This window comes from Vitis vinifera, chromosome 11 (assembly GCF_030704535.1).
Source record: "Vitis vinifera cultivar Pinot Noir 40024 chromosome 11, ASM3070453v1".
NCBI classification, from domain to species: domain Eukaryota; kingdom Viridiplantae; phylum Streptophyta; class Magnoliopsida; order Vitales; family Vitaceae; genus Vitis; species Vitis vinifera.
Window position 1 is genome coordinate 1,232,529 of NC_081815.1, and position 243,623 is coordinate 1,476,151.

General features: G+C 35.0%; 28 protein-coding genes, 1 long non-coding RNA gene and 1 pseudogene across 42 annotated transcripts; 14 read left to right on the forward strand and 16 right to left on the reverse strand.

Moving 5' to 3' along the window:
• The first annotated feature begins 9,034 nt into the window (after nt 1-9,034).
• Nucleotides 9,035-10,205, forward strand: LOC100252554 (ankyrin repeat-containing protein ITN1). Its single transcript, XM_010657847.3, has 2 exons — nt 9,035-9,814; nt 9,936-10,205. The coding sequence occupies exons 1-2, from the start codon at nt 9,197-9,199 to the stop codon at nt 10,203-10,205; spliced, it is 888 nt and encodes a 295-aa protein (XP_010656149.3). The 5' UTR covers nt 9,035-9,196.
• A 9,425-nt stretch (nt 10,206-19,630) lies between these two features.
• LOC100854060 (ankyrin repeat-containing protein BDA1-like) lies at nt 19,631-20,611 on the forward strand. The gene is made up of 3 exons (XM_019222899.1): nt 19,631-19,906; nt 19,972-20,229; nt 20,348-20,611. Exons 1-3 carry the CDS (start codon nt 19,631-19,633, stop codon nt 20,609-20,611), a joined length of 798 nt encoding a protein of 265 aa, XP_019078444.1.
• A 1,949-nt stretch (nt 20,612-22,560) lies between these two features.
• Nucleotides 22,561-23,842, reverse strand: LOC104880674 (uncharacterized). Its single transcript, XM_010658186.1, has 2 exons — nt 23,235-23,842; nt 22,561-22,639 (listed from the first exon to the last, which is right to left on the reverse strand). The coding sequence occupies exons 1-2, from the start codon at nt 23,840-23,842 to the stop codon at nt 22,561-22,563; spliced, it is 687 nt and encodes a 228-aa protein (XP_010656488.1).
• A 4,742-nt stretch (nt 23,843-28,584) lies between these two features.
• Nucleotides 28,585-29,357, forward strand: LOC132254658 (uncharacterized; the record flags this gene model as incomplete). The annotated part of the gene is made up of 3 exons (XM_059740843.1): nt 28,585-28,681; nt 28,795-28,843; nt 29,205-29,357. Coding segments are annotated over 3 exons (276 nt in total), but the record flags the coding sequence as incomplete, so codon positions are not given.
• A 3,602-nt stretch (nt 29,358-32,959) lies between these two features.
• Nucleotides 32,960-34,721, forward strand: LOC109123361 (uncharacterized). Its single transcript, XM_019222900.1, has 3 exons — nt 32,960-33,264; nt 33,365-34,088; nt 34,461-34,721. The coding sequence occupies exons 1-3, from the start codon at nt 32,960-32,962 to the stop codon at nt 34,719-34,721; spliced, it is 1,290 nt and encodes a 429-aa protein (XP_019078445.1).
• Nucleotides 34,722-37,679: 2,958 nt separating this feature from the next.
• On the forward strand, nt 37,680-55,089 carry LOC104880625 (uncharacterized). 5 transcript variants are annotated; one of them, XM_019222856.2, is made up of 17 exons: nt 37,680-37,751; nt 45,447-45,548; nt 46,310-46,449; nt 46,558-47,135; nt 47,270-47,392; nt 47,466-47,549; nt 47,652-48,202; nt 49,205-49,280; nt 49,363-49,470; nt 49,613-50,091; nt 50,711-50,910; nt 51,012-51,086; nt 51,729-51,805; nt 52,245-52,373; nt 53,538-53,579; nt 53,780-54,148; nt 54,839-55,089. In XM_019222856.2, exons 11-17 carry the CDS (start codon nt 50,857-50,859, stop codon nt 54,978-54,980), a joined length of 888 nt encoding a protein of 295 aa, XP_019078401.1. In that variant the 5' UTR covers nt 37,680-37,751; nt 45,447-45,548; nt 46,310-46,449; nt 46,558-47,135; nt 47,270-47,392; nt 47,466-47,549; nt 47,652-48,202; nt 49,205-49,280; nt 49,363-49,470; nt 49,613-50,091; nt 50,711-50,856; the 3' UTR covers nt 54,981-55,089. The 5 variants fall into 5 exon arrangements, with proteins under 5 accessions (XP_019078401.1, XP_059596833.1, XP_019078404.1 ...); XM_059740850.1 differs by having other exon boundaries at nt 47,292-47,392; XM_019222859.2 differs by having other exon boundaries at nt 45,447-45,542.
• Nucleotides 55,090-55,394: 305 nt separating this feature from the next.
• On the reverse strand, nt 55,395-56,104 carry LOC100854131 (uncharacterized). Its single transcript, XR_786831.3, has 4 exons — nt 56,055-56,104; nt 55,876-55,973; nt 55,569-55,648; nt 55,395-55,475 (listed from the first exon to the last, which is right to left on the reverse strand). It is a non-coding gene; the product is annotated as an uncharacterized LOC100854131 (long non-coding RNA).
• A 2,705-nt stretch (nt 56,105-58,809) lies between these two features.
• Nucleotides 58,810-60,367, forward strand: LOC132254636 (ankyrin repeat-containing protein At2g01680-like). Its single transcript, XM_059740718.1, has 2 exons — nt 58,810-59,336; nt 59,458-60,367. Exons 1-2 carry the CDS (start codon nt 58,818-58,820, stop codon nt 59,773-59,775), a joined length of 837 nt encoding a protein of 278 aa, XP_059596701.1. The 5' UTR covers nt 58,810-58,817; the 3' UTR covers nt 59,776-60,367.
• Nucleotides 60,368-74,944: 14,577 nt separating this feature from the next.
• Nucleotides 74,945-77,254, reverse strand: LOC104880626 (ankyrin repeat-containing protein At2g01680). Its single transcript, XM_059740848.1, has 2 exons — nt 76,603-77,254; nt 74,945-75,897 (listed from the first exon to the last, which is right to left on the reverse strand). The coding sequence occupies exons 1-2, from the start codon at nt 76,675-76,677 to the stop codon at nt 75,301-75,303; spliced, it is 672 nt and encodes a 223-aa protein (XP_059596831.1). The 5' UTR covers nt 76,678-77,254; the 3' UTR covers nt 74,945-75,300.
• An 8,291-nt stretch (nt 77,255-85,545) lies between these two features.
• On the forward strand, nt 85,546-88,031 carry LOC100242156 (phenylalanine ammonia-lyase-like; annotated as a pseudogene).
• Nucleotides 88,032-88,807: 776 nt separating this feature from the next.
• On the reverse strand, nt 88,808-91,229 carry LOC100264448 (ankyrin repeat-containing protein At2g01680). The gene is made up of 2 exons (XM_010657850.3): nt 90,623-91,229; nt 88,808-89,935 (listed from the first exon to the last, which is right to left on the reverse strand). The coding sequence occupies exons 1-2, from the start codon at nt 91,052-91,054 to the stop codon at nt 89,060-89,062; spliced, it is 1,308 nt and encodes a 435-aa protein (XP_010656152.1). The 5' UTR covers nt 91,055-91,229; the 3' UTR covers nt 88,808-89,059.
• A 3,343-nt stretch (nt 91,230-94,572) lies between these two features.
• Nucleotides 94,573-95,518, forward strand: LOC109123362 (phenylalanine ammonia-lyase-like). The gene has a single exon (XM_059740687.1). The coding sequence runs from the start codon at nt 94,588-94,590 to the stop codon at nt 95,110-95,112; it is 525 nt and encodes a 174-aa protein (XP_059596670.1). The 5' UTR covers nt 94,573-94,587; the 3' UTR covers nt 95,113-95,518.
• A 957-nt stretch (nt 95,519-96,475) lies between these two features.
• LOC132254661 (uncharacterized) lies at nt 96,476-97,111 on the reverse strand. The gene has a single exon (XM_059740856.1). The coding sequence runs from the start codon at nt 97,109-97,111 to the stop codon at nt 96,515-96,517; it is 597 nt and encodes a 198-aa protein (XP_059596839.1). The 3' UTR covers nt 96,476-96,514.
• A 6-nt stretch (nt 97,112-97,117) lies between these two features.
• On the reverse strand, nt 97,118-98,822 carry LOC100254150 (ankyrin repeat-containing protein BDA1). Its single transcript, XM_010657851.3, has 2 exons — nt 98,118-98,822; nt 97,118-97,435 (listed from the first exon to the last, which is right to left on the reverse strand). Exons 1-2 carry the CDS (start codon nt 98,781-98,783, stop codon nt 97,118-97,120), a joined length of 984 nt encoding a protein of 327 aa, XP_010656153.1. The 5' UTR covers nt 98,784-98,822.
• A 7,498-nt stretch (nt 98,823-106,320) lies between these two features.
• Nucleotides 106,321-110,963, reverse strand: LOC100249046 (protein PLASTID MOVEMENT IMPAIRED 1-RELATED 1). 2 transcript variants are annotated; one of them, XM_010657853.2, is made up of 4 exons: nt 110,881-110,963; nt 110,752-110,796; nt 108,042-110,340; nt 106,321-107,926 (listed from the first exon to the last, which is right to left on the reverse strand). In XM_010657853.2, the coding sequence occupies exons 3-4, from the start codon at nt 110,336-110,338 to the stop codon at nt 106,765-106,767; spliced, it is 3,459 nt and encodes a 1,152-aa protein (XP_010656155.1). In that variant the 5' UTR covers nt 110,339-110,340; nt 110,752-110,796; nt 110,881-110,963; the 3' UTR covers nt 106,321-106,764. The 2 variants fall into 2 exon arrangements, with proteins under 2 accessions (XP_010656155.1, XP_002279012.1); XM_002278976.4 differs by having other exon boundaries at nt 110,752-110,931.
• Nucleotides 110,964-116,678: 5,715 nt separating this feature from the next.
• LOC100262878 (glycerophosphocholine acyltransferase 1) lies at nt 116,679-121,217 on the forward strand. Its single transcript, XM_002280543.4, has 8 exons — nt 116,679-116,910; nt 117,004-117,123; nt 117,583-117,640; nt 117,732-117,832; nt 118,645-118,740; nt 118,826-118,919; nt 120,309-120,546; nt 120,645-121,217. The coding sequence occupies exons 1-8, from the start codon at nt 116,827-116,829 to the stop codon at nt 121,078-121,080; spliced, it is 1,227 nt and encodes a 408-aa protein (XP_002280579.1). The 5' UTR covers nt 116,679-116,826; the 3' UTR covers nt 121,081-121,217.
• Nucleotides 121,218-121,340: 123 nt separating this feature from the next.
• Nucleotides 121,341-139,235, reverse strand: LOC100243893 (myosin-17). Of its 2 annotated transcripts, XM_010657854.3 has the most exons (39): nt 138,873-139,235; nt 135,925-136,053; nt 134,028-134,171; nt 133,766-133,911; nt 133,533-133,689; nt 133,334-133,392; nt 132,770-132,929; nt 132,496-132,645; nt 132,289-132,425; nt 132,045-132,191; nt 131,772-131,873; nt 131,636-131,693; nt 131,443-131,544; nt 131,216-131,253; nt 130,912-131,038; nt 130,655-130,825; nt 129,068-129,199; nt 128,435-128,544; nt 128,115-128,175; nt 127,639-127,816; nt 127,140-127,345; nt 126,835-126,954; nt 126,627-126,725; nt 126,287-126,508; nt 125,256-125,395; nt 124,915-125,032; nt 124,766-124,816; nt 124,604-124,684; nt 124,284-124,454; nt 123,958-124,113; nt 123,660-123,866; nt 123,040-123,177; nt 122,889-122,959; nt 122,670-122,769; nt 122,533-122,589; nt 122,374-122,430; nt 122,196-122,276; nt 121,955-122,037; nt 121,341-121,844 (listed from the first exon to the last, which is right to left on the reverse strand). In XM_010657854.3, exons 1-39 carry the CDS (start codon nt 138,873-138,875, stop codon nt 121,724-121,726), a joined length of 4,590 nt encoding a protein of 1,529 aa, XP_010656156.1. In that variant the 5' UTR covers nt 138,876-139,235; the 3' UTR covers nt 121,341-121,723. The 2 variants fall into 2 exon arrangements, with proteins under 2 accessions (XP_010656156.1, XP_010656157.1); XM_010657855.3 differs by lacking the exon at nt 138,873-139,235 and having other exon boundaries at nt 133,766-133,867; nt 135,925-136,039.
• Nucleotides 139,236-145,045: 5,810 nt separating this feature from the next.
• LOC100266217 (threonine synthase, chloroplastic) lies at nt 145,046-147,093 on the forward strand. Its single transcript, XM_002279006.5, has one exon. The coding sequence runs from the start codon at nt 145,357-145,359 to the stop codon at nt 146,923-146,925; it is 1,569 nt and encodes a 522-aa protein (XP_002279042.1). The 5' UTR covers nt 145,046-145,356; the 3' UTR covers nt 146,926-147,093.
• Nucleotides 147,094-147,713: 620 nt separating this feature from the next.
• On the reverse strand, nt 147,714-153,408 carry LOC100257752 (WD repeat-containing protein VIP3). The gene is made up of 2 exons (XM_002280687.4): nt 152,910-153,408; nt 147,714-148,563 (listed from the first exon to the last, which is right to left on the reverse strand). Exons 1-2 carry the CDS (start codon nt 153,246-153,248, stop codon nt 147,937-147,939), a joined length of 966 nt encoding a protein of 321 aa, XP_002280723.1. The 5' UTR covers nt 153,249-153,408; the 3' UTR covers nt 147,714-147,936.
• A 1,689-nt stretch (nt 153,409-155,097) lies between these two features.
• Nucleotides 155,098-157,435, reverse strand: LOC100261010 (formin-like protein 13). Its single transcript, XM_002279025.4, has one exon. The coding sequence runs from the start codon at nt 157,197-157,199 to the stop codon at nt 155,532-155,534; it is 1,668 nt and encodes a 555-aa protein (XP_002279061.1). The 5' UTR covers nt 157,200-157,435; the 3' UTR covers nt 155,098-155,531.
• A 4,334-nt stretch (nt 157,436-161,769) lies between these two features.
• On the forward strand, nt 161,770-164,692 carry LOC100252615 (UBP1-associated proteins 1C). Its single transcript, XM_002280731.5, has 6 exons — nt 161,770-162,012; nt 162,110-162,184; nt 162,505-162,635; nt 163,434-163,941; nt 164,203-164,316; nt 164,408-164,692. The coding sequence occupies exons 1-6, from the start codon at nt 161,824-161,826 to the stop codon at nt 164,468-164,470; spliced, it is 1,080 nt and encodes a 359-aa protein (XP_002280767.2). The 5' UTR covers nt 161,770-161,823; the 3' UTR covers nt 164,471-164,692.
• A 2,242-nt stretch (nt 164,693-166,934) lies between these two features.
• On the reverse strand, nt 166,935-171,090 carry LOC100255931 (uncharacterized). The gene is made up of 6 exons (XM_002280784.5): nt 170,864-171,090; nt 169,931-170,004; nt 168,622-168,735; nt 167,792-167,918; nt 167,515-167,632; nt 166,935-167,344 (listed from the first exon to the last, which is right to left on the reverse strand). Exons 2-6 carry the CDS (start codon nt 169,938-169,940, stop codon nt 167,291-167,293), a joined length of 423 nt encoding a protein of 140 aa, XP_002280820.1. The 5' UTR covers nt 169,941-170,004; nt 170,864-171,090; the 3' UTR covers nt 166,935-167,290.
• A 1,800-nt stretch (nt 171,091-172,890) lies between these two features.
• On the forward strand, nt 172,891-175,649 carry LOC100250770 (pre-mRNA cleavage factor Im 25 kDa subunit 1). The gene is made up of 7 exons (XM_002279059.4): nt 172,891-173,282; nt 173,381-173,426; nt 174,406-174,499; nt 174,585-174,658; nt 174,740-174,826; nt 174,907-175,017; nt 175,353-175,649. The coding sequence occupies exons 1-7, from the start codon at nt 172,891-172,893 to the stop codon at nt 175,422-175,424; spliced, it is 876 nt and encodes a 291-aa protein (XP_002279095.2). The 3' UTR covers nt 175,425-175,649.
• An 8,082-nt stretch (nt 175,650-183,731) lies between these two features.
• On the forward strand, nt 183,732-190,759 carry LOC100247508 (mitogen-activated protein kinase kinase-like). Of its 3 annotated transcripts, XM_010657859.3 has the most exons (10): nt 183,842-184,021; nt 184,118-184,235; nt 184,340-184,424; nt 184,869-185,003; nt 186,209-186,433; nt 186,522-186,704; nt 186,846-187,069; nt 187,622-187,667; nt 187,778-187,878; nt 190,342-190,759. In XM_010657859.3, exons 2-9 carry the CDS (start codon nt 184,159-184,161, stop codon nt 187,865-187,867), a joined length of 1,065 nt encoding a protein of 354 aa, XP_010656161.1. In that variant the 5' UTR covers nt 183,842-184,021; nt 184,118-184,158; the 3' UTR covers nt 187,868-187,878; nt 190,342-190,759. The 3 variants fall into 3 exon arrangements, with proteins under 3 accessions (XP_059596539.1, XP_010656161.1, XP_059596538.1); XM_059740556.1 differs by having other exon boundaries at nt 183,732-184,235; XM_059740555.1 differs by having other exon boundaries at nt 183,914-184,235; nt 187,778-190,759.
• A 469-nt stretch (nt 190,760-191,228) lies between these two features.
• On the reverse strand, nt 191,229-194,588 carry LOC100267957 (protein phosphatase 2C 77). Of its 2 annotated transcripts, XM_010657860.3 has the most exons (5): nt 192,768-194,564; nt 192,567-192,671; nt 192,038-192,397; nt 191,831-191,936; nt 191,229-191,726 (listed from the first exon to the last, which is right to left on the reverse strand). In XM_010657860.3, exons 1-5 carry the CDS (start codon nt 193,611-193,613, stop codon nt 191,386-191,388), a joined length of 1,758 nt encoding a protein of 585 aa, XP_010656162.1. In that variant the 5' UTR covers nt 193,614-194,564; the 3' UTR covers nt 191,229-191,385. The 2 variants fall into 2 exon arrangements, with proteins under 2 accessions (XP_010656162.1, XP_002279140.1); XM_002279104.5 differs by lacking the exon at nt 192,567-192,671 and having other exon boundaries at nt 192,768-194,588.
• A 2,824-nt stretch (nt 194,589-197,412) lies between these two features.
• LOC100257683 (uncharacterized) lies at nt 197,413-213,256 on the reverse strand. Of its 3 annotated transcripts, none has more exons than XM_059740538.1 (15): nt 213,167-213,256; nt 210,697-211,236; nt 210,342-210,627; nt 209,203-209,504; nt 205,624-205,806; nt 204,609-205,316; nt 204,392-204,486; nt 204,234-204,293; nt 204,056-204,144; nt 201,686-202,270; nt 201,282-201,356; nt 200,885-200,955; nt 200,742-200,799; nt 198,700-198,973; nt 197,413-198,496 (listed from the first exon to the last, which is right to left on the reverse strand). In XM_059740538.1, exons 2-15 carry the CDS (start codon nt 211,107-211,109, stop codon nt 197,781-197,783), a joined length of 3,915 nt encoding a protein of 1,304 aa, XP_059596521.1. In that variant the 5' UTR covers nt 211,110-211,236; nt 213,167-213,256; the 3' UTR covers nt 197,413-197,780. The 3 variants fall into 3 exon arrangements, with proteins under 3 accessions (XP_059596521.1, XP_059596522.1, XP_019078614.1); XM_059740539.1 differs by having other exon boundaries at nt 204,234-204,284; nt 213,043-213,241; XM_019223069.2 differs by having other exon boundaries at nt 213,043-213,241.
• Nucleotides 213,257-214,060: 804 nt separating this feature from the next.
• On the reverse strand, nt 214,061-226,450 carry LOC100252546 (uncharacterized). 3 transcript variants are annotated; one of them, XM_002279163.4, is made up of 13 exons: nt 225,068-226,450; nt 223,969-224,143; nt 222,208-222,291; nt 220,034-220,275; nt 219,642-219,885; nt 218,935-219,014; nt 217,279-217,363; nt 216,807-216,938; nt 216,610-216,723; nt 215,858-215,905; nt 215,466-215,550; nt 214,754-214,804; nt 214,061-214,672 (listed from the first exon to the last, which is right to left on the reverse strand). In XM_002279163.4, the coding sequence occupies exons 1-13, from the start codon at nt 225,235-225,237 to the stop codon at nt 214,584-214,586; spliced, it is 1,599 nt and encodes a 532-aa protein (XP_002279199.2). In that variant the 5' UTR covers nt 225,238-226,450; the 3' UTR covers nt 214,061-214,583. The 3 variants fall into 3 exon arrangements, 1 of the variants encoding a protein (XP_002279199.2); XR_002031157.2 differs by lacking the exon at nt 214,061-214,672 and having other exon boundaries at nt 214,766-214,804; nt 215,466-215,751; XR_786832.3 differs by lacking the exons at nt 214,061-214,672; nt 214,754-214,804 and adding an exon at nt 215,631-215,751.
• A 154-nt stretch (nt 226,451-226,604) lies between these two features.
• LOC100247440 (protein ALP1-like) lies at nt 226,605-228,239 on the reverse strand. Its single transcript, XM_002280965.4, has one exon. The coding sequence runs from the start codon at nt 228,237-228,239 to the stop codon at nt 226,710-226,712; it is 1,530 nt and encodes a 509-aa protein (XP_002281001.1). The 3' UTR covers nt 226,605-226,709.
• A 3,699-nt stretch (nt 228,240-231,938) lies between these two features.
• LOC100242371 (uncharacterized) lies at nt 231,939-235,450 on the forward strand. Its single transcript, XM_002280978.5, has 5 exons — nt 231,939-232,226; nt 233,597-233,765; nt 234,760-234,843; nt 234,931-235,134; nt 235,211-235,450. Exons 1-5 carry the CDS (start codon nt 232,161-232,163, stop codon nt 235,303-235,305), a joined length of 618 nt encoding a protein of 205 aa, XP_002281014.1. The 5' UTR covers nt 231,939-232,160; the 3' UTR covers nt 235,306-235,450.
• A 1,699-nt stretch (nt 235,451-237,149) lies between these two features.
• Nucleotides 237,150-242,778, reverse strand: LOC100242304 (U-box domain-containing protein 34). The gene is made up of 9 exons (XM_010657864.3): nt 242,530-242,778; nt 241,896-242,017; nt 241,694-241,809; nt 240,518-240,639; nt 240,130-240,419; nt 239,912-240,001; nt 239,127-239,555; nt 237,839-238,588; nt 237,150-237,756 (listed from the first exon to the last, which is right to left on the reverse strand). The coding sequence occupies exons 1-9, from the start codon at nt 242,723-242,725 to the stop codon at nt 237,562-237,564; spliced, it is 2,310 nt and encodes a 769-aa protein (XP_010656166.1). The 5' UTR covers nt 242,726-242,778; the 3' UTR covers nt 237,150-237,561.
• Between the last annotated feature and the right edge of the window lie 845 nt (nt 242,779-243,623).

Here is a 243,623-nt window from a genome sequence, read left to right on the forward strand (position 1 = left end):
TTACACAAAATACCAAGAAAAAAAAAATGTTTTCTCATATGAAAAATATAAAATATATATATATATATATTGTATATAATATAATTAAAATTAATAAAAAAAACTTATATATTTTTAAATTATTTAATCTTTAGGTAAAATAGTTTAATAAATGAAAAAAGCTTGAAGTATAATATAAAATAACTTAAATTTATTTTTTTCACTTTTTATTTTCTTTTACTTTTTTGGTTTTTTTTCCTTTAATTATTTTGGAGGGAGGAAAAAAAAATAATTTCATTGGTCAATTCACTTTTTGATATGAAAATTTATTTTAATAGAAATAGTTATGATTTTAATAATTTGTGATTCGATCCATTTCATTAAGGAAATAATAACCCTAATAAAGATTGACATTATTGAACTTTAATTTGACACTACCAATAGAGTTATTAATTGCTCCAAACTATTTGGTAGAGATGCCAAAAGAATTAGAGCACAAACTTTATTATCGAAATCAATTTCAACAAATGACAATTGATAAATCAATTTCAACATATGACAATTGATTAACAATCACGTTGAACTCATTGAGATGTGTTACAACTTAAGCACCTTCTCCCATTTTTAAATGAAACAATTTCTTCATGAGAAATACCTTATTATTCACAAGCAACTTCTCATACATGTGAGATAATACCTTTATTAATCCCACATCAATTTCTCCTTTGCCATGTTATGCGCAACGTTCTTTGACAATGTCAATCGAATAACTCCCAACACTCTATCAAGGAAACCTTAATTACCATCCGACATCTCTTTTGGTTTCATCCCAAAAAAGGTAAATGAAGTTTCTTATTATATAGATAATTTTCGATTTGTATTCTCTACAAAGCAAAATTTGTACTATCAAACTTTTCAATTCCATGTATTGAACCATCTTTGCTAGTCATCGCTTCCAATCACAATAAAAAAACTTTGATATCAGTTAGGATTAAAACCATGATTTTAAAAATTGGATCGACCAATCCAATCGACTGATCACAATTCCAATCCACTTCCATCAATTGGGTCGAAAAGTAGTTGGACTAGTTAAACCGACAAATCGATTGGCAAACGAAGCCGTTCACTCTGAACCGTTTGGTTAACCATTTTTTTTTATTTTTTCCAGCAACCCCTCCCGCCTGTAGAACCCCCTTCCCCCACGCCGTTGGAAAACCGACCCCCCTTCCCTCTCGAAAGCCCATTCTCTCCCTGCTGGAAAGCCCCCTTTTCCCAGCAACCCCATGGCAGAAACCCTTCTCCCCACCCCACCTTCCCATTTTTGGCCGCCCCTCTCCTCCGTTCCTTTCTAGATTTTTTTATTTTTATTTTTTACCTTATCTCCTTGTTTCATTTTTTTTATATTTATTATTTTTTTAATTTATGATTTTATGATTTTAAAACAATTAAATTTCATTAAAAAAAGTCTCTGAATATTTTAAGCTGTTAAAGAGATTATTTATTTATTTCTTTGCTACAAAAATAGTCCATGGTATTATTATTTATATATATGGAATATTGAATGAGTGTTGGGATGGTTAGCATGTTAGATAATACTAACTAGATTTATTTTTATGGAATCAAAATAATCTTAATTGGGAAAAATATTTTCGGGTAAAGAGTTAGAAGAATTTTTCTAAGGCTATTTTTTTCTTAAATAAGTCAAAAAAGAGTTATTTTTATCAAATGATATCAATCTTAAGATTAGTTTAAATATTTTATAATTTTGAAAGAGAATATTTTAAATAATTATGGAGGATAATTTTGTAGCTGAAAATATCTAATTTTTTTTTGAAAAAAGAATAATTTTAATCCACTTAATGAAAAAAATGATAATTTTATTATTTTAGTATGTAAATTTATTTAAATAAAAGTAGAAAAGGAATTAATTTTTCTAATGAATCACATATTAAGATAAAGTAATTTTGCTGTAAGAAAATTTATTGGATGTGTAATATAAAAATGGGAGGATAAATATTTATATGAATTAAACTTGTTTTAATTCAAAGATAATAGAAAAAGAAAATGAGAAAATGTAATATTAATAAGATAAAGTAGTTGACTGTGGACATCTTGGAGTCAATCACTCTATGGAAAAAGGCGCCGCCTATCAAATCACTTATTTATTTCTAGGGAAGCGTGTCACTATCTATTATCTATTGAATCTAGTCATCATAACCGGATTTGTGGTGGCTAAAATGTGATTGGTGGATTTACTTGTACAAAATTCTTTTAAGTACTGCCGCTGACTGCACCTGTTTCTTTTACTAATGATTGCAATTTGGGGTCAAAATGGCCGTTTTGTTACAAAAATCGCAACATCCCGGCAATTATTCAAACTTCTGTTCAAAATGTTCTCTTTTAAGGGAGAATTACCCCTTAATGGTAGGCCGGAAAAAAATATGACCGATCAGGGTGGGTAAATTTGATAATTATTGTAAATGGTAGGATAAAATTATGATAATTCCTCCAAAGATTTATTTTGTTTAAATGTCAATACTACCCTTAATAAGTGAAAAATAGCAGCAAAGTGAAAAGCAATAGAAAATAAAAAAGAGTTTTCTTTAACCTACCTGGAGTTTGTCGGTGTTGTAGAAGAAAAAAGGAAAAGGAAAGAGGTCTAACACTTCAGGTCATTATCTGCAACCGTTTACACAAAACTTGTTTTTTTTTTTTTGTGAATCTAGCAAGAAATCCATTAAAGGTCAGTTTTTTTTAAAATACAAAAAAAAAAAACGTCAGTTTATGGAAAAATAAATAAATAATTTAAAAATCGGATTGAATGAAGGAAAAGTTAATAATTTTAACAATGTAGCTGTAAGATATTAGATCTGAAATATTGAATGAGGTTTTGAGAAAGAAATTACATTTTTTTTAAATGTTATTTAAATTTATTATTTTGAATTTTTTTATATTATTTTGGTCATATTGAAGATGTGTTTTTATTTTTAATTTATTTTATGGGTGGGTTGTTTGATATGATTATTATTGATTTCCATTGAAAAGGTTTGCACTTTAGTTTTGTTGTTAAGACTTTTTGACATGATTGAAGAAAAAATGTTCTCAGTTGTTTCATGCTTGTTTGAGACCACTTTGTTTGTGTATTTATGAACATATTTGGATTGTCATTGAAAACTGAAATCCCTTTTGTACGAGACCACTTTGTCTTTTATTATGAATTTGTTAAAGAGTTAAAATCACTATATTTTTGTTATAAATCTGTTACCTTTTTGTATAAGTATTATTTTGGTATGATGAGTCGAATGCCTAATAGTTTGAAGGTTGTGTAAAAGAACCATTATTTCAGTTATAAAGTATAAGTACAATACAAATGCAATATAATTACAATAAAAAGACATTAACATTATGATACATTACAATATACCAAAATGACAAAATATTGAATTATTTTTTACTGAATTGCCATTTCTAGGCTATCATGTTGTATTCCTATCATAAAGCATCCTTGCAAGCCAAAATTATATATAAAAAAAACAACAAAAAATACACTATTGTAATTTCAATACATGAAGTTGTTGATGATAATCCAATGATGGATAATAAAAAATTTATAAAATTAATTTTTTTTATATAAAAATATAGAGGTATAATAAAAATACACTACAATTACAATACAAATACAATAATATTACGATACATTACGATAAGGTAAAATTTTGAAAATGTCAAATTTCTTATGAAACTGGGCAATTATGGGTTCTTTGGCATATCCCTAACATGTATAATATACAACAAATATTGTTATTTATTATATAAAATATGTCTCAATTGATTATAATTTTCATTTGTTTATTTTGTATTTGTTGTAAAATTTTCATTGATTGTAATATTGTGAAATAAATTGATTTGATTGACGGTGAAAGAAGATGTACTTCTGAATTGGTAAATGGACTTGGAAAATTCCATTTATGGCTACCTTCATGAAGGAGGGGAGATTGTACCTAAGGAGGATAAACAAATACAATACAAAGGTGGGCAACAAAAAGGCATGTACATTGGACAAGGGATGTCATATGCTGAATTTGTTTCAAAGGCATGTGAACGGTTGGATATTAATTCAAATGGATATGCATTTCATTACACCCTTGAGTTTGATCCATCTACACTTCAACAATTGGATGATGATGAGGACATGCATATGATGTTATCCCATAGTTATGATTATGCTCGTATTTATGTATTGAAATGGACTCGAAGAGTAGAAGTTGAAGGAGGTATAGTGAATGTGCAAAATGATTATTGGTAAGTGATATATCTTGTATTAGTTGTCATTAATTTCATGATGCAAAGTGATTTTAATATTAATTAACTGAGTGTGTTATAATATGCAGTCACAATAGTACGGAGGAAACACACAATTCAATTGCATCATGTCAAGCAAACAATGAGTCTAATTTAGGGCTTTCTCAAGGCTTCATGTCCAGATGTGCAGAAACTGAAGTTATGCCATATGATTTAAGTCTTTGTCCTCAACCTATTATTGGGAGTGGGCATAGTTTTCCTAATGCAGATGAATTTAGAAATGCATTATATACGATGTCATTAGTTGGTAGATTTCAATACAAATTCAAAAAGAACTCTCCAAAGCGAATATCTGTGTGTTGTTTAGTGGATGGGTGCCCTTGGAGAATAACTGCTAATTCAGTAGGCACAACCAAAATTTTGAAGGTTAACATCTTCATTGATGTACACAATCATTGTGCAGATGTTGAGTGTTCAAGCCAACCTTCAATGCGGGGAAGGAGAGGTGGTCGTGTCATAGAGCAAGTAATAAGGGCAACCCCTCAGTATTTGCCCTGTCAAATTTGCAAAGACTTTAGGAGTAGGTATGGTGTTTCATTGAGTTATAAGCAAGCTTGGACATACAAAGAAATGGCAAAAGAGAGAATATATGGTTTTCCAGAAAACTCATATATGTTGTTGCCATGGTTATGTCAGAGATTGGTAGAGATTAATCCAGGGACGATTGCTGAATGTAGCAAACAAGATGGACATTTTTGGCAATTGTTCATTGCAGATTCTTTTTCAATTCAAGGGTTTTTAATGGGTTGTCAACCTGTTATTGCAATTGACTCAACTCATTTGAGTGGACCGTATAGGGGCTCCTTATTTTCTGCAACAGCTTATGATGCTGATGATGGCATGTTCCCAATTGCATTTGGTGTTGTAAGTTCAGAAAACTATGAGGATTGACTATGGTTTTTGCAGAAATTGAAGGGCATACTTCAAGATAAAGAGGTAGTCATAATATCATATAGGCATCAAGCAATCCTTCGTAGTGTTTCTCAACTTTTTGGAGTAGAAAATCATGCATATTGTTATCGTCATGTGAAAGAGAATTTTAGTAGCTATGTGACGAAACATAGTATGAAGGGAAAAAAAATGTAAAATGGATGCATTGTTGCTACTTGATAATGTTGCGTATGCTAGGTTGGATGATGATTATGTTGTAGCCATGGAAAAATTAAAGACATATAACAGTGACCTAGCGAAGTGGGTTGAAGAGAATAGTCCACAACATTGGGCAATGTCAAAGTTTGCCAAAAAACGATGGGATAACTCATTAGGTGTGTGCTGGAATAAATCTTTGGAAAGGTCTTAGTTTGAGCAAAGAACTATTTTTTCTATTGTGTTTTGTTGGTTGAAAGAAAAAAAAAAGATTTTGTTCCACCTTTTTGAAAATTCTTCAATCTTCCTTGTAGAAAAATGGATGGTAGGAAAAGATTAAGGGTTAGACTAAAGTTATCTTGGAATCTAGAAGATGAAGCTATAAAAGAATGTTAGTAAAATAACATTTCCTATGCCACCAATATTCAAAAACTAGATGTTACTAAGGCATCATCATCAATTTTGCCAAAAATAAATAACCCCATTTTATAAGGAACAAGATTTCATTTCTTTTGGTTTAGATTTGTTCTTTGTCCATCATCCATTACAAGGTTAACCAACTAGCAAGACAACCTATTTTTTCTTATTCAATCATGATCTGCAACTTTTTGGACATAATAAAAGCATGGAATATGACTCAAAAATGCAAAACATGTTGCCTAATGCCTTGTTTTACACATATATAGGATGAGAATTGAAAAACATATAATTCTAAAAATTGATAAATTTTTTTGAAGTAAACTACTAGTGATTTGAACATAATTTTTTCATAATAATTCTTCAAATCTAACTTCAAGAATTTAGATATATATATAAGCTAAAGGTAGAAGTGCAAATTGTGCTAAATAATGGATTCCCTTAATCTTACTATATTTGCGATTTGGGCGGGTTATTCATCAATTACTTATGCGATTCTTTTCTATGACCAAGTGGTTCACCTTTGGTTTTTTGAGGACTATACCTTAGGTACTACTTCAATAATCCTTAGGTATCACCTTAATCTACCTTAGGTACTACCTTAGTCAAAGTTGGGTTCTACCTATCCCAAGTCTCGAACCTTCAATCCCGGACATTACTTGTTATATTTTAAAATTTGTAGTTTATCATTACTAATACTTTGTATTTTTAAAATATGATATTATTTTAAATTGCACATGTTTTTTTTAGATGATGTTAAATATTATTTGACTATGTGGCTTATTTCTACAGGTGCAGTCTTATAAACTATGGATTGAAATGGAAAATATTGAGAAAGGGATTGTAGAAATCATTGCTCAGAATAATATAAAATGGCTTGTTATGGGAGCTGCAACAAATAAATATTATTCAAAGTATTAACCATCTATTACAAGTTGTTATTGTTGATTGCATTGATTTATTTGATATTGTTGTAGAATTACTCGAGGCTTCCACCCTAGGCATTTGGGATAAAAGTTTTGTTGAATTTAGTGGAATTTCTTGAAGCTTCTACAAGAATTATCCAATATTAGTGCACAAGTATTGTTGCTCTGTAGGAGGCCTCTTGATGTAGCCTAGTTGGTTATAAATTGCTATGAAGATTAACCCAATTTTAAGTCATCAAAAATCAGCTCAATGTGCAGATATCAAAATAGCTAAAACTTATACGAATTTAATTGAACTTGCATTTGCTTTCAAAAAATTTTAAAAATAAAAAAGTCACGTGAATGGACATACTCTTAACGTTATGTTTAGTTATTAAAAAATATATAAAAAAAAAATAATTTTTTTTTCATATCTAACTTCATCACAAAATATATATAAAAATAATTAAAATTAATTTTAAATTTATTTATTTTAAAAATTGTTTTGTATTTTTTATGTTTTGATTTTATGTAAATAAAGTTATGTATAGTTAAAATTAATAAAAAAATTATATATATTTAAATTATTTAATCTTTAAATAAAATAGTTTAATAATGAAAAGAGTTTGAAGTATAATTTAAAATAACTTTTTTTTTTATTTTTTATTTTCTTTTACTTTTTTGGTTTATTTTCCTTCAATTATTTTGAAAAACCATCAAAATAAATTAATAAAAATTCAACATTTATATAAAAATGAAGCAAAAATATTTTATTCGGAAATTAGATTTATTGAATTAAAAAAATTCTCCTATATAAAACCAAACAACCAAATCAAACCAATCAAGTGGATGTATCGGTAGATTTGGGTTGATGGGACTGGGAGATTTGCATTTTATATTTTATATTTTATATTTTCATGAAACCTCGGAAAAAAACAAAAAGGAAAAAGAGATGAAATATATGAAGTTGTAATTATTGTGAATGGGGCCATTGACCGTGGAAAGATCTGAGTCAATCACCTCGCCGCCTGTCACGCGGATAAATTTGACATTTCTCCGCCGCCTACCACGTGGAGAAATTATTTAGTAAGATAAGATATGAATAATAAAATTATAAATTATATTTTTATAAAAAAGACTTCTTTATATATATGAAATCTACATAAAATATTCATATATATATATATATATATATATATATATATATATATATATATATATATATATATATAAATAAATAATAATAACTTTTAATAATATTCTATTTAAAATAAATAATAAATAAAATTTAATTTTTTTTTAATATGTAAATGAGTCGACTTCAACATTTAATATGTCGATTGAAAGTCATATAATACAAATTTATTGTTCTTGTGGTCTTAATCAATTTGTACGGAGGAAATTCTCCCAATTTAATTTTATAGCAGAAGGGGCCTTCTGTACGTTTTTCTATTTTCTTTGAGTTGATTGTGACTAACAATTGGACAAGAGAACATTTCAATACTATGACTAAATATTAAGGCTTTGTTTGACCATTGTTTTGGATAATGGTTTTTTATTTTTTATAAATAAAAAAATAAGAAAAACATCGTGTTCCTCCCTAGGAAAGCTGGGGGCTCTCACTGTATTGGTTTTCTGGATTTTTTTTAAGGTAAGCGAGACAGCATTGAGAGTTCTTGCTTGGGCCTGGTTTTTTTTTTTCCTGCAAGGGCGGCTGTAAAAGGGTGTCATCCCCCTCTCCCTATTTTTTTTATTATAAATTTATATGTATGGAGAAAATTCTCCCAATTTAATTTTGTTGTTTGGATTTGAAGATTAGAGGATTGCTCATTATAGTTAAAGCATTTTCACTGAACCTCATGAATATTATGTCTTATTTTTGTATCTTTTGCTGTGTTTCTTTATTTTATAGGATAATTTAGTTTGTATTTTATTTGGTGTTTTTGAAAGTCTGAACAAAACACAACAAATTGATATGAAAGCTTGGCACGACATACACATCTTCCTCCTCCCCTTTGCTCTTTTCCCATATTTCCTTTCCATTTTTCCTCTGCCAGTCTCCCTTGATTTCTATGTTCTAGCTAGCATTTATCATATAGGCTACTGTGGGAGATATTTTTGACGACTTGACGATATGCACAATTCATTTCATTAAGGAAATAATAACCCTAATAAGGGAAGAATTGAAAGAGAAATGTGAAGTCTGAAGTCATTTTATTTAAATAATCATAACCTTATTTATTGAATTTTAATTATAATAATAATAATAAATATTGATATACTTATTTATGTGGATTTGCTTGTACAAAAGTCTACGTGAAAACAATGTTGAAAATTCCGGAGTACTTCCCCGAACCTCACCTGTTTCTCTTATGAAAATTCTTTAAGTACTTGGATGACTTCCCCTGTTTATTGCCTGTATGATTGATGCTTGATTGAGAGGGAGAATGGACAGGAAATTTGGGGAACAACATCTAATGAGAGAAAGAGAGAAAAGGTTGTACGAGGCATCTGTGGATGGAAGCGTGAATTCCTTGAAGCAGTTGATGAAGGAAGATCCACTCGCTCTAGCCCGAGCTTCAGTCACTTGCTTTGATGAGACTCCACTCCACATAGCCGCCATGCTTGGTCACCTAGACTTTGCAAAAGCACTTGCTTCTCACAAACCAGACATGGCCATGATCATGACCACGGCGATAGACTTGCAGGGGCGTTCACCTTTGCACTTGGCCTCTGCCAATGGCCATATTGAGATAGTTAACATATTGCTGTCATTGAATTCCAATATATGCCTCATCTGCGATGAGGATGGAAGAACACCCCTTCATCTGGCGGTGATGAAGGGCCACGTTGAGGTCACAAGGGAGTTGGTTAGGGCCCGACCAGAAGTCACTGGGCACAAATTGGATCACGGGGAGACCATTCTGCATTCTAGTGTGAGACATAATCGTTTAGGAGCTCTGAAGATGTTAGTTGAATCAGTAAGGGAGGCTGAGTTCATCAATGCCAGAGATGATTATGGCAACACTGTCTTGCATACTGCTACAACCTTGAAGCAGTTGGAGGTAAAATTTTCGTCAATTCTTTAGGCTCTTATATATACCAATTTGTGTAGTGAAGGTAACATCACCATATTCATTCTCAATCTAATTAACTAGACTACTATATATTGATCAATCTGTGCAGACTGTTAGGTATCTGCTCAATGGAAATATGGTGGAAGTCAATGCAGTGAATGAAAGCGGTTTGACAGCTTTAGATGTCATTGAACATATGCCAAGAGACTTGAAATCCACGGAAATCCGAGAGTCACTTTCAAAAGCTGGAGCTTTAAGAGCCAGAAATGTACCTGCCAATGGAGAACGTGAGATAGCTATGGTGATCGAGGAGTCTCGATTAGATTCCGTAGCACAACCTCTAGATGTTTCTAATAGAGTAAGAGATGACATGCTTTAAAATAGGAAAGGCAGGGTGTCCCAATCGGTGATGCCATTCTGATGAGCTGGTTTTGACACTGGAAAAGGCAAGTAGAGGTGATGATACCGGCCACTCATACACACCATCCTTAGTTTTGCCCTTCAAAAGCGTTGCTCCTGTGCGAAGATCCTTTACAAGAAAGGAAGATGGTAAGAATGTAATTGAAACATTGTTAGAGATACAGAATTTGGAAATTGAAATCAAATTTTTTTTCATGCTAGGAACACAGAGAACATTGGTTAAGGAAAATTGAGCATTGGAAGTGTGGAGAGAGAGGGAACCAGTGTGTGTTATGGGAAGTCCTGTGCCATCACCAATCATAATGTCGTCAGAGCCATTGTATGGTGCATGAATAGAAAGATTGCTCAAGTCGGAGGTGACGTGATGAGAAGCACCACTATCCAATAGCCATGTTGGGGTGTTGGAGGTATTAGCAGCAAAGTGAGCTTTTGGTTGCCAGGAGGAGTTTGGCATTGCTGTACTGGTGTTGGTGGATGTCTCAATTGGTATTAATCTGAAAGAGGGACAACGCTTAGCTGTATGTCCTTGAATTCTGCAGATTTGGCAGTAGCCAAGATAAGGCTTTGGAGAGCTGCGATCTGAACGCAAATTGTTAGCGCCGGTGGGTGTAGGGAATCGATTACCAAAGGTGGGCGACGGGCGCCAGCCCGTAGTGCTGTTGCCAGGATTGGAGGGTGGACGCCAGCCTGTGTTGTTTCCGAGGAAGAATTAGAGTATGGCAGGTGTCGGGACCCAGAGTAGGCACGATTGGCAGGATTAGCAGAGGCAGGGAAGTAGGATTGTTCAGTCTTTGTAGTGTTTTGAAGAGAAGCTTCAAAGTTGAGAAGCTTTTCATGGAGTTCATCAAAGGAGATTGGAGTATCTCTAGCTTGAACTGCCCGCACCAATTCTTTGTAGTCTTCACCAAGTCCCTCAAGAATTTTTTCTAAGAGATCTTCATCATCAACAGCTGCACCTAGGATGGCAAGTTCATCAACCCGAGCCTTGATGGTCTGAAGGAATTCAGAGACACCCATGGATCCCTTCGTGATTTGTTTTAATTGATTTTTCACCTGCTTGATTCTTCCACGTGATGGTTTGGCATATGTATTGGCCAATATTGTCCAGGCTTCCCTTGCTGTTTGTGCTCGAGCAATAAATGGAATGATGGAGGGGGACAGAGAACCAAGAATGGCATTGAGAAGGAGTTGATCCTGCCTGATCCAGAGTGTATGTGCTGGATTTGGTGTAGTGGTTCCTGGAAGAATTGTTGTTGGACAAGGATGTGATCCGTCAATGAATCCTAGAAGATCATACCCAATAAAGAGAGTCTGGAATTGTAGTTTCCAAGATACATAGTTGGTGGAGGTAAGCTTTAATGGAGTTTGAGCTGCAACATTGATGCTAATCAATGTGCTATGAGGGTCGTTTGTGTTATGAATGGTGGTGGTGGCCCTGGTAGTCATTAGAAGGGAAGGAAAAAATTAAGCTAATTGCTCTGATACCATAACAGAGTAAGAGATTGGAAATTCACATATTTTATTGAAGGAATTGATGCAATATATACAGCTAAAATCATAACAGATTTGCCTAGTCTTAAGCCTATATACATGGAAATATTAAGCTGGAAAAGAGAATATACAAAGAGATAAAGTTTGGTATAACAGATATAGAGAACAAGTCAATGGAGGATGTGGCTATCTGATAGTTTCTCCAAGAGTAGGATTATTCTCACGAGGCATCAGTAATAAGACAGATTCGGAAAACAAAGAAAATTGGTTGAAAGACAACCGTGATGCTTTGATGGTAACGGTAGGTGTGATTGCAGCCATGGCTTACCAATCTGGGCTTAATCCTCCTAGCGGTGTTTGGCAGGAAAACAACATAAAAGACGATGAGGGAAACATTATTTATAAATCAGCAGGGACTTCCATAATGGCCGTTAATTATCCAGATGGGTATCCTAAATTCATGGCGTACAACACTTTCTCCTTGGTTGCTTCTTTAAGCATAGTATTGCTGCTTATAAGTGGATTACCTATGAAGAAAAGTATTTTCATGTGGCTTCTCATGGTTGCCATGTGGGTCACAATCACATTCATGACACTCACCTACTTGATTTCAGTGAGGGCCGTTTCTCCGGATCATGAGCACCCTTACATCAATAGAGTAGTTGGGAATTCGTTGTCGGTATGGTTGGGTGTGATTGGCTTTGTTTTATTGGTTCATACTATCCGCTTCCTCATGTGGTGTGTAAGGGAAGTTCAGTTTAGAAAGAAGCCGATATCCATCAAGTCTTGCTTGAGGGATTGGGTGAGCAATTTGTTGAGTTGTAAATAAGAAGCCAACCATCATGACAGGCAGCTGTGCTTACTGTTCTATTATACGTACAAAAGGTCTCATCTGTTGTTTATTCCTTTCCTTCTTACTAGTATGGTGTTGGGAGGTCCCATCTCCACTAATATTGCAATGTGTAATTTCTTTGTAATTAAGGAATTTAGCCAATGTGAGTATTTTTGAAAATAATGCCATAGAATCTTTTTTGGGTTTAATGAACAGTTTTGCCTCCTACTTTATGCTTTTATCCACAATATTCCTATCAACTTTAGGATTTAGAATATACAATTTTTACAATGCGTTTAGTAATGATTTTATAAGACGTTTATAAGATTTTTAACACTTGAATTATATAATTTTTTTAAACATTTAAAAAGTTAGAAACACTTTATAAAATCACTATCAAACGAACTTTTAATATCATTATCAATGTTATAATCACTTCATATCTTATAGTCGTATTCTTTGAGATAAATGCATACCAATACCTATATGCTGACTATTTCATTTAATTTGGTGGTTAGGAGCTTAGGATCTAGTCATAAGAATATATTACCTAATTCTAAAATTTGATACTTAAAATTGTTCGTTAAAATTAATTTAATTTTTTAAATAATGAAATTGATATCCTTAAACTTACAAATTTTAAGTTTATCAAAGAGAAACAAGAGAAGAAAGAAACAGACTTTTAACATAGAAGATATTTAAACTTTAGAAAAAAAATTATTTATTTTAATTTTAAGTTACAATATTAATTATTTTATAAAATATGTTTAATCTATTTAATAACTTAAATTAAATTATTAGATTATATTAAACCATTAAATTAATTTGTCAACACCATCTATGATTTAGGAATTTCTTGTAGGGAATTAAACCGAATTCCCAACCCGTGAGAAACAAAAATTAGAGGAAAAACACACGCCAAAGAAAAACAATCACACGCACAAGACAGTATTTACGTGGTTCGGCAATTTGCCTATGTCCACGGAGTTGCAGGGATATCACTATTATCAGGGAAGAATACAGAGTACAACCTGGAGGCTACAATATTCTCTATATATATATAGCACGGCAACCCTACTATACTAAAAAACCCTAATTACAAAAGGTGGTTCCACAATGGGTTAAACGGGCCCAACAGGCCTCAATAAATCTCCCATTAAAAAGCCATGCAATATTATTCGGGTCGGGTCGTCAAATCGGATCAAACAAAACTAGGCTCCACAAAGCCCAACAAATCTCCCACTTGGAGACTAGTCCAATCACCAACATCAAACCGCTATCCTCCAAGAAACAATCCCTCATCCCTACAACTCATCCTCCTGTCCTCAAGCTAGAAGACCAATTGAAGCTGTACACAGCTTCAACTTCTCAATAGTGACACCCTTAGTCAACATGTCTGCAGGGTTATTAGATCCACAAATCTTCTCAAGTATTACCAGTTTATCCTCAACAAGATAACGGATAAAGTGGTATTTTGTTTGTATATGTTTCGACTTTGAATGAAAAGCCGAATTTTTGGCAAGAAAAATTGCACTCTGACTGTCACTGTGTAGAATGCCCATCTCCTGCTTCTTACCCAATTCATCTAAGAAACCATGTAGCCAAATCATCTCCTTTCCAGCTTCAGTTGCTGCAACATACTCAGCTTCTGTAGTAGACAACGTAACAATCTTCTGTAGATTTGAAGTCCATGATATAGCTGTACCACCTAGAGTAAAAACAAACCCAGTAGTACTCTTTCTACTATCAATATCACCAGCAAAATCAGCATCTACATAACCCTGCAGTTTCAAACTTGCACCTGTGAAGCAAAGACATGTATCTAATGAACCATTCAGATATCTTAAAATCCACTTGACTGCCTCCCAATGCTGCTTTCCAGGCCTACTCATGAATCTGCTCACAACTCCCACTGCATGTGCAATGTCTGGCCTTGTACACACCATAGCATACATCAAGCTGCCAATAGCTGAGGCATAGGGCACCTTGCTCATATGGTCCCTTTCTTCTTCTGTCTTCGGTGATTGTTCTTTGCTTAGTTTGAAATAACTACCCAAGGGTGTGCTCACTGGTTTAGCTTCATTCATGTTGAACCTGCTGAGAACTTTCTTCACATACTCTGACTGTGAAAGTTTCAATGTACCATTAGCCTTGTCTCTAATGATTCTCATACCAAGGATTTGCTTTGCAGCTCCCAAATCCTTCATTGCAAACTGTTTGGACAATTGCTTCTTCAGATTATTAATCTTCTCAATGTCAGACCCTGCAATAAGCATATCATCCACATACAACAGTAATATGATGTAAGAATTGTCAAAGGACTTAACATAGCAACAATGATCAGCTTCACATCTCTTGAACCCAATTCTATGCATAAAATTGTCAAACTTCTTGTACCACTGTCTAGGAGCTTGTTTAAGGCCATACAAGCTCTTTCTCAGTTTGCAGACTAGATTCTCTTGTCCCTGAACAATGAACCCTTCTGGCTGAATCATGTAAAGGTCTTCCTCCAAGTCACCATGAAGGAATGCTGTCTTCACATCTAACTACTCAAGATGTAAGTTTTCTACAGCCACCATTCCAAGTACAAGTCTAATTGTTGACATCTTCACAACTGGAGAAAATATCTCTGTGTAGTCAATGCCCTCCTTCTGTTGGAACCCTTTAACCACTAATCTGGCCTTGTAACGTTTGCTACCATCATGCTCATTCTTTATTCTGTATACCCACTTGTTGTGCAAAGCCTTCTTTCCTACTGGCAATTCAATCAGTTCCCATGTCTGATTCCCCAGCAGGGAATCCATCTCATCCTTCATGGCTAACTCCCACTTGCTTGAATTCTCATCTTGCAAGGCTTCATTATAACACTCTGGCTCACCACCATCAGTCAACAGGAGATAATTTAAAACAGGTGAATAACGCTGTGGAGGTCTAATGTTCCTGGAAGATCTGCGAACTTCAGCTACAGGTGTACTCAAATCTACCTGTGAATTTACATTCTCCTTATCTTCTTCACCCCCTTTTTGGACAGTACTTTCAGTCAATTCATCTAAGTTGACAAACTCAGATTTCTTTTGATCTATCTCTGTAACATCTGACGTTACAGTTGACCTGTCCTTGTACATAACCTGTTCATTAAATATCACATTTCTACTTCTGATGATTTTCCTGTTTTGTTCATCCCAAAACCTATAGCCAAATTTCTTATCACCATAGCCAATGAAAAAACATATTTTTGACTTTGCATCAAGTTTACTACGAGCATCAGAATCAATATGAACATAAGAAACACAACCAAAAACTTTTAAATGTGAAAACTTCACCTCTTTACCGCTCCAAACCTCCTCAGGAAGTCTGAACTCCATGGGAACTGATGGTCCTCGGTTTATCAGGTAAGCTGCAGTGCTAACAGCATCAGCCCAAAAAGTTTTTGGTAGTCCAGCATGCAACCTCATACTTCTAGCATGCTCATTGAGAGTTCTATTCATGCGCTCAGCCACACCATTCTGCTGTGGTGTCCCAGGAATGGTCTTCTCCATCCTAATTCCTTGTGCAGCACAATACTCACTGAATCCTCCATCTATGTACTCTCCTCCATTATCTGACCTCAAACATTTTACTTTCAAACCTGTTTCTGTCTCAACCATGGCCTTCCACTTCTTAAAAGTTACAAATACATCAGATTTATTTTTCAGAAAATAAACCCATACCTTTCTACTTGAGTCATCAATAAAGGTGATGTAGTACCTTGAACCTCCTAGGGATGCAACCGGAGAAGGCCCCCACAAATCAGTGTGTACTAGTTCCAATTTTTCAGCCTTCGGTGTCCTGCCAATTTTCAAGAAGCTCACCTTTTTTTGCTTTCCTAAGATGCAACTTTCACACATGTCAAAATCAATGGACTTCAATTCTGGTAGTTTTCCTTTTGACAGCAACATCTTCATCCCTTTCTCACTCATGTGACCAAGTCTGCGGTGCCATAGGCTTGTATCAGTACTTGCATCAGCAACTGCAATTGTGTCTCTTGGACATGAGGTCATATACAGAGTGCCAGTCTTCTTTCCACGAGCCAATACCCTAGCTCCCTTTGTAACCTTCCAAGTACCACCAACAAATAGTATTGCATGTCCTTCATCATCAAGTTGTCCAACAGAAATCAGATTCCTCCTCAGGTCAGGAATATGTCGAACCTTCTCCAGTAACCAAACAGACCCATTAGGCAACGATATCCGGACATCTCCCAGACCCACAACATCCAAGGCTGAACCATCAGCCAAATATACCTTACCAAAATCACCTGCAACATAATTCTGTATGATTTCTCGGTGTGGAGTGGTATGAAACGAAGCTCCTGAATCCAAAACCCAATCATCAAGTGGGTTGTCTACTGCAAGAAGTAATGCATCCTGTACCTCTTCTGTTACAGCATTAGCAGAATCATCTTCATTCTTCTTCTTAGGGCTTTTGCATTGCCTTTTAAAGTGACCTGTTTTCCCACAATTCCAGCATTGTACTTGTTGGCCTGATCTAGATTTGCTTCTGTTCCGATTAGAATTTCTGGAATTTGATCTACCTTGATTTGAATTTCCGTTATTACCTCTACCTCTTGTCTCAAGGTTTAGGGCAGAACCAGATCCTGAGGTTTCACCTGCATCTCTTCGGCGAATCTCCTCAGCCAGAATTAAATCTCGTATATCATTGTACTTGAGTTTTTCCTTTCCCGTAGAATTGCTTACTGCCATCCTCATTGCCTCCCAACTGTTTGGCAAAGAAGCCAAGACGATCAGAGCACGAATCTCAGTCTCCAATTACTGTAAGTTGTTAAAAAGATTATTTATTTATTCTTTGCTACAAAGTAGTCCATAACATTATTGTTTATATGGAATATTGAATGAGTTTTGAGATAGTAATTAACATGTTAGAGATTTCTAACTGGATTCATTTTAATGGAATCAAAATAATCTTAATCTGCATGGGAGAAATATTTTCGGGTAAAGTGTATGAAGATTTTTTCTTAAATAAGTCAAAAAGCGATTTAAATATTTTATAACAACATAAAATAATATGTTAATTTTGATTTTGAAAGATAATATTTTAAATAATTGTGGAGGATAATTTTGTAGATGAAAATATTAAATTTTTTCAAAAAAGAATAATTTTAATCCGCTTAATAAAAAAAATGATAATTTTATTATTTCAATATGTAAATTTATTTAAATAAAAAATAGAAAAGAAATTAATTTTTCTAATGAATCACTTATTAAGGTAAAGTAATTTTGCTGTAAAAACTTATTGGATGTATAATTTAAAAAAGGGAGGATAAATATTTTGAATTAATTGATTAAAAGGAATAAAATAATTCCTATATTTATGATATTATGTTTTTTTACTTTGGAAGAGTAACTTATAATTAACATAAATCTTCTTAAATATTTCAAGTATTTATAATATATTTTAAAATAATGAGTTGTTTTTATGAAAATATTTTTGTTAAAATGAGGTAAAAAAGAAAAAAGCAAAAAGAAGAAGACATTTTTGTTAAAAACCGGCCAAAAAAGGGAGAATGGATTAGATTTCCAAAATGGGTTTCAATGTAATATTAGTTAGTTAAAATAGTTGAATGTGGAAATCTTTGAGTCAATCACGCTATGGGAAAATGCCGCCTTTCAAGTCACTCGTTTGTTTCTGTGGAAGCACGTCACTATCTATAGCATGTAGTCATCAACGCCGGCTTTGTTGTGGACCTGTGGTTGGTGGGTTTACTTGTACAGAAGTCTAGGTGAAAAGAATGTTGAAAATCCTCAAGTACTTCCGCCGACTTCACCAGTTTCTCTTATGAAAATTCTTGAAGTACTTGGATGACTTCATCTGTTCCCCCTACGAATGATTGCCTATATGATTGATACTAGAATGAGAGGGAGGATGGAAAGGTGAGACAGGAAATTTGAGCAACAATGTCTAATGAGAAAAAAAAGGGAAAGTTGTGTTTATAACCTTATATAAAAAATATATAGATTTCAAAACCCATATAACTAAATATGGGTTTTACCTGTTAATAACAAAAATATTATTGATTTCATGCATTATTTACTATTTATATTCCTATTTTTGAAATTACTTTTTTTTTTCTCCTCCCTCCCACCGCCCCCCGCCCCCCCCCCCACCCCCCCCCCACCCATTGTTTTCCGGAAAATTCTGCTGTCGGCCCCCCTTCGTTTTCCGGGAAAATTCTGCCCCCCATTCGTTTCCCCGAGAAAATTCATCCTTGTGATTTCTGAGAAAATTCATGCAAAACTCCCAACGAAAACCAAAAAAATTACTTTTTTTTTTTTTTGCTCCCCGTGTCTTCTGGATTTGCCCACCCCCCTTCCCTCCATTCGTTTCTGAAAAAATTCATCCTCGTTTGATTTCCGAGAAAATCCACCCTCAAGGAAAACCAAAAAAATTGCTTTTTCTTTTGCTCCCTATGTTTTTCGAATCTACCGTCGCCGCCCCCCTTCCCCCCTTCGTTTTCCGGGAAAATTCATCTTTGTTTGATTTCCGAGAAAATTCATGAAAAACCCCAAGGAAAACAAAAAAAATTGATTTTTTCTGCCCCCAATCGTTTTCCGTTTGATTTATGAGAAAATCCATGCAAAACCTCAAGAAAAACAAAAAAAATTGCTTTTTTTTCTGCCCCATTCGTTTTCCGTTTGATTTCCGAGAAAATTCATACAAAACTCCAAGGAAAACAAAAAAAAAATTTGCTTTTTTTTCGGCCCCCCATTTCGTTTTCCGGGAAAATTCGCCCTCGTTTGATTTCCGAGAAAATCCATGCAAAACCCCCAACTCGGAAATCAAATGAGGATGGAAACGGGGAGAGGGGGGGTTGAGCTGCAGAGGAGGGGGAGACATGGGGGAGAAAAAAAAAATGGTAATTTCGGAAATAGGAATATGAAAAATAAATAGTGTATGAAAGCAATAATATTTTTGTTATTAACATGTAAAACCCATATTTCAATTATATGGGTTTCCAAATCTAATATTTTTTATATAAGGGCTTATAAACACAACGAGAAAAAATGAGGAAGTTTATAATCAGTACTGTACGGCGAAGAGAGAGAAGGTTGTACGAGGCATCAGCGAATGGAAGCGTGAATTCCTTGAAGCAGTTGATGGCAGAAGATCCACTCGCACTAGCCCGAGCTTCAGTCACTTGCTTTGATGAGACTCCACTCCACATAGCTGCCATGCTTGGTCACCTAGACTTTGCAAAAGCGCTTGTTACTCACAAACCAGACATGGCTATGGCGATAGACTTGCAGGGTCGTTCACCTTTGCACTTGGCCTCTGCCAATGTCTATATTGAGATAGTTAACATGTTATGTCATTGAATTCCAATGCATGTCTCATCTGTGATGAGGATGGAAGAACACCCCTTCATCTGGCGGTGATGAAGGGCCACGTTGAGGTCACAAGGGAGCTGGTTAGGGCCCGACCAGAAGCCACTGGGCACAAATTGGATCACGGGGAGACCATTCTGCATTCGGCTGTGAGACATAATCGTTTAGGAGCTCTGAAGCGGTTAGTTGAATCAGTAAGGGAGGCTGAGTTTATCAATGCCAGAGATGATTATGGCAACACTGTTTTGCACACTGCTACAACCTTGAAGCTGTTGGAGGTAAAATTTTCGTCAATTCTTTAGGCTCTTACCTATACCAATTTGTATAGTGAAGGTAACATCGCCATATTAATTTCTCAGTCTAATTAACTAGACCACTATTGATCAATCTGTACAGACTGTTAGGTATCTGCTCAATGGAAGTATGGTGGAAGTAAATGCAGTGAATGAAAGCGGTTTGACAACTTTAGATATCATTGAACATATGCCAAGAGACTTGAAATCCATGGAAATCCGAGAATCACTATCAAAAGTTGGAGCTTTAAGAGACAGGAATGTACCTGCCAATGGAGAATGTGAGACAGCTATGGTGATCGAGGAGTCTCGATTAGATTCCGTAGCACAACCTCTGGACGTTTCTCCAAGAGTATCAATTCCATGAGCAATCTCACGAGGCATCAGTATTAAGAAACGTTTGGAAAATCAAGAAAATTGGTTGAAAAACAAACGTGAAGCTTTGATGATAACGGCAGGTGTGATTGCAGCCATGGCATCTCAAGCTGGGCTTAATCCTCCCGGCGGCATTTGGCAGGATGACAAGTCTGGTCACGTTGCCGGAACATCAATAATGGGTGATTATTATCCAGCTGGGTACCGTGAATTCTGGATATACGACACCGTAGCCTTTGTTATTTCTGTAAGCACAATTTTTTTGCTTATATCTAATGGTGACCGTGTGGGACATAATAACATGCATGGCGCTCGCCTACTTGATTTCACTGTCGGCCGTTTCACCACATCATGAGGTGAATGTCATTGCTCATGTAATTTCCATTTCAGTTTTCATATGGTTGGGTCTGATTGGGATTGTTTTCTTGGTGCACTTTTTAATAGATTTTTTAAAGGTTATCAGGAGAAATGGGTCAAAAAAAAAACTCACAAAATTGCGAAAATGGATCTCTTATTAATTTTGTTAAAATTTGATCACTTTGGACAACTTTGTGTTAGAAATTTACATGCTATATTCGATTCCAATATGCTTGCAACATGAATCAAAACCGAAAAGACTAAGAATAGTCTACTTACCTCCAGCCATTGTAGTTGGTTTCAAAAACCCAGATTTCCAAACTCTGATCTCTCCTTTTTTAGATGGTGTTTTTTCTGAAGATAATAGCAGAGTGAGTTCGGGACCATTTTCTGAAAAAATTTATAACAGTGGCTTCCATCAAACCACGTTGCCTCTTGCCACCATGTTGAGCAGTTGGTGGAACGTGCTCCTTAATCGTAGCGGAAGTGAGATGGTGGAAGACGTGGTCAAAGTGTTGGACCATATCATGAAGTGAGAACGTGTGAACTCACACGTGTATTCAGCTTACACTTTGCTCCTCTATTTTATTTCCCTCAAAAAACATCTTTTTTTTTCCTCCCATTTCTTTTTATCTTCTATAATCTCTCAAGATCCATTTATATCTCTAACTTTCCCGAGAAATCCAACTTTTTTTTATTATTTATTTATTTATTTTTTTATCATCTACCTTTTAACAGACTCCCATTTCTTCTTAATTAATGATATTTTGGGAAGACCTCCTATAATACTTCCTTTCATAAATCATGTTCTCATCATTGTTGTAATTATTAATAAAATAAACTAAATAAATAATAAGAAAAATAAAAAGTTGAGAGAAATATATGACAAATGATTTTTTTTTTTTTTTTGTTCTTATTCAAGATAACCAATCCTTGAAAATTATTTGCAATGGATAAACTTCAGTGGGTGATTTCTCAACAAATGCCCCAACCCATTCATGTTCTTGAACCAAAACAAGTACTCTTCTATGTCACTTGATTTTTTGTATGATTAAAATATATGTGGGTTCACAATTGTATTACATTGTCTCCTCATAACTCTTTATTCTTCATTTGTTTATATAACCATCATTTTGAAATAATAGCAACAAATTATCAATGAACTTTAATTTTATTACTAGAAAATTAATTAGAACACAAAAAAGTCTATCTCTAAAGAAAATGAAAAAACAATGTTCAATATCCTTCATTGAGGATCGTACAGAGGTCACCATTATCATATTCAAAATCACACATCACACTAGGGATGGGTTGGACAAAAAAACAAGAGAAAAAGCTTTAATGAGGAAGAAAAGATTGGAAAAAAAACATTTTTGTAGAGAGAGAGAAAGGTCAATTTCATTTCTCAACAACCAAGTGCACCTTAATGGAAAAACAAAAAACAAAGAAAATTTGGGAAAAAAAAATATACTCCTTTCTTAAGCAAACCATATTGTAGAACAATCAAAATTAAAAATGTTTTCACCTTCAATCATAAATGGAACTTCGAAAATCAAATAAATTCAGTATGTTACCATCACAAGCCTAGGTTGAGTGCTTCACACTTCTTGGATCACTTTCTGCTACATATCTCTGTATGAAGATTAGATCCTCTATTAAAACCCTAAATTAAAGAATGAACGAACAAGAACCCAAATGAGTTTAAGACTTAATAGAAAGTGCAAGCCTTTTTATTTGAACTTAACTCATGTTTGGTTACCAATTTTAGGGCAACATTCCATTACCTATTTGACACTCATCGACTTATATGTTATTTGACATGGTGATTGATAAGGTTATTTTTATCTCTCACATTTCATCCCCTTGGATGTTTTGCTTAATTTAATTAGTCATGTTTTATATTTTTGTCTCTCACATTTCATATCCTTCATAGCAATTATATAAAATTTGTGGTTTATGATCATTATCACCTCCATTTACTACTTTACTGTAATCGTCCCTATTTTATTTACAAAGACATCATATAGTGCACTGGGGACGGACACATAACATCAAACAACACACAAACAAGTAAAGAAGGGGGAAGTATTAACAAGAGAAGAGGCTTTTGAGTGGAGATGGCAAATGATTGGCCTCTTATATTAGCTGACCCTGAAGCAATATAGGATAGCTTTTCGCACGTTCCGCACACACTATATGAGGAAACGGATAGTGTGAACCAATGCAACAATGGAAAGCACACCAAACCACGCACATACCGAATACCAAAACACACTAGTGATATACTGATATCAGGCAACTTATTTCTCAGTGACGTGGCTTCGCTGTCATCCTTTGTGGGTGAAATGATCACCATAGAAACCAAGTAGGTGAGTGCCATGCCTGTTAATGTTATCCACATGATAATCATTAGAAGCCACACCAAGATCCTTTTCCTCACGAAAGGTACCCCACTTACGACCAGAAAGACTATCCTTAGCGAAGCAAAGAAACACACCGCGTTGCATGCCATGAACAGTTGGTAGTCTTCTGGATAGTAGTGGGCCATTATGGAGGTTCCAGCTGACATCTTACCCCCACCGGAGTTTTTATCATCATCCCAAACACCACCGGGAGGATTAAGCGCACTTTGGAAACCCATTCCTGCAATCAACGTTGCAGCTACCATCAAGGCGTCACGTTTCTTTTTCATCCGCTCTTTCTTATTTTCACGTATTTTCATCTCACGCCCTCGCAAGGGTGTCGATGCTTTTGCTTCTGTGAGAACTGCAGCTGGTGGGGGTGGAGATGATTGGGAGTTCTCAATCACCATGGTTATACCACTTTCTCCCTTGAATTCGTGACCCATGCCTGGTAACGCAGGCATGTTTCTGGAACTTAAAGCTACAGCTTTAACTAGAGATTCTCGGATCTCAATACTTTCAAGTCTCTCGGCATATGTTATGTTTTATAAAATATTTTTAAAAATGATATAAAAATATTAATAATAATTTGATAATAAAAGATTAAATTATCTTAATTTGATTAATAATTAACACATAAAAAATTCTAAAATTTAAATTTTATAAATCATTACATATTGGTTATTTAATATAACATTTCTATCTATAAAATTTATATTTAAATAAAAAATATCTAATATTACATTTAATACTTGTAATCACTTGAAATTGAAATCCTTTATTTTCTTCATAAAATACAAAATTTTTATTTTTTTTCTTAAAAAATTTTGAATTTGATTTATCAAAACACATTATACATATTTTACAATATGTTAGTTAAAATTATTTAATTTTTATATTAAATTAGTATTTATATATATATATATATATATATATATATATATATATATATATATATATATATATATATATTATATATATATTTAAATTAGCATCTTTTTGAAAGTTAGGTAGTTCGTTAAATAATATATTATATTTGATATTTAATAATAAATTATATAAAATGTTGTAATATATGATATGCACGTGATTATTTATCCGATTTAAAAAGTTTTACATGTGTCATTTTATAGCAAAAGGGTCCTTCCTTTTTTAGAGTTAGGTACTTCATTAAATAATAAATTATATTTGATATTTAATAATAAATTATAAAAAATGTTGTAATATATGTGTGGACCCCGCATTTCGGCTCATGCATTCCCCACTCAATGGCGAGCTCGATTTTATTTTGAAAAACGATTTAATCGGTTAAAAAAAATGACTTGGAGTCACCACTTATTTTTGTTTTATTTTTAAAAGGGTAAACAAAATAAGAAAGAAAAACCCTAAGTGTGACTCCTTATTTGGAAAAAGTGATCTACGAAAAATCGGATCGGGTTCGGGGATCAGGTTACTTATCAGGAAGGTACAGTAAAGACCGTAGCACCCCTCTAAGTCCCTAAAATGGGTCTCTACTAATAAAATGAAGCTGACGTGGCATCAATAGGAAAATCAATGAATATCCGGAACTATCATGCACATATGAGAATCAAAGCATGCATATAGAAATACCAGAATGTGAATAGATATGTACCTGGGCGACGAGCCACAATAAGCTTATCAAAAAGTGAGGTTAATGCACAATTAAGAAATAATTTCGAGCATGGATACCAAATGAATATTACTCAAAACAAAAATAATTGAATGAACAGGAGAGGCAAATAACGTACCTGAGTGATGAACTGGTTTACTTCAGTGAAAACAAATGTTAGCAATTAAACACAAAATAATCGTGTGTGTATCATAGAATAGTGTAAATCAATCACATATAGCAATCAAATCAATCAATCCATTAGTCATGAATTCACATATGTGGGGCCTCCCACCAAAGCCCATTTTATCTTGCCTGAATCAATTCCGATAACTCCATTGTTCGGAATTACGGAATTTGATTCCTTACTTATTTCAAAACATTTTAAAAACTAAGGAAGTATGAAAATTGCTTGCCAGAAATAAAAGTGACAGCAAAACTTTATTAAAAATGTGATTTTGGAACTTAAAGAAACTCTAAGGATGAAGTATGAGACAATTGGGACTATTTGAATACCAGCCTAGCTAAAAAATCGTGGGTTTAGGGTTTGCGAAATTTAATTTTAATGGCCCCTAGAACAGATCCATAAAATAGGGGGAGGGAAAAAACACAACTTTCCCTATATATTAGATGGGTGTCTCCCAAGTCCTATCCCACTCCCAACCACTCAGATTCTGCAGGCTTGACGGAGCTCTGCTTTTTGTTGTTTTTTGCAAACATATCAATCATTCGGAACTTGAACAAACCTTGATGCCTATCTTTTTACCAATCCCCATTTATGTTCCTCTTAATTTCTCTCCACCTCCATACAGATTACATAATTACATTACTTCTAGCTATGTGCCCATACAATCAATTTAACCTTAGTCTAACTCTCCTTCCTTCATGGTTCTCTAAACCTCACTTACATTTAGTGTTTTATTATTGTAATTTCTTGTCCTTCATGATTTCTCATGACATTGCACTTAGAGCATATAGAAAACTCCCTGCCCTTCAAAATTTTCCCCATTTACTTTTCTTAGTAGCGCTTCTTGATTTCATACTTGTTTGCAGGGTAAAAGGATTGTAACATGCACCCATCCTAGACCACTTTTGTGAATAGAAACTATTCTGAATTCACTATCTCTTGTTTTTATTGTCTAACCCACTAACACCATGATATTTTTTGAATTATATAGGATAACTGTAGTCTGTAGCCTATAACCATAATATCAATTGCTTTTCATCATACTTCAAATTATTTTAGGGAAAATTCTAAGACGTATGATTAAATCTAGATCAATGTAGTATGTGGCCTAACTTTTTGGCCACGTGGTTGTTCTTGATTGGACATCACTAGCACCATAGCAAGATCCTTATCCTAACTTTTGAGTTTATGCATGTTACTGAGATATGGAAAAACGTTTATGCCAACACCCGACTGAGGAAGAATGGACCCTGTTTGTACCAACACCCAACTAAGGAACACCAAGCCTAAAGTTAGGTTTGAAAAAGCACTACTTTTGGACCTTATTTGTAAAGAAGAATCTTCAATGATTGTACAGAGGCTGCTTGCTTAAAGAACAACATCTTTAGGAACCAAAGGCTTTATGATTCGGATGACACATTCAAATCTAAACCCACACCTTCAACCAACTTGATGAAAATTTTTGTGGAAGAAAATTAGGTATTATGCTTGAATTTGGTCTTGATTTCACTTTTAATGGACTAAAACCAATGTTGTTCCTTGAAGACATAGTCAATATTTGATGTTGCTCTGGTGGCTCCTACAATAATTGAGAGAGGCACAGTAGAGGCTGAAGGGCTATAGGAGTAGAGAATTTTAGTATGATGAGGAGTTCAACAAAGTACATACATAACACCTATGGAAAGAAAAATAAGAACCAAGTACAAATCTATCATGGATATAAAAGAGTTTGATGCTATGCTCTTTATGGATGAGTTCAACTGATATATCCATCCTAAGCTTCAGAGCTCTGATATGGACTTAAATTAAATTAATTGAGTTCAAGATGCATAATGCTTCAGAGGATAGAACGATTTATACCTTAAGATACTATTTGATTGCTATTTGTACCTTATTACTAAGAAGGACAATATGCTGATTAGCTTTTCTAGACTTAAACAGCAAAATAAAATACAACAAGATTGCTTGAATTCCAATTGATTAAATTAACTCAAGATTATTCATGCTAAGTGGGAGCTTTTTGGAATTGATATTGAGATAGTTGTGCTACAGAATTGTGATAAAAAAATGGCGTTGTGGTACAGAAACACAATACATTTACACGTACACACAAACAACTCATGCTTACTTTTTATCACCTTGTGTGACAGCTAATAACTCTGTCTCTCGTAGTCTATGGGCCTCATTTCTTTAAGTAGTTCACTGGTACCTCTTTTAGTTTGATCCCTTCAGATTGGGGACCCTTAGCTCTATGGGGTCTTTTTGGTTAGTAACCTATGGTACTAGGTGAGCTTTGCCAGAGTTGCTCTGTGGGGTCTTGATGTTGTATGCGTTGTGTATGTTTTTTTTGAAATTTAATACAATCTTCATTTACGTATAAAAAAAAATAGGGGTAGATGTTTAGTCTTCTTGAAAAAACAGAAGTGCATTCAGTTCTAAGGTTTTTGTCTAATGCATATTTTTTATCGGAAACAACAAAGTTAATTTAAATGAACTGATAAGTACAAAGAAGGATGCATATCCTTCCAAAACAAACAAGATAAGATGCAATTTTATTATCATTTCAGGGTTATTTAATTTAAAGTTGTTTTTGATTCCTTCTATCTTCTTCGCTAACATGGTAGAACTGCTCTGGACTCTAAACATGCGACTTCCTTTTAGGCTTGTTTTGTTGTTTGGGAAATAATTTCTGGAAATGGTAAAACAAGATAGCTACTGTACTTGCAAGATAAGATTGTAGGTATTTTGCTAATGGCTATACGTATTCCGAATTGAGATAATCGACTTCAGTTTTGGATTCCACTTTCTTGGAAATGGGCTAGACAGACCAGCCACTCACCCACTTAAAACAACCTTTTTGATGAAATAGCTAGCAGCATCACAATCATTGTGATATTATATATCATTTGATATGGGGAAGTTTCTTTCTGATTTTGTTTTCCTTCAAAAAAAAAAGAGCTCGGGAGAAGCATGAACTCTAACATAGGTTGAATGTAAAGGGTAGATAGCTTGATTAATTAAAAACTGATTTTCAGTTATTGCTAATGTTGTTGCTGCTACTATTATTGTTGTTATTGTTATCGTGTTTATGCTTAAAAATAGGATGAAGACATTAAGAACCTCAATCAATATAAGTTCGTCCCGCAACTCCCGTGACTCTCGCTGAAACTTGAAGTGTTGGCTCAAACTTGTACTACCAACATTCCAAACCAAAATTTGATTCCTCCAACATGAAAATTGATTCCATTCCTCAAACATGCTAGAATTTCTTCATGCTAGAATTTATTCTGCTTCAATTTGTCATCTGATCAACTCTGTGCAGAATGAATTTATCTCATATGCTGATAGTCTCTTTTCATTCCTCCATTCCCTATATTAAGTCATAACTTTCTACATTTTCCTTATTTCTACAGGAAAAAGAGGCGAAGAAGGAAGCTTTTAGGAAGTATTTAGAATCTAGTGGAGTTTTTGATGCTCTGACCAAAGGTTCTGTTGTATTTAACTTTCTAGATTATGAATTACTAAAATGCAGTTGGCAACCTATTTATGAATTTCCTGTCTCATAATGTGGGCTTTTTTTGGGTGTGCTTGTTGTGCAGTCCTTGTTGTACTATATGAGCAGAATGACAAAGCCTCTTCTGATGTTGAGTAAGTTCATCACTGTGGTCTAGGCATTGTGTTCTTGAAAAACTGAAACAATTTCAAATTATTTATTGCCAGCTTTTGGATTTCCATTAAGGATTAAAATCTATACTATCATATTTACCATACTAATAAGAAAAGGAATCGGCAACTGGTGAAAGGTAAATAATCCAGTTTAGCAAAGACCATTGAAAAACAAGCTTGGAAAATCCATACCACGTCTCAGCTGAGTAGGGGATTGTAATGGCTTGGAGATATGATCTGTAGTAATATATGTACATACATTTAAACAATCATACTCACACATGTAAATATGTAATATTGATCAAATGTCATAACCTAACTTCTTATATATATTGTTTTGCAGGTTTGTCCAACAGAAGTTAGGTGGTCCAATTGTGTCTGAATATGAAAAGCTACAAGCTGACATGTTAGATCTGCAAATAAAGTATAATGAGTTCTTGCTAGCGCACCAAGAGACCTGCAGACAGGCATGACTTCAATCACTTATTATGGCAGCATTTTGGATAACATATATTGCAATTAATGACTGCCACAGTCTAACTACTAATTTATGCATTCTGATTCTTTTAACAAGTTCCATCACACTTGGATGATGTGTCTAATGAAAAGTTTGAAATGTTCTAAAAACTAGTAGTCACAATAAGCCCACAAACATAAAAATGGAGGAGAGAGAGAGAGAGAGGGCTGTAGAGAGAGTGAGTGTGAGTAAGGGAGGAGATCCAGCGGATCTGTGCGCGAGCGATGGTGAGAAAGATTTCAGTGGCCTGGAAGCTCGTACCAGCCGGTGGAAGAGAAGCTTCGAGGTGGAGTCAAAGACTTTCGAGATCGAGGTTGAGAGACAAAAAGGCAATACGCAAGTCTTCATTGAGGAAAGGAAAAGAGGGGTTTCCTCGTGGATTAAGATGGGGCCGGAGAGCCTAGGGTTTGTTGTGGAAGAGTTGGCTTTGTGTATTAAGGATACACGAACAGGCAGATGGGTCAGAAATTGGAGGGAGAGAGGGAGAGAGGGAGGATCTTTTCACTGTTGCGGGATGAGAATAAGGGAGGAAGTTTCATCCGTCTGGGTGTAGAGGATTTGGAGAAGAAGAGGTTTAATATTTTTATCCCCAAAGGAAATTCAGGGAAAGGGGGTTGGATTGCGATGTTGGAAACACTTAAGGCGCTGGTCGTTACTACGGAGAGGAAGGAGTGTCAGAAGGAGGAGAAGATGTCGGTGGCGCTATGTGCGGGGAGTAGCTACGCGGAAGTGGTGAAGGGACAGGAACGTAATGGCAGGTCAGTGGCTAGGGTAGAAGTAAGCCACAAGGACCTATGCCAAAACCTAAAAAGGCTGGATCAATGCATTGTTGGATTGAGGGATCCGAAGTCAGTCAAGGGGGAGGATTTGAGGAGTTGGGGGAACCAAATGGCTCGATTGTGGGGGCTGAGGGTAATTTAGGTTTGGCTAAGTTAGAAAAGGGTAAGGTGTTGTAAGAGTTTGAGATGAGTGCTGAAGCCGAAAAAGCCTTAAATATGAGAGGGATTTTGGTAGGGAAGACACTACTGCGACTGGAGAAGTGGAACCCTAGGACGGGGTGTCTGTTAGAAGGAGAGGAGAAGAGTGAGGCCTAGGTGAGAATTGTGGGGCTTCCCATCTCGTTGTGGGATCGGGACATCTTTAGAAAGGTTGGGGAGAAATGCGGGGGGTTCTTAGCGATTGATTCTCAAACAGAGAGGCTGGAAGAGTTGCAGTGGGCAAGAATCCTGGTGAAACTATCCGGCGAGGAGCTCCCTAGCATGCTAGAAATTGGGGTCGAGGGGGTGTGTTACTTGCTTGTCCTATGGTGGGAAGTAAGGCCGGTAATGAGAGTGTTGCCGGCAGAAAGGAGGGGAAAGAACAGTGGTGATGCTGCAGGAGGGGTTGAGGGTGATGTCACTACACGCGCGGGTAAGCGCGTGGTGGAAGTGGTGGAAGGCACGAGGCTCGAGACCCACCTGCAGTCTGTTGATGGGACGAGGGAGCAGACAGGTGGGTCGGGGTCCCTTTGGGCTCGGTCCCGAGGCCCAAAAGGGCCGGGTCTGGGGGACCAAGAAGGCTTGCTTGGGAGGCTTGGCCCTACTGGGCCTCCTCGAGGCCTTGACTTGGGTGTTAGGCCCGATGGGCTCGATTCGCCTAAGGCTGGGCCACTTTCCAATGGGTCTTCGTCATTTGAAGGGCCTTCGTCCTTAGAGGGCCTTAGGCCAATGGAGTCCATTAAGTCGGGTGGGCTATCTGGGAAGGAAGATTGTCATGATCCATCTGGAGTGGCTCTGCCTCTTGTGTGGGCTGGCCCAAGTCAATTGAAGGAGTCAGATGCTAAAGGCTTCCCTTTCTGGGATTATGATGGTAAGCGGAGGCAAGCTGAAATGGAGCCTTGTCTTGCGGAGAAGTCAAGGACCGACTGTGCCTTAATTGAAGAAGCGTCGAGGTACGGGTGTGTTCCTATCCCTTGTGGCTTAATGGCATCTGGACTCTCTCCTTCTTCTCTCTTCTTTTTTGGTTGGACCCCGTTGGGGGATTTTTGCGACATTTCTAGGGATGATAGGGTAACCCATCTGAGAGAAACTCCCTTACGTATGCTTCTCCCCTTAGGACCCCCAAAAGAGGAAAATGCTTGCCGCTGGGATTTGAGGGAGGGCCCAAGCGCCTGCAAGGAGAGCAGTGGTAAGGAGCTGAGGCTAGCCCAATCGATGCCACGTGATGGAAAGGAATGGGAGGAGGAAAGTTAGGAGGAAAGTGAGTTGGCCAAATTTAGTAAGTTCTTGGGATTTTCTACAGAAGGTCTGGAGAAAGAAATTTTGGAGTTTTTGATTAAAATCCGAAAGAGAAGGGAAAAGGTCCACAACAAAAACCTTCTAGAAAAATCCAAGTTTGAAAGGGAATTGAAAAGGCTGGAATGCTCTATTAACTACGAGGGGGGGAAGAAACAGAAGAGTGGAATGATAGTAGGAGGGTGTCAGATTATGGTGGTCAAATGAAGCTTAGAATCTTGAGCTGGAATGTCCGGGGAGCTAACGACAGCTCGAAAAGAAAGGTGATTAAGGCCATGATCAGGAGTCAAAGAGTGGATCTGTTCTGTCTCTAGAAGACCAAGATTCAGGCAATGACAGAGGGGCTGGTGAGAAGCTTAGGCACTGACAGGTTTCTTAATTGGGGTACTCTGGATGCCCAGGGGTCCGCGGGAGGGATTCTGATCTGCTGGGATAAGAGAACCTTGGAAATAATGGAAATGGAAGTGGAGAGCTTCTCAATTTCATGTAGGATGAGAAATGTGGAAGACGGACTAGTCTGGATGTTTACTGGGGTTTATGGGCCATTTTCTGAAGAGGACAGGGAGTAGATGTGGAGGAAATAGGAGCAATCCGAGGCATTTGGGAGGATCCATGGTGTATAGGGGGTGACTTCAATGTCACCCTGTCACTGAGGGAAAAAAGTAATCAGGGGAGACTAACGAGTGCAATGAGAAGGTTTGCTCAAGTTATTGATGAGCTAGAACTCATTGATCTTCCATTACAAGGAGGGATGCTTACTTGGAGTGGGGGGAGGAATAATCAGGCGTGGGCCAGATTGGATAGGTTCCTGGTGACCTAAAGTTGGCTTGACCACTTCAGTGAGGTTGTGCAATGTAGGCTGCCCAGACCGACCTCAGATCATTTTCCTATTGTGCTGATGGGTGGAGGGTTAAGGAGAGGTCCGTCCCCGTTTAGGTTTGAACATATGTGGCTTAAAGATGACGGCTTCAAGGATCTTCTTAGGGGCTGGTGGCAGGGAGTTGAGGCTAGAGGGAGGGTCAGTGTCAGACTAGCCGCTAAAATGAAGGTGCTGAAGCATAAGATTAAAGTGTGGAACAGAGAGGTGTTTGGTAGGCTGGAAGCTAACAAAAACTCAGCCCTGCAACAAGTGGAGTTTTGGGACGGGGTGGAAAGGGAAAGGAGCTTGTCTGAAGGTGAAACTAAACTGAAAAAAGAAGCCAAGGATTTCTTTAAAAAAGGGTCTTATTGGAGGAGACCCACTGGAGACAATTGTCAAGGGAATTGTGGCTTAAGGAGGGAGATAGAAACACTGGATTCTTCCATAGAATGGCTAATGCTCACCGAAGGAATAACTCTCTGGATAGAATAAAAATTAATGGAGTTTGGATGACTAAGGAGCAGGAGATAAGGGAGGGAATAGTGAGTGCTTTTCAGCAGGTGCTTTCTGAAGAACCAGGCTGGAGGACAGATATTGAGGGGCTGCACTTTAAATGTCTAAGTTCCAGTGAAGCTGAAACTCTGGAGGTGCAATTTACTGCAGAGGAAATTTACGCAGCCTTAATGGGTATGAATGGGGATAAAGCTTCGGGCCCGGATGGGTTCACAATTGCTTTTTGGCAATCAAGCTGGGAGTTAGTGAAGGAGGAGATTATGGAATTGTTTAGAGAATTCTATGACCAGTGTTCTTTTGCCAACAGTCTTAACTCCACCTTTATAGTCCTCATTCCTAAGAAAGGAGGGGCTGAAGATTTGGGTGATTTCCGAGGACCAAAACGCCTTTGTGAGGGGCAAACAGATCTTGGATGTGTCTCTTATTGCCAATGAGGTGATCGACTTCTGGCACAAGAGAAACGAGAAAGGGCTGATCTGTAAATTGGACACTGAGAAAGCCTATGACAGTATTAATTGGAACTTTCTCATGAAAGTTCTGGTCAAAATGGGTTTTGGGTCGCGGTGGTTGGAGTGGATTTGGTGGTGCATCTCTACCGCCAAATTTTCAGTCATGATCAATGGGGTGTCGGCTGGTTTCTTCTCGAATTCTAAGGGGCTAAGACAAGGAGATCCCCTCTCCCCGTATCTTTTTGTGTTGGGGATGGAAGTTCTTAGTAATCTAATTAGAAGGGCGGTTGATGGAGGTGTCTTATCAGGTTGCAGAATTCGGGGGAGAGGGGAAGAGGAGATGATAGTTTCCCACCTGCTCTTTGCTGATGACACGATCATCTTTTGTGAAGCTAGCAAAGAGCAATTGTCCGCTCTAAGCTGGATTTTGGCTTGGTTTGAGGCGGCCTCTGGTCTTAGAATTAATCTTGATAAAAGTGTCCTAATTCCAGTTGGTGAGGTGGAAGATATTGAGGAGCTGGCTGTGGAACTTGGTTGTAAAGTGGGTTTGTTGCCCACTGTTTACTTAGGGCTGCCCCTTGGAGCTCATCACAAAGCTGTCTCCATTTGGGATGGGGTGAAAAAGAGAATGAGAAAGAGATTAGCCCAGTGGAAAAGACATTATATTTCAAAGGGAGGGCGTATCACCTTAATCAAGTGTACTATGGCCAGCCTTCCTATTTACAATATGCCCCTTTTTCGAATGTCGAAGAGTATTGTAAGGAGACTCGAAAAATTACAAAGAGACTTTCTTTGGGGAGGGGGCAGCTTGGAGAGGAAGGCCCATTTAATTAATTGGGAGGTGGTGTGCACTCGAAGGGAGAAGGGTGGCCTTGGCATTCGGAAGATTGACTCCCTGAACAAAGCTTTGTTGGGTAAATGGGTTTGGAGATTTGCCATGGAAAAGGATAATCTCTAGAGGTTAATGATTGGGGTGAAATATGGTCAGGAAGAGTTTGGGTGGAGAACTAAAGAAGCCCGTGGTACTTATGGAGTGGGGGTTTGGAAGAAGATTATGAAGGAAGCTAAGTGGTGTTGGGAGAATACAAAGTTTAAGGTAGGGAAAGGGACTAGAGTAAAATTCTGGTCTGACCAGTGGTGTGGGAATGAGAGGCTGTCCCATTCTTTTCCCCAGCTTTATGAGATGGCGGTCAACAGGAATGCAACGGTTAATGAGATGTGGGATCATAGCAGTGGTCCAGGAGATTGAAATCTTAGATTTCATAGAGACTTTAATGATTAGGAGCTGGACTTGATTAGAGGATTGCTTATTGTGGTCAGGGACTTCAAGCTATCTTCAGAGGAGGACGTGGTGCTTTGGAAAGGAGGGGGGAGGGGGGGGGGAGGGGGCATGGGAAGTATGGGGTGAAGGATGCCTACAATGGGCTGGTTGTTATCAATGCTTGCGACTTTCCGTATAGAGGCGTTTGGGTGGACTAGGTCCCAACCAAAGTGGCTTTTTTTGCTTGGGAAGCCGTGTGGGGGAAGATTCTCACCCTGGATAGGCTTCAAAAACGGGGCTGGCAGTTTCCTAACCGATGTTGTTGTGTGGTTGTGAAGAGGAGAGTGTAAATCACATTCTTTTACATTGTATAGTGGTAAGGGCCTTATGGGAAATCGTTTTTGCCCTTGTGGGGGTTCAGTGGGTGTTCCCAGAGTTGGTGAAGGAGGCGTTATTCAGTTGGAGGGGCCCCTTTGTGGGGAAAAAGAGGAAAAAAATTTGGAATTCTATCCCGTTGTGTATATTTTGGACGGTATGGAAGGAAAGGAATAGGTTAGCTTTCAAGGGAGGGGTGTTAAATATTCAAAAACTCAAAAATTCATTTGTTTGTACCTTGTGGAGTTGGGCTAGGGTGTATATTGGAAAGGAGTCCTCTTCACTATTAGGTTTTTTGGAGTGGCTAGCGGCCACTTAAGGGAGGGTAAGGGTGCTTGTTTTTTTGTGATATTTATCAAAAAAAAAAAAAAGCCCACAAACATAATTGATAGTAACAAAATAATAATTTCTTGTTGTGAGCCTATTGGTTCTTTCTTCTCATCTGAGAGAGCGAGTGCGTGTGTAAGGAAGGGAGAGAGACACTGCTCTGAGGTACCACAAAAAGAAAAGGAAAAACAAGGTACCAACAGACAGCACACATGCATCTTACTTATTTCCTTGTTCTCACCCGAGTGAAAGAGTGACTCCATCTCATATTTTAGTTGGTTCTTTTTTCTCATTTGCCTTTATGGATAAGGGAGTTCTCAACCTCGAAAACCATAAGTACCTCCATGGAAGAATACAAATTTGTCTTACCTTATCTCAAATTTTGGATTGATGTCATTGTCTGATGAATGCTCTCGTTACTGCTTTGGAAAAATTTTCCCTTTAACCTAGACAATGCATTGATTGTGATTGCTCTCTGGTCCTGAAAAGTGAATACTTAGCCAGCTCGCTTGTTTTGGTTGACTGCGACCATATATTGGCCAGATGCTCTTTTCCATCAATCAAGTCTTTTTACCACTCTTTGAATGTTTTGGATCGATGCCGAGTACCATCAATAAGCAGCATCCTAGATTTGTCTTTCTTCAATAAATGCATTTTGGCTGTGGGATATCAACTTTTCTAATGCATCCTTAAATCTTTCTTTTAACACTTCAAAAATGCTTTTATGAACAATTCCCATAGGGCTAGTATTAAAAAAAAAAAAAAAAAGTCTTCAACTGCCTCTCCATTTTAGGAATGAGACAAATAAATGCAGTAGTCAAAATTTTCTTAAAATGACATCTATCATAGGATCCCTCAAACACTTTTATGATGTCTTCTTTGATCATGTTCCAACTCATGGGAAAAGCAATGATTATACTTTTCTTTTAATCAGACACATACATTTTAAAGCCAAGAATCATTAGGTATTCTCCACACTGAACATTCATACCCATTAAATACTTTCAAAATGTTTTTTTCCTTTTTTCTTTTTCTTTTTGAGGCAAAAGTGAGGTATAACGGTATAAAAAATGTCTAACATAAAGTGATTGTTATGAAACATGAAAATGTCCTTCAAAGTTACCACTATTTCATCAAAATATTGTGTGTTGGTGGACCCCAACATGAAACATGAATCAGAAATATCAAATCACTTACTTTTTTTTCCCATTTTTTCAGGTTTTATCAGATATTTTTTGTTTCTTTTCTAGTTTGATTGGGATTTTCAGCAATTATTCCTTCTCAATCCTACCTCTTTAGAATATATATGAATATAATCATATACATGCCTCATTTGGCTTTACTTAAATTAATTTAAATTATTTTATTTTTCAAATTTCATTCAACAAATTATTTAAAATCTGGAAAAAAAAAATCATAATAAGACCATTGATGAGTTTTTCTTTATATATTTTATAGAATTGTTAAATACAAAAGAAATGTGAACATGTAAATAAAATTATTAACATTTTTTTAGACATAAACATATCATCATTATATATATATTTTCTTCAACAAAACAATTTTAATATATGTATTATTGTTCGTTTTATCATTTATTAGAGCATTTCCTAACATTTATACAAGGTTTTATCAACTTCATTCCACTTATATATTTTATCCAAATTTTCATCCAATATTCCATAAAATCCAATTGTCAATATTTCCATAATTTTTTATATTTTAATCATTGGTTGTCATTCCAGTATACAATAATTATACAAAGAGCCCTAGCAAATTTAATGTTTTTGTCACCTTCTTCATTACAAAATATTGGACTTTTGGCACCAACTAGTTTCCTTATCTTGCCAAAATGGAAAATTGCACATCGACGTCCAACCTCCTCACAAAGGATAAGCTCCCAATGTCCCAATCCCCTTAGCCTTAGAGACTACAACGTTCCAAATAATTCCTTGTCACACCTCTTGAACTTCCTACTTTAGAGTCTTAAGCTTCTCATTAAACATGAAGTCAAGTGCACTATAGGGAGTCGCATTTATAACTCTAATAGAACCACTTTTTTTTAGCCAAGCCAATATTGTCAAGATAAAAGTGAACATGTGTGATATCCCACATTGAATAAGGAAAATAGTTTTTAGTACTATATATGTATGGACTTCTCCTAACTATATATGTATTGTTAGTTTTGAAATTCCTGTCCTGTCCCTTCTTCTCTTCCCATTCTCAACTTCTCCTTGTTGGATTACAGATATATATGGACTGTTTCCTGAAGGCCAGATTCCAGCACTCATAGATTACTTGGGAATTGTTGTTGAGGTATTCGCTTTTTCCTATGTTGCTTCTTATTTGTTCTCTGTATGTGTGTCTCTGTCTCTGTCTTTCTCTTTCTTGGTCGAACATCAAGTACATCTACGGGAAAACAATAATTATTGTGATGTTTCTGCAATCATCTTTTCTTTATTATATTATCATCTGTTATGTACATGCTATGTTCCCTAAGACACTGACTTCACTTTCCGAGAACATGTAATCATCACTCTGTATGTGGCATTGTTGTTAAGAATATATTTATGTTGGAGATTTTTTTTACTAATTGGCATACGATAACAATTATGATTTTGTTTCTACTCCACACTCTTTCCATGTTTTATTAGGGACATCATGTATTTGTAGCAACTGGATGTTCACACATATCAACAGACGAATACCTATATTACATTGAGACTGACATGAGAGACAATGGCTATGATAATTTTCATAGTATCCTTATTCCATAGTACTTACAATCATATGTTTCCCATCGAAAGAAAATTGTGTTTTGATGTGCCCATACCAACACAACAATATGAACCTACTTCTCTTTTTCCAATTAGCAGGACAGCGAACTTGGTATCGTTTATTTAGATTAATTGACATCAAGAAAAAATCAACCTAAATTCTTGGCTGACTGCTACCATAAACTGATTCCTAGTTTGTATAAAAAATAACCCAGATTTTAGCAGTTTTTCTGGCATAACAATCTGTCCACATTTACACCGTTATTTGAGTATTTATGACATATCCCACATTGACTAACGCTTGATTTTTAACACCACTCAGCGAATTTGGTTGAGTTGTTGGATAGCTTAGTGATAATTAACATACATTTTCCAGCCTAGGCAAGTCTACCATGAAATCTACAGAAAGGTTACACCCATCAAAAATAGTGGAAATGAATCCTATTCCATATTCCATGAATATAAAAGGAAAATACGACTCTTCAAAGGGATTTATGCACTACCCTAATTTAAATATCACATGGCCCGAGGATGCGCCCTTTATGACATTTCTCACGATTCCCTCTTCTCCTCTTTCCAACATCATTATATTCATACATAATCCCTATTTACTTTTGTTGTCTTTTTGTTTGTAACAAGCTTCTATTTAATTAAGGAAATGGAAGAGGACATGTTCTGCTACATTCATGAAGGTGGTCAGCTAATTAAATGTGCTGGAGGGTCTGTAGAATATCAGGGAGGTCGTACTAAATCCATGGTTGTTAGCCGACATATGTCACATAGTGATTTCGTTTCAAAACTATGTGATAACCCGACTCATGGTAGCTTGGCATGTAAGGGTATCAACAAAATTTATACCTAAGGTCCTTACACTAAAGTAGCAAAGCTACTATAGCATAGTGGCTCTAGGATCGAACACTGGGAAGGGTTTTTACTTTAACTGGTGAAGTTCGGAGGATGGAGTGAACTTTTCTTAATAAAAATTAGGTTAAGATGAAAACATAAAAAGATGAAGGTGTTGTAAACTAAACTAACATGAAAATAGGTTAAAAGATGGAAAAAGAAGTTTCTCAAAGCTTTGGATAGCCATGCTTAACTCACTGTGTAAAAATGGAGATTTTGGAACTTTTCACCTCGAGTTGGGGAAGCAACTAAGGTGATGCTTACTTCCCGAACCGGTATGTGTTTAACAACTGAGTTTTAGTCCTTCAAAACTTACAAAAAGGGTAGCTGAACCTCATAAATGCTCTTTTAATGATATAGGTCATCTCCTCGACTTGCAATACAATGGCTCGTAGGAGATAACTAATGAATGTCAGTGGATCTAACAATAAGAATCCACTGAGACTAAAAGGTTATCAAGTATTGGCCATTCAAAGCAAGTCAGAGGGATTAAAAGCTTTACTTTGAATGAAAACATTTATGATGCTCAGCTACTTACATTCATGGCTTGGAAATCTCCATCCTGACACGGGAGCTTCACATAGCATCCATTACTTCAAGAAACTAAAAGGTTTTAGCCTCTCATCCTTGGGGATTTCATCCTCCAAGGATGTTTGGCTACTAAGAAAATAGAAAATAGTAGAGAGAAAAAGAAAGCAAAAGATACTCTATATTTCACTAAGTGTAAAATTTACATAAGTTGGTCCCCTGGAGAAAGTTCCCCGACCGTCCAAAAAATGAAAATTACAAAACAATATATAACAGGTTGTTTACCCCTGTATCCTTGCTTAACAACTAAGGAATCATCTAATTGGTGGATTACAAGGAGAGAATTGGGATTTAGACAACAAATATCTGAGGCAAAATAACAAAAAACGTTGGTCGCAAATATCTGGAAGCACTCAGGAGAATTTCGCAGGCGCACAAAATGGCTGCGAAATCATTTCGCAGCCGAAGACTGATTTCGCAGCCAAAGGCTGATTTCGCAGCCCTGCGAAATTGGCCTTCAGCTTGGAGTGATCTGCTTCCATTGGCTCTAACTTCTTCATTTCAACTCTGATTTGTGAACCGTTTGAAGCATTGGATTGTTGACTTCCCGATCTTCGAAATGACATAAAGTATGCATAAATTAGACTTTAGGAAGTACTCCAAAAGTGGCTGAAATGACTGTCATCAAGAATGCTTCAAGGTAGATTCTCTCTTTACTTCTCCTCCTTGCATTCCGGATTGGTTATGGCAAAGGACTTTAAGGCTTCAAAGCTCTGATTCTTCATGTTTCTGAGCTTTCCATTGCTTTGCCATGGATTCCAAATAACTCTCCTCCATCTTGGATTGCTTTGGTGATCAAATTACTAACAAAAACACCAAAACTTACACAAAGTGATTAGAAGTGATTGCAAAGGTCCTTAATATGTTAATTGGGTTAAAAGGCAATAAATACTACTCAAAAGTGTTTAAAAGAGTTAATTACAAGCTATCAAATAGCCCTTTTTGAGTAGTAATCACTATGTGATGAACTGCACTTTGACCGGAATTCTATCAAATTGGAATTCACGGTGAAGTTTGACCCATCATGTCTACTACCTTTGCATGATGACGCAGCCCTACTTAAGATGTTTCAATTCAATGAAATGTTTTGTCGTGTCTATGTCTCATCATCAAGTGAAGTTGTTGAAGGTTGTATAGCACCGAATAGGTACTTAAAGCCTTACAAACATCACATTCACTATGTCTAGTAACTTTTCTTCAAATATATGTAGATGGATTTTTTTTTCTTTATTTGTAGTGCCCCTACTCCTATTGTTGGTTCGAATTCGACACACCTACTTTCCTTCGGTGGTGATCCGCCAATTGATATCTGTAATGACTCTCTTACAATTGAGTCATATGAGTTTTCCCAAAGATGTGCAGAATCAAATATACTCGAGCATGACTCGAGGCTTTTTGAAAATTCCATTATGGGTAGTGGACATACCTTCCCCAATGCTTCTAAGTTCCGTGATGCCATTTATTTGATGTCAATTGTTGGTAGATTCCGTTATTGCTTCAAGAGGAATAGTATGAAACACATGACAGTTATTTGCACAGTTAGTGGATGTCCTTGGTCATAGCTCGTGCTGTTGGGGAATCGAACATCGTTCAGGTTCACACTTTTCATAACCGCCATAATCATAGTTTGGAATATGTTGCTGCATGCCAACCTTTAGTGAGATCCAACCATGCTTCCTTGCTTATCGATGATGTCATACGGTCCACTCCCGATTACCAACCCTGTCAAATATGTAAGGACTTTCAAAGGCAACATGGGATGCAATTGACGTATGTTCAAGCATGGAATATCAAGGAGAAGGCAAATGAGTGCATTTATGGAGAACCCAAATATTATTACAAATTGTTGCCTTGGATGTGTGAGAAAATGGTTGCAACAAATCCGGGAAGCATTATTGAGTTGAGTCATTCAAGTGATGGGCATTTTGAGCAACTCATTGTTTCTCATTCAGTATCTATCCAAGGGTTTGCATTGGGGTTTCGGCCAATCATTGCTATTGACTCTGCCCATATGAGTGGGCCATATAGGGGTGCGTTATTTTCAGCCACCACATACGATGCTAATGACTCCATGTTCCCCTTAGCCTTTGGCATCATGAGCTCAGAAAATTATGACGATTGGTCTTGATTTTTGCAAAATTTGAAGAAGGTTGTTGGAGATAAGGAAGTCGTTATTATCTCGGATAGACATCCTGCTCTCCTTCGTAGTGTTCCTGAAGTGTTTGGGCTTGAAAACCACGCCTACTGTTACCGTCACTTGAAGGAAAATTTCCTCTCTTTTTTGAGCAAACATAACACAAGAGGGAACAAAGATAAAGAAAATGCACTCCAATTCCTTGATAGTATTGCCTATGCAAGGTTAGAGCACGATTACAATATTTCCATGTTTGAACTACGGAAATACAATGACACTTTGGCCAAATGGGTTAAAGAAAATGCACCCGAACATTGGGCTATGTCAAAATTTCCAAAACAAAGATGGGATAAAATAACCACAAACCTTGCCGAGTCGTTTAATGCTTGGTTAAGGAATGAAAGACATCACTCGATTTGTAACTTTCTAATGGAGCATATGGCTAAGTTAGGTTCTATGCTTGTCAAACATAAAGATGAATCAAATAATTGGTATAGGGCTAAAAATTGAAGACAAGGTGCAGTAGAAAATTGCCAAGGGTGAGGTCTATCCGGTCACTCCTTTCATGAATGGAATATTTGGGGTTTCTATTGGAAGCACCTTATTGAATGTCGACATTATGAAGCGTACTTGCATATGTAGGGGTTGGGAAATGTTGGGAATCCCTTGTGAACGTGCGACGACTGTTATTCTTTCCATCGGTCAGAATGTTGTTGATTTTGTTCAAGATTGGTACAAATTCCCAATGCAAGAGTTGATTTACTCGGGCTCCTTCTCCGGTATAGAGACCCATGACATGCCAAGCGTCGATAATGATGGTTTGGTTCGATCTATCACCGGTGAAGTTTTCCTCTCTCTTGACCCTCCCCATACCAAACGCCCTCCCGGAAGACCAAGGAAGAAGCGCATTGAGTCCCAATTTCAAGATAAACGGACTGTCTATTGCTCAAGATGTCATACTTCCGGGCACAACAGGAAAACGTGCAAAAATCCTTTGTCTTAAGTGCAATGCTGTCACATTCTTCCCTTGTTGAAACTATGTTCCATTGTATATCCATTACATGTTTTGAATACTCTTTCTAAAGGTTGTTGCCAACCAAGTTCACATTTGTAACACTGATCATTGGTGTGTTGTAATGGGTAATATTACGTGGAAATTGTTTTCATAATTCCTTTTCTTAATTTCTTAGTAGGGAAATTTTTGACAAAACCATTAAGTCGACCACTTTAAAATTCTAATTTAAGTTATATGGTAAATATGATGCTCCCATCTATTAATAACTGTGTCGTACAATATTTGACTATAGCTGTACTCAACAAAGCTTCTACAGATTGTAAAACAAAATCCATCATTTATAAACATAGGGACACCAAACCTACATATTGGAAAACTTTCATTCAAATGACATATGTTGCTACTATCCCAATATATGGCTAGATATCAATATGCTTCTGCTCATTCTGATCAGCCTCTTCCCCTACACCTTTGGTGTTTCCTAGCTAGATTGTTCATTTTTATTGTCTAGTCATGCTGCATCAACTATGACCTTGTGTTGGCTAGTATGTTTCCTAACCTCAATATGATTCTATTGTTTTTTCAGTTTTATTGAGGAAATTGCTGGTGTAAATTAGCAAGTTCTTTTTTCAGAAAAGTGTGGACAACAAAAGAAATGGGAGGAAAAGACTCTCTATTCTACAATCTTGTTTGTTTTTTATTTCACAAAAAATTAGTGTGAAGATTCAAATTGAGTGTCTAAATTAATTGATATGGGATCTGGGAATTGTTTTATTTGTTTGTTTTTCTTGTTGTTTGCTCTCAGTGGAAAAGAAAAGAAAAGATGCTTACGATTATCATATATTCCCTTAAGTTTTATTTTGTTGTTTTCTTTAAAGAAAACCGAATGTTTCAATTCCAGTAGGCTAAATTGGATGCTTATGCTTTTGTTCTTTTGCCCACTGTTTCTTTGCTGAGATATCCAAAGAAATGAACAACCAAACAAAATTTGGAATTTTCTGATTTGGCGTGTTTGGATTTTTTTTGGTTTATTTATTTAATTTGAGGTTTTTGATTTCGCAGAATATGAAAAGCTCAGCTCGAGTAAGTGAAACAATGGAGGGAAAGTATTTGATTTTTGAAGTTCCAAACAGTGCAAAACTATTTAATATTTGGTATTTTTTCTATGCAAACAAATGAAAGCGTGGAACCTTGAAATGTGTGGTCTCAAATTATTCTTAATTAATTGGTAAATTAGTTTCAAAAATGCTATTTTTATTGCCTTTTAGGTAGATTTGAATCTCTCTATGTACTTTCCTTTTTCCCAACTTGGTACTAACTGTGTGTTCATATTGCTCTTCATATCAGTTTTCAAAGTAAGCCTGATATAGGTATTTCATTCTTCTGATTGCATTTTTGTTCTTTTTAACAATAAGATTGCTTGTTGATCATATCCATTTTCCAGACAGATAATTGGATTTCAGTTTTTATAAACATAGGACAAAAGTGTTTGCTTAATGATTCCATTATTTGAGGTTTTGATAGCCCAAGTGCCTGTCTTTGCTTTATTTCATCAATCTTTTCATTACACGTTCTCTCATTTTGATGTTTCTGCAATGTTTCTGACTCAGAATTTTCAGTATATTAAGGATGAGCAGCAATGTGAATGTGCTTTCAGATGTTTTCTGCAATGTACCATAATGAAACTTAATTGATTTTCCTCAGTTTTCTAATGATCTATCATGGCAACTGCTACAGTTTTAATGTCATTCTTTTGCATTACTGAATTTCCAATATTCTTTCTAGATATGACATGCCTTTCTCTCCAAAGGTTTTGCATATCTATAGTGCAAACTTGTTATTGCAAACCCATCAAAGGCCAATCCTGAGAATATCCATCTTCACTGTCATGAGATGGTTTCAAATGCTTTTGAAAACCATGTATATTGAGTAAAATTTTATGTCTTTCCAACCTAGATATGTGTGTATAACCTAGTATAATTTTTGTTATATTATAGGCATTGATATATATATATATTTTCCATAAGGTTCTGCATTTCTCTAATTTTTACAACTTTGAATTTGAACTTAGTGTGTAGCTGATAAACTAGATGAGATCTGAGATCTTTTTGCGTATTATTAGTGTTCAGAAATGTACCTCAGCTGACATGCCATTCTGCAATTGTAGTCCTTTTTTGTTCTACCTAGTGGCTTGCTTCTGTATAATTTTTTTTTATTTTATATTATAGGCATTGATATCTTGTTTTTTGAGAAGGTTCTGCAGTTCTCTGATTTTTACAGTTTTTGAATTTGAACTTAGTGCCTAAGCTGGTAAACTAGATGGGATCTTTTTGTGTATTATTAGTGTTCACAAATGTACCTCAGCTGACATGCCATTCTGCAATTATAGTCTTTTTGTTTTCTACCCAGTCATCTGCTTCTCTTGAACTTATTATGGTATTTTTGCTCTTAGTCTTGTTCCTGATCTTTGTTTCTCTCCATGCTATGCATGGTAATGTATTTACCATTGACATAAATCATCTAGTTACTCAATACTTTCTTTTATTGAACTTTAAGTTTGTTATCTAACTAACTTCGATATTTTTCCTTTGCAGAGTAGCATATGTTATGGATATCCATTTTGAAGCCATCATGTTAGGCATTACTTATTTTGATCATTAATATCAGAAGTAGTTCTGCCTCTTCTGTCAGTAAGTGTACGTTATTGTTCGCAGTACCATTAGAAGATCCTTTTATTTTTTGGTATCATCATTTTTTAACATGCAAGATGTTCTTTGCCCAACAATTTGTGACCATTCATTTTTGTGTACTGCACTAGTCAGTTTTGTAAGATTTTATTTTCATTGTACAATTATTGCTCATAAGCATAGCACCAAACATCTTGTATGATAAATGTGTTCATTTGTTGACTAGTAATCCTTTTCTGCAATCTTATCCATTTATCTTTCAATCTTGTTTCTAAATTTCTACCCTTATTTTCCTTCATATTTTTCATGAAACATACAATATCATTAGCTTGGATTTCATTTTCCATTTCTCTCTCATTTTCTTTTTCATGCTTTTAGGTTGTTATCTAACCTAAAAGTTTTGCTTCTTCCAGAGTATCATATGATATGATATCCATTTCAAACACGTTGCTTTAAAAGTTTCAGTATTTGAATATCAATATAAGATTTAAATCTGCCACTTTTATCAATAAATGTATGTTAAAACTTTCCTTTAAATCGAATTGATGTTTTGATTTCCTGGTACTGCCTTTCTTTTACCTGGCTTTTATTCCTTGCATGTCGCTAACTATTTTTCATTCACCTAATTTTTCCTTGGTGCTACAGCCTTCCCTACAAATAGGGTTTTTTTTGCTCCCCCCTTACAGAACATGATTGATCTAATAGCCCCAAACGCAACACACACACATGCATTCACACCCTTCCATTTATTAATTGTGCAAATACAACAGCTGTTAGTGCATTGGTTTCCCCACCTCCTACTGTACACCGGTGTTGAAAATACGGGAAAAAAACAACCAGTCCATTTCAGAAACAGATGGACAGCAGACAAAGGAAGTGGAGAAGCCATGTTCCAACAAGATCTGGACCGGTAAAATATTCTAAACTCCTTTAACGTACTTATACATCTATTGCCCTTTAGCCTAAAATCATAAATTGTGAGATATTTTTAATATATTTTCCTTATTTCATGTTATAGGCTAAGTTACCGAAATCCCGCTGCTGGGGGAAAAATTCCTATCAATCATAGATACACTTCCTCTGGAGAAGAAAAATGTCATCAGCGGTATGGGATTTGGAGGATTGTTGCAGCTTACCTGCAAAGAGTTGCGGTATGACCTAATAACGTGGATAGTCGCCAATTATGACATTGGCTACCACCGCGTTTGTATGCAAACTAATGTTGCTGTCCCAATCACACCCCAAGATGTTAGAGAGGTCCTTGGTATCCCGGACCAGGGCATTGACATTCTCTTTTACAATAGGCACAGCACACCCAACTGCACTTATGACATTAAAATATTGGAAGATAGATTACGTGATCTACTGGTTGGCGAAGAATTCATGAAGTCTTTCCTCATTTTCGCCTGTGCCACTATCCTTGCCCCTAACTCAAAACAAGAAGGCATGCATGACTTGTGGGACACGATTTGGGATAGTGATGTGGGTGTCCGCAAAAATTGGGCCAAGTTTGTTCTCCAATATCTGGAGGATGGGATAAGGGACTATCGGAATAGTCATTCGACATACATTAGAGGTTGTGTGTTGTTTCTTCAGGTATTGTGTTCTCACTCTCTCCACATTACTGACATATGTCTGTCAAATTAATTTCTTATGTTGTTGATATTCTAATAGCTTTTCTAACCGACTTATATTTGCTTCCCACTGCACAACTTTTCTATATGACGAAGTTCTACATCACTTCTTTTAAAGTTGAAGTGCGCAGTTCACTATGTGCTGCATGGACCGATAAGCAAATCAAGGGTCGCTTGGCAGCCAAAATACACACTTATGGCAATTATGGTCATGTCCAGGTATGGTCCAATTTAGCTAATTCATAAATGTAGATTCGTGTGATCATTAATTTTGTTTTTTATCTATGGGTAGGTTATAGAGCGAAGCAACTCAGATGTACATAATGATGCATGGCCATGCGAGGTAGGAAGCTCACATTCTGATGACCCAACCGAGGTACGCCATCACACTACGACTTTATTACTTCACAAACAAACTTGATCACTATCCTCCTTATAGATGACCATGGTAATTGAGACTCCTTGTTGCTATCAATAGACAATTCAAGCACGGTTGATTTGCAATTCAGAGCATCTCATGAGCCTCGCTTCATCTATGGTATAAGACATTGCCACACTACGGGCAAGGTCTAGTGGAGGACAAAGTGGCTGTGCACTAACCCCACCAGATGAAGCAGTGAATGCGTAAAAAAACAAAGAAGAGGGTAGCACCGATGTGCATCCATTTAGTGATCAAATAATGGGAAAAGCAACCGGTTCAGCAACCACACATTCTGGCCAGCAAAGGGCCACCAATGCAGCAGTAGATGATGGCCTATTTACTGAACAAGAGCCATGCCCACCTTCAACAAAGGGTGCTGAATTTCATTCACCTAAAGGGGTGCAAATGGGTGTTGAAGAAGGGTATGGCAGCAAACCGGTTACATCTATCCCTAGGCGGAGATTTAAACACATAGCGAAAAGGCTTGTGAAGCCAACCGCCATTTGCAAATCCCCATTCGTCTCTCAATGTGTTAGCCAATTTCCTAAAATCAGCCATGAAGAAAGGGTGGTTGCTGATTATGCATTGTCGGAAGCCGGTGACCCAAGGTACGTCACATGAATTAACCATCTAATGTTAATGCGAGCATTATTGTTAAAGTTTATGGCTATTGACTTAACACATTTTTTACATTGCAGTGAGATCTTGTGCCATATGCATGGCACATACATCACATGGGATGAGCTTTCTTCGCTCAATGGAGGCCGTTGGGTGAATAGTGTGGTATGTGTCAAATGTTCTGTCTAGCCCCATAGTGGTTAAATATGAATCACATTTTTTTTTTCCTAATTAACATGTGTACAATTTCAGATTGTAGGAGTGGTGTGCCGAATGCTGAATGTAGCACAAGAAATACCATCGTGGGCACACTATTTCGACCCATCCTTCTCCGTGAGTCCTTAATCATAATTGTTTAATGCGTTTCTCTATTATTTTAAATCGGAGACAATGTGGTTAGTTGTAACAACAAATTGATAGGTGGTGCTGGCCAACCTGTCGACAAAGGCAAAAAGCATGAAATAAGGGACCGGTGTCGGATGTTCCTAGATGCTGAATATGTGGGTCATGATTTCTCAAGTTGCGAGCTGGTACTTCAAACCTAGTACAATGGATTCACAGCCAAATCCTCTTTTTCATTTATTTACCAAATTATTTTGCCCTACTGACCTATTAATGGAAATGTAAACAATCCCCTTGTAGCTTTTCTTTCTCGTCTGCGACAACAACCACTGGCACGTGCACGTGTTGAATATTCCATCCTCGAGAGTCAAAATCTTATCTTTGTTGCCTTTAAGAAGGGGTAATGGGATAAGTGCCATATCGAGACGATTGTCTAAGACAATTGGAAAAGCATTCCATGCTCATGGCATCCTACGGCGATTGGATGTCTCAAAATTCGAGCATGTGCAACCCCAAATTGTGTAACAAAAAAATGGGTAGATCACTTTCGCCCTTAAAATTTTATGTATCTTGAACTATGTGGTAGTGATGTATTTATCTTTTATGCTTGATGTATGCATATGATTGGTGTAATGATATTGGTGGTGTAGATTTGATTGTGGCATGTTTGCAATAAAGTACATGCAACATTGGAATGGGGCCACGATAGCACATTCAATCGCGGAGGTAAGCACAACCAAAACTATTCAACTTGGTTCTTTTGCAGTCTTTACATTTAATGCCCATGATTCTGATTTCTGTTGTGCAGGACAAGATGCATTTATATCGATTGAGGCTGGTCGTTATGTTGGTTACGAATGCTGCAAACAATGCTAGAGATAAGGTCATGAAGGCATGTCGAGTGTGACATATGAGGGTAGTCCCACTTCAATTACTTGCAATTTAGTAAATACTACATGTCACCTATAAAAGACAATGTCACTTTCTATTAAAAGTTTTTATTCTCATGATTAGTGTCATTATTATTAATATTTTTTTTTTTTTTTTGTTAATTGCAGCCGACATTCGGAAAACATAATTCCTCACAACCATGAAGCCACCATGAGAAAGAGGGGAGAAATTTGACAATGCGGAATCGTGGATGCTGGAGAAAGGGATGTGATCATAAGACATTCTCATCATCAATCAAACTTTATAATATAACTGTTCATATTTTGTTTTTTTTTTTGTAAATTTAGGCATGCCCAATACCAGAGCTCTTTAAAAACTCTATACATACATCAAAATGGTTTTTTTGGTTGACCATTTTTACTTTGGGCACCTATTGCATACTTTTGATACACATACATCAAAATGCTTTTAGATTAATTTATCCGTTTCTACGAAACATACATTGGTATATGAAATTTTGGTTGACCTAAAAAGGTTACTCCATCACCTCTTTGCAGGTGTGTAGTTCTATGAGATCCATGCAATATGAGAAACTATTGCCTATGTTGAAGAACTTGCTTTCTATTCTGCATACTATTTGGCCTAGGTAAATCTCTCCCTTTTATTTATAAAAAAAAAATGAATTGTCGTTCTCTCCCTTTTATTTATAAAAAAAAAAATGAATTGTCGTTCTCTCCCTTTTATTTCATCTGTACTTACTGGTTCGGGGATTTTTATTATTCAATACTCTTCTTCCATTGTTCTCTTTGGTTTGTTCTCTACACAGGAAATTGATTTGAATGTGTAATTAGTGATTTATTTGGGAAGAATATTCTAACTAGTACTTTGGTCGACCACCTAGTGGCTAGGTTCTTTATGGGGAAACCAAAATGTTGCCAACACTCAAAAAAGGAATTTGACAATTCTAGAGCAAAAACTCTCCCTTTGTCTTTCTTTCTTTTTCCTTTTTACAATTATGAAGTACTGCACAAAGCCACAACTGTGCATGCTTAGTGTTTCCATTGATATTGAAGGTTTAGTTCAATTTTGATAGAATTTTAAAAGATAAAAACCTGCTTGCCTTTAGATAGGTTTACTGGAACTTAATTGTGTTTTGCTGCTCATACAAACATTTTCCATTTCTGTGTATGATTCAGCTGCATCATTGTTTTTAATCTGGACATAGTTCTTCATCATCATGTGTTAACATTTTTACCAATCTTCAGGAACAAGGAAGAGGGATATTTCCTTGCTTCTGAGCTTCTGAAGAAGATATGTTCAAATCAGAAAGGTGTTGAAGCTTTAAGAAACTTGCCTACTCTTTTGAAGAGGCTACACAACCTAACTGAGGATCTTAGTAGGAAGGCAAACAATGAGAAGATGTTTGGCTTTGGCCATACTACAGTTTTCTTCCATTATACTAGCTGTACGGGCAGTAATTTAACTTCTTGCAGATGTTAAAACTTTCTGATGTTCATTCTTGTTAGACGATCACTTACACTAAATTGATGGTGGATATATTATTAGGAAATTCTCCCAATTGGAGCAACTAGATTCGAGGAGGCACTGCAAATGGGCTCTGAGACCTATCATCACTTAAAGGTTAGTTTGTTCAAACGAGTTGTTTTGTTTTAATGTACAAGTTTCTTATCTCTATTGTGTGACAAGTTTTGCAACAATTTCAGTTGGCTATCCAAAAAAAGGAAAAAAAAAATTGATACAACAATTTGTGAATTTAAATTTTACTGTTTTAAGGAGTAATGAACCTCTATGGAAAATACATCTCTATGATACACTAAAGAGTTTCTTTGCCTATTAAAAATTATAAAACTCAAGAGTTTCTTTTTCTTTTCTTTACTTTTGTTTCCATGGTTTAGTAATTCTGTTCCAAATCCAAATTGTGTGTATAAAAAACTTGTCTTCAAGATTGAATAATATTAATGCTCATGACATAATATCACTTTGTGTAACTTTAACTTTGATAATTCTGAAAGTATTCTGGGTTTTCAGTGTTTCTGTGTCTAAATGCTACATACACTTGAAGGATTGAAATTTTAATGAAGTACGATGTAGTGTGGGAACTTTAAATTTGGAAATTTGTGTTATGATTACATGCTATTGTAGCTTGAAGCTCCTCCTAGGAGTTCATACTTTCTAGGAAGGTAAAATGGCTATGTATCTGTTGCTCCCTAGCCATGCTTCTACTCATTTATTGCTTGTAATTTCTGTTAACAAAAAGAGAAGGCTGTTATTACAGAAAAATATGGTGCCCATGGGTGTGATGTTGGTGAGGATGGTGGGCTTGCTCCAAACATTTCCAGGCAAGTTTTTTTTCTTCTTCACCGGATTTTGCTCATGTGCACATTTTAGTAACAAACCCACCATAGTGTTTGAGGATATATATTTTAGATAGAAGTTGTATTCTGCATAACTCATAAATCCATTATTATATGTTAGTTAAATATGGTTGAGCTCTGGCTGCATTTCTACCCAGCCCTGTGGAAACATGATAAAATTTCTGTAAGAGTGGTTGGTATTAATATGATTTATTTGAAGCTTAATGTTTTCTAAGTTCTTTCTCCTTTTTTGTTTATGTTAAACAAGCTTGTTTGAATGTTGACCATCCTTGATAAATAGCTGTGGCATATTGGTTCATGTTTGTTAACCCTGATGGTGCTTATTTTAGTTGGTATATTCTATTGGGAAAAACTATCCTCATTGTTAATAAAGTTTCTTGTGTTTTTGATTCACCATATGCAGTGTACAGACAGAGGACTTCATTATACCAACTTATGATTGTGTATCTCCTTGCATAGTTGAGTTGAAGAGAATTCCAAAGTGTGCTCCTTTGGTTGTTGGTCATCATGGTTTTGGGGAATTTAGTTTATGGTATGCTGCCTTCTCTGCTTGCATATTAGTTTCTTCCATCCATTGAAAGGCTACTGATATGGGAATTAATTGGCTAGCATAATTCAGGTTTATTAAGATACATCATTAGTATTATCTGGATAAAAAGGTTCTATCTCATTTTCTGCACTGGTTTTGACTTATTTGCACTTGATACTTAATATCAAGTCTCGGCAAAATACTTAAGATTGTCCTTAGGAAAATGCGTGAATAAAGTTTTGAAATGGTTTGAATTGAAACAAATATCAAATTATCATAATTTCTTTTTGGTTTGGAATTTTGATTGCTAACTGAACTGTCTCTACATTTTTTGAGTGGTAACCAGCTTCTTGTACTTCTTAGTTTCCCTGTCTTACCTTAATGGATCCAATTATTTCTGTTTCCTGCATTTCAAATTAGGCATAGGTGTAGCCCAGTGTGCTTAAATCACATGGTGAGCAGTGATATTTGTTTTTTTTTCCTTCATGTGCAATTGAAAATTTTTTGAATTTCCAATCCGCTACCAAGTTATAGGACTCTAATTGATATCTGTCAATTCATTGAAATTGAAAAGTTAAGGAACTCTGTTGTCTAGATCAATTTCTTAATGTTATAACTTCTATTATCATATTCATATCATCTGCAGATTCTTCTGTATTATAAATTATAAAGATCAGGCTTCTATGTCTTAATTTTGTTTCTAGTGGAAACTGAAACGTATTACTAGGTCATGAAAAATCATCAAGATACTCTTAATTGTGTGAAGGAAAATTCCTGTAATGATCAGTCATTTAAAAATGATTTAACTTGATCCAAATGTGAACTTATAATAAGCTTGATAAAAAGTCAGCCACTGTGACTAGTGAATTGTTTTTTTTCCTCTTCTAAAGTGAGGAAGTCCTGGACCATAAGCCTTGGAAACAAAGATGGAACACACACAAACACGGAATAACCATCAACCAGCAGCATTCAACTATTCTAAGGGTCAACAAGTCCTTCTCATGATAATTTTTTATAAAAAAAAATTTAGTCAAAATATGGCCTTTTACGTCTGGCACTCCAGGATTTTATTTTCTGTTCTTTGGTTATATTTTGCTAGTATTTTTTGTTTCATCCAATTTGTTATGTTGTGGTGCTTCATTGTAATTACTACCTCTACAATTTCAGGAATGTGGAATCAGTTTGTATCTTATTACAACGTTTCCCCAGGTGAGTTTAATGTGATTGACTGTTTAGTTTTTATTGCCACTTATGGTTCTTATAAATTCCATTTTTTTTAAAAGTTTTTTTGTACTTTCATTAAATTCTCTTATTACAAAGTTTATCAACATTTAAGCTGCATCAACCTGTCTTGTAATTCTTGTTATTCTTGTTATTTGATGATGCACACCTGTTTTTACTTCTTTCAGGGACATTTCCCAACGCATCCTCATATCAAGGTTCACAATGCCAAGCATTTCAATTTTTGAGTTCATTCCAATCAGCTTGTTTAGTTTCCAAAGTGAGGTTCCTCTTTCCAGCAATCCTGATGTGGATTTGCACATAAACAAAATAATGGCTGCAACAAAAATGTGGTTCTCAAAGCACAATGAAAATTACACCTTTCTTCCATTAGGGGGGGAAAGCATTGTTGTGTGGCTTCTTGTTGCAACTCTTTCTGACTCTGACACTCAGCATGACAATCAAATGAATGATTGCCAAACAAATCCAGTTGGATGGTGGAGACTAGCTCTCCTGGTGAAAAATATGGTCATCCTGGGAAGTGCATTAGATCCAAGGTGCTTTATAGTGTTTTAAAACAGTATCTAAATACAACATATACTGTATCTCATGTAATGCTTCTGCTTTATGTCTTTTTAAAGCATTGGGATGAAGGCTTCCCAGTTCTAAACATTGAGGGGCACTTAAATGTTCCATAGAAAAGAAGTGGTTCCATTGTGTTTTTGCATGACCTTCTGAATGTTTTAATAGCATTTGTAATAAAATTGTTTCATGGCATGCATAGGATGATATTTAAGATTTCAGGAATGATGTGAGTCCAGGTCTTTGGAAACATAAATCATTATTGTGCCACTTTGGTCTTGTTATGGATTTCACCTTAAAGGTGGATTTGATCCAGAAAGCTATGGTAACTGCAAAGTGATGTTTTAATTTCCAAGGAACATTTAAGTGGCCCCCACTTAATAGATTATTATTCATTACTTTAAATCCTTTTAGTACAAGGAGATGGGTTAATAAGACCAAGTACTAGTGAATGTTCTTTTCTGGGAAACTAGTATGAGGAATATACTTCTGGAACATTAAGCATGAACCTAAAACGTATCATGCACTTGAAGCTCTGATGGACAATAACTAGTGTTGAAACTATTATTTCAACTGAAGCCTGGCCAGGAATCGACAACTTATTTTCTTATTTTAAAAGACTGATTGACTGATGTAGTAAGTTTTTAAATCATCTCACTGTGTAGGGCAGCTGCTATTGGTGCTTCAGCTGGTCATGGGATCATTGGTACACATGATGGACTTGTGTACATGTGGGAATTGTCTACCGGTACTAAGCTTGGCAGTTTACACTATTTCAAAGGTATGTTACACCCTATAACAATTTGACTTTTCTCTGATTTGCTCTTCCTTGGCATGAAATTGATGATGATTTAAACTAAGAAGTACTGGTTTTGCATAATTAGTCATGTACCTTCATCTGTTTCATTTTCAACTGGAAAATAATATGCATCTTCCTCCTTTCTAACCCTTGTATTTTTTACTAATTTAATTTGTAGTTTTGTATATTGCACTACTAAATAATTCTTCAGGTTATGTTAACTGTCAAGGTTATTTGTAGGATAAAGAACTGAACTATCACTGAACAACATCCCAGGGCACCACCATATTATGAGTCTATGACAAGTGTTCCAAGTTTTAACTCTCAAATAAGTTGTGACAGCCTGACAGGCACAACAACTGATCATACTCCATTTTATGCACTACTGCCAAATTGGGGATTTAGATTATCTAACCTCCTTGAAATGGGTGAGTTTGAAATATTTCTTCCCAATATCAGTCCACCTTAGTCGATCAAAGCCTTTAGCATCTGTCTCCACAAATCTAAAAGAAAACAGACACAAATAATCATGTATCAAACACCAACCCAAGCATAACCTTTACATATGAAGAACCAAGTCCAAAGCAAAAGCAGACCTGAAATATGACAGTTTGTACATGAGGCAATTTAGCATGGTAGGAGTGGCTTGAGAATCAATCTGGTACTGTCCATCTCTCTTTTAGACAGCAGGATAAGAGACAAGTAGTTAAAATTTAATATAATTGATCAAACACAATAAAAAATAGTAGAAAACATTATCATCTATGATTTTCTTAGCCACATTGAAGCAACATCCAACATTAATGGAACAAAGCTTGAAACTAGTGTAGCAACAATACACTAGCAATAAGAACCCAAAGGAGACATACTTAGAATCCATATTACAAGCAACCAACAACTCACCAGATAATCAGGTTCCTTGATGTGAGGGAATACCCCCACTCCTATGTGAACCATCCACAGGAACTTATTAATGTCATCACTCGGATATCCAACAAGACCTGAAAAGTAGGCAGCACATCAGAGTGTAGTGATTATATTTTTTTATCAAGATGATCTCAAAAAACAACTAAGAAACCAACCTCCGAAGACAACAAGAACATATTTAACATCCAAGGAGTTAAAGTTTACCTTAAGGTAGTACCTAGGGTTCCTTAAGGTAGTACCCGAAGGCCACTAAGGTAGTACCTAAGGGCCCTTAAGGTAGTACCTAAGCTACAATCCCAAGAAACCATTGGTGGACCACTTGAGCAATGAAGAGAACCACATAATGGGATGGTCCAAGGGTCACAAAGGAAGACCCGAGGCTTGGGAGAGGTTGAGTTCAAGTTTACCTTAAGGTAGTACTTAGAGTCCCTTAAGGTAGTACCTAAGGGCCCTTAAGGTAGTACCTAAGCTACAATCCCAAGAAACCATTGGTGGACCACTTAAGGAATGAAGAGAACCACATAATGGGATGGTCCAAGGGTCACAAAGGAAGACCTGAGGCTTGGGAGAGGTTGAGTTCAAGTTTACCTTAAGGTAGTACCTAGGGTCCCTTAAGGTAGTACCTAAAGGCCACTAAGGTAGTACCTAAGGGCCCTTAAGGTAGTACCTAAGCTACAATCCCAAAAAACTCTTGGTGGACCACTTGAGGAATGAAGAGAACCACATAATCGGATGCTCTAAGGGTCACAAAGGAAGACCCGAGGTTTGGGAGAGGTTGAGTTCAAGTTTACCTTAAGGTAGTACCTAAGGGCCCTTAAGGTAGTACCTAAGCTATAGTCCCAAGAAACCATTGGTGTACCACTTGAGGAATGAAGAGAACCACATAATTGGATACTCTAAGGGTCACAAAGGAAGACCCGAGGCTTTGAAGAGGTTGAGTTCAAGTTTACCTTAAGGTAGTACCTAGGGTCCCTTAAGGTAGTACCTAAGGGCCCTTAAGGTAGTACCTAAGCTACAATCCCAAGAAACCATTGGTGGACCACTTGAGGAATGAAGAGAACCGCATAATATGATGGTCCAAGGGTCACAAAGGCAGACCCGAGGCTTGGGAGAGGTTGAGTTCAAGTTTACCTTAAGGTAGTACCTAGGGTCCCTTAAGGTAGTACCTAAGCTACAGTCTCAAAAAACCCTTAGTGGACCACTTGAGGAATGAAGAGAACCACATAATGAGATGGTCTAAGGGTCACAAAGGAAGACCCGAGGCTTTGGAGAGGTTGAGTTCAAGTTTACCTTAAGGTAGTACCTGAAGGCCACTAAGGTAGTACCTAAGGGCCCTTAAGGTAGTACCTAAGCTACAGTCCCAAGAAACCATTGGTGGACCACTTAAGGAATGAAGAGAACCACATAATGGGATGGTCCAAGGGTCACAAAGGAAGACCCGGGGCTTGGTAGAGGTTGAGTTCAAGTTTACCTTAAGGTAGTACCTAGGGTCCCTTAAGGTAGTACCTAAGTTACAGTCCCAAGAAACCATTGGTAGACCACTTGAGGAATAAAGAGAACCACATAATAGGATGGTCCAAGGGTCACAAAGGAAGACCCGAGGCTTGGGAGAGGTTGAGTTCAAGTTTACCTTAAGGTAGTACTTAAGGTCCCTTAAGGTAGTACCTGAAGGCCACTAAGGTAGTACCTAAGGGCCCTTAAGGTAGTACCTAAGCTACAGTCCCAAGAAACCATTGGTGGACCACTTGAGCAGTGAAGAGAACCACATAATGGGATGGTCCAAGGGTCACAAAGGAAGACCCAAGGCTTTGGAGAGGTTGAGTTCAAGTTTACCTTAAGGTAGTACCTAGGGTCCCTTAAGGTAGTACCTAAGCTACAGTCCCAAAAAACCCTTAGTGGACCACTTGAGGAATGAAGAGAACCACATAATGGGATAGTCCAAGGGTCACAAAGGAAGACCCGAGGTTTGGGAGTGGTTGAGTTCAAGTTTACCTTAAAGTAGTACCTAGGGTCCCTTAAGGTAATCAAGTCAAATCATTGTTTTGTCTAGACAATGTTTTGCTCTTTGGTATTTATGATATCCATCTTGAAAGTTTAGATTTTGCTTATGGAATACCTAGAGGGAGGGTGAATAGATAGTGCTTACTTTGTAGCCAAAATTTTTATTTTTAAAACTTCCCTTAAAAAAAATTAGTGTTGAAGTAGAGAAATTTAATGGCACAAGGAGATAAAAGTTTACATGGAAAATTACCAATAAAGCCTCCCAGAGACTTTGTAGATGTAAAAACCATGGGGTTAAAAACTGTAGAACACAAATCCACTATCAAAAGAAAAGTACATAGATTTACCTGGCGGATGTTATCCATAAGATTTACTCCCCAGCACCTACACTTGTCTTCACATCCATGATACAACACGACACATGGTCCTAGTGGACTACCTCAACACCTGAGAGGGCGCAAATCCTCTCATGAACCTAAGAATGAAAATCACACAAATTTGAGAGTATTAGGATGTTGGAAAGGTTAATAATATTCTTTTGAATTTTGCATCAACATTCAAAAAGAGTTTTAGGCATAGCATTGATAGAGATGAAGCCCTAGCAGACAAGATCCTAAAGTTTTCAAAGACCAATTTTTAGAAGATGAAAAGAATTAAAACATATCACAATTCTGAATTAGGAAAAATTTACTTTGAATGCTTGAGCGCTAGGTTTGAGTGCTTGAGCACTTGACCAGTTTTTTAATTAATTAATTAAAAAACCATTTTAGCTCAATTAAAAATCTAAAGTCCACTTTATGCCTATTTTAGTCAAATTAGCCTTTCGCGAATATTTCTATACTTGTGGCATTGGGGTTGATCATGCAACAACCTTGAGTCTTCAATGGAGAGTAAGACATAATATCCTGAAGCAGTTGATGAAGGAAGATCCACTCGCTCTAGCCCGAGCTTCAGCCACTTGCTTTGATGAGACTCCACTCCACATAGCCGCCATGCTTGGTCACCTAGACTTTGCAAAAGCACTTGCTTCTCACAAACCAGACATGGCCATGATCATGACCACGGCGATAGACTTGCAGGGGCGTTCACCTTTGCACTTGGCCTCTGCCAATGGCCATATTGAGATAGTCAACATGTTGCTGTCATTGAATTCCAATATATGCCTCATCTGTGATGAGGATGGAAGAACACCCCTTCATCTGGCGGTGATGAAGGGCCACGTTGAGGTCACAAGGGAGTTGGTTAGGGCCCGACCAGAAGTCACTGGGCACAAATTGGATCACGGGGAGACCATTCTGCATTCTAGTGTGAGACATAATCGTTTAGGAGCTCTGAAGATGTTAGTTGAATCAGTAAGGGAGGCCGAGTTCATCAATGCCAGAGATGATTATGGCAACACTGTCTTGCATACTACTACAACCTTGAAGCAGTTGGAGGTAAAATTTTCGTCAATTCTTTAGGCTCTTATATATACCAATTTGTGTAGTGAAGGTAACATCACCAAATTCATTCTCAATCTAATTAACTAGACTACTATATATTGATCAATCTGTGCAGACTGTTAGGTATCTGCTCAATGGAAATATGGTGGAAGTCAATGCAGTGAATGAAGGCGGTTTGACAGCTTTAGATGTCATTGAACATATGCCAAGAGACTTGAAATCCATGGAAATCCGAGAATCACTATCAAAAGTTGGAGCTTTAAGAGCCAGAAATGTACCTGCCAATGGAGAACGTGAGATAGCTATGGTGATCGAGGAGTCTCGATTAGATTCCGTAGCACAACCTCTGGATGTTTCTCCAAGAGTATCAAGTCCACGAGCAATCTCACGAGGCATCAGTATTAAGAAACGTTTGGAAAATCAAGAAAAATGATTGAAAAACAAACATGAAGCTTTGATGATAACAGCAGGTGTGATTGCAGCCATGGCATATCAAGCTGGGCTTAATCCTCCCGGCGGCAATTGGCAGGATGATAAGTCTGGTTACGTTGCCGGAACATCAATAATGGGTGATTATTATCCAAGTAGTTACCATTTATTCTGGATATACAACACCGTAGCCCTTGTTACTTCTCTAAGCACAATTTTTTTGCTTATAAGTGGAATACCTGGGTTTTCATGTCGATTCTAATGGTGACTATGTCGGTCACAATAATATGCATGGCGCTCTCCTACTTGATTTCACTGTAGGTCGTTTCACCGTTTCATCAGATGGATGTCATTGCTAAGGTAATTTCCATTTCAGTTTGGATATGGTTGGGTCTGATTGGGATTGTTTTCTTGGTGCACTTTGTCCGCTTCCTCAAATGGTGTGTGAGGAAGGTTCGAAAATTTAAGAACAAGAGGGCTATAAAGTCATGAATGAAGATTAATGATTGACACTCAAAATGTATTCTTTTCATATTTCAAACCCAAGTTTTATCCCTACATTTATGTGCTATTGATAATATTCTTTTTAACTTGAATTCATGCTAAGTTTGATGTTTGAGTTAACAACTGAAAACATGATAAAAAGAGATAAGAAAAAAAATAGAAATTTTAAGGCTACCTTCTGTTCTCAACAATATTAAAAAAAATAAAAATAATAATAATTTTTTTCAAGTGAAACTTACATACCCATAAGTTTCGGATATCAAATCAAATAGATGTACCAGGAGGATCACGTGTATAATTATAAAATTAACAAAAAAAAAAAATTGAGAATAGTTAGGTCTTGGTCTTTATTAATTGAATCATACTCAAGCTATTCCTCATGGCATGCAGACATTTCTGATCCAAAGTTTTCGCTTATAAAAATTATATTCAAACACCAATAATAAACTAATCTTCACTTCTACAAGTTGTATCCAGATAACCTCACATGGTCTTATTAGAATAAGAACCCTAATCCATATGGATATATAGTACCTCCAACATGTCATTTTATTGACGTCTCATTCATGTGCCGTCAGCATGATTTTGAAAAAAATATAATAATTATATTTAAAAAAAACATTTAGTAAAATATGATATTTTAAAACTATTCCTAAGCCTATGGTACTTTTAAGAAATTCTATTAAAAGTTGTTTTGAGGAAACAACACCAATTGCCTGTTGAGGGGCAACTTCAATGTTATTTAAATTTTGAAGTGGTCCCGACAACACCCCCTTTTTGGTCATGATTTTCATTGTACTCAACCCTTAGAAAAAAAAACTTGACTCTATATTTGATTTTTAGAAAATATAAAAAAAATGCAAAAGAAAAAGAAAATAAAAATAATTTAAAGATCAAAAAAATTAAAAATATATAAAATTTTAACTAATTTAATTATATTTATTTTTTTTAATAAAATCAAATATGAGTAAATCATTATTTTTTTTCACATGTATCCAAACTTGATTCCCTCTAAGATTTTTAATTCACCATCAAAATGTAACAAAATGAACACATTTTTGAAGCAACAAAACCGTATTTTCCCACTAACTAAACAAGGTTCATAAAACTACCCATTTCTCATATTTATATTTTATACCCATATTACAAACAAGACATTTATCCAAAAAATATTTATACGTATTTTTATCCTGCACTTCACTTTTAAATGTAGAGATAAATTTATTATTAATTTAAGAAAAAAAGAAAAATGAAAAAAAAGGACACTCTTCAATAATATTCCTAAACCCACTCTGCTATATGAATAACGCTACAACACCTCTCTTTTTTTTTTTTTTTCTTTTCAATGAACTTATCATGTGAATATCGAAGAGTTTAACTCTCTTTTTTAAAAATAAAATAAACCACCTATATTTTCTTTATCATAATTTTCCCATAGTGGTTCCTCCGGAAGTAGCAAGAGGCTTTGGTTTTACAATGGCAAGCAACCATGATCAGATCATGACTAGTTGAGCTAAGTCACTTGTTCATCACTTGGTCAATCAATAATAATCAATTTGCAAAACCTAGAAATGTCTTTCTGATGGATGGATTCACAGATATGATATTGGTACACCATTAAACCAATAATTTAAGATTTTCAACCCGATATATATTTGCCCCCTCAAATATTTTTTCATCAATCAAGAGGGGATCAACAAACTTTTTATTGACTTCTGTTAGCCCCAACCCAAGTCAATCACACCCTCTGGTCAGGAAAATCTGAGGAAGCCCTGGAGTAAGAATTCATATCCTACCTTGATAGCGGAACGCGTTCGCCCCTTCATCTAAACTGAAGCCATCAAGGCCAGAATCAAAGACCTTCCAAGAGAGAGCGGAACATTGATCATGGCTTATTACAACCCATATCAGTACCTCGAGTACAATCCACCAGATGGGTGCCCTCAATTCTGGACATACAAGAAGGTGTCCTTTGTCGCATCTCTGAGCTTAATCTTTCTGCTTATGACTGTATCACTTAGACCGTGGACTTTCGTGTTCATATCTATGGTGGCAGCCTCACTAACCATGTCATTCGACTATGAAGGTGCCTTCATGGACTACTTTTGGAGGCTAATTACGATTGTTGCATTGGTGTTCTTGTTCTGGCTCCTCATAAGGTGTGCCCAGAAGGTGAAAAGGCCTAGAAGCAGGAGCAATGAGGCAGAGGATGACGATGAGGATGATGAGAGCATTTCAGTGTATGTATCCATGGGTCTGATTGCCATTTTGGCCTTGGTCCTCACATGGTGTGTCTAGAAGTTGCAGAGGCCTAGGAGGAGGAGGGGTGGTATTTGATTAACTCCACATCCTCTCTCTGCTGCCCAGCAGCTTCTGCTTCTGCCATGACCCCTTGAAAACCCATCTTATTTGCTGTTTAATATCAATTGTAGGGACACTTCTACTATTCAGAAGAAACTGCCTCCACTGCCTGCTTGCTGTTTCTTTCTTACTTATTTGGGTGTTTCCATTCAAAATTTGGAGTTTGCTTAATGGTTTGATAAGAAGTCTTTGTAATATCCTACTGAATTTGTGAAAGTGGAACTTTGTAAAATATCTTTTATTATTATTTCCCACCTTTAGTGCTACTAAGTATGAAGTTACGGTTGTAGAAGGAATAGAAATTTAGAAGGGACAGCCAATAATAAAGCAAGAGAAAAAGTAAGAGGGTAATTAAAAGAAAGGGAAAGAACCGCAATTCATGGTTGCGATTCTATTTAAAATAATTTTTTTTAAAAAAAAATACCGCCACCCATGTGGATATCTATATGCCTTTTTCTTGGATTCAAAGTCAGAGTGATAATTTTTTTAAGAAAAAAAAATGATCTATACTAGGCCAAAACTCAAAAAATCCATATGGTGTAGAAAAATGACCCAATTCTAATTTCATCTGATTCCACCAACTCTACTAATAGCAAAGATATTGTTGAAGCCTCCTTTGGATAATAACTTTTCTTGTTGACTCAACCTTTTTCTTCAACTTTGAATCCTCTATCATTGAAGCTTGATCTAAACAACTACAATCTCTAATGTCCACAAGCTTTTCCTCTAATTAATGTTCATGAATTGGAAGGTTTCATTATTGACACAAAGCCTTGTCATGAGCAATATGTTTTAACTCATATTAGTGCTTTTCGAACAAAGGTTACTTATCATATCAATCTTGATTATATAAATTGAACTTGACTCTATCGTTTTCTAGTTAGTTGATCACTTTCCTTGATTCTTGAATCTATCTAGAATCATATTATTGATGCACTTCTTCATATGAGATTTAGAGAACACTTGAACGATTATTCACTATTGAATCTAAATTTAGAATACTGCTACTTTATTATTTGTTGCAGTCCACTTGCAAAGGCTCCATGTCAATTGCTAACTACATATCGAATTTAGGAGGAATTGCACACTTTCTACTATTGGTCAAGTCATAAATCGATGAGAAGCTTGTCATGTATATCCTTAAAGTTTTGAATGGTGAATACGATCCAATTCTCATTAATTTGACATCTCATAATGAAGTTGTTTCACTAGATGTAGTATAATTTTTGTTGCAAAGTTGAAGATATGTATTGAGCAACAAAGTTATGTTGTTTCTAATGCACAAGAACATTTAGCAATGGTGGCAGAAGTGGTAGAGGTAATGGTAGGACAACTTGCTAGCTCTGTGGTAAGGCTTGACATGTGGTAGCAAAATACTATCACAAGTTCGGCATTAACTTTACTAGAAATACAGTTTGAATTGTCACAGTAGGAAAGTTCACATACCTCCCTATAGTCAATGATCCAAATTGGTAAATAAACAGTGGTGATACTAATCACATCACTACATGCCTCAACAATCTTACTATCAAGGAGAACTTTAAAGGCAATGAGAAGCCCATTATAAGTAAGGAACAAAATATTAACATTGAACATGTTGGTTCTACTTCTTTTGCCTCGCATAACAGTTCCTAATCTTTATATCACAAAAATAGTTGTCATGCACCTACCATAATCAAGAACTTGTTGAGTATTTCTAAGTTTACTAATGATAATAATGTTGTTGAATTTTACATCGAATATATCTATATGAAGGAATCGGAGACAGCCACTCTTGCAAGTCACTCTTGGCCATGGTAAATGGGTTGTATAAGGCAAATGCATCAAGTCTTCACTCAAGATTGAAGTCTCCCTTTGCTTCTCAAAAAAATGTTGATTTGCCATCGATCTTTGAACTTAATTGAATCAACTAATTCAAACTTTTCAACTTCTATGTTCACAAATAAATGTCGTGGTATTGGTTTGAAACCTTGTCTTCATGACTTCAGGATCACTGAACACTACTTTATAATAATACTTTGAAATTGTGTTTTGAAGACACAACTTTAAGACAATATACTAGAATTGTCATATACACTTGCTTGAAGCTTATTTGGCACAAATGTCATAATTCTGTCAATAGTTTTGAAGTTACCTTAAAGTTATCAAAAATCCTTCGAGCTCTTCCCAATAGGTTCATTACACCTTCTAATCCTAATCTATTTTCCAAAAGTTATATATTCAGAACAGTCCTTTGAACAAAAAAAAATAAAAAATAAAAAATAAAATAACCCATCTGCAGAACAACTCTAGCGTTGCGTTTACGGCTGTTATACGTTTCCCTAGAGGGCATAGCTTTTCTTGACTCATTATCACACTAACCTGCTTCCAATTGATCATATTCATCTTCTTTCAACACATTGTGCCCTTGTGGCATAAGCTTTGCTTGTGGTTAGACAAAGAACAACAATTATTTGAAAGTGAAACAATGAAGAAATGCCAATGCAACTTTAACAAGCAGAAGTTACCCAATTCAACAAAGAAAAGTTGAATTAATTCATGCCAGGAAAGTAGAAACTCGATGATTCGATGGATGGGAAATTCTTCCAACAAGAAAATATATGTAGCTATGGTCAGAATCAGAGTAACATTCCCACAGGCACTACAGTTGAATAAAGTGCAGGTGAGTAACAGAAGGAAAGAATGAAAGCACATTATGGTGGTAGAAAGTTTCCTTCATTTTCATCACTCAAAAACAAGCCAATGAGCAGAAGCAGAAATGTTTCTTTTTAAATGAGAACCTAAAAAGACATGAAATGCCTTGCTGCTCGTTCAAAGGACACAAATTATACTCCATATAAGCATGCTTACAAAACAGATACATTTACAAAGGAGGAAAGAAATATGGTGAATGAAACCATCATCTTTACCTTTTATCTCATGGAATGCATAATTGTAAACCATCGCGGCATTCATCAACCTCATATAATCTCATGGAAAATCTCCACTGACAGCAGTCACCAACCTCTTGTGGTTTCAAGGACCAGGGGTCTGATGTCACCATTCCCATAGAAAAGTAACCAATTTGGGTTAATATCCCTGTTCAAATGGATTAAAATTGGACAATCCACTCAGCACAGCCTCATAGTTTCGTTTGGGAAGATAACATTGGGGTTCCTTATGTGGATCCAAAGCTGCCAATTCCTTCCACTTAGCCCCCGTACCATGAACACGAGATGAGATGCTCCATAAGGTGTCACCAGGCTGCACTGTAGTTGTTTATGGGGAAGTGGATTTACTCGCCGCCTTTGACTTCATAAAGGGATGCTTATTGTTCTTCCCCATTCCATTTTCAAGCAACCAACGAGAACCAGACTGTTGCTGAGTCGAGGTACCCCAAAGTTTCTTCTTACCAGGCTCAGTCTTTCAGGCCAGCAACATGGACTTCAGCAATTTTGAACTGAGGAATGGCTTCCTCAGAAATTTGTTCTTATTTCTTCTCATCCTTCAGATCCTCCTTTGCCACTGACACAGACTCATCATCCTCTTCTTTACTGTTCCCCACCAGTGAAACTGTACTGTATATTTTTGGCTTTGGTGGAACACTCTTTCCACCTGAATAAGAGCAAGCATTGGCGTACCAACTGGCTCATAGTTCCGAAGAGGATCACGAAGCTGCACCATTAAGGCCACTGTGAAGTTGTTCCCCAACAAACCACACTTTCTTCCGGAACCTCTGCCCCGCCTTCTCTCTCCCTTGGACCCTCCACGGATAAATTCTAAGGAATTCGTATGATGGGCTGCAAGAATTTTTGAAGTTCGCTCACTGATTTGATCTTTATCACCAATTTCACCAGACTCCAGCCTCATCCATTCATCAAGTGTTAGTGAAAGACCCATTAATCCATCTAAATCATCATCAATATCTTTGATGACCAACAGTTGTAAACCAGCAGCTCCCTCCAAACCAAGGGAGCCAGTGATGTTCACCCCCTGTCCCTTCAGGGCTGAAATTTCCCCAATAGACTGTGCACTGACGTTCGAAGGTGCATCCTCCTCCACCATGCCAGTTTGGATTCTGAGCCCTTCAATTGATAGAGCTTCAATCTTATCCATTGCCAAAGGAGCAAGATCTTCTAGAGATACGTACTCTGAGCCCACATCACTGTCTAAGGAGCTTGAATTTAACTTATTAGATCTGGAAGCAGATGATTTTCCTTTAACTGTCTTTTGTCCACCAGTTACATCTTGCCCAGCCTCTGATCCAAGCTGTAATAAAGATTGTCTGCATCAATCTAATGAGTTTTCAAGTTGTTTCCTAATTGTTTGCAGCTATCTCAACAGAGTTAACATGCATCAGTCCTCAAAGGATGTTAGTGATGGTAAAGAGGATGAGGACACCCATGATATTTCAAAGGATGACATCATTGATGATGCTACAATTATAGACATCTCCAAGTTCAATGAGCAGGTAGAGGGGGGATCAAAATGCGCATTACATACTTATACCCTCCATTATATATATACTAGCATTGGATATGGTTGTTTACTATGAGGGGTAAGTGGCCTATTAAAGTCCTCAATACCTGGTACCTTGGGTGAAAACTCGGGAGTTGTCTGTGGATTCTTATTGAGTCATATAGAAGGGGATTTCCTAAATTAAGAAAAAAAAAATCAAAATAAATTTTCTTCTCTCTTTAACTTAAAGAAATATGAAATCTGAGTTTAAGAAAAAGTCTTAAGAAAAATACTATAAGGGGACACCAAAATTAAGCACATGAGGTTTAGGTGGAAAGAACCAATCAAAGGAAAATCAAGAGACACTAAGAGGAATGCTAAACATGGATGCACGTTTATGTATAAAAAAGATAAGGTGAGAAAAATAAGAGATTGCATATTTTGTGTCATCTTGCTCAATTCTAAGAAATTTGACTATTTGAGTATCTTGTGTGTGAAACATGTTATGTTGAGTCATTGTAGTTTCATGAATTCCATTACATATTTTTCATTCTTTTTACTCTTTCTATTTGCTAGGGACTAGCAAAGTTCAGGTTGAAGGGGATAATTGGAGCCAAAATATATGCTCCAATGACGCATATTCAACATGTAACCATAAGACATTTAAATCATCCAACTTGATCAAAATTGTTGTTAAGGTCTTAGCCATGAGTTTAACCTACATTTTAGAAATTTATCTCAGGTTTAAGGAAATAAAAAGGTGCAAATTGAAGCTCTTTAGATTTTGAAATATCAAGAAAGGGTTTAAATGAGGAAATTAGCTAGTCAAGACTCATGAACTATGAGGAAAGGCAAGCGAACATGGATAATGAGGCATGAAGCAAATTAATCAAGTTGAATAGAAATTTAGAAAACAAAATCTGGTGGTAACATGTATTGTGACTTTGAAGTGAAATTTGGAATGCTTCTTGAAGTCCATTTTAGGCTAGCTATATATCATTTCAAAGCTTTGGAAGTTAGAAATCCAACACTTCAAATGGTGTGCAAATTGAAGCTAAAACGAAGAAATTATGATCGTTTGAAAATAACTATATAGAGCTAAATGACACATTGCCACATTGATATTTCGCCTTCTCTACTTCGGGAATTGTATCTTAGGCACTTTTTCCTCCCTGAGTGGGCCCCACACTACTAGAAATCACGATTTTAATTTTTTTTTTTTATAGTCATTTTAGGTAATTATTTGTAAAATAAGTGGTCAATAGGAACATGTCACATGTTATGTTTTTTGGTGGAAACCATAAAAACTTTATATTTAGGTTTTCTAGGGAGTACTTGATTTTTTCTTTTTAGGAATAAAGATGACTTGACGATTCTTGGGGGGAGAGAATGAGATATTGAAGGTTTTTCTTGATTTGTTTTCTTTTTTCTTTTTATTATTGAATAAATTATTATTTTTAATTTATTTGAAATCGAGAATGGTTCTTTCTTATGTTTTTATGGCCTATGTATATGAGGACATGCCCATAAGAGGTTAAAAAGTCATCTTGGGGTGAAACATGAAAACCTAGGGTTAAATCCAAAGGGAAACAATGGGTGAAATCAGATTAATAATGAAATGAATGAAAGGTTAGACCTAGGAGATGATACAATCACATATTCCTTGATATTAGGGATTCTTAGTAATTTTTAATCTCTAGTTATAAGAGGTTTTGTCATTATTATTTACCTTAAAAGGCAAATCTACATAGAGTGGTAAAAGCCTAAAAACCTTAGACCTAAACCTAGATTTCATATTCATTCATCTATTAGGTAATTCAATGGAATAAAATATTAAAAGTTAGGATACAGATCAATTCTGAGGTATGACTCAGGTTGATCTCGTTTGTCCATGCATTTTGATTACCCTAAGACTATTAAATTATATGTTTTTGTTTCGATTAAAGGTTTATCTCAAAGTTGGATTGTGAACCCCAAGCTTGATTAATTGAATTAAAAATCAATAATCATTCTATAATTTTAAATAGGTTTATTTAGGAAATTTTCATCAATATTTTATTTTGATTTATTTGAATTAAATATTTTTTTACCTTTAGCATGTAAATAATTAATCCTTTGAATTTGAGAAAAAATAAACATATTAAAGTTGATATGAGAGGAAGACAACCTGGAATACTACAAAGTCATGGTAACTCTATTTTTTATTTTTCTTTACCAAAGTTATCATGTATTTATATTTTAATATTTTATTTACAATAGAGATTTACGATCACTACTTCACCATATTCATTCAAAAAAGTAGATTTCAAATCCATTTGAAAAATCTTCTTATTATTTTGAGTGACCAAAGAAATGATTAATCTTATAATTTCTAAATGAGCTTCAATAGAGGTGTCAAATGGGTTGGGTTGCCCAATTTGGCCCATTTGGCATTTCGGGCAACACAACTGAATTATTGTAGCGAGTTGTGTCGGTACAACCTGATCCTTTGGGTCATGCTAGACCTAAGGAGATAGCCTATGGTATTATATATGTATTAAGATTTTCTATCCTTCTGTATCCAAAAATGCAAGTGGTGGAATTCAAATATTCAAATTGGAAGAGCACCCATCAATGAACATATTGTGAAAGTCTGTGACTAATCTTCTTCCCCAGGTAACTCCATGCCTCCAAATAGTTAACAAAAATGTTAATAGGAGACCATTCTTTCTGGGTTTTTTCTTTCCATGAATTAAGGTTTAGCCTTATTCATAGTTTAGAAGTATATTCCAAGAGGATATGGAATTTTCTCTTTTTTCCCTTCCCTTCCATTTAATTAACAATGGAAATTTTCAAATAACTAAGTTGGAATTAGTTCACATTCTAACAAATAAGATGGTTTGAAATTTATTTAGCATTTACAAATTGAGAGGCAGCCTATCCTTTTATGGAAAAGGAGCGGGTGGTCCTTGTCATAAGACATTAGAGAATAAGAAGAATTCAAAACTTGTGGTCAAATTCAAAATTTGTGGTTGTGGATGTTTATTCAATGTGAATTAAAAGATGAGTTTGTTCTTTTAGAAGACAGCTCTTTCACTCACTCTCTTAAAAAAGAGCTCTCTCGCACTCACAGCCTGTGCACATAATTTGCTTCTTTTATAGGTTGAAAAAGCAGTTTATATTCTTTATATTTTCACATATAGGTGAATTTGAATCTCTCCCTCTCTGGGAAAAAATTATAGGACTGTTGCATAACACGGTATCCCAGCCGTTGGATCTTACATATCACTACAAGGAAAGCGGGTTATAGTTGGGGCCACAAACCCCTGCTATAGACAAAAATCCTGCAACTAATCCCATTGTTGCGGAAAAAGCTGGTCGTGACAAGATGTGACTAGGTGGTGTAACCAAAGGCCATAGTCACGGCCAATAGCATTTCCCCCACCAAAGGTGCAAAGATATATATAAGGCAGCGGCCATGAGTAGAGTGTGATTAAAATTTTCACATATAGCTGTGGTTGTGTACCTTCCCCTACTAAAAGTTGTATATAGCAGCCATTTAGTGGTGGTTAAATTTTGACTGCCACCACAAGTTTTCTTTTCATATATTTAAAATAATGCATTAAAAGAAATTTTATGAGATGAAATTACTATCCCACTTTATAATAATAAAACATTCACATATCCCATTAAAGCTCTATTGATATTTCTAACATGTTTCAACATCCCGTTGAAACTCTACTGATATTTCAGATGTGTTTCAACTGTAACTACATGAGCTTATTGGAGAAAAAAGAAAAAGATGAAGGAAAAAAAGGACTGAGTATATGATACCCTTAGATTGACAGTAGGGCTTGATATGTGCCTTTGACACAAAACAGCTCCCAGATGAGTATCAAATTAAAGGCAAAATCTCTGCTTCATTAATGTGGGAGCCCATTTTTACAAAGAACTCCATTTTCAAGCTGCAATGTTCTAGGATCAAGTGGAATGGTCCCAGAGGTGAACAAACAAGAGACTCGGCAAAACCATTAACTTTGATCGGCATTGAAACCACTGACAACATCAACTGATTCAGTTCCCACTCTTGTACCAGTAGGAGTGGGAGGAGCAGCAACCATCGTTGGTTTTGATTCCGCTTGCTTTAGATTGATGGTGAGCAAACTGATTTTTAAGGTAGATACGGTATCATCCTTTGTTTCAGCTGCATCGCACTTCTCATTCATACTACTTCGATTTATGTCCTCGGACTTTAGGGATACCTAATCAATGGCAGTGGAAGTAGGCACGGGCTTCTCTAAACTTTGCACATCAGTCGGCTTGTTTATCTTCTCTTCACTTGGGGGCTTCTCTAAACTTTTCACATCAGTCTGCTTGGTTATCTTCTCTTCACTTCGGGGCAGGTCAATCACAAAATCTAGCTTGAATGCAGGTACAAAGAATGGGCTTTCATAGCTTTTAAGAAGCAGCTAGTTTTCTCATCTTACATGATCCTCTATCGGTTTTCATAATACATAAAGTCATCAAGTAAAGATGTCTTTGTTGTGTGATTTTTGAATATTTTCAACATTTCCAGGCCTTGCTTAAATCCTGTCTGCAGAAAATTAGGATTTAAGAAACAAAAAGCCACATGTAAGGTCATATTTCAAGAAAGCTGGTATAACTGCAACAATACAAACCAAAACCAGTGTCCCTAAAACAATTTTTTATCACCTAGGCAAGACTAACCTCATCCAAATTTACATTCTTGTTCGCAAATGTGAAGCAATAGAAGTTGTAGATGTGATGAGGAAAGCTAAATGGCAGTAGGCATGCCATAAAGTTGATATGAAATAAGATACTGTAGGTGTAAGATATACTACAATATTCAACTTTTGAAAAGAAATGCAAGCAACAATTTAAGTAGAAAGACTAAATGTACCTCTTGAGTGTCTCTACAATTAGTCATTGGCTTAATGTCATGGTTCTCTAGTATGATGTGCCTAAAGGTGGTATTTGGTACGTCCTTTATAATGTGCCACTTGACAAGGAAGCTTCCACTCCACTTATTTTGCTGCTAGAAGTCCATATCCTTATGGAAATCAACAGGGCCAATCATCTCTGCAACACCACAGAATTGGCCACTTGCATTGACCTGTATGACAAAATTGTCCCATAAGCAGGGCCGGTGCTGAAATCATATAATCAAAAAGCAGAAAATATAGAGATGCAAAATCAAATTAGGAGAGGAGAAAGGGTAAAACCCAATAGTCTTGCAAAAACCCAATAGATTATCATTGCTTATATGTGTATTTATCCTTCAATGCTCAAGGCAAAAAACAGTTGAACCTAGTGTTATGCATACCTAAATAAAAACAATTATTAGGTTTCCTTCCCTTTTTATATTTCCTTCATTTTTCCATTCCCTTGGTAATCCATTTCCTTGCCATTTGGAGATTACAGTCATATAGAAAAATCCTTCCAATCACTAATCATGTGTCAACTTCTATATTTATCATTGCTAATTTAATTCATTTAGGAATAACCACTAACCAAGTACTCATTTTGGTGTAAAAGAAGACTTGAGAAACCCTAGTGAAGCGATTACTATTTTTTATATTCAAAAGGCGAAAACAATCAATAAAATAATAACCTAAGGAAGCCATAATAGGTGACATGAGCACCATTGTAGAAAGCCACACAGTCCTTAGTGAACATGTCGTTTATGCACGATACCTTGGCGTACACAGACTCTCCTAGTCCTCTGTTCCCTCTATAGTCACAAAGTTATTGCTCTCATTTAATCATGTTTTGAGGTCAGATAAGGTGGCAATACATAGTAATGCAGTTATGTAAAAATGAGATTAAGATAGAAATAAGTAGCTCTAAATTCTAGTGCAGCTAGGATGAACTCAAACCCCTCAGTTGACATGTAGTAGGGGAAGCTATTTCTCGTCCATCCGAGATTGATTCCGAAATAAACCTGGAAATATAGGTGACTAGCATCAAACCATACATTCTAAGTGCACCACAGTTTTGAGTACCATAGGGGGAAATGGGATATTTACCTTTTGGATGGCAGATCTGAATGCAAGGATCGAGTCTCATGCCCCTTGAGCAAGCTGTGACTGTAGGAACCAGCATAAGCACCCCCACCTCGAGCTTGGATGCCAAACAGGTCGTTCAGGAGCTTTGCAACAAAAGATCCATGAAGAGGCTTACCTCTTTTATTCCCCACCTCTCTCCACATGTAAATTTTCCCTTTATTTCCTTTCTACTACTATTAGTTCTATATTCATTTTCCATGCCATCTGAGTCAGAATTGGCGACCGAGTAAACAAAGAACTGGCATATGACTACAAAAAAAATTGATTTTATGACAAATTCTACTTCACACTTTATCCTATGACAATATCACAGAAAAATTTTGGTATTCTATCAACAATAAATTGTTTACTTCATGTTTCATTAACAAAACCTAAAAAGTTATTAACTATTCAATGTATGGCCCTTCAAAATTTTCAAACAAAAGAGTTAGCCTGAAGAAAACCTTCATAATTTGAAATAATATCCATCCAACATAATAACAAAAATATCATGAATTTTAGATAGTTAGTAATATGAGCTCCCAAAGTTACAGAAACTCAAAGAATGATACAAAGCAAAATCAAATTCCATAAGAAACAAAGAAAGAGCAACACGTACAAATAGACAAAAAGATGAATGAAGCTAACTTTGTTGAAATTGGACACCTAACAATTGAAGAGAATTATAGAAATATGCAACACACACAAAATAAAATAGAATGAGATACTCTGTCATGCAAAGAAAAATCAAACGAAAATCCTCAGGAAAAAATGTAGGAAAAGAAATCCTACTTTCCAGAGAAAAATTCTTTCATTACGCAATAGGAACTTAGAGAGAAATTGTGGTTTTCAGAAGTGAGAAATAAGAGAGAAATCTGGTGTGCACTTGCAATGGAAATCAGAGTTAAATCATAGAAAAATTAGAGAGAAACTAGAAAGAAATTGTACCTTGGGAAGATATTAGGTGTGGTTTTTGTAGTGAGAAATCAGAGAGAAATTGCCTTGGGACATCACACCATAGAGAAATCGGAGACAAATATGCTCTGCTGGCTAGGTTCTTGAAGTCTCAAAGTTAGAGAAGATGTCTTGAACGAGATGCTTTGTAGTTGGGTACTGGGACATCTATAAGAGTGGGGGAGCCCTAACATCCCAATATCCGCAGGCAAGCCATCAAACTATATAGATGATGACATACTTTGGCTGCAACTATATATTAATTTTCATTGCAATTTTTTAAAACCTCTACTAAAACTTTGTGACTATAAGATATATTTCTTGTAGTGTATATACACACATTTCCATCACTATATTTAGTTGAAAAAATATTTAAGAATGTATGAATATTTTAAAATAGTAAAATAAAAAAAAATATTGTAATATTAGAGAAAAATATATTTATTTCATGTAGAAGATGATATGCTATAACTTGAAAAAATAAAATTTATTTATTAAAAGGTGATTAGGTCTTGGATGGTGATTAGTTAACAATTAATAATGCATATTATTTACTTAATTACAATATACAATCATATTCTAGTCATATTCTAAAGCACAACAAATTGGGTAAGAAGAGAATGCAACATTTGCAGAGTTCCCCGACTCATGTGTACACACACGAAAATTATATCAGATTGGGTAGCATTAATCTTTCATACAAACTCTTTTTTGGGTCCTCTCTCAGTTTATAAAATTTATATATCCTTCAAACAATAATTAAGAGGGTTATTACCATAAACAATGGTGTATGATTTTATTTATTTTTATTTACAAAGACATCACACAGTGCATAGGGGACAGGACAGACACGAAACACAACACACAAACTAGTAAATAATGGGCCCCTTATTCACAACAATTGCTTGCCGCTTACCTGATCCTGAAGCAATATATGATAGCTTTTCCCACTTTACACACACACCATATGAGGAAGCGGATAATGTGAACCAACGCAACAAAGGCAAGCAGAGAGAACCACACCAACAATGAAACCCCAACCACGTAAGTGATATCAGGCACCTTGTGTCCCAGTAACATGGCTTCGGTGTCATTATTTGTGGGTGACATGGCTTCGGTGTCATCATTTGTGGGTGCAATGGCCAGTATAGAAAACATGTAGGTGAGAGCCATGAATGTTAATGTTATCGACATGATAATCATTAGAAGCCACATCAAGATCCTTCTCTTCACGAAAGTACCCCACTCACAACCAGAAAGACTATGCTTAGCGAAGCAACGAAGTACACCGCGTTGCATGCCATGAACAGTCGGTACCCTTCAGGATAGTTGTGGGCCATTATGGAGGTTCCAGCTAACATCTTCTTACCATTACTGCCGTCTTTTTCTTCACCCCAAACACCACCGGGAGGATTAACTGCAGCTTGGAAAGCCATTCCTGCGATCAACGTTGCAGCTACCATCAAGGCGTTACGTTTCTTCATCGTCCATTCTTTCTTATTTTCACGTATTTTCATCTCACGGCCTTGCAAGGGTCTCGGTGCTTTTGCTTCTGTGAGAACTGCAGCTGGTAGTGGTGGTGGTGGAGATAATTGGGGGTTCTCAATCACCATGGTTATGCCACTTTCTCCCATGAATTCGTGACCTATGCCTGGTAACGCAGGCAAGTTTCTGGAACTTAAAGCTCCAGCTTTAGCTAGAGATTCTCGGATCTCCATACCTTTCAAGTCTCTCGGCATATGTTGTATGATATCTAAGGCTGTGAAGCCATTTCCATTCACTGCATTTACTTCCATTTCAGGTCTCTTCACCAGATATTTTGCTGTCTGCATAGATTTATTTGAAAAGCATTTATGAACCAAATTTCTGCTTAATTAGTTGTCTTAGCACAATTAGTATTTTAAAGCTAAATTTTATTTTAGATATTTTGTCTTAATACAAAAATGGAAAAAAGTAATTTAACTTTTATCATAAATTTGAAATCTAATGACGAATGTGCGATCATTCTTATTTAGATTTCTAATTGACTTATGATTAAAGAAACGTATCCTATCCCATTCTGAACGGTAGAAAATTTAAAAGAAAGTATTAAAGAAAGAAAAAAAAGATAATAAAAATGAGAAAAAAATAAATAAAATTTGAATTCTATGTCAGAAAATGGAGAGTAAAAAGGAACAAAAAAAATTTGAAGTATGATAAATAAATAAATAAATAAAACCATTGAAAAAGTTCGACAAATAGATCGGTGAGTCAACCAGTTTAATGCCCACTAGACCAAACCAAAAAGTTAAGTCTATCCACTCCATGTCTCGTGATGGCTCAAATATTTGTCTTGATATTTGTAGAATTATTTTTGAAAATAATTTCAAATAATTAAAATATGTTATTAGCAAATATATGTTTTATTAACAAGTTTTGAAAAAACTCTTATATGAAAAACTGCTTTTAAAAACAATCCCCAAACTTTAAATTTGTTATCAATCTTCTTTTGTGTTATCTTCGCTGCGAATCTAAGAATGGAAATTTTTTACCTCATACTGTTTCAAGGCTGTAGCGGTATGTAAAACGGTGTTGCCATAATCATCTTTGGAATTCACAAACTCCATCTCTTGCCAATTCAACTAACAGCTTCAGCGCTCCTAAACGGTTTTGTTTCACAGCGGAATGCAGAATGGTCTCGCCTTGATCCAATTTGTACCGAGTCACTTGTGGTCGGGCCCCAACCAGCATCCTTGTGACCTCAACTTCGCCTTTCATTACCGCCAGATGGAGGGGCGTTCTTCCATCCTCATCACGCATGAGACAAGCGTCAGGATTGGAGGACAGCAGTATGTTAACCCTCTCAACATAGCCATTGGCAGAAGCCAAGTGTAGAGGCGAACGCCCCCGCAAATCCAGCGCCATGGTCATGTCTGGTTTGTGAGTAAGAAGATAGCTTGCGAAGTCGAGGTGACCGAGCATGGCGGCTACGTGGAGTGGAGTCTCATTAAAGCATGTGACTGCAGCTCGAGCAAGAGTGAGTGGGTCTTTTGCCATCAACCGCTTCAAGGAATTCACACTTCCGGTTACTAATGCTTCATACAGCCTTCTCTCTCTTCCCTCTACGCTATCCTCCTCTTTTGCTATTTTCTCATATTTCCTTTCCATTTTTCCTCTCCCAGTCTCCCTTCCTTGATTGCCAGATTTTAGCATTAATCATAGAGGCAACTAAGTGTTGGGTCTCTGGCAAACATGTGTGATGTTGTTGATGCTGTGATTGGCCTGAAAGCTTCACGTCAATTACGCAATGGAAAAAAGTCGCCGCCAATCAAATCACTTATTTATTTCTATTAAAATAACCGCCGTCCACCAAGCCACTCGATTATGCCTGTGGAAGCATGTCACTTTCCATAGCATCAGCCAACAAGTCATCAAACCGCTGACTAAATGTGGTTGGTGAAAATGTTGAAAATTCTTAAATTGAACGTTTTTTTTAAAAACTATTTTTAAATTAAAGAAAAAAAAATAGTTTTTTAATATTTTATAAAATAAGGATGTTTAATAAGTTGTTTTTAAAAATAAAAAACAAAAAACTTGTTTTGATAAATGGTTTTTAATTTTTTTTTCTTTTGGTTTTATAAAAATACTGCTGTTCAATTGATATAATATATATTGAATTTAATCCAAGTCTTATTAAAAATGGAATAGTTTTTTAATTACAAATAAATTAAAAATAAATATTTTTAGTTAAAAATGAATAATAATATTATAATAAAATCATAAATTATATTTTTGTTAAAAAAAATATATTATTTTAATAGATGTTAGAAATATAAAGATATTAATATTTTCTTAAATTTCTTTGGTTAAAAATGAATAATAATAATAATAATTTTTAATATTATTTTATTTTAACTGAATAATTAATAAAGTTTACCTTTATTAACATCTGAATGAGTCAAGTTCTTCATTTTATGTATACATTAAGTATTGAGTTAGGAACATAATATTGTAATAATTTATTACATCGTTTTTTTGAATTCAAAATTATTTTTAAAATTTTAAAATTAATTATAGAATTTAAATTATTAATTATGTCTTACTTAATTTCTAATTTATTTATCTAAATTCAAAAAATATATTTGTATATATATATATGAGAAATATTAAAGTCATGACTCATAATATATCAGTTTTAATTTATTGTTTTTTTAATGATTAGATCTATTTTTTGAGTTCCAAATTATTTTTAAAAATTTGAATTTTTTGAGTTCCAAATTATTTTTAAAAATTTTAAACTTATTAATAAATTTAATACAAAGTGTCACTTGATTTAAAATTCATTTTTTTAATAAAAAAATTTATAAAAATATAATTATGTGTAAAAATATAATAGTTATTATGAACCAAATTTTATCCATAAATTTTTTGTATTGATTTTATTATTATTTGAATTTTAAATTATTTTAAAAAATTATTAAACTCATTAATGAATTCAATGCATAGTCTTATTTAATTTAGAAATTATTTGCCTAATAAAAAAAATCAGAAAATAAGTATTTGAAGGGGTTGTTCACGAATTACCATAAGCAACGGTATAAGATTGGGTATGTTCTGTGGTGGATTTGTTATTGGATTTTTTTTTTAAAAAAAATATTTTGAACATACGTAATATGCCTTTATAGTAAATATGAATTGAAAAATTAATAATTGATAAAATAAGGATAAATTATATTATTATGATTATTATTATTATTATATTTATATTAATAATGTCATATGAAGGTTTTTTCCTATCAAATGTGTATCCAATACATGAAAAGGTGTCCATAAAGAAGGTACAAGGAATTAGGAGTTGGCGGCTATTTGATCAATGCACATCCTCCGAGCTGCCCAGCAACTTTTATTTCTGCCTTGACTTTATGTAGCAGAAATGCAGTGTCTCAGCTGGCAAGCCCTAAATCCACTATTGTGACAAATTCTTTGCTCTACGCTTTGTACATGGTATGTGTTTTCTGGAGACACCCAATAAAAAAGGAATGAACAAAGACAGATTGTAAACTATATTTTCTTGAAACCTCCACCAATGGAAGATATGTTGGTATTTTTATCAAGATTTTCTATCTTTTATATCCAGAAATGCAGCTGGCGGAGTGTAAAGATTCAAATTGGAAGAACGCCCATCAATGGACATACTGTACAACTAATTTTCTTATCCAAGCAATTCTATGTGTCCTGATGATTAACATAAATGTCAACGAGAGATAATTATTTTTGGATTTTTCCTTTCCGTATTAAGTTTTATGTTGATTCTAAGTCAATTGGAGTCAGATCCATCCAATTTTATGGAGATTAGACAACTTTCCTTCCTTTCTTGTGCCTCTCATAGAATCCGCCCAGCAGTGGTGAAACTGGGTGAACTCCTTTCCTACATAAAAGGATGTACGGACGGATGGTCCGGACACACCTCTCCGAAACTTAAGTCAAGCAAAGATAATTCAAACTACTTAGTGAGAGAGAAAGTCAATGTACATATGTGTGTGTACTTTGTTTGTGCTTCCTTGAGGGTTTATATAATGTTGATGAAAATGTCAATGTAGTGTTATCTAGGCACTTTGACTTTTTTCTGTAATGATGATTGTCCTGCAGGCAGGTGGGCAATCATCATAATTTTGGGTGGCTGGCAAGTGCCATCAGCTGACGTGCTAGGGTCTTGGACCGTGCAACCGTCTGTCCTCTCAACCTATTGATGGTCTAGAGTTATGTGAAACAATTAATTAGCATGGACTTGAGGGCTAAAAGAGGTCTCATCGGCCGTTCATATGTCCTTACGCATGTTAGTGGGTCTTGAAGACTTGATTGGACAGTCCTACGGGTTTGGGGAGTCTGACCTCCCCTTGTCGTCTGGCCCTGTAAAGAGAAAAGGGTCTTCTAATGCATGATGTCAGATAGAACTGGTTGTGATCCAGATAGAATGGTCCGGACGGGTTGTGTACCCCATGCTGAACAGTTAAGGAATCTGGATTGGAAAAGAGACACGTGGAGGGGAGCCCTCCACATTTTAACAGCACATGGACTTTTCTCCCTTTTTTTTCTCTTCCATTCCCTTTCATTTGATCAGCAATGAGAATTGTCAAACAACATAGTTGGCATTAGTCCACACGCATTCTAGCAAATAATATGATTTGAAATTTATTCCATCATTGTCTAAAGACATTAAAGAAGAATAAGAATTTAAACCGTGTGGAAAATTCATAATTTAAAAACACCATCTATGATTTGGACTAAAGTAGAATTATCATAGGAAATTAAATTTGGGTTGGTAAGATGTCTAATTTCGTTCAAAGGCACTGAGATTTTAAGTTTCATCTGGATATTGTAGCAAAATTTCATTCAAATATCATCTCTTGGTATAAAAACTAACAAACTGATTTATGACAAATGTGCTTCATAGACAATATCTATATACACTGCTTTGGTCTTGCAATGAATTGGTAAGGATTTGGAATTTTGTTGGAGTCAAAAGTCCACCAATTTTTAAGTTGTTAAAGAGATAATTTTTTTATTTCTTTGCTACAAAGTAGCCCATAATATTATTATTTATATGGAAAATTAAATGAGTTTTGAGATAGTAATTAACATATTAGGTATTACTAACTGGATTTGTTTTAATGGAATCAAACTAATCTTAATCTGCATGGGAGAAATATTATCGGGTAAACTGTAGGAAGACTTTTTCTAAGGGTCCTTTTTATTAAATAAGTCAAAAAGAAATTTAAATATTTTATAACAACATCAAATAATAGATTAACTTCGATTTTGTAAGAGAATATTTTAAATAATTGTGGAGGATAATTTTGTAGATGAAAGTTTTTTAATTATTTATATATATAAAAAAAAGAATAATTTTAATCCACTTAATGAAAAAAATAAAAATGAAAGGAAAATTATTATTTGAGTGTGTAAATTTATTTAAATAAAAAATAGAAAAGAAATTAATTTTTCTAATGAATCACTTATTAAGAAAATGCACTATTAGTCGGTTAAAGTAGTAGTGGTTAATATGTGAAGTTGTAAATTGGGGTCACTGTGGAAATCTTTTAAGTCAATCACGCTGTGGAAAAATGCGTCGTCTATCAAATCACTTACTTATTTCTGTGGATTTGCTTGTACAGAAGTCTACGTGAAAAGAATGTTGAAAATTCCCAAGTACTTCCCCGAACTTCACCTGTTTCTCTTACGAATGATTGCCTGTATGATTGATGCTAGATTGAGAGGGAGGATGGAAAGGTGAGAGGGAGAATGGACAGGAAATTTGAGGAACAACATCTAATGAGAAAAAATGAGGAAGTTTATAATCAGAGTGCACGGGGAAGAGAGAAAAGGTTGTACGAAGCATCTGTGGATGGAAGCGTGAATTCCTTGAAGCAGTTGATGGCGGAAGATCCACTCTCTCTGGCCCGAGCTTCAGTCACTTGCTTTGATGAGACTCCACTCCACATAACCGCCATGCTTGGTCACCTTGACTTGGCAAAAGCACTTGCTTCTCACAAACCAGACATGGCCATGGCGATAGACTTGCAGGGGCCTTCACCTTTGCACTTGGCCTCTGCCAATGGCCATATTGAGATTGTTAACATGTTGCTGTCATTGAATTCCAATAAATGCCTCATCTACGATGAGGATGGAAGAACACCCCTTCATCTGGCGGTGATGAAGGGCCACGTTGAGGTCACAAGGGAGTTGGTTAGGGCCCGACCAGAAGTCACTGGGCACAAATTGGATCACGGGGAGACCATTCTGCATTCTAGTGTGAGACATAATCGTTTAGGAGCCCTGAAGATGTTAGTTGAATCAGTAAGGAAGGCTGAGTTCATCAATGCCAGTGATGATTATGGCAACACTGTTTTGCTTACTGCTACAACCTTGAAGCAGTTGGAGGTAAAATTTTCGTCAATTCTTTAGGCTCTTATATATACCAATTTGTGTAGTGAAGATAACATCACCATATTCATTCTCAATCTAATTAACTAGACTACTATATATTGATCAATCTGTGCAGACTCTAAGGTATCTGCTCAATGGAAATATGGTGGAAGTCGATGCAGTGAATGGAAGTGGTTTGACAGCTTTAGATGTCATTGAACATATACCAAGAGACTTGAAATCCATGGAAATCCGAGAGTCACTTTCAAAAGCTGGAGCTTTAAGTGCCAGAAATATCGTACCTGTCAGATAGCCCTGGTGATCAAGAAGTCTCAATTAGATTCTGTAGCACAACCTCTACATTTTCTTCCAACAGTATTAATTTAGGAAACGCCTTTTCAATATGATTAATGATCTTCCAACAATATTTGAGGTTGTGACCGGAGCTGCAAAGAAACAAGTGAAGGAGAAGTCATCAGTTTCAAACCATAGCAGCAACAAATCCAAGTCAAAATCAAAAGTGGTAAGTTTTTTTGGGAGAATTGTGCTTTGAGGTCAGTTTGGGACTGATAAATGATAAATGAATGAGGAGTATTAGTTATCTAGTGTCAAATATTGTCTTGACATGTTCACAGCTGGGGATAATTGAACTAGTAAGGTGTCCACTTATGGTAACTCACTTTTATGACTAATTCATATATGAGCTTCAATTTAGATATTTGAATGTCAATTTTTAGCTCGACTATCATAGCCTGACATGACTATGATATCGATGATATCTTTCCTTATTAATGTATGTAGCAAAAACACAAATAATATTTTTACTTTGCCCTGTCTGGATTATGCCTGCCCTCACTTTGTTTACATGTTGCTGTCACATTACTGTATCCATTCTGGAAACAAAACAGAGAGGATCTGAATCAGCTAAATATTCAAAGGTTGGGCAGCCAAAGGATGAGGAAGAAGGTTTGGATGAGGTAGATGAGGAGGAGCATGGAGATACCTTGTGTGGTGCTTGTGGAGAGAACTATGCTTCAGATGAGTTCTGGATATGCTGCGACATATGTGAGAAATGGTTCCACGGAAGTGTGTGAAGATCACCCCTGCGAGGGCTGAGCACATCAAACAGTACAAGTGCCCCTCATGCAGCAACAAGAGAGCAATGCCTTGATATATCCCATTTGAGGTGGGCAAATTCTCGCCTTCTGTAATTCCTGTGTTGAACTCAACTAACTGTTTAGTTGGTCAGATTTTCTCTTTCTTGCTCTTTTGTCACGGTAGATGTATTGAATACTATGGTCTTAGGAATGTTGTTATTTGGATGTACTCTAGTCTGCGGGTCGTGAAACATGTTCTTTTCTATTCTGAATTGGAATATATATTAGTTTCTTCTCTACAGAAAAACATCTGTACCTTAGGTGTGGTAGGCATTGTTTATCGTCCTCCGTTCTGTTCACAGATATGAAGTCTTCCGCATTTTTACTTTCGTTTTATTGGATTTGATGGCAAAATACCCTAGAGTGCCTGCATTTAGAATGATCTTATGATCTAGAAATGGTAAACTGAGGCCATTGCATTAACAAAATCAATAGGAAGCACAATGGAAATAGGTGTATGAATACCACTTTTGCAGAAAATCTATAGTTCCCTTTCCAGTTCCCACCCAACAACCAAACTTCTGATCCCTCTCTAGGTCTCTTGACACGTTTTTTCAGCTGGATGCTTCTTGGTGAATGCATTCACACTACCCTTTCTTCGAAAGGGTCATGGGTGTTTACCAAATTGTCTCTTTTTTTATTTTTTATTTAATACATAGACCTTGAGACTCTCGAATCCAAATCTTTGGATGCTGATTGCATCCATCATAACCAACATCGGATAATCCACGGAATTCAATCAGTTGCAGGAATTAAACACTGGATCCAATCCACATTCAGCAGGGTGTTCACCTAACATTTGACCCAAAACCCAACTCCATAATCTCACAGATTGAGAACAAATTCTATTGTTATCACATGTATACGCATCATTGTTGTTATGGTGTTCTGGATAGCCCTCATATTGGGGTTTTGATTATAATTAGATGGTTTAGTAGGGTATTATACATGCGGTGAAGGACTTATTACTTTCTTTGGTCAGCTGGAAAAAAGCAGAGAGTGGGGTTGATGGTGGCTACTTTTTCTGATGTCTGGTAGATGGTGATGGTCGAGTCAATGCACTAAGAAAAAGGAGGTCCAAGTCATGTAAAGCATTCATGTATATAAATCCTCTGGAAGCTTAGAATTAAAAAATCCGATTCAGTGGTTGTTACGAGTCTTATGACCATTAAAAAATAAAAAATAAGGTGTCATGGAGACACATCTCTGGCATGCTACAAACATGTTCTTCATGCCATGCTCTACCTTTGGAATATCAATTGGGAAAAAACATGTCTCATACCACGTTTTACAAATATTTTTATTTTTCAGTAGTTTACCATTGATGAAATACTGCTTCATAATTGAGGGAATTTTTTTTAAAGTGATTTATTTTAATATCGATTCTATAGATGCATTTAGGTTTTTTTTTTTTTTTTTTTTTATTTTTTCAAAGTGATTCTTCATCACAGCAATTTGCCCAATTTTTCAGTAAACTTTTATGAATGCTATGCTTTGTTAATAGTTTGAAAGAAAGAAAAGACTGAGGAAAAAAAAAAAAAAGTAAAAAACTTTAAAATATTTTTTTTTTTTTTCAGAAAGTTAATTGTCAATGAATATATTTTCATCAAACTTTTTTCATAATTTTTTAAAGAAAAATAGAGAAAGTTTTTAATATTTCTTTTTCTTTTTTTAGAATTTTTTATTTATAGTATTTAAATACCAAAAAAAAAAATCTTAATATTTTCATTCATTTTTTTAGTATTTTTCAAGAATCAAAACTAACTTAAAGATTCTATATGAATTCCATAAATAGAATTCCTTATTGTTTTCCCAATTTAATAAGCTTGACAAATGGATGCAAGTATAATCACTAGGATTTCTTTATAATAATTGTTCTTAAATATGTTACTTTTCTCTGTAAATAAGGTATGGTAGAGATTTTTTAAGGGAAAAATAAATGCATAAATGAATATATATTTATGAATTCTTTTCACATATTATACCCACCAATGCCCTAAAATCCTCAGGGTTTCTTTTTAAGGTTTGTAACATGAAGCCCATCATTTTAGTCTTAATGTCTGCTAGTTGTTTACAAACATAAAATTTGACACAAGAAATCTTAAAATTGACAGTTTTATAAAAATAGCTAACCCAAAATACCATTTTTATATCCAATAATATCTAATGGGATTCTACATAGATTTCATCAACTCTCCTACATTCAATAATACATGTCCTTTTTGTAAGCTAAAATAGCAAAAGTAGCTTCCGACCTTCTTCCATTCAATGAAGCTAATCTTTTCTATCCACAACCCCTGCTTTTCTCCTTTTCCACAAAGACTAGACCATGGAAGTTGTCTCGCAGCCTGCATTGACCCTGGCCTATAAATAGATGCCACTCATCCCATCCAACCCATTAACCCATCTGCAATCCACACACACCTTGCTCTCCAGCTCTCCTCTCTCTTCTAGAGTTGTTTTTGGACACAATGTCTATGTCTATCAATGGTGTTTCTCCTTCATTTCAGAGCTTTCGGCCTCCCACTCTCCCTCTACCTGTAGAGGAAGAGAACCCCTTCTGCATATTGGGGGAATCTCGTCATGTACTGGCTCCACCGCACTGGAAGAAGGCTGCTGAGGCCCTACAGTGTGGTCATTTTGATGAGGTGTGCGCCATGGTGTCGCAGTTTGCACATGCGCAAACTGTGGATATTCAGGGCACGGCTCTCACAGTGGCCCAGGTCACTGCTCTTGCACGTGGGGATCATGTTAGGGTCGCTCTCGATGAGGCGGCGGCCCGAGGCCGCGTGACGAGGAGTGCTGATTGGGTGGCTGAGAACATCTCTCGGGGCACGGATACGTACGGGGTGACTACTGGCTTCGGTGCCACTTCCCATCGGCGGACCAACAAGACCGCTGATCTTCAGACCGAGCTGATTCGGTTTCTCAACGCTGGAGTGATCGGGAAGGAGACTCTTCCGGCGAGTTTCTCCAAGGCTGCTATGCTTGTTCGAGCGAATACTTTGATGCAAGGGTATTCGGGCATTCGGTGGGAGATACTTGAGGCCATGGCCAAGCTGATAAACCTCAATTTGATCCCTAAACTGCCTTTGAGGGGGACCATCACTGCTTCTGGGGACCTTGTGCCATTGTCTTATATTGCTGGAGTATTAACTGGGAGGCATAATTCCAAGGTTGTGACGCCTGAGGGGGAAGAAATCACGGCCATGGAAGCTCTGAAGAGAGCTGGAATTGAAGCTCCTTTTCAGCTGCAGGCGAAGGAAGGTCTGGCTCTTGTGAATGGGACTGCTGTTGGGTCAGCGGTGGCCGCAACGGTTTGTTTTGACGCCAACATCTTGGGGCTCCTTGCGGAGGTTCTGTCTGCCTTGTTCTGTGAAGTGATGAATGGCAAACCTGTTTACGGATCCACTGACTCATGAGCTGAAACACCATCCTGGCCAGATTGAATCAGCTGCTATAATGGAATTTCTTCTTGATGAAAGTGACTACATGAAAGCAGCAAAGCTTCGTCAAGAGAAGGATGTGTTGATGAAGCCTAAACAAGACCGGTATGCGCTCAGAACTTCTCCCCAGTGGCTGGGGCCTCAGATTGAGGTGATTCGCATGGCAACACATTCAATTGAGAGGGAAATCAATTCAGTCAACGACAACCCTTTGATCGATGTCTCTCGGGACCTTGCTCTTCATGGAGGGAACTTCCAAGGGACCCCTATTGGTGTTTCCATGGACAATCTCCGGATTGCCATTGCAGCAATTGGGAAGCTCATGTTTGCTCAATTCTCCGAGCTGGTCTGCGACTATTATAATGGTGGGTTGCCTTCCAATTTGAGCGGCGGCCCCAACCCGAGCTTGGACTATGGCTTCAAAGGTGCTGAGATAGCCATGGCTGCCTACTGCTCCGAGCTTCAATACCTGGCGAACCTGGTCACAACACACGTGCAGAGCGCTGAACAACACAATCAGGATGTGAATTCTCTGGGATTAATCTCTGCAAGGAAGAGTGCTGAAGCAGTGGAGATCCTAAATCTCATGTCTGCAACTTACATGGTGGCACTTTGCCAGGCAGTTGACCTGAGACACCTAGAAGAAAACATGAGGGAAGTAGTGAAACATCTCATCACCCAAGTAGCAAGAAAAACCCTTTACACAGATGAAGATGGGACGCTGCTAGAATCTCGTTTCTGCGAGAAAGAACTCCAGCAGGTCGTCGAAAACTTGCCAGTCTTCTCCTATATCGACGATCCCACTAATCCTTCATACACTTTTTTGCCTCAACTCCGAGATGTACTAGTTGAAAGAGCTCTCAAAGACCCCAAATCCACTAACTCTGCAGGCTATTCCATTTTCAAGCGCATCCCCATATTTCAAGAGGAGCTGAAGGAGAGACTGATTGAGGAGATATCAAAAGCAAGAGAAAGGTTTGATAATGGAGATTTCCCAATACCAAACAGAATCAAGAAATGCAGGACTTACCCCATATACGGATTTGTGAGGAAAGAAGTGGGAACGAAGCTCCTTAGTGGTGAAAACAAGGTGAGTCCCGGAGAGGATATAGAGAAGGTTTATGAGGCGATCAATGATGGGAAGTTGGGAGATGTGCTGATGAAGTGCTTGTCATTTTGGAGGGGCACGGCGGGCCCTTTCACGCCGAGGCCTAGTGGATTGTCTTCTCCGGCGCAGTTTAATCCGGAGTACTGGGGTTGGTTTGAGAAGCTGAGGTCTCCTTCTTCAGCTTCGAATGGGAGAGTGAATTGGGACCGGCTCTGAGTAGAAGGAAGGAAAAGGCATTAATTAGGAACATGACCATAACAATTATAATGTTTGTTTGTATGTTTCTGTTGTTGTTTTGTACTGGAATTTTGATTCCAGATTAAATAAAATCCAATTCCGACAAACATGATTATGACTTCAAAATATGGATAAATCACACTGAATATGAGAATCGAGAATTTTATCTAAACAAAATGGGCCTTGGGCTCGGGAGAGAAAAACCCAAAGGCCATTTTGTTTTTGCTCCCTTTCCTAACTTGAGCCGTCAATCATGTTTTCGAAAAAGAAAAGGAAGAGGAAACAATACGGCTTAGTTCTCATATTTCTTTAATTTCTTATATATTTCACATATAACCTTGACATACAATCAAGACCTCATCAATTTAATTAAAACTTAGCACCCATATACGTGGCACGACCCTTCCTTTTAGATTCCAAAAGTCAATGATATGGATTGGTTCAAAAATCAAAATGATCATACGACCTTGGTTGTCTTGGTCCCACCTCTAATCCAAAGAAAATATCTAGATAGAAGGAATGATGTTCTTTCTCAATAGTCTTTCCCAAGTTTACTAAAATATTTAAGAACCTATGAATATTTTAAAATACTAAAATAAAAAAATATTTTATTGAAAGATAATATTATATTAAAGAAAAATATATTTATTTCATGTAGATTAAGATCATATGCTATAACTTGAGAATAATGAAATTTATTTATTAAAAGGTGATTAGGTCTTGGATGGTGATTAGTTACAATTAATAATACATATTATTTACTTAATTATATCATACAATCCTATTTTAGTCATATTCTAAAGCACAACAAATTGGAAGTCCTTTCTAAAGGTAAGAAAAGAATTCAACATTTGCAAAGTACCGAGAGTCATGGGAAACATACACGAAAATTAGGTCAGATTGGGTAGCATTAGTCTTTCATACGAACTCTTTTTTGGGTCCTCTCTCAGTATATAAAATTTATATATCCTTCAAACAATAATTAAGAGGGTTATTACCATAAACAATGGTGAATGATTTTATTTATTTTTATTTAGAAAGACATCACACAGTGCATAGGGGACAGGACAGACACGAAACACAACACACAAACCGGTAAATAATGGGCCCCTTATTCACAACAATTGCTTGCCGCTTACCTGATCCTGAAGCAATATATGATAGCTTTTCCCACTTTACACACACACCATATGAAGAAGCGGATAATGTGAACCAACGCAACAAAGGCAGACAGAGAGAACCACAACAACAATGAAACCCCAACCACGTAAGTGATATCAGGCACCTTGTGTCCCAGTAACATGGCTTCGGTGTCATCATTTGTGGGTGCAATGGCCAGTATAGAAAACATGTAGGTGAGTGCCATGAATGTTAATGTTATCCACATGATAATCATTAGAAGCCACATCAAGATCCTTGTCTTCACTAAAGGTACCCCACTCACAACCAGAAAGACTATGCTTAGCGAAGCAACGAAGGACACCGTGTTGCTTGCCATGAACCGTCGGTACCGTCGAGGATTGTTGTGGGCCATTATGGAGGTTCCAGCTAACATCTTCTTACCCTCACCGGCGTCTTTTTCTTCATCCCAAACACCACCGGGAGGATTAACTGCAGCTTGGAAAGCCATTCCTGCAATCAACGTTGCAGCTACCATCAAGGCGTCGAGTTTCTTTTTCGTCCACTCTTTCTTATTTTCACGTATTTTCTTCTCACGGCCTCGCAAGGGTGTCGGTGCTTTTGCTTCTGTGAGATCTGCAGCTGCTGGTGGAGATAATTGGGGGTTCTCAATCACCATGGTTATACCACTTTCTCCCATCAATAGGTGACCTTTGCCTGGTAACGCAGGTATGTTTCTGGAACTTAAAGCTCCAGCTTTAACCAGAGATTCCCGGATCTCCATTCCTTTCAAGTCCCTCGGCATATGTTGTATGATATCTAAGGCTGTGAAGCCATTTTCATTCACTGCATTTATTTCCATCTCAGGTCTCTCCACCAGATATTTTGCTGTCTGCATAGATTTATTTGAAAATTAAGCATTAATGAACCAAATTCCTACTTAGTTGTTTTAGCACAATTAGTATTTTAAAGCTAAATTTTATTTTAGATATTTTGTCTTAATACAAAAATGGAAAAAAGTAATTTTTAACTTTTATCATAAATTTGAAATCTAATGATGCATGTACCATTATTCTTATTTAGATTTCTAACCGACTTATGACTAAAAAAACGTATCCTATCTCATTCTGAACGGTAGAAAGTTTAAAAGAAAGTACTAGAAAAAAGAAAAAAGAGATAATAAAAACGAAAATAAAATAAAAAAATAAAATATGAATTCTATGACAGAAAACAGAGAGTAAAATGGAAAAATAAAATTGAAGGATGATTAAAAAACCATTGAAAAAGGTCGGCAATTACATCGGTGAGTCAACCAATTTAATGCCTACTAGACCAAACCAAAAAGTTAAGTCTATCCACTCCATGTCTAAGGATGGCTCAAATATCTGTCTTGATATTTGTAGAATTATTTTTCAAAATAATTAAAATATGTTATTAGCAAATACCTGTTTTCTTAACAAGTTTTGAAAAAACTCTGATATGAAAAACCGCTTTTAAAAACAATTCCCAAAGTTTAAATTTGTTATCAATCTTCTTTGTGTTATCTTCGCTGCGAATCTAAGAATGGAAATATTTTTACCTCATACTGTTTCAAGGCTGTAGCGGTATGTAAAACGGTGTTGCCATAATCATCTTTGGAATTCACAAACTCCACCTCTCCTGCCAATTCAACTAACAGCTTCAGCGCTCCTAAACGGTTTTGTTTCACAGCGGAATGCAGAATGGTCTCGCCTTGATCCAATTTGTACCGAGTCACTTGTGGTCGGGCCCCAACCAGCATCCTTGTGACCTCAACTTCGCCTTTCATTACAGCCAGATGGAGGGGCGTTCTTCCATCCTCATCACGGATGAGACAAGCGTCAGGATTGGCGGACAGCAGTATGTTAACCATCTCAACATAGCCATTGGCAGAAGCCAAGTGTAGAGGCGAACGCCCCCGCAAATCCAGCGCCATGGTCATGTCTGGTTTGTGAGTAAGAAGATAGCTTGCGAAGTCGAGGTGACCGAACATGGCGGCTACGTGGAGTGGAGTCTCATTAAAGCATGTGACTGCAGCTCGAGCAAGAGTGAGTGGGTCTTTTGCCCTCTACGCTCTCCTCCTCTTCTGCTCTTTCCTCATATTTCCTTCCCATTTTTCCTCTCCCAATCTCCCTTCCTTGATTGCCAGATTTTAGCATTAAATCATAGAGGCACAGAGACGACGACTTGAGGATATTTAATTATTTCATATCAGCTATTCAAATTTGTGGTTATGAGTTCATCTTATTTTCCTAGTCTACTAAATAAATTAATAAGAATTCAACATGAGTTCATCTTATTTTCTTAGGTGGTGTTTGTTTTTTGGCTGAATAGAAAAAGCCAAAATATTTGACTTTTTCTATTCAGTTAAAAGTAATTTGTTAACATCATTTAATATAACTAAAATGAACTTATTATCAGTATGTTCAATTTAGTCATATTAAATGATGTTAATAGGTTTTTTTAGCTTAATAGAAAAAGTCAAATATTTTGGTTTTTTCTATTTAATCAAACAACAAACACCACCTTAGTCCATTAAATAAATTAATAAGAATTCAACATTTACATAAATCTCAAACTGAAAATATTTTATTCGGAAATTGGATTTATTGAATTAAAAAAATTTTCCTATATAAAACCAAACAACCAAATCTAACCAATGAAGTGGATGTATTCGGTGGAATTGGGTTGGTCATATCATTATTATCATTTTTGTGGGGGAAAAAAGAAATGCTTTCCTTCCACTTAATTCCTCCACCTGGTTTTTGGAATAAAGATATATATAGGACTCAAAAAAGAGATGATATATATAGGTGGCTAATATATGAAGTTGTGATTCTTGTGAATGGGGTCCTTCACCGTGAAAATCTTTGAGTCAATCACGCTATGGAAAAATGCCGCCCCCTGTCAACTCACTTGTTTAGCATCAACACCAGCTTTGTTGCGGTTGGTTGGTCTTGTACAAAAGTCTTGCTAATTTTAACTACTTCCGACGACTTCACCTGTTTCTCTTAGTGGAAGATACGTTTGTATCTATGTCAAGATTTTCTATCAGAAATGCAGGCGGTGGAATGCAAATATTCAAATTGGAAGAGCACCCATCAATGGACATACTCTAATGCTACATTTAGTTTTCACAAAATACCAAGAAAAAAAAAATCCTTTTTCATGTCTAGCTTTGAAAAATATAAAATATATTTATATATTTTAAATATATATAATTAAAATTAATTATAAATTTACATATTGTAAAATTATTTCCCTTTTTTATATTTTATTTTACTATAAAATGCAAAGAAAGTTATATATGATTAAAATTAATAAAAAACTTATATATTTTTAAATTATTTAATCTTTAGGTAAAATAGTTTAATAAATGAAAAAAGTTTGAAGTATAATATAAAATAACTTTTTTTTTTTTCACTTTTTCTTTTATTTTACTTTTTTTTTTTTTTTGTTTCTTTTCCTTCAAATATTAAATCATTGATCAATTCACTTTTTGAGCATGTGAAAATTTATTTTAATAGAAATAGTTATGATTTTAATAATTTGTGATTCGATCCATTTCATTAAGGAAATAATAACCCAACTATTTGGTAAAGATGCCAAAAGAATTAGAGCATGAACCTTACCATAGAAATCAATTTCAACATATGACAATTGATTAAAAATCATGTTGAACTCATTGAAATGTGTTACCACTTAAGCACCTTCTCCCATTTTTAAATGAAACAATTTCTTCATGACAAATACCTTATTATTCATAGGTGACTTCTAATACAAGTGAGATAATACCTTTATTAATCCCATGTCAAATTCTCATTTGCTACGTTATGGACAACATTATTTGACAATGTCAATCGAATAACTCCCAACACCCTATCAAGGAAACCCCAATCACCATTCGACATCCTTTTTGGTTTTGTTTCTAAAAGAGGTGAATGAAGTTTCTTATCGTATGGATAATCTTCGATTTGCATTCTCCATAAAACAAAATTTGTACCATCAAACTTTTCAATTCCATGTGTTGAACCATCTTTATTAGCCATCACTCTCAATCACAATAAAAAACTTTGATACCAGGATTAAAATCATGGTTTTAAAAATTGGATCGGACCAGCCAATCTGATTGACCGATCACAATTCCAATTCGATCCTATCAATTGGGTCGGAAAGTAGTCGAATCGGAATTAAATTGGTTGAATCTACCGTTCGACTGGGGAACCAAACAAACCAAATGATTTGAAGGGAATCATTTGATTAGCATTTTTTTTTCAACGACGCCTCCTGCTAAGTTGTTGGAAAGTCCGCCCTTTCTCCTCCCTTCCTTTTCATATTTTTTATTCTTATTTTTATTCTTTACCTCATGTTATTATTATTATTTTTTTATTTTTTTATTATTATTTTACTTTACGACTTTATGATTTTAAAACAATTAAATTTCATTCAAAAAGTTCTCCGAATATTTTAAGTTGTTAAAGAGATTATTTATTTATTTCTTTGCTACAAAAATAGTCCATGATATTATTGATTGTATATATGGAATATTGAATGAGTGTTGGAATAGTTAGCGTGTTAAGTATTACTAACTGGATTTATTTTATGGAATCAAAATAATCTTAATTGGGAAAAATATTTTCAGGGCAAAGAGTATGAAGAATTTTTCTAAGAGTACTTTTTCTTAAATAAGTCAAAAAGAGAGTTATTTTTATCAAATAATACCAATCTGAAGATTAGTTTAAATATTTTATAATTTTGAAAGAGAATATTTTAAATAATTGTGGAGGATAATTTTGTAGCTGAAAATATCTATTTTTTTAAAAAAAGAATAATTTTAATCCACTTAATGAAAAAAATGATAATTTTATTATTTCAGTGTGTAAATTTATTTAAATAAAAAATAGAAAAAGAATTAATTTTTCTAGTGAATCACAAATTAAGGTAAAGTAATTTTGCTGTAAGAAAATTCATTGGATGTGTAATTTAAAAATGGGAGGATAAATATTTATATGAATTACACTTGTTTTAATTCAAAGATAATAGAAAAAGAAAATGACAAAATGTACTATTAGTTAGTTGACTGTGGAAATATTTGAGTCAATCACGGTATGGAAAAATGCCGCCATCAACTCACTTGTTTATTATTGGTGAAAAATGTGGGAGAATGTCACTATCTATAGACTATAGCATCTAGTCATCAACGGCGGCTTTGTTGGAGTTGGTGGGTTTACTTGTACAAAAGTTTAGGTGAAAAGAATGTTGAATATTCTGAAGTATTTCCGCCGACTTTACCTGTTTCTCTTTTGAAAATTCTTAACTACTTGGATGACTTCACCTGTTTCTATTAATGCCAATATGACTGATGCTAGATCGAGAGGGAGAATGGAAAGGAAATTTAAGTAACAATATCTAATGTGAAAAAATGAGGCAGTTTATAATCAGAGTAGTAAAATTTTAAGTTTCATCATGATATTGTAGCAAAATTTCATTCAAATATCATCTCTTCGTGTAAACACTAACAAGTTTATGACAAATGTGAATTCTCTGGGATTAATCTCTGCAAGGACGAGTGCTGAAGCAGTGGAGATCCTAAAGCTCATGTCTGCAACTTACATGGTGGCACTTTGCCAGGCAGTTGACCTGAGACACCTCGAAGAAAACATGAGGGAAGTAGTGAAACATCTCATCACCCAAGTAGCAAGAAAAAAGCTTTACACAGATGAAGATGGAACCCTGTTAGAATCTCGTTTCTGCGAGAAAGAACTCCTGCAGGTTGTTGAAAACTTGCCAGTCTTCTCCTATCTCGATGACCCTACCAATCCTTCATACTCATTTTTGCCTCAACTCCGAGATGTACTAGTTGAAAGAGCTCTCAAAGACCCCAAATCCACCGACTCTGCAGGCTATTCCATTTTCAAGCGCATCCCCATATTTCTAGAGGAACTGGAGGAGAAACTTATTGAGAAGATATCAAAAGCAAGAGAAAGGTTTGATAATGGAGATTTCCCAATACCAAACAGAATCAAGAAATGCAGGACTTACCCCATATAGGATTTGTGAGGAAAGAAGTGGGAACCAAGCTCCATAGTGGCCAAAACAAGGTGAGTCCCGGAGAGGATATAGAGAAGGTTTATGAGGCGATCAATGATGGGAAGTTGGGAGATGTGCTGATGAAGTGCTTGGCATTTTGGAGAGGCACGGCGGGCCCTTTCACGCCGAGGCCTAGTGGGTTGTCTTCTCCAGGGCAGTTTAATCCGGAGTATTGGGGTTGGTATGAGAAGCTGAGGTCTCCTTCTTCAGCTTCGAATGGGAGAGTGAATTGGGACCAGCTCTGAGTAGAAGGAAGGAAAAGGCATTAATTAGGAACATGACCATAACAATTATAATCTTTGTTTGTATGTTTTTATTGTTGTTTTGTACTAGAATTTTGATTCCAGATTAAATAAAATCCAATTCCGACAAACATGATTATGACTTCAAAATATGGATAAATCACACTGAATATGAGAGAATCCAGAATTTTATCTAAACAAAATGGGCCTTGGGCTCAGGAGAGAAAAACCCAAACCCATTTTGTTTTTGCTCCCTTTCCTAACTTGAGCCGTCAATCATGTTTTCGAAAAAGAAAAGGAAGAGGAAACAGTACGACTTAGTTCTCATATTTCTTTAATTTCTTATATATTTCACATATAACCTTGACATAAAATAAAATAATTTTATGATATTTTGTTTCTACGGAAATTTCTCATGTTCGGCTTCTGTGAAAAAATAAAATAAAAAATAAATATAATTAATTTTTTTTATAAAATTGATATATTTTAAGTTATTTAATTTTTATGTAAAAACTTTAAATAAATAAAGTGAATTTAAAATAGAATATAAAAATTACTTATATTCTTTCAGAAAACAGCTCTTTCACCCACTCTCTTAAAAAAGAGCTCTCTGGCACTCACAACCTGTGCATATAATTTGCTTCTTTTATAGGTTGAAAAAGCAATTTATATTCTTTATATTTTCACATATAGATGAATTTGAATCTCTCCCTCTCTGGGGAAAAATTATAGTACTGCTGCATAACAGGGTATCCCAGCCGTTGGATCTTATATGTACACACACATTTCCATCATTATATTTAGTTGAAAAAATATTTAAGAATGTATGAATATTTTAAAGCACAACAACTTGGAAGTCATTTCTCAAGGTAAGAAAAGAATTCAACACACACGAAAATTAGGTCAAATTGGGTAGCATTAATCTTTCATTCAAACTCTTTGTTGGGAGGAATATAATTTTTTTTTTTTTTTGGGTCCTCTCTCAGCTTATAAAATCTAAATATCCTTCAAACAATAATTAAGAGACATCACACAGTGTATAGGGGACAGGACACTCGGACACGAAACAACCCACAAACCGGTAAATAATGGGCCCCTTATTCACAACAATTGCTTGCCGCTTACATTATGATAGCTTTTCCCACTTTCCGCACACACCGTACTACTTTCCGCACGCACCATATGAGGAAGCGGATAATGTGAACCAACGCAACAAAGGCAAGCAGAACTAACCACACCTCCAATGAAACCCGAACCATGGAAGTGATACGAGGCACCTTGTGTCCCAGTGACATGGCTTCGGTGTCATTATTTGTGGGTGACATGGCTATTGTGGGTGACATGGCTTCGGTGTCATCATTTGTGGGTGCAATGGCCAGTATAGAAAACATGTAGGTGAGAGCCATGAATGTTAATGTTATCCACATGATAATCATTAGAAGCCACATCAAGATCCCTCTCTTCACGAAAGGTACCCCACTCACAACCAGAAAGACTATGCTTAGTGAAGCAACGAAGGACACCGCGTTGCATGTCATGAACAGTCGATACCCTTCAGGATAGTTGTGGGCCATTACGGAGGTTCCAGCTAACATCTTTTTACCATTACCGGCGACTTTTTCTTCACCCCAAACACCACCGGGAGGATTAACTGCAGCTTGGAAAGCCATTCCTGCGATCAACGTTGCAGCTACCATCAAGGCGTCACGTTTCTTCATCGTCCATTAATCTTTCTTATTTTCACGTATTTTCATCTCACGGTGTGCTTTTGCTTCTGTGAGAACTGCAGCTACTGGTGGTGGTGGTGTTTGGGGGTTCTCAATCACCATGGTTATGCCACTTTCTCCCATGAATTCGTGACCTATGCCTGGTAACGCAGGCAAGTTTCTGGAACTTAAAGCTCCAGCTTTAGCTAGAGATTCTCGGATCTCCATACCTTTCAAGTCTCTCGGCATATGTTGTATGATATCTAAGGCTGTGAAGCCATTTCCATTCACTGCATTTACTTCCATTTCAGGTCTCTCCACCAGATATTTTGCTGTCTGCATAGATTTATTTGAAAAGCATTTATGAACCAAATTCCTGCTTAGTTGTTTTAGCACAATTAGTATTTTAAAGCAAAATTTTATTTTAGATATTTTATCTTAATACAAAAATGGAAAAAAGTAATTTAACTTTTATCATAAATTTGAAATCTAATGACGCATGTGTCATCATTCTTATTTAGATTTCTAACCAACTTATGATTAAAGAAATATTTCCTATCTCATAAGTAGAAAGTACTAAAAAAATGAAAAAGAAATAATAAAAACAAAAAAAAGAAAAATAAAATAAAATATGAATTATATGTGAGAAAACAAAGAGTAAAAAGGAAAAAAAAATTGAAGTATGATAAAAAAAATTTAAAAAAACCATTGAAAAAGTTCTGCAATTAGATCGGTGAGTCAACCAGTTTGATGCCCAATAGATCAAACCTAAAAGTTAAGTCTATCCATTCCATGTCTCAAAATGGCTCAAATATTTGTCTTGATATTTGTAGAATTATTTTTGAAAATAATTCCAAATAATTAAAATATTTTATTAGCAAATATCTGTTTTCTTAACTAGTTTTGAAAAAAAAAACTCTTATATGAAAAACTGCTTTTAAAAACAATCCCCAAACTTTAAATTTGTTATCAATCTTCTTTGTGTTATCTGCGAATCTAAGAATGGAAATATTTTTACCTCATACTGTTTCAAGGCTGTAGCGGTATGTAAAACGGTGTTGCCATAATCATCTTTGGAATTCACAAACTCCACGTCCTCTCCTGCCAATTCAACTAGCAGCTTCAGCGCTCCTAAACGGTTTTGTTTCACAGCGGAATGCAGAATGGTCTCGCCTTGATCCAATTTGTAACGAGTCACTTGTGGTCGAGCCCCAACCAGCATCCTTGTGACCTCAACTTCGCCTTTCATTACAGCCAGATGGAGGGGCGTTCTTCCATCCTCATCACGGATGAGACAAGCGTCAGGATTGGCGGACAGCAGTATGTTAACCATCTCAACATAGCCATTGGCAGAAGCCAAGTGTAGAGGCGAACGCCCCCGCAAATCCAGGGCCATGGTCATGTCTGGTTTGTGAGTAAGAAGATAGCTTGCGAAGTCGAGGTGACCGAGCATGGCGGCTACGTGGAGTGGAGTCTCATTAAAGCATGTGACTGCAGCTCGAGCAAGAGTGAGTGGGTCTTTTGCCATCAACTGCTTCAAGGAATTCACACTTCCGGTTATTGATGCTTCATACAGCCTTCTCTCTCTTCCCACTACGCTCTCCTCCTCTTCTGCTCTTTCCTCATATTTCCTTTCCATTTTTCCTCTCCCAGTCTTCCTTCCTTGATTGCCAGATTTTAGCATTAAATCATAGAGGCAACTACGGGGGATATTTTTCCACAGAGACTACGAATGGGGTCATTGGAAGAATGCCTCGACCTGTCAACTCACTTCTTTATTATTGTGGAAAATGCCATGAAGCTTTGTTGTGGTTGGTTGGTTTACTTGTACAAAAGTCTAGCTGAAAACGCGGAGAAATATTGGTTGGTTTACTTGTACAAAAGTCTAGCTGAAAAGAAATATCGTCGTCAATTTCTCCTATTTTGTCGGGAAGTCAACGGTCACGGACCAACTGCTTCAAGAGAATTTCCCGCGCTGGAGCCATTGAATCGAACCGGCCAACAAGCTCAAGTTGAGGCTTGGTTACCAGTGGACCAGATACTCGTTTGTTAATATAAAATCACAATATAAATGTTAAATTTTATTATTAAATTCATTAATTAATTAATTCTAATGAATTTATTTTAAATTTTATTTAATTGATTAATAAAAATATAAAAACCATCCTTATAATTTTCTTAACAAATCTTTTTTTATATAATTTATATGATAATTAAATATAAAAAATATAAATATTAAAAAAAATCATATATCATTATTTATTTTATATTATTAAATACATTTGAATTAAATAAATTATAATTTTAATATTAAATGTATCGCCATTTATCTCGTTAATCTTATTTTTAAAAATTACTATCACTTTACTTTTATTTAATTTTGAATGCTTTTATTTTAAAATATTAAAAAATACAAATTTATTAAAAATTTACTATAATATAAAAAAATAATGAAATTCTAATTTTTTATAAATTAAAATTAATTTGATAAGATAAATAATAAATTATTAATATTGATATATGTCTATTTACCGATATTTTTCTCCTTAATCATACTTATATCTATTATATTTACAAAATAACTTTAATATATGTATTCCTGCTTATTTTATTTATTTTTGGAGTTTTTTCAAACATTTCCATGAATTTTAAATAAATTTTGTTTGATCGACATTTTTATCCAAACATCCATGGATATTTTACCAATATTTTTTATATATCTATAAAATCCAAGTATCGATATATCCGTATTTATTGATATTTCAAGTCTTAGCATCAAGTCATCAAAACCGCCTTTGTTGTAAAACTACATGTGGTTCATGAAAAGAATGTTGAAAATTCTTAAATAGGGTCATGTTTTTTAAAACTATTTTTAAATTATTTTTTAATATTTTATAAAAATAAGGGTATTTGAGAAGTTGTTTTTTAAAATTATTTTTTTTTGTTTTGTATTTATAAAAAATTGTACATTGAATTTATATAATATAAATTTAATTTAATTCAAGTCTTATTAAAAATAAATTTCTTTAGTAAGACATGAATAATAATATTATAATAAAATCATAAATTATATTTTTATAAAAAAAAAATACTACTTTAGTAGATGTTAGAAACATAAAGATATTAACATATAATTTTTTTTTGTTAAAAATGAATAATAATAATTTTTAATAATATTTTATTTAAAATGAATAATGAATAAAATATTATTAAAAATTATTATTATTCATTTTTAACAAAAAAAAATATATGTTAATATCTTTATGTTTCTAACATCTACTAAAGTACTGTTCTCTTGTACATAGAAGAGGTCTCTTATGCTGTTTATTACTTTTCTTGTCATTGTTTTTAGATGTTTATCCCTAATTTAATTATTAGCATTTATCTATTTATTATTAGTTTGAATTAGAATAGAATATAGACTTTGAATTAGAGTAGAAATTTATTATTAGCTTGAATTAGAATAGGAAATAGAGTTTGAATTATAATAAAACTCAATTGTATTTATATATAAATATTCATCATCGTTGATAAAAATAATATATCATATTTTCTCTTTATAATGACTTCATGGTCATACGCCCAATTTCAATAATGATATGATACCGTGACTAACACTTTAACATCAACCATAATATATCATCATAAGATATTATATTCCATTATTTTAAAATAGTATATGCAATAAAATATGTTATATTATACTTATATTTTAATTTATAAAATAAAGAAAAAAATGAAATACATATAGATAAAAAAAATAATTTATGCATATTAAATAATACATATTAGTATTATTTTACAATATATTTATAAACATTTTTTAATTTTTCTTTTTTAACCACAAATTTAATCTTTTAATTAAAAAAATTTATTTTAAAAAATAAATACTATAAAATTTTTAAAATTTTGATAAAAATAAATAAGTTTATATACATAACATACATATGTATATCAAATATCTTAAAAGCGGACAAAGAAAATACAAAAGAATTAAAGATGTCTTATCGTATCTAATATTACATCGAGTCGAGATGTATAGTAACTCCAACATGTCATTCCGTTGACACCTCATTGGTGTGCGGCAACAGGATTTTGAAAAAAAACATTAATTAAAAGTTGTAGGAAATAACTGTCTTACGAGGAGTCAACTTCAATCTTATTTAAATTTGAAGTGGTCACCACCTACCCTCTTTTTTTGGTCATGATTTTAATGGTTCTCCTTAAAAAATCTTCGGAGTATGTTTGATTGTCGAAAAATATAATTAATAAATAAATCAAGGGAAAAAAATAAATTAGGATAAAAATTTTAAAAATAAATAAAATAATTTAAATATCAAAAAAATTAAAAGCATATTAATTTTTATTTTATATATATATATATATATATATATATATATATATATATATATATATATATATATATATATATATATTCTAATAAAATCAAATATGAGCAAATCATTTTTTTTTTCCTAATATTTCTTAAACCAAATATAATCTCAATTTTTTTCATTCAAATATCATCTCCTTGTCGAAGATGGGGGAGTTTTTTTTTTCTTTTTCTTTTCAATGAACTTATTATAGAAGAATGAAGATTTTAACTCTCTTTCTTAAAAATAAAATAAACCGCCTATATTTTCTTTATCATAATTTTCCCATAGTGGTTCCTCCGGAAGTAGCAAGAGGCTTTGATTTTATATTGGCAAGCAACCATGATCAGACGACTAGTTGAGACTTGTTCATTACTCGGTCAATCAATGATAATCAATTTGCAAAACCTAGAAATGTCTTTCTGATGGATAGATTCATAGAAATGATATTGGTACGCCATTAAACCAATAATTAAAGATTTTCAACCCAATATTTATTCATCAATCAAATGGGGATCAACAAACTTCTTATTGACGTCTGTTAGCCCCAACCCAAGTCAATCACACCCTCTGATCAGGAAAGTCTGAGGAAGCCCTGGGGTAAGAATTCATATCGCTACCTTGATAGCAAACCCACATGGGTCCCCTCAATTCTGGACATACAAGGTGTCCTTCCTTGCATCTCTAAGCTTAATCCTTCTCCTTGTAACTGTATCACTGAAGCCATGCCTGGATTTTCATTTTCATGTTCATTTGTATGGTATTTGCAGCCTTGCTAACCATGTCAGATGAGCATGAAGGGGACTTCAGCGTTTACATATGAAGTCTAATTGGCATTGTTATATTGCTGTGCCTTATCCGTTTCCTCATATGGTGCCCAGAAGTTGCCAAGGCTTAGAATGGCAAGAAATGGGAATGGGGATGATGATGGGAGTATCTCAGTATATATATGGTTGGGACTATTTGGGATCTTTGCCTTGGCTGACTCTATCTGCTTTCGCATATGGTGTGTCCAGAAGATGCAAAGAATCAGGAGGAGGAGAAACGTATTTGATTAATGTACATCCTCTGAGTTGCCCAGCAGCTTCTTCTTCAGCCATGATCCCATGAAAACGCCACTTGTTTGATGTTAGCCTTAGCTTGTTTTCTTATATCCATCTTCTTGCTTGTTTCAGTACTTTGTCCCATCTCCTTCCACAATTGCACAGCTTCTGGGAACGGGGATTTCTGGTTTTCTTCTGTCTTAAACCGAATCATCATGCTCTTATGGAAATTATATCCATGTTGGTTGAAAAAACATTTCAGAACCATGGAAAACTCCAAAGTGAATTGCATTACTCCCACAAGAAATGAGGGATCCCACCCCCATAAGCTTCCTTGATTTGCTTCTAAATATTTTTTGATTTTACAAGAATTTCTATTGTGTATATCCCCGTACTGGATTGATGAAAAAGGAAATTTTAAGAAACATTTTAAGAGATCAAACATTTTGGTTTTAAAAATACATATATATATATATTTGATAACCGATGGAATCAGAGTGTAACAACTTATAAATGGCAATGCAACGATTAGCATGCGTAATATTAAGAACAGAAGAAGATCCTCAATGTGAGTGTTTAGCTAGGTTGCCAATTTCGGACAAAATTCTTAAGTGTCCCCTAACTCGGTTTACCAATCCCTCTTCAGACCACTTGACTTTAAAGACTAAGACTTTGCTAAGAAATCGGGGTATGTAGCCGAGTGTGTGGTGATTGAATGTGAATTAACCCTGTTTTTCATCTTTAAATGAGTTAAGAAAACTGAGAGAAATAGTTTTTGGTACAAGACTTTTGTTCCCCTGTTTCTAAATCGATCTAAGTGTAGGGACAGATCGATCCAATTAACTTATTTTTAAGATCAAATTTCAGTCATTAGATTAAGGGTTTCTTTTTACACTTTAAATACAAACTTCTCTCATTTTCTAAGGTGAGACTACAACAACCGTGGAGATAGTTGCAGTCACTCCATGTGTTCTTCATTTTCTCATCTCTTTTCCTAATTTGAGGGTTTTTTGTTGCAAAGAAAATTCAATTCTCTTGATGTTTTCCAAGCTAGTTTTTAATGGATTTTTTTTAGCAATAAATTGATTGATTCATTCATTCATTCATATCTCAATCTCTCATGCTATTTAAGTTTGGGTACAAACACATTTTCTTCTTGTGTGAATTCAAGAAAAGGTCGAGATCGAGCTTAATGTAGACTTCAAGTGTGCTCCAAAAGAAGGTGAGAAACTAAAAGTGAAAGGTACTAGTCAATGGTCCGGAAAGGATTGGTTGACTTGAGTTAGGTAAAATCTTGTATTCAGTTTTTATTCTTTAGATGTTTCTGGTCGTTGGTAGGTCTGTGGTTTTTTATCTCTTCAGAGGTTTTCTAATTTAAAATCTGGTTTTGATTGTCTCTTTCTCTCTCTACACTTTGATTTATTTTCTGTTTTTTATATCATTGATTACTTGGTCCTCACATGGTGTGTCCAGAAGTTGCAGAGACCTAGGAGGAGGAATATTTGACTAAGTCCACATCCTCTCTCTGCTGCCCAGCTGCTTCAGCTTCTGCCATGACCCCTTGAAAACCCATCTTATTTGCTGTTTGATAGGAATTGTAGGGACACTTTTACCATTCAGAAGAAACTGCCTCCGCTGCCTGCTTGCTGTTTCTTTCTTACTTGTTTGGGTGTTTCTATTCAAAATTTGGAGTTTGCTTAATGGTTTGATAAGAAGTCATTGCTTAATGGTTCCTTGTTGACTCAACCTTTTTCTTCAACTTTGAATCCTCTATAATTGAAGGCTTGATCTAAATAACTACAATTTCTAATGTCCACAAGCTCTTCCTCTGATTCATGCTCATGGATTGGAAGGTTTCATTATTGACACAAAGCCTTGTCATGAGCAATATGTTTTAACTCATATTAGTGCTTTTCGAACAAAGGTTATTCATCATATCAATCTCGATTACATAAATTGAACTTGACTTGATCGGTTTCTAGTTAGTTGATCGCTTTCCTTGACTCTTGAATCTATCTACAATCATATTATTGATGCACTACTTCATATGAGGTTTAGAGAACACTTGAACGGCTGTTCACTATTGAATCTAAGTTTAGAATACTGCAACTTTACTATTTGTTGCAGTCCACTTGCAAAGGCTCCATGTCAATTGCTAACTACATATTGAAGTTGGGAGGAATTGCACACCTTCTACTATTGGTCAAGTCATATAAATCGATGAGAAGCTTGTCATGTATATCATCAAAGTTTTGAATAGTGAATATGATCTCATTAATTTGACATCTCATAATGAAGTTGTTTCACTAGATGTAGTATAAATTTTGTTGCAAAGTTGAAGATATGTATTGAGCAACAAAGTTATGTTGTTTCTAATGCACAAGAACATTTAGCAATGGTGGCAAAAGTGGTAGAGGTAATGATGGTAGGCCAACTTGCCAGCTCTGTGGCAAGGCTTGACATGTGGTAGCAAAATACTGTCACAAGTTCGGCATTAGCTTTATTAGAAATACAGTTTGAATTGTCATGGTAGGAAGTTCTCGAGGAGGTGGCCAATATCAAGTTCGCATAGCCGCTCTTCCTATATAGTCAATGATCCAAATTGGTAAATAAACAGTGGTGCTACTAATCACATCACTACATGCCTCAACAATCTTACTATCAAGGAGAACTTAACAGGCAAAGAGAAGCCCATTATAAGGAACAAAATATTAACATTGAACATGTTGGTTGTACTTCTTTTGCCTCGCATAACAGTTCCTAATCTTTATATCACAAAAATAGTTATCATGCACCTACCATAATCAAGAACTTGTCGAGTATTTCTAAGTTTACTAATGATAATAATGTTGTTGAATTTTATGTTGATTATATCTATGTGAAGGAATTGGAGACAACCACTCTTGCAAGGCACTCTTGGGAATGGTAAATGGGTTGTATAAGGTAAATGCATCAAGCCCTCACTCAAGATTTTAGTCTCCCTTTGCTTCTCAAAAAATGTTGTTTTGCCATCTCTGTACTAAATTGAATCAACCAGTTCAAACTTTTCAACTTCTATGTTCACAAATAAATGTCTTGGTATTGGTTTGAAACCTTGTCTTCATGACTTCAGGATCACTGAACACTGCTTCATAATAATACATTGAAATTGTGTTTTGAAGACACAACTTCAAGACAATATACTAGAATTGTCATATACACTTGCTTGAAGCTTATTTGGCACAAATGTCATAATTCTGTCAATAGTTTTGAAGTTACCTTAAAGTTATCAAAAATCCTTCAAGCTCTTCCCAATACGTTCATTACACCTTCTAATCCTAATCTATTTTCCGAAAGGTATATATTCAGAACAATCCTTTTAACAAATAAAAATAACCCACCTGCAGAACAACTCTAGCGTTGCATTTACGGTTCTTATACTTTTCCCTAAAGGGTATAGCTTTTCTTGATTCATAATCACACTAACCTGCTTCCAATTGATCATATTCATCTTCTTTCAACACATTGTGCTCTTGTGGCATAAGCGTTACTTGTGGTTAGACAAAGAACAACAATTATTTGAAAGTGGAACAATGAAGAAATGCCAATGTAACTTTAACAAGCAAAAGTTACCCAATTCAACAAAGAAAAAGATGGATTAATTCATGCCAGGAAAGTAGAAACTTGATGATTGGATGGATGGGAAATTCTTCCAACAAGAAAATATATGTAGCTATGGTCAGAATCAGAGTAATATTCCCACAGGCACTGCAGTTGAATAAAGTGCAGGTGAGTAACAAATGGAAAGAATGAAAGCACATTATGGTGGCAGAAAGTTTCCTTTTTTTTTCATCACTCAAAAACAAGCCAATGAGCAGAAGCAGAAATGTTTCTTTTTAAATGAGAACCCTAAAATAACATGACATGCCTTGCTGCTCGTTCAAAGGACATAAATCATACTCCATATAAGCATGCTTACAAAACAGATGCATTTACAAAGGAGGAAAGAAATATAGTGAATGAAACCATCTATCTTTACCTTTTATCTAATGGAATGCATAATTTTAAACCATCTCTGAAAGTAAATACAAGGGCCTCCGTCACAGCATTCATCAACCTCATATAATCTCATGGAAAATCTCTCCACTGACAGCAGTCACCAACCTCTTGAGGTTTCAAGGACCAGGGGTCTGATATCACCATTCCCATAGAAAAGTAACCAATTTGGGTTAATATCCCTGTTCAAATGGATTTAAATTGGACAATCCACTCAGCACAACCTGATAGTTTCGTTTGGGAAGATAACATTGGGGTTCCTTATATGTGGATTCAAAGCTGCCAATTCCTTCCACTTAGCCCCCGTACCATGAACACGAGATGAGATGCTCCATAAGGTTTCACCAGGCTGCACTGTAGTTGTTGCTGGGGAAGTGGATTTACTCACCGCCTTTGACTTCATAAATGGATGCTTATTGTTCTTCCCCATTCCATTTGCAAGCAGCCAACGAGAACCAGACTGTTGCTGAGTTGAGGTACCCCAAAGTTTCTTCTTACCAGGCTCAGTCTTCAGACCAGCAACATGGACTTCAGTAATTTTGAACTGAGGAATGGCTTCCTCCTCAGAAATTTGTTCTTCTTTCTTCTCATCCTTCACATCTTCCTTTGCCACTGACACAGACTCATCATCCTCTTCTTTACTGTTCCCCACCACTGAAACTGTACTGTATATTTTTGGCTTTGGTGGAACAAACACTCTTTCCACCTGAATAAGAGCAAGCATTGGTGTACCAACTGGCTCATAGTTCCGAAGAGGATCACGAAGCTGCACCATTAGGGCCACTGTGAAGTTGTTCCCCAACAAACCACACTTTCTACCTGAACCTCTGCCCCGCCTTCTCTCTCCCTTGGACCCTCCACGAATAAATTCCAAGGAATTCGCATGATGGGCTGCAAGAATTTTTGAAGTTCTCTCACTGATTTGATCTTCATCACCAATTTCACCAGAGTCCAGCCTCATCCATTCATCAAGTGTTAGTGAAAGACCCATTAATCCATCTAAATCATTATCAACATCTTTGATGTCCAACAGTTGCAAACCAGCAGCTCCCTCCAAACCAAGGGAGCCAGTGATGTTCACCCCCTTTCCCTTGAGGGCTGAAATTTCCCCAATAGACTGTGCACTGATGTTCGAAGGTGCATCCTCCTCCACCATGCCAGATTGGATTCTGAGCCCTTCAATTGATAGAGCTTCAATCTTATCCATTGCCAAAGGAGCAAGATCTTCTAGAGATACGTACTCTGAGCCCACATCACTGCCTAAGGAGCTTGAATTTAACTTATTACATCTGGAAACAGATGATTTTCCTGTAACTCTCTTTTGTCCACCAGTTACATCTTGCCCAGCCTCTGATCCAAGCTGTAATAAAGATTGCCTGCATCAAGGAATGCAATTTTAAAATAAAAATACTATTTATCAAAAACACACAAGAAGAAAATATAGTGCTCCAGATCCCAGAGCAAAAGAAATGCTAAACTGAACTCACAAACCTCTCAGGTGCCTCCAAACTGGGCACAGTTTCCCATGCTATTTGTTGCATTGTCCTCCCGGTTATATCTTCCAAAGGCATTAACTTATTTGCCTGAGTAGAAAGCTTTTCAATCCCAACTGAAGCCAAATTCTGTAATATGTCCATTATACCAGAACCCATGTCAGCAGGCACCACAACTGGACTGGAAACCTGCATGATCAAGCTCCCACCACTTTTGGCATTCTTGAAAAGTGAGGGATTCATAGACCGCACAAATCCTCCATTCTTTGTCTGAATGAATGGACCTAAGCCTTCCCCAAGATCAGGCAATTGGAGTGGCTCTTCAAGAGCAGGATTGATTGGGCTTCCAAACCCACCAGAGCTGTTACGTGGAGAACCCTGAAAAGCCTTCTCATTCAAGCCCCACTCACGCATTAAAGCTTCTGTCTCCAAGTCTTCCAAAACTTTCGCTCTTGTGTTGTTCCTCAAGACTTGACTTGGTAACCAATGCTCATCCCCAGGGGCTTGGACCGCCGATGAAAATTTAAAATCCTCAGATAAGTTCCCCAACCCAAATCCAGTTGGAACATCATCAGAAAATTCTCCCAGGTTCCCATCTCCAACATCAAAATCAAACAAAGAACAGCCAGAAGCTAGGGTATCCTTTTCAAATTGTCTCAAGAGACGTTCCCTGGGCGACTCAGGCTCACTTTCAGAGCTCAATCCAAATGGACTATGCTCAATCCCCAGCATATCTAAGAACTCACTTGCCACAGACTCCGTAACATCATCCAAGCTAAGTGCCTTTTTTCCCTTCCTATCTGTTTTATAATTTGATTTAACTTCCATGTGACTCTCATCTTCTTTAAGAAAATCCAATGCTTCCGTCTCCAAATTTGACATGCTATTTAGAACTGAATCTAATTCTTTCATGAGTGACTCTTTTGTGCATAGATCATTCTCTATTGATTCACAATCCTGTATCACAAGCTTATCACTAGAGCTACCATATTCCTCATCCTGGGAATCAAGCTTAGGGTCCTCTTCAAGGACTACATTAATGCCACTGTTGATGTCAACAATATCAAGACTCCCCACAGCAGAAACATTGGAAGCCTTCACAGTATCTTCTTCTGGTCTTACCAGTTCCTTTGACGATAGTTCTATCCCTTGCTCAATTACGGAAAATTCATTATCTTCTCCCTCATTTTCAATATTTTGTTGACTAGAATCAGGCAAAGAATTGGAATTTGGTTTGAGAGCCTCAACAGGTTCAGAGAAATTATCAAGTTCAGGCCTATAATCAACTGAAGCATCCAACTTGCATTCATCTAATTTCTGATATAACAGATTTAAAGAGCTAGAGAGTTCTGACCTTGACATTGGCAAAACCTCATGAAGAATTTTTATGCCTTCCACAGATTGAGAAGAGGCAGGATGTCTCGGAATGAAGCTTTCAGGAAGACTTCCACCACGCTTTATTTTGCTTATATTAGCACCTTGATCAAATTTTGTCACTGATTTCGCAATACTCAAATTATTCTGCTTCAAATTGAAAAGCTCAGGGACATTCTTGTGGGTAGGCGGAATGAAATTATCACGTATCACCACATAGCCAAAACTAACATTCATTGTAGCACCTTTAGCCTTGCCCGCTAGTTTAAAACTAGTTGTCCACTTTCCTGAACTCTTATCATCTTCTAATTCCTCCAGGGTAACTGGAAGCAACTTTGTGAGATCAACCCGATGCTTTCCCAAATCAAGTTCAGGAGCACCAAACACCGATGCATAAAGCAGGAAATGTTTAGCTTCATATTTAGCCGAGTGGTGGGGTCCATTCCTACTACCATAGACTGAGCAAGTATGGTTCAATTTCTCTTCAAATTCAGCGATTCCTCGGGAAACCTTTGCTGGATGAGTCACCAACTCTCCATCCTTCCTCTTCCAGTGCACAGTGAGACTACTATCATTCAAATTCGATGGCAACCCTTCAATCAAATGGACATGGAGAGAAAAACAACAATTGAACCTCCGGTTTCTGATATGGGACAAGGACTTTAAGGCTTTCCAACTCCAAATGGATTTCTTCTCTTTCTGTTCTGGATCTTCTTTGGCATACTTGGGCTTCGATTTGGAATCCATCAAGTGGTTCTTTCCAGCAGATTTGGATCGTGCATTGGAGGCAGAATACAAACCCCTTGGAGGATTTTTGGCCGAATAAAGGGTTTTATTTATTTTCTCCACCTCAAGCAATAACTTTGCATTAGCAGAATCACCATCACTTCTTTTCGCAGCTTCAGCTTTTGAAAACATCATCTCTTCACAAAACCAAAAATCAAATTAAAACAATAATAACAACACTCAAATTAGACACAACCCACAATCCCAATTCACCACATCACTCTAACTCCAAAATTCAATTTCTGCTCCATTTGTTTCCACTAGAAAGTTTTTCCCGAGAAAATAAAACAAATCCCCGTTGTAAAGAGATGATTTCTTCACCCCGAAGCTAAAAGAAAAAAGCAGGATAATTCTCCTCCAGTTTCATTCTAACAATCCCACGAAGGTTAAAAATCATTTTCCCGGAAAATCTTTCCAGGAACTACTGTCCCCGGAAACAAACAAAGCCCAGTGATCCAATTTTCTCCAATTAAAATGCATAAAAATCAAACCCAATTGCACAAACCAGATATCAAACTTAAAACCAGAAAATAAATCTTCGTCCTTACCGGTGACTGAATTAAAACCCCAGACTACTCCACTGAATTCATATCCTGCTTTTGCATAACCCAAATTTCAGATTCAAAATAAAAGCACAGGAGATAGAGGGAAGCAAGAAGAGAAATCGAAAATCTTACATAGGAGAGTTGGGATGCAAGAGCCGCGTATGCCTCGCCGATTCTATGATGATGTTGTCCTCTCTGTCGTCTCTATCTTCTTGTCTCTTTCCAAACCCAAAATTTGAAAAACTATCCCAAAATGCCCCTCCATCTTTGTGGATTTACAACTCTCTCCTGTATTTTTTTTTTTGCCCTTTTTGCTCTATTGACAACCTAACATTTGAGTTTTTCTATATTTGTACCAGTTGACTGAGAAATTTTATTAATTGTGAAAAAATAATTTAAGCTTAAGACTTGTCTTCCTCCTTTCAAAATTGTGGATTAAGGATGTATAAATAAAATTTTAATATAGTCAATGAGGTTACTTGTTTGAAAACCCTAGATTGTGATCCAATTGTACAATTGATTTCCTTCTCAATTTGGTATTACTTAACAATAATGTTTTTTTAATTGATATAAAAGATTTTTGGTTAAAAGTTTTAGAAAATTGTTTTAAGTATAAAAATAAATAAAAATAAAAAATTAAAAAAATAGATGTGGTAATTTTAGTCTTTTTCTTTTTTAATTAATTAGTTAATATGAATAAAATAATCCCTAAATTTGTAAATTTAATCATTCTCGTGTTTTTTTTAAAGAAATAATCAATTTCAGATATAAATATTTTTTGTCATTTCAAGTATGTATATGTAGATTTTAAAAATATATATTATTTTTATAAAAAAAATGAAGATATTTTTATCAAAAAAATGAAATATTAAATTTCAAATTTTGGGTTTTCAAATATCTTTTTAATCAAATAACTTCTTTTTTTTCTATTTTACTTTTTATATGGGGCAAAATAGATGAGAAATGATCTTCGAGGTAAGCAATAACTATAAAATCCTTCTTCTAATGAGTAATGTGATCATCTACAGAGAAGATAGCAAGATATTGGATCCTAAACTATCTTGATGAAGCTCATACACATTAAATACATAAATTTAATATAATATCTAACTATTTACACATATAACGAGATCGATATTATCAACATTATGTCATATAAATGATCAAATTGATTCTAATAACTCAAGGAATAGATCCTTTACAAATAGAACTCAAAATTACAGAAAAAAAAAATACTCTTTCTATTTATTGCCCATTTTTCTAATATTTTTACTAATTTAATTATTAACATATAATATCTAACATCGATTAAGGGAAAAAATTTAGAAATTATGCATGTATTAAACTTTCTTTAATCATATAGATGTATTTTAAAATCATAAAGACTAAATGATTTAGAGCAAATAATACTTACGAGAAGTGAAATTTCTATAAATCATTTATTATGTCACATTAACAAGGAATGAAATCGGTCGTAATAACTTAAAGAGTCAAATTCCTCTTAAAAATATATTAAAATTTATAAGATAAATTGAAAAATTAGCAGATGTTCACAAAAACAGCCATTTGGCAAATTTTTTCACCCATCACCTTTTTTTTTTCTAATTTTGTTTTTAATTAATTACTAAAATGTCTGCAAATATTTTTTTTTTTCACCTTTCTTTTATCTTTGAAAATTTTATAAGAAAAAAAATAGAGGTTAACAATAAAAATCACAATATCATTGAGGTTGAGATTGGGAAGAAGAGGTAATATGAAAAAGGATGTGGCACTATTGGAATTAGAGCAAAATAAACATTTTGTCTTTCATCCAAAACCAAAAGGTTTTTGGTTGAAGACATGTGGAAAGCCTTGCTGTCCTATTGGGTCTTTGCAAATACTTTGCTTGCTTCCCATCAAGATTTGGTAAACCACTACTTTAAGCTTAAGCTCAAGGTGAGAGTGAAGGATCTCAAAGCACCTGCAAAGTTGCAATAAAAGTGAATATTCCTACCTTCTATGACCAAAAGACCCCATCGTTAAAATTAGTTTTTTAATTTATATATATATATAGAGAGAGAGAGAGTAAAAAAAGAGGAAAGAAACTTCAAAGAAAATAAAAATCGAACGTAAACCTTAAAATATTTTATGTGCTCCAAAATAATTTTTTCTTTCGTTGTTAAGAAAATGAAATATTCCATTATATTGAAGGACAGAGGTTAACTAATGCAAATTAATAACTTAGATTTGTGATCATTTATATAATACATGGGCTTGGAATAAGAAGGATAAGTTACAAAAAAATTGTGAACTCTTCATACAAAAATCGATGAATCAAAAGAGATTTGAGTAATTGAAAATTTTAAAAGATGAATTTTATTTTAAAGATACATGTTATAAAAATAGTTTAGTTAATGAAATTTTTTATTTGAATGGGAATTGAGAAAATCCTTGAGATATGTATAAAAAAAAATTATAATATTTCATTTTTTATAATTTTTTGAATTTAAAATCAAGCATTTATATATTGTAATAGACGATTCCATCTTTTGTGACATCTCATATAGGATAGAGGGAAAGTTCTTTATGCTATATAAATATAGACTTTTTTTAACATTATAAACGCGTTTTTAAAGCCGTGAAAGTTCATTTGGGTTCAGAGTGGACAATATCTACACAATTGTAAGTAGATCATTACAAATGGTATCAAAGTCGATTTACGATCTCGGTGTAGGGGTTTGTTTAGCCCCATAAGGGTGTTCGTCTGTTTGGCTCCGCAATCCCGTGGGACACAACGGGGACATTGTGTTTGTATGGGAGGATGTTTGTGACATCTCACATCGAATAAAGGGGAAAGTTCCTAACGTTATATAAGTATAGACTTCTTTATTTTAAAGCTGTGAAAACCCCTATGCACCTAAAAACGGACAATATCTACACGATTGTGATCGGATCATTACAAAGTTTATAATAAAAAAGATGAGTCATAAAGGGGTTGTTCAAATCATGTATATTTGAAATTCCTTGATATTTTTTATTCTTTTCCTATTATCCTTTACTTCCAAAATTGAAATGCAGCCTTGAATATTTGTATTATTAAAAAGGGAAGAAGGAAAATCATTATGTGTAATAAATAGGTTCCAAATGAGATATAAATAAGGTCCCGTTTGGGGAGACAATTATCATCTCAGCAGCCAGCAGCCATGGAGGCTGATGGAGATAAGTCCCATTAGGAGGTTGGTGACTTGGTGGGGTCAAATCCTCTCCATATCCTTCATTTTCATAGGCATCTATCTCATTGTCAATTTCTATGTGTGGATGCCAAAAAATTAGAATCATTCTCTTTTGAGCAAAAAGGAAAGTTTCACCATCACTAATCTATCTTTTTTCTTTTAGTATTAATTATTAATTTTTTAATATATATTTTGAGTGTTAATTATAGAACAAAAGATATCATTTGAAATTTTTTTTTATTTCTTTATATTTAATTATATTCTTGTTTAAGGTCAACAATATATTTAAATAAATAAATAAAATAAAAAAACCCTTCAACAAATATCATTAAATAATAGAATTACACATCGAATTTTGAATGATTCATGCAATTATTTCTCCTGCATGCTTTGTATTATAATTTCAAAGAAGAATAAAGGAAAAGTTAATCATTTCATTAGAAAGGTGACACCAATTTTTTTACTATAAACTAGTCCCAAGGGCTTGTCTCCCTCCCACCTAAAATTTGAAAAAACAAAAAATTTGGATATTCCCTCCCTTGAGAATCACGTGCCCATGTGCCTTCACCCTTTTTAGAGGATTCTTGGAAGCATTGGGTTAGACCTTTTCTTCTTCTTCTTTTTTCTTTTTTCTTTTTTGTGTTTATTTAATAGGTAATTGGGTCAAATCCCAAACCAATTGTGGCCCACCCCAATATTCAAATTGACGAGCCAACTTGTGTTGGTCAGCAGTGATGGGCTCACCTATTTTATGGGGTTAGATTATTCTAAAAACAGCCCATTTAAAATAAAAATTAAAAAATTGTCACACATGTGTTTTTTAAAGTCAAAATATAACTTTTTAGAATAAAAAATAAACTATTGATCAATAGGTCGTATTACAGACTTTAAGGCAGACCTATCCGGTTGGGCCTGAGTTCTGGAATTGACCTGCCAGAATACATAACTCGCCCCAAAATTAGCTGCTGGTGGCATGGCCCGGCCAGGCCCGGCCCAGAATTTTGCCTGCCCCTCAGAAATGGTAGAATGAGGTTGGGCTTGTTCACAGCCATTTGGCCCATGTGTATTGACTCTTGAGTTGATTGTACATGTAGAAATCTGTCTACAATTGGCCCATTTCTAGATTATGATTTCTCGAAATTTTTTTAAATGAATTCATCTTTTTAAGAGATAATTTTGTGTAAATATAAACTTGGTTCTAGGAAGATACCTCCTATTTAATTATTATAGCATGAAATCTCATTTTGCAACTTAATTCTCAATCGAATTCGAAGATTTATTCACTTAGGTGAATTCAAATATTAATTAAAGGAAAATATAAAAATATTGAATTAAATATCAAGTTATCAATCAAACTTCTTATCTCGATTATTTATTGAATGTGTACGACAAAATTAAAATCTATTAAATTATGGTATAAGTAAATATGATCAAAATGTAAAGATATAAACAATCGAGATTCGGGTATAAAGTCATGAAACCTAAAGATATACACATAACATCACATGATTAGTGGTGTATATTCGATATCCATCACAGAAGTACTTTTTGATGTCGTGGTATAACTATTAATCAAAAATTTAAAATGGAACTCTTTTCTTAAGTTAAATGAGTGGAAACATTGAGAATTAAATTGAAAGTGAAAATTTGGTATGAAGTAAATCTGGCAAGGAGTGAAAACATTGAATGGGGGATGTGAAGGCATTTTCAATGAAAAATTGGAAAATGTGAGCTTTGAATTCTCATTGGATTTGTGAAAAAGATGAGCTTAAATGCAAATGTCTTCCTTGGAGAGCGGAAAACATTATCTCTAGAAGCCAATGCGCTTATCTCCTGCCACCTTCTTGGCAGCTCCATCCAGATTCCAGGCAACATTCACTTCATGCCACTCAAGACCCACCCCAACCCAACTCAACCTTTCTTTTTTTACTGCTGAATGAGCATCACAATGAGCTATAAACTCTGAAAAATTTACGATCTGTTTAACATTGATTTTAAAAAATGTTTTTAACTTAAAAAGCGTTTTTAAAAAAAAATATATTTAATAAAATTTAAAATAATGAGACTTTTTTATTAAGGTATCATAAATTTTATTTCATTTTTTACTATTATAAATATAAATATTAACTTATTTTCAAATCATGCTCAATCTTATAGCTGTTCAATTCGATCATGGTGCCACATAGTAAAATTTTATAAAGGAGAAAATCTAACAAAATAATCCAATCTATATTCTATAAAAATCATAAACGAACATCAGTGAGCATCCGTCCATACCTTCACTCACATCATCATCCATCATCCATCATCATCATCATCATCACATTATTGTCATGTCTCATTCTCTTTTCTACATGTACTCCATAAGGGATGGGATAATTTCCACTAAAGAAAAAAGATAAAATAAAAAAATGATGGGCCCATATTCTATTATTGCACCCACTATATTAAAAAATAAAAAATAAATAGATTTTTCAAAAAAAAAAAAAAAAGGAAAAAAGAGGAACTACAGGGCTTGTGCCTAAAGCAAGTCATCCCAAGGCCCAAATTTCATGTAAAGCTTCCTGAAACCATGCAAGCTCACCAACAATCCAACGGCTCATGATCATGCACCAACCATTTGTAACACGGCGTTTGCCACGTGTATGGCTAAGGTAACATCAACTTACGCGAAAAAAAAATTAATAAAAAAAATAATTAAAATAAAAATAAAAAATTCAACTTCTTCGTATAGAAGAAAAACAGAGGCTTTCGTTTTCTCAAAAGCTCGTCTCTGCGACCAAAAACCGTACAAATTAGAACCCACCACCGATTTTCTTCGAGTTTCGCTCTCTGGCATTCGCTTGCTTGCTCTTTCTAGAAACCCATGGCGAGCAACGAGGAGGCTGTGGAGGAGGCAAATGGGGACTCATTTCTGGCGGTGAAGCAGAGATTGAGGGATCGGTCCAAGGTGAGGAGGGTGCTTTTGAGTTTTTATTTTTTGGGGTCGGTGTTGGAGGCATTGTTGGTGGTTTGCTTGAATTGGGTATGTTTGGTTTTGCAGAAAGTGGCTCAGACGAAGGAGATGTTGTCGAAACAAGCTGTTCAGACGAAGGAGATCTTGTCCAAACAGGCCGTTAAGATCGCTAAGCAAGCTGAAGAGCACGAAAGATTCATCAACAAGGCAGGGTTTTTTTTTTTCGCCTTTATTTGTCTGCAGTGGTTGAATTAATGGGTTTCCGGGGTCGGATTGATCCATTACTGTATCGGTGGTCATGTTCTTCTTGTTGTTTTGATTAGTTTTTTCATGTTTGATCATTTGGGTGGGTGACTATTTGGTAGTTTTAATCTTTTATATGCTGCTGTTTCGATTAGTCATTTCAAGTTTGATCATTTGGGTTAGTGAATATATTGTAGTTTTTAGCTTTTGTATGTTGTTTTTGATTAGTTGTTTCATGTTTGGTCATTTGGGTGAGTGTACACATTGGAGCTTTTAGCTTTTATAGTTTTCAGCTTTGAATTTGTTTCTGTTTTTATATCCATCTTAGTTTGTTGATTTGTTTGTTTCCTGTTTGATCATTCGAGTCAGTGAATATTAAAGTATTGAAAGTTAGCTATATGTTGATTTGTTTTTCTTGTTTAGGTAACTCATCTATTGGGGGTTCTCGGGTTCGGTGCATTTTGCTTCCTCTTGGGTGCAAGTGAGTGAAATTCTTTGATTGATAAATCAATTAGAATTAATTCATCTGAAAATTTTATTAATTTGTTTGTTGATTCTTTTTCATACCCAAGGGCCACAAGATATTCCATATGTGTATTGTTTGTTCTACTTCACCTTTGTTCCTCTCCGATGGATCTATTATCGGTTCAAGAAATGGCATTATTATCTTCTGGTAAGCCCTATCATACCCCAACCATCTATTGTTCAGTTTAACACATTTAGTTATTATTATTATTTTTTTTGAAAATACAAAGGGATTTTCTAACTGAGGAAGTGGCGATTTTAGTATTGGAATTTACTTCATATATGGGTAGAACTTGGTTGGAAGTTACTAATTAGTACTTCTGAGATTATGCGACAAGTGGATTTTTTCCTTTAGTTTAATTGTGACTTTCCTTAAAAATGCTAAATTGAGATTTAATTACTAGAGAGACAGTGGATTAGAAAAGGGAATGGTAAGTTGCAGGAAAAAAATATAGGAGAAATAGCCGGCATCCCAATGGTAACTTTGGACCACATCCACATTCATTGTCATGTTTTATTGAGTCAATTCCATGCCACAAGCAAGCAGGAGGAATGCACGATGTAGATAGCTAGTGCAGAAAACTCCTTAATTCTTTATGAAGTTAAATCTTGAGAATGTGAATGATGAAAAAGGATAAGTACTTGGAATAACACTTTATTTTGAGTTCAGGGGAGTTAGGCCAATGCTTCAGTATTTTTCTTATTTTGCTGAACATATTTTCTACATGTGAAACAATTTGCTATTGCAAGCTTGGTAGGAATTTTCTGCAACAGTCGATCACTTAATCACCTTGAATCAATTCTCTTCTGCTCAAAAAGCTTTTTGAATGCTAGAAATTTCAATCACTTAGATGCCAATCTATGTCTCTCTCTTCTCTTTCTTTTTTGTTTTAAGTTCTTCTTAGTTGATCTGAAAGTGAGAAATGACTTCAAGAATGGGATTTTTCATGCATTGCACAGGATTTCTGCTACTATGCCAATACAATTTTCTTGGTCGTGCTTCTTCTATATCCAAAGAATGAAAAACTTTTCATGGTTTGCTTCTCATTTGCAGAGGTAAGCAAATTCTCCTGGGTTTGCACCATTTTGATGGCGTTATGTTCATTATCACCACACTTAACTCTGTTGGATGCTGCTGTAGGGACCATTAGCCTGGGCATTGATTGTTTGGCGTTGTAGCTTGGTGTTCAGTTCTGTTGACAAAATTGTTAGTGTCCTTATACATCTGTTACCTGGTGAGTTGGACCTCCTTCTTGGTTTGGGCATAACTATGAAAGCAAGCTCCTGTCCCATGAAAAAAGTAATTTAATTTATCTATTTCCTACCAACTTTAACTGAACTGATATCAAAATTTTGAACCTTGGTCAACGTGACATCAGTGTCCACATGCCCCTCATAAGTTTGGGCATTAAAGAAGAGTACAAGAATTTGCTAGATACTAAGTGTGTGTCCTTGTCTTATGGAAACTATTCACCAATTGTGAAGTTTTATAAGTTATAATCATGCATGCTCTCCTAGAATATTAGGAGTTAGCATATGCAACGCCTCCTGATTGTCTTGGAGCACTACACAATTGTGTATGTGTTCATCACTTTGCATTTTATTCAGCTTTAGGAACATCTGTTGGTATTTATTATTCAGGAGCCAGTTCTTGGCTGCATATTTTAAAAACTGGTAGGTATGGCCAGCTGGACCCATTGATGGTTTTTATGGTCTGTCTAACCCTCTAATCCATGGTCAAACTAAACTGTTTTAAATTGGAAGAAAGCCACTTGGACAAGTGGTCAAATTGCCAAGTTCCAATTCATGTGATCAGTGAGCAGACTCTAAGAACCAGATGGTTATTTAACAAAATATAATGTGGGCTTTTAGCATCCATCTTCTTTCTTTCTTTATCCACTCCCCAACCTTAAAGAAGTGACCCAGTTTGAAGTTTTGGAATGCAAGGATGACAATCAATTTCTTCTCTCTCTAGTCTTACATTACTTGCATTTTTTTTTTTTCTAATTCTCCATTCTTGTTCTTTTTTACTCATTGATTCTCGTGATTTATAATTTTTCCTAATTTACCTTTTTCAGTTATTGCTAGGCAGCAAACGCCAAAGATTCATACATCTGTTAAAATTTTCTTATGCATTTTTTTCTGACGAGCTTTTATTAGGAACAAAATCAGTTTTACATATTCTTAGGAACATTTAAGCTTGAATTGTTTTGTTTGATAAATTTAGACTGATTAGCATACTATTAATTATTAATAGTTATCAACCTCATCATGATGTCCAAGTTTGATTTTCGTCAGCCAACCAGTTAAACCAGTGAATAGTTTCTAAAACATTGTTTTATGGCTTTGCAGGGTCCTGTTGTTCTTTTTATATATTGTGTTGTTGCTTGTACATGTATTAGCGGTTGTCAAAAAAGAACTGAATTGCATTTATCATTGACATTAAAAATCCAGACTTCCACTTAGTTATTTTAAAATAAATTGGTCAGTGAAACCCTTAGGCAGTTAATTTTCCTCATACATAGAAGTGTGCAAATTATGGTTGAATCATAACATTTTTGGGGACTCCATTGGTGAGTTATCACCTTAATACAGGAACTTAAGGTGCTGATTTTTTTTTTCAGGGATTGTCTTCTTTACTATTCGATGGTGGAATCCCACGACCTTTGAAGCCATGCATCCTGAGGGAACTGCCCACAGAGCTTCATGGCCTTATGTGGAAAACAAATCCTACCTGTGGACATGGCTGTTTGTGGTTCCCTTAGCAGCTTACACACTCTGGCAAGTTCTCTATTTTCTCATTGTTAATGTCCTACGCAGACAGAGGCTGTTGAGAGATCCCGAAGTCATGACTTCCTACAGGTTGTCTTCTTTTCTCATTTCAATCACTCACAAAACTAGAAGGCCCAGGATTATTTTGTGATTTGAATTCCAACTTGGACGACTTTATGGTTTGACAGGGAGCTCTCCAAAAAAGCCCAGAAGGCAAACAATATATGGTGGCGTCTAAGTGGTCTGCTTGGGGATCAGAATCGACTGTTGATGTATATCTTGTTCCAAGGTGTATTCACTGTAGCAACAACAGCACTCACAGTCCCCATCTTCTTGTCATATGAAATGCATGTAGTTTTCCAAATACTTAAGGTCTCTGCAACTGTATGGAATGGAGGAAGCTTTCTGCTAGAAGTGATGCCAAGGCAGGTGATTCTTAAGGAAAAGAAGAAATCAGAGACGCAGCCAGTCCAAACACTACTGGTTCCATCTGCAGAGACGAATCAGCCTGATCAACCGCCACTAGTTGATTATTTGAAGGAGAATGGTAGTCAGCAAGATCAATCCTCACTTGTCGAAACCTCAGAGGAGATGAACAGCTCTGCTGAGCCACATCCTTCGTAGCAGCTGCATACAAAATAACATCAATATCTGTGTAGAACTGTGTGTTGTGCCCCATGAGAGGGAACTTTGTTAGCTCATCTAAGCTGTAGTTCTCTGAACTTCGTTTTACAAATCAATCATAGTGTTCTGTTTATTTAGATGGGATTTACACCCAGTTTCAATAGAAAGGAAGTGTAAGAGAACTTATTTTCATTTTTATTTTTTTAATCTTTTAATGTACGATTCCAAATTGAGATCGCAATGAACTATATAAAAGGCACTTAAGCAAAACTCAAATAAATATTAAATCAAATTAAATTTACAAATAAACTGCAGCTGCTACCGTTAATTACACTCAGATTGACAAAAAAAAAAAACATAAAAGAACAAACCACTGCACAACTCAAACGCCTGACAAACAACAATGTGAAGGAAACCCCTTGCTGGTGTGACAAGTCGGTTGATCCTGATAGAATAAAAACCCGACCATGAAAAAAGATGAAGGAAAAAAAATGAATTGGAACTATATGATACATATGGATGTGGAGGACGAAGGAATTCTATGCACACGCTTCTGCAGCTCAACTGATCAACTGATTGATGTAGGAGTGCAGCCCAGGGGCATGATGATGGATGGTATTCGAGTTTTGGACAAACATGGGTATCACTCTGACCGTTGGAGTAAGAACACAAAACCGGAGTTTTCGCGAATTAATGATGGAGGATCGACGTCAGTGTCAACTTGTTTCATTGACTTGGAGATGTCATCCACAGTGAAAGGGATGCTGCATCGATATTTAAAAAATAAACGTGGATATAAATTGTGTTTGGATAAAAACAGAAACTAGGAATCAAGAACTGTTCAAGATGCGAGAAAGGAGTTGGAAAACACTACCTTGAGTCGTCGTCCAATAGGAAAGAACTGCTAACAGAATTGTTGGAGGCCTCGGTCATCATAATTCTCATACTTGAAATAACCTGTGCCGTTACATGGGAGAATTGCAGCAAGAGAACAGACAAGATAAGCAGAGAACAAAAATACAAGAATACCAAATACAGGAATGGAAATTAAGAAGTCCAATGCTATCAGGGCCAGGAATGTTAATGTAATTCAGTGTAAATCAAAATTAACCTACTTCTGAAGACACACTGTGTGTGCCATATTTGTCATCCCAGTACATTGTACTGATCCTGTATAATTGTTGTATGCTGAGCACCTGAAGAAGCAGCAAGAAGGAATTTACAAAAGAGAAAGCAAAAAGGAAAAGGAGTGTGCAATACAAAAGGGTAGTTCTATTGAGAAGAATGACTCACAGGGCAAAGTTCTTTCATTATTTCATTCAAGGTCTTTTTGGGCTTTTGATGTATGACCTGAGTTGTTAAGGAATGAAAAGAAAAGGCAGGTTAGTGAAATCTTTGATAATAAAGAGAGATGTTTATCAGGCACAAAGAGGCCATAAAAATGAATCTCACCAGAAATTCAACGGCCTGTCTAATATGCTTCAATTCATCCCAGGCTGAGCCTGCGTACTGTATGTAAGAGGATTTTAAGTGAGACATTTGGAAGACTGCAAGGAATAAAAGGGTATAAAGGGTTGACCAATTATCACCTCCTCAGTTGCATAGGAGCACCACTGTTCTAGTTCAGCCAAACCTGACTTTACATACTCCCCGTTACTGAATGAACAGCACTCCCGTCGCAGAAGAAGACTGAAATGAATAAGAAAAGTTGGTTGATTTAATAAGAAGGGATAGTAAACTTGACACTGGGTTCTTGTTGATCAAACAGAAGCGTGGGGAAAAAAGAAAGACAGCTTAAATGCATTCACCTGTTGAATAGCTGAACATTAATGAATGAAAAGATCTGTGTGAACACTTTGCGGACCAAGAAAGGAGGTACCTGTAAAACCAGACATGAGAATGAAACTCTTGTACAAAAATCAGAGTCATAGCCATTATTCACGGAAATAAGGCACTCACATAGTTTGCTTTCATTGTCTTCAAGTAACTGTTTAGGCTTTTCACAATGCTTTGCCAATGAGCCATCAAAGCTTGTTGAGCAACAGCATTAGCTTGAGAACGCCCTTTTACTAAACTTGCCCGTGATGTCCTAGGTGCCTGCATGGTATGAGAAAGTCAAAATCTCTTGCATGGGGTCCACAACAACTCACAACACATTGTCTCAAGTCCTTCTAGGAGAAAGCTATATGTTTGAGGGTATGTATGGGAGGGGGTCATCAACATATTTAGCAGTTAGGCCCTAGGAAAGAAAACATTAATAAAACAAATAAAAATAAAAGCAACAATAGAAAGACAGTGTTTCTTCATAGTCACAAAAATGTCTTCAGGGCTTTAAGAAGGTCATAAGGCCTGGTAACTTGGCTATCAATGACTAATTTTCTTGTCTTAGCAGCATATTTGGAGCTACTACAAACACAACTGAAAAGGAGTCTGGACTCAAATGGAGGATTAATTCTAATTCTGTTGAGAAAAAGTAATGGAATTGCAATGACAACCTGTATTTGTTTATATTTCTTGTTTCTGAATCATTTCAAATACATCATCAGAATTCCTGGATGATAAAATAAAATGGCACTTACTTGGATACATAATCCGATCAATGGGGCAATTTCTTTCTTTAGACTGTCTCTTATCATTCCATAGATCTTCTCAAGGAATGCAGTAAGCTGTTGTTTGAACAATAGTGCTGGATACTTGGCCTCAACTTGCCGTAAGTCATCAGGTCTACCAAGCATTCGCCCATTGAGAAATGAGATTCCAGCACTTTGAGGAGGTGTGCGTAACCCCTAAAATCATTTTTAAAATAAGAAGAAGAAAATGACATGTTGATAGATGCTACAATATATGACATACAAATTAAAAATGACTTTTTCATACTTGAGACATCCTCCCAAAGAGAGAAGCTGATGTTGCTCTCCGCCGTTGAGGAGTCAAGCTAGCAGCTCCACTGGCTTTGAGTGTGTGTTGGAGAAGCAGCAACAGTGTGGATGAATTAGATAGCCAATATGCTAATACATCATTGTTATCATGAACCTTCAATGAGGTAGAAATTTCCAAATTAGTCACATATAAATCCAGCATCAGAACTTGTTATTTGCAAACTCTAAATACCAGGCATCATGGTGTTGACTACTGTGACAACGGATGACATCTTTTGATAACAGTTAAGACACATGTTTGAAATCCATAGAGTAGTGGCTTACCTCTATAGCTGAAGCAATTGTTTGAATGATGCGATCAAAAACGCTAGTTCTTTCAACTTCAAAGGATCTCCAGTGAAGAAGGCACTTGTATATGACACAAGCAGCAACTGGTTTGCTGCCAGAGAATCCCAAGTTTTGTGTAATACACCTGATCAGCAAGTCCTGGTTCTCCTGAACCACAAAGATAGATAGTGAGAAACAAACTAGAAAAAAGATGAATAGAGTTCTAGTCTTTGGGATCCAAAATGGAATAAAAAAAATAATGATATGAAGTATGCATTGAGAATGCACTATGTATCATTCATCCCAGCAGCACTTACCTGATGCTTTTCATTCAAAGATTTCTGTGGTTTTTCCTCAGATTCAGTTTCACGTGGGTTTGATATAGAAAGCGTCAAGTCCTGAGATATAGCAGACTGTAAGTAATACAATTCATCTCTCACTAATGATGTATTTTATGCACAGTTAGTTTGTCCACTTACCGATGCAACCTTCATCTCTCCATTTACAATATTTCCATTCTCTGGTGTCCTCTGCAAATTTATGAATAAATACTCAATACACATTCCCATGTGTGTTCTATAATACACGGAAATAAACAATGGGCAATGACCTAATATTCCATTGGTACCTGGACAATTGTAGGCTTCGGTAGTGCAGATACAGCTTTTCTAGTTGGAGACATGGCCAGTGCTTGCTGACGTAGTACTTGATTCTCTGACTCTGAATTGGAAAGCTTCTCTTCTAACCTGAATTATAAAAGATGACCCAACTTAAAAAGACTCATCAGTTTCAAAGCAGAACAAGAATTACAATCCAGCAGACACACAGACATCTATCAAGAGGAGAACTTAACCAGAAAAGGGGGAAGAGTTGTATTGAGTAAATAAAGGTATCAGCTGATTGTAATGGCTTTTTCCATCCTTTTAAAGCAATAAGAACGACAGTGATTAATATGCAACAGTTCCATACCTCTGCATAGAATCTTGAAGCTGATCCATTTTGCGATCTGCATCTTCAAGCTTTTTAACTAGTTCTGCATTCCTGGCCTCAGCATCTGTACTAGCTTTCCTAGCCTCTTCTGCTGCCTTACTTTCTGATAGCAGTAATGCCTGTATAAGTTATAGAAGTTCATTCAGTCAGTTGATTCCACAAGTTCAATCTTTGTCGGTTATTAAAAGAGGTTCCCAAATGTGGCCTTAAATAGATATCAAAGAACTCCCAAATGATAAATTATCATCATATTCATATACTGTAGACTTCCCTCGGTGAAAAACCACAATGCCCTGAGGAATTCCTACCAGCAGATGTCCCTGTACTCAAAAGTAAATTGTCTAAGTGCTCCAAGTAAAGGATGATGGGTGCCCTAAATGTGTGCCATAGCACTCCTTATTTCCAGAAAATAGGAGTAGAATGAAAAGAGGCGCAAGCTTGTAATCTTTGATTTTCCACCTTTGAAATGAACTTTTGCTCTTGTTTGATGTGACAACTCAGAAAAGCTCTTTAGCAGCTAGGTCAACTATTAATAGATAATTAATGAAATTAAATTAAGCACATAAACATTTAATCCCACAACATTTACCAAGCCGGAGTGAGGTTTTCCTTCATATTGAGTTTGATCTGAATGATAATTTAAATGTCATCATAGAAGCCATGACATTCTCAAAGAGGATGCACCTACTCTAGAAGTTGGAAAAAGCTAGCAAAATGAAACTCCATGGATAAATCAATAATCAATTAATTGATTACTAAATCTTCTACAGTAGTAACATAATTTCAGAAAATTTAAATGTTCCACTAAAGCAACCAGTCACTATCCCTATTAATGACACATTAACTAACTGAATACAGCTCCCACATACGCACATCAAAATATAGCCTTTTCAGTTGGGAACAGTATCATTTTTATTTTATTAACAGATTATGATATAATAAATGAAGAAATCAAAGGAGGATGTGAATATCAGCATAGAATTGACCATCATCCAAGATAAACTGTCTACCTTCAAACTCTCAACCTCAGCTGTTAACAAATCAATCTTTTCTGTGTCTTGAACTATAACAGGGGTCTCCTTAATCACTGGAGGTGCTTCTTCAATAGCTTTTCGAGCTGCCTCTTGTTCTTTGATAACTCTAGCATTTGCTTCTTCTACTTGTAATTGCATTTCATGCAAAGCATCCTGAAACTTAGCAATTTCTTGGGCCTTTGCCTCTTCCAAATCAGTCTGTATTTCACATAATGACACACACAAAAAAAAATTCCAATTAATCATATTGCACTTCATTTTTCCATCTAACAACATACTAGATTTGAAGGCTAAAATAAAATGAAATGAGTATAACCCTTAATCGTTTCTCAAACTGCAGACGCCATGTAAGTTCTTCTACACGCTTTTCTAGCTTGTCTTTTGCCTCTTTGAGAGCCCCTGTTTCTCTAGCAGCCTGAATAAATTTACAGTAACAGTTATAACCCGAACTTATTCCTAACACAATGCATGATGCACTACATATTTCAACAATGACAAAAGAACATAAAAGAATATGATCAGACCATTTTGAGCTTCCTAAGCTCTCTCCGAGCAACTCTTCGCCTCCAACCACATTGAGAAACAATTGCAGCTTTCTGAAGGCTCTTATAATAAGAATATGCCCTGTGGCAACGCAAATGAGCCTGCACATTACCAATGAAGATTAGTTACTCAATTATCAATTATCTGAAATAAGCTCCATGAGAATAGGCATTAGTACTTCCAATGTGTTGCAGCAACTAAATTTTACATTTGGCACCTAAAAGTTTCGTTGGTTCCTTTTCTGAATTCTAAGACAATGCAATCAAAGGAGATGCAGTAATGGAACCTGTATAAGAATTGCCGCCTTAGTTTGCTTTCTGAATCTGAATTCATTGCGAGCAGTCATTGCTCTTAAGCCTGTCTGCAGTGTGATTGCAGTTGACCATACTGTTAAATAGGATTTCCTGGCAGTATAACGTCGTAAATTCTTTTGAATCCTCACTGCTGATGCTTCTCGACGCATCTGCTCATACAGCTTGCAAGCCAATTTACCTATTTTCATTAGAAATAAAAGAACAAAGGAAAAGGTTACAATTTGCATCAGAATTTCAATTGGCAAGAAGAAGCAGTTAATAGAACATAAATTAGTATCAGTGGGCAGTCCATCCAGAAAAACCTGAAACCAATACATGTGGCTGATGCCAACAAACATGTTTTCCTTGCAAAATCTTAAAGGGTGCAAGTTTCGAGTAAGTTCCACAGGAACCAATTGGACCATTGATGGCGTGGCTTTCTTTTAAATAAGTTCTTAATAAACTTAAGAAGCAACAAAACTAAGAAGATACCTCGCCATTGAGATTGCAGTTGAATGGCAGCTTTGCGTAATGCCATAAACTCCTTGCGTGCAATATATGTACGAATTTGCCTCTGAATGATTCTGGCTGCATTTCCAAGAACCTCTGCTCTTCTTGCATCCAACTCAGCCATCTGACCAGCTCTTAAGAAGACCTTTGTCTTGCCTACCTGCCAGGCCAACCATGTTGAACTAAGTATGAAATTGGAAACCCCAGGACCTCATTTGCCAAAGAATCAAATCAACTGACTGATTTACAGATGGAAAATGAAGCAAGATAAAGTGTACAACATCCTAGCATACAAACTAAAAGGAAACAAGAAATCAAAAAAATAAATAAATAATTAATGACAAGTATAGGACGTTATGTAAATACTGAATGGCTATAGCTATCTGAAACATCCAGGGCCAATGATTCTCCTAAACAGCATGAACAGAATAATGATTACAAAGGAGAACTTGAATCACCTGATAACCTTTCAGTCCCTTTTTATCCAGAATCATTTGGCATGCAACTTTGTCATCATAGCTGTATAGGAATAACTTAAAACAGTTAATCCAAAACAATAGCAGGTTGTACAGGTAGAAAAACCCAAGATTAGAAGGAAAGAAATTTTTTTTTTTGATAGGTATGACTAGAAGAAAAGAAAAATGAAAGAAGCCCAAGCGGTGTGCCATTAGATGTCACACCAACTTATACACTAAACAACTAAATAACCTTTTTAAAGTACCCATCTGGATTGATCCCTAAAGTTACAAAAATTAGAAAGTAAAGAACATAAACCTACTTTCCTTCCAAAACTTCTGGAGCAAGAACACCAAAACGGAGAAGAAACTCATAGAAGGTTCGCCTTGTGGGATATCCAGCACAGCTGATCCTAATTGCCTCGAGGACACCCTACAGTTCAAATGACCAAAGAAAGCAAAAAGCAAAATCTACTAAATGAGCAGAGATATAAAAGCAAATGTTAGGGGCTTGTTTGGGAACTTTTTCAAAAACAATTCTCAAAAATATCTTTTGAAAACAGTTTTCAAAAATAGTTCTCAGATATTTTCTAGAACAAAAGTTTGTTTAGGAACTTGGAATGTTCTCAATGTGTTTTCTATGTTTTTAAATATTTCTTAAAAATAACTATTATCTGATGCTACATTCCCAATCATTATCCATGTTTGTACAATTATTTTAAAAACAGCCCCTAGAAAACAATTTAAAAATGTTCTAAAAAAATACTTGTTTTCATAACAAGCTCTCAAAAAACTGTTATCCATCCAAAAATTGTCAAACATGTTTTTGAGTCTAAGAAACAATTTTTTTTTAAGAACAAAAACTGTTTTTAGAAACAATTCCCAAACGGGCTCTTAAGTTTTTCACATACTAAGCACAACATATGAAGCATGAGCTATTGCTATATGATACTCACACCACAACGTAATTGTTGGATTATGTTCAAATTCTCAAAGATAGCAGGCTTGAGGACATTGTTTGGCTTCACACATCTGATATAGTGAGGCTCAGTTGAATTCAAGGTCTCCATCAAAGATTGAAGTTGTAGCTGCAATTTTCAAAGGTTCATCATTTTTTGTCAGAATATCTCCAGAAGACCAAGGAAAATTACTGTTTATTGAGCTGTTTAGCCCAATCATTACCATGCATGCTACATCAATGTATCCAGTATGTGTCCGATAGCTATGATCATATGAAGAGCACCGCATCACTTAAAAAAGCATTGTGTTTGCTGTGTTATACCACAAATCTAGAAACAAACCTAATTCTAATTCATTTTAGTAAAGTTTAAATTGATCATAGAATTCTGACAAGCTAGAAAACTAAGAAACAGCTCCTCTTGAAACTTCCTACCTGATGCACTTCCTTAAGACCTGATTCTAAATTAAGAGAGAGAGAGAGAGAGAGAGAGAGTCTAAGAATGATGTCTACCAAGTCAAACTGCATAGAGTATCATCCAAGTCAAATGTGAAACTTTTTTTTCCAATAAGACTACAACATTTGGTGCATTTACAACAAATTGAATATCACTGGGACAAGGCAGATGTACAATACAAAAAACTGAGGACTACATGCTTTCGTGATAATGTTGAAAACAACAAAAAATTTCATGAAGGAAAAAGGGGTCATGTCATCACCAGTTTAACTGAAGGGCTTCAAGGATAGTGTGCAACATCCTCATGGTTGCCTAGCAAGAAGCCTTGCATCTTTGGGTTGAAAGACTCCCTGCAGCTTTTCATTGACTTTGGTAGTGTTTGTTTTTTTAACTTAATTTTAAATAGAACTTAAAAACTAAACGGTGTTTAATAGTATTAAGTATTAAGTTGCTTGTTTTTTTTAATATTTTATTTATATTACGTATTAAGAAGCAAAAAAAAAACAAACAAACAACCAGGTTCACTTTAGTTATGATGGTTTACTTTTAGCATTCAAAAAAACCAAATATTTTAGACTTTTCTATTTAGTCAAACAATTTAAGAAATAAGTAATAAGTCAACAAAAAATAAAAAAATAAAAAACAAATTATCTAAAATCTGAAAACAAGTTACTTTCAGCAAAAAGTTAAAAAAAAACAAACAACACCTAAGTCCCCCTCATTCATTGACTCTGTTCTTTGGATTCATAAGTTTGGAACTGGAGCACATTGTGCTATTTCAGTTGGAGGTCTTGTTTTAAATTCTACACAATGCCTGAGTTTGCTATCTTATCAGGCAGGGTCTCTAGTATCTAACTTTTGCATAATGAAAGCATTTGGGGTATCTTTGCCCATGGATTTGATCAATCATGTGTCAAAGATAGTATATTCTTATTTTTATGTTCCTGTTTTTTTTCTGCTATCCTGGTATTTTCCCAGTGCCATTGACCATAAAATATATTTCCATGCATCTCAGGACTGGATCAACAGTAAGGATCCAACCCTCAAGAGAGTAACTTGGCTTCTTAACCAACAAGCTGTTCATTTCCTCCATGTAAAGAGTGTTAAAGGAGAAAGTATTAACAATACCTTGAAACGTGAACCAATAGAAGAAAACTTGGATGACTTTGATGATTCCTCTGGAAGAAGAGGAAATAGGCTTGCCACAAAGGGGCACTTTGAGGCTGACAATAGATCTTGATGTTCTGCCACCACATAGTCCTTGTTTTTGTCAAGGAACAGATCAGCCAGATATGTTACCTGGAAAAGAATTGGAGAGATATTTTAGCAAAATCCTATTGCATTATGGAGGATATGAACAAAAATACACAGGACCATATACTTACTTCCCCTGCATAGTGTGAGATGCTAAAACTAGTACGAGAAAGCTTAGGTTTGATAAACCGCTTGTTATTTTTAAATGTCTGGTACAACTTCTGAGCAAATGTTTCATGTGTTGACTTTGGAAACATGCTGCATGAAGCAAATCAGAAACATCAACCCAACCAAAAGAAAGAAAAGAATTCATATATACACAAGTACGTATTAATGTGTATGAAAATCCTCCCGTACAAAATAACAATAGAAATTTGAATTCCATTAAACTTTAAAAATGACAATGCATCAAACTGATCGAACACTAGCTCTTACCAGGCTTCATCTAGAAGTGCGATAATTCCTCCAGGTTTCTGCAAAGATTGAACTTGTCAGTTGGCATTATATGAAAGATCGTCTCATAAGAATGAAAGCAATTTATAAACCGATTGTGAAAATACAGTTTTGAGGATGTTTGATGACCATATAAAACATTGTCTATAATAATTGATTTCCAATTAAACTGACAAGCTAACAATAATGCAGCAAGCAACATGTAACACCTTCTCAATCAAATCCAACACGTCTTGATTATCCACAAATTCGATATAGCTCCAATTTATTTCTTCTTTCGTATACTCTTCCTGCTCCATTTTAAAGACATGCTGCAAACATAGAATTGTTCATAAATTTGATTAAACAAGGCCAGTCATAGTATCCAAAGAATTAATGAGAACTATACCAAAGTAATAAAACCTGATTGAAATGTTGTTGCAGTTTTTCATTTGTAAAATTAATACAGAACTGCTCGAAACTGTTTCAGATGAAAATTTGTCAGCACAGCACCAGTGAGTATAAATATTTTCAAATGAATTTCTAAATTAAGGCTTACCTATTGAACTTAAAACTTTCAAAACCATAAATATCGAGAACTCCAATTAATGATTTTGAGTTTGGATCTTGCCCAATTGAATCATTAATTTTATTCACAAGCCTGTAGACAAAGAAAAAATTGTCTGAATCTCAAACAACAAAGATACAATTTCCAAAACATGCGTTAGACCCAAACAAACACATAATTTTCTTAATAAGTATGTTTTCTTTTATTTTTATATGTAACCGTATTTACACAAAAACAAGCAATAATAGTATAAAAGTGCATTACCAATCAAACAAGCGAGAGTATATCGTTTTAGCTAAGGCATCCCTGCTACCCAACGCAGAATCAGGATCAAGCGGTCTAGTAATAACTTCTTCTGGTGTCACCATTACACGCTTAATCATTGCATCTTCCAAGCCCTTGGCATCACAGCTGTCATACAACAAAATATGGTATGAGGTTTCACAAAACACAGATATGAGAGATGAAAAAGTATTTTCAAAACACAGACAACAAACAAGGGGCATACTTAAGGAGCTCTGCTGTCATGTTAAGGTGAAACCTAGACTCTTCATCCTTAATAATGGAAGAGTCAATGTCCTTTCCCTTTGCAAATTCAATATTACCAAGATGAAGAACAGCAGCTACAACCCTAAAAATTGCCTCCTGAAAAGAATTATTTATTTTCAGAAATTTGAGTGCACCACTATTTCTTGGAACTACTGGTAAGACAAACCTGCTCTTCCTCACTGATTCCAACCACATCCATGGCCCTTCTGGTTGCATGATATTCATGAGCATCATTTACTCCATCCAGTTCATAGCAATTAGATTGATTTAAATAATGGAATGATTTAGGGTTTCCCAACTTATACTTCTCTCTTTCCTGCAAATTAGATGTATGATGATCAACTATCAATCACAATTATCAGCACTGGCAGCACTTAATATGCTCAAGCAAGTGTAAAAACAGTCCATCACAAAATGAATTCCAACACAAGGATAAATACCTCAGGTGGTGCAGCACAAAGAAGGTAAAAGCAATGGTAATTTCTTTCGGGATCTGAAATTTGGCAAACACGAGACCTTTCAAGCAGGTAAGTTCGTATAGCTGCCCCAGATATCCTCCCGTTTTTATCAAATTGGATCTCAACAAATTTGCCAAAACGACTGCATTGTGGCAACAAGATGAACATAACATAAAATGAAAAGCTCCTTGATATAATAATTAATATTGCTGGGAAATAGCTATTACACAAATGAGAACAATGTAATTAAATATAGGCTGCATTTCTAACTAGTGTTTCCAGAACTGAACCGAACCAGTCAATCAGACTGATTGAACAACGAATATCCACTGGTCCACCTGGTTTAACCACCAATTATTGTCCCAGAACTGTTGAGAAAGATATTGTTTTAACTAAATCCTTTTATTCTCTTTATTGAATTTATTCATTTATTTGATGTTTTTGTCCAAATTTTTACATCACCGGGAAGGCGGCTGAACCATTGAGACAGAAACCAGCCCTCAAATCCAGGTTATTAGATGAGTCCCAGAGTAAACAAATACTCACCTTGAATTGTTGTTCCTAACAGTTTTTGCATTGCCAAATGCTTCAAGAACTGGATTGGACTGCAAAAATTATGAACCATAAACAGTGATTCAGGAACAGACCCACCACATCTTAAAGCTTGTGATATAGAAGTGAAAATTTTGCAGAAAGAAGTTTAGGATCTACTGTTGCAAGCTAAAAATGGAAGTTCCAAACTTACTTCTAGAACTTGTTGTTCAACTGTCCTTCCTTCTACTCCAGATCGACCACCCAAGTATGCAAGATATCTCATGAGCATCTTGGTTGTCTCAGTCTTACCGGCACCACTTTCTCCACTTACCAGAATTGAGTTGCTCTTTCCCTCATTCATCATTGCCCTGATTATATAATAATACACATATCACAAAAGCATCACACAGAAACCTAATATCTACTACAATAAAAGAAAATTACCTAAATGCAACATCTGCAACTGCAAAAACATGAGGGCTTAGCTCTCCAAATGTAGCTCCTTTATACTGCTCCATCATGTGTGTATCATATAGATGTGGTAATCTTTGAAAAGGGTTTACAGCAATCAGGATATTTCCAGTGTATGTCTGGGAAAGATAATCAGGAAATGGTCTGATAAAACTATCTACAAGTTTCATCCTTTATTTTACTTAAATCAATTTCATAATGTAAAATCATAAAAAGATAAATTATAATATCTCACATAGATTTCATTAAGTTCATATCTGGTAGCCAAGTTTTGCAGAACTCCTGGTTCATGCAAATATGAAAGCTTTGTCATATCATCTACACCTCCAGGAGGAGCTTCAGTATCCTTTGGAAACACTTTTGATATATTTGTGACAACCTGTAATCAGTTTCCAGTCAGCAGGAACTATAGAACCATAAATTAGAATTTCATATTTAAGAAAGGAAGTCCCTTTCTGATTCTGATATATGGAAACAAACACAATTCCACTTTGAAAAAGTTTAAAATTGGTCTCATAATGAGGCCAGGTTCTATATAGTTATTTGGAATCCAACAACTTGAACAAAAGTATTTTCAATGAGGAAATACAGAATTAAATAGAAAATCAAAGGGTAAAGCCCATCTTCATGCATTGTATTCCAAAACTAACAAACAAAAAGAAAACAAAATAAAAGCATAAAACTATACCAGCAAATGCAAAAAGTTCCAAAGTTGAAGAAAATATGCCCGGCTAAAGCAATTTAAAATCAAGAAATATAAGGACCAAAGCAGAATATCCTTTAGCTTTGAAGCTGCTCATTTATGGATAATTTTTTTTTTTCTGTTGCACTCCTTCCAAACCACCCAAATGGGGCAAAGAGACAGTGCCCTCCAAATAAGAACTGTTTCAACATTTGTTGACATGATTCAACAATACAAAATGAATCTTACACTAAGTCAACAACACCAAACCATCCAAAAAGGGGCAAGAGAAAATATCACAGATAAAATATACTATGATAGACCAAAAATGAAATAAAAGGCGAGCCACAATTCAGCAAAAGCTGTACAGGTGACCCACTTGTGGTTGCCCAGTTTTAATTGAGGTGATCCACAATCAAGCATCTGTTTCTAATTGAGACCAAAAAATAATATTAAATAAAAATCAAGGAGTAAAGGAATAACTCTCCCCTATAGAAGCAACAAAACCTAGAAAACAATCTCACCAAGAAAATGCCATTAGAATTCCTTTCTGCAACACCATACACTCCAAATTGATATGAACTTTGATTAAATAACTCTTGGGAACAATAAAAGAGAAAAGAAAACAAAGACAACCTATTCCAACTTAATTTGTAAACATTTCACATTACTTCAACTAAGGACATGGCACCCACAAAAAAATTTCTAACCGTAATAACTAAAAAATTGTTCTCTTCAAGATGGGAGTCACTCAAAAGAAAAACAAACAAAGAATTCCCTACTAGTCAAATCTCTTTTTGAAACCCAAATCTTTGACAGACCCATCAAACCCTTTCATAATTGCTTCCCAAACCTCTAACCATGATTTCCCCTTGCCTTAGTGGAACACTAATCAGCACTTCTACAATTATACTTCCAAATAACATTTTTTTTAAACATTTGAAATTTTTTATAAAATTCCATCAATCCCCAAGATTCTGAAACCTGTATGCTTAAAATTAAAGCTTTGGTTCCAGAATTCCGTTGACTTTTGAGTTTTTAAAATTTAAAGGTTTAAACTTGTCAAACCTACTACAAAAATGTCTTTCCATAGTTACTGTTGAGTTATGTCAGTAAGCCTTGAGTTATGTGAGGCTGCTCCACTTTCAGTTTTTCAAAGATAAAATGAATGACAATAAAGAGTGAATTAATTGAAGCAGCAGGTTTACTGGCTGGTGTCACACCACCAGGTTGCCTTGATAATGAAGTTTATATTGGTAGAGTTCACATTAGAGTAACTGTCTATTGAAAATTATTCATATTGTGTTACTTATCAAAAAAAAAAAATTATTCATATTGTGTTGATAAACTCTTTGGAAATTTCAATTGCATCCCAAATCAGATCATTTACACAAACTACAATGTCCATGACATATTAAGAAAAGAAACAACACAAACTAATAGCACTCACAGTTTTCCCATTTGTGATATGAACATGAACCTCTTGACTATTAATCCGAAACACTTCTCCATCAATCCATGCTAACACTGGATCTTCAACCCATACATGAGAACCCACAATAATGTTAACTGGTGCTGCCTGCAAACATACGAGGGCATCAGGCATGTAAAAAACAAATCAATGTTTCAATAACCAATGATAATTAAATGAGCTTCAAAATCTTTACACAAAAAAAAAATTCAGGGAAAAAAAAAGGCATCATAAAATTGATGTTGCTAAGGTGGCAAGGGAGTTTCTTTGACAAGGCCAAGAAGAAGGGTTTGGAGGTTCACCCCTTTATGCTTGTTTTCAAGTGGCTAGAAGAGCAGAATTACAGGATCTTTGAAGGTTTGGAGAGCTCTGATTTGTTGAAAAGATTGTTATATCTCTTTTTCCTTGGTTCATAAGCTCTGGAGTGATGTAAATTAATCTTTTCGAGATTCCACAGATAGTCTGTTTTCACCTATTGTAGTTCCTTTCCCCAGTTTTTGTCACTTAGGTGCTCCTTGTCATTTCCTGTGTACTGAGTTGCACCCTCTCTCTTCCCTTCCTCCCCCCCACACATACATTTTTCCATATACATTATTTACTATTTGATTATTTAAAAAAAAAAATGAATTTCTAACATGTATAATGTAATGGTGCATTAACCATCCCATGCTATATTTAAACAAACTCTCAAGAAAGGCATATATAGCACAAGAATTGAGGAAGAATAGGAACTGATTCACAAGTTACAACTATATTGTAGAGTTTCCAAATAACTACCTCTGATGCAGATATCTAACATGTTTTTTTTGTAATGACTGAATATTTATGGTAGGTAACAACATCTTCACAAGGTTCCATATGAATTTCATAACATAATCATCTGGAAGTTCCTAAAGGAATATACTTAACAAATGGTTTGTTTATAGAAACAGAAACCCTCGTTTACCCCATCTTGGTGTTAAACCACCAATTTGGACCAAAAGTCCAATGTCTAAGCTATTAAGTAATCAATCGACAATGTATATTGACCCAACTTATATGGGCTAAAGCCATAAGAAATATGCTTTAATAAGAATTTGATGCTAGGAACAAGAATTCTCATTTACTACCTGCTTTAAGCTATCAATCGAAGATGAGATCAAGAAATGGGGGAAGTAAGATGTGAAATCATAACATCCCAAAAAATGGGGGAAATAAAGCAATGAGGTTTGAATTCATAACCTCTTAGAAAACCAGCTTTTAGTATCATGTTAGGCTATTAATTTGACCAAAAGGCTTAAGCTATTAGGTAATGGGCGCTAATGATGTATATCAAGTAGATTCACTTGGGCTAAATTCGTAACCCCTAGTTAGATTTGGGGAACATCAACCATGTTGGGTCCAGAACCAAAAGGAATTCAGTTATTACTCAATATCTGAATTCTACCAATATTAAGGAAAGCACAAGCAATCAACTGTAATGGCAGCAGCCCAGACACGCCATTGTATCATCCACTGTTGCAAAGGCCATTATGACATCCTCTATCTCTATATCTGCCACTGAAACAGCACCAATTGTGTGGCCACAGCCCCCATTTCTATGCCAACGACTATTATCATTTCCCCACAAGACCCCTTGTTTAAAGATAAGATAGCTGTTGAGTGCCAACACCATCATGCACACACAGGAGTTCTTTACTACTATTTAAGAAGTAGTATGATAGGCCCACACTATGTGCTGCCTACATCAGTGCCATGTACCTCAGCTTTCGTCATTTATTTCAACAATAAGTTACAAAGCATTCCTGTACCAGAGAAACCGTGGATTTAATGAACTTACTAGAAAGTTACCCATGCGGAAAATCAAAAGCATGCCTAACTGTTCAGTTTAGAAAGAATCTAAGTTGAGATTAAATCAAGGAAAAAATCTAACTAAAATAGGTGCCTCAAGGACCAATCATTTATACTTATCCAATCTACTGCTAACTAATATCAGGAATAAGCAAAGGCCAAGAACCCTTCAACAAACCCTTCTGGTACTTCAGCACAAGCCAGCTCTAAGATCCATCTCTTGGTCATAGTGATTTGATGCAAGCCTGCTCCAAGAGTTATCACTTAGGCTTAAAGGTGGCATTATCACACCCCAACAACCCCTCTCCAACATGATGTTCCCACGAGTCAATCCATGACTGATATGAATTCTTGTGTCGGACTTTGACCATCTCATATGAAAACAATTAACGCTCAATGAGAATAGATCAAACCTTTTATGGTATTTGATGTTACATCTTCCAATCTTGTTCTAAAAGCCATCCCCAGGGCTTAACCAGCTACATTTTTCCACCTCAACAAAATTATTTACTTATCATTAAATTTCCAAAACTGATGTTGCAAAACAAGGGATGCATGCATTCCCGCTTGTAGCATTTTGATTGGTGATAGAACCAATCTTTTATCCAATAATGTGATTGTTAAGAATTCTAAGTGATCAAATTTCACATCCTAGGATCTTTCCTAATAAATATCTATAGATCAACTTCAGACATGGATGAAGCAATACACTTTTCCACAACTACTGTTTGGTCGAGAAACTAAAGAAAAGCAGAAAATTGCAATCTTAATGCTCTCTGTTGCTTATGCTTCCAAATACTGAAAAAATCACCTCACCTCAATTCAATCAAGAAGTTGCATTAGCCTAGTTCAACAATGAAATGTATTAAAAAAATCAAATTAAATTCCTTCTCCTCTCCTACATTTTCGCGGCAACCAAACGGATCATAAACCAACTAACCAAACCAAACTCTCACAACTCCTGCATCCACGCCAGAACTCCAAAACCAAACAAACACACACGTTTTCCACACATAAGACTCAAACAAACAACAACTCAATCCAACAAATCAACCAAAACACAAACAAAACAGCTATTGGCGTATTGCTGGGATTACCATTGCCGATTGCGCAGAGCTATCCCGTTCTCTAACTCATCGGAGTCCGAACCGAGTCGACGAGAGCTCCGACTCAATGAGTCGGATCGGACACGAACGGACCGATACTTCTGGAGTTCCGACGACGATTCTCGCTATTTCAAAGCTTGAGAAAACGGCAATGAGAAGAAAATAAAGCTTTTTCTCTGAGGATTTCCCCCCCTTTTTCTCAGAGATTTTTGGTTTTTCTCTCTCCAGAAAAAATGAGGTGAGAGGCTTGTATACAAAAAAAGCGAAAGCTGAAGCTGAAGCTTAAGTATGGAGTACTTTTTCTCGCTCTATACTATTGTTCGTGGTCAGCTGGTAGGACACACAAGTTTCTTGTATTTGCTTCTTAACAATCCTGATTATAAATTTAGGGGTGATGATTAGATTCTAATTAAGGAATTTATTTGATTATTTTATCTGGGCACGCACTTAATATTATTTACGTTATTGCCATTCACTTGTAGAAGAAATAAATAAATACCATATTTGAATTTCTTGTAATAATAATAATAATAATATATAAATTTCTTGCAATAATAATTTATTTTTACTTGTATTTACGGTATTAATAATAACTGAAAATAAAATATTTTAAATAAATTTTATTTTTAAAATATAAAAAAAAAAGTTTAAAACATTTTAAAATCTAGAACAAAATTTTATTTTTAAAAACTGTTTTTATGGATCATTTTGAAAAATATACTCATCCTTACTCTAGGCATTTTTTAATGAATAATATAAAAAGAGTATAATTTCCCGAGGGATTGTCTTTCATAAATTAAAATATATCGTGATTTTCATCTTATAATATGAATTAATTAAATTGTGGTTGGTTTAAATTTCTAACTATTCATGAAATATAATTTTTTTTTCTATTAAAAAAAATATAAAGAAAAGCAATTAATAGTTGCACCTAAGTCCTACCCTCATGCATGGACAGCAAAGGAAAACATTTATTAAATAATACTTAGTCATTAAGAAATAAAGGAATAATTAAAACCCATCAATTTTTGGTTGTATCTATCTACCAATACGATACACACAAATTGAAATCAATAGTTAGGCCCATACGCAATTAATTAAATTATTTATTTTAAATGATTTTATTTTAATTAATTAAATCTGGGCAAAACTGTAATATTGTGGAAAGTGAGGACCAGTTTTTTTTTTTTCACAGGCTGGGATTTGCTAACTTTTCACGACAATGCATTGGGTAACTGCCCACCTTTTGCTAGCGCCTAAAATTTTTAAGCTAGATTTATGGGCGGAGAGGATTCTCCCCTACATTCACTCGCACCGCTTTTAAGTTACACCGGAAGACGACAGACGCCGGTTTTTAGATCTCTGTTTGTTGGTCAAAGTCCATGGAGAATGGTCCAATACAGAGATATTCTCCAACCAATGGAAGATTGACACGTTGGCCAAAAGAGTGGAGGACGTTTTGTGTACGGTCCGAGTGACTTTACCGAGAGTGATGAAGCAAAACGACAGCGAAGATCCACACATGTGGGATGAAATTGAGGCGAAATCACAAAACTGCCCCTGACTCGGGTCTTGACATAGATATATTCGAAAAAATGACCGAATCATTTCCGGTCTGGGGTTTATGCTTTTGCTGGAGTGGACCGGGTTGGATTTTTGAGCAATGTGTAAGATTTCGGGTGATGTTTGAGCTAGTTCAATAGTGGGTCGGGCTTGGGCCTAGATCAATTCTATGCTCCAAACTGCCTAAGATGTTGTTTCTCGTGTTGAACATTTAAATAAGGCTCAAGTTATTGAAAATAGACAATTTCTCTTGTTATATTATTCATATTTTTGTTAAGAGGAGTTAGCTTTTCTTCAAGGCTCGAGAAATAAACTAGGTAAAATCCCACAAGTTTTGAATTCACTGCTAGAAATGAAATAGATAAGATCCCACAAATTTTGAATTCACTCCTAGAGAATTCACATGAAAATAAATGAAAAAGTCACAATGAAAAAAAAATTAATTAAATATGAAAAAGTTTTCATTAGACAATTGTTCTCATAACTATACTTTCGACTTGAAAAGATCTACTATTAACTATTTTACACATTGTGCAATACAAATGTGGCTATCTAAAGTGGACTCTCTAAGAGTGTAGTAACCATATACCTCTTTCTTTTTATTGTTGCAAGTTCTCCTTAATGGAAACATAATCCTTTATAATAGGCAAATCTCAAAGGTAACCATTTGAACAAGCTAATAGGGTTCAACCATTGATCGATGACCTTTTCTATCCGATCCCTCCTCTGAAACCGCTTAGCCATCGAACCAACCATGGTTGAACCTCAAATTGAGCATATGACATGGGGCACCACTTGACTATGCACACTTTGTTGCTTAGTATGACAAATAAAAAGAATTATATTCATTTCTAAAAGGATTTATAATATTAAAAGAAAATAGTATAATATTTTTTATAAGTTGAAATTAAATAATTGAATTTTCTTTTATTTTCAATATATTCATATTTAAATATTATACAATTTTTATTTAATAAAATTTAAAACATACTAATTTTCTTTCATTTTCAATACATTCACATTTAGATATCATACATATTCCATTTAAAAAAAATATTATGTATATGATTTAATTTGATAATATAAAATAAATAAATATTATTGATTGTTAATTCAGTTTTATATATTTTAAATTTTAATAATATGTCAAATATATATTTATCACGTCACCGATTCAATTACGGTTCTGCCAATAACATTGAATAATGGTACCACCGCGAGAAAGAAAAGGTTTTGCATTGATTTTGTTGGTAGAAACGATCTAATCCATGAGCATATGGATCTTATCCTGCTACGTGGAACACTTATTCTTATCTATTCACAGAATAATCTTTGTCAACACCATGCTTTGGCCCCCAGCTTTACCACAAGCACCCCATCCCATCCTTTGAACCAATTAAAGTTAAAGGTTTATTTTTCCCAAAAGGGAATAATTGGACCAGGACTCTGGCCACCTATGTAACCCTTACTCCTTACGAGAATGACAACCACAAAAAGAAGAAAATAGAACCAAAACCATAAGGAATAAAGAGTTTTCTTATTCCAAACAACTTCCTTGATAAGTATTATAAATAAAATTATTTATAATTAAAAGTTGTGAGAACGAGAACATAAATGGTAGAACCAAGAGAGCGATCCTTGAAGGCTTCACGAGAATATTCTTTGCATGGGAGTATGTCATTTCATGCTTCAAGGGTCATGACTTATGTTAATGCATAAGATGGTTATAAGGGTAAAAGCTTTTATCTTATAAATTGAACCGAGGAATAGTGAATCCTTTAAGGGTGCTTAGGCAATAACTATTGAGTAAATGGAGTGTATAATATTAGTTTGTCTCAAGACGTGATGGATATTGATGGTCGGAAACGATTGTCTTCTAAAAGAACCATTTATTGCTAGTTAATTGATGGCCAATAAATCCAATGAGTGATATCATTCGTGGTTTATATATCAAATTCATGCTCATGTTTGACACAAATTTAACGAGAAGTCCTTGTGAAAGTGGTTGTTATAGTAGTGGATGATATATATCAATACTCTTGGCATGAAAGAGAATCCCCAACGAACATTTCTTTACATGAGTATTACACCTATATAGTTTTGTATTGGTTTCGATATTCTTCTTACAACTTTCTTAAACTCTTGTTTGAAGAGCTCTTGGTTGTTCTTCCATAATTCAATGTTCATTATCATTGTGCGTTCAAAAGTTAGCTCGTGCATGCATCATCTCCCACTATCATAGTTGTATTTCCCTTAAACAACATCCATTGTTACAATTTGATGGATAACATTGCCTTGTACCTCAACACTACACCCAAGTTCAAGAACTACCCTTACTTAGACCGAACCACACCTATATATCTATGAAACAACTTCTAGTAGATTACAAGGGATAATAGAATTCATTAGAAAGTTATCTTTGTTAGGACTAAGGAAAGTTATAAGGTTTATCATCCTCAAAGATAATATCATGCTAAAAGGTTGTCTTTATCCCAAAGAGTTAACATCGTGATTTAACTCCTAATTTTAATGTCTTAATGTTCGTCGGGGATTGTGTCAAAATTGAATAATTAAACTCCAACATGTTAGTTATTATATCAATATTATAAAATTAAAAACGTATCTTTCAATGAATCTCTTTTCAAAATTATAGAATCTTGGCACATGACTTTAAGAAAAGTTGTGACACACAAAAGATCATTTTAGATCCCACCAAAAAGTACGACTTTGATTTAATCTTTTAGAGAAAAAAAACTGTATCAAATAAAATTGTAAACGCTTTTAAAAAAAAATTATAAGATCGAACTCCGAAACATAGGTAGGTGTTTTTAATTTTTTAAATTGAATTTTCTACCGTTGGTAGAGTTAGTGGATATCAATAAAACTATAGCCAAACCACGCCGAAATAAATTACATCCATTTTAGAATACAAAATCAGCCCCTCAGGCAGATGCATACGTGGCGCCGAATCATTGGCTCAAGTTTTGGATATTCTATTTAGTGCTACACATTACAAGATATAGAGGATCTCATATTCACGTGTTTGAGACAGGTGGATTCAACTTCGGCACGTGATTAAATCCAAATATTAAATAATGAATTTATGAGTGAGCATTTCGAAAAATATAAGTGATGATGGTTGTTGTATTGATCAAAGGCTAAAGCCCAATTAATTCGTGGTAAAACGTGAAAATAATCATTGTTAATTTGTTAGTGATGTATTAATAATATAATATTTTTATCAAAATTTCCATGATTAATATTATAAATGCATCTACCGTCTTAATGATTTTTTCAAGACATAAATGCCCTTGCTGAAATCCTCAAAGTAACCTTCATCACAAAAATTTCCTCTCCTTCTTGCTTTATCCTTCCTCTTCTAACCCTTCATAACCTTAATAAAATTTAACAAGAGAGTTATGCTTTTCAAAAATGAATAATTAAATAATCACATCCAATGATATTGCAAGCCCACAAGCATTATTTTTATACATATATTATTTTTATTTTTTTATCACATTTTTTAGGTTGAAAGGAGGCGTGGCGAATATGGTTCGAAAGTTCTAAGGTCAAACATTTTATGGTTGTCGAATCTTGTACCTTTGAACACTCTTAATGATGTTTAATGAATACTTTTAAGGGTATTCAATTGTATATTTTCATACGCTCTTTATGATGTATAGTCATATCATTTTTTATACTTTTAACAAAAATAATTAAATTATCAAATTTAGCTAAAATATGCAACACAGAAGGGTCGGAGATCTCAACCATGTCCGACCTTCCAAAATTGAGCATCAAGGTTCCAAAATTTTTCTTTCCTCCATTAAAATGACAAAATTTCATTATTTCTTACTTTTAAATCACATCAATATTTTTCTTAATTATTTTTTCTACTTATATATATATATATATATATATATATATATAACCGTGTAAGAAAAAAAAAAGGAGAAAATATTAAAAGATTTTTTACTTCATTATCCTTGAGGGTATGTTTAGCTTCAAGAAAGTGTTAAGGGAAAAAAATATATATAGAATGTTTGGCTATACTAAAAGATAAATAAATAAAAAGAAAATATAATTAATAGTGTATTTGACAATGATTTTAAAAAGCATTTTTAATATTTTTTATATTTGAAAATTTTTATCTTTTAAATATAAGAAAGACTAAAAATATTTCTTAAAATCATTATTAAATGCACTTTAAAATTAGTTAAAAACTAATGTATTTTTAAATATTAAAATAAATAAAATGAGTTTAAAATTATATATAAAAATAATTTATTTGTTTTAAAATTATTTTTTTATTTTATTCCTTCTAATTTTAATCTCGATTTTCTTTTTTATATTTTTATTTAAATTTATAAATTTTGAGGAAATAAAGAGGAGTTGTGTTTGCTTCTTGAAATGTAAAAGGAAAAATGCTAAGAGAAAATGATTTTCTATGTTTGGTTTATAATAAAAAAAAAATTAAATATAATTAAAATTAGTTAAATTTTACATATTTTTAAATTAATTAATTTTGATTTTTAATAACATTGCTTTTCTTTCCATAATATTTTTTAGAAATCAAACAATATAAAAAAAAATCATTTTCCTTTATTATACCTTCTTATATATATAGAATGAACACGTGGTATATCACGTGGTACAAAATTTAAACCAAAGCTGACCCAATTTATCCGGGACACGTGGCCCAACCACGTGGAGAATATATTCACGTGGAAATTAAAAAATGATTAATGAAAGATTGGTTGGTTTTCCTTTAATCAGCCAACGGGTCCAACTCGAAACGATGAGACCAATTTTTATAAGCTTATAAATATTCCCCATGTTTCTGTAACTTTCTTCTGAAATTGCGAAAGTTTCTAGCCGCCATTTGACTCAACACCGCCCTCTAATCTCAGACATGGCGTCCTCGCCGTTTTTCCACTCATCTCTCACGCCGAAACCCAGGCCCTCGGTAATAAGGCCTGGAGGCAACGGTCGCTATTTGCCCATAATTAAATGCACCTCATCCACTTTCGATCCTTCCACGCCCGCGGCGAAACATCGGCGGCCGGCGGTGGAGAACATCCGCGAAGAAGCGCGGCGGATTCGGTCAGCAGATGCGGCGGCGGCGGGGCAGCAGTTCTCGGCCAAATACGTGCCGTTCAACGCCGGGCCGGACTCTTCGGAGTCGTACTCGCTGGACGAGGTGGTGTACCGGTCACGCTCCGGCGGGCTTCTGGACGTGGAGCACGACATGCAGGCGCTGAAGAGGTTCGACGGCGAGTACTGGCGGGCGCTGTTCGACTCGCGCGTGGGGAAGACGACGTGGCCGTACGGCTCCGGCGTGTGGTCGAAGAAGGAGTGGGTGTTGCCGGAGATCGACAGCGACGATATCGTCAGCGCCTTCGAAGGCAATTCCAACCTCTTCTGGGCTGAGCGTTTCGGCAAACAGTTTCTGGGCATGAACGATTTGTGGGTAAAGCACTGCGGCATTAGCCACACGGGCAGCTTCAAGGACCTGGGCATGACGGTTCTAGTCAGCCAAGTGAACCGCCTCCGCAAAATGAATAGCCCCGTCGTCGGTGTCGGCTGCGCTTCCACCGGAGACACCTCCGCCGCGCTCTCCGCCTACTGCGCCTCCGCAGGCATCCCCTCAATAGTCTTCCTCCCCGCAAACCGAATTTCAATTGCCCAGCTCGTCCAGCCCATTGCCAATGGCGCCTTTGTGTTGAGTATAGACACTGATTTTGATGGGTGCATGAAGCTGATTCGTGAAGTGACTTCTGAACTACCCATATATTTAGCCAATTCTTTGAATAGTTTGAGGCTGGAGGGCCAGAAAACAGCAGCAATCGAGATTCTGCAGCAGTTCGATTGGGAAGTACCGGATTGGGTTATAGTTCCAGGAGGTAATCTCGGAAACATATACGCTTTCTACAAAGGATTCAAAATGTGCCATGAGTTGGGGCTTGTTGATCGGATTCCAAGGCTTGTGTGTGCTCAAGCTGCAAATGCCAATCCTCTCTATCAGTATTACAAGTCAGGGTGGACTGAGTTCAAGCCAGTGAAGGCCAATTCGACTTTCGCCTCTGCTATCCAGATTGGAGACCCGGTTTCCATCGATAGAGCTGAGTTTGCTCTCAAGAATTCAAATGGTATCGTCGAGGAAGCAACTGAGGAAGAGTTGATGGATGCCATGGCAAATGCAGATTCCACTGGCATGTTCATTTGTCCTCACACCGGCGTGGCGCTGGCTGCATTGATTAAGCTGAGGAACAGCGGGGTAATAGGACCCACCGACCGGACGGTGGTGGTAAGCACGGCACATGGGCTGAAGTTTACGCAATCCAAGGTTGACTATCACTCGAAAAAGATCCCGGATTTGGCCTGCAGATTCGCCAACCCGCCAGTGGAAGTGAAGGCAGATTTCGGGGCAGTAATAGATGTTCTGAAGAAGCATTTGTCGAGTAAAACTCGGAAGCATTAGGCGAGAATGGCCGGGCTAGGAATTATATTTGTATGTTGTGTTATGGATTCCACGTTTTGATAATTGATATGTATTTTCCTCTTTGCAGAATAGAAACACTTGTGTAGAAACTGGCTGTAATATGCGTTCAAAATTTTGTGATGACAATAAATTTTCTTTTCGATCCTCCCACCCCCTGTTGAAGTGAGCTCGATCCTTTATGCACTTTTTGTACTAGTTGAAAGGAAAGAAATCTTGGGTCTCCTCATTCTTTGAGTATTTTTTGGACAAGTTGATAGACAAAAAATCTTAAAGCGTTCCAAAGTCTCTTTCCCTAGTGACAAAGGTCCGATTCGTTTTGATTAATTTTATTGGTTAAGTGAGATCTCACTAAGGGAGATCAATTTTTTTATGTTATCTCTCTCGCTCTCTATGGCAAAGCAGTATGATTCTCTCATTATATACGTCGGTCATGTATAATTTTAGAACAAGTAGGTAGAAATTGAATAATGAACGTGGAAAAGTGAATTGAATCATACATTTAGGCCAACTTAATAGGGGTTGGTGCGAGGATATGCCATCTAGAATGAGGATTAATCCTTCAGGACGTTCCCCATATGTGTTTTTATTGGGTTTAACTTAACAGCATAAGTAACAAGATTTTCTCAGACACCAAACAAGACAAGGAAAAAAGAAATGCAAATAAAAGCCCGAAGAACTCAACTGGTTACTAACCATATGCCACAACAATAGCTGTTTATGTAATCAATAATTTAGAGAGGCTAATCAAGATGAATCAGGACAACCTATGTTGAAGGACCGGTCAAGTATTTGATTAAAAAATCCTGCCACGAGGATGAGTATAACAAAGATTTAGATACAAGAACCAAGCATTTTCTTGAGATAAAATAGGTTAAGGCATCCTACACTAGCTTTTCCCGATAAATTCTGGAAGCTTTAAAAAGAAAGAGGGGGGAAAACCTGAAATGAAGACCAGTCATCAATGTTCTCTGACCCAACAGTCCACCATCTTTAGGAGTAATCGTACAGTGATATACTCTTGTCATCTGATACACTTGCAAGTCGACCAGCCCGAACACCAGCTCCCCCTGGTGGACGGAATGCCACGCCCCACACCTGGTCAGCATGGTTGCTCATTGTCTGCACAGCGGCCCTCATGTTAAGGTCCCAGAGTCTTACAGTCTTGTCACTTGAACCTGTGGCAATTGCTGCCCCATCTGGACTCACATCCACACTCAACACCCAGCTTGCATGACCTGACATGGCTCCAATCAGGCTCTTTCCCTCAGCATCATACATGTGCACATGGCCATCATCTGAGGCCGAAAAGAGTACCCTAGGATCAACAGGGGAATACACGAGAGATCGCACGGGCATGTAGTGACCTTCCAGGTGATGAAGGAATTTGGCACGGTTTACATCAAATATAGAAATGGTGCCGTCCATTGAGCCACAAGCCAGTCGTCTCCCATCAGGACTCCATGCAACTGAAAGGACAAATTTCTTGTTGCCACCTCTATCGGTTGGCTTAGAGCTTTCTGGACGAGGTATGGCCAGGGTGTCAATCAGTTTCCATGTGGCAGTGTCCCAGAGTTTGATTGATGCACTACTCCCACCTGCAACTGCTAGAATAGAACCCTGGAGAAAATTTGATTGCTCGTTTAGTTTGGGATAAATAACAAAAAAGATTGAACTTATTCTTCGAAGTTTGGCCGCACAAAATTGGCCCCATGCAGGATCCAAATACAGAACTTCGGTTTACAAGACTGACACTCTACCACTGAGCTGTAGGGGCTTCTTGTCTTTGTAATAGCTAGCTTATTTCAAACACAACCATACAAGTCATACACAAGGCAAAACAAGAAAATTTAGGCATATGGTTTCACAAGTACATGCTTCATTGATGTAGAACAGCAGAACCAATTTTTTTTATTCCTTTTCAAGGAAGAAAAAAATATGGGTAAGAAGGGAATTGACAAGAAGAGAAAAAGTAATTAGATGACAAAATATAATAAAGTAGGAAGAGAAAGAACTGCGAGTTGTCTGAAAATTCTGAATATGGGAAAAATGAAAAAAAAGGACTTCTGCTCTCGTACATCAAATTGCTTCAACTGTCCTACATCACTTGGTGAATTCATTCAACTATCCTATAACACTGGGTGAATTTGTATTACAGAAAGAGCTTCTTCATAAGATGAAAAATGAAATAAAATAGAACTAAAGAGCTCATGATTGGGAACTCACATAATATGAGATTAAATAATGGAAAAAGACGAGTTACTATATAAATCAGCCTTCCAACAGGCTGTTCAAAAAGGTCTCACAGTACACATCTAAAACCAGCAGTTGCCAGTTGGCTTGGCAGACACAGGCATTGATGTGCTTTTGGGTTAAAAAAATTTATGTGAGTGTTGAGCTTGAAGCCACAACTTAAAAGAAATTTGATGCAACTAAGCTAGCAGACCAGGAATGATTTCTTATAATGCAACTTTGAAATAGTATAAGTGCACACAAGCACAAATGCTATAAGTTCAAATGCAAAGGCAACCATCCATATAAGTAAATAAAAGAGAATTTGAGATACCCACTCTTTTGCCAGAAAGACAGATTTACAAGCAAAGAATATCTCGACTATAAGTTAATAAAACTTTACTGCAGGCTTTAGCAATGTAACCTTCCTATATTGTTGAAGAACATCCATGCAGGTCAGTTATCTGGGACATTGAATTCTGCCTGTAAGTCATTGCATGCAAAAAAAAACTGAGTATGCAGGGGAATATCAACTAAATTATACTTTTATTATATGACTTGTCCCAATACAGAAGCATTTCTTGTCAGAGTTCTGTGACCTATCTTTTGGAACGTTCTAAACAAAACTTGCTCCCAAAATGTAAAAGAAAAACATAAAACAGAATCTTCTTATTGGCAATCAATCCAGCAACAGATTATTTTTCTATTATCTGTCTCCTTGAATTACAGTAGTTTATCTTTTTTATAGCAACAGGAATACACATGAGCAAATTTCACCGTGACAATGGTGGAGGAAAGTGAAACTAGATTCAGAGAGCACCGACACTGACAAAAGTTTTTCCAAATGTGACCTTGTAGGCAAGGGAAAGAACTTAATGTAGGGTGTATAAGGAGCAAAAAGAAAGCAGGACTGCCAATATTGAGCAGTTCCTTATTTTGAGAAATGCTCTGAGCATCAAATTTGGGGACTGGGAAGTTGTTTTTATTCTAAATGTTGTTAAACAGGGTTATTTGAATTAGCATCATTATGAGGGGAAAAATGAAGCAGAAATAATCAATGGGTGTTTTTAAGGAGGACAGATTTTGATACATAAGATGTAAAAAAATGAGAAACCAGAGATAAGCTCTCTGTTGAACTTTCAACAAACATTCCATTTGAACAAAATGGCAAATGGAGTAATCTCCTCATTCAAGCTCATAAATGAATTGTTGTTCAATCATAATTCGAACAAAAGCTAATTACCATCTTAGTAGCCATAGATTTATTTTTCTAACTAAATGTATAGAGCACAAGCAGGAGATAATAAACATCTTCTCTGCAGTCTTCAGTAGGCAAAGAGAAACTAGAATTCCAATCCAAATATCTTTGCTCTATTGACATCACATAGATCAGAGACCAAAACAACCACCTAATCAGCAATTTCTGGAGAACAGAATTCAAAAAGAAAAAGAGAGTTATTCAAACCATCCATTTTCACCCCTCCATCTGCTTTCCAATAAGCTATTGCCCACATTTCAATTACAACACAATCAGGACAGGTTCACCACCAGTCCCCCACTGCCCAACACGACAGCATCTGAGAGCAACCCTTTTCCCGTGGACTTCCCGTGGACTTCCCGTGGACTTCCCGTGGACACCCCCTTTGACAAGTGCAACCACACAGTTGTCAGTTTTGCTTTTGTTGAACTATGACCATCACAACAAAGCTTACTCCAGCTTGCATCACAGCAAACCTCCTTATCAATCTCTACTAGGAGAATTAGAGTTCTTTACTAGGAATGAGTAGCCTAATCCCTTAAACACAGCCAAACCACCCAACCCTGCTTGTTGAAACCCTTCCAAAATCAGAAGTCCCTTCTCGCATCTACAAAGCAAAAACCTACCTGCTTGGTCGCTTCTCATCTGCATTTTGAACCAATCCCCCTTTTTCTTTCAACTCTCCAAGGAAACGCTTTTTCTCTTCAAATTTGCAATAAAGGTCCAAAGATTCTAGTAATCACTCCACAGCCCTTTTGTCATTCTGATCCACCTAGAATAGCCTCTTCCTCTTTCCACAGTCCTTACTTCCACTCTTCCTTTCAGCTTTCCAGATTCAATCTAAAAAGCCTGTGTGTTCAGAGCTAACAACTTCCTTTCACCTTTCAGTTTTTTCTTGCTTAGTCCTACATCCTCTTCTCACCACATAAAATAGTAGAATGAAGAAGATTTATGACATACTTGTCTTTATCTGTACTGGTAAATTCCTTAATCTTAGTTGGCTAGGAAAAAAAGATAGTAATCAATGTGGCCTTGTCTGGAATAGGACAACTTCAGAACCCATCACCTGTTGATTGTTCAGTGTCTTAATTGAAGATAATTATAAAAACTTCGCTTTCATTTGCTTCTATCTGTCACCTTGAACTACAGTAGTTTATATTTTTATAAAAACTGGAATATACTGGACCAAGTTTGTGATAAGGATGGGTGAAGTGAAACTAGATTCTAAGAGCATAGACAAATATTTTTTTTTTTTTTTTTCAAATGTGATCTTGCAGGCAAGGGGAAAACTCAATTTTATGGAGCAAAAAAGAAGGAATACCAATATTGAACTATTCTTTATTTGGACTCTGGAGAAATGTTTTGAACATAAAAACTAGAGAACAGGCATATGAAACTGGGAGGTTTGTTTTTATTCTAGATGTTGGAGTTAGACAGGGTTATTTGGATTACCATCATTATGAGTGAAAAAGTTCTAGCAAAGATAATCCTTGGGTAATTTTAAGGAGAGTTAACATGGGTAAGTAGGAAGCACAAAAATGAGAGTGTGGAGATAAGCTCTTTGTGGAACTTTAAAAGAAAATACCAATTCAACATTTCCTAAAAATAGCTTGCTATGCTAAGCAATATAAGTTGGAAGCTAGGATGCGCAACAAAGGCAACAGTTTGAAAGAAAGGAAGCTTTGTATTGCACTAGAACTCTTTAAAATGCTAGGAAGCTCTCAACCGCTTGGTGCCTTGGCCAAATGAGGCTATCCCCTATTTATATCTAGAACCTACACAGTTTCCCTAATACTCTAGAATTCTCTTAAATATCCTAAACAAGTCTTATGTACAGGCTATGTAAAAGATGACTTTGGAACTCTCTAGAATAGCCCACACACTTTCCCTGTCTTCCGCCTTTGTGTAGAGATGTGCGGATATCTCCAGGCTTCTTTGAAATCTCCCACACCCCTTCACTAACAAGTGTAGATTGCTTCAGGATGTTTTAGAAGCTTCCTCCTCCTCTAAGGGAGGTCATTTGAACAGTTGTAACACAAAGAAAAAGAAAGAAAGAAAGAAAGAAAGAAAGAAAATTTTATGTTTTTATTCTGTTTTTCTCAGCAACCAAAACATGGTAAAGCAACAAAATCAACAGTGACAGTATCTAATCATCCGTGGAATCAAACAGAAGACAATTGCAAATCACAAAAACATTAAACAAAAGAGAAAAATAAAAGGAGTGAAATCAAGTAAGTATAAAAACTCTCCCCTTTTCAAATCCTTGGCTTAATGATAAACGTATCAGTGAAAGATAATTTAAAAAAAAACACCAACAACAACTTCAACTATTTTTCACAGCAATCAACCAGATCATTAAACAAAAATATCAACAACAGCAACAACTCAATTCCACAAAAATTCACAGACAAAAACAACTTCAACTCACAAACCACATATTACAAGAAAACTGCAGCAATGTTCAGAGCAGCCTCACCTTAGGATCAAACTGCATTTGCCACACTTCAGAGGGAGGAGCTTCCAGAGTGGCAATTGTAGCATTGGTATCGACATCAAAAACGCGAACGAAGCTGTCCAACGAAGCGGAGGCGGCGATGATGCCAGATGGGTGAGCAGCAACGGCGACAACGCCGAGGCAGTGGCCAGTGTTGTTTTGCTGCAGGACGAGCTCGTCAGGCATCCAGAGCTTCACGGTCTCGTCGAGAGAGCCAGTGAGGAGGAGCGCCGGTCGGGATTCGGTGGCCGGAACCCATGCGGCGGCCCACACCGATTCGTCATGAGCGTTTTCGATGGATTTCAGGCCGGCGAGTTTCATGGCTTGGTGGGTTTTGGATTTCTGAACAAAACCCTAGAAAATTGTTCTTTCTTCTTTGGAGGTTTTGGAATCGTTTTGTTTATGCATTGGTGACTGGGATTTTGATTTTTGGAAACAATTGTATTTTTCTAATCTAACTCTTTCATGATTAACCCATTTTTTTACGAAAAAGTTATTTATCATTTCAAATATTTAAATGCATATCAGAAGAAAATAGTTATTTTTATGGGAAAAGAAGAGAATATTTTTATTAAAATAAGATAAAAAATAATAAATTTTTAAATTTTTAAAATTAAATTTTTAATGATATTTTTAATCCAATAATTATTTTTTTAAGAATATCCTAATTTCTAATATAAATATCTTTTATTGTTTCAAATATTTATACATACATTTTAAAATAAAATATTATTTATAATTAACACCCATAGAAATGTTCAAAGATTACATTTTCAATAATACTTTTAACTAAATAATTTTTTTTTCTTTTTGTTTTTTGAATAGAAGTCTTTTTACAATTTATTGATTTTTGCTTTTTATTTTCCATTTTTGACATGTTAATTCTCTTGTAAAAAAGTTTTTTTAAATAGCAATATAGATTAAATACCTTCTTATTTCCATTCCAAATCCAAGCGGGATTGGATAAGTCCCTTCTAACCCTTTCTAATTTTAATTTACTATCTAATAAATATTATTTTATTCAAAATAAAAGAGGTTTATAATAAAATTTCAAATTTACGAGAGTTAGATTTATTTAATCAAAATTTTATGAGAAGTAAATGAAATTAACCCTTAAACAAATTATTTTTATTAAACTTTTATAATTTTTTTTAAAAAAAATCACTTAAAAAATGATCAAAATGAAAAAAATAAATTAAAATCAAAATCATATAATTTGAGATGCAAGTGGTATGATGTCCCAATCCACTCCACGTTTTAAAAACAAAACATTTGTAGACATATCTAGAGCTGATTAAATATCTTACCACACTCATGTTGTCAAGATGCCTCAAAATATGGGCCCAGTTATATTCCCCATCTACATAATCTAATTTTTTTTATAAAAAAAATGTAATTTTCTTTCTATTCTAATATTGTAATATGATGAAATGTTTCATAATATATTTTTTTGAAATATTTTTAATGAAAATATTTTTTTATAAGTGTTCAAAATTTTAGATATGATTTTTAAATTAAAAAAATTATTTAAAAATACATTTTAGACTAAAAAATATTTTCTAAAACTACTACCACGTGAATGAACTTTAAATAATATCAAAAACTACTTCATAAACTATAATATATCCTCTTATTTCAACTCAAATGCATTTGATGTGCATTAATATCATGTAGGTGAACATTAGGGTTTGTTAAAAAACATTTTCAAAACCAAGATTTTTTATAATAATTTTTAAAACAAATTCCGAATTATTTTTAAAAATATAATTTTGTTTAAGAAATCATTCTGAAAAATTATTTTTCTCAATTCTATCTTCATAAAAATATTATACTTATGTATAATATAAAAAAATTAAATATTTTTTATTTTTAAAATAATCTATAAAAGACACCTGGTCAAAATAAAATTCAATAATTTTGGGGGTTGGGGCCAAACCAAGAAACTTCTCTTTATTATCTCCTACTCCAACAGTCTGGCCTACATTCATGACAATGGCAAAGTGCACAAGTCTTCCATCTAAAGCATATACTGGATGAGATGCTTCTTCCTTATAAATCCCCCACTACCAACCATTGGTACCTCCATTTTGACCCACTTCTCCCTAGGATTTACATCAGGTACGTGAATATTGTTCGAACCCAGTCCAATACAACATGAGCTAGAAGGGAGTAAAAACATTTAAAGGCACTCCAGGGACTAAAGATTTTATAATACCATCAAACCATTGAAATCTGAAATCAGGTTGTTCGGGGGTTCTCCAAGAGGGGAACAAAAACCACAATCAGAGTCCATCCCCAGTACATCAAATATATTTGCCACACTCCAAACATCAATATCTTACAATACCACCAAGCCATTCAAATCTGAAAAAAATTCAATGCACCCATCATCTACCGAGGTGGTCTCCAAGAGGGGAACAAAAACCACAGTCAGAGCCACTCCCCACTAAATCATATTCACCGACAAATATCTATATAATTATATTTATATACTCTATTATGTAGAGAAATTAATTTTTCTTTCTTTTTTTTTTTTTTTGGTGTTTGTGTACGTGAGCAGAAATCAAATCAGCCCAAAAAATTTAAAAAAAAATTGTGGGCCAATTATGAGGTGTGGGTTGGGTTTGGGCTTGGGTCAGGGGTAAGGCCCACGTTTTTTCTCTCCCTCAATGAATTGATTTTCTCGAGTCTCCACTCGCCTCGGAGTCGTGCGATGAATGTATCCGCCTTGACGTTTACGTCTGGGCTTGGGCAGAACGTGGCCCCGATCGCATCTCCACCGTCCATTGCGCTCTTGTTTGATGAGAGATCAACGTCATCCAGCTCCGGAGAGCTGCACCGAGAGCTATGAGTGCTCCTTATTCTAACAAAATCTCCCCGGACGACGTACTTCAGCTCCGGCATCCGGAAAGGTGGTGGCGGGGGCGGCATCGGAATGAGAGGCGACTGGCCACCGCTGTTCACATTGTCGTCCCTGTTGTAGAAAGAACTCTTTCTAGCGGGCAGTGGCGGCTTGCCGGCGGCTCTCCGGCGGGATGTGTCGGGAGGTGGAGGAGGCGGTGGAGTTGGTGGCGCCGGTGGAATGTGAGTTTTCCGCTTCGATGATCGTGGTGGAGGTGGTCGTGGAGGAGGCGGAGGAGGTGGTGGTGGTGCTGAGACGGAATGGATTCTCTTGCTTTTGCTTCCTTTTCTGAATAGATTGTGGAGCATAGACGGAGGCGGAGGAGGTGGTGGAGGCGGCGGTGGAGTTGGTGTTGTCGCTGAAGGAGGAGATTGTACTGCGTTTTCGTGTATATTCTTTGTTCTCTGCTTCTTCTTCTTCCTCGTTTGATTGTACAGTGACACAAAAACCGTCGCTATATCCTTCGTCGCACCACCCATTCTTCTTGCACTCTTTCTACTCTTCTGCTCCGGAAGATGACCTCCTGGCACTCGCGGCGGAGGAGGCGGAGGGGGAGGGGGAGGTGGAGCAGGCGGAGATCGGCTCTTCTTGAATTGATCAGCGTCACTGTTACTCAACTTCTCTTTGCGCGCAACAGTTTCATAACTTCGTCTAGGTTTCCGCTGAACAATTGGCGGAGGAGGTGGTGGTGGAGGCGGGGGCGTGCGAGGAGGCGCCGGTGAAGGCGAGGGAGAAGAACGAACCGCGAAAGTATCAACCGGTATGACCTTCACCTCAGAATCATCCCGCTCGAGTTCACTCCTCCGGTGACGACGAACATAATCCGACGACGCCGGAGATCGATAGTTATTCACTTCAAAATCATCAAAGAACCGCCGCCGATCATCGCCGGCGCCCCACAACGACTCCTGCCTCAGATCTGGATACGAGCTACTGCTCCTCCTCAACCGGACTGAACCGGACTGAATCGGTGGATCATAGATCTTCCGATCCGAAAACTCAAACAAACTATGCGAAATCGATTCATGACTCTTCCCCATAACGACCGAACCACTGGAACCATGATTCTCCAGAACGTCGTCGTTTTTCTCATCATTTTTCCTCGCGAAAACACCACACAGAATCGCAAACAACACAAGGAGAACATTGAGCGAGTCCCAGCTCTTCCTCACGGAGTTGGGTCTCAGAAACTGAGAAGTGAAGTTGAGAAACGAAGGCACCGCAAAGAAAACAACAATCATGGCCAAAATGGGCAGGAGAATGATCAAGACGGCGGGGTTGAGGAGAGGAGAAGGCCGCCGACGACGGTATATGGAGGTGGACGGTGGCGGTGATGGCCAGAAGGATGGCGAGTCTCCATCTCCTTCCATGGGTTTGGCCTGTTTGGGTCTGGCGTTAGAGAGAGAGTGCGTGAAGTTAAGCTGAGGACGAAGACATGGATACTACGGTGTCAAATGATGGCACATTTCTGAAAGCTTTAAAAAGCAAAATGATTTATAAATACAGATTGATGTTTTTTAAAAACATTCAAATTAAATTTTGATAAAACAGTGCTCTCAAAATTAGTTCAAGAATGTGAATCCATTATTCCATATGCTGTACTGAAAATGACATGGGCTGATAGCTGATAATACAATAATTTTTTTGCAAGAAAGAAACATGTTTTTTGAAAGTGTTCTCTTTAATTGTTTTATCAAATTTGTTTAATAATATATAATGTCACTTTTTTTATTTAATAAAACTTATAAAATCAACAAGTTTTCACGTCTTCTTAATTCCAAATGCTCATCAAGATAAATTACTCTAATTTTTATATTCAAATAAATTCTTATTTTAAGTTGAGAATGACTAAATAAAAAATAAATAAAAAATGAATATATTTTGTGGAAGATGATGTTGGGCTTAAAGAGTGAGACCCACAGATAATGTTGTGCAAGTTGGTTAGGTGTTCATCATAGCTTTGCCATAAATGCAAAAAAATTGATGGAAAGCACAAGGGTTCTTCCATCTTTCCAAGGCCTTTCTTTTGTGGATCAAGAAAATTAATTGCCCCCAAAGTAATGCAAGAAAAATGGAAGCCATTCCCATTTAATGGACTTTTTCTCCCCTATTTTTATTCCAATTTTTTAATCTATGTGATTTTTTTCTTCATTTATTCTATATATATATATATATATATATATATATATATATATGTTTGAAGTAATGTTGTGATACGTCACATAGATATAAAAAAAAATTATTGATAGTATAAACTCTTTTAATTCTATAGATATGTTATAAAACCGATAAAGCCCCTCAATTTAAATCAAATAATATCTCTATGATCGAGTGTGATTAATTATAAAATCTTCAACCTTAAGGATTTTGTTTGACGTATTGGATTAAAATCAGAATAAACAATATTTGTACGTCTTTACAAATATAATTTTTATATTATGCCAACATTTTTTTTTAAGTAATATCATTTTTGTATTATATCTAATTATTAAATAGTTCATTCAATTCAAAATTTGTATATGATAAATTTAAAGGTATCAAATTTATTTATATATTTATTGTATGAATTATTTTATGAAAGATCCTAATAAAATGATGTTTATAATTTATCATTCTCCTTTAAACAATCAACCAATGTATTTTTTCTCTTTAATGACATCCATAAATAATATGGTCTTGTTTTTTTTCAAAAACAAATATTCTTTTTTATGGATGTTGGACTTGAAACCTCTTTAACATGTTTGGTGATAACATCAATCAAAAAAATTATTTTATTTTATTTTTTGGATAAAGATTATTACCCATTTGCCCCTTAAATGGGCCCAAAAAAAAGATATTTTGAAAAATGTGTTTTGGTTCTTTGAATTACAAATCTCTTTTAGGGTTTGGTCCCTTGGAGGCATCCATGAGGAAGGCCGGGGGGTGGGCCAGATGTAGTCCACACAACAAAGATGAAAGAAGGACACACTACCCCTACAAGGTCACAACAGAAATTTCAGACCATTATTTATTTATTTAATTATTTAAAATTAATTAGGAGCGTGGGAGTAATGATTGAAACCCTTAACCTTTACACCAAAAACATGTTATTATGTCCCACACACTATAATAAATTAAAAAACACTCTTTTCACTATTCACTAATCATTATTTTTACTATACTAAAAGTAAAAGGCACACGAGGCTTGATTCAATTCTCCACTTTCCCCCCATTTTTCACATTCCTCCACCCAAATTATGTAAATATTTATTTATTTATTTATTTTTTAAAAATCATTTTACAAGTTTAAGGATGGGTTGCTTCTTGTGATTTTGATAAAATTACATTTGTTGGTTATATTTGTGTTAGAAGTGTTTTTATGAAAAATTTATAAATATTTAAATTTAATAGTGCATTTGATACTGATTTTAAAAAGTATTTTTGATATTTTTAATGTTTAAAAATTTTAATTTTTTAAATATTAAAAATATTTTCTAAAATTATTATTAAATACATTCTTAATTAAAAGAAAAGTGATTTTTGAAGAATAATATTATTATACATGACTTGAAATCCCATGTTTCAAATGGTTTAGTAAAAAAAAAAAAAAAAAAAAAAAAAGAGATATTGGGCTCAATAAAAAAACATTTGAAAATTTATATTCGCATTCATGAAAGTTGTTTCTACATTCACCCTATTTAGATATCCATTTAAAATTTTAAAAGTTGTAAATGCACCCACTTTACATTTTTAGAACGATTTTAAAAATCTTTGAAATTCATTTGACAAAAATCTTGTGGTAAAAATAGTTGAAAAATAATTAGGATTAATTCACAAGTGATTTAAAAGTAAGAAATTGTGAAAAAACACAATAAAAATGAGAGAAAAAAAAAAGAACTCATCTCATGGTATTAGGACTTGAAAAATTATATACCGTAGCAAAGTTTGGTTCTAAAATTTCAAACAATAAAGAGTTGCCCAAAAGTACAATTCCAAACATTCTTAAAATTTAAAAAAATACGATGCAACATTTCACGCCAAACACTATTCACGACATTTCCTTCTTATAACTCAAAAATAATACTAAAAAATATGAAATATATATATATATAAAAAAACATACCTCCCCACTTGTAACATCATTAAAGATGATTAGTTATTTATACATTAGTTATAGATACAATTTTCTTACTAAATCATGATAAAGTCACAAAAAGAGTAAGATGGAAGAAAAGAAAAACAATTTAATGTGTTTATGTGATTAACGGTAATTTAGGGATTTTAGAAAATGATATATTTTTTTCATCTTTAATAAATTCGTTAAAAATTGTGAATGTGGATACAAATATAATTTTTTTAAAATATTTTTATTAAAAATATCGAGATATATATCTTTATTTATTTATTTATTTATATTTCATGGCACTTTAATCCTTAAAATTTAACTACACACATTATCATCCACTCAAAATTAGATTTGGGTAGTCGCGCAACCTTACCATTTTCCCATATAACCATCCCACGTATGTAGAAAATAAAAAAATATCTCGTTCCAAGTCTCTCCAATCACTAGTGTCCCCCTCCCTAGCCGACAGCCCAAATATCTAGGTGTTGAATTCTCTTAAGGTACTTAGACTTAGAGGCAAATATTTTAAGCTTCTACTTGTCCCACACACAATCTATATATATTTATAAGGGAATGTTGCTTACGGCTGTCACAAGGTTCATACGCGTGTTGCGAATGCCTTCAATTTGTTTTCATTTTCTTCTTTCCTCGCCTTCAACTTCAAGTAGGGTCTTCTTCCTTGAGGAGAAAAGAGACAGGTCGAGAGATTGCAGCCATATGAGGGCCATTGCAAGCTGTTTTGTTTGGTTTCTTCCATGGGAGTTCAGAGGAGAACACCATCAACCAATACTATGATTACGTTATAAAATAAAGGTGTTTTGACGAAACACTCAAATGGGGAACTTTTATAGGATATGCTTAGGTTGGAACTTGGAAATATACTCTCCATTATGTACGATATTAAGTTATTTGCTCATTAAGTTTATTTGATTAGAGTATCATTGAAAACCCGATTTTGAAAATTTAACCTTTTATTATTATTATTTTTGTCTTATTTTGATAAAAATATTCTAATTTTTTTCTTCTAAACGTATGTAAATACTTGAAATGATAAAGGGCATTAATGTAAAAATTATTTATTATTCTAGTAAAAATATGAGTATAGTTAAATTTACAAATATAAAGATTATTTAATCTCTTTCAATCAATTAATTTTTAAAAATATATCGTAACATATTTCTAATAACTATTTCATTTACACTTGTCTTTTATCTTGAATTTATAGTTTTTCGAAAGTCTTCACTCGTGTTTATGCATTGTCATGATACATTCAAAATTTAATATTTTACCCTCAAACTTGTCAAAGAACAATATTTTATCTCTCAATTACAAACCTTTTATTATTTTTTTTTATAGTCTAATTTTGAATGTGGAAATTTTCAAACAATTTGAAATATAATAACTATGAGTTTTGAAAAGAGATGATGTAAAAGTTTACGAAATGATGAAAACCTTTTTTGGAAGAATAGTGTATGGGATGGAAACTTCATTTGATAGCACAAGAAAACTTATTTTATTTCCTAATCGAATGACTTCAGTATTTAATATATAATTCATAATATTTTATTTTAAAAATAATTTTATATGTACAGTTGATCTTTTATTCAATTTTTTTTAATTTTGAATAATTTTTTTATATTTTTCATTATTTTTTATAATTTTTTACCTGTCCACGTAGAAATTTTCATTTATATTTTTGTAGTATGAAAATATTAATATTTCGATCAATAAGAAAAAATTAATTTTCATTTTCAAGTTATTTTATATTCAAATAAAATTTTTATAGTACTAAAAATTATCATTTGAAGCTGCTTCAGATTTCAATTTGGCAGCACTTGGGCTGGGAAGAAGCTAGGCCCATTATTGAAGCCCAGGGTTTTGTAGACCATATGGATGATGGATCCGAAAACAAAACCCTAGAATATTCCTTAAACCCAATAAAGTTGCAGGGTTCGGTCATCTCTCTACACAGAAGAAAGGAGGAGAGAGAGATGGTGTGGTTTCAGTGTGAGGACTGCGGAGAGAACCTGAAAAAGCCAAAATTGCCCAACCACTTCAGGATCTGTTCAGCAAACAAGGTCTTTTTTATTTCTCCCAAACCCTAACGTGAAATCCGTAAACATTGTTTTGATTTTATTAGTAGTAATTGTTTTGGAATGTCTGTGATTTGAGTAGTTGTCCTGCATTGATTGTGGAGAAACATTTGGGCAGCAAAGTGTTCAGGGCCACACGCAGTGTATTACTGAAGCGGTTCGTTTCTCATTTCTTGTTTATGATTTATTTGATTGAGCTTAAATTCAATCCGTTTTACTCTGTTTGGTTGATGGGAAAATTGAGGGGAAGAAAAGAAACCGGGGTTCGGTCTGAAATGTCATTTGTTGATTAAGGGGAGGAAACTTGTTTTTCAGGCCTCAAATAAGGAAAAATATTAGATTTGAAGTTTTAATTTCGTTTGGATTCGATCTTTATCTTCTGCTGCTTACTTTCATTGCAACTCAGCTTGATTATTTGATTGTTGAAAGTTTGATATGATGAATTGGATGAAGAAATTTGAATGATCGTATTTTCAGGAAAAATATGGCCCCAAGGGACAAGGGAAAGCTTTGAATGGTACCCCAGCAAAGGGCAAAAGTGATTCAAAGCAAAGGCCTGAAGTTGATATAACTGTTGGGTTATCTGAACGTCCTCCATGGTTTTGTAGGTATGCTCAAATTATTTAGACTTTCCTTTTGCCCAATTTTTGGTGTGGATTCTCCTCTTTACCAACAAAAGAAATATACCATGTGAAATTTCCATTGGAATACTAGTTCTCTTTCATTGCAATGATAAAATAATTTTATGTAGGTCCCTGCTGAAAGGTTGATAATTGGGCCTTGGGATTAGGCTGTATTGGAATAAAAAGGAAAATCTTTGGTCAGGTGGGGTTGAGTTGTTTGAGCGTAGCACAGAATAAAGTATTGACTATGGGACTTCTTTTAAGGAAAATAGTTCCCCGGGCTCCCAAGTATTTGCTTATCAAATGAATTTGAGTGTATAATAAGTTTATACAGTGATTTATCACTAGTAGCTAAAAGCATGTAAGTCTAATTGTAACCTAAAGGCTGAAGTTTTCTCCTTTAGGTCTTTATTAAAGACTCATCTGTCATGCATAACGTGTTTCTCTATTGGGCATTTGAGACTTTATTTTATTGCCCTCCTAGAATTCCACCGTGCACTGGATCGGTGTCTAATAAGTTTGCAATCAACTCTAGATACAGCTGTTATGCAACAGCATATGAGGCATATGTTGTAATGATTCTTAAAGTAATGCCATTATAGGTCCGTCAATGATCAGTAGGCCATGAGTCCGTCATCCTACTTGGAATCGAGATTCTCATTGCTGACTAAGAGGAGAAGAAACAAGTTCTTGTCAAGATATTGCTTTTAAGTGTTTTTGTTTTTCCCCTAATTCCATGAATGGATCTCATTTGTTTTCGTCAATATTTATGTTCATTTGCAGTCTTTGCAATACAAAGGCTACTAGTAAGCAAGCACTACTACTCCATGCTGATGGGAAGAAGCACCGAGCTAAAGCGAGAGCCTTTCATGCTGCTAATGAACCTAAGCAGAAAGAAGAATCCACTCAAAATGGGAATGTTTCAACAGAAAACATTTCAAAGGATGAATCAATTGGCAATAAAAACGTCGAGGAGACAAAGATGCAAGATCCACCTCAAATGGCCACTGTTCATGACAGCTTAGAGACTGAAAATGAAAATTTGGCATCAAAGAAGAAAAGAAAACTTGATGCATCTGATAACAATGGTGATAGGAAAAAGGTTGGAGGTGATGCTTCAGGTGAATTAGGCAATGGTGAAGTGATTCAGGTTGAAAGGGCAGAAGCAGAGGAAACAGTACTACAGGTGAAGAAAGCGAAGCATGATGTATCCAAAGAACCAAGCTCTATGAAAGAAGATACCAAAAAGAAAATAAAGTGGAAGAAGTTGATCACTTCAGCCTTGAAATCCGTAAGTTGTTCCAATGCTGCCAAATGATATCACTTCTTGCCTCCATTTTAATTTGTTTAAAATTGTGTTTTTTTTTTTGTTACAAAAGTTTGCTTGCCTATTCCTACATATGTTAGATGAAACCAAAAATATCGATGGCCTGGAAATGAGGTCCCTTTTTCATCCCCGTAAATGATGTGTTTAACATATGACTTTCTATCATATTTGTTATTCTCTATTTGAAGTTATTTATTTCTTGGTAACTTCTATGCATGTGTACAGAATCCAGATGGGGTTCTTAAGATGAGGAAGTTGCGAAAACTTGTTATAAAGGCACTTGAGGAATCTGGCATTACAGATGATGAAACCCAACTAAGTGAGAAGCTTGAGCACAAGGTGAGTCACCATGTCGACTTGGGTGTGTTCTTGTCTTATTGCAATGAATGATGAAAATGTATATGATGAATTCATATATTTCACGCTGCAGATTAATTCAAGCTCCAGATTCACAGTTGATAACAAGTATGTCCGTCTGGCAGCCAAAGATTGAGAGTTCTGGATACTAGCATCTGTTATCGCACTCGTTCTCCTTAGCAGGCATTCATTTATGGTCCTCTTTTTGATCAAATTTCAATTTTGGGGTATCTTTATTTTGTATTCAGCATTGAGAATTGGGAGTTTTTGGAGCCTCCCCTATGATTTTGTACTGGAAGAAAATTTTGGGAACATTACTAGACCATATACTATGAGGAAATGAAACTCTTTGATGTGATTTTATGGCCGAAGACAAGCTACTCGAATCTACCATGGCAGAAAAGGGGAAAGGGAGCGAAATTTCCTGTTACCTAGGGCTGGGTGAATTGACAGTCAAAACGAGATCCTCAAATTATTATTTTTCATTCGGATTTTTTACAGTTTCAATAATGAGTAAACGCCCCACCTGCAATTATGATCACTCACACGGTTTGAACATAGGATTGGTTTTTAAAAACAGGAGGAAAATAATTTTTTTTTATATCTATAAAAAAAAAATAAAAATTGAACATAATATCATTCCAATATTGATGCCATAAATTATGAAATATGATATTTCTTTAAATAAAATTCTACTTGATAAATAAAATTTTTTAATTTTAAAAAACACTTTAAAACTCAAAAGACAGTTTAATTAAGACTAAAAAGTCATGGAATTCAATGATATTAGTAATTTATAGACAAAAATTTATTTTAAATGTCTAAGTTAATTTCTTCTTTATATATATGTTACAAATTTTTTATTAAGCAAATAAACTTCAAATTAAGCAATACTTAATGCATTAGACGCATTAATGAGTTTACTAATTTTTAAAAGTAATTTAAAACTTAAATAATGACCAATTAATACCAAAAATTGGTTTATAATGACTTTATTGTTTCTCTTTTATATAAAATCATTATTTTCTAATTTTTTTCGCGGAGCAAATGAACTCTAAATTAATCAAGACTAACCTTGTTAGATTCATTATTACGTCTAGTAATTTTTAAAAATGATTTAAAACTCAAATAATGAACTAATTAATACAAAAAATTTATGGATAAAAATTGATTTAGAACAACTCTATTGTTTATCTTCTACATAAAATCCTTATTTTTTACTAAGCAAATGAACTCCAATTAAACAAGACTTGATGCATTGAATTCATTAACGAGTCTAGTAATTTTTAAAAATAACTTAAAACTCAAATAATGATCCAATCAATACAAAAAAATTTATGATAAAAAAATTGGTGTAAAATAACTTTATTATTTTTCTTCTACATAGAATAACTATTTTCTAATTTTTTTTACCCAAACAAATAAGCTCTGAATTAAACAAGGCTTAATATATTAAATTCATTAACAAGTTTGTTAATTTTAAAAAATGATATGAAACTCAAATAATAAACTCACTAATACTAAAAATTTATGGATAAAAATTTATTTATAATGGTTCTATTTTTTTGGCATATAATTATATTTTTATAAATTTTCTCACTATAAAAATAAATAAGTGATAATTTGTATTAAATTTATTAACGAGTTTAACAATTTTTAAAAATAATTTATTAATGGGTTTAACAAAATAATTTTGAATTTAGGTAAAGAAGATTATAAATTAAGTAAGATATAATTAATAATTTAAATTCTTTAATGAGTTTTAAAAATTTTAAAATAAAAAGCTTATATAATTAAATGCAGATTAAATCAAAACATTATAAATATATTACGTGAAATGAAAATTTTGACTCCTTTTAAAAAGTTAAACTTTATTCATTATTCATTTCAAATAAAATATTGTTAAAAATTATCATTTTAAATTACTATTATTCATTTTTAATAACATCCTCATGTATATAACATATATTAATTTTTTTTTATAAAAAAATATAATTTATGATTTTATTATAATATTATTATTCATATTTTACTAAAAATTATTTTTTAATTTATTTGTAATTACAAAACTATTTTCATTTTTAATAACATCTGAATTAAATTTAATTTATATTATATAAATTGAATTTTCAATATTTTTTTTAAAATAAAACAAAAAGGAAATATTTTAAAAGACAACTTATCCAACTAAGATTTTTATTTTTTTATTTTTAAAAATTGTTTTTAAAAACAACTTGCTAAACACCTTTATTTTTATAAAATAATAAATACCTTAAAAATGGTGACACTCACTCTGAAAGTATGATGCATGGGACATATTCACTCTGAATTAATTTCAATGTGATCTCATTATTGTATTGCAAGTTGTATGTTGTGTATTAGAAGCATTACCAAAATTGCATAATGGAGTGGAAGCAATCATTTACCAATCCATACCCTCTTCTTGAAATGACAATAGAGTTTGATCGATTCAATTTCCCTGCCAAGAAAATGACAAAAGAGCAGGGCAGATTCAATTTCAATGCCACAAACACAAATATGATCATATTTATCATCTATTGTGTCAATGTCAAAATAGATGGTGCCTTGTACCCCATTGCTAACTTGCAAATAAATACCTTATTCTGATTATGAACCACTGGGTTTCTTGCACACAAAAACAAAGCCTCAAATCTCGCAGCTCAGGTAATGTAAACTAATGAAATTTTGTGTACAATCCCAGAGTTCAATAAAACAATTTCTCTAGATAGATCGGCAGTTTTGGTTGTTTGTCATGTACAGCTTTTAGTATAGATATCTGGGATTCTTGGAACATCTTGTAACAAACAATTTTACTTTTTCTCATGCCGGGAACCTTATTTTCTACACACATGGGGCATCTCCTTCAAAATTCAATTTCTATATTGCAATGCTTGAAGGGGTCTTGGAGGCTTGGATGGAAGGAGTGCAACCAGGGCTAAAATAGACGAAAAGCCAGTATGATCAACAACACGGCCGAACATGCCATTGCCTGCAATAACATTCACATCAACTTGGAAGGTCAAGATGAAGTTGAACACATAATTTTTGTACATTCATTTCACATGTAAAGATGCAAAGGGTCATGGGAAGAAGAATACAGAAAATTAAATGAACTAGATCTAGGATTGTTTCTGGTAAAGTAGAGAGATGACTACTCACAGCAATTGCAGAAGCAGCTAGGCCTGCTCGCTCTCTGGGATCTTTGCGGTAGCAGTTTCCAAAGTAAAGAATTGTAGCATAGTACCACATCAGCGGGCATAGAAACCCCAAAAGAAAACTGAAAACAAACAGTGAACCCTTGACATAAGTAAAATTAGGTCTGATGCAAAAAGAAAAAGAAATGAAGAATACTAATGGAACGTTCTAATAACAATGGACAATAGGTATACTCATGAGACAAGTAAACTGAGGGTAAGGGAAGAAGAAGAGTGCTCACGAGAACCATCCTATTCCACAGCCAAAGCAAGGAAGAGGTTTGTCAAAAATCCCAACTTGAAAGTCTTCTACGTCTCTAAGAAGAGTGTACTTGCCTTTTTCACGGTCCACTGCATCTACAGCTTGTCCTACCATTTTAAAAGGGTTTTATTTTATCAGCCGTGAGTTGGATTATACATGGGAGAAGAAAAATTATTAACAGCAACAATAAAGGTCCGGTAAAAGCGGGTGGAGATGAAGCTCCATAAGCTTGTTTAGATGTTAAGGTAAATGAGCAATTCTCATACCAAGAAGAACGTATCTTTGTTTGCACAGCTAGTAAAATATTACATAAAACTGACAGTTCGACAAAATCAATGGAAATAAAAAGAAAAAAGGTCACTGTGTTCTGATTAAGGAAGAGGTCAACCTAGCTTCTAATGAAATAATTCCAAAGAGCATTTAAGTCTTTCAGATTCCCAACCACATAATTTATCACTGAAATAACACCAAGGAACATTGAAGTGATTCAAATTCCAAATATGGGCATCAGCATAGGATAGATATTATTCCAATAGTTATCCCAGATGGCGTGTCATATCAGAAAATACAATTTGAAACATTGAAACAGTGGAAATTTTCACATAATATTATTAGGGCCCAATACAACTAGACAAAAAACTGTTCTAGAGAAACAAAAAGAAAAAAACATGAGCATTTCAGTATGGAATGTTCGAGTGACTCAAAATATAATTCACTTATGAGTAAGATGAATTAAATTGGCATTTGCTGCAGGTCTAGCGACAAAAAGCACTTAATAAATATTTGTTAAGTCCAAATAGGATTTTCTACCTTTAAATATGGAATAATAGCGGGAAGATGGCCTTAAAAGATCAAGATGCTTATCAGAAATTGATTTCGTCAGCTCAAGACTATTTCTCTGACCTTCTGCATCGTCACCTATATCTGCATCACCAAAGAAATTCCAATTGATAGTCATTAGTAACTAAATGATTATGTCTAGTTAGTATTTTCTTTTAAATAATTTTGCAGGTGCGATATGATACAACCCTTATTGAAAAATTTATAAGTAGGAGGCCCCCAAAAAGTCACCAACCCCTGTTCCCCTGTCCCCCTGTCCCCTGTCATATCCTTGTATGTACACCATGAATGATTATGCTAGTTTTTTTGAACCTGCATTGCGTTTCTATCTTCTTTGGCCACAGAAAGACCATTGGGTCTACAGTAATTGTAGCTTCGCCGTGTTACTATCTGTTGTGCCTTACCAACCAGCACCTCAAAAAATAAAATAAAAATATTGCTGGATGTGAATTTTTTCATGTCTGAATTAGTAATATATACATTTGTCCCACTTTGACACTCATGAAGAAAGTAGTTTAAAGGTTAAATATGATGGAATCATCAAGTTACAAAGATTTCCGAGTGCTTAACTGCGATGGCTGAGATTAGAGTATAGAGTTCCTAGTCTGGTGGAAATGAAGTTGAGAACAAAGAACAAAAATAGTATGAAAGAGAAGGTATAATTTCCATGCCAAGAGAAGAGGAAACTTTTGTTTCTTAAACATAGATGAAAATAAATTATACCCACTAATCTTTCTGTTTGCCTGTCAACATATATAACTGATTAACCTTTAACAAACACAAAACCAACAAATCAAAATGCATGCTTCGTTCAAACTGTCTTGGTGTTTGTGATTATGAATATGGCTCTTTATGGCTTCTTTCTATAAGTGAGAACAATATGAACCACCAAGCAGATGTTTTCATGCATAAAACTGCAATTAAAGGGGCTGCTTCATCCATCTTGGCAATCAAATAAAAAGAAATGACTTGAACTGCAGATGGAGGCCAAACAGGTGGAAAAAGGAATTTTGGGGAAGTCAAAGACTTATTCTAAATTTTCCTGTTTTTTTGTTTCATTTATTGTTTATCATTGTTATAATTTGCATCAGTGGGTTTCATACTGTTTCTAAATTGAAGACTGAAGTAAGGAAAAACATGCAGACTTACCCAACCAGAAAAAGGAACTGAAATTACCAGACACTTGGTCATTTTGTATATAAGCTAAAAGAAGATGAGCAATGAAGTGCAACAATTTATTCAAAAACAAGAAAATGCAGAAGTCAAGGAAAGTTGGTACTCTTATCCATTTGTGTTGGAGCTGATGTATCAGCAAGTTGAAGCCCTCAATTCTGTTGCCAACTCCCACAATGCCTGCTTCATTTTAATTAAAGGTTCACATCAGATTTAATCTTACTCTAGCAACACTAGTGCTCATGATATGATATAATCTCACACAGCTATGATTTCAGGTAGGAATTGTCAAAAGGTTAATTGTTAGATCAAACGGCTAGACCCTCCCTTTCATATTAGCATTATGTCAAACAGGTCATATGACATGACTCCTATTAAGCAATGCTCTGCCAGGGCAGAGCACAAAAATGCTTTAAAAAACCCAGTCTATATGAAACAAATATAAGAACCAAATTCAATCAAACACCTTCTACTGTCTCAAATTTCAAATCAATCAAAATTGAATATCACACATAGATGAGCACAGGGGCATCCAAAAATTTTGCCACACAGATGCTTCCCTGGATCGACATGAAACAAATATATGCACCAAATTCATCCAAACACCTTCCTATTGTTCCAAGCTTCGAATCAATCAAAATTGAGTATTACACATTAACGAGCATGGGGCATCTAAAAACTTTGCCTTTAACAAAGCTCATAGTTTTAATTTCCACAGTTTGTGTATGCTTAATTGCAAAAAACATTCACAATGAACCCCGAATTAGGCAATTCGACAAAGAACAGAGCAGTATGCGAAAACCCACCTCAAAGAAATGGTCCCTACAAACCCCACTTGTTTTCAAACCCATCAACAAAAGCACAATTTCAGAACAACCCAATTCAACATAACGTCAATTCAACAAAAACCCATCAAAATTTATCTCCGAAACCCCCCGAATCGCAAATTCCAGCAAATTCCCATCAAAATTACACCTAATATTCAATTTAATAGCTATGAAAAATTTCCAAAAAAAGAAATAAATAATCAAAAACTTGCCTGTGGAATAGCAAAGAACTCAGAACTGCAACTTCAGATCAGAGGTATAGAGAAGAAACGATGGGTGTTTGTGGGTTTATTACAAGCCAAGCAAAGGCATTTAAACTACTGAAAGGTTGCAAATATTGACCTCTCTTTGTCTTTTCTCCTCTCCAGAAAACGATTTATACTTTCAGAGCGTTTTATTTTTATTTATTTTCTGTTTCTATTTATTATTATTTATTTTTCTTGTGGGGTTGTTGGATTTGGAACGTTTGCTTCAGTGTAGGCCTAGCTTCCGTAACAGTAGAAGCTGATTGGGCCGCCGCTTCAAAAGTCAACCAAACTGTGGGTTTGACCTCATTTTTTCGGTTTTTGTTCTTTTTTTTCCAAGATCGACTTGAGGACGGCAAAGAGGGTTTTTTTTTTTTCCCAAACAAATGGCTTTTTTTTTTAAATTTAATTATAAAATTTGAATATATAATTTACAGCCGAAACCTCTTACCAAACCAAATTTTAATATTATATTAAATTATCAATTTTTAAAAATTTTGAACTTAAAAGATTTGGGTTTTATATGTCTATCACGTTACTCACATAAATAATATAAAATATAAATATAAATATTATTTTTAGTTAAATAAATATATTATTATTATTTTTAATAATGACTCTAATTTTCATTAATTCTCTTTAATCATTTTATTATTTGATCTTCCAAATCATGACAGTTTTTAATAGTAGGAAAAAAATAATTTGAAGACACCAAATATTTTAATATTTGTAGTACTTAGTTAGATGAGGTAGCACTTCATTTACAAAAGTTGGGTCATAGTATATGGGTATAATTGGTTGGAACCCCAATAATAATTAGTCAATGGATTCTTCCCCACCAAACAGGATAAGACTTTTCTCATCAATTTTTTTTTTTTTTTTAACTTATCTATTAATTTATTTTCTTTTGGAATTTCTCATCCTACAAATTATTTATCTACTAATTTTAAATAATTATCATAAAAATTGTTTTTGAAAAACAATTTTTAAAAACAACTTTGTATTGTTTGAAATAATCAAATCAAATTTTGTATATTAATTCAAATACGTTTTTTAACTTATTCTCCATAAAAATAGTGTGCTCTTATATGTAATATACAAACATTTTTTTAAATAATTTTTATATTTTCAATTAAGAATACTTAAAAAAAAAACTTAAATTTGTAAAGTAATATTTGAATATTTAATTAAAAATTCATAAGTATAAATAAGTTCTTGGAAACCGAGAATCAATATTTTTTTTTAAAACAGTTTATAAAAAAATGGTTTTTAAAAACAATTATCAATTATTTAAAGAAATAAAATTCAATTTATAAAATCCAAATATGAAACTAATTTTTTCTCCTTGGTAATAAATTCTTCACCTTATTCCATGTGATAATAAATTCTTAGTAATTTTTTAATTAAAAATCTGTCAAACATTTTTTTTACTTAAAAAATGAATTTTTATTTTTAAAAAAAAATCATATTTGGGATGCCCCAAGAGTAAAATATTTCTCACCTTTTTAAAATAAAATACTAATAGATTATTTAAGTACTTTTATTTTTAGAATAATTAAAAATATAATACTAAATATTATTAAGTCATATCTCAAAATTTTAAATTACATATCTTTTATGTCCCATGTCATATCTTGGTAGGCAATTTTTTTTTAAAATATCCTTAATTAAATATAAAAACTAAAAATAAAAGCCAAATCATATTTGTTGTCGCTCAAATCTCAATCTAACTTAAGAATCAGTTAATCATAACTTATCTCAATTGGATTATCTTTCAATCCGATTAATTCAAGAACCAAATATAGTATAAAATTTTCATTATACTAAACTTGAGTGGTTGGAACCTTTGTGTTGGTGTAACCCAAATTAAATTGAAATTAATTATGGATTGTTTTGAGTTTAGTACCAAAATTTGAAATTGTTTGTGGATTAGTTTTGAGGAAAGGTGGGGTGATGATTCTCTCTATCTATCTGGACCTAATAAAAAATAAAAAATGAGAGACATATGGGTGAATATGAGTAACCCTTCGCCATTACTCCCTGTCCATTTGGGCCATATCACCCACATCCCTTCTTGGACCGCCACGTCCAAAGTCACCCAACATTCGGACATTGTGCTGCGTCACAGACCCGTCTGCTACTTCGCTTCTCCACAGCGCTTTTTCCTTTCTCGGTTGTTCTCGGCCTTCCCCCAAGCCTTGTCTCTGATTTTCAGGATGAATTATGAAATGGGTTCATCTGCAGATGGTGATCGGAGCAGCAGCGGTGACAGTAGTAATCATGTTCTGGACATTTACCCTCTCAGTTGTTACTACTTTGGTTCTAAAGACCCCCTTCTCCTCAAGGAGGAAACCTTGGCTGATCGAATTCTCAGAATGAAATCCAAGTCTCTTTCTCTTCATTATTTAGTGGGCCATTGTTTTTTTTTTTGTTTGTTATTATGGGGGTTTTTGAATTTTTTGTTTTTTCTCTGTTCTTGTCCAGCTATTCTAGATATGGGTCGAGGACTTGTGTGGTGGCAGTTATTCTGGTTAGCTCTCTGCTTTTTCTCTTTATTTTCTCGACGGATTTTGTGTTTGATTGGGTATGGTGTCGATACCCTATCGATCGATTATTTCTTATAATTCTTGACTGATGATTGAAATGCTTGATGATTGATGATTAGCTGCACATCTAGTGTCTAGATGTTGATATTTGTGAAGATGTCACTTTGTATTAAAATAGTTGTTCTTTCGTGGGCGTGGGTTTTGAATACAAAGGTTGATTACTAGGTTTACTGGTAATTGTGGGTCGAAAGCATAGTATGGGGGTTTGAGCAGTCTAGGAGTGACTTAGTTAATCCCAAAAACTCCCTCATAGATAAATATGCTGTGTAGGGGTGAGCTTGGAGTTTGTTGTTTGGGCATGGGAAGACCAGTGCTTATAGAACTAAATTGGAGGGTGGTCTAGAGAAGCTTATTATGAACTGTTTTGCTGGGAGGGTCATGCCAATATAGGATTAAGCTGATAAGGTGTAAGAACATAGACCACATCTCATGTAGGTCATCTTAGTAACTGTGGTATGGGACAAGCTAGTGGGACTTCAAATCATTTTAGGAATTCACCATACATTTGAGTTAAGGCCTAATCATTGTTCCCTTTGTTGATGCCACTTATCGAGGCAGTTCCTCTTGGCTTCTCTGTAGTCTTTTTCACAGTTCGTACAAGAGATGTGTGAAAGAATGATTGCATCAGATATCTAGTAATAATTTTAAATTATATATATCCAAACCTTTGAAGGTTCAGAATTATTCCATAAAAAACAAGCCAGGGTTCTTCAAGTCTCTATTGTCCATGGAAAGGGTAACTAGAGTTCCCATCTTATGACTTACCTGGAGATTCGTTATTGGTTGTTTTTATCTTCTGATATTGTTCTACTACAAAGCTTGATATTGGCAACTTCTTTCCTGTTGAATAAGAGATTATTGCTTATGATACTATATTGAAAGGTTGTATGGTTGCTAACTCAGGTTGAGTTGTTCAAGCATCCTCATTTGTTGCTATTGCAAGTGAAAAATTCCTTCTTTAAGCTTCCTGGTGGTCGCTTAAGACCAGGTGAATCAGGTAAGTTACCATCCTAATTAGATATTCTAGAAACTTGAAATTCAGAAAGCTAATTTTTCTGGCCGGGAAATTATTTACTATTCAGAGATAAATGGATTGAAACGTAAGTTATCACGCAAACTTTCTGTCAATGAAGATGGAGATGGATCTGACTGGGAGGTATGCAAGTGTTTGCTATTGCATTTCGATTGCTGTTTTCTCATTGTGAGCTATAGAGATGCACTTATTCTTGATGTTTAGGTAGGAGAATGTCTTGGGATGTGGTGGAGGCCTGACTTTGAAACATTGTTGTATCCATATTTACCACCTAATGTAAAAAATCCTAAGGTAATTGATCTGCTCAAGCTGCTTCCTTTTAGTTCTGGTGGCATAAATAGTTGATTTTGTTTGCTTGTCTCATTGTTTAGGAATGTACAAAACTCTTTCTTGTAAAGTTACCACCAAGTCGGAAGTTCATCGTACCAAAAAACCTAAAATTGCTTGCAATTCCATTGTGCCAGCTCCATGAAAATGACAAGGTACAGAAATTCATTGAGATGGCTGTTTAGATGATCCATGGAGATTAAATCACGCCATTATGTTTGCATGGGATTTTTCATGAGGCTATTGTGTGCCTGATTCATGACATTTGTTTGAAATATGGGAATTTCAGGATTTTAATTAATGACATCGTTTCTATTTTATTTGGTAATCATGATGCTGTATCCATATTGCTTGCATAACTTGTGTGCTAAAATGCTATTTAAGATGCAATGGACTGATTCAATTTCCTTAAAATCCAAATATCCATAAGAGTTTAGTGGAATAATTGCCACAATGAGTTTTGATACGTATAAGTTGTTGCATTTTGTAGACATATGGACCGATAATAGCAGGAGTCCCGCAGCTGCTGTCTAAATTTTCCTTCAACATCATTGATTCTTGAAGTAGATTTTTCAACAGGGATAAGGTAAATATATAGGAGCCAGATGGAGTCATGTGTTTCTGGAAGGTTTTTATATTAAAGAGCATTTGATTCTAATGAACTGGAGACCCATGTAAACACTATAGCTTTCACAGGTAGTAGTGGTGATGAAATTGTAATATTGAGAACAAAGATATAACTGTTAGTTTCATACTTGAATGTGAATCTTTTATTTGAATGCTTCAATGCTTAGCTAATGTGAATACCATTTAAACGTTATAACCGATTCTCTCTCTCTCTCTCTTTTTTTTTTTTTCCTTCCTTTCAGTTATTGATGGATAAAATTTTGGACAATGTGTTTACACTTAATTGTACACTCTTAGAGACAAGGTCTTTGGAAAGAGAACATGTATTCTGGAATCATCACTTATTATCTTATTTTTGTTAAATGCTGATATGGTGGAAAGGCTATCTTCTCTCAATAACACCCCACAGGATACTGGTAGTTTGGTCCTTGAGACGGAAAAATCCTTGTTCGCCTACTTTGCAATGATGAATAAAACCATCCAGGAAACTCACTTTGCAATTGTCAATTAATACCATCCATGTAAAGGCAGGTGGCAAGTAAGTGATGGCCCTTTTTATATGTAAACTAAATGTGAACAATCAGCAATCTCAATGACTAAGTGGACGGGCAGTGATTGTTGAAAATTTGACAGTATGATGGCAAAGAGATTTATCTTATCCAAGCATTGAAATTTATTTCAACAGCATCACTTAATCATCATCTCCTTGGTTTTTCTTCAGTTTAATCCTATATTTGGGAATAACAAGATTATATTTCATAGGGAGAGTGTCCACTTGAGGTTATAGGTTTCACAATTTTTTCCTCATTTCTTCATGGTGTCTTCTCTTCTGTTTATAGCATTTTCCTCCAGGTTACAATTTTTTGAACCAAGTTTATGAGAATTATGTGAATGGCTTCTGTGGTGGTATCTGCATTTGTCTAATGGACTAGATGTGCTTATTCACCTGACTGTTGCTTCTATTTGTTGCTACAATTTTTGTGAATCCAATACTTAAATCTTTTTTATAATTTTAAATGGTTCCCTTTCATACTGACAATCTCTGCAACTGCAAAGATTAGTCATGTTTATCATCTGGTGTCAAAAATGAAGTTATGATGTTGCTGATTTTTGTTTGGGCACCTGGGCTTTGGTTTATGCCTGTTTGTTTCTGGTTACACTGAGATGTTGGTGAGAGTTCTTGTTGAATTCTAGTTTCAAACTCTAACAACAGGTGCCATTCGAATGTGAAGGAGCTGAGGAATTGCAGTTTCATGGTTGCAGGTATGTTCAATTCTTCTCTCTCTTGTTGTGGTTGTCGTTGTCATGTGTTGGAGAAATGGCCATAAATGTGTCTTACAACCAAACACTCTCCCTTCCCCAATCCCCTCCATTCCCTGGTCTATTCATTCAATTGGATTTCAATTGTATGGTTCCAAATTTCCAATAGTCTGAAAAAGAAAGAGAACTCTTAACTTGTTTTAGGAAAAAGGGTGAACCATGCTGTGCCAAAGTATATATTTTTCTTGGATTGGGTTTTGATCATCTCATTTGAAAATCAATTGGTGTCCGTTAAGGGTCGTTCAAACCTTTCAAGACGTTTAATAACAGCAAACCTTGCAATCCTGTTTTAAGACCTTTTATGCATTGTTGCATCCCAATATAATGTACTGTGAAATCCCACTCATGACCCTTGGCTTTTATGCTTTGATACTAGTTGGATCGAGTTTTGATCACCATATCCAAAAACTAATTGGTATCTAGTAAGGGTAGGTCAAACCTTTTCTGATATTCAACATTATACCTCATGAGCTTATTCTAAGACCCATCATTTGGTGAATCATACTATGTTTAAAAACGACATGATTGCAACCCAACAATTTCCTCCCATGCAAACAGCCAGTGTTCTTCTTCCTGTCCCATCATCCTTGCTAATATTCCAAATCCACCTTCCCTGTGGGTTATCTATATTGACTTCTGCTTTCACAGGTTCATGCCAGTATCTAATGGGTGTCCTAATCCTAATCCAACTGTTGCTCATTTCCTCCATCCTTATAAGATGCACTTAGATACTGGATTTTAAAGGACATGTCCTTTCGGAAAGATGTGGTTGTGACTTGTAAGACTGGCAGTGGTGGGACCTGGAAGTTGACACCGACCATGGTAATGGGTTGGCCAATAGGGATAATGGGGACCTGGTTGTGGTGGACGGCGGCCGCCCCCCTGGTGATGAGTGTCCATGGTAGTGGACAGTGGTAGGCATTGGGCATGAAAGTAGTTATGGTGGTGGGTTGATGCTACTTGGGGGTGTTTGTATGATTGTGTTTAAAATTTTAAACATTGGAAGCTTACGGCTCTTTATAAGGATGGCTCATCCTACTTCCATAATAAGCACATGGTAACAAATGGTTATCTTGACAAGGATGACATTCAGTATAAATGAGTCTTATTTGTTTTTTAAAAATTGGTTTCTATCAACTACCAAACAGTATAAAAAAAATTTTAAAAACAATTTTCTAGTTTTAAAAATAAAAAACTGTTTTTCAATCACATGCTCATACTCTAAATTTTATCTAATGCTAATTGGTAACCTTTTTTCTTCTACAAAGATGGGTCAAACCCATCAAATTATCTCTCTCTCTCCCTCTCACACACACACAATGGGGTGTTGATGTGTGCTTTTTTAAGGATAAAATATTGGTTTTTACTAATATATCAATAGGTTTAAAATATCTCAAGTTCCCATGTTGAATGGGTTTTGATAAAAAGTATGAATGATATCACACCCAAAAGGAAGACGTATATAAGAGGGTAAGAGTTTAATTATTTGCATGGAAGGGAGACGTATATAAGAGGGTAAGACTTAAAAGGTGTTTGTTTTTTTAGTTATTTTTTGCTAAAAACAAGTTACTTTAGGACTTTAGGTTGTTTGTTTTTATATTTTTTTTATAATTTATTAAAAAATTTTTATTGAATAGAAAAAATCAAAATATTTGATTTTTTTTTTCTAAATGGAAAAAATAATATGTTGATTTTTCTTTACTTTTAATGTTTAATAGAAATAAAATATTATAAAAACAAATAACTTAATACTTAATACTATTAAGTATTAAAGTTCTATTTAGAGTTAAAGTAAAAAACAAACACCACCTTATATTAGAATAACTTGTTACATTTTAACTTCAATCCAAAATTGGAATCAAAGTCATAATTTTAGAAAGAAAATATCGATATCATAAAGATTTAATTAAGCATATTTTTTTTAATATAAATCAAAATATAAATTTTATAAGAAATAATGTTTTCTTAACTTCCATACTATTTTTTTTTCAAGTCATATTTTTTTTAATAAAATAAGTTAAAAAAAAGTATAAAGTTCTATTTTGAAATTAAAAAAATGCTTTTGATTTCTTAAAAATCATTTCAAATAAATTCTAAAAAAATTGATTAGTTTTTTAATAAAGTCAGTCAAACAAGTATAAAATTTCTCAATGAACTTAAAAAATGCTTTTAGTCAAGCTTTTTATTTTAAATTATTGTTGATTGACTTCAAGATGAAACATACATTTATCTTTTGATAAGGCTAGAATGTGTTTTTTATTCTTTGTTAAACTTTATTCTAACTCAAATAATGATGGGATGATGCTTAAGTAAGATTTTTTTAATTAATTAAATAGTTTTATTTATTGATTTAAAGAAGCCTTGGTGGATAGTTTGAAAATGATTTTAAACAAGGTTGTCATTTGAAAACGTTTTGTTATATAAAATCTCGATGTTTAGTAAATTTTGAAAATCACTATTAAAAATTAAAAGAATTATTTGAAATAATTTTTAGGTGAACGGGTTATGTTTGTCTCGTGTCAAAACCTAGGTATCTACCATATAACTTAACAGAAACTTGACATGAATAGTAATAGTGTCAAAAATATAAACTCAAATATTATTTAATTATTAAACAGGTAACACATCATGTAATATATTTAATAATTGAGTCCTCCTATTTAATAATCGGATCGAGTTAGGTTTTGTGTTTGTTTATACAATTAATGTCTTATCCAAATATGTTTATGATAAAATTATATATTTATTTAAAAATAAGTTAAATGATTTAAAATTATAATCAGGTTAATAATGAGATGAGTTAATTCAGATCAAATTTGTGTTATGCAAATTGACAAAAAAAATTACCTATTTATTAAACGAGCAGATTGACATGAATTTGACTCAAACTCGTATATATACAACCCAAACCTGCAAAAGGCATATTGGGTTTATGTTGTATTGGCAAATGGTATTAAACTTTGTCATCCCCTGTAAAATATATTATGAAGAATATAATTAAAATATTTCTTTTAATTTATTTCCAAATATTTATTGATTATAATAAAAATATTATTAATAAATAAGATAGATAAACATGTAGAGTGATTATGGAAAGTGTTTCTAACATTTTTAATATTTAAAGAATGAAAATTTTAAAGTGTTATAAATATTAGAAACACTTTTTAGAGTTACCAATGTACTCTTAATCTTAAACATTTTCATACCCAAAATCAAAATGAATTGGAATGGTAGTTGGCCACTAAATGTATGTGGGCCTCTCCATTGAAAGCTTGAGAATGGTATCACCCATCACGTCCTACCTCTTCACGATATTATTTATGACTTAGTATTTTTTTTTTATAAAACAAAAAAACAAAAACAAAAAATCCAATTTTCATATACGGTAAGATTAAAAGGGATAAAATTAAGAATAATAAAGTTTGATATAATTGATCAATATTACTCGAATCTAACACATTTTTTATAATTTTAACTCCAACATAATCGAATTTAAATTAAATTCATGTAGATCTGTTTAATAAATAATACAAATTTGATTATTTTAATTTATTAAATAAATAAATAAATTAAATTATAAATATATTTGATTGTTACAAAATTTATATAAGATTTAACTTAATTTGATTATTAAATGAGTTGATAATTATAAAATATTTAAAATTATTTTTTATTATATTATTATTTATATTGGGTTTGGATTTACCCACAAATTGCCACGTAAAATTTTTATAAGAGGATGAAATAGGAAGGAACGAAGGAGGTTACGAAGGTAGCAAGAAAGATTTTAAAAACAATTTTCTAGTTTTAAAAATAAAAAACTGTTTTTCAATCACATGCTCATACTCTAAATTTTATCTAATGCTAATTGGTAACCTTTTTTCTTCTACAAAGATGCGTCAAACCCATCAAATTATCCCACTCTCTCCCTCTCACACACACACACACATATATATATATATATATATATATATATATATATATATATATATATATAAAAGTATTTTTTTTATATAAAAGAAAAAGAATAAAATATCTCAAGTTCCCATGTTGAATGGGTTTTGATAAAAAGTATGAATGATATCACACCCAATTAGTTGCATGGAAGGGAGACGTATATGAGAGGTAAGACTTAAAAGTTACTCTAAGACTTTATGTTGTTTGTTTTTATATTTTTTTCATCATTTATTATAAATTTTTTATTAAATAAAAAAAATCAAAATATTTGATTTTTTTTTTAAATTGAAAAAGTAATATGTTGATTTTTCTTTACTTTTAATGTTTAATAAAAATAAAATATTATAAAAATAAATAATCTAATACTTAATACTATTAAGTATTAAAGTTCTATTTAGAGTTAAGTAAAAAACAAACACCACCTTAATTTAGAATAACTTGTTACTTTTTAACTTCAATCAAAGTTGGAATCAAAGTCATAATTTTAGAAGAAAAATATCGATATCATAAAGATTTAATTAAACATATTTTTTTTTAATATAAATCAAAATAGAACTTTTATAAGAAATAATGTTTTCTTAACTTCCATACTATTTTTTTTTCAAGTCATATTTTCTTTAATAAAATAAGTTAAAAAAAGTATAAAGTTCTATTTTGAAATTAAAAAAAAATGCTTTTGATTTCTTAAAAATCATTTCAAATAAGTTCTCAAAAAAATTGATAAGTTTTTTAATAAAGTCAGTCAAACAAGTATAAAAATTCTCAATGAACTTAAAAAATGCTTTTAGTCAAGCTTTTTATTTTAAATTATTGTTGATTGACTTCAAGATGAAACATACATTTATCTTTTGATAAGGCTAGAATGTGTTTTTTATTCTTTGTTAAACTTTATTCTAACTCAAATAATGATGGGATGATGCTTAAGTAAGATTTTTTTAATTAATTAAATAGTTTTATTTATTGATTTAAAGAAGCCTTGGTGGATAGTTTGAAAATGATTTTAAACAAGGTTGTCATTTGAAAACGTTTTGGTATATAAAATCTCGATATTTAGTAAATTTTGAAAATTACTATTAAAAATTAAAAGAATTATTTGAAATAATTTTTAGATGAACAGGTTATGTTTGTCTCATGTCAAAACCTAGGTATCTACCATATAACTTAATCGAAACTTGACATGAATAGTAATGGTGTCAAAAATATAAACTCAAATATTATTTAATTATTAAGCAGGTAACATATCATGTAACTTATTTAATAATTGAGTCCTCCTATTTAATAATCGGATTGAGTTAGGTTTTGTGTTTGTTTATATAATTAATGTCTTAGCCAAATATGTTTATGATAAAATTATCTATTTATTTAAAAATAATTTTAAAATAAGTTAAATGATTTAAAATTATAATTAGATTAATAATGAGATTATTAAATGAGTCAATTTGGGTCAAATTCGTATTATGCAAGTTGACAAAAAAATTACCTATTTATCAAAAAGCATATTAGGTTTTTGTTGTATTGGCAAATGGTATTAAACTTTGTCATCTCTTATAAAATATATTATGAAGAATATAATTAAAATATTTCTTTTAATTTATTTCCAAATATTTATTGATTGTAATAAAAATATTATTAATAAATAAGATAGATAAACATGTTTTAGAGTGATTATGAAAAATGTTTCTAACATTTTTAATATTTAAAAAATAAAAATTTTGAAGTGTTATAAATATTGGAAACACTTATCTTAAACATTTTCATACCCAAAATCAAAATGAATTGGAATGGTAGTTGGCCACTAAATGTATGTGGGCCTCTCCTTTGAAAGCTTGAGAATGGTATCACCTATCACGTCCTACCTCTTCACAATATTATTTATGACTTAGTATTTTTTTTTATAAACAAAAAAAACAAAAACAAAAATCCAAATTTCATATACGTGAAATTAAGCATGATAAAGTTTGATATGATTTATCAATATTATTCGAATCCAACACACTTTTTATAATTTTAACTCCAGCATAATCAGATTTAAATCAAATTCATGTAGATCTGTTTAATAAATAATACAAATTTGATTATTTTAATTTATATTTGACTTATTTTAATTTATTAAATAAATGAATTAATTAAATTATAAATATATTTGGTTGTTACAAAATTTATATAAGATTTAATTCAATTTGGTTATTAAATGAGTTGATAATTATAAAATATTTTAAATTATTTTTTATATTGGGTTTGGATTTACCCACAAATTGCCACGTAAAATTTTTATAAGAGGATGAAATAGGAAGGAACGAAGGTAGTAAGAAAGATTCAAGAAGTTGTGAGGAAGGAATGATGCCGGAAAGAAAAATAGAAAGTCTTTTCAAGTCTTGAATCAACTCATTGGAATTTGGATGGTCGTCCGATTCCCCTTTTTAATTTTCCACTCACGTGCTCCTTTTTCTTACACACACCCCATAAGCAGACAAATTTGTCAAATTCCATTACCAATCACAATTTTCTTATATTTAATTTTTTTTTTACGAATAATTATTACAATATTATATAAAGGAAAAGTCCAATCAAATGCTACTTTAGTGTGTGAAATGGGCTATAATATTAATAATTGTAAGCGTGACAATGACATTGTGTCTAACTAGGAAGACATGTGTGATAAAGACACTCGACAACTAGGAAAATAATTAAAGTTTTATTTTATTTTTACTTCAATTACTTAGCTTTAGCAAAAAAGAAAAAATCAAATTTTAATGCCAACTTGGCATTTGATAAGTTACAAGCGTGAAACACATGGAATTCTTTTAATTAGTGAAAAAAAAATATATTTGACAAAATTTTAAAAATAATATATATTTTAAAGTTGAGGTATTTACAATTATTTAAAAAAAATATATTTTAAATAATAGTTGAAATATAAAGAAAATATAATTCATTTAGAAAGAAAAAGTTAAATTCTTAGAACATAATTTTGTTTATGAAAATGATTGAAAACATTTTCTTGAAAGGGTTTTAAAAAATCTTGCCAAAAAGGGTCTAGATTTTCATATTTTCTAGTCCACCAAACAATAATTTTTTCTAAAATAGGAAAAAAAAAAGAGGGTAGAAACTAGAAAGTAGCCGGTAGATGTGTTTTCAAATCAACAAAGCAGGATGTGTTTTTGAAAGTAAAAAAAGAGAGGAGTGAAAGTGGAGGAGGAAAAGTAAACGACGAGGCATGGGTCTTCTTCCTCCTCATTTCTGAAACGCTGACTGGTCTTCTCTTTCACCCACCAAACTTCTTGTATTGGTATTTATAAATTGCAATGCATTAATGTCATAAATCTGAATGTAAATTTATCCAAACCCTAGAGAGGATTGCTTGGTTTCTCAAGACTTTGGAGTTTGGAATCATGAGGAGAGGGCCCTTAAACCCTAGCAATCTCAAGCTCACTCTCCCTCCTGATGAGGATTCATTGACTAAGTTCCTGTAATCTTCTTTCTCTCTCTCTCTCTCTCTCTCTGAATAAATATATTTGTGGATTTGTTGTTTGTTTGTTTGTTTGGCTAACCCTAGGTGCGGATTCGTGGCAGAACTCAGAGTGGGACTTTTATGGATGGTGATCTGCTGGTCAACAGGGATGGAGTTCGAATTGTGTCTAAGAGCGAAGCTGAAGTGGTAAATATTAGCTGATTGCTCTTCGTTTTTGATTGTTTTGCTGTTTATTGCATTTGCAATTGGAATTGTGTGTTTGGGAAACGGGAAAAATTTAGTTGTTTTGTATTTACTTTTTCTGGGAGCTTTTTTGTTATCGCCACTCGGTTTTACATGGGTTGTGAGGCAATTCGTGAAGTGGTAAAAGCTAATTACTTGTTCCTCGTTTCTTGATTGCTTTGCCGTTTCTTGCATTTGCAACTGGAATTACTGGAATAGTGAAGGCGAATTGTGCTTAATCATGGTGAAACTGGGAAAATCTTCCTTATTTTGTGGAAGAAGACAAATTTGGATGATGCTATATGCATTGTGAAGTAATTCATGTTAGATGCCTTATCTTTTTTCTTTGGTTTGGAGGTTTCTAAGTTGTTTTGTTCGTGTTTTGTTCGTGTTTTGATTTGCCTCTAGCCACCACTTATAAAGCCCTCTGACAACCAGTTGAGCTTGGCTGACATAGACACGATTAAAGTGATTGGGAAGGGCGCCGGTGGAACTGTGCAATTGGTGCAACATAAGTGGACTGGTCAATTTTTTGCGTTGAAGGTACTGTAAAAGTTCTATGTACCCTGTTTTGCTTCATCTACTATGCCATTAATTATTTATATCACTTCTCTTGTTTGGCTATGCAGTTTTCATAGACTTAAAAGTTTATTGTACTTATCCTGGTCTCATCATTGAGTATGTTCACAATATCAGCATTATCAGTATCATATCATCCACAGGTTGCTTTATTTTGATGCTCAGAGCATTTCTGTAGTTGGTCTAACTTGTAAGCTTTCATAGTTTACATGATCTATTGGAAGAATTAAAGGGATTGTTTGGTGCTTTAAACATCTTGATGACTATTCTAGCTATTGAAGAAATTGCTTAAATTTGTCAGTCATGGTGCCCATTATTTTATTTATCTAGTGAGTCCAAGAGTCGACATTTAGGAATTTCTTCATTGCTGTAGCAGGTCCCGATGGTGTTGCCCATGGTTCATTGTATGGCTTGAGGGCCATGGCTTGGTGGAGCTGGGTATGGTTTTGCCTAGGAGCTGCATGCCCTCGTCCCATTGAAGGCAGCATCCCCTATGTTTTTTTCTTTTTCCTGTATTTACTATATTTTAAACCATTTTCACATTCCAAATAATCCACTTTAGATCCTGCCTCAGATTTGAATTGAACTGTGTTTAATAAGTGTACATAGGTGCACATCAAGTCTACCTGAATCTTATCCATGTCAGCTATTAGGAGCTCTACTTGTTGTGGTAGTGGGTTAGAAGATTCTCTGTGGTATAGAAATGGCCTGTTGATGCATTATTAGAAAGAACCGCAGTTCATGAGGTCCAAAAGAATGCATGCATACAGTTGTCTCATGTTCAGTGGTAGAAGACCTGTAGAGCCTACCAAATTGTGTCCCCAGTTTTCATTGGTGTTTTAAGTGAGAAATTTTACTAGTTATAGAACATACTGGGATCTGTATGTCTCAATACTTTTTGATATCTTTAAGGCATTAAATGACTTTGCAGGTCAACTGATATGGACCAACTTGAAGTTTCATGCTCTCATGCTAGCAAATTTATCCTCTACATTGCAAACATTCTTGCTTGCTGACTGACGACATTTCTCTCATGTGCATATTTTATTATTTCTGCACTTGCTTTGTTCTATCTGGACAAATTTTTTACACTGTAAAGCCCGCATAAAGCCTATTGCATTTTTCCTGTTTTTGAAAGGATAAGTTATAATGCTATCTCCATTGTTCAGGTTATTCAAATGAATATTCAGGAGGCTGCTCTCAAGCATATTGCACAGGAGCTAAAAATTAACCAGTCATCACAATGCCCATATGTTGTCGTGTGTTACAAGTCTTTCTATGATAATGGTGCCTTTTCTATTATCTTAGAGTACATGGATGGTGGATCTCTTTTAGATTTTCTGAAAAAGGTCAAATCAATTCCAGAGCCGTATCTTGCTGCCATCTGTAATCAGGTAGGCAGTAGTAGATTTATTTTTTCTCCAGTTTTCTTATTATAAGTTGTACCTCTTCTTATTAAAGTTACTTTTTCAAACAATTCAGGTGCTCAAGGGTTTGTCGTATCTTCATCATGAAAGACACATCATCCATAGGGACTTAAAACCTTCTAACTTGTTAATAAATCACAGAGGAGAAGTGAAGATCACCGACTTTGGTGTGAGTGCAATACTTACAAGCACCTCTGGGCAGGCAAATACTTTTGTCGGCACGTACAACTATATGTCTGTGAGTATTTCAGTTGCAAATCTGGAATTAACATGAGAGCTGTGTTTATGATGTACTTTGCCTCATCTGGTTAAATTTCTACCCCTATTTTGCTCATTTTTCTGAAACTTACATTTAGTTGTCTGCGATTGTCTTCTATAGCCAGAGAGAATTAGTGGAGGTAAGTATGGCTCCAAAAGTGACATTTGGAGCTTGGGGTTGGTTTTGCTCGAGTGTGCCACTGGTCAGTTCCCGTATTCTCCACCAGAGCAAGGGGAAGGATGGACCAGCTTTTATGAACTTATGGAAGCCATTGTTGACCAGCCACCGCCTTGTGCATCTACTAATCAATTTTCTGCAGAATTCTGCTCTTTCATTTCTGCATGGTAAAGATTGCACTATCCTGGTTCACTATTTTTGCTTGGTAATGAATTAGACTGTGTTCAAGTTCTTGCATCTTAGCTCCCAAGTTGATTTCAATCATTTTTCTTCATTCTTAATCTTTAGAAATGCAGTCATGCTATTCTATTGTATATGATAAGCTTGACTTGTGCAAGCTTTGTGTCTCAATACCTCAGCCTAAATTTTTCCTTCATTTTTCTTTTCAGATTATTATTATTATTATTGTTCTTGTTTAGGGATTTGTGGGTGTGGAGGGTGGTTGCTTGAGTTTGGTAAGCAAGGGTGGGTGGTGTGGACTGTAGGGGGGCTGGGGTTGGTTTTGTCTTTTGTGCTCAAAATTGATACTAGGTTGTTCTGTTACTGGTTGTCATATTTTTGTCATTTCTGTCATGTGCTGAATATATGATATTCAGTATCTTGTGTCATACACCCATGTGGACACTTCAGTGTTTTTTTTTTTTTGCCTTCGATTTTTAAGGTTTTCAATCCCTCTGGTTTTCTGAGAATCATTGCCTGAGTTCATTTGTGTATTTCAGCATACAGAAAGACCCAAATGACAGAAAGTCAGCGCATGAACTTATGGTATATCTATAATCTCTGCCTGTCATGCCTCTTTATGATTCAATGGTATATGCATAGGATAGATGTTTTCTGATCATTCAAATTGATTCTTTGTTTCATGTGTGATCCAGGCACATCCTTTTATCAGCATGTACAGAGACTTGAATGTTGATCTTGCAACATACTTCACCAATGCAGGATCTCCACTCGCTACATTTTAAAAGTTTGTCTGGTATGTTCTGTGCTTGGTAAACCCTTTCTTGAAAATGCAAGTAGTCAACTTCCTTGAGTTGAGCTTCTAAGGTGGGCTAGACCTTTCCAAATGATGTTTCTCATGTACTGGCAGTTTGCTTCAATCATGAGACATGAATTTTAACTTTGTCATTCGTTTCTCCTGCTGTTACATAGATAATAATACTCTTCTCTTTCCTTTTTAAGCCACCATTAAGAGGGTGTTTAGTAAATCGACTTAATCACTTGATAACTCAATTTCAGTCATTAAGTAGATTAAGCATGTTTGATAAAATACCTTAATATTATAACTTAACGTTATTTTTAACTTTAAGTATGAAGTTAAATTAGTTAACTTATTCTTAATTTTAAATTCTTTTTACCTTATTTGCCCACATCAATGAAAGTATATTTTAGAATTATAATTCAACATCCATGACTTATTTTTTGTAATAAATATTTTATGATTATCTTATATATCTACCATACTTTAAATATGAATGTTTTATAAATAAATTTAGTGTTTAAAATTAAGGAAAATAGATATAAGTTAAAATCAATGAAGATAAATATTAATTAAAATTAATGAGGATAATGAGTCAATTTGATGATTTAGAATAAAAATTTAACTTTATCAAACAATCTTATTACTTAAAAAGTAAAATAAGTCATAAGTTTTTAAGTTAACAACTTAAGGACAATTTAATTTAAAGTAAACTAAAGTCATTAAGTATTAGGTGTTAAGTTTTACCAAACACCTACTAAGTCATTGACAGACGAATAGGTTAGATAGAAAGCAAAAACGTGGAATAATATTGCATTGAAAGTGCTTTTGGGAGCAACACAAAATAGTGAAGGCAATATATTGTCACTCACAAAAGTAGTTTGTATCCTTTTTCATCATCATCTCTATGGTCCACACATCACTGCCGTCACTTCTATTGTTGCTGCCATCACACATTCATCACCTCTATTATTGATGGCAGCATTGCTATACCATCACTGCTGATGGTACTACACAATGATAAAAAAATGGGCTATTAGATTAAAAGGTATGAAACTAATCCCCCATTTGAAAATCTAACCCTCCTTTTTTTTCAACCTAAAAAATACTTTTTTTGACAAAAATACCCATGCTTTTTTCTTTTAAAAATAACTTTTTCTTTTAAAACTTACATGTAATTAAGGATATTTATGTAAAAAATGGGTTATTCTTCAAATTAAAACATGAGAGAGGTTTAACAAATTGGGATCGTTTCATCCCTTTTTAATCAAGTAATTCTCAAAAAATCCCCATGAGTGCCACTGCCTTTGTGCACCATCACTAACACTACCATTGCCACTGCCTTCATCACCTCTATCTATGCCATCAGAACCATCACCAATTCCTCGACTACTCTACTGTAGTAACCATAGCATCTCTTCATTACTGCTGTAGTCACCATCATTGCCTCCATGTTTACTTCCACCACCAAGTTGGTGTCCTCCATCAAAACCATATTCACATATACTTTCTTATACTTGGTCAAATATTGATTTGTGTGTAATATGATTTTTGTCTGTCTTTGTAGAAACATGAGAAAAGGCAAGCAAGGGGAAAAAAAATGCAAGCAAGCAAATAAATTCCTTTTCTTGCTTGTAAAATATATTTTCATGTAGGAAAAGTAAAAGTTAGTGTTTCTTTAATATTTTGGGTATTCAATGCATTGCCTCGAACCAAATAGTGCTCCTTGGCCTTGCCCATATATGAGCTTCTTGGTCAATAACTTGATTGAACATGACAGTAAGTTTAGGGAAATGCTAATCTGCCACGAATCCTGGGCTTTCTGACCTCTAGTCCAGCATGACCAAATGGCTGGATAGTGGATAGATAATCTAAATAGTTACTTGTGTCTGACAATTATAGTCTTACTGCAGGCATGGAGTATGTTGGCTGTGAAGTTGGAACCCTATCTCATTTAGAGATAATTTTCATTTTTAATCTTTAATACCATTCACATTTGATAAAATAACAACTCAAAACCAACAAAAGTTAATTCCAAGTTCCCAACCACTTGGAGCTGCTACATGAATTCTTTTTTTGTCATTTAGCTCATCTAAAACCATATCCTCCTTCCCATCTTCTTTTCTCTCTGTCTCCACCCATTCTTTAATTGGGTATTGAGGTGGTTGGCAGCTTGTGAGCCCTAATCAGTGGAATGATATTCAACCACAATTTATGCTTTTGGAAAGCAGGAGTGATTGGATTGTTAGGATAAATGATTCTGCTTTCATCTGTAGCATATCCAGGATGAGGGTTGCCCAGGTGATGTGCCCGGGCACTGACCTCCTCCCACCTTCCACTTTCTCCTAATGTTTTAGCTGTCATCTATTTGTTGCCTTCGTTGTTAATTTCCTCGATATAAACTCTTTCTTGGGATAGTTTCTATCTGAATTGCAACTTACACAATCTTATATTTTTCAGAGTTCTTATTTACCAAAAAATAGCATGATCCTAGGAGAAGTGAGGAAATCAGCTATCGGTGTGTCCAGATACCTGGTGAAGGATTCTTAGCGACAATTCTCAAGCCCCTCTCTATGGCAACAACGGCAAGGGGTCTTCAATCATTTGTGACGAACCTCATTGCTTGAAAAATATTGAGTGTGAGAAACATATGAAGAAATTGATGATTTATGACTGCAAGGCAATTAGGCAAATTACTACTGTTTGTATTCTGCCGAAGGCACTTTGGCATGATTTTGAATTGCTCGTTTAGAGGTGCAACACACATCACATTCCCACGAAGAATTTTCCATGTATGTGTAAGATTGTGATAAATACTCAGTTTGAACCCTAATCTCTTTAATTATGAGTGATCTGGATGTTGGCCTCATTGCCTGCATATCCTTGAGTTAGATCAAGTAAAGAACAAAAAAAGAAAAGAACCGACATCAACGATGGATCTTAAGGTATGTTACAGAAATGGTGTTTGCTATTGCAGGTTGATGTCATGCCCTTAAGGCCTGGCTCAAGTGGTGGTAAAGGGATGGGGAGGATTTGTGGGAGGTTTCAAATTCAACTTCCAATGGGGATAAAAATTTATCTATCAGAAAAAAAATAAAATTTGCAGATTGATGTCATGCAGGATGCAGATTGTTAGAGATAAACTTCTATTATTCCCGGCTGATGGGCTGATGGTCGATGTAGGATGCGGATTGAACTCATTCTGCCTAATCATACGAGCATTGATGATACTGACAGTAAATCAACAGTCTTTGAATTAAAACCAGTGTATCGGCCAGACCTTTAATCCAAAAGAAGATTGTCTGGTAAAATCGCTCTTTTTGCTACAGAGACAAAGGTCCATGATAGAATTAAAACAATGGCGTATTCCACTGTCACTTTTTTTGAGTATACAAATCCCAGACATACAGAAACCATTCTAACATTCGTAAACGAATGAACTAAACAACATTCTATCTTAGTATCATACAGATATATCTCAAAACTTCCCACATATAGGTGAACTTACTGCTGAGTTTTTCTCTTCAGTTTCCTTCGAGGTTTCAAGTCCACCACGACCACGGTTATGTTGTCTTTGCTTCCCTTTTGGAGAGCAAGCTTTGAGAGACACTCTGCTGCAGCTTGAGCTGCAGGATCAACTCCCCTGCCCCTTTCTGCAGGTGGGTTATGACCATTCTTTTTATGCCAGAGGAGTATTCGTCTTCTTGCTGTGTCACAAACCTCCTGGTTCGTCATGACATCCCATAACCCGTCACTGGCAAGAATAAGGCACTCATCTTCTTTTTCTCGGGGAATGTACATTACTTCTGGATCTGGGATGATCCATGGTTTCAAGTATCGATCACCTGAGTCCCAAGAGGATATAGATAGAAGTGAGGTTTCAAACAAGGGTAATACTATGTCTGGAACATGCGAGTAAGGAGAAGAGTCATGGTTAATATACACATACCAATGGACCTAGACATTGCAAGAACGCCACATACACGTAAGCCGTCCCACTGTATGATCTTGCCTCCTGCAGCTTCTATCCTTGCATATTCGTCTTCTCTACTTGGCTGCAAACAAGATAAATGGGAAAATGGAGGCCAAGCTCCATGAGAACACCTTTGGTTACCAGAGGAAAAGGACAAGCAAGACTACAAACATATCTACTCACTTTGTGATCTATTGACAATGGCACAGGTACTTTTCCACGACACAGTACAGCCCTTGAATCACCGCAATTTGCGACTATGATGTGAGTTTGACAAATAATGGTAACCACAGCAGTTGATCCAACAGTTTCAGAGGCAACAAGTGTAGAACTATCTTCAGAAGGGCCAGCTTCAGAGGCATCGGTGTTGCCTCTGCAACCCCCTCCAATCACAGAATCAACTTTCAGAAAACAATTGGAGAAGACTTTCTCCCACTGTTCTTGCCAATTACCTCCAGCACTTCCATTACACAAGCTCTCTTTCAACAGTTCTACCTCCTCAGCCAAAGCCAAATGCAACCGATCCCTGCAATAGTTCGCAACCTATGCAAAAAAAAGTCCCCATTCAGTGACGTGAACCTACTTGAGCAGACACTATATATATCATTTTAATAAGCAGATCTTTGTTTTTCAAGGAAGAGGGTGAGAAAAACCATGGAAAGCATGTTTTTATGTTGTTTTGGTTCTTAAAAGAGTGAGACTCTGGCCTCACCCTTAGCCATAGTTGCATCAGGCTCAGTTTCATTGGAGGTTCTTTGTTATCTCTGATCCCAAATAGTGAATGATCCAATTTCAAAATCTTGGTCTCTTGTATGCTCTTATGTTTTCTCACCAGCCAAACAGAATAAGCAAAATTAATACAAAATGTACATTGAAATAAACTTAAAGATGGCAAAGATGACAGGAAGTGTACCTGACAGCCCCCATGTCCATCGTAGACTCCAAAGAAATGCGCGGTTAAATAATCTAATTCTGGGTTCATGCCATTGAGAAGCAGGCCATCTGTTAGTGTTTGAATAGGAATTTTCAAGAAATTGGGCACAGCTGCAACAGCATCTTCCATCTCCAGTCTCCTTCCACAGATGGATGTGAATCCCCAAAGGGGTACACAATTGAATTCAAAAACGCTGTCGCTAACTGTTCTATTCATCCTCCTTTCATTAGTCAACTCCAAAACCCTGGTAAACAATTTTGGGTCAGACCCTTCACCACCCTCACCCTCAAGACCCCCTCCAACAGCAAGAACATCCCTTACATGCTCCGACTCAACAGTTGATTCCAGCAAATTAGTAGTAGCATTAAGTTGAAGACTATGACGGTTCTCTGTTATATCCATTGAACTTGGTGAATTGAACTCAGAGAAACCCTTCAAACCCAAGAATTCCTCACTACAAATACTTTCAGTATCACCAGCCACAGACAGGGAACAAGAATTATTCATCAATTGGCCTCCACCCCATGACCCGAAATCATCTTCCCCATTTTCCTCCTCTATGGAATGACTGGAGGCCAAACTAATATCATTTATTGTTACTTCATTGGGTACACTCTCTGAATTATTGCAATTAAAAGCTTGATTCCCACTAGAGCCGGATACCAGAGGTGACACCATATAAGGGTGGTGCTCTGACAACAAGGTAGCTGTGTTTGCTATAAGCTTAAGCCCCGCAATTTCCATGTGTGCAGTTAACTTCGAGTCATCACAAATCAAATTACCTAGCCTAAATGGCACTGCGACTGCAGGGGATACCTCTTCCATCAATACTCTTCCTCAAAAATCAATGATCTTTAACCTTCCAACCACTCCAAGATCATCAAACCTAACATAAATCAACTACTCTTTCCCCCCTGTACCATTTGCGTTGATCCTAAACCGACATTATGGGTTTAAACAACTACTGAATTTTCCAGGCTACCAAACAGAAATCCAATTCAAGAAGCCAAAAAGGGCAAGAGGAAATGGGTAGGTAAATCTGGTGAGAGGGAAAGGGCCCAACCTCGTATTTCATGGGATTCCATCAATGAAATGTAACGATAAGCGAGAATCCTCTAGACCCTATTCAACATCTTCACCTCTGGACTCTTCTCTGTCAAACCCTCATCAGCCACACACATACATATACAGATACACATCCAAATACACAGAGAGAGTGCCCAAATGATCCAGAAAAAGGAAAGTATGAATCAAATTGGATAAAATTTGAGTATCAGTGTCCTATCCATATCCATAATAAACACAAGAAAGGGAAAGCAAATGGGTGTCATGAAAAAGAACTTGAGAAAGAAATAAAAGCCCAAGAATCATAAACATTGAACTCTCTTTTTCAGACTTGGCTTCCCTGGATCTAAGGCAACCCACCTCAGCCTCTTAAAAATTGGCCCCCTCTCTCTCTCTCCCCACCTCCCTCTACAGCTATTAGTTACCGACTCTTTCCACCCCCCTGTCTCCCTATTAATTACCCACTCTTTTTTCTTGCTTTTCTCTCTCTAGGAGTTTCTCCGTACATTCCCAAAAAAAATTCTCAAGAAGAAAGAAGGGAAAATGGCTTAAGAAAGGAACCCAGAAAAACTAATAAAAAATCATGAGCAGAAGGAATACACGAACCTATAAGGCATATTTATATGATCCAATCTTGCTAAAGCTATAGCATCTTCATCCATGGCGGATGCCTTATCTGATTTTGGTTATTACAAAATTTGAGTAGAAATAAGTGGAAAAGAAATTAGTGGGAAAAATATAAGGAGAAAAAAAAAAATTTAATATTCATTTTTATATGTTTTTTCAAACGTATTTCATTTATATTTTTTATATAAAAATTAAATAATTTTAAAATTATAATACTAAGTTTGGCCTTTTTGAGGGAAAGGTGTGTTTTGTGGACACTTTAAAAAAATAAAAAAAATAAAAAATAACTTGTATTTATAAAACCCAAATTTAATATATTTAACTTAAAATAATTAAGATTTTATATAATTTTCAATATGGCCAAAAAAGGAATAGACAAAAGAAAATGTTAAGAGAGAAAAATTCGAGTTTTAGAGTTGAATGATATAAATATTATCGATGAATACTACTTTTAACTTTTTGAGAGAATATAAAATTTAAATTATAAGTAGATGTGTATTCTTTTAGAAAAAAAACATTTTTTGGTACAAAATTTTTTAGAAATTAGAAAATGAAAACCTAGATAATTCAAAGTCAAAGTATTTTTTGATGCAAAGATATAAAAGAATAGAAAATAAAAACCAACCCTCGAAAGATAATTCAAAAGCAAAGTAATATTAAATTAAGTTAAAGGTAATATTTATATAATTAAAAGATAATAACTAAGAACTTAGTTTAAAAGTGCATAAAATAATAAAAATATTTTTGAATCATATAATATGAATTGAAATATGAAACTGATTTTTAAAATTAAAAATAAAATAGTAACCAACTCTTAGTAGTTACATTGAACAAGTAATGATATTAAAAACTACTTAAAATATTTTGAAATATATATATATATATATAAAGTTACTACTTTTTAAATTTTAAAAATATAGTAGATACTTCTTATAAAATATGCTCACTTTTATAAAAAAAAATTTGATTTAATATATATATATTCAGGAAAGAAAACAAATGTTAGGCAAAATGATTTTGTTATAATTCATTATAAAAATGTATAAAAAAAATTAAATAAATTATTTAATTACATAAAAGAATAAATTTAAAATAATTTATTAAATTTAAATTTAATTTAATTTTTTCTTCACTTTCTCTTTTATTCTATTTTTCCTCTTCATACTATTTTCCTCCATATGGATTTATTGTTCTTGGGGTGTGAAATATCAGAAGTGAAAAATAACAGAAAACATAAAGGAATAAAAATAAGAATATATCCTGTGTCTGGATAAAAGAATGAAAAAATAAAAATCTCATCCACCCATATATAGATGGATTAGATTCTTTGCAAACAAGATCATTTGACTGGCAAAGCAATCATTTTGGAATTGTCCATTGGAGATTCTCATACCTTGTATTTTTCTCATATTTTTTCTCACACTTGTGCCGAGGAGAAGCCAGTATTACAAAACTACTGGGTGTTGCTTCTCCTTTCATGGTAGAAGAACAAAAAGTATCAAAATCTACAAACAGGGGATTATTGCTTTATCCCAAACAGATCCCACCTGAGATTAAGGTCCATCTGGGTCTTCAACTCTTGATGTCATACCAATACAAGGGTGATTATCCCCAAGTATGCCCATTGTTAACTTCTCCACCTTAGCATCTACAGAAATCCCAATTCCATGACAAATCAATAAACCAGAAAATTTCACCATCCAAACCTCACTTTCAGAAGTTTCTCATATTGTTGACAGAACCCGAACCTGACCAACCAAATCGGCCATGGCTGTTTGGAACCAGCACTGGTTCAGAATAGAGTAGGGGAGACTTGAGGAACAGCTCCCTTATCTGATATAAACAAGCTAAAAACAAGTCCTATTTTGAAACCCAACAGCTTTAAGACACATGCTCCTATATTATCTTTTCCTAATTCATCACAACAATGAGAAATGAAAGCAATAGAAAATGATGCAACTTATGTTTGTAAGCAAATCTTTGATGTGCCCAAAATCACCGCTAATTAGCAAGACTGAAAACCTAATTAGCATTGGTGAGATGCATGAGCCACACATAAGCCAAAACATCAGTGAGTGCTGAGCAATAAAAAAATGGGCTACAAACTTCCCAGGGATGAAACTCAGAACTGAGTACATTGTGCCCAAGGCATTTTCCAGAAGAATTGCCCAGAAGCACAAAAACCTTCCAACACCTATAATAATTAAAGAGTCGGTATTCAAATCAATAGATGCCGAACATGGTTAGAGTAAAAGAAAGAATAAGAGGTAGGAATTTAAGAATTAGCCATACAGAGTTGAGCAGAAATTAATTGACCTGGGAAGATGGCATTCAAAGCATTTTCATACATGTTACAAATAGACCTGTCAAGAAAATTCAAGATAGACCAGTACCTCCAACTCATTCTCCCAGCAATAATTATAAAGAGTATAAACGGAAAAGGAAGATTTTCCTTAAGCCACGATCAAATTCAAGACCATGCCGGAGTTCGAATCACTGGGAACACCCTTGTATCTACAAGGAATGGAAGCAATGGTTTATGAACATTTTACATAAGCAGCAAATAGACTTAAAGAATAAGAGCAAAACACAAATACGAGAGGAAAATCTTACCATTAGATAGCCTTTGACATATAAGAGAGAACCAAAAACCTGTATAGTGAACCAAAAGTAACATAAAGCAGGAAAGAAACCATGAACGTAATGAAACAGTGGAATCCATCCATATTTACTGGTTTGATCAAAACTCAGCTATGAGTTAGTTCACATCTTTACCCAATAAATGCTACTTCTTTTGCCCTCAAATAAAAAGCTAGCTTTTACCACAGCAGCGCCTGCAGCAGATGATGAAGAGAATTTCCACAAAACCACAAACCAAAACTGGGAGGTGAAACATAACTGTGTATGATTACACCTGTGAAGATTATTGCTCTGAAAGAAAAGCTGTTTTTATTGGAAATATGAAATGTATGTACAAAACGCATTGTTCTCTGATTTGTAAATGCTACAACCAGGAAACATTTGTTTGCTAAGATATAATGGCTAGGACATACTAGCTTGTACGCTGGACAAAAAGATCTTTACAGTCGAAGTCACCAACTTAATACGGGAGCAAAATCCAAAACATCCGAAGGGTTCACTCGAAAATCAACTTGTGCGGGAGTCTCCAAAAGAATCTATAACCTAATTATAGACCTGACAGCCAAATGACCATCCATGTAACTGGTCATTTCTTGATAACAGCAATTATGTTTCCTTTGTCAATAGTATAATGAACAAGAATATACATAGAATTCAGATTCAGACCATCATATTTAAGTCTGAAAGGTCATCCATGGGAATCTCAAGGCCCATAAAGTCATGATCTTGTAATCCATCATCATCAATGTTCAACCATGAACCAAGATCTTGTTCTTGGTCATCAAGGTCATCAGGAACACCTAATACATCAATTCCAGGAAGTTGCAGGCTAGATAAGTCAATGGCCTCATGTTCATCCAAGGCATCCATGGAAAACTCATCTTTTTCCTTGGCAATGCTACTTCTTGTAGTATCACTCAACTTAGGCACAGAAGCCTGTCCTGATTTGGGTTGCTCTGATAACTTGCCAAGGAGTCCATTGACTGAGGCAGATAACTGCGTTGTTTTCTGCTTAGGCTTTGTTTTAGATTTCCTCTCCCCCTTAACACTGGATAATGCTGGCCGACCAATTTTTGTAGTTCCATTTCTAGATAGCACCTCTCTGCTATTCCCCTTTCCATCTCTGTCCCTCTCACTCCTCTTTCCCTTTGTACTGGTTGAAAGGGAATTTCCGATGCCTGAAGGAGAAGCACCAAATGTACCACCAACATCATCAAGCAACAATTCCCTCTTTTTCACCCTATTTGACCAAGAATCTTCTTTACCAGTGGTTTGCTCAGATGACTGAAGTGCGTCAGAGGAATAGACATCATGTTTATCCATGTTCTGAGCCAACCGTGAAGTCAGAGAAGGGCTTTGCTGTGAACCCATAGAAGCTGCAGCAGAGATAAAATCAGAATCCAAAACTTACACGTGTCAGATGAACAATAAAAGAGGATTAATATATCTTTAAGACCAAAGTCCTACAAGTAACCTAAACCAAATGAGGTCAGAAGATGCGAATGTGATACAGAAATAGATAATGTTAATAGAAGGCATAGCCCTTTGTATTTTCCCCAGTAGCCATCATCTGAAGTACCTGAAACTCTAACTTCCAAAGAGCGGGCAGAAGGGTTGGCATATGGTTTGGTTGATTCACCCTCCACGGTAGTATCTGCTGATTGGGTATCATTGAGGTGAGATGATGCAGAAAGAAAAATATCCCTGAATAAGGGCTCACTGAAGCAGCTTTTCCCTGTATCTTCATATTTCTGACAACGTTCTAATGTCCGTTTGACAAAAGCTAAGGCAGCTTGCTTGGCCAATTTGCTACTGGAACTCTTCCCACCAGAGGCATTAGGACCCCAACAAGTCTATCAAAATAAAAACATTGTTAAGTTCATTGACTTTGATGTATCTCAATCAGTAACAAATTTAACAAAGAAAAGCTCAAGCAGCACTTGGAACAGCATCTTCCCCTCAACACCCAAAACCCCAAATGCCCAACTGTATGCATTTGCACTGATCCAAACTTACAAAAATTCACCTTCCTAATCATACCAACACCAATAATTGAATGAACCTTTTGTTACATAAATCTGATCATGATTTCAAGTTACCACACCATTTGCAAAATGTGCCCTGAAATTTCTCCTTTTCATAGGAGAATACATATATGCTTTTTAATAAAGAACAAGAATAGTATCATATGCCAAAAAGATGTAACTATGAAGAAGCATGAGAAATCCTTCAGGCAATATCATGTCTCTCAAGGTAGGCGGTAGCTACTTTGAATACATAGGTGGGAAGCTATGGTCACACTTTGTGAATATCAAAGTAGGATGGCCAAAGAAGATTTAAGCCACTGAGAATAACACTTAGCTCTGGGTTCAAATAAGATTTAAGTCGCTGGGTTCAAGTTTTTGAAGGTTGAGTTGAGAGAAAAACACTTAGCTGTCACATTATATTTCCAATCAAAGATGTTCAGTTTCTTCTCAAAATACTGAAATAAAACAGGAAAAAAAATAAAATAAAATGCTTTGTCAAACTTTCTCAATTATGTCAAATTCCAAATTTGAAGCAGAAAATATCTCCATTCTCTAGAATATCAGAAAAATGACTCGTCACAGTTTTTATGAGAAATGAACACATCCCAGTTGAAACATTCAGATTAAACTAATTTTCTTTATGGGCAGGTGAACCCAAATTTTGAGTGTGCATCAATCATATAAGGAAATAAACCAGTATATACAGAACAGATAAAGCAGGAAAAAAGAAAAACAACACAAAAAATCACTATCATTCTTTTTATATACTAGTGTATATACTCATTCAAGTGAAATAGAGGTTTGATAAATTCATAGTGTGCTCGATTGTGTGAAGTGTGAAAAGCTAGAAGTTAGCCTAGAGTTTTAGGACCCACCATTACCTTGTAGATTTCTCCTATTAAGAGATCACCCATTCAAGCTACTTAATGAAAGGTCAATTAAAGATGCAACCTGAATGGTGTTTGCAGGATGGATTATGAAATGAGGTAGACTTTTTATTTTTTTAAAAATAAATAAATAATAATTGACAAATACATCTATGAGGGAAATGAAAATATAATTAAATGTCAAAGTGTAAAATATGGTGTATGGACTTACAACTAACCTATCAATATGCAATTTTGTCCCCTAAAATTTCTTGCCAATGTACATAATTGCTCATATAGTACTGAGAGAATTATACATGTAACCTACTTAGCATTTCCTACAGGACATTTCCAAATTTTCCTTTGCTTTTTATTCCATAGATGGCAAAATAATATCTAACTCAGATTACTAGTATGAATGCATCTCAAGAGTAAAAGATTCTGAAAAAAAATGAAATATATATTTTTCTGGTTCAGGTAACTTCTAGAATTCGAAGAAAATGATTAAGTAGAATTTAAGTCACATGGAAGCACATGTGCCATGATGAAAAAGCTTAACTTCTTACTGAAAATAAATTGGGAGTTAACTACTTCTCTCTTTTTCATTAGAACATTTTGAGGAGTGAGTTTGATCTCAAAGTGAAAGTTCAATATGAACATGGATCACAATATACAAGATATCCCATAATATAGAAAATTTCCTAGCAGAGTGAAAGCATTAAAGTTACCATATATTTGTTGTAAGCCATTCCAACAAGTTTTTCAAGGGCACGAGGTTCAAATTCCCTGCAAAACAGTGCAATTTTCAGCATTAATAACATGATGCATAAAAGGCCAAGCCAAACAGTCAAAAGGCAGCTGAAATTGTTACTTTTCTTGAAGTTCTCTTGTCTCCGAGGCAGACTGCAACAGTTTACTTAGCACATCTTTCTTCTTGGAAACCTATTGTATCAGCAAAATTACTACATGAGCTCCTTAAAACAAGTTTTACTTCATTGCAAGCTAGGAATTCAATGTCATTATACATACAACATGAACAAATTTGTTCCTGTACCTGGTCTAGATCTACTAGGAATTATTACAAAAACACATCTATATGAATTGTCTTGATATTCAGGTGAAACATACACACAGGCATATTAAGAGGGAGGGAAGGATGGAGGGAGGGAGGGAGTGGAGGAGTGGAGGAGTGGGGGTTTGGGGGTGGGGCAGGTGTGAAGGGGAGAGATTGAGAGAGAGCTTTAAAGACTTTCACAATGCAAAAGTACCTGTTGGAGGTGCTTGTCCTCCAATCTCCTGATGTCTTCACTGATTTCTTCAGCCTCCATCTTAGCTTTCTCAGGCTGAAAACAGAGGAAAATGATATCACAGGAGCCATTAACAGGTCTCATACCAAAGTTGAAAAGCAGAATGTGAAACAGATTGTTCAAAGTACTGCAATTAGAAAAAGGGGGACAAAGAAATAAATTCCAGCTTCCAACCAACCCTCCGAAGCCCCAAACTATTGAGCTATTGGACCACCAAACTTTTAACAAAAATAAGTTGCTAGATATGTAGATACCCACCAAATAGCTTGGACCACAAACAAAAAAATCACCACCATATAATCATTAAGTGCTATGAATCAGAGGATGCCCAATGAATATAAGAGCTCTTATGAAAGAGAACCTACCACCAATTCTGGAAAGATTCCAATGCTCCGAATCTCCAGCAGAAGTCTTTCATTTAGGGACATGCTATTGTACTGAAATTCTGAACAAGCGATGCTAGGCATTAAATCATGGTCTGAAAATGAGCCATTTAGGGTGTCACCCACATTGGACATAATCCCGGTGCTTTCGGGCTCATCATTTTCCATATTATCAAGTGATCTTCCAGAAACAGAAATTCTATAACCATTAAAAGCAGCACACCCAGAAATTTTATAATTTCCAAGAGATTGGTGATTCAAACTATTGGATTCCATCTCCAAGTCCAGATCAACACCAATTCCATGCTCATCAAATTTGAAGTTTTCATTTCCACTACAGTGGAACTCTTCATATTCTTCCTCTGAAATTAGAGCTGTTATGAGTCTCTGACAAAGTGGAATTGGATCATCTGCCCTTGTTCCTGGTGTTAACAGTCCAGGAGAAAGTTTGATAGTCTCTGTTCCAGTACCCACATCTCTCTCATGTTCAAGCAACCCAAATCCATTAGCTACAGTATTGTAACCATCTACATCTAGAGGAACTGGAGTGGTGGATTCAAGATTTCCCTGAAAGAAGCCACAGAAGAATCAAAGCATATCAGAGCACTCAATGCCATGACATAATTTTATCTAAGAGGACAAAGGATCTCCTGAACTTTTACAGCCAAATGAATTCTACCTCAGTTTTTCACCAATAAAGAAAGAACAAAATGGTTTAAAAAATAGTGACAATGCTCAATTTTGTTTAACTACACCAAAAGCTCTAGAGATCAAGGATATAGCAATAGGTGGAGGGTATGCACATTTCGTCTTATCAAACAAATAAATGAATAACCATAAGGCATCTAACAAGCATGGCAAAGGTGATCCATTTCTAAATCAAACATATGAAAATGTAACAGCTGGAGGCCCAAACATTACTTACTACAGTAATGCAACTTAACACTGGCTGAAACATAACAACACAAAATAATGCATCAAATCCAAAATCTCCAACATCTAGCTTAATAAAAATCTTATTTTAAGACAACCACAATGATACGTTCTTACATATAATGGGCATGGAATTACAAGTGCTACCCATGGCACATGGTGCAATCAAATAATAAATGGCTACTGAAAACCAATTTAAGGACTTCGGATCAGGACTGTTGTAAATCTTGGAAGCAGCTCCCATCATTCTTGGGTTGCAGATGTTTGGCAGGAAACAGATGGGAGAGGTCACTGGAATCCTTGCTTATTGAGAAAATTCCATGATCTAGAGTTGAGCTCGGAATCACTCTTTTTTCAATGATTCAAGAGGGAGGGGTGTCAAGGAATTGTGAGGATGAATTATTTTTGAGGTGGCTCTGTGGATGATAAGTTCTCAGTGAAATCTTTTTATTCCTTTTTTGAGGTAGAGGATGTTGTTGTCTTTGCTTCAAAAAAGGTTTAGGCTTTTTTTTTTTTTTTTGGAATCGTTGGTTTTGGGTTCTTTGGTGCGTGTTAAATGGGCTTTTTTACTCGGGGCAAGATTAGCTTAAAACGAAGGGTTGGTCTTTGTTAAATTAGTCCGTCCTTTGCTAAAGTGAAGAAGAATTGGCTTATTATTCACATTATGAAACAACAAGACTGGGATTTTATTCTCTCTCTTTTTTGTATTGCTTGGGTGATTCTGTTTCCGGTGGTGGGGAGCTTATGGGGTTGGAATTTATGGGCAAAAAGCAGAGGAAGGTGTGGAGATCTGCATGACTTTGTTTGTTTTGAGCTATTTGACAAGACAGTAATTATAGATATTTTGAGGATGTGGAGCAAAAGGTTCAAGAGCTAAAGCACTCCTTCATATGTGTTTTCCTCCTTTGGCCAATAAGGTCCCTTGATGTAGAACATCAGCTGGTTGGGTTCTTGTTAATAGGAGCATGCTTGTTTCTTCTTTTCCTTTTCGCTTTTTGGCCCTTTGTATACTTCTTGTGTGCTTGGGTTGAGCCTCCTTTTGGTTACGTGCTTCTTAATAAATTTATGTGTGCCTATCAAAAAGGCCTAAGCAAAGAAAGTACACCTACTGAAAAAGCAACAGTAATTTACAACAATTTAAGCAAAATATTAAAAGAAAAATAAAGGAACTGCAATTTGTAGAATTGTGTGACAGACATCAAAACAAATCAACAACTAACTCGCACAAAATGAAACACCAAAACTCAATAAATATCATGCAAGTCAAAGAGATTTCTTTTCAAGCAATATAGCAACACCCAGACCAAAATTATCTTTTAAATATCTCAATAATAGTTGCAGATGACTCATTCACACACCAATGTGAGACAAAATAACAATGTATCTCAATAATTTGAAAAACAAAACAGTGACCATCACCTGTTGCTTCAAATAAGCAATGTCCGCATCAGATAAAAAACCAAAGAATGGCTCCATCTGCCTCCAGAAAGAGTTGGAAAATGCATGAACTGCAGTGACAATTAAATTAATCAATCCAATGAAATATGTAAGAATTTTGACGGCAAAATAACAACAGAATTTTCAGCGAAGACAGTACTGGGGTTAATAACAGCATTTGCAGCAGCCAGTAGTTCTTCATGCCCATCATCTGAACCAACTAAGAACATTAAACCACAAGTGATTAAAGGATACTTTAAGAAACCACAACAGTAATTAATCTGAAATTTTTTTATGAAAGGTTTGGAATCCAATTACTTATAAAATCTGCTGCTGCATTGATTGCTGTGTGCTTCTGACGTGTATATGCCTTACGGTCAGAAAGCTTCCGAGTTGGTGGGCGGCCATCTTTGCTGAATAAAAATTATCATAAAATTGTGAGATTTTAATTGGAAATAGCCAATACTTTTAGACTAAAACATGGGAAGAACATTTATTACATAACCCTAAAGATAGGAAGGGAGAGAGTTTTAACCTTTCAGTCTTATTGTAACCAAGTTTAGCACTTCTAAGCTGTTTTGCCATAGGCACGAGTGATCTTGAAGAAGGAAAGCCCCGCCCGGTCCTCCCTTGCCTCCGCACACCATCGCCAAGGTCTTCCTCACTAATCAGCCTATTTTTTCTTGATGGCAGCACAAGCGTTTGTCCTGCTTTCTCATCTATGTCATCAGACTTTTTGCTCTTATCTCTGGATTTGATATCAGCAGCCCCAGACTCCTCACTTTCAGATAACGTAGCTGAAGAAAAATGGTCACCTCTTAATTTAACTTGCTGAGGAGAATTGCTTGACAATCGTCTTGCACTTCCCAGTCCATTTTCATTACCAGCAACATCAGATACACTATCCAGAACAGGGGTTTCATCATTACTTGAAACAATAGGAACAAGATTTGTTCTTCTTCCAGTACGGGAAATCTTCTGTGGCCTCTGGCCAGCCCACTGGGCAACAGGGGGTGATGAAGACCGTGTTGATGGTGTACGCTTGCGATTGTTAGCCCCAACAGCAGGAGAAAGTTTGTTTGTACAATGAGAAGGCTCCCAATCATTTAAAGCAGTTGCTCGATGGACAATTGAAAATGCCTTCGGTAAAAGACCTGAACCTGATCGTGGAGCCCGAGCAGATGCATTCATTTTCATGTTTGAAGTAGGACTAGGAGAACTAAAATCTTCACGAGCATTAGCCCTGGACATTTTACAGAAATAACAGCATGTGAGTTGAGAAAAGAAAAAACAGAAATAAACAAGTCAGGAAGAAAGGGGATCTAAAGGGGAAAATAAGGCCCCTAATCTGAGAATGAAGACTCAAAAAAAAAAAAGGGACAAGGAGAATTATTCTTCAGCAAATGAAACAACTGCAAAAGCACTCTCCAAATGAGCTGTTCGATAATGTAAAACCTAAGTTGCCTCCCCTTCTGCAAACTCATTTGGAGAATGGCATCTAACATAAACATAAAAGGGAAGAAATGATGTGATGGGACCAATACACTTACTTATTAACAGCTCTGAGATTCACTCTTTCCTTATCTGAACCAATAGGACGGTCTCTCCGGTCATTAAGAAGGGAATTGTTATCCTGATCAGTTCTAGGGATGGTAGAACGCATGCCCAAGCTAGTCTGTTGTGAGATACTATCTACTTTTCCAACTCCAACAGCTCCATTAGCAACTCCTGGCCTATATAAGATACATAATAAAAATCAACCCACCCACCAATAAGAGATCATAAAAGGTAAAAGAATCACTGCAAATTAAATTAATAAAATTGACCAGTAGAATCCAAGGAAAGACACTTAAACTGGATGCAAGAAGCCCAGCAGGTACATTTACATCATTTTTTTTTATTTTTTATCAGGTGCATTCACATCATCATACTGAGATTTTTATCCTTGATCAATGCAAGCTTTTTTACCTTCCACACAGCACGGTGGAAGCACTTATTATTTTCTTTGAATGAATGCACTCCATGTACATGCATCTCATATCATAAATAAAAAAAACAAATTATTCAAGAGTAAATCTCATTTTCAGGAAAAGTGTAAGAATCTTTTCCCAGCTATTCTAGAAGATGTATATTTTAGGAATCTTTTCTATGTTGATTTATAAGTTCTATCATATGATAATAAAGATCCTTTCAAGATGTGCAATAGGAATCTAATTACAAATATATAGAATATTTTTATTTTAGAATTTATAGGAACAAATTTATAGGTCAAGTAAAGCCTTGAAGTTTTTTTTTTTTTTTGATAGATAAAAAAGATGTATATAAAGAAAAGAGGAGACACCAAAAGCAGTGCCCTCAGAGTATACAAGGAGTACACAAAAGAAGCCAAAAGGCTCAAACCAAAGGGGAAGGGATAGAAACAAAAAATATCACATGCCCTTACTTAGAGCCTAACCAATGAATGAAGCTTACAAGCAAAGAAGGGCTCAAAACTATAGACACCTTAACCCAAGACAAAAGATTACATACAAAAGAATTTTTCAATCTTTGGAGCGAAAGCTCCTTATTACCAAACGCTAACATATTCTTTTCCTTCCAGACTATCCAAAATATACATAAGGGGGTCATTTGCCAAGCCTTTTTAGCTTTCCCCACAAAAGCCCCATGCCACCCAAGAAGAGTTTCTTTCACTAAACAAGAAAGAATCCAAGCCATACCAAAGAGGGAAAAGAGAAGATTCCACAGAACCCGAGTCTTTACACAATGAAGAAGAAAATCCACCGTCTCTACTTCAAAGAGGCTTAGAAAACACCTATTTGCCAAAGAGTGCCTTCTCCTTTGAAGTTGGTTCAAAGTTAAGACTTTCCCCCACGAAGCCTCCTAAGCAAAGAAAGCCACCTTAGGAGGCACACTTGCTCTCCAAATACTACCACTAGTGAACAAAAGAGAATCTCCGGGCTCCAAGATAGAATAAAGAGACTTGACCGAAAAGGTGTCACACCTCGAAGCTTTCCAAATCACTCTATCTTCTACCTCCCTGTGCACCCTGAAAGCTTGGATCTTTTGCAAACTACGCTCTACCAACTCTACCTCCCGATCATTAAACACCCTTGAGAAAAGAGGGATCCAACCACCCCCATCACCATCTAGGTTCCAAACATCCGACACCCACGCTTTCTTAGATGAAGAAATGGAAAATAAGGAAGGCAATGACTCACAAAGCCTTGAAGTATTTTTAAACTTCAGATATAGATGAATGAGATAAAGTAAATGAAGGGCCAAATTCCATAATTGGTAACATAACAATTTTTGGTTTCAAACATTAAAATCTAACATATCTTTAACTATAAGTGCACTTTAAAGCTTTTTTTTTTTTATTGGTATAAGTGCACTTCAAAGCTTAGTTCTTGCTTTCGTTTGTGTTCCATTTTTTTTTAGTTAAATATATTTCAGGGCATTAGTCATGCACCTCTACCTCGTGTACAAGCTATTAGTAATTTACACTCTTTTAAGGCTACGGATGAGTTCTGATTTTCATAAGTTCTCTTGAAGCAAACCTAAAAGGAAAATGTTGCAGTCAGCACCATTTTTACTAATATTTTTTACCAGCTACTTGGGTGACAAATGATGATTCTAACCTATATGGAAAATGTTGTGTTTGCCACCATTTAAACCATACTTTCTACTAGCTGCTTATGTGGCAAGTAATGATTGAATATGAAAAAGCTGTCACACCCACTCACCTTTTTTCACATTTAATCTCCACCTGTCCACATAAGCAAGTGGTAAAATATATGATAAAAGTGGTGTAGTATGCAGCACTATCCAACCTATATATGGCAAAGTAACTGAATAGAATGAAAAATATGTCAAAAACACGATAATTGAAATCTTAGTTGGGTACCCATATAAAAGAAAAGTGACAGAATATTACCATATTTGTATCATTTTTCTCCAAAATACTATCGTATTCCCTCTTTTATATTTTTTTCCTTGCATGGAACTAAACCTACAACCTTCTCATTTCCACTCCAACAAATTATGGATCCAAAAAACAAGAATTTTATTCACCTGAATCACCTCAACTATCCTCCTGAAAAAATGAAAAAGAGGCTGGGGGGAGCCTAGACCTAGATCCTAAAGTGATAAGTACATGTGAGATTTCCCTGCCACTTGAACCAGGCTTCATGGCGTATTCTCATATTAAATAATTACAAGATTCCAGGCTTGATAGCTATCAAAAGAATGCAATTGCAATTAAAAAGAAGCTGTATTTGAAAATATTGACAAATCACAATAAATGGCATCATTTGTATCAACCTTTTACTGGACAGAATATCAGCATAAGGCTCAAAGCTATCAACTAAGTAGGATCTCCAACAACCAAAGATCATGGTGGATATATATTTTATTAAACACTAGAGAGTACTTTTATGAGCTCATATTTTCAAAAAAACCAACATCGATGCCTAAAACCACTCAAAATCCATACAAGTAACCCTATTAAAAAACTTACCAAGATAGGATCTTATAATGGCAGTCAGACAAATACTATGATTAAAATCTCTGAAGTAACTTTGTCTTAGTCTTCAAAGTGAGCTTTTTTTTTTTTTTTTTTTTTTTAAGTTTTTTATAAGTGATACAAACTGATAATTTGAATACTTCTGTATATCTAAATGCTAACATGAAATCCATAAAAATATACATAATCTTAACCGAGCATATCATGATATTAGAGAATATTAGTTAAAAACCATGGAACCAAGTTGGTTCAGTTGAAAAAAGTGTTGGCTATTAGAGGCTATTGCTAATATAATATTAATTAAAAGGGGCCTTATAGTATAAGTGTTATTTTTTATAACAAGCATTAGTGTATAACTTCAACACAGATAATTATGTTAATGATAAATGCCGCCTCTAGCCAAGCGAGGACTGTATACAAACCAAATATTATTACTAAGTTTCCTCCTGGAAATAAATATCGTGAGATGCCAATTAAGAAGAGCAGAACCATTAAAAAGAAACATTTAACAACGTTATTACCCATAAAAAAAAACAGTTATTATGCTAGGGATTCAAATAGTAATAGAGGGCACATGCAGAACATGTTGAAATTCAGCAGGCCATACCTGACCCCATGGGAGTCATTATTCAACCTTGATCGAGCATCAGAAATAATCCTATGCTGAATTCCCTGCTTGGGTTCCCGGTAGCTATCAATGGTAGGTTTAGTCGCCACTGCATTTGGAGAAACATCTGACTTTATCACAGAACGCTTCTTCTTCATTTTTGATTTCTCCCAACCATCAACAGCAATGGGTAATGTCCGATCCTCACCCTGAACTGCACCACTATTTGCAAGTTTTAACATTTCCCTATCCCTATCTAGAGCCCCAGATGACCTGGCAAGAGCATTAGTCCGTACGTCCACCTAGATAAATGAGAATATATATGTCAGTCTTCTAATGAAAGAGTGGCAAATGAATTAAGGAAACAACTGGGAGCATTTTACAAGGAAAATTGGGCCATCCAACTGAAAAGAAACTACTGAATTTATAACTACAGAAAGTAGACAGTGTTGTTGATGAAATGCCACACAGGATGAAAAGGGTGATGAATCAAAGAAAATTCAATGATTGGACAAAGAAATCCAACCACATCACCATGCTTTAATATGGGACCATCACAAAGGTATGTGCATAAAATATACACATAATTATATAACTTTTCTTTTTTCTTTCCATTTTTTTTTTTTTTTGGCAGGTGCCAGTGGAGGAATAGATAACTGAGATAAAAAAGGTGTTAAACAGGACACTGCATGCACACATGCATATAGATCGGAAACTGCTTATCCATGCATCATGGATTGAACATGAATATTTCAGACCATTACCCAATGCAAATAAGTGCGCAGATATCCAAACAAACACAAACAAAGACAGATTCAAATGTAGTGAAAACCAGGAATTCAACGTCATCTGCTATGGTGGATGTCAAGTTATCTATTGAGTAATGAGAAATGACCAGTGGCCCCATGGGGCCTCCAGTAGAAGGGAAATTTTCTGAAAGAGGGGTATGATGTCGAGAAAATAGTATACAAGCAAAGGCATGAAAGCAATTATAACAAGAAAAGGAAAAGGCATCATAATCCACAAAATAATGTGAGAACTTAGTATAGTTATTACATGAGCTAATTATGCCAGACAATTCTAGACAAATAATGTCTAAGAGTGACCCTAGAAAGAAGTGAGAACTCCAAGATACACACCTTCCCATCCACCAAAGAAGTCCGAGTACGTTTGCTTGGAACAGCACTTTTGGTCCTTTCTTCTGACTTTTGCTGCCCTAGTTCAAAACCACCCATGATGGCATTACTTTGAGTTCCCATCTTACCCATGCTCGAGCCAAGGACAGACCTATCACTCAATAGCAAGGTATTTGATCGGTCACTGGACAGAACATCAGATCGAGATCTCTTCTTTGACGTTGACGGTATACTTGGGAAATTCTTGCTGAATAAGATTAATGCTTCCGAGAAGATTTTTCCTCGTTCCCTGTTAAATGATGCAACTTTATAAACTAATTGCAAATCCAAACAAAACAAAAAATATACAAAGAATTACTTGGCCTTAAGGACGCTTTCACGCAGACCAGCCTTGAACCGTTTTAGTTCATCTGGTGAGGGAGAAGGTAGCAGCTTGGCCTTTGAAGAACCAGATGGAGAATCATCTGATGAAATGCCAAGAGCACTCCCAAGCCGTTTAAGGATTGCTTGTCGATGAAGTTTATGGTCTGGAGACACCATCTTTTGATCAAAACGCAAGCACTGGAAAAAATTCATCAAGTCTCCTTGTGTTACAGAAGAACTGCTTCTTGACATGCTTGGCAGAGATGACAAGATTGGATTCTCCATGCTGTCACGGAAGCTACCCGATCTGTGCAGGGAAGTGGCTGTGTAGGATCCACGCTGCCCACTAGTATACAACGGTCTATCTGGGCTACTAGAAGACAGATCGAATTTGCTAGATGATGCCATTGCATCAGTTTCCACAAATCCTCCAAATAAGAAACCCAGTAAGCACTGTGGTACATGTCAAAACGGTAGTACTACAGGACATGAAGGCCAAAATTGAACTCCTAAGGACTATAAAAGGAAAGTGCACCTGCAAAGGATGAAAACTAAAAGATGAGAAACCAACCAGAAATGTCAATACATAGTAGAAATAGAACTCTAAACAAGCGCACATATTTGCTAGCTAGCACCTCCAAGGATTTGTATATGATGCAACCTCACAACTTTCCCTTTCCTGGGTAGCAAACACGATTGCATGCACCAAATCTTGGGTAGACAACTAGACAGTTCCTTCAAAAGGTTGTGATAAACCATTCCCATCCATTCATTACCCAGCAAATTTCTACACTGATCATATGATTTTAGGAAAAAATCAAAATTTCATAATTGCAAGACTCACTCCTATGTCCGTTTTGATCTCTTAGTACTTAATGGAATTCTAGGAAATATGCCTATGTGCCCAAAGAAACTGGAGATGCATTCAAGTACAGGGGTCGATGGAAGGTTTCAGAAGATGAGCAACTTGGTGGCAACTTGAAGAGCAATAAATATTTGATGAAAAAACAAGAAGCTAGGTTTCGATTCTCACAAATCATAAAAGTGTAGAACTTTCATGATTAAGTGAAAGAAGGCCAAAGCATGGTGGCATATAGATGTTCTTTAAGAGAGTTGCACATTGAAAAAGCAGAAGGAAACATAGAATACATGGTTTCTTAGTTTTTAAACACGAGAAGCCCCCAAATCAAGATGAAGAAAGTTCGATTTATTGCTAGATTTTGACTTCTAATGGAGTTGACAACTTATTGAAAAATGTCATGAACTTAATAAACTAAAAAAAAAATTAAAGAATGTCATTATTATCCTATGGATTTGCCCGCAAGCACTGTACAAACACACATGATGTAAGCGATAGAAAGAGATATTTCCAGGAAAATAAATAATTGCATTGTTATTGCATACCTCTGTACAATAAACACACTTCATAACACATCCTATGCAGGCACACATGCATATACACACGAGCAAACAACAGACTATGCATAATGAGAGAGCTATCAAAGGAAATGAGCAGACAATTTGATGGTTTCGCTAATATTGCAGCTCGGTATACAATAAAAATGCAACATTATTTTGTTAGAAACTAACAAAACGAATTAAACCATAATTAATTTCAAGCACCAGGAACAGCATGTATTTATTGATGTTACCAGGCCAGCGCACATCATAAAAAACATACTGTCTCGTGATGTAGGTAAGTGCTCACACTCCGCAAAAGCATAAAATACATACATAGTAAAACCCCGAAATAACACAAAATTTAGTTAATGCCACTGTCATCAAATCCACCTGCAGTTCATACTTTACTCGCATAACCCCGATAAAAGGGATGACATTCTAGTGTGCACTGGAAGTTTCAGATTCACAGCTTCACCCTAACCCTCCCTTTATTTCTAACACACTTTTGACCCTCACTCTACATAGTGACCCAAGAATCCAATTGAACTTTGTTTCAGAAACTCTCTCCTTCCAGAATTAAATATACAAATTGGTTCAGGTGGCTTCCATCATCCGAGAAGCAGAACGAGATTAGGGTTAGGGTTAAGATTACTAGTAGCATCGCCAAACAGTTACTTCGCTCTAACCCGACAGCGAAGCATTGGATTTTCTATAAATTTATCCAATTCACACAAAATCCTCTTACTCAAACCCTAAAACACCAATTCAATCAACACAAATTAAAAATCCAAAACCCGTAAAAAAAATAAAAATAAAAAAACACGGCCCACTTCAATCAAAACCGAACCCATTCATTACAACACAAAACCCTAGAAGTTCTACCACCACCTAAATTCCCCCCTAAAAAAAATAAATAAATAAAAATAGAACATGAATCTACCTCAAATCGTGTGTGATGCGTGAGTGTTGCTGAGAAACTATGTTGATTCTGAGAATTAAGGATTGGGAATTGAAAATTCAGAAGGGTTTGTGAGAGTTTGAAGCTCCAATTCGAAGGTTCATACCAAGTCACGGAGGAGGACGCAGCGCCCAGTGCTTTGATCGGCAATGAAATTGGCTTTTGTGGAACTTACATCTATACCCATGGCTTTCTTTTCTCATTTATACAATTTTATTTTTTTGCAAAGGGCATTTTTGTAATAAAAAAATATCTCTCCTCTACGACCCATGATCCTGTAGCAAGCTTGATCGTTGTACTAGTTTTACGACTTTAGCTATTCAAATTTTAATTCGATTTAATAAAATTAAAAGTATTTATATATTAAATTTAATTAAAAAATATAATAATCCATATATTGGTTTTGATTAACATTAACTATCGATAATTTCGTCTAAAATGAATATAACGATTAATATATTAATTATGATAACATTAATGATCGATAATTTCGTCAAAACTTTAATGAATAATTGATAAATCTATCATAGTAACACCGATGAATAATGATGATTTTATTAAAAATTTAATAAAAAAATATTCTCAAATGGGTTAGATTAGTTTGACAATGATAATAATAATAACAAAAATAGAGAAATTAAAATCACATGAAACATATTTGGTAATGCTGTTCCAAAACTGTTGTCAAGCATGAATTTTATTTTATTTTTTGCCTAAAAAAAATATTTCTAAAAGAATCAATTTTCATTTCTGTAATCTGTGTGCTGAACTAATAATGAAAACATTTTTGAAAAATAAAAAAATAAAAACACTTTCATTAAGGATAGCAACATCAGTCCCACAGCAGTCTGCAGTTTTGAGGCCACAGCAAGAAGGTTAGCAGTTCAAACTTTCCCAGATTCCAAGGGTCAGGAAGCTAATCCATGATACGAGACTTGATCGGTATAATTGAAGGATTGTTTACGAAACCCAGATGAGATTAGGCAGAGAGTTTGTGAGATAATCAATCAAAGTTGCAGAGACAAATACATAAACAGAAAAGAGTCGATTTGAATACAAGATCAGAAGAACTTATTCTTCAATCTGCAGAAATGACAACTCGAATTCTAGTGTTCAGTGGCTTCCCTCACAGTAGTTAGTTATCAGTCTCTAATGCAGTCATAGAGAATTTTGCTGTTTCCCAAGAAAGCAGAAATGGAAAAGGGAAAAGGCCCGAAACCACCTCAGGGGAAGGCAGAATCAGCTCTGCCAAGTGCCAAACTGGGTAGCCAGGACTCCCTATTCAGACACCAAAACTATAGATTATATCTATTAATACTGCCACCAGTCAGCCAATCAAAGTGGCATCCATGGAGTTCCTCTAATATAACTGTACACTTCCTCGGTCTTGAAAAATACAGCATTCAGCTTCATTGCTGGTGCAGATTAGGGCAAAACCTGACAGAGAAATAAGCGGGTGTTTCCACAAGGGGTTTGTCTATTTGTCATGAAGATGCTTTACATGGTCAGGCTCAGGACGTTCTTCACTGCGACATGACATCCCCTGGTGATGCATGCATCTGTGTTTCTGAGTTTTCTGCTGGGATATTGGAATAATCCACTCCAGAATCACCTGCAAATCATTGTTTTAATCACAAAAATCCAGCTCAATGCAATGCACAAAAAACAAACTTAAGGAATCATGATCTGTTACTCAGGATGGAATTGGTAGATGAATGTTTGGATAGTGCACCCCTCTCTGTATCTGAAATGGTTAAAAGAAAATAATATCTTCATCAGATGCCACAGGAACAGATGATAACAAAGTTCTGAACTATCAAGTAGCAATTATATTTGATCTTTAAAGACATCCTTTGATTGAATTTGCTCTTATAGGAGAATTTCAAGCCTCTTCGGAAAAGGAAATGATTTGTTTGACGAACGAGTAACATTCTGGAAAGCTACTTCTTTCCCCTTCATGTTCTAACCAGTGTGGAACATGTCAGTGAAGGAAGCAGGGGTTGCAACCGATCATGTTCCCAAAGCCGGAAAATTCCTTTTATATCGGAGGGTAACTTAATGCAATTGTCGACTAGTGTTAACCCTTTCAATGAGCAGAACTGCCATGCAATATTCAATATTGAGATAGATACAGGTGCTTGGCACTAATATAAACATGGGATTATGTCATATCTGCAAATGTAAGTGAAACAAATTTCTTTTGTAGATGTGCACTCGTCTTAAATGTGTTGTGGATATGGAATATACCAAGTGAATTACCCAAAGTTACTTATACGTACTCTATATGCATGCAAAATAAAAGAAGAAAAGGAACATCTTAAGAGGATTTGTCTGATGAAGCATAGCATGCAACAGTAAGAAATCGAAACTAAGAAGTAACTCTTTGTAGAACAAATGTCGCATACCAAAAGAATGGCGTGCTGCTTTGATAGCATCAAAATTCTTGTATGTATAGCCCACAAAACTTAGATCTTTGGGAGTTAAAAGCAGCTGCCCGTGAAATCATAGAAGAAAAAAAAAGATGCATTAGTAAAGTTAACAGGAAAAAACGATGGACTATTAAGCCTCACTTTAATCGTATTTGGTCAAGTTCCCATTTGTGAGGCATTTCCATTGAAGTCTAATGATTGACCACCATGCGTAGAAACTCATTGGAGCTGCCACATGCAGCTAATGTTCCATGATTGGGGACTGTTATAATTATAAACTTAGTTTGCATTTCAGATACCAACAAACATCTAAAATAAATTAAAGATGCTTGAACACAAGGTTCTTTTAATCCAGAATAATTACATACCTTCCTTGACATTCCAGATCCAGTTCTTGTTGGTTTTGGAGGATCCACCTAAGGAACAACTTAAATTTATTTCTCAAATACAGAGATATCAGAAAGGCATCATAGTTAACATAAGCAAAATATCTAGATATGTTAATAGAAATGGACAAAAGCACAGAGCTAGATAACATAAATGAGGAGATGAAGTTGGAAAAAAAAAAATCAAGTTCGACAACTAGTATCCTTCGTTTGTGCAATTACATGATTTAGTTATTTAGAAAACTTCACGGAGTTTCAATCAGCATATGCATTAGCATGAAGCAGTTCCCAAAAAGAGGACTCCGGGTTGAATTTTGTCAACTAGGGCATCCAATTGTTTTGATGGCTTGAAGATCTATTACATCAACATAAGAATAAACAGTCCCAACTCAAAAAATAAAAAAGAAAACCACCCAATCTCTGGAAAGGAGTAATATGTAATACTCAAAATACAAGAGCTTTGGCAAAAGATGCATCTTGATTTCACCCTAATGCATTTAATAAATATCGGTTCTTACAATAATATATGCAGTGATATGCCATCATTGAAGAAGGATATTTTTTTTTTCATAGGTAAATAAAATTTTTCTATATCTGGCAAAAGAAATCAGTACAATCATTGAAGAAAGCATATTATCTTGCTTATTTTATGTTTTAGCTGGTTAGAATAAATGCATATACAAATATAAATGCATCGATTGGAGGTCAAAATGAGAAATAGTTGAATACGCTACCTCATCAAATTTCATAAAATTCTGAGTATCAAGTTCTCCATTGACCTCTGGTTTAAATGCTGCCTCCATCTCGTAGAGTTTGTCCCATTCAACATCCTTGAACCATGGATGTGCCTGGTACAGTTCAATGTGCCTTATATGAGGGAGATTGCTAGTTCAACAAGAAGGTAAATACTGTTATCAATACAAATACATACTTTTATTTCTGCTGCCCCATTAGTACCGAGCCTATGGTCCACATCAGAAAGCATCCTCGAGATCAGATCCTTTGCTTCAGGGGTCAACCTTGCCTCCTCAGGAAATTTTAAGTGATTTTTCCAATGCACAATCTGGAAAATAACTGATGAGAAGAAAGAACAGAAGGGGAAAAAAAGAAGAAAAATGAAAATCAAAACATGTAAGAATCAGGTACAGTCAAAACTGCAATATCTACAGAGGGTTGTGACATCAAACCAAACCGAAGGTTGAATGTCCTCACTGTTAATTCTTACCATTTGTTTGGCCGCTATCTTGATTAGAAGCACTTGATATGCTATTTTAACTCATTAAAGAATATAAGTGAAGCCCGTATGAGAAACTAGAGCGGGTAAAGGAACAACTCACCCAAACCCAACCACATACAAACAAAGAATAAAGAATAAATGAAACACAAGCACTGGGGATGCTCACCTTTCTGCATGTTGTTATTGGGTCATCAGAGTAGAATGGGGGATATCCAACAAGCATCTCATACATAATTGCACCTAGTGACCACCTGCAAGCAGGTTACATGATAACAATACATGAAAGATAGTGCAACACAATGGCGTTCATAGTGAAAAAACCTAAATACTTTCATTTTATGCAACAAAAGGATATATTAAAAAGAGGCCTTAGGAAAAAAAATAACTAATATCTACTATATTTAAATGTTTATAAAAGAAAATTTATCTTGCTCTTACTGAAACAATAAGTACTCCTCTTAATAGCAGAATCTAAATTGCTAGCCTCCCAAGCAACATAAAAAATAAAGAATAAAGTAATGCATATAGAAATTCTAATAACAATCTGGAAAAGACACTTCCAACCATAACTAACATATAACCAATAAATTTAATCAAAATCGTAAGTTCAAGCACATGTTAAATATGAATGAATATTGTGGCACTCGGTAGGGATGCAACATGCTTTTTTTACTTTCTATCATTGATGGTATGCTATTTCCCTTTTCTAAGATGCAATACAAGAAATACCATATATAGAAAAGTATGAATAGGAGAACCTGGGAACAAGAAGAAAGGAAGGATTATTTACATGTAAAGTGTAGATAGGGAGCCCCATAATCATGAGTCTCTATGTGTGTGTTTAGTATGAATAGATTGCTATTTTGTTAGTATCAGTAACTCCTGCTTTCAAGATCTCATGACATTAATCAAATTGGAGATTCAAAAACGAAGTTGAACATTTCTTCCACGCCATTAGATTATGTAGGAAAAACCATGTTCTTTGGTTCCCCAATTCAAAAGATAATCAACTTGAATTACCAAACCATTGAATCAACTATAGTCTCACACACCCCATTGGCGCAGCCTGTTTGTATACCATCAACTAAGAGGACCTTGCCAAAACTACACACTCTTTAAGTCTCACTTGATGCACAAACACAACACGCATGGCTTCGCAATTAATTAATCTTATTACATTGTGTTCTTATTAGGTTTCTTTAGGTAAATATTGCTGTTAACTTTTTGAGAGAACGAAACATTGGATTCATGAAAGAGTTTTGAGTCCCTATATGTTACTTTAAGTTTCCTACTTGTTGTTATGGTTTGGTAAAGCCTCTTTCTGGAAAGAGGACCCTTACATGAAGTTGAATAAATTACAAGGAAATATTGAAAGATTTTTTCACACTTTAATGTGAATAAACTAAAAAAAACTCTTTTGGCCATGCAATGGCCTCGCAAGGGGGGACATTTAAAAAAGTAAAGGAATATTTGAAGGAAAGGAGTTGAGCCCAAAGGTCTCCTAGTGTTCTTGCATACTTTAATTTGAAGGGGTTCAAAAACTGAATCTCCACGTCATGGTATCATGGTTGTCCTGGCTTCAAGTGTATAGATTTTAGGGACGCGTGACTTTGCTAATTGTTTTTGATCCTTTAGAATTACCTGACTCTCACAGATGAGTTTATAGATTGAAAATAACAAAAGAATATGACTTGATGCAGTGCACAGAAAAAAAGAAAAAAGGAGGTGAGATAATAACACAAGTTAGAGGAAACGAAAATAATGATACATTACCAATGTGTATTCCTAGATAAATAGTATCATTCATTTTAAATGGACTAACCAATCACATTCCATGCCATATCCTTTCTTCAGTAAGACTTCTGGAGCAATATAATCCGGTGTGCCTACCGTGGAGAATGCCTGTCAGAAAGAAAGTGCTTTTTTTTTTAAACCAAATGTATTTGGAAATATGTGCTTGAAAATCTAAACAGCTAAATTTAAACACGGAGAAAATAAATTATGAAGTGCAGACAAGATCAACCTAAAAGTGTGATCGGATGGTAACATGATGTTGACATGGCAGTCATATATCTAATTCCAAGGACTTTTGCAATGGATGGATTTTAGGCAATTTTGTCTTTATGTAGATGCTTTTGCATTAAGCATTTGAAATGAGAAGTTGAGTGAAAAAAGGAAAAAAAAAATTATTAGTTAAAGACCACTTCTAACTAATGTGTTTTTTGTCTTAAGAATTTAAAAAGGGAAATTAAGGACGGAAAATGGAAACTTTATTAACTTAAGGACCAATTCTAACTCATAAGATGTGCTTTTTTTCCCTCAAGAACTTAAAAAAGTGAAATTAAGGAAAAAGAAAAGAAAAGGAACAGTATTAACTAAAAGATGAATTCTAATTTATTTTCACTTCCACAGAGTGTAATCCTTAAAGAGGTCCTAATATGTGTGACCATGTACATATTTTGGAATGAAATCTGAAAACATGTGATGAAATGCCATATTTGTAAGATAGAAAAAGAGATCATTGCATACCAATGTCCTCCTGCTCTTCTGCCACTGCTGAAGTTGTTCAAGGGAACTTTTCCAATGTTTCACATGCTCATAATTTGGACAGGATTCATCAACATCCATGGATTCCTTCAGGCGTTCATAATTGACGGCCCTATGTTGATTTATAGCAGCTAGATTTGAACAGTCAAGAGGCTTGCAAAGGCCAAAGTCAGAGAGCTTCATGTGACCATTTATGTCCAATATAAGGTTGTCTGGCTTTATATCTCTGGTAAAAAAAAAAAAAAACCAAAAAAAGCATGGTAAACTAAAAGAGAAAGGCAAGTTAGTGACCCAGTTACAGATGTAATGTTTTTAAGATACTTGTGTTTCTGATATTTTAGTAAGTTAATGTGTCACTGATGTAGAAGACCAACCTGTGAATGTAGTTATGTTTATGAATGGACTCTATGGCCAGGACACTTTGAGCTACGTAAAACTTAGCCACAGTTTCAGTTAAAGTCTCTTCTCTCATCAGCAAAGTCATCATGTCACCACCAGGCAGATATTCCATAATTAAGTACAAGTACTCATCATCTTGAAAAGAATAATAAAGTTTTACAATGAAATGGCTGTCAACTTCTGCAAGCAAATTCCTTTCAGCTCTAACATGTTCCACCTATGTTGTAAAAACGCAATTGATGAGTGTAGAGATGATAATGATACTACATAAAATATGCAAAGACGATTGGTAAGATCTATATAAATAGTATACCCTGAAAAGATAACAAGATCAATAGAAAAAGTAACTATAGTTGTTGCCTAACATAGCTGCTTAAACACTGAATTCACTACTATTCAAGGTTAGATGGCATGAGATTGATCTTATAATAACTTAAATAAGCCAGAATAGATACATCCTCTTTATGGTTTTGAAACAGACATATAAGGAAAAGAAAAACCGACTTCTAAGTTGACAAGAAAATAAAAAGGCAATCTTTTCTGGATATATTCGCTCCTGCACTAGGTTGATAATTTGTCCAGCGCTACCAAGAGGAACAAACACAACAGTTTATTGTTGGTAATTCAAAAGCCAATAATTAAGCATCACAGCTTGATAAATCCTTTTTCCACCATCCTGCTCTATTTAAAGCAACAACTTTAAGTCAGCTATCAGTCTTTTTCCAGAGTCTCAATCCATGAACTTTTGGCCCTCCCCTGATCCTGATGGCACCTTAAACCGTTCACTTCTTAATGGCAAAGTCATTAAAGCTTTATTACACATTGCCAAAACCTGTATGATGGATTTCTCCTAACTTATCTTTTCAACTGACACTACAAACTTCTATCAAAAGCAATCATTTCTAGTTTTACCTTTTGTAGTCTTACCACTCATCCATCTCAACATACACAGTTTGGTGATACCCATTTATGAAAATATTTTTTGAACTAACATTATTCATAAAGCATGGAAAGCCTTATAACCATTTAAATTAGCTTTCTTTGAGCAATCACTCAAAGACTCCAGAACTATTTTCTTCATCCTTCCAGCAGTAATTCTATAATAAGTGTCCTCTTCAATAACTTCCATAATATGAATGACCAATATAAACTGTTAGCTATTTCCTAGTAAAAAATCTCCACCATTCCTGAACTTTCACTCTTGCTTTATACATACCACATGCTACACATTCTGCCTTAATCCTAGCCATCCCAAAACCTTTGAATTCTAAGCCATTTTCATAGTTTTAACTTGGCATTTACTCCTAAAAAGGTCTTCAACTCCAACAAGTCCCAGCAAACAACTTAAACCATGGGACCTCAACTTCAGTGTGTCCAGGGAGGTAATAACAAAAAAAAAAAAATGCAGAAAGAAAGGCAATAATATTGTCAATTACAGATTAATATCTGTGTCTTAAATTCATAAATACATCATGAAAGACATTGCAAAGAAACTGAGTTTCCTGAGTAACAAACTTATTATGATTAATGGAACTAGGATTTCCTGTAAACTTTGACTAACTATTAAAAAGGGAACATTCAGATCACCACAAAGAATAAAATTTGAACATTCGCAACTCGCAAATGTAATGAAGATTGTGTATGAAGATTTTGTAACCATAGATCATTGATGAAGTAAAAAGTACCCACTGAAAGATATGGATCTCACAGTCACTGTTAATATTTTCTATGGTCAAAATTGTAAAACACATATAAGCCAATAGTGCATACTTTTTATGGCCTAACGCTTATCTGCAAACAAATTAAGAAAGAATTATAAAAATAAAATAGATAATAAAATAGAGAAATCAAGACAAATTTCTCCTCTCATTTCTGAAGAATTTCTCATCCTTCTTCCTTATATGTTTTTTCTCATTTTAATATAATTTGGCTTGTTCTAGAGAAAGATGTTTATTGAAAGAATTCAGAGGTCAGCAAGAAGAAAGATGAATAGCTGTCATTTTGATTAAAAAAAATTAAAGGCACTATAGCTTATTTCTATTTCCAGTTTCCTGTCAAGATAAACATATCAGAAAGATATAGAGTATTCCATTGAAGACAAAATCAGTCCTCCTACAAAAGCGAGTACCAACAATGTCCAATCTCTCACCTGTCCCCTGCTTAGCATTTCCGACTTCTTTAGCTTTTTCATGGCATAAATATTGCCAGATAACCTCTCCCGACACAATCGGACCTGTAGAACAATAATGTATAGGCACCTGAATAATCTCCCACTTGCCAATAAGTAGCAAAAACCATAAATGAAGCTGGAAGAAAGCACATACAGCTTGAATAACCAATGCATTCCAATCAAAAATAATTATGAGGCAAAAAAAGTCACATTTAAGAAAAGCATGAACTCAGGGAACCTACCAGTAAACACTGTGAGGGATGCTAGATGCGAATTTTGAAATCCTGTTAAAATTTATGTTGCAAGTGGGTACGTCCTAAAGCAGACTTGTGCTCTGAGTGGAATACTCCTAGTTGCACATTAAGGTACTGTGAGGCAGGGTCAGGTTTAAGCTTTAAGGGCTAACTGTTGGGGATAAGTGACGAACCAAAAAAAGGCCTGCCTGATGGAAGATTAATGTTATAATGTTGACATAGTGCACCCATCAGCAACATACTCCTGTCACCCATTATGCATGTTGAAAGAATGCCTTTTTACTTGAGGATCCAAGTGCCGAGATTTTAAAAGAGATTAGCGTCATTTTCGAGAGGAGACATATACAAACGAAGGAAAACCTAAATTAATGGGATTTCCTAATTTAGCATCCCACTCAATGCCTTTCACCAATATTTTTGTCATCTTTAGGTGCTAAACCAGAAAGTGGTCTTGGCATTTTGGGCTAAAACCATACAATTAATGGGAGGCATTGACACAGGATATGGAGAACCAAGGTTGAATTGGTAGGCTAAAACCATATAGGAACAACTCCTGTTGAAGTATATATCCAAGCTCAACAAGAGCTGTACAGTTGACTAGACTCTAGATTGAAACTGGTGTAATGATGTGCTTCTGAAAGGTATCTGCTATTGATATCGTTCTTTATGCAAACTCACACATATAACGTAAGATTCAGGACCGTGATCACATGCCGACCAATTTGATACATGGCCTAATTTTTCATTGTAATCTCTATGATTGGTGGGAGAGACTGTATGGAGCATCTTCTATCACAGCTCTCAATTGTCTCCAAAAGATGGATTCACCAAACAAAAGGATTGGGACTCTTAGCAGATCTTCTTGATAAGATTAATGTGTATATCATTGACCAGCTCCAGGGATGTCTCTTTCCACACCCTTAGAAGTCTTCAACAATATCCTAGGTTTTCTACCTTGCAGTAGTTTTGCATATAGAACCAGGTTGAAATCATAGGAGAATAGTAGCGGATCACCATATTTTCAGAAATAAATCCCAAACAGGGTCTTATGCTATCAGCGTACCAGCTTCTCCCTCACTGCCTTTGAGCTTCCTCTATGTTGACAAGTTACTATTGGTCGAATTTCTATATCCTGTATTCATGCTTAAATCAAATGCCTCAATTTTATCACCCTTGGCATGCCAAACATTGGAGGAAAAGAATAAAAAGTAATGAAAAATTGCTCCATTTCTATTCCATGCAGCACTTGCAAAGCAGGAGAAAACCATAATTCTTTCAAGCAGGTAAAAGATTTACTGCTATTCCATGGGATACTCTTATAGGACTGACTATATCAGGTAACAGGCTTAACTGTGTTATAACATTTTTGTTATGTTTCCAAATTTCACCAAAGTTTTCTCACAATTCTTTTCTAAACTTGAACAAACTGCTCATATATTGGAAAAAAAAAATTCTCAACTTTAAATACAATATGTGTATGTCTAACCTCTCCAAAAGCCCCTCTCCCTATAATAGTTAGGTTCTCAAAATCATCAACACAAATTTTGTGCCGTTTAAGTCGCATATATTCTGTCTCTTTGCGCTCCAAGTCCTTAATTATATTGATTTGTTCCTCTTCTGGTACATCTGAAGATGCTAACCTTCTTTCCAGCACCGAGCGCCTGCAATTCATTCAATCTTGTCAGGAAGAGTACCAAAACCAAATGCTTGAAACTCCAATCTCTGATCAATACTAATTTTCAAATAATTAAAGTTACCTTGATGAAAACATAACATTTCAACATATGGGAGTATTGTAAGCTTAAAGCATAGCACTAGTGTGTGAACCAACACAACTGCATTGGTTATCAAATAAAACACCAAGTAGGCCCAGAAAAGAAGACAGTTAAGTTGAGGAAGAAGAAAATTTAAGTAGCTAGGAAATGTTGTAAGGGTTTCTAATAAAACTTTTATGCTACACAATGATAATTATATACATCTAATCAGGGATTGACCAGATGCCTTGCAAGTGTTTCTAAAATGTATACAAATTGAAATATAAAAAATGTATACAAATTGAAACATCAAAAAGAAAAAGAAAGTTCGTTCAATTCTCAATCTTCTGTAGTGGCACTGGCTTTTCTCGGCATATCTCAGATGTTATGCCCCATAAGTGCCTTGAGATTTTGAAGTACAAGGCAAGTACACTATATTTTGCATTTTTTCGGTTTTCTTGCAATACAAATGAACACATAATGTAATCACATTCCTTACAATTTGACGATTCCACACCTAAAATATTCTCAAATTAATCAGCTTCGCTCAAAGTTTACATATTTTTCATCTCCGATTAGAGGTCTGATTCCAATAACCACAAATAAGCCACATTGACCAAAATTAAACACACCCAAGCAATCTGATAAAAGGGTCGAAATCAGATTAAATTAAAAGGTCTGTTTGGCCACTGAGAAAATGCAGGAAAGGGAGAGAAAAGCGGAAACCTGTCAAAGGCCTATTCAACCCCAGCTGTGGAAGGATTCAAAATTTCATAACATTAAGATTAATGGGGCAAATGGGATCATGGAAAAATGGGAAATGAAAGGGACCTTTGCTTGCGTTCCTGAATGAGCTTCATATGGGCTTTGTAGTGGCTCTCGATGAACTGCTTGGCTGCAGCCACCCTCTCCATTGTCAAGCTCGAACCCATCACCTCCTCTTCTTCTCCTTTCCCCTCTTTCAAGCCCTTGCCTCTACCATCTTCTCCGTGATTCTCCATAGCCTCTTCTCTCTTCTCTCTCCTCTCTCTCTGGTTTGTGAATTTTGGTGATCGTGACAGCGAAGCAATGCTCAGATGATGAGTCTCCCTCTGGACACATGGCTGTTCTATATTGGTTGGGTCCTACAGCTGATGTGTCATCTAGCTGTGCATGCAGGATGTACACGTAGGATTGATGGGGACCAACATTTCAAGGTTATTGATTTTGACCTTATCCCTTTTATAATATTTGAAGAAAAAGTCAGAAGAAGGGAAAATATTGACATATTGATTAGTCTTTTAATGGAAAAATAAAAAACAAAAGAGGTATATTTAGTAGCAATTGGTTATTTTTACAAAAATATAGAAATATATTTTTTGGGTTTTGTGGTGTGAATTTTAGAACTTCCAATCCACTGTTATAAAGCATTAGCAATGAGCTACATCTCAAGCCCATAAACACATAGTCATGGTCAAAAGATTTGTGAAATATAAAGAAACTAGTTCACTGAAATCAAATGAACATGTTGGCGTTGGTGGTTTTATGAAGTCTGTTTGTTCCCGCAGACAATGTCAATTGTTGGTGTTCGAAGGGATCTTTAGCTTGACAAGGGAGTTGTTGGGCTCGACCACGAACCAAACCATTGGATCCTAAACCACTGTGCCCCCACAAAACACAACCTAAGCAAGTCATGAATCCCCTGTATGTTATTTAGGCTTACAGCTCATAATGGGTGTAGAAGAGAAGAATGTGAGAAAGTACTCTTCTGTGAAATCTAGAGCCTTGGACAGAAAGGAAAAGAACGAAGACTCTGCATCTCAATGGAGGTAAGCTTATGCAAATATGGGTTGGGTCCTCCGTACTTCTCTTGTCCCCACCCAAACCCCTGTTTCAATTCAAGGGCCATATCCAAGAGCAGTTGGAAAGCTTTTCTGCCCAAATCCTACATGGAGATTTGACTTTCCCCCTCCGAAATATATTTCTAATGAGAGATTCGGCCTTGTACCACACCGACATTCCTCATTGCACAGATAAGTCTTGAGTCAATTTTGAAACTTCCATCGCAGGCCTTAACAACTTCCATGCCATTATTTGAATATCTGCCATGAGCATTGACCCAACAACCTAACATATAGCTAAGTCAAAGTTCAAGAACAAATAAGGGAAAATTCAGGAGGGCTTCAATAATTCCCAACTGCAACAACAATCTTGACATCCAGATCAGGAACCTCTTTTAGGAAAGGGATGTTCTAAATTATGATTTCATTCATTTCTAAGCTCTTAATTGAAGTAGTATTACAAGATGTGTGGACTGCTTCGATTAATGGAAATGGAAACTATTCATCTATCTGTTAGGAGAGGAAAATGAATCTTCCAAAACAATACATGGACAAATGAAATATGCTTTTTATTCTGCATCATGACTATCTCTAATATTGGTAGCCAAAAAGAATGAGAAACTCAGAGCATAAAAGCTACAATACATTAATAACTATAGAAAAGCATTCCCTGCAAGGCCATGGTGCAATAGATCATGGGCAATGCGGTCTCTGGCCTGGGCCGAGCTCGCGGACCTCAAACCATTCTCTGGAATCATCTCATCGTCGAAAAGCTCAAACTGCAGCGCTGGATCCATTTCCTCATTCCTCATCTGACAGATGTTGTGCAATACACAACAGGCCCCAAGAACCACGGGCAAGTCGAGAAGCTTCACCTCGGTTCTCTTCTGCAGGCAAGACCACCTCCTCTTCAACCTCGCAAAGGCCTCCTTGGCAACGTTCTGGATATCCCCAATTTTCTCATTGAATGCATGCTGGGTCCAAGTGAGATTCTGGTGGGTGTAAGGCACCATGACCCAATCCAGAAGAGGGTATCCAGAACCACCAACAACCCAAACATCCTTCAAAAATCCGCTATTCGCGCGTTGGTAAAGAGAGGACTGCTCCAAAACCTTTTCATCCGACATTGAACCAGGCCAACCAATGCTAACATCGGTGAAAACCCCCTTAGGATCAACAACCCCTTGAACTGTAACAGAGTATGAAGTCTTCTGGTTTCTCTCTGTGTGGCGCTTATTGAAATAAGCGGCAACACTGACCTTAGGGGCGATAATTGGAATATGGGTAGTGTACATTGAGCCTCCAACATTGGGAATTCCTGAAATGGATTCGAATTCGTCTTTCACTATCTTCGATTTCTCGTCGTCGGGCCATTGAAGAAACTTGGGCATTAGAACAGTCTTTATTGCGGCGCAGACCTCGAGAACGAGCTTGTGGCAGGTGGATATCCCCAATCCGAATCGCTTGGACACAAGGCGGAGAGGCTCGCCGGTGGCCAACCTCCATATACAGACGGCCACGCGCTGGCGAACCGGAATCGCCAGGCGAAGCATTGTGTCCTTCTTGGTGACAACCGAGTCGAGCTCATCGCAAATCATATCAAACGTCGCTCGACTCATCCGAAACGCGCGGCGGAAGTCCTCCTCCGGGAAATCCGGGTGGCTACACCACTCCCACCAGGCCTTGGACCTGTCCTTCACCCACAACCGCCGGTGGTGCCCCACCGGCTGGCTCGAACTCTCCGAGCCCACATTGTCGGAAGAAGCAGCAGCAGCAGCAACCCCAGCAGCCACCGTGGAGGCCGACCGCCGCGCCCGCTTCACCCTCGAGCTCTCACTCTCCTCCATTTCACCAAACCGCTCAACCATATCCGCGCGATACTCATTCATGGCCTGAGCCCTCTTCCTGTGATTCTCCTCGAACAGAGCCCTCTCGTTCTGATTATCCAAAGCCCACTTCTCCTGATCCAACTTCTCCTCCTCATCCAACAACAGCAACGAAGCGAGAATCTCCTTCAACGCCCCACTCTCGTCTCCAGAACCCCCACCGGCGCCCCTCCTCCTCTTCCTCCCACCACCACCACTACCACCACCTCCGGCACTATCGTCCGGGATGCTATTACCACTATCTTGAAAGAAGCTATAAAAATGGGAGAAGTCGTCCAGCAGAAAAGTAGTTTCCATGGGCTTGAAATTGAAAATATATGAGGAAAAGCGGTGTGAACTGATGTGGGTATGAAATTGAAGGATGAACAAGGTGGACTGGGAAAATATATATGGGAAAGAGAAGGCGTGTACGCATGTGTGAACGCGTAAGGAAAGAGAGTTCAGGTGATGAGTCATGAGGGTTCGGAGGTTTGACGATGAGTTTGACTTTGGAGAGCGCGTTAACGCGGTTGGGGAGAATGGGGGTGTGGGGAAATCGGGAATTGGGATTCTGGGGGCTTTGCAAAACGTTGGAAATTGCGAAGCCTGCTGGAACCTTCCCCCCTCAAACCTACGAGGAAAGCCTTTGGAAATTGCCCTTCCAATTTTTTATATTTTAAGACAAGTGTTTATTATTAATAATAAAATTGTTTTTGAGATGTTTTAAAAAATAAATTCTTCCTTTCCCATTCAAGACTTCATATAGAAGACCAGAACTTAATAGAAGCCGCCTTTTCGGTTTGAGTTCTTCAAACCCCATAAATATTCCTTTACAATTCCCGTATTATTTTAATCTTTAAAAATTAGTGTAATGTTAGAAAAATATAAAAAATAAATGTTATAAAACGATAATTCTAGAAAATATTTTTTAATTTAAAAAAAATTACCAAAAAATTAAAAATCTTATTTGATAATTATTTTTAAAAATAATTTTAAATATCAGTTTTTGAAAACTGTTTTTTTATTTTTTATAGAATATAAATTTATTTAAAACTTAAAATATTTTTAACTTCTTTTTAATATTTGTAAGTATGTTTTAAAAAATAGTTTTTATATGCAGTTATTTTATATGTTTGTATAATTATTTTTAAAACAATTATAAGAAAATAAGTGAAAATAATAAAAAAAAACAACTAAAAGATATTATAAAAAATAATTTTTTGTTGATTTTCTTATTCTAAAATATAAAAAATTGTTCTAAAACAAGATAACAAGTGTTTTGATAAATTTTAGAAAATATTTTTAAAAATCCGAAAAATCTCTTATAATAATCCTTTATTTTTTAAATAATAAAGAAAATTTTTCTAAATTTAAAAACATGTTTAAAAATAATTAAGGATTATAAATCTCTTAAACTACCTTCTTAATCATATACCATACCTCATTTTATTATTTTATTCCTTTAAAAAAATCCAAATGAAAATGAATTTTAATTAAAATATTAAAAAACAAAACAAAAGTTGGGGTTAGCAAAACCACGTGTGCCCATTGTCTCCATTCTTATCCGTTCACACCTCAAAGATTCCTAGTATTCATTTCCCTGATATCACATGCCTTTGATCTGCCTCCCACTCTTTTCCATCATCAATGTCAAAACCCTAATCAGATCGTCTGGTCTTATAGAATTCAACCATGACTTCCCTTTAGTGTTTTCTTTAGGAAACAACAATAAGCAAGGAATATTGAAAATGTTTTATGAAAATTATTAATTTTTAAGTAATAAAAAATAAATATTCAAATTAAAATGCAAAATTGAACTAAAAAACAAAGGTTGGGGGTTAGGTTGTTTGTCCATTCTTTATCTGTTCACACCTCAAAAGATTTCCTTATATTCATTATCCATTTTGTTTTTTTCTCACCCTTTGCAATCCTTTTCACTATGTTTGTTTCTCGGGAAATTTAGCAAGGATAAGAGGAGGGAAATAAATTAAACAAAGAAGAAAAAATGAATGAAAAATAAAATTTAAATTTAAATCTCTAAGTTAATTTTAATTATATTTTATTTTCTTTTTAAATATAAAAAATTCATTTTTTAACAAATTTTTTTTACGACTTTTCAAAAACCAATTATATGTCTTATTTCATATAGCCTCATGCTTTTGAATTTAACTATTAATTATAATTAAAATTAAAATTAAAATCATAGTTTTAAAAAATACTATTAGTAATATAAAAAATGCATTTAACATGAAATAACTTTTTATAAAAATTAATATTTAAAAAAAATTATATTAAGCTATTTGAACAAAATTAATCAAACAAACAAACACTTATTAAACTCTAAAAAAATGAGTTTTTAACTTATCAGAGTTGAATTAAACTAATCATTGTACTCCGAAACTTTCTTTAAATGTGTATTTTATAAAACTCTTCATAAATGATTAAATTAGATTCTCTAATCCTTTGAAATTCAACCACAGCTTTCCTTTGAAGCTTATTTAATGTATTTTAGGCGCTCCATAACATTTATAATGGAAAAGTCAGTGAAGGCTCTATATCCATAACATTTAATACAAGTTATTAAATATGAAATAACTATATCCATAATACGAATCCCCTTTCTAAATCATGGTTAAATTTATAAATTTTTTTTAGATGGCATAACAGGAATTCATGAGATTATGCTACGTGTACATAAATTAATGACGTAGATGGTGATGTCATGTATACATAAATTAATGAGGTGGATGGTGATGTCATATGTAGATGAATGAATGATGTAAGTGATGATGTCATTTCCACGTAAACTAATGAGGTAATGTCATGTGTTTTTGGGCCAATAATGCATGAAATTAATTTATTGAAAAGCATATGGTAAATACATCCATGCATGTGGTCCTCACTCCTCTTAATTATCTACCTAAATCAGCTGAACAATATTTTGGATCAATCTTCCATTTATGGCCATCAAATCATCTCCTACACTTAGACATGGTGGGGTGGTTCATGGCCTGGTGGCGACTACCAAGGCACACTAGACCCAATTAGATTCCTCAACCCCTGTTTAGATTTCGGAAAGTTATGAATTTTTTTTGACTCTATGCTATGATTTACCTTCGAAAAGTTTAGACAATATTTAATATGCCAACAACACGATAAAGCAAATCTTCTCATAAAAGTGATTTTTTGAAGACCATCACTTGTCATGACATACTCATAACATGATAATATTAAATTCAAATATCAACAACTATTAATAATTTTTTTTTTCTTTCTAAATCATAACTTTTTGAAATATCAAAATAAACACGTGACCAAATAAACTTAAATTATAGACAAATTAGATTATTATATCATTTAATTATCAAATAGTAATTTAATTTACAGCAATTGATATACTCTATGTATATATGGCATATAATAATTCTCAAGTTGTTGTCTTAATTTCATCATAATTGTTTGTTATATTCTTAATCTTCTAAGAAGCCACATTCTCACCTAATATACATTAAAGTGTCGTTTGTCTTCGTATTATTCTACATTCTTGCTAATACAGACAAATGACATTTACATTTGACCCAAATGGAGAAAAATCAACACGTTCATATATGATTTCATGGACTTTCTCTCATTTTAATTTGTTCCATTGATGGTTGACAACTCACCAAACAAAAAAGGTAAAAATTAAAAAGAATATTGAATGAGAAAATCATTAAATGTCAACCGTTATACTAGTTTTCAAATCAATATAGACATATGATTTTTAAGGTCGGTGTCAAATAATACATTTTAATAATATAGTCAATGTTGGTTATACTCTTTTTCAAGTTAATATGGATATGATTTTCAAGGTTAATATCGAATAATACTATTCAATGATTTGGTCAACGTTGAAGAAATAATGTAGAGTAAGAATATGAACATGAGAAAAATGTGATAGATCTACCAAAATTTATTGCAGACTAAGATGGAGGAAATGTTATTAAAACTTGGGTATTTTCTTAGTTATTTTGACGGATTTTTGGATGAATTCAAGTTTTTATGTTGGTGCCACGTAACTCTTATCTTTTTTCAGACCTGTCAAGGATCTTTTTGTATTTTACATTTCCACCCCCAGGGTGCTGGTGGAACCGTGGTCAGGTTGATTTGTGAATTTTGAGCCACAAACAATGAAGGAGTGGTTCAGGTGTAGCCATTTCAATTGTGGGTTTTGGGAGTATAGCAGATTTCAGGGTCCAGATGAGCCACTGCTCTTCCATGGCTTCTCTTCTGAATCCATACCCCACTTCTCCGCTGCAACACAAGGTAATCTTTTCGGTTATCGTCACTGTTATTTGCATCAATCCAATAAGAGGGTGTAGTGCTTTCGTCAAGATTTTTGAGTTTCTGTTGGTGTCCTGTGATTTGGTTTGAGTTGGGTTTCAAAGAATTTGAATCACAGTTGTGTGTTGTCGATTGTATTTGGTGATGATGATGAAGAACCCAATAAATTATTTTTGTATTTTCTGCAGAATTTATAAATTTTGGGGTTGTTTTTTTTTATTTATTTTTTATTTTTGTGGTGGTCTTAGCTTCGGTTTCAAAGAATTTGAATTTCAGTTGGGGATTCCTAATTGTGCTTGGTAAACGATAATGTGAAAAGTGCTTGATTGTGGTTGTGGAGGTATCTGCTGAATGCAGACTGCAGAGTAATGGGTTGTGTGATCGTTTTGGTTTTAAAATCAAATTGGTTTGGTGGGTTGATCCCTGATAAATTTATCGGTCAGTCAAGGAAATTGGTTGAAGTAGATCATGAACCTGAACTTTATATGAATTTCCCTTTTCTATACTGCTCTATTTGGTTGCGGAGAAAACAAGTAATAGAGTGAAAGATCGATTTGGATCCCATTATCTTGTTCTTGTTCGAGAAGAAAAACCCCTATTGATATTCCAATTTTGGGCTCAATTGGGTAGATGATGGAAAATCTATTATTTCAATTTCTTGTCTTTTCATCCTTTGATGTCAACAATTGAGTGGGGCACTCCAGTGAGGTTTATTCAGTTTGAATAATTTCCGCAAATTGCAACAAATTGGTGTATCTTGTTATCGATTTTGGGGTGCCTAACAGGAGTTCTTTATTCAATCCTTGCTTGGCCAAGTGATATGGATCTGGTAATTTTGAGTCTGATTAATACACAATACAAGTCCCGGTAATATCCATTTGAAGTTTGCTTGTCTTGAAATGCTTTCACTGACAAATACAAGCATAATAACAAGAAGAGAACATGCTAGACGAAAACAGAGCAATGTAAATAGAGCAGAACTCAGAAGGGCCTGAAAGATCATTGGGCTTCCAAAGTCCAATGTTATCATAGTTTAGGGCTTAAAATTTCCGAAAATTAATCCTGCAGCCCTGGGGTACCGTATTTTCCTATTGTTTAGATGTGGATAACCTGCAATATGAAAGTTCTATACCACAAATTTAAAAAAAAAAAATAAACTTCAGGAATTTGCTGTGAAGCTTGTGCAAACAATCCAGTTATGTTGGTGAACTGTTACTATGTTTTCTAGGGCAAGTTTTTTATTAACTAGTGGGGTAGCTTGCTTGGCTCCTCTCTGGATCTCAATCTGATCTGGGTTTTATTGAGGTTATCGAATAAAGAGATTCACATTTTCCCCTTTTTCCCATATGCAGGTGAACCGTTTCAGTTTGAACACCATATCTAGAAACCTGCTATCAAACAGAAATCAGCTGACTGTGAGGAATGGCCCAACTCATGGGCATCGTCTAATTACTACAGCTAAGATGTCTGTTGAAGGAGATGTAATGGTGAAAGAAGCCATTAGTACTGACCAAAAGAATGGTACTCTTCTTACTCATTTACAATAGATTAGCTTAGTAAGACAGATCATGAAAACTCATTGAGCCCGAAGAAGCATTCAAGGTTGAAACAACACCTTAACGTGCATTAGTGTTGTTTGGAATGCTGCTGAGCTGTATCCTCATATGTTATTAAGTGAAATTTTGAATAAGCTTCAAAGTAGCTTTATCAAGGAACATCAGTTTGGTCTCCATAATCTGCATATATAGTATTGTGTCTCATTGGCATGCCACATGAGCCAATAAGTAAGATTCCCATTTATAGGCATGCCATGTAAAGTCAGTGACTTTCCAACTAGGGTATGCAATGACTAAAGATAACATGAGTCAGAAGGAGGGCTAAAGATGGACTCATATGAACCTTCCCAACACCATATACTTGGAATTCTTTTGAGGATACATAATTGAGTGTACAATTAAGATATTGTAGGGCTTATGAATCTTCAAAGACAACCACCAGTATCTGTCCCTATAGGTGAGCCAGTTTAAGGTAATGCAGTTTGAACAAACAAATACCGGTCTCTTTTCATATTTTCCTTTTGGACATCCTACTATAATCCAAACCCAAACAAACAGTAATGATTTTATATATTCATGGAGTTCAGTTAACTCAGACAAGATTTTTATGTAGTAATGTGTCTGGTTACATGCTACCGCTGTAGCCTGCATTTAATCCTCTGTATGATGTGCATTGGTTCTGGTTATTTAGGCAAAATATGTGCCACCATTGGTAAGAGGGAGAGTTTCTTTGCTGACTCCAGCATGTGGGAAACTTCTTCTCAATGTGCTTCTTTTTCATAATAGATAACTGAATGTTGTGGAACTTAAACTGAAGTAGAAGCCTATGTGATGTGAATAATAGTCTAAGGAAGAAAGGAGTAAAAGGCTCTGCTCTTACTATTACATGAGCCACTTTGACAACTCACATTAGTATTTCTTCCCATCCCAAATTTTTTTTATATGCTGATGTTATGCAGATATTGGGATTGTCAGCCTTCACCATGTTGGAATATTATGCGAGAACCTTGAACGATCGTTTGATTTTTACCATAACCTTCTGGGTATGTTAGTGCTTTCCATTCTAAAGTTTGCCACATTTTGATTCATTTCACAGAAAAAAAAAATCTGATATTTTAACTATAAACCAGGTTTTCCTGTAAATGAGGCGAGACCGAATGACAAGCTTCCCTACAGGGGAGCCTGGCTGTGGGTGGGTTCTGAAATGATTCATTTGATGGAGCTTCCCAATCCAGATCCCTTAACCGGAAGACCAGAGCATGGGGGACGAGATCGGCATGCTTGTATTGCAATCCGGGACGTGTCTAAGCTGAAAGAGATCCTGGATGAGGCTGGTAAGTTTTGTTTCCTTATTCTCCAGTTCATCCTTCTTTATCCCAGTTGCTGAAGGGGAATGGTTTTGTTTTGCAGGTATTCCCTACACACTTAGCAAGTCTGGTAGGCCAGCAATCTTCACACGGGACCCTGATGCAAATGCCCTTGAATTTGTGCAGGTGGATGCCTGATATATTCCAGATCTGGTAGCATAAACTTGTGGTATCTCTATTGTTATAACATTTCTCAGAACACCAAGTTTGTTTGTACATATATTCTCAAAAGTATCAATAAAAAAAAAAAAGGGAAGAAGAAGAAGGAAAACTACAAACTATGGTCACCTTTGAAACTGATGATAGTTATCAGAAAAGAAAAGAAAAAAAAAATCAGAAATTTTGATGGGATAAACATGGGATCCTAATTTTCCTGGCCATCTGCAGCTCTGTGAGTTCCCAGAAGGTGTGCTCTAGATTGTCTTCTACCATGTCTTCATTCAGTCCTGGGAGTTTATATATATATATATATTTGATGTACACCACTCTAGATAATTTTGTCCCAGATATAATCCAAAATGCTTTCACAGGAGGTTGTTGGAGCATATAGGGTATGTTTGATTTTACATTTTATATACAAATTAAGTAATTTATAAATTTTTAATTAATTTTAATTATATTTAATTTTCTTTCCTACTTTTTATTATAAAATTAAATATAAAAGAATTATTTTTTTTGTACTTTCCAAGAGTCAAACATGATGTTCATGTTGCATTAAATTTTAAAAATGAGACAACTTGTTTAAAGATTTAAGATATTTTAGATTTTTTTGAATTTATTATTTTTTAGGATAATTTTATCCTAATGAAAAAGTAAAATATTTTAACTTTTAATTTAGTGGGAAATTAATTATTTTCTTATTTTTTATTCAACCTTTAACTTTGTTATGATACATAAACTCAATTTATCATATAAAATAAAACCACATTATTTGTAAAAAATTTGTTTAACTCTTATCTTAAATCTAAATTAAAGTATCTTAATTTTATGCCAATAGGATGAAAAATGAATTTATTTATAAAAAAAAAAACCCAATATGACTAAAATAAGTTTTATTCTTGTTTACTTATTTATTTATTTATTTTATCTTTGCTTTTTAGAGAGGTTTGCTATGTTGGGGGCAAGTCATTGCCTCTATGGTAGAACCGGAGGGGCTAAAAGGCAATGATTTACCCTATGGCAAACATCAACGGTTCTCCAACTTGTAAACTTAACCAATACAAAATTATACGATAACATTCAATTTTTCCGATTCGACAATTCGATTTATGATTTATCATTCCTGGACATTGATAAGATCCTTCCTTAACGAAAATTTAGATCTAAAATTTTCTTATAAATTATTACTCAGAAATGAAATCAACAATATAGAAATCTCTTAATTTTGATAAAAAATTAATATATAAAATTTCAAAACTGAAATAAAAATTCTACAGTATGAAATCACTATTTTTATCTCATAATTTATCCAATATTTAGGGAATTAAATTTCATAAATTTCTATGAATTCTTCATTCAAAAATAAAAATAAGAAATTAAAGTTACAAAATTTAGAAAAATTAAATTTACCACGAATTTTTAAAATTCAATTCAGCATCTCACCTTACAACAAAATCAAAATAAATTACTTCACTTTCAAATTACTTAGAATCAATAATCCTAATTCGACAAAATAAAATAATTAGAAATTGATATCTCCATATTAAAAAAATTAAAATTAATGAATTAATCTAAATAATAAAGCACATACATCACATAAAAACAAGTTATAATAATAAATTCTAATATTTTGAAATACTAAAAAAAAAATGTGTATTTTTTGTTTAAATTATTAGCTTTTGAATTAAAATAAAAAGAAATATAATAATTAATTTTATAGATATTTTTAAAATATAAAAACAACATTCAATATTCAAACATGAATAAAACAATTTCACTTATAAGAAACAAATAACCTAAATAATTAATAACTTTAAGTCAAATTTAGATCAGACAAAAAAGATAAACACTTTCATTGTATCTTGAACATCTGAAGATCTTAACAAAAAGTCAATAATTACAAATTATATAACAATCCATCACACACCTATTTTATATAACAGCTCACAAACAGAAATATCTAAAATTGAAACCTAACACCTATTTTATGCTTTACATTTGGCTAAATTTGAAGTTCAGCTTTAGGCTGCTCTTCGTTGGTAATGAAGAATGATAAGTTGAAATAAAAACGTAAAGACGGGGAACATTTGAGACTGATGTCACGGACTTACGTGTTTCCAAAGCTCAGTGCAGTACTTAGACAACTCAAGCCACTTTTGAGCGGGTTGTCACACTAGCCCCCTAGCTTTATGTAGTAAAGAAGAGTATAAATACAGTCTTACCTTTCTTTCCAGTTCAGTTACTGGATGATTCTACACGACACCTCCATTCTTGTATTGCAGAACGTAATGTCTGGTTTGGAGTTAGCATTTTGTGCTGGAACGTCCACTTTGTCACTGGTGAAACATCGTGTCTATCGAGCCATGCCTTGATCGCTCGATGCTCGTATGTAAAACCATCAGCTGCAATGTGTGGATCCTCCATTACTTCCTGTATTGACACCAGATTGATGTTCATGAGTTAAACAAAAGTCCCAAGAATCAGAAGGGCATCTGGGGTTTGAGCTTTTCACCTGAAGGATTGGACAGAAGTAGTGCTTGGGCGCGGAAGTATTGTTTATTTCTACCCTTTTACTAGCATCTGCAAAATCTGCAAGTCTTTTGAGAACAGGCAGAACTTCAGTCTCAAGATCTGGCCTATCCCGGCATCTGAGTTTGGAACATTTTAGTGCAAGACAAGCTAGTTCTTCTGTTTCAGCAATTGGCCAATCTGCAATTGACTTATCCAACGTGTCTGCAAAAGTACCGTTAGTAATGGCATTTTCAACTGTCAATATAAGGCCATTTGGATGGCGAGCTGCCAATAATTGGAGGATTATGACACCAAAAGCGTATACATCTGATTTGGGTCGAATGGTGCCAGTTCTCTGATACTCAGGATCCATGTAGAAGAGTGTACCAGCTAGAATGGAGTCTCTGTACTCTGTGATGTTGTCAGGCACGGCATCTGAAATGAGCTTAGCCAGCCCAACATCTCCAATTTTGCTCACATAGTTTCTGTCTAACAAGATATTACCCGGTTTTAGATCACGATGAACAATAGGCTCTGGCTTTGAGCTGTGTAAGAATGCAAGCCCGCAAGCCACCTCAAAGATAATTTGGAACCGAACAAACCAAGGAAGAGGCATCCTTCCGTCTTGGCGGAAAATATGTTTGTCCAGGCTTCCATTTTCCATGTATTCATAAACCAGACAACCACTCTCAGGACAGGCTCCTAGAAGCAAAACCATGTGTGGATGGCGTAGGTGGCTAAGGACTTCAACCTGCAAAGAATCATAGTGAACAGTAGGGAAGTTATCCCAGTTGAAATCTCAGTATAAATATTGGATTCGGCAAATATTTAGAACCTGGAATAAATGGGAATGTAGCAGTTAATCAGAAAATGGAGTGAAAAAAGTGAAGAATCCCAGGGTTGTGATAAAACTAGATTTCAAGAATAATTGGTAAAGCATTCAATAATCAATTTGAGTTGAGAAGGAGGTGATGTTATGGAAAGTAAAAAAAATATAAAGACAACAGTTCATCAAAGAAGGGAAATTTGAAAAAGCAGAAGGGAGAGGAATCCCCCTCCTATGAGGTATGGGCTCCCCTCTTGGCTCAAGAGTCAGCTTCAGGAATTTTAAGAATAGTTAAGGAGCTCTTCCTAATATTCATTGTAATAAAATTGCGTAGTGCACCAAACAGTTCTCCAGTTTTTGAACTTCTACCACAAATATTAAATGACATGATATTAAACAAAATGACTGAATGGGGCTCGAAACTTCACTGAGATTGGAAAAATTTTATAAACCAAAGAAATACCTCTCTTAGGAACTCCTCTTTCCTGTCACATGCATCAGAATGAATAACCTTGACAGCTACTGGGGTATGATCAAGGTTACCCTTGTAGACCTTCCCATACCCTCCTTCGCCAATCACCCTGCTCTCAGAGAAAAAATCTGTTGCTACCTCTATTTCATCCTTTGTGTACTTTCTGTACCTCTTGTCGCTTGAGAAGAGTTCATCAACGATTTTCTGTTTTTCTGAGGACTCTTTCAGAGCATGTAGTTCGGCTATCTGCCTACCATTGACCTCTATAGCAAGCAAGTTTTTTGCCACCTCAACCTCCTCCATTGTTTCCAAATGCTTTGCTTTCTCTTCTGAAGCAATTTTCCTGAAAGTTCCTTCTCTTTCCAGGGCAGCATTCACTTTTCTTCTTTCTTCAATGCATTCAGAAGAAAGTATTTGGACCTGCAGGATAGTGAATCAATGATACAAGGTGGGTGGAATAAATATATATCATGGGAGATAGAACAATGAATTTAGTTTCAGAGCTTTTGATGGTCACATCACATTCTGCAAGGATATTTACATATTTGCTATGATATGTGCTAGATAAGTGAAAAAATACATTTTGGGTGTCAAGGTATAACTTCGATTTTGAAATCTACAGTGACAATTGAACTAGAAAAAGAAATCCTAGAAAATTTGATTTTCAGTTCCTTAATTTAGAACTGGCCTGAAATTTAAAAGAAAATTGTTTTGAAATTTAAAGCCTTATCCACATACGAAAATGTTCGGAAGCCATAAAACAGTCATGTTCTCACCTTGCTTTGGGTATGGACCAGCTCTTCACATGCTCTTTCATACATGGAAACAGCATCTTGTAATTCTAGCCGCAATTTTTCTACTTCAGCCTGTCCAAAAATATTAATAGATGTTAAAGCAACTAAGCATCCATTTGCTTAAACACCACCTTGGAACTGAGGATTTTTTCAAAAGATTTTACTAAAGGAGGTAGGCAACAGCACATCAAATAATTCACCTGCTCACTTTTGGTAGAAGCCATGGAATTGCAACTTTTAACTGTAAGAGTCTCCTGATTATTATCTCCCAGGTTTTGATGATAACTTTCCTGATCTATACTAGCATTTGTAGAACCCTGATGTGTAAATGCTTGAGAACTTGAGAAACTAAGTTCGGATAATGAAGAAGCTCCAAAGATTTTACGAACTTTGGACCCCAAAGTGGAAAAACCAGATATTTGTTCATTAATACCATTGGGACCCTCAGTAAGTTTTCTTCGAGTGACAAACCAGTGTCTAGAGCTCGTCTCTGGGGGATAAAACCCATAGAAATAGAAGAACATGTCAAAAGAAGGTAAATAAGCATGTCAACTTATTAATGTGAAAAGGCAACAGTTTCCAACGTACTGCTGAAGGATGAGGGATTGGTTGATTTTTTTCTAAGTCTGCGTCTAGATATAACATAAACATCGCAAGTGTCAGGAGCATATCTTAGGACAGTTGATGGTACACCTGGTCCCCTTAGCTTCCTTAAAAATCACAGCTTAAAATTCAGCATAAGCATGACAAAGAAAAGATCATACTTTTTCATCAACAAAAGAGAAAAATCAGAAATCAGAAATTGGAAACATGCATAAAACAGAGGCATATATATTTAGCACAGTTGTAGAAGAAAAACAGAACTACATAAAGGGCTGCTCCATGATTAACTCTATACCCCATTGATGTATAAATAGCATTCAGTGATCTATTTCATGCAGTAGAACTTGAAAATTGTCTTGTACTATCACATATAAGTTACCATTTTCATGATTAACAGATCTACTGACATACCGCCACTTTAGGAAGAGCAATACTGAAGCTATAAGAATTCTTGGAATTTTGGGGTATCTGAGATGTATCATGCAATATTAAATTTGAAACTTTGTAAAGAAAACAGTCCTGATAACTTAATTTTGAGAATTATACATAAAGTGATTGATTATCCACTCATCACTCACATAAGGTAGGTAGAAATAGATATGCCCATAACTCGATCAAACTGAGTAGAGTTTGAAGAAATAGGTTCCTGGAATTAAGATGGTAGCTGAAAATTCTCAACAGCAACTGATTTAGGCATCAGGATACCTGGTTAATAGATTGAAGGCAGAAATAGCCTTAAGTTGCTGGAATCCAAAACCTAGGTGCTAAGAGCTAAAGGATTCTGTCTCACTTCCAAACTAACACATTCTGATAAATGGGTTTGGCTCATCTGTAGTTGCATGCTCTTAAATCAGTGTCAATTAAAATTATCACAAATCAAATTGCCCAATGTCATGCTATGGATGAGGGTCTGATAATTTCTTTGAAAAGGATTGAGAAAGTGAATACCATGGCATAAATCTCCTAGCTAAACCTAAAACAATAAAACGATAACAAGAACATGATATATAGGATTCAATCCAACCACATAAAAATACGATGATGCAATCATCATGAGTAGGAAATCAAGAACCGGTACTCAAAATGCCAATCGCAATTAGGAAAACAAAGAGATGGAAATTAAAAAAATTATTATTTCTACAGATATGTATAATGTGATACCTCAAAATGCAGTTTGAAAAGCAAGAGCCCAAAACCAAGCTTTTAATCCCTGACTCAGAGGCGTATCTTAGAAGCACTGTTGCAGGATTTTTACCTTCCAGCACCAAAGTTTCTACCTATAATAGCTTTGATTAATAATTATAATCCAACACTTATCAATTATTAAAGCTAGATCTAGATAAAGGATAAAGAACAAACTCACATTTAGAGTTTTGCATAGTTTCTTAAATGGGAGAAAGATTTGTTCAAACTTGGCTCTCATGTCCTGGACATACAATTCCACCACATTTGCGTCCAATTCATTGATGGGTATTTGCTCTCCTGCTGCAGAAAAATTCATTTGAAAATGAAAACATCTATATAACAATTTTTTTTCCCTTTTGTCTCTGTATGTAGATCAATAGCAAAATTCCCGACTGAGTCTTATTTTGATCAATGATCTCGACCCATGAGTTCTCCATTAATAACCCTAACCATAATTTCAATATCATATATATATATATATTGACTCCCATTTGGTTGCCAAGAAAGTGAAGGAAAAAAAATGTATGTGAAGTGATCAACATAGTTGTTTTGAATTCCAATTTTGGCTACGAAACAGGTCTCAGATTCGATTTTTATTTCCTCAGTCAAACAATTCCATAAGGGGAACTAGATTTAGCATAGCTAGACCACAGAATTCAGTATTTTTTTTTCCCTTCACTTTCCGAGAAAACAAAGGAAAACACAAGAAAACTTAAAATCTTCTAACAGGTCGGCTTGTGGACCGACGAAAGGCTTTGGTTTTCCAACTATTTCTCGGGAACCAAGCAGAGTGGAAGAGAAGAGAGACGTACATGGAGTTGGGATTGAAGTGATTGCCGGCATGACGTGAATTAAGATTAACGTATCGGCATCAGCCGAAAGATTCTCCACCGCCCAACGAACGGCCCGGCGGCTTCCGTTGCCTCTGCTGCCGGGGCCGCCGTTAACGGCCACGGCGACTGACGTCATCGCCGCCACAGATATCAGCGTTGACTTCTCAGCTGTCATTCACTCCTTCTCAAGCAGACGGCGTTTCCTTCCTTTTTGGCAACTCTCTATATTTTCTATTCATGAACACGAAAATATTAAATATTTTCAAATTATTTAATCTAAAAATAAATATAATGAATTTAAAGAAAATTGTACTTTATCTATTTATCTAGGCTTGTGCACCCAATTTTTTTCTTTTAATTTTTCTACTTCATCTATTTATTTAATTAATCCTAGGTTATTTTAAATTAAATTAATGTTTGATTATTATTTAAGTAGTTAAATAATTACTTTAAAAAGAGAATTCATGCATAATTTATTATATACAATATACATACCATTTTAGGAGATGAAAAATTCTCCAAAAAGAAAAAAAAAAGTAAAAGAGAAAATAGAAAAAACGAATGATATTTTGAGCAAAGAAAGATAAGAGTTAAAGTAAATAATGATAATATATATATATATAAAATAACATTAATCAATATAAATACTTTCATTAATCATTAAAATATCAGTTTTTTCATTAGGAGTTTCAAAGAAATCAACCTCTTCTCTGTGCAATTTTAATTGAGAATTGATTTTGAATAATGTAGAGTTGTACTCACAAACAATTTTAAAATCTTACAATACCAAGCGTACAAGAAAACCACAAATTTTTTATTGTCCTATTTGCCCTTCATGGAAATACTAATAAATAATTAAAAAAATGCTTTTACATAATCTAGATTGCAATGATACATATTTCCGGCCTAAATCAACTCTATAAGATTCATCACATTAAGATGTATCTTATTATTAAGGATCCAAAAGTGATAGTTCTTTCCTAAATTGTTAAGTGTCATGAGATTATTACAAATACAAGTTTTATGAAATTCAATAATATTAGAGAAATTTTCATGTGTGACAAAATAATATT

Bases quoted from the DNA above. Each gene is read 5' to 3' on its own strand.
- LOC100252554 (XM_010657847.3), top strand. From the start codon at position 9,197: ATGGACAGGAAATTTGGGGAACAACATCTAATGAGAGAAAGAGAGAAA. The intron at 9,815-9,935 runs GTAAAATTTTCG...CAATCTGTGCAG, and splicing joins CAACCTTGAAGCAGTTGGAG to ACTGTTAGGTATCTGCTCAA.
- LOC100854060 (XM_019222899.1), top strand. From the start codon at position 19,631: ATGAGGAAGTTTATAATCAGTACTGTACGGCGAAGAGAGAGAAGGTTG. The intron at 19,907-19,971 runs GTCTATATTGAG...ATCTGTGATGAG, and splicing joins TGCACTTGGCCTCTGCCAAT to GATGGAAGAACACCCCTTCA. The intron at 20,230-20,347 runs GTAAAATTTTCG...CAATCTGTACAG, and splicing joins CAACCTTGAAGCTGTTGGAG to ACTGTTAGGTATCTGCTCAA.
- LOC104880674 (XM_010658186.1), bottom strand. From the start codon at position 23,842: ATGCCTGCGTTACCAGGCATGGGTCACGAATTCAAGGGAGAAAGTGGT. The intron at 22,640-23,234 runs GTATGTGCGTGG...TCTTTAATTTAG, and splicing joins CTAGTGTGTTTTGGTATTCG to GGTTTTAATAGAGGATCTAA.
- LOC109123361 (XM_019222900.1), top strand. From the start codon at position 32,960: ATGGCTAATGCTCACCGAAGGAATAACTCTCTGGATAGAATAAAAATT. The intron at 33,265-33,364 runs GTTAGTGAAGGA...CTCATTCCTAAG, and splicing joins TTTTGGCAATCAAGCTGGGA to AAAGGAGGGGCTGAAGATTT. The intron at 34,089-34,460 runs GTGAAAAAGAGA...AAATATGGTCAG, and splicing joins CTGTCTCCATTTGGGATGGG to GAAGAGTTTGGGTGGAGAAC.
- LOC104880625 (XM_019222856.2), top strand. From the start codon at position 50,857: ATGAGAAGATGTTTGGCTTTGGCCATACTACAGTTTTCTTCCATTATA. The intron at 50,911-51,011 runs GTACGGGCAGTA...ATATATTATTAG, and splicing joins TTTCTTCCATTATACTAGCT to GAAATTCTCCCAATTGGAGC. The intron at 53,580-53,779 runs GTGAGTTTAATG...TACTTCTTTCAG, and splicing joins TTATTACAACGTTTCCCCAG to GGACATTTCCCAACGCATCC.
- LOC132254636 (XM_059740718.1), top strand. From the start codon at position 58,818: ATGAAGGAAGATCCACTCGCTCTAGCCCGAGCTTCAGCCACTTGCTTT. The intron at 59,337-59,457 runs GTAAAATTTTCG...CAATCTGTGCAG, and splicing joins CAACCTTGAAGCAGTTGGAG to ACTGTTAGGTATCTGCTCAA.
- LOC104880626 (XM_059740848.1), bottom strand. From the start codon at position 76,677: ATGGAGTTTGTGAATTCCAAAGATGATTATGGCAACACCGTTTTACAT. The intron at 75,898-76,602 runs GTAAAAAATTTC...AAATCTATGCAG, and splicing joins CAGCCTTGAAACAGTATGAG to ACAGCAAAATATCTGGTGAA.
- LOC100264448 (XM_010657850.3), bottom strand. From the start codon at position 91,054: ATGTTCGGTCACCTCGACTTCGCAAGCTATCTTCTTACTCACAAACCA. The intron at 89,936-90,622 runs GTAAAAATATTT...AAATCTATGCAG, and splicing joins CAGCCTTGAAACAGTATGAG to ACAGCAAAATATCTGGTGGA.
- LOC109123362 (XM_059740687.1), top strand. From the start codon at position 94,588: ATGACAAATGTGAATTCTCTGGGATTAATCTCTGCAAGGACGAGTGCT.
- LOC132254661 (XM_059740856.1), bottom strand. From the start codon at position 97,111: ATGAAGAAACGTGACGCCTTGATGGTAGCTGCAACGTTGATCGCAGGA.
- LOC100254150 (XM_010657851.3), bottom strand. From the start codon at position 98,783: ATGCTAAAATCTGGCAATCAAGGAAGGAAGACTGGGAGAGGAAAAATG. The intron at 97,436-98,117 runs GTAAAAATATTT...AAATCTATGCAG, and splicing joins CAGCCTTGAAACAGTATGAG to ACAGCAAAATATCTGGTGGA.
- LOC100249046 (XM_010657853.2), bottom strand. From the start codon at position 110,338: ATGATGTTTTCAAAAGCTGAAGCTGCGAAAAGAAGTGATGGTGATTCT. The intron at 107,927-108,041 runs GTTTGTGAGTTC...TCCTTGATGCAG, and splicing joins AGTTTGGAGGCACCTGAGAG to GCAATCTTTATTACAGCTTG.
- LOC100262878 (XM_002280543.4), top strand. From the start codon at position 116,827: ATGGCGAGCAACGAGGAGGCTGTGGAGGAGGCAAATGGGGACTCATTT. The intron at 117,833-118,644 runs GTAAGCCCTATC...TGCATTGCACAG, and splicing joins AATGGCATTATTATCTTCTG to GATTTCTGCTACTATGCCAA. The intron at 118,920-120,308 runs GTGAGTTGGACC...TTTTTTTTTCAG, and splicing joins CCTTATACATCTGTTACCTG to GGATTGTCTTCTTTACTATT.
- LOC100243893 (XM_010657854.3), bottom strand. The intron at 125,396-126,286 runs GTAGACAGTTTA...TAACTTATACAG, and splicing joins CTGAGGTTGAGAGTTTGAAG to GCATTACTGCTATCAGAAAG. The intron at 122,038-122,195 runs GTAGGTTAATTT...GTAACGGCACAG, and splicing joins CACACAGTGTGTCTTCAGAA to GTTATTTCAAGTATGAGAAT.
- LOC100266217 (XM_002279006.5), top strand. From the start codon at position 145,357: ATGGCGTCCTCGCCGTTTTTCCACTCATCTCTCACGCCGAAACCCAGG.
- LOC100257752 (XM_002280687.4), bottom strand. From the start codon at position 153,248: ATGAAACTCGCCGGCCTGAAATCCATCGAAAACGCTCATGACGAATCG. The intron at 148,564-152,909 runs GTGAGGCTGCTC...AATTTTCTCCAG, and splicing joins AAATGCAGTTTGATCCTAAG to GGTTCTATTCTAGCAGTTGC.
- LOC100261010 (XM_002279025.4), bottom strand. From the start codon at position 157,199: ATGGAAGGAGATGGAGACTCGCCATCCTTCTGGCCATCACCGCCACCG.
- LOC100252615 (XM_002280731.5), top strand. From the start codon at position 161,824: ATGGATGATGGATCCGAAAACAAAACCCTAGAATATTCCTTAAACCCA. The intron at 162,013-162,109 runs GTCTTTTTTATT...TGATTTGAGTAG, and splicing joins GGATCTGTTCAGCAAACAAG to TTGTCCTGCATTGATTGTGG. The intron at 162,185-162,504 runs GTTCGTTTCTCA...TCGTATTTTCAG, and splicing joins CGCAGTGTATTACTGAAGCG to GAAAAATATGGCCCCAAGGG.
- LOC100255931 (XM_002280784.5), bottom strand. The intron at 167,919-168,621 runs GTAGAAAATCCT...TTAAAATGGTAG, and splicing joins CTATTATTCCATATTTAAAG to GACAAGCTGTAGATGCAGTG. The intron at 167,345-167,514 runs GTGAGTAGTCAT...ATGTTATTGCAG, and splicing joins TAGCTGCTTCTGCAATTGCT to GCAATGGCATGTTCGGCCGT.
- LOC100250770 (XM_002279059.4), top strand. From the start codon at position 172,891: ATGAGAGACATATGGGTGAATATGAGTAACCCTTCGCCATTACTCCCT. The intron at 173,283-173,380 runs GTCTCTTTCTCT...GTTCTTGTCCAG, and splicing joins ATTCTCAGAATGAAATCCAA to CTATTCTAGATATGGGTCGA. The intron at 174,827-174,906 runs GTAATTGATCTG...CTCATTGTTTAG, and splicing joins CTAATGTAAAAAATCCTAAG to GAATGTACAAAACTCTTTCT.
- LOC100247508 (XM_059740556.1), top strand. From the start codon at position 184,159: ATGAGGAGAGGGCCCTTAAACCCTAGCAATCTCAAGCTCACTCTCCCT. The intron at 186,434-186,521 runs GTAGGCAGTAGT...CAAACAATTCAG, and splicing joins TTGCTGCCATCTGTAATCAG to GTGCTCAAGGGTTTGTCGTA. The intron at 187,070-187,621 runs GTAAAGATTGCA...TGTGTATTTCAG, and splicing joins TGCTCTTTCATTTCTGCATG to CATACAGAAAGACCCAAATG.
- LOC100267957 (XM_010657860.3), bottom strand. From the start codon at position 193,613: ATGGAAGAGGTATCCCCTGCAGTCGCAGTGCCATTTAGGCTAGGTAAT. The intron at 192,672-192,767 runs GTACACTTCCTG...AGAAAACATAAG, and splicing joins ATGGACATGGGGGCTGTCAG to AGCATACAAGAGACCAAGAT. The intron at 191,727-191,830 runs GTATGTGTATAT...CTTGGGACTCAG, and splicing joins TGCAATGTCTAGGTCCATTG to GTGATCGATACTTGAAACCA.
- LOC100257683 (XM_059740538.1), bottom strand. From the start codon at position 211,109: ATGGCATCATCTAGCAAATTCGATCTGTCTTCTAGTAGCCCAGATAGA. The intron at 205,807-209,202 runs GTATGGCCTGCT...TATCTTATATAG, and splicing joins AATGACTCCCATGGGGTCAG to GCCAGGAGTTGCTAATGGAG. The intron at 198,974-200,741 runs GTAACTTTAATG...TTATTTTGATAG, and splicing joins TGGCTTACAACAAATATATG to ACTTGTTGGGGTCCTAATGC.
- LOC100252546 (XM_002279163.4), bottom strand. From the start codon at position 225,237: ATGGAGAATCACGGAGAAGATGGTAGAGGCAAGGGCTTGAAAGAGGGG. The intron at 222,292-223,968 runs GTTAGACATACA...ATTGTTCTACAG, and splicing joins GGAGAGGGGCTTTTGGAGAG to GTCCGATTGTGTCGGGAGAG. The intron at 214,805-215,465 runs GTATGCGACATT...TAACCATTTCAG, and splicing joins AGCAGCACGCCATTCTTTTG to ATACAGAGAGGGGTGCACTA.
- LOC100247440 (XM_002280965.4), bottom strand. From the start codon at position 228,239: ATGGAAACTACTTTTCTGCTGGACGACTTCTCCCATTTTTATAGCTTC.
- LOC100242371 (XM_002280978.5), top strand. From the start codon at position 232,161: ATGAGCCACTGCTCTTCCATGGCTTCTCTTCTGAATCCATACCCCACT. The intron at 234,844-234,930 runs GTATGTTAGTGC...ACTATAAACCAG, and splicing joins TTTTTACCATAACCTTCTGG to GTTTTCCTGTAAATGAGGCG. The intron at 235,135-235,210 runs GTAAGTTTTGTT...TTTGTTTTGCAG, and splicing joins AGAGATCCTGGATGAGGCTG to GTATTCCCTACACACTTAGC.
- LOC100242304 (XM_010657864.3), bottom strand. From the start codon at position 242,725: ATGACAGCTGAGAAGTCAACGCTGATATCTGTGGCGGCGATGACGTCA. The intron at 240,640-241,693 runs GTATCACATTAT...GTGATTTTTAAG, and splicing joins TTTTCAAACTGCATTTTGAG to GAAGCTAAGGGGACCAGGTG. The intron at 240,002-240,129 runs GTGAATTATTTG...ATTTTTGGACAG, and splicing joins CTTCTACCAAAAGTGAGCAG to GCTGAAGTAGAAAAATTGCG.